The sequence below is a fragment of the Phyllobates terribilis genome, unplaced genomic scaffold (genome assembly GCF_046119375.1).
Source record: "Phyllobates terribilis strain yellow unplaced genomic scaffold, ASM4611937v1 Scaffold_4__5_contigs__length_816908805, whole genome shotgun sequence".
NCBI lineage: Eukaryota > Metazoa > Chordata > Amphibia > Anura > Dendrobatidae > Phyllobates > Phyllobates terribilis.
Window position 1 is genome coordinate 221,834,151 of NW_027362764.1, and position 215,828 is coordinate 222,049,978.

The following is a 215,828-nucleotide window of genomic DNA, read 5'->3' on the forward strand; positions in this document are numbered from 1 at the left end:
ACCAATCCAGTACAGGATTGTGAAATTTTAACCAGGGCAATCCCAATATTACTGGAGAAGGCAAGTTATTCAACACTACCAAATCCAATTTCTCATGGTGAACACCATTAATAGTGAGAGGAAATTCACAGACCTTGAGAGTAATATTCTTCAAAGGGGAACCATCCACAGAAACCACAGCAATGGGGGATGATAAAGGTTCAGGTTTTAAATTGAGTCTTTCCACGAATCCCCCATCAATAACATTCAGAGTAGACCCACAATCGACAAACACCCGAAATTCCATTAATTTTTCCTGAGCAATCGTGGAAGCAGCTAAAAATACACCCTTGGAATTTAAACAGGCAATACGGGCATGACTGACCATTTTTTTTTCTTTCTTCATACGAAGCTCACAGCCTTTAATCAAATGACCAGATTTTCCGCAATAGAAACACAAGCCTTCAAAAAATCGACGGTCTTTTTCTTGAGAGCGAGGTGCCACCGATCCAATCTCCATCGGTTCACCACTGTTAGTACACACATTCTCATAACCAGAAACTGACATAGCAGAGGATTTGCTCTCATTAACCCTTGCACGCAGTCTTCTATCCACCCGTATAGCTAATTGCATAGCCTGTTGCAAATCTTCAGGTGTAGGATAAGCAATTAGCAGGTCTTTAACCCTTTCACTGAGCCCAGCAAGAAATAGACTTTTTAGAGCAGAATCGTTCCACCCTGTTTGAGTAGACCAACGACGGAAATGAGTACAATATTTTTCCACATTACCTGATCCTTGTTTTAAACGTCTCAACTCAGTCTCAGCTGATGCGACACGGTCAGGATCATCATATAATAGTCCCAAAGCAGAAAAAAAACGATCCACTGATCTGAAGCATGTATCACTAGGTTGCAAAGAAAAGGCCCACTCCTGAGGCTCTTTGCGCAAAAGTGACATTATGAACCCTACGCGCTGGGATTCATCCCCAGAGGACTTAGGTCTCAAACGAAAATACAATAAGCAAGCATTTTTTAATGAAAAAAATTCTCGGTGTTCACCAAAAAACAAATCTAGCAAACATACCTTAGGCTCCAAGAAATGTGCTCCAGGACAGTTACTCACGTGCTGACGGAGCTCGGCCACCTCCAGAGAGAGTCCCTGCAGGCGATGAACCAAATCCTGAACCGACACCATGATGGAACAGAAAAATCTTTCCTTAGAGAATTTGCTGGCTGGACTTACTGTTATGTTCTGCTACCAGAGCTAAGGAAAGAGAGGAGATCTGTCCCTACGATAGAACTCAGCTTAATCCCTACGATGTAACAGGGAACCTGATCCTGCGATCAGACCTGCTAAAGTCCTAAGCTAGTCTGTACGGAGACCTATAGATGTGGGGAGGGAATCCCTACAAGTACTAAGGACTGGGAGGAATATGGGACACCTCCTAACAGAAATAGTAGCAGACAGACGAACAAACAAAATATATAGAACATAGAGGTCAGTAGACCAAGCAAACTAACAGAGCAAGACACAGAGCACAGGCTAGCTAGAAAGTAGATATACAATGAAGTCCAGCAAAGCCAGAAGGGCGGAGCAGGATTAAATAGGCCAACAAGGTCATGTGACCAGCAAAGGAAAAAAAACCTAAGAGCAAGGTTCTAACAGTACCCAAATGTAGTTGCTGACACCAATCCTCCATTATTTTCGTAGAGCCGCTACCTTCCTCCGGGTGAGATGGAGGCAAGGGTTCCACAGACTGTATAGAATTTTGGTTGATAGTATATAATTTGGCTAGCGTAGCATACCGGGGCAGGTATACTTCCCTTTTCCCGATATTTATTATACGAACGGGCACCATCCCATGGCGTACATCAACTACCCCCCGTGCTGTCAAAATGGTGGGCCTACTGTCTGAGTAGACTGGTTCTACCATGGCCTGGTAATCTCTACCTCTCAGACCAATAGCTGCCCGGCACCAAATCATCATTTCACTTTTCGGGGGCATGGCAATAGGGAAAGGGTCACACATTCTTACGCTACCAATCTCACCACCGGAGAGTTCCACCTGTTGCCGTCGCATCAGTGCCCGGATCTCTTTCTGGAGCACTCGCTGCTGGCCGGAGCTGGCGTTCTTGGCAACCTGCTGTAAAATGAAAATCACCTCTGCAAGACAATTTTCAATCACATTAGTTCCTAGAGTTATCTTTGGGTGACTCTCGCGCTTGTCAATGTCTACAATGATCAGTCCCTGTGCTGCCAGTTCGACTCTACCAATTTTAATGGTCATTTCTTTAAATCCGATCTGTGGCACGGGCTGACCATTACTGGCGATGATACTCAAGTCGTCGTCTGGATAGCGGGTTATATCCGAGTCATTCCAGTACTGCTTGAAGAGCACGTACGGGATGGTGGTGACCTGTGACCCGGTGTCCAGTAGGGCACTCATAGGGATGCCATCCAGTACCACAGGCAAGACTGGACGTCCTCCCACATATTTGTCGTGCCAGTTCGATGGGCCTGGTGATCTTTTTCCTGGGGGTTGGCCCTCTACCCCAGGTTGTGCCAGTTTAAAGGACAGTACCTTGCCATATGTCCGGGTTGATTGCAGCGGCGGCAGATAGGTTGTCCGTCCTCGTTGTACCGGTCGCTGGGTCTTCCTCTGGCCGGTGGGGTCCTCCTTGGTCGACGCCACGGGATGTCCTCCGGTCCGGATGCCAGCTGGATCTTCCCTGGAGTGGAAACCTGTAAAGACTGCACAGTTCGGGTTAGCGCAGCAACGCTTTTAGCTAGCTCTTGGACCTGATGGTGCAGGTCCGGAGCCGGGTCATTGTTCTAAGCCTGCGCATCAGCCCCCACAGGCCCTGCCGACAAGGGCGCCGCCTCCTGGTGGTAAGTGATAGCTGGGCGCCTGTGGGTCACAACGCCACCCGGTGCCGGTTCTCGGAGCACCCGGATGGCTCTGTCCTTGAACTGTGCAAAGTCCAGATGAGGATCCTGTAAGGCTATGGCCCGCAACTGGGTTCGGTGGACATTGCAATATAGTCCCTCTATAAATTGCTCGGTCAACAGCCTGTCCTCGTTTCCCACGCTGTCAGGGTCGGTCTGCTTAATGGCTCTCAGGGCCTCTTGTAGGTTTAGTGCATAGTCCCTTATACTCTCATGTGCTCGCTGCTTGCACCCATAGAATCTAAGCTTAATCTCGGCTGAGGTGCGGGTATCAAAGGTGTCCCTCAGCCGGGTTAGTATCCCTGCGACAGTCCTCCTCCCAGGTGGCCAGGACTTTACCTCCCTTTGGGCTGCCCCGGTTAGTTGGGCCACCAGGATGCTCACTTTTTGCTCTTCTGTGAGGGGGTACACCTGGAAGAGGCTATCCAGCTTTTCTTTAAAGTCATTCAGGGTATGTGACTCCCCTGAGTACTGGGGTAGCCAGGCTGCTCCCGGGATATAGGGCATGGTGAAAGGCATGACTGCAGCAGCGGTGGCGCTGGCGGGGGTTGAGGCAGTGAAGCTCTCCTCCGTATCCGACATCTTTCTCCCCCCTTAGTGGACCGTGGCCTACCTTGCGATGATCCTCTTCCGTAGGCCGCGGCTCCGCAGTGGATCGTCAGGGTTGAGGACCTTCCGTCGCGCTCCTGTGACGTCGGCGTCTGCTGGGCTCCTTCCAGGACCTTACGCAACGTCCGGACGTGAGGAGGGGCTTCAGTTCTCGCGCGCTTTCAGAGTCCACGCCCCTCTTCTTCCCGCGCGGCGTCTTCAAGATGGCGTCCAACGGCGGGAAAACTCCACGGATGGCGGGAAGAAGGCAGAAGATGGCGCCGGATGGCGGGAAAACTTCGCGGATGGCGGGAAGAAGGTAGAAGATGGCGCCGGATGGCGGGAACCCTTCACGGATGGCAGGAATCTTCACCACTGGTAAGTTTGAACAGTCTCTTTCAGGCACGCAGTACCCGGTGGTTGCGGGCACGAAATCCTGCCGACTACGCCAAAAGTTGACGCGCCCCTGGGCCTACTTGGTGTAGCGTTGCGCACGCGGGGACTACCCGGAGCCAGGTCTGTTGGGGGTAGTAGTCTCGTGGCGGTGACCCGGTCCGTGCCCAGGGAGTCAAACTGTGTGGCTGAGTGTTAGCAGTAGATGTTGGACGACTACGCCACCCGTTGAATGCAGCTATGGAGCTGCCGCTGCAGGGCAGACCGCTGAGGCCGGTGGAAGGATTGTGCAGCGTGGATGGTATAACCCCCAACGGGAGGGGTATGGCCTCAGGGCAGCCGACGTGGATGATGGGGGTAGCAGGAACCACTCAGAGACGATGCGGTGTAGTTCAGGGTCTTTACTGGTGATAAAGATAGACCCTCCCGGAGTACTGGCTAGCGATCGGGGCCTGGTCAGTCTTTGAGCAGATGGGATTTCCCCTGGCCAGGCGGAGTTGTAGGCCTCCCCAACTAATTGTACTCTTCTGGCTACCTTGCTAGAGGCGGGTAAAAGTAGCCCACGTCCCTGAGTGTACCGTGTGGTGCTCACCCGTATGGCCGGTGACTCGGGGCCTTCTAGTGGCTTCCGCTCCACGACGGCGGTGCTGGTCCCACGCGTGTGACCGTGCCTTCGGGTTTCTTGGCCAGAGGACCTGAAATCCCCTGCCGGTCGGTTTCTGCTGCTGGGTAAGGATTAGTCCCCACAGCCTCGGACTCCGGGTCCGGTGGTAACTCTTCAATCAGGGCGAGCTCTTCAGCTGACAGCCCCTGATTCCTTGTAGCACTGCTCCCACTGAGCTCCTGATCTCTCTTTCCTATAGCTGCTCCTCTTCTTAACTCCCCTTCTTAACTCACTAACCCTGCCTCAGCCCCAGTTTTATATAGGGGAAGTTCTTCCCCTCCCAGGACTGGGCAGGAGGTGTGGCATGCATAGGATTCCTGACCAAGAGACCTCCCACCTGCTCTCAGACATAATATTGCTATTACTGTGGAAACCAGACCCCTGGGGTGCCACATTTGCCCATTCAGACATCGTACTCAGATAGTTTTTTAATATTGTAATGTCAAGATCAGATTTTAATATCCTACATAGTTTGGTGTAGTCATCAGAGACTGCCACTTTACTCTCAATCCCATCTACTTGGTCATTAATAAGGAGATTAAAAATAATCGGTCCTAGCACAGATCTCTGTTTCCTGTTATTTAGCCAATTCCTTACCCATCAGCATATAGTCCCCCCAAGGCCTTGCTTCTGTAGCTTCAGTATAAGCCTGTTATGTGGTACAATATCAAATGTCTTTACAAAGTCCAGATAAATCACATCAGCCGCATTACGCATTTACCTTCTCATATAAACATAACATGTTGGTTAGACATGACCTATATTTCATGAATACGTGCTGGTTGTCAGTTATTATATTATTCTCTGCAATATATCTCTGCAGGTCATCTCTTATGATTCCCTCAAAAACTTTGCACACTACTGATGTCAGACTTACCGGACAATAGTTACCTGGATACACCTTCTTACCTTTCTTAAATATCGGTACCACATCAGCTATCCTCCAATCCTGTGGCACCAACCCTGTTACAAGAGAGTCTTAGAATATGAGATACAGCGGTCTGTCAATTACTGAGCTGAATTTCTTCAGTATCTGTGAATGAATGCCATCTGAGCAGGTGGATTTATCAATAGACGCAGGCATACTTCTTCCTGTGTTGAGCTAGTTATATCAGGTGGTGAACTTTGATTTTTGCCTTGTGGAAAGATCTCTGGAGCAGACGGTTCGTTGGTGAACATGGATGAAAAGTGCCTGTTTAATATCTCAGCCTTTTCTTTGTCCTCTATAATTCTCTTATTATCATCTTTTAAGGGGCCATACCATCTGTTTTTTTCATTTTGCATTGATGTATTTAGAAAACATATTTGGGATTTATTTTTAATGTCGCTGGTGATTTGTTTCATTGTCGAAGTTCCCCTCAATGTTGTCATTGAGCACAGGTTTTAAGCTGGATTTAATGAAAATACACCCCTTCAATCTTTTTTTGTCTTTCCTGTCCTTTCTGAATGTAACTCTGCCTCTGCACTTCATCTCCATGTATCTCGCACTCTGTCCCTGTGACGTCGGCCACTTGAGATGAAATCTCGCAAGTGCATATTGCTGTTTTCATCTTTCCTCCACAGTTTTTCACCCTTTTATGGGCATAAGTATTAGTTGCGCGCTGGAGAACACTAGGAACGGCACCATAGACAGGCATAGGCAGATTCCCTTTTAGGCTGTGTGCCCACTATGCATTTTTCAAGCATTTTTGCCTCAGAATTTCCGCAGTGAAAACGCTTAAAAAACGCTTGGTAATACGTGCCCCATGGCCCCCAATGATAATCCGCATGTGCTGTGCACATGCTGCGGAAATTTCCGCTGCGGATTATCATTGCGGAAAAATATGCAGCATGTCCATTCATTTTGCGGACACGCAGCGTAATTGCCGCCATTGACTTGCATTGAAACGCTTGATATCCGCATCACTACATGTGCACATGCGGATATTAAGCGATTCAATGTGCCTGGGTCTGGAGAAGAGGAGACTCTCATCCAGACCTGGGTACCATAGAAACTGTAAAAAAAAGAATTTAAAATAAAAAATAAACATTATACTTACCTTCCGATGTCCCCCGGCCACCTCAGCGATGCGTGCATTGTGTTGGGCGGCTCGCGGTGGTGTGAGGACCTGACATGACGTCATTGAGTCATGTGACAGGTCACGCGACCGCTGACGTTGGCGGTTGCGTGACCTGTCTCATGACTCAATGACGTCATCGCAGGTCCTTCACTCCACCGCAAGACATCGGTGAGACCGGACGTATCGGAGAAGGAGACCGGGGGCTATCAGAAGGTAAGTATAATGTTTATTTTTTATTTTTCACCATTCTTATTCTTTTTTTTAAACTATTACTTGGTCACGCTATATAAATCCATGCTGGTTGCATGGATTTATATAGTGTGACCAAGTTGTCAAGCACTTTTCCAAGTGATGCTAAAATAGCTTGGAAAAGCGCTTGATAACCCGCATGCTGAAATGCATGCAAGAACGCTTGACAAACGCTTCTACCTGGCGGGAAAAAAGCATGTAAAATCTGCATGCGTTTTTCCTGCCAGAGAGAAGCGGAAAAAATATGCAGCATTTCTGTATCGTGGGCACATAAACTAAGGCTATGTGCCCACGATGCAGAAATGAAGCAGAAAATTTCTGCTTCATTTCTGCATGTCCTTGTCTGGAAAAAAGCGTGCGGAATTTGACACGCGTTTTTCGCACGTTTTTGAAGCATTTTGCACATGCGGAATTGCCTTGCGTTTTTCTAATGCATTGAAGAAGGCAATTCCGCATGTGTAAACGCACAAATAATGGACATGCTGCGGAATTTTCCGCACATCAAAAACGCTGCGGAAAATTCCGCAGCATGGGCATTGAAATTGCGGATTGACATTGGGGACCATGGGGGACGGATTACCAAGCGTTTTACAAGCGTTTATGCTGCGAAAATTCCGCACCAAAAACGCTTGAAAAATGCATCGAGTGCATGGACCCTAAAACCCAAACTGAACAAGCATTGCTTTTGTGGAGATGGAAGATAGCACAAAATATTGCAGTTCTACACTATACCCTTTTGGGAAGCCCAGTAAATTGGAGAAATGCTTTCCTGAACTCACAGGGTATGATCTGATCTCATCTGTGGAGCTAAATATAAGGCTGGGACTGCACGATGACATTGGCTGCTATACAGGTGAGAAGGCCAAAATTTGCTCAATATCATTGCAGCATCATGCAAGTAAGTTAATTGAGTCACATAACAACCAACAAGATCCAGTTGAAGTTTTTGACTCTTGATTTTCATGGTACCTTGTGGATCACAATCCGACCCTATTCACTGGCATTATACTGCGATGTAGAGATGCAATCTTTGGCTGTCTGACTTGTATCATGGTCAAAGTCGCTGTGAAGCTCCAGACTTGTACTCAAATACTAAATTATATGGCCAAGCTGTAATGTACGCACAATTTCTCTTCTTTTATGGAATCAATATTTATTTCAAGTGCAGAAAATTTGCACTCCACAAAATACCTTCAATTCATGTGGAAATTAGGATGTTTGAAATCTGCATTATTCACTATGTGTTCTGGATTTTGCACAAATATTTAGCAGATTGTATAGATATCAATTGGGAGATCTGTATGTGGATTTACAGTACGGGCTTGTTCACACATAGCATTTTTGATGCAATGTTTTTAGTGGAAAAAAACAGCGTTTTACAGTAATATCAAAATGAAAGATCACAGGGGCTCAGTGGTTAGCACTTGCAGCGCTGGGGTCCTAGGTTCAAATCCCACCAAGGACAACATCTGCAAGGAGTTTGTATATTCTCCCCGTGTTTATGTTTTGGAGGTGGGAGTGGGCCCCCTTACCGCTTGGGCCCCTGTGCGGTCACCAGTGGTATGTCCGCCCCTTAGGACATTGTGCAGGTGTTGGCTGTGAATAACCTTCTACAACACAACTTCACTAAACATCAGTAATTATGTAAAAACCCAGGAGAGTTGTTATCAAAACTGATGCAAGAGAAGAGTGCAACTAATAGGATTCCACCTTTAATTTTTCAATGGCCTGTTAGAAAATGGAAGCAATGATCTGGTTGGTTGCAACTTTTTATCTTTCGTTTCCGCCCTTCTGTGTGACTGTGACCTAAACTGACCAGGCTTCACTGGCTCTCTCCCGCCATTAGAGGATGTTTTAATTTTAAAAAAATAAACTTTTCCAATTTGCAGTTAGACTGTTTATTATCCTGCACGATTCTGTTATACTCTAGCCTCACTTGTACAACAATGAATCATTGCCTAACGCGCTTTGCCCATATTAAAAATGGCTGCTCTGAGAAGGCAGACACTTCCTGCTGTCACACACGTCAGACACAGGCAGTCAGCTGACAGGCGCCTGACAGGTACTAGGGCGAGGGTAGAGTAAGTGTGCGGAGTGCGCATGCGCGCTGCTGCTACTGGGCTGTGGACTGGAGCACCGGGGAGGGGAGGAAACATGGCGGCGTCCAGTGGCAGGCTTTGAGTCAGGCAGAGAAAACGGAGGAGTAATAGGCGCCAGGGAGGAGGAAAGAGCTGCCATTCCTGCACAGTGGTAACCGCGCAGTCAGGGAAGAAGGAGGAGGGACTGTGCGCCCCCGGAGTCGGGAAGGGGCGGGACAGGAGCCCCCGTAACGTGCCGCTCTCTACTGTATGTGCAGGTATATACGAGCGGTGTGTGGACGGGGTCACGTGATAAGCTACGGGTGGGGAGGCTGGTGACACAAGGAGATGCATCACTGTACGTTACTCTATGCAGATACCGGACTACTGGCCCTGAGACGGTGAGAGCCCCCTGCCCCCAGTACAGTCAGAGACCCCTGTCTCCAATACGACGAGAGCCCCCTGTACCGTCAGTGCCCCCGGTGCGGCGAGCACCCCGATACGGCGGGAGACCCCTGCCTCCGACATGGTCAGCGTTCCCTGCACCCGATACGGCGGGAGACCCCTGCCTCCGACACGGTCAGCGTCCCCTGCCTCCGACACGGTCAGCGTCCCCTGCCTCCGACACGGTCAGCGTCCCCTGCCTCCGACACGGTCAGCGTCCCCTGCCTCCGACACGGTCAGCGTCCCCTGCCTCCGACACGGTCAGCGTCCCCTGCCTCCGACACGGTCAGCGTCCCCTGCCTCCGACACGGTCAGCGTCCCCTGCCTCCGACACGGTCAGCGTCCCCTGCCTCCGACACGGTCAGCGTCCCCTGCCTCCGACACGGTCAGCGTCCCCTGCCTCCGACACGGTCAGCGTCCCCTGCCTCCGACACGGTCAGCGTCCCCTGCCTCCGACACGGTCAGCGTCCCCTGCCTCCGACACGGTCAGCGTCCCCTGCCTCCGACACGGTCAGCGTCCCCTGCCTCCGACACGGTCAGCGTCCCCTGCCTCCGACACGGTCAGCGTCCCCTGCCTCCGACACGGTCAGCGTCCCCTGCCTCCGACACGGTCAGCGTCCCCTGCCTCCGACACGGTCAGCGTCCCCTGCCTCCGACACGGTCAGCGTCCCCTGCCTCCGACACGGTCAGCGTCCCCTGCCTCCGACACGGTCAGCGTCCCCTGCCTCCGACACGGCGGGAGACCCCTGCCTCCGACACGGCGGGAGACCCCTGCCTCCGACACGGCGGGAGACCCCTGCCTCCGACACGGTCAGCGTCCCCTGCCTCCGACACGGTCAGCGTCCCCTGCCTCCGACACGGTCAGCGTCCCCTGCCTCCGACACGGTCAGCGTCCCCTGCCTCCGACACGGTCAGCGTCCCCTGCCTCCGACACGGTCAGCGTCCCCTGCCTCCGACACGGTCAGCGTCCCCTGCCTCCGACACGGTCAGCGTCCCCTGCCTCCGACACGGTCAGCGTCCCCTGCCTCCGACACGGTCAGCGTCCCCTGCCTCCGACACGGTCAGCGTCCCCTGCCTCCGACACGGTCAGCGTCCCCTGCCTCCGACACGGTCAGCGTCCCCTGCCTCCGACACGGTCAGCGTCCCCTGCCTCCGACACGGTCAGCGTCCCCTGCACCCGATACGGCGGGAGACCCCTGCCTCCGACACGGTCAGCGTCCCCTGCACCCGATACGGCGGGAGACCCCTGCCTCCGACACGGTCAGCGTCCCCTGCACCCGAAACGGCGGGAGACCCCTGCCTCCGACACGGTCAGCGTCCCCTGCACCCGATACGGCGGGAGACCCCTGCCTCCGACACGGTCAGCGTCCCCTGCACCCGATACGGCGGGAGACCCCTGCCTCCGACACGGTCAGCGTCCCCTGCACCCGATACGGCGGGAGACCCCTGCCTCCGACACGGTCAGCGTCCCCTGCACCCGATACGGCGGGAGACCCCTGCCTCCGACACGGTCAGCGTCCCCTGCACCCGATACGGCGGGAGACCCCTGCCTCCGACACGGTCAGCGTCCCCTGCACCCGATACGGCGGGAGACCCCTGCCTCCGACACGGTCAGCGTCCCCTGCACCCGATACGGCGGGAGACCCCTGCCTCCGACACGGTCAGCGTCCCCTGCACCCGATACGGCGGGAGACCCCTGCCTCCGACACGGTCAGCGTCCCCTGCACCCGATACGGCGGGAGACCCCTGCCTCCGACACGGTCAGCGTCCCCTGCACCCGATACGGCGGGAGACCCCTGCCTCCGACACGGTCAGCGTCCCCTGCACCCGATACGGCGGGAGACCCCTGCCTCCGACACGGTCAGCGTCCCCTGCACCCGATACGGCGGGAGCCCCCAGTGTGGCGAGCGCCCCCTGCTCGCGATACGGCGAGTGCCCCGTCGCCAGTACGGTCAATGCCACTTGCCCCCGATATGGTGAGCTCCCTCTCTCCCCAATACGGTCAGCATTCCCTGCTCTGTGAACAGTAAGACCAAGTAGCAAAAATTGAGTAATTAAGCAGAACGAATAAATGAAGTGTCCATGTGTGGCTGCTACTATGTTTACTGTCTTTGGTGAGCTGGCAGTATATGGAGTGGTGGTACGCTAGCGTGTCGGCGGCACGTTATATGTCGCTGGTCACCCCCTGGCAGTGTTGTCAGGTGTAGAGTAGATGGGCACGTTGATCCAGATGCCCCTTTGTGACTTGTTTTCCCTGTGGCTTTACAGACTATTGGCAGGTACTTAAAGGGGTTCTCCACCTACATATGCTTTATAAAATATCTGCATAGAGAATGACTTGGGGTGATTGCTGCCTTTCTCTTTACACAGTACTAACTTTCTAGGCATAAGTTACATGTCTGGCACAGACTAGTCCATTAGGTTCTGTGAAGCCAGTCTGTTCCACATTATTACTGGACTATGGGTAAAGGAGGAGCAATGAACAGGTTGTCTCCATTGTGTCCTTCCTCCCGTACTCCAGGGATTCTATAAACAGATCGGACCCTGTTTAGGTCACAGCGAGCTGCCAATCAGACCTGAATTGTGTGGGGATAAATGTGCTTACAAGGGGAATGGTACCATCCAGTGAATAATGACTGAATTATTTCATGGAGAATGTGAGTTTCCTAAAACATGATATTCTATGAAAATTATTCACAGTCTGGACCCCCACTGCATGAGCCACTGCAGACTGTTCAATAAAACAGGCAATTCTCTAATATTTTATTACAGAGGTTGCCTGGTTTAGAAAACTCCTTTCTATAGTCCCTAATACGACTTGTGGATATAATTGCCCCTAGTTTGGGATTCCCAAATATTTTCTTGAGCAGAGAATTTCTCTGAAAAGCCTTTCTTCCAGGATGACTTTGCTTAGCCCATTGATATAAGTGGAAGCCATATAATGACGTTCTTCCTCTACATACACTGCTCCTATGTGTAAATGAGAATGAAGTTGACGGGACCATCAGTGATCATTTCTTCTTTGGGGACCTGTTTTCTGCTAAGTTATCTTAATCTGCAACTGTTTTTGATTGACTTAAATTCCAATAGCATAATACAGGCTGCTTCACATAAGGCCACGGCCCCACTATCAGTATTTGGTTAGTATTCAGTCAGTATTTTTTCTCAGGAGTGGGAGCCAAAACCAGGAGTGGGTGATAAATGCAGAATTGGTGACTTGTTTCTATTATACCTTTTCTCTGATTGTTCCTCACCTGGTTTTGGCTCCCACTCCTGAGAAAAATTACTGACCAAATACCAGTAGTGGGGCCGTGGCCTAACAGTCAATAATGCATGGTGACATGATCCAGAGAAAACACTAGTGATTTGGCTAATTAGGAAATTTCTTAATCCATATGTCCTTATTAGTTCAATTAAGTTGCGATAAGAGTGGAGACGCAATGTAAAAGCCATATTCTCTAATTTTTTTTCAGTCTGATCATAGCCATGTGGATCATCTTCCCTAACTGCAGGCTAATCCTGCTGGGTGACAAGCCCATTAGGACGGGCCAGTTTTGTCTCATTTTTGGAGTGACAATCAGCGCTTGTTTACTGGCCTGTTTACATGTTTCACAAAACATCATGGGGGGAAAAACAATCATTCTGCCGGCTGTGCATCCTTCATTTACAAGGGTTGCTGAAAATGATTTTTATTCTGACATATATGATTTGATCACTCAATAAATTGATTGTTTGTTGGGTGGTATGTGCTGATATTTCGGAACAAGCTTATTTTACGAGCTCTCATTTATATATTACATACTTGTCTAAAAGGGACATAAGACTGTTCCGATGGACATTGGAGCCTGACAACAAGCGTTAAATGCCTCATTTAGGTTGGCTGATCCAAGTCGTTAAACATCCGCCGATCAATGTAAAAGCGGTTGTTTATTAGCTTGTTTATACCGGCAGATGAAATAGTAATCGGGCCAGAATGATCGTTATCCAATTGTAATGCCCCATATTGGCTGCACATCACCTGTTTACACAGGACGCTGTGCAGCCTATAACTATGTTTTTTTATGCATGCACAACAATCATCATAGCCGATTATCAAGCAGTTTGCACCTTCACCAGGTGATTGCTGGCATGTAGGGGGCGATAATCATGAACTAATGTTCCTTCACAAATTATTGGCTTTTCTAAATAGGCCATAAAGTGAATGAGCATCCTTACTCCACACTGCCATTATGGTATTAAGAGTCCTGATTATTTACCATCTTGCCCATGCTTCTAAGCAGGTGTTGCTTCATAGATCATGTAAATGCCAGTTTTGATGAGATTCTTTGCAGTAATTATGCATCTCTGTGGCTATATTTTCCTGTACTTACCGTGCAGTGTTTACAGGCATATACTTCATCATAAATCATGTATTGTAGGGCCTTCTTCACCAAACATGTCCAGCACAATTTCCTGCCATCAGCTGACTCTGCTGTTATCAGCACCTACTCCACTGATACCGGAAACAATTCCCAGCAACGTGATGTGGGTTTTCCATGCTTGTCTTTTCTCTTTCTGGGATTATGTTGTATTCTGCCACTTCCTCTTCATAAATCCGCATCTGCTTGCAGGACTATGCTTCTGATTAAGTCCTGATATGGTTTACTGCCATCCATGGGTTTTTCCTCCCTTCCTCAGGACAGGATCACATTTCATTGCTGCAGGGCGGATGATGAGCACAGAGTTCCTCGCTGTGATTATAATCACTGACCAGTTTGTTATACAGTGGCGACCAGAAGTTTTGCATTTTTTTTAAAGTGTGATTACTTCTGTCCGGTTGTTGTGATGCCATTTCCCTGGTGATGAATTGATAATGCATGAAGTTGTCATCATGCAAGACCTTAATTTTAACCATAATGCTTTTGAATAATAGGTATGGTCATTTAATTAAACAAAACTGACAGCCAAAAGTTTTGCATGTACTATTTATTGATCACAACATAGAGAGTAATTCATAGTTTACAATGCCATAACTTAGTGTTTTGTAGCATAACCTCTTTAATTACTGCACCGCACCAACGGGGCATTGAAGCCACTAGGGTATTCAAGACATTTTGAGGGATCGTGCTCCATTCCATTTGCAAATCTGCAAACAATTCATCTTTATTGCTATGGGTACAGGCCCCAACTTGTCACCCTAACTCATCCCAAACTTGCTCTATAGGGTATAAATCAGGTGATTGGCTTGGCCATTGCAACAGGCGAACATTTTTCTTTGTTAACAAAGTTTTGACTAAATTGGATGTGTGCTTAGGATCATTGTCTTGCTGGAATTTCCAACCCCTGCCTATTTTGGTTTTACCATGTGGCAGCATTACATTCTCCAGTATATCCTTGTACATGGTAGCATTCATATTTCCATCAATTCTATGCAGATGTCAGATGCAGAAAAACAGCCCCAAACCATGACATTGCCACCACCATGTTTCACTGTAGGTGTTTGGTACCTTACATCATTATGTTTTCCAATTGGGCGGTGTATATATAGTGCTTACCATCACTACCAAACAGACTGAACTTGGATTCATCCGACCACAACACCTTAGACCAATCTGTCTCTTTCCATTGGCTGTGTTCTTTGGCAAACACAAGTCGGACCTTCTGGTTCTTTGCAGAGATGAAAGGCTTCTTAACTGGATCTCGTGCATTCAACTCTACTGCTCTAAGCCGTCACATCACAGTTTGGCGACTCACTTTGACCCCATACTCTTCGTTCATTTCGTGAGAAATCTGTACAGCACTTTTATGGACATCAGATACTGACTTTTTACTAACAATATGATCAACTCTGAGGCTATGTGCCCACGATGCAGAAATGCTCAGGATTTTTTCCTGAGCGTTTCTGCATCTCCCTGGCAGAAAAAAAACGCATGCGGATTGTACATGCGGATTGTACATGCGTTTTCCTGCCAGGGACATGCGGATGTGAAGCGTTCTTCACTTGCATTTCCGCATGCGGGTTGACAAGCGTTTCCAAGCGATTTTAGCATCACTTGGAAAGTGCTTGTCAACTTGGTCACACTATATAAATCCATGCAAACAGCATGGATTTATATAGTGTGACCGAGAGAATGTCAAAAAATAAAAATGTATACTTACCCTCTGATGGCCCGCTCTGTCTTGCTTCACCGTCCCGGCTGCCGGCAGCGGTACACTGAAGGACCTGCCGACGTCAGCGTCGCGTGACCCGTCACATGACTCTGACGTCAGCGCAGGTCCTTCATTCCATCGCGAAGTGCCGGGAAGCAAGGAGGAGTGCACCGCGGGCTGCCAGAAGGTAAGTATACATTTATTTTTTATTTTATTCTTTTTTTTTTTTTACAGCTTTTTTTAATGGTACCTGGGTGTGGAGGAGAGTCTCCTGTCCTCCACACCCGGGTACCATCCGCACATTAGAACGCGCCAATTCCGCAAGTACAGATGCAGTCTTGCGGAATTGGCGCGTTCTAATGCAAATCAGTGGCGGCGAAAACGCAGCACTTCTGCAAAATAATTGGTAGTGCTGCGTTTTTTTCCGCAATGATAATCCGCAGCGGAAATTTCCGCAGCATGTGCATAGCACATGCGGATTATCATTGGGGGACATGGCAGGCCTTCTACCATGCGGTTTTTAAGCGTTTCTGCAGCGTTTTTGCCGCTGCGGAAACGCTTAAAAAACGCATCATGGGCACACAGCCTGAAGGAAGTTTTCCGTGGTCGCCCACTTCTAGATTTGTCAGCTGTTTCTTAACCTTCTTTTTCATTCATTAATATACGTGACACTTGACTCTGGGAACAGTTGTATTCCATAGCTACCTCTTCCTTTGGGCTTTTGCCTGACTTCACTCTCAGAATAATAAGCTTCCTGACATCTGGTGATAAATTTGTCATTGTCTTTGCCATGTTTTTAACCTAAAAACACACAAAAAAATAAAAGAATTTTAGGCAAATTTCAACTACCCATGAAAAAATATGTAAACATTTGGCCCAGCAAATGTTTAAAACTAATACATAAAGGGATAAGACCATGTCAAACACAATTTTCGTCCTTATAGCTGACAACTAGTGTTGAGCGAGTATGTTCTGTTCCGAGTACGCTCGGGCTGAGCTCCGAGTATTTACAGCTGCTCGGTGATATGTTTGAATAGCTCCCGTGTGCATGATTTGCGACTGTTAGGCTGTGTGCCCACGATGCTTTTTTTAAGCATTTCCGCAGCGGCAAAAACGCTGCAGAAACGCTTAAAAAACGCATGGTAGAAGGCCTGCCATGTTCCCCAATGATAATCCGCATGTGCTGTGCACATGCTGCGGAAATTTCCGCGGCGGATTATCATTGCGGAAAAAAACGCAGCACTACCAATTATTTTGCGGAAGCGCTGCGTTTTCGCCGCCATTGACTTGCATTAGATCGCATGGATTACGCATCACTGTATATGTAGATGCGCATTCCATGCGTTCTAATGTGCGGATGGTAACCAGGTGTGGAGGAGAGGAGACTCTCCTCCGGACCTGGGTACCATAGAAAACTGTAAAAAAAAAAAAAAAAAAGAATAAAATAAAAAATAAATAATATACGAGTACTTGCCTTCTGGCGGCCCGCGATGCGCTCCTCCTTGCTTGCCGGCAGGTCGCGATGTACTGAAGGACCCGTGCTGACGTCATAGTCATGTGACCGGTCACGCGACGCTGACGTCGGCAGGTCCTTCACTCTACCGCTGCCGGGACGGTGAAGCAAGACTGCGGGGGCCATCAGAGGGTAAGTATATATTAATTTTTTTTATTTTTTGACATTCTCTCGGGTCACACTTTATAAATCCATGCCGGTTGCATGGATTTATATAGTGTGACCAAGTTGACAAGCACTTTCCAAGTGATGCTAAAATCGCTTGGAAAGCGCTTGTCAACCCGCATGCGGAAAAGCAAGTGAAGAACGCTTGACATCCGCTTGTCCCTGGCCAGAAAAACGCATGTACAATCCGCATGCGTTTTTTTTCTGCCAGGGAGATGCAGAAACGCTCAGGAAAAAATCCTGAGCATTTCTGCATCGTGGGCACATAGCCTTTGACAGCTTTATTACATGTGAGGAATGTGTAAGAAATAGACATTCCTCACATGTATTAAAACTGTCAAACAGTCGCAAATCATGCACAGGAGTGATTCAAACATATCACCGAGCAGCTGGAAATACTCTGAGCTCGGCCCGAGCATACTCGGCGAAAGGGTTAACAGAACATACTCGCTCAACACTACTGACAACTATTTGCTTCTGGTTTACTAAAATCACCAGGAAAATGGCATCACAAGAACCAGACAGAAGTAATCACACTTTTTAAAAAAATAAATGCAAAACTTTTGGTCGCCACTGTATTTGGCCAAATGATTGCATTTATGAATGTATCACACTTCTGTTTATTTATATAAATGTAACAGATCATTAGATGTTTTGTAAATATTTATGTTCCAAGAACAGCTGTAAGTTTCCTTGGCTCCAATGTGACATCTGCCATGTGCCATTTATAATATCACCATAGGTGGCTGATGGCCCCCTTGGGCATGATTGCTACTCCTACATGTCCTGTAGCTATTCTCCTGTGTGAGTGAAGTAATCAATAATAAAGCTGGGAATCTACGGGAACAGAGAAGTGATGCAATCATGTCTGCAAAGTTAGTTGCTATTTTTGCATTTCTCTTATATATTTGTGTAGATTTAGGTAACTCATGTAGCTGGGTTTAGTTTGACATTTTTTTGTTAGACTGGGTTCACATCTCCATTCAGAGATCAGTTTTTCTGTTCCCACAAGGAGGAAGAAACTGAGGTCAGTGCTGTGAAGGATCTCCGTATAATGGAATCAATGGTGCCCACTATACCGCATTTATTATGGGTTCTAGGATTGTCACGATGTCCGTCCTTTTTACTATAATGGAACCTCAGCTACATAAGTGAACCCAGTGTAACAGGCTGCTGACGCAGCCTATGTTGTATTTACTGTTGTTTTTGCTTTCACTTCTCGGAATTGTGCAATCTGAGATCTCGGATGTTTTGTGTCTCAAGTTTCAATATATTCTGTAGCTTTTAATGTTTGAGAGGTCCAGCGATTTCAACCTATGTAACTGTTTTCGAAGACTATACGGTACCCTTCTAATGACGCATATCTAATGTAAATAGGGGTCTCTTCGGCCCTCCTCCATGGTCAGTGAATGGGGCTGTTACAGAGCTTCCTGCATATCTGGTGGGCGGCAGCGCTACAGTGCAATGAAGACCTGCTAAGGATTGTGTTGGTCTTTGCAGTTGGACCACTGCAGATCATATGTCTGTATATGCCATCTCTTCTTAGTCAATGTACGTGGTTTACGGTCCACATGCCGACCCGAATGCCCGGACTGGGTTCCTGGCCGCAACAAATAGTCTTATAGGTGAATATTATGACTAAAAATGCTCCAAACACAGATTCTGCATACATTAATGTGACTAATGATATGCTTCATGCCTTTCTGCACAAACCTTAACCTACCATTGTCCACAGCACAATCCATTGAAAATGTTGGCTGCATCATATCGTAACCCGTTATGACACTTATGACTTTTACACTTGTACTAGTTCTCCCACTATAGAACTTGCCTTAGAATATGTTTTGGGGATTTGTGAGAAAACTGTTCATCAATTACACCAATTAGAGCGTTTTTAATGTCCTTTTTTTTACCACTAGGTGAATATGATGCTTTTTTTAAATCCCATTTACAATGTCATTAGAAAATTTAAACATCCAAGAAGAAGAGAGAGAGATGTAATAAAGATAATGCTGATGTATAGAAAGAACATCGCCCTCAGTAATTAACGGCCAGAGATATAGCTGTTATTGCAAAATACTGTATCTTTATTAAATAAAATACAACATGTAATATATAACAGTAAAAAACAACAAATAAGAGTGACTAGGATGAGAGACCCAATAGGGGTTAAGATCGAAAAAAACCCTAAAAGAGAAAGGAAAACCTTAACCCAATTGCAGGTGTAACTCCATAATTAATACCCAGGTGTTATACATAATCAGGCAATGTGGTCAGAGTCCGACTAGTTGGAGAGACACCTAGGCTATGAATCTGAGTTTGATCAAAAGATGAAGCAAGCAGATAAGTGTCATAAGTGATCTGCTTATAATAATCAGAATAGCCGCACATTACCTTGTGACATAATGATGACCGGGTAAGAGAAGTCTGCAAAGGGGAATGAATAGCGCGCCTCGACGCGCGTTTCACCGAAGTGGCTTCGTCAGGAGGCGTGGCTAAAGGTCAGTCGGAGGGTGTATATATATGAGAACTGATAGCAGCGTCTGTCCAATGGGCGTACGGCCCGTCATCGTGTCCCGCCCCCTCAAGCGCCCGAGCGAGTCCCGCGCCGCCAGGCACAGCAGGAAGGGAGGAAAAAAAAAAAAAACATCCCCTCCGCTGTCTAGGCAACCCAGGACACGCCCACGACGCCCGAGCTGCAGGGCGAGGATCAGAGCAGACGGAAGAAAGTGAAGGGGTATAGATAGAATAATTGCGGTCATGAGCGGATCCCCTGTCGAGGGGTGGGTGGCCAATACACAGATCGACAGGGAGGCGCCCAGATCCACAGAAAAGAAGATAGGATAAGAAGGAGAAACTGTTATAGTCTTCTAAAGACCAGTAATGGTTGAGATGTTGCATGTGTTCTGGTGAAAAAATAGTGTGTAAGGATACATTCACCGAATGTACGATTCTGTTCATCTAAAAATGGGTGTCTCACTGAATAATGTTAGGGATTCTCTATAGAGATCAATGGTGTGTGTAAAGCGATGTGGTGATTCTGTCTAGATACATGATATGGCATGCTGCTGTATTCTATAGGTTGTGCACTCATTTTGCGTTTTTTCATTACAAGCATCACAGCATGCACTAATCTGATATGATTTTAAAGGGTGTGCAAAAAAAAAAGTGCATTTTTTTTAATGTGTCAAAACTGATTTCACACAGATGTCAAAAATGGACATATAAATGGGTAATAAGTAGGAAAAATGTGTCTGCTTTTTCTGGATGAAAAATGGATGATACATTTTTTTTTTTTTTTTCTACGCTCGTGAGACAGTACAAAGATTTGGATTGCTGCAAGGTAATCGACTAGCCCTGGTTAGTATTTCTAAGGGTAATTATTGGAATGTCAGAGCTTAGTGTTGCTCATTTACACCTCAGTTACACTTTTCATATTGCACTACTAAGTGAGGTGGAATTTGGTAAGCAATACGTTGCAGGTATTCATATGTGACACAACTTATCGCAATGATGTGTTTTCCATAGGTCTGCAGATAATTCGTGTTCATTTATCTCAGGGTGTTGATCAGGAAAAGCAGCAGATAAATGACACGTTATTGTCCTGGAACCATTGTTTTAATTTTTGTGCAAAACCTCTAACCTTTTTTATACAAATTATGTGTAAGCGAACTAACAAACTTTTTTTTTTTTACATAAATCTGAGCACTAAACAAGTTTAAGCCAAGTCTTGTAATAGAATCACATTATCTAGACTTTAAAAAAAGCATGAAGACATTCGAGAGGGGACAGATTTTCTGAAATCGGAAAACCCCCTTCACCTACTGTGAGGTCTATCTGACAGGAAAGTTTGTAACTTATCTGTCTTTTTCTGAGCACCTTTTTGCCAATTTTTGATCACAGATCACGTTAAAGGGTTAGTCCCGCAATCGCATTATGTTTAGTAAAGCACGTTAAATGCATACTTGGTGTTAAAACAGACTAAGCACTAGTGTTGAGCCACCCCCGTAGTATTCGGGTTCGGTTCGTCGAACACCGGGATGTTCATGGAACTGTTAGTCGAACACCTTAGAACATTGTCGAACACCGTTAAAACCAATGGCACGCAAACAAAAACACATAGAAAACACCTTCAAAGGTGTCCAAAAGCTGACAAACTGCTCAGAAGACACTCTCTTTAAAAAAGCCAGCCGGCAATTCAGCATCGGTACCCGACAATTTAGAACAGAAAGATAGAGCATCACACATAGATTAGATAGATAGAAACAAGTCAGTCACATATATAATAAGTACAGTGACAGTGTTGATTACTGTACTTGTCATTTAGTGTTAAAATAAAGGATTTATTAAAAAAAAATTGGCGTGGGGTTCCCCTTAATTTTAGTCTCTAGCGGAGGTTAAGCAGACGGCTGGGGCAGATGTTTGAAGCCTGGGAAGGGGGTAATACACACGGAGCTTCCCAGGCTACTAATATCAGCCCCCAGCTGAATACCTAGCCTTTACTAGCTATTAAAATGGGGGACCCAAAAAAAATGACGTGGGGTCCCTCCTATTTTAATAGCTAGCAAAGGCTAGGCAGACAGCTGGGGGCTGATATTAATAGCCCAGGAAGGGTGCCATGAATATTGGCCCCCTCTCAGGCTAGATACACCAGCCGTCCCAGAAATGGCGCATCCCTAGGATGTCCCAATTCTGGCACTTAGCCTCGCTCTTCCCACTGCCCTGTAGCGGTGGCAGTGGGGTAATAGGGCTGGGGTTGATGTCAGCTTATAATGCCAGCTGACATCAAGCCCAGGTTAGTAATGGAGAGGCGTCTATAAGACACCCCCATTACTAACCCCATAGTCAAAGTTAAAAAAAACACAAACACCCAGAATAAAGTCCTTTAATTGAAATAAACACACAATTCTTTATTGTTCTAAATTAAACCATACTTACCATCACGCCCATTCCAGCTAAAGCCAATGTCTTCTGCAATAAAATTAAAATAATAAACCAGCCTCATCCTTACCTTTCCATGGTTCCCAGGACGGCTCCAGCTCTGCTACATTCACATGACAGGCTGGATCACAGCCGAAAGCTGCCATCCAGCTTACCATGCCGCAGACACTGAGAAGCGCAGGCATGCTTGCGCTCCTCAGTGTCTGGCTGTGACGGCATCCCGATGAGCCGAGTTCATGTCCAATGAACTCAGCTCACCTCATGCACGTTACTGACAGCGTGGGAGAATTCTCCTGCGCTCAGCGCTTGAGCAGGAGAATTCTCCCACGCTGTGATGGCATTGAGATGACAGGCTGGATGGCAGCTGAGCGCTGCCATCCAGCTTGTCATCCTTCAGAGACACTGCAGAGCGCAAGCATGCCTGCGCTCTGCAGTGTCTATGAAGGATGGCATGCTGGATGGCAGCACTCAGCTGCGATCCAGCCTGTCATCTCAATGCCATCACAGCGTGGGAGTATTCTCCCACGCTGTCAGTGACGTGCATGAGGTGAGCTGAGTTCATTGGACATGAACTCAGTTCATCTGGATGCTGTCACAGCCAGACACTGAGGAGCGCAAGCATGCCTGCGCTTCTCAGTGTCTGCGGCATGGCAAGCTGGATGGCAGCTTTCGGCTGCGATCCAGCCTGTCATGTGAATGTAGCAGAGCTGGAGCCGTCCTGGGAACCATGGAAAGGTAAGGATGAGGTTGCTTTATTATTTTACTTTTATTGAAGAAGACATTGGCTTCAGCTGGAATGGGCGTGATGGTAAGTATGGTTTAATTTAGAACAATAAAGAATTGTGTGTTTATTTCAATTAAAGGACTTTATTCTGGGTGTTTGTGTTTTTTTTTTAACTTTGACTATGGGGTTAGTAATGGGGGTGTCTTATAGACGCCTCTCCATTACTAACCTGGGCTTGATGTCAGCTGGCATTATAAGCTGACATCAACCCCAGCCCTTTTACCCCACTGCCACCGCTACAGGGCAGTGGGAAGAGCGAGGCTAAGTGCCAGAATTGGTGCATCCTATGGATGTGCCATTTCTGGGGCGGCTGACGGCTGGTGTTTTTAGCCTGGGAGGGGGCCAATATTCATGGCACCCTTCCTGGGCTATTAATATCAGCCCCCAGCTGTCTGCCTAGCCTTTGCTAGCTATTAAAATAGGGGGGACCCCACGTCATTTTTTTGGGTCCCCCATTTTAATAGCTAGTAAAGGCTAGATATTCAGCTGGGGACTGATATTAGTAGCCTGGGAAGCTCGTGGGTATTACCCCCTTCCCAGGCTTCAAACATCTGCCCCAGCCGTCTGCTTAACAAGTACAGTAATCCACACTATCACTGTACTTATTATATATGTGACTGACATGTTTCTATCTATCTAATCTATGTGTGATGCTCAATTCTTTCTGTTCTAAATTGTCGGGTACCAGTGTATGCCGCTGCTGAATTACCGGCTTTTCATGTTTCACTGTGAGCACTGTTCCCATCGATTTGGGCAACCACTGTAATGCCACAACCACCATGGCTGTGGCATTACAGTGAGTGGCAGACAATCCCTGCATGATGTGAAAAAATCCAGTTACGCTTTTGGTGCACGAACAGTTATCAAACATACAGTGGTGGCCAAAAGTATTGGCACCCCTGCAATTCTGTCAGATAACACTCCGTTTCTTCCTGAAAATGATTGCAATCACATTCTTTGGTATTATTATCTTCATTTAATTTGTCTTCAGTGAAAAAACGCAAAAAGAATTGTCCTAAAGCCAAATTGGATATAATTCCACACCAACCCTAAAAAAGGGGGTGGGTAAAAGTATTGGCACTGTTTGAAAAATCATGTGATGCTTCTCTAATTCGTGTAATTAACAGCACCTGTAACTTACCTGTGGCACCTAACAGGTGTTGGCAATAACTAAATCACACTTGCAGCCAGTTAATATGCATTAAAGTTAACTCAACCTCTGTCCTGTGTCCTTGTGTGTACCACATTGAGCATGGAGAAAAGAAAGAAGACCAAAGAACTGTCTGAGGACTTGAGAAACCAAATTGTGAGGAAGCATGAGCAATCTCAAGGCTACAAGTCCATCTCCAAAGACCTGAATGTTCCTGTGTCTTCCGTGCGCAGTGTCATCAAGAAGTTTAAAGCCCATGGCACTGTGGCTAACCTCCCTAGATGTGGACGGAAAAGAAAAATTGACGAGAGATTACAACGCAAGGTTGTGCGGATGGTGGATAAACAACCTCGACTAACATCCAAACAAGTTCAAGCTGCCCTGCAGTCCGAGGGTACAACAGTGTCAACTTGTACTATCCGTCGGCGTCTGAATGAAAAGGGACTGTATGGTAGGATACCCAGGAAGACCCCACTTCTTACCCCGAGACATAAAAAAGCCAGGCTGGAGTTTCCCAAAACTTACCTGATAGAGCCTAAAACGTTTTGGAAGAATGTTCTCTGGTCAGATGAGGCAAAAGTAGAGCTTTATGGGAAAAAGCATCAACATAGAGTGTACAGGAAAAAAAAAGAGGCATTCAAAGAAAAGAACACTGTCCCTGCAGTCAAACATGGCGGAGGTTCCCTGATGTTTTGGGGTTGCTTTGCTGCATCTGGCACTGGACTGCTTGACCGTGTGCATGGCATTATGGAGTCTGAAGACTACCAACAAATTTTGCAGCATAATGTAGGGCCCAGTGTGAGAAAGCTGGGTCTCCCTCAGAGGTCATGGGTCTTCCAGCAGGACAATGACCCAAAACACACTTCGAAAGGCACTATAAAATGGTTTGAGAGAAAGGAGACTTCTAAGGTGGCCAGCAATGAGTCCAGACCTGAATCCCATAGAACACATGTGGAGAGATCTCAAAATGGCAGTTTGGAGAAGGCACCCTTCAAATATCAGGGACCTGGAGCAGTTTGCCAAAGAAGAATGGTCTACAATTCCAGCAGAGCATTGTAAGAAACTCATTGATGGTTACCGGAAGCGGTTGTTCGCAGTTATTTTGGCTAAAGGTTGTGCAACCAAGTATTAGGCTGAGGGTGCTAATACTTTTGTCTGGCCCATTTTTGGAGTTTTGTGTGAAATGATCAATGATTTGATTTTTGCTTCATTCTCTTTTGTGTTTTTTCCTTGCAAGCAAATTAAATGAAGATAATAATACCAAAGAATTTGTGATTGCAATCATTTTCAGGAAGAAACTGAGTATTATCTGACAGAATTGCAGGGGTGCCAATACTTTTGGCCAGCACTGTAACCTCGAACAGCCTAATTTTTTGCAAATCGTTCGCGTTCGTCGAACGACTCGAACACCGCCCAAAACAGCTCGAATTTGAGATTGGCAAACAGTTCTAGTCGAACACCGCTCATCTCTACTAAGCACCACCATACAGATTTTTTTTCTTGTACATTTGTGTTTTTTTTTTTTTTCCATCTCTATCTGTCCCTTTGTGCATCCAGCTTCACATAGCTGAATGGGCTGTCTTAGGCTGTGTGCCCACTATGCGTTTTTTAAGCGTTTCTGCAGCGGCAATTCCGCATAAAAAACGCTTGGTAGAAGGTCTATGTTCCCCAATGATAATCCGCATGTGCTGTGCACATGCTGCGGAAATTTCCTCTGCGGATTATCATTCCAGAAAAATCCGCAGCACTACCAATTAATTTGCGGAATCGCGGCGTTTTCGCCGCCATTGATTTGCATTGGAACGCATGGAATCCGCATCACTGCATCTGCAGATGCGGATTCCATGCGTTTCAATGTGCGGATGGTACCCGGGTCTGTAGAAGAGGAGACTTTTGACCGGACTCGGGTACGTAGACTAAAGGACCTGCGGTGGCGTCATTTAGTCATGTGACGGGTCACGCGACCGCTGACGTCGGCAGGTCCTTTAGTCTACCGCGAGCTGCCGGCAAGCGAAGACAAGGACACCGGGGGCCATCAGAAGGTAAGTATATATTTATTTTTTACCATTCTTTCGGTCACACTATATAAATCCATGCAAGCACTTTCCAAGTGATGCTAAAATCGCTTGGAAAGCGCTTGTCAACCCGCATGCGGAAATGCATGTGAAGAACGCTTCACTTCCGCTCGTCCCTGGCAGGAAAAACGCATGTACAATCCGCATGCGGTTTTTCTGCCAGGGAGATGCAGAAACGCTCAGGAAAAATCCAGAGCATTTCTGCATCGTGGGCACATGGCATTATACTTACACTGCTAAAACTGCATTTTCCAGCAGTATTTTGCTTCTCCTCAGTGCTGCAGACCCTTCCCTCCATCTCCTGTGTGCTTCTGACAAGCCCCACTTCTTTGAGTTGATTATTCATATCTGTGCCGAAAGCTGACTGATAAATGTATCAGCTCTGCCATGCACCGCTCAGTTGCATCCACTGCACATATTTGGCACATCATCAAGCTAATCTAAGTGTAGAATTCTCTTTATTCTTTTGTGCACTGTATGGCCCTCTATAACTTCTGGCATCTGCATAAGTATAGCTGTCTGAGTTTTCACATCATTATTTTATCGTCTGATTTCCAGAAGAGCTCAACTGCCCTACTCTCTGTTCTGTTCTACCTTCACAACGAAGCTTATATGAAGTACAGGTGCATCTCACTAAATTAGAATATCATCGAAAAGTTAATTTATTTCAGTTTTTCAATGCAAAAAGGGAAACTCCTATGTTGTATAGAGTCATTACAAACCGTGATCTATTTCAAGTGTTTATTTCTGTTAATGTTTAGTGAGATGCACTTGTAGGTATTGCAGGGCTGACGTGTTTAATAATGCAACAAACCTGTGATGTGAAACTGCAAATTCCACTCTATTAATGAATATGACAGATGGTTATCTTCTGCCATATGAATCAAGAGAGCAGCATTTACAGTTTCACATCTCTGATTCTTTTTGCTGCAGTTATCAAAAACAGCTCTTCTCAGCTTGTCAGCTAGCTAGCACAGGACAATTGAGCTCTGCTTGAAACCAGCCAACAGAGCAATGATGTAAAACCACACTGTCTATACCAGGGGTCTCAAACTCGGCTGGGTATATGGGCCGCACATGGAAAAAATTTGAATTTGGGGGGCCGCATTCTTTGTTCAATGTGACATTTTTAGTGATACCATTTTTTTTTGTATACACCTTTTGAACATTTTTTCCGTGTTTATTTTTTTATGGCTTGGGTCGTTATGGATGTGGCGATAATAAACGTGCACTTTTTTGTGTTTACTTTAGTTTACATATAAAACAGCATTTTTAGTGCCCAATATTTTTTCATGCTTTATTTTTATTTTTTTGATTTTTACAATTTTGTTTCCCCCAATTGGCCACATTCAGTAATATTGTCTTACAATTAGCATCATATAGTAATAATGGCAAACATCTTGTAGTAATGTTCCCCATCCAAGTCCCCATCTTGTACTAATGTGCCCCATCCAGGTCCCCATCCTGTGGCTATGTGCCCCATCCAGGTCCCCATCTTGTGGCTATGTGCCCCATCCAGGTCCCCATCTTGTGGCTATGTGCCCCATCCAGGTCCCCATCTTGTGGCTATGTGCCCCATCCAGGTCCCCATCTTGTGGCTATGTGCCCCATCCAGGTCCCCATCTTGTGGCTATGTGCCCCATCCAGGTCCCCATCTTGAGGCTATGTGCCCCATCCAGGTCCCCCTCTTGAGGCTATGTGCCCCATCCAGGTCCCCATCCTGTGGCTATGTGCCCCATCCAGGTCCCCATCTTGTGGCTATGTGCCCCATCCAGGTCCCCATCTTGTGGCTATGTGCCCCATCCAGGTCCCCATCTTGTGGCTATGTGCCCCATCCAGGTCCCCATCTTGTGGCTATGTGCCCCATCCAGGTCCCCATCTTGTGGCTATGTGCCCCATCCAGGTCCCCATCTTGTGGCTATGTGCCCCATCCAGGTCCCCATCTTGTGGCTATGTGCCCCATCCAGGTCCCCCTCTTGAGGCTATGTGCCCCATCCAGGTCCCCCTCTTGAGGCTATGTGCCCCATCCAGGTCCCCCTCTTGAGGCTATGTGCCCCATCCAGGTCCCCCTCTTGAGGCTATGTGCCCCATCCAGGTCCCCATCCTGTGGCTATGTGCCCCCTGTGCTGTTCTTCACACACATAAAAAAAAAAAAGATGATTCTCACCTGTCCTCCGTTCCCTCGGCGTCCTTCCTGCAGATGTGGCCCGCAGGCACCACAGAGTCAGACCCCTTGACGATCCCGACCTGGTCCAGGAGGAGCCGCCGACAGCAGCGCTGCATTGCCGCACAGAGACTGTCTCCCAGCACAGCATTTTCAATGTCAGCCGCCGGCCAATCAGAGGCCAGCAGCTGACATCTGCATATGGCAATGACGTCATACTCGCTGCGCCGACACGCAGATATCTGATTGGCCGGCGGCTGGCATTGGAAATGCAGTGCTGGGAAACAGTCTCTGTGCGGCAATGCAGCGCTGCTGTCGGCGGCTCCTCCTGGACCAGGTCGGGATCGTCAAGGGGTCTGTGCCTGCGGGCCGCGTGTTTGAGACCCCTGGTCTATACTGATGAAAATTGCAAGAGAAAAAAATGGCCAGTAGAATTGTGTTTTGGGCCAAACAGTGCATAGAAGAATAGTTCATTCTAAAGGTAGAATTCATTCTGTCAGTGGTGGAAGTGGAGCAGAGTTATCATGGGAGGAAGCCAGCTGTGAGACTGCACTGCCATGATGGACCAGGAGCACTGGAACTACAGCAGGACGGTTTCAATGGTAGCTGGAGGCTAAATAGAGCTTGAAGGGGCATTCTTTGGGGTGGCATATGTTCAAAATGGGGCAGATTTAAAAATGAGGTTTTTTGGCACAACTGAATTAAAGATACATGTACATTATTATAAGACCATATTGTTTTAGAGGGGATGTCCGCTACGTTCCCAATTTAAAATAAAAATAACATACTCTCCTCCCTCACCGACACTTTCAGTGCTGTCTGTACTGGGTCTCTCATCGGCCGTCTAGTGACATTGCTATGCAACATAAGCGCTGCAGCTAATCAGCGAACACTCATGGGCTGCAGCACACACACTTCCATTTGACAAAATTTGGACGTCCGAGGAAGGTGTGAGAGCTGTAGCCCATTAGTGGCTGCTGATTAGCTGCAGCAGTTACGGTATATTTTATCTGCCTCTCCCTCTCTCCATAGAATTTTGAGTAGCAACTCTCATCTCCTAAATCCGTAATGGGAAAATCTGTCTTCGCTGATTGTGCCCATAAATTGAGAATAAAAGATTAGTCCAAGAAGAGAAAGCGGCACATTTTTCTTATATAATATATCTTAGTTACAACTGTACTATTTTATGAATAATTAAAATGTTGGTTATTCTCCAAGCTGAACGTTGTGGTCATAAATCAACTGAGAAGAGCTCATAAAAACTCAGGCCAAGCTAATTGTTGGATTTTCAGAAAACTCAAAACGGTCAACAATAGACCATGCAACACACCGGCTATAGACCCAAAACCCAATTGCAAAATAGTTCTTTTTTAATCCAAAAATACATGCATTTTGAAAACAAATATGATCATTAAAATAGTTCAAAATAATTACATTGTTGCTTAGGGTAACAGAAGACAAGTAAATCATATCTTCTGAGCTTCAAATGGTTTTTCCATCTATGAAGAAATTAACTTAGACTGATTTACATAAAGTTTCAAAGTGCATCAAGATTGGGCCTGTTCCCAGCAAGTGCATAGATCCTCTCATTCCTTTCCTACACCATCCCACATGCTTGATTGCCCATGTTGCTAATAACGGTGATATAGTGTCACTAAACAGAAGGCACGTTTGGGGCCTGTCGCTAGGCAGGGAATAATGTAGAGAATTGTGGCTGTAGTTAGGATTCGGCTCACCTCCTGTATACTTACATCTTTATAAAGATTATTATTATTATTAATTTTTTTTTTTTTATTTCAATGATGGCATATCCATTTATGGGCCCGGAATGAGTGCTTGAATTTGTCCTCTGATAGCCTCCCTAATAATGTAAATAGTTTAGTGACCCAAAAGTCCTGACAAATTCCTTTTAGGAAAATATGGACAAAGTACTAAAGAACGGGGCAATACTTGGAGAGTGGTCCCACTGGGGGGAGGATGGGGGCACTGTTGTAACCACAGGGGGAGGGGGTGCTTGACGTGTGACCACTGGTGATTTTTTGAAGACTGTTGCAGCCATTAGAGGCTGCATTGCTCTTACTGCTGGTAGGAAGGGGGTAGTGAATACTCATGTAAAGGGGGGGGGGGGGGGGCAATATCCAACTATGTAGATAGAAGAACTCTGCTTTAACTAATATACAAGTGTCCATTGAACAGGTAATTGCCTTACGCTCTCCAGTCACTCTCGGTGGCAACATTTTAATGATTTGGGCCTCCTGCTTCTAATTAATGTCTTTATGTGCATAGTCCAGCTATCTCTTGTGAAGGCTTCCAGATTACTATAGATACAAGCTGGATATAATGTACATTTCTCACGGATTACTAAATGAAATGGTGTGAGGATGAAGAAACCCTTCTTTGGTGATGCGGTCCTATTGTAGTTCTGATGTTACTGATACTCGGTTTCGTCTTGCTTATCAGAGAAGCTTTTGCACATGAATCACAGAGAAGATCCTTTTTATCCTCTTCAGTAAACTGCTTTGAATTGTAATTTGGTTCTAAAAATAATCCGTTTTAATTGAATCTCATTTCCAGATGCATTTGGTCCAATTAGTGCGCCTGTGTAATACCAGTCTTTCTTACACTGCAGCTTCAATGCGTTTAAAGGGAAATGTCAGTATAAAAACATGTCATTGTAGTTCTCAGCCACTATAGTGAATAGACTAGACTTATAGCTAAAGCTTTCTCTAAGCAGCTGCTCAATTACTTTCAGAATACTGCTTCGTTACAAGTCGGTCATTGAGAGATGGCAACGAATCTGTCTTCAAGATCCAGCATTAATACTCAAGTAGGAAGTATTGCGGCAGCAGCATTTCCCCCCCCCATCATCAATGGTGTGTAGCATCCCCCCCCATCATCAATGGTGTGTAGCATCCCCCCCCATCATCAATGGTGTGTAGCATTCTCTCCCCCCCATCATCAATGGTGTGTAGCGTGCCCCACCCCCACATCAATGGTGTGTAGCGTGCCCCACCCCCACATCAATGATGTGTAGCGTGCCCCACCCCCACATCAATGATGTGTAGCGTGCCCCACCCCCACATCGATGGTGTGTAGCGTGCCCCACCCCCACATCGATGGTGTGTAGCGTGCCCCACCCCCACATCGATGGTGTGTAGCGTGCCCCACCCCCACATCGCTGGTGTGTAACCGCCCCCATGTTCTTACCAGCGGGCCTGTTGTGTATTACTGTCGATAAAGATTTGCATTCTAGTGTCTGCTTGTTGGGGGAGAGCTGTGCTACTCACTAAGTAAATCTACCAAGCTTATAAAGCACGACTATCACAATGGTACAGTGATGGACCCGTCCTATTAGGGTATGTGCACACTAGCCATACTGTCAGCACTTTGAACGCAGTAAACTTTATGCTTCATCCAAAGCACTGCACGCAGGTGAATCTGCTTCTGTTCATTGAACCATGTGGATTCACCACAATCAATACATTGTAGTGATCTAGTTTCTCTTGCGGAGACTAGCGACTCCGCAAAAGAAATTGATATGCTGCGTTCTGGAAAGATGCTCCGCATGTCCGTGTCCGCGGGTGATCCGCAGGTGCATGGAGACGCATAGTGGGCATGGGATTTCTTGAAATCCCATCCACTTTGCTTGTAATTGAGAACGCCATAGTTTGCATGCAGCGCAAGTGTGCTGCGTCCAATCTGCAGCGTGTACTGATCGTGTGCACATACCCTGACATGTGAATAGCCCTATAATTATACTGTCAGTGTTCTGTACCTGAAAAACACTGGTAGCACACGTATGACAAAGGCTGATGTGTGAATGAGCCTATAGGCGTTGTGGTTTCCATTCATACAGACTCCTCTGGTTGTGACAGTCATCGTACAACGGGCACATGGACTTATCATAATCCTGATGGAGTCTGTAATGAGTTTTCTGATATTTCGAAGGTATAAATGGCACTCAGTGCCAGGGCTACCACCAGAAATTTTAGGACCCCATACTGACAAAATTTTTGGGCCTCCTCGAACCTTCCACAGTCCCACCGCCCACTCTTGGAAAAACTCCACTTCTGCGCCACGTCCTCACCAATCACACATTAAGGCTGTGTTACCACATGTTTTTTTTTTCAGTCAGAAATCTGCAGCAAAACTGATCTTTGGCAGAAAATCAGCTGTGTCAAATCTGCAGGTTTTGCTGCGTTTTTTGATGCATTTTTTTCAACTTTTTTTTCACTGTCCTTCTGTCTCTATGCATATACATAAAGTTCTGTGAAAAAAGAACCCCATTCTATTTTGCCATCAAAACCGCTGAAAAAATGTACCTGCGTTTTTGATGCGTTTTTTTCAGAGTATTTTTCACCACCCATTACTTCCTATAGGTGAAAAAATGCTGAAAGTGACATGCTCTATTTTCCAAGAACACAACCAAGGCACTAAATACACAGCAAAAAAACCACAAGATGTGTGAACAGAGAATTCTGGTTTCTCATAGATCTTGCTGGTGCTGCATTATACAGCTGAAAATTTGCATAAAAATCTGGAGCAAAATACGCTGAAAAACCCAACGTGTGGGAACATAGCCTAACACATCGAACATCATATCACACACACAACCAGCAGCTTGTGTTGGCCAAAAGATTTTTTAAACTGTCACCATGAGAAAGTAGACTCTTTTGGCTGGGCCCTACTCTAATTAAACATTTATTATAATACCCAATACTCATTTTAGGTATATTTTTATATATTTTTCTAAGGGAATGTGTCAATTACAGTGGGTACGGAAAGTATTCAGACCCCTTTAAATTTTTCACTCTGTTTCATTGTAGCCATTTGGTAAATTCCCTATTTTTTTCTCATTATAGTACACTCTGCACCCCATCTTGACTGAAAAAAAAACAAATTTAGAAATTTTTGCAAATTTATTAAAGAAAAACTGAAATATCACATGGTCATAAGTATTCAGACCCTTTGCTCAGTATTGAGTAGAAGGATCCTTTTGAGCTAGTACAGCCATGAGTCTTCTTGGGAATGATGCAACAAGTTTTTCACACCTGGATTTGGGGATCCTCTGCCATTCTTCCTTGGCCCTCAACTCCTGCATATAATGTGCCACAAGGGAATATTAGAGAGGAATAAACCCCCTATTTTCTACTCTTTTCCCCCAAAAATTAATCTTTTTGAATCTTAATATAGGCAAATCAGTTTTAGTATCTTCTTGAGTTTAAAGTATAAGAATTGGGTTTTATATCATTGATGTATTGTAGATTTTATGAATGTATATCATTATTTCACTCAGGTAATCGGGGTCCTGGAGACCCCTGACCTTTTGTTACTGGACTGATGGTAGAGTTCCATGGAAGGCTTTTGAGGCGGCATGCTGGTGCTGAGTCAGGGGAAAGCACAAATGACAGAAAGGAAGCGGCTGTACAGTTACTGGCAAATGCTGAGTCAGGGGGTAAGCAGAACGCCAGAAAGGAAGTGGCTGTGCTTCTACAACACACATGCGGGTACTACATATACTAGAACAATCTGGAGCCATGTTGCACAGGAGTTGAAGTCTTTTATAGTTACCACCATAAATGTTTATGGTAGATGGTTACCAAGATGACAGATAATCTATTTTTCTTTCTTCGCATTATAGATTAGAAAAAGTTTATTATTGTTAGGTTATGTTCACACGTGTTTTTCTCTGGTGCCAAAACTTGCCCTCTTGGCAATAAAAATTCTGCATTCAAGACACAGGTTTTGCTTTTTTTTTTCCTGTTTTTTGATGCGGATTCCATGTTTTAATTGTCTACAGTACATATTTAATAAAGCTAGTTTTATGTTTTGCTTTTTTTTTTTTGACTTTATCAATGCTTTCTTTATGTGAATAAAAAACTCTGCAAAAATCACTGGAAGAATTGGCAGGTTGCAGATTTCAAAACGTTGAAAAAAATCTATGCTTTTGCAGGTACTGCAGCAAAACCTGGTCTTTTAGCAGGAAAGAAGCAGTGTCAAAAACGCAGCTTTTTGGTGCTTTTTTTTGGCTGCATTTTGGTGCGTTTTTCAGGATTCCAAAGTTCAACTTTGCTTCCACCACAGAAGCATGAACACAGGTCACCAATGCAAGAGATATATGAAACCATATTAACCAGAATTATAAGTGTAACAGTGGGGGGAGGTGAATTATTCAGAAATACTTCACCTAAGACACTGGCAGTGCATTGAGTTTGTAGGACACTATTACTTTCACACTTTGGTATGCCATTGAGTTGCTCAGGCATTGTTCAATCTCACACCTTGGTCAGCCAATGTTTACTGTTTACGCATCACTAATTTAATTAAACTGTAATAATCCAAACTGCCATCTCAGGTGACCAAGACAAGATGGTAAACTTGGGAAAAATCACAAAAATCAATGGGTTTCACATACTGCTGTACTTGCTTTTTTTTCACTAAAAACTCAGCAAAATGTTCACGCTAGGCGTTTTTTCAGCGTTTTTTGCACCACCTATTGCTTTCAGTGGTGGTGCAAAAATGGTGAAAAAACATTGAAAGAAGTGACATGCTCTATTGTGTAAAAAAAAAAAAAAAAAAAAAAAAAAAAAAAAAAAAAAAACATGCAAAGCACAAAATACTCAGGGTAAAAAAACCTAAAATGTGCATGAGATTTCTGAAATCGCATAGACTTTGCTGGTACTGTAAAACGCAGCTGAAAATTTGCATTAAAAAAACTCTGAAACGCCTAGTGTGAACATACCCTAAAAGGCAGCTTCTATTCTACATAAAATAAGCTGCATGTGAATATAGCCTTGTTATTAATATTACTGTCTACTACTGCACTTCTGTTCCTTGTAGGCTTTGTATGTTGTTGCAGTAAAGCCTCTGTAGAAAGATTTCTAATCAAGAAAGAGGAGCCAATTTGGGATTCTTTTTCTTGTTCATCCAGCGTTCTAGCTGGCTTGTTACATGGGGCTTCCATGTGTTATCCATCTGCGGCCCTCAGACATGCTGCTATGCAGCTTTCTTCAATTTATACAGAATCTCAGCATTATTACATTGCAGAAAAACAAACCAACACACTGTAAAACATCAGGTTCATTGCGGAGTTAATTGGAGCCGTGGATGTTTTTTCATGAACGTCCTGGGAGTGAGCCTGAATTTTGTGATTGAGGATTACAGTGATTGTTATTAGCAGGCTCACAAGCCTCTGTTTGCTATTTTACTCCAGGCTTCAGTGCATTATGGAGACTGGCCTTTTATAATGGAAGCTTGGAGAAGAAATGACTATGCACAGAAACACGTATACAGTATTTTTCCATACAATGACGCATCTACTCTGATTGCTCATGTGCTGGTGATTCTTATATTTTGTAGTATTGCTGTTTTGTAAGTATCTATAATTGAAGACCTGTAGAGAGATGTATGGGGGGCTGAATACCTATATAGATGCACGCATGTTTTCTCCTATCACATTTAGTACAGATCCGTCAGGAAAAATGTATGAAGATATTCTCTTACAAATTATGCTTTAAAGGATTATTCCTGAAAAAAAGTGCTAATCACTAGGGGTCTGACCACAGCAAACTGAGATCAGGATTCTGCAGCCCCGCCTTGAGTGGCACAGAGGTGAGCATGGCCTCCGCTCCATTCATTAACGCGTCTGCTGGAAATAAATGAGTACATCCTTCTCTTTTCTGCAGCAATCCCATAGCTATAATTGGAGCAGAGGTTGAGTATACCTTCTTCCACTCTATTCAAGATGAGGTTGGTTAGGCGATAACTTGTTTTTTGGGCAATAACCCTTTAAGGGGTGAACAGCCTGGTACACACGGCATCTAATGGAACAATTGTATGGCCACATGAGTACCTGTGTCCATTGTAAAGCCTCCTGCATATCGCCAAGTGACCTCGATAAAGTTTTTACTTAGTTTTGTTACCTTAAGGCTAAGTTCACATGCAGAGGAAAAATTCTGCTGTGGGAATGGCCTGGAAGCCTGTGGCTAAATCATTGTCAGAACACCTATCATACGTGGTAGCATTTGTTATATGGGTGGTTGAAACCCTGTGGACCGTTTATACATTTTTATATATATTTTTTTATTTCAATTTTTTTTAAAGGGGTTGCCTAGGACCAACATATTGATGGCCTTATCCATAGCATAGATAATCAGTTTAAGATTGGGGGTCCCACACCCGGCCCCCCATTTGAATAGGAGATAAGGGACAATAGCAGTTAGTGGCCACTAAGCAATGTACGGAGCCAGGCAGTTGCAGCCCTATACATCTTTCCACCTTCAGAACAGGTAACAGAAATATCCTTAAAAGGGTCATAAAAATTAGATCATGGTGGTCTGACACCTGACACCCCCATCGATCTCATATTGATATAACTTTTCCTGTGCACATGATTATAAAAACCCAGGTGTTAGAATGTTCCATTCACACCGTACTCCGAGCAAACATGAGCTTCAGACACATTTATCTTTCCATACAGAGGCTATGCTTATTGTTACGCCTGGAAGATGGAGAGTTAGAAATACTTCATGAGATGTATTTGAAGATTATTGTACAATTTCTCTGTGGATTATTTGGGCACTTATACTTGCTATTTCTCCCAGAATGTTTGGGAAACTCAGAGGAGCCATCGGATCTCTCGGGTGACACAACGGTCATCTCTCCAGGTTCCTACGCTTGCCTCCTTTCCTCAGTACTCTGGCAGGTGTTTTCCTTATAGCAAGCTGCAAGAATGGCTACAGTTGAGTATCAGGACCCTTCACTGACCAGACCTTTCACCTCCCTGTATACAGACCTATATATACACCTATCTGTCTATACAAAGGCCTGGTTTGGAGTCAGGGAAAAAAAAAAAACGTCCAGAGGTTGTATTGTTCGGGAGGTTTGGTTTGGGCTTTGTATTAAAGGAAATCTGGATGGGGTCTCCATCTGTTTGAGATCTGTTTGTTAAGTGGGTCTATGTTTGTTTAGATGCCTGGTCTGGGGTCTGTTTTTGCTTAGTGGGATGTAGTTTGGGATCTGTATTGGTTTGGTTTTTCTGAAGGTGTCCTGTACTATTTGTGATTCAATGCCATTGGGGGTACGCTTTGCATGCCATTGACACTAAGTATGTGTCCATTTATGGCCAAGTGAGGAACAATTTTTTTTCTTCATTTTTATCTTGGGCCCTTAGCATAATTGGGAGAAGACGACTCACATGTAATTTAAAGAGGTCCTTTCACTAGTTTTGAAAACTGGCCACATCATGGAATAGTGGCTGCAGAACTGAATAAAATGTCGTTTTTATTTTGTTAATGTCTCTTCTCCTTTGTGGAGTTATTGGCTTGTAAAGATTAGGTTATAATTTATGCTAAGCCCAACTGGGTGTTACCAGAGGCTCTTTCTCTTGGGATGTCTACGTCTTCCCCTGCATGAGGTTGACCAGTCATAAGCAGGCCACGACATACTGCAAAAAAACGCCCCCACAATAGCTTAGAGCAGGTTTCTCTGTGTGAGACATGTAATAACAGAAAGTCTGCTCTGGTCTCTAGTCTCACTACAGAACTGTGTGTGATTCAAAGTGCACAGAGTATAACCGAGATGAATGTGGTTACAAACACATTTCAGGCTTCATTTCAGGGCAGTCAATGTGGGTGGAGAGAGCACAGCAGAACTGAGCTTTCTCATTTCAAATCACAGCTCTCCTCTCACAGTGCTATCAGCTCTACTATAATTCACACCCCCCACACCAGCTGCTATGAGATGAAAGCTGAAGGTGTTAAGTAATCACACTCCTCTCTGCTTGTCTCCCAGCACACACAGCTCTGCATTGGGACATGTGAGTTAGTCATTGCATGTCTCACACAGGAGAAACGTGTTCTAAGCTATTGTGGTGGTGTGCTCTTGTGTGCTCAGTGTGTTGCTGTCTGCTTATGGTTGGTTTACCTCAGTGCTTCCCAAACTCCAGTCCTCATGGCCCCCAACAGATCGTGTTTTCAGGATTTCCATAGTATTGCACAGGTGATGGAATTATTATCAAGTCCATGTTCCAGCGAGTGTGAATAGCAGTAAAGTAACCGCTATTCACAGGCGCCAGGTAGTAACCTCTACGCTCCTCATCGTCACTGGGTCTCGCAGATCACGTTTTTTTTATTTATTAGTGAAATATATGTACAGTAAACTATACACGCAAAGCACTAATTGTATATATCGCAGATATCTTTCTATCTGTCTTTGCACATCTAACACCTAAACATCTGTCATATCTATTCTGCATTCTATTTCGGTACGTGTCCGTCATACATGTGTGGGACGTATAGACGTCTGTGCTGCAGAAAAAAAATAGACATGTCCACGTGTGGGTCACACGGACATGTGCGCAGCCCCATCTATTATAATGGGTCTGTGTGTGTAAGGGTGAAGGAGCCCTAAAGGTAGTTTCTCTTAGACATGACTTGGTATCCCAATGGTGGAGAATCTCTGTTCTCCAATTTCATAAATTATAATGTATCCAATCTCTAATCTGTAATTTGTGACAAAGCGTGTGCACGATATTTCCAAAGTCTCATAGCTTTCTCCGATACTGTAAAAAGCAGCTTTTAATTTGCATTAAAAAATGCAGCAAAAAAAAAAAAAATATCCTGCAAAAACACAACTTGTGAACATTGGCTTACTTCAGCCAGCAGCTTGAGTATATTTCTGGCATACTTTGCGCCAGTTTGGCATAAATTATAATGTATTTGCTGGGTGGGCTTCACCATGCCCTGCATCAGTTCCGCCTGCTTTGACAGCTTAAAAACGCCAAAAGTCGCAAAATTTCTAGGTGTTTTATGGTAGAATTCTAGCTAAAAAACCCTGAATCGGGCCCTAGAAGTGGCTGGGACACCATGAACACTAAATATGGCTCTGTATTGGTGGTTTGCTTGTGCTTCCCATTATTAGAACAGTATATATTCCATTCACACTGTTTTATGCTTCTGTCATAGAAATACATTGAGTAGACATAGAAAATTGTAAGAATTTGTAAAAATATAAATGAATGACGTGGCAGCAATGTATACTATTTATTGCTACACTGCATTAGGAATAGCGTTAGAAGGTATTATAGTAATTGCCGTGAGCTCTGCTGCCAACACAACTATGGGCATTGTCCTAAGTTTCTCGGAGTAGAAAGCTAAAGTCCACAAAGCCGTTTCGATTTTTTTCTCGTTAGTGACAAAGGTAATTGTTGACCTTCAGCACCGGCGGGTTATACATCCCGACCTTTGTGTGTTAATGAATAATACTTTTTTTCAATGATCATGGTGACAACAATAGTACCAATATGGTAAGTGACACCTTGAACCTGGCACACGTGCGGCCGTGGACAGTCAGCACATTTTCTGTTGGCCTGTGCTTTTTCATGCATAACTGTGCAATTTGTGTGCTGGTTTATTAGAACGATAGAAGCGATAGAGATACATGAAGAAAATGAAAAATTGCCTGCACTTCGCTGCCTGATCTAGTTCTAGGACAGACGATCTAGTATACTTTGTGTTTTAGCGGATGCCGTCTTCTGCCCCCCCCCCCTTATATGTGGTGCATTAACCTTTTCATTGCCAGTTGTATGAAGTGCACTTGTATCACTACTGTGACATTCGGCAAAATGTTTTGATACTGCAGTAATATTATGTCCGTTCTGTTTAGTGCTATCTGAAATATGCATCTCACTTGTACTTTTAACCCCTTTGTGACGTGGAGCGTAATAGTACGCCCCACGTCAGATCCCCCTGTTTTGTGCGGGCTCCAGCGCTGAGCTTGCAACTTTCCGGGCACATGTCAGCTGATCTATACAGCTGACATGTGCCCGCAACAGCCGCTGGTGGAATTGTGATCCACCAGCGGCTATTAATTAGTTAAATGCCGCTGTCAATCTCTGACAGCGGCATTTAATGGTACAGCATAGTGAATGGGATCGCTAGAAATCCCATGTCCACTATACGTGCATCAGAAGCTTCAAATCACCTGCGGACACTGACATGCAGCGCGTCTTTCAGGACCACAGCATGTCAAATGCTCTTGCGGAGTCGCTAGTCTCCGCAACAGAAATTTGACCACTATAATGTATTGAATTCGGTAATTCGCATGGTTCAGTGAACACATGTGGATTTACCTGCGTTCAATAGAATGCAACGTTTTGGACGCAGCAAAAAAATATGCGTCCTAATCGTGGGCACAGGGCCTAAAATTAAAAAAAAAAAAAACGTGTGCTCCCGCGTCATTTATATAACCAGCAGAGGGAAAGCTGACCAGCTGGGGGCTGATATTAGTAGCCGGGGAAGGGGCCATTAGCCAACAATGTTCCCTGGCTATTAATATCAGCCCACAGCTATTTGTTTAGCCTTTACTGGCTGGCTAGGTTACAGAGGGACCCCAGAAAAAAATTTACGTGGGGTCCTCCTTTAAAATCTAACCAGCAAAGGCTAAACTAGGCAACTGTGGGCTGATATTAATAGCCAGGGAAGGGGCCATGGATACTAGCCCCCTCAGCAGTCCCAGAAATGGCGCATCCATAAGATGTGCCAAATCCGGCGCTTAGCCTCCGCTTTTTCCACTGCCCTGTAGCGATGATAATGGGGTTCATGTCAACCTTGTATTGGTGGCTGACGTGAAGCCCAGGTTAGTAATGGAGGGCGTCCCCTATAAGACGCCCCCATTACTAACTGCTTAGTAAAATGGTTGCCGCTTTCTCACTAAATACACGGCCAGAATAAAGTATTTTAATGCAATAAACATTTTAAAAAAAAATAATAATAATTTGTACGGGTCCACCAAGCCATCGATCTTCTGAAAAAAACGTAAAAAAACAAACAACCATATCCTTCACCTGTCCGCCGTCAACGACGCAGCCCACATACCACCAACGATTGTCCCACGGTGATCTGGGTCATTTGTACAGCAGTGACATTAGCAATCACATGTCACTGCTGTAGAAGACAGCAGTGTATACTGACAGGAGTGTAAAATCACTCCTGGCAGTATACATTGCTGTGCAGAAGGTCACTGGGGTTCATCAGCTGATCAGCCCCGGTCAGCTCTCACCACCATCACCCTGGGAACGTTCTTCAGAATGTTCCCTGGGTAAGGTCACGTGAGCGATCAGCTGATCACTCATGTGACCGCTGGAAGCAGATTGTACTGCGGAGAGCCAGCTCGCTCCCTGCAGTATACCGCCGGGACCGAGGACAGCGGGGGCCACTGGGCAGGTGAGTGTAAGGATTTTTTTTTTTTTTCACTGCCGGTGGTTCCCGGCTCTGCTTAAGAGAACTACTGCTCCCCTCAGCAGCCTCGCTCTCACTGTTCTCAGCGGGAGCGGTGGTCAGCTGAGGAGTTGTGGTCCTCCCCTCCCAATCCAGGTACCTCCCGCACCGTTTTTCCGGAGCGTTTCCCGCTCATTGGCTTTAATTGAAATGCAGCAAATCCGCAGGTATAAATGTTATACCTGCGGATTTGTTGCGTTTCAATTAAAGCCAATGGGCTGGAAATGCTCTGGAAACGCTGGGCATAATGGTCATGCTGCATTTTTTCCGCAATGCTAATCCTGAGCGGAAATTTCCGCATCTTGTGAACAGCACATCAGGATTAGCATTGCTATAGCTGGCAGACCTATTAACAAGCGTTTTTGCAGCGTTTCCGTGGTGGAGAAAACGCATTAAAAATGCTTTGTGTGCACATAGCCTTAGACTGTTTTTCTTATTTTTTTTTTCATGTTCTACACCATTTAATTTGTAATGCTAAGTTGTTAAATCGCGTTCAGTGATTTCCTCATAGGAATCGAGGGCAGCCACCCTGGATTGTATGGGGTAGAAGCCCAGACTTCTAATCTTTGTCTACCAATTTATTTTATTACTATCCTTTTTTGATTGACTATGTAAAAAAAAAAAAAAACCAGCAACTCTGACATGACAATTTCATTCAGAAAGAACAAAGATGTGCTAGAAAAACTAGATTTATCGCATTCACTGTCAGACAATCTATGATCTGGATCCAATTTCCTCTTGTTGGGTTTCATTACCATATCCGTTCTGCTGAGAAAGTGTCTCTTCTGGTAAACTTCTTGCTAAACGGCTCACATCCAGTATGGTGGAAGAAAAGTTAAAATGTTTTGTCGATGAAAATGAACCACCTTTAAGTTTACTGAGAAATGCATCACATATATGGAAAGACTCAATATTTACAGTGTTGACCCTTATTTTTCAAGACTTGCAATTCGTCCTGGCAGCCGAATATCAGCTTCTGGGCCAAATCCTGACAACACGTTCTTGTCTAATCCATGCTTGGAGTATATCACAATTTCTGTTTTTGTTCACCCTCTTTTTGAGGATTAAGCCCAGGTTCTCAATGGGATTGAAATCTGGGGAGTTTCCTGGCCATGTAACCAAATTTTAATGTTTTCTTCACCAAGCCACTTGCTTATCACTTTTGGTCTTGAACAATGCTTTTTCCAGCAAGATAATCACCAATTTGCTCTTGGATTGTTAGGAGAAATTGCTCTTGCAGGACGTTTAGATCCCATTCTTCATTCATGGCAGTGTTCTTATGCAAAACTGTGAGTGAGCAAACTCCATGGATGAAAAGTCCCCACACATGAATGGTCCCGGGATGCTTTACTGTTCACATGACATCATTCTCCCAGATGTCTCAAACCGTGTGAGGGGGCTTCATCAGAGAAAATAACTTTACCTCAGTCCTCTGCAATCCAATCTCTGTAGTGTCTACAGAATGTAGGTTTATCTTGGAATGAAGTAGCTTCTTTGCTGCCCTTTTTGAAACGAAGGCAACCTCCAAAAGACTTTGCCTCACTTCGCATACAATTTAGAGATGAGCAGTTCGCATTGTGCACCCATGGTCCAGGTCAGTACTCTGTGGCTGTGGACAGGAGCTGCATGAATTTCCTGACCTTCCAGTTTCCTCGGTGTGGCATATGATTGCTATGTTTTTGGACAATTCACAGCTGACATCAACCCCAAGCCCTATTACCCCGATTGCCAACGCACCAGGACAATTGGGAGGAGCCGGGCAAAGCGCCAGAATTGGCACATCTAACGTGATGCGCCACTTCTGGAGCGGCTGCAGGCTGGTATTTTTAGGCTGTTAAAGCCCCAATAACCATGGACCTTCCCAGCCTGATAATATCAGCTCTCAGCTGTCTGCTTTACTTTTGCTGGTTACAAAAAATGGAAGGGACCCCACTTTGTTTTTATCATTCATTCATTCATTCATTCATTCATTCATTCATTCAATCAATCAATCAATCAATCAATCAATCATAAAAAGCTGTCCAATAAGCTCCACAGGGTGCAATTTTATAATATAGTGGGGGGTTGTGCAATTATATGTATGTCTGTCGAGATCTACTATATATCACTATATCTATCTTTTATCTATCTCTATAGCATTTATTGCTGTCTAAAAACGCATGCAAAAAACGCATAAAAAATGTGGCAAAGCCTCTGTGTTTTTCCTGTCAAGAGATACAGAAATGGTGCAGAAATTTCTGCATTCAAATACTCAATGTGTGCACATAGCCTTACTCTCATTAACCTCAAGCTGTAGTGTTACGGTTACACTCCTCTAAAAAAAAAAAAAAGTGTACTCAAATTAGTGTAGGGTCACTCTTTATTTAGAACATAAGACTATAGGCTGGCAAGTCTATCATTTATCTCCTCCAATGCGTAACACTTTATCCATTAATTACTTATTTTTGTAATTTCTGTGCATGAAGTGATTCTACAGCATTACGTTTCTCTACCATGATATCTATGATCAGGTGTGTGCTTTTGCAGAAGGGTTTACCTTTTCTAGCTGCTTCTGTCTTGGCTCCCCTCACCCTTGTCTCACAGACAGCAGGTGCTCTTGAATCTTATAAGTGGATTTTCCATCTGGGAGATTACTGTGTCAGGATTAAGTCTTTCCAAGTGACATACTTTTCCATGGGTTTTATGGACGCATCTATTCACTTCTAGGAAAAAAATCATTGATTGTCCGAAGCATTACCTTTAGCTAGTTAATTTCTTTTACTATTGATACAAGTAATTCTGAAGTGAAAACTACTGTCATTCACAGAATAAGGGGCAATGGAGCTTGCTGGTCCTATTCACTAAAATTGGCCTGGTAGGTTCCAAAGGCTGATTGTCCATGCAGAAAATTAATTTTTAATAAATGATGTACCACCATGTGCCGTGATTTCAAACTTATCAATAATTGTGGAATGGAAAAGTGGAACAGCATGCATTGTCTACCAAATTAGTTTTATTGCTCCAATGCATCTAAAACTAAAAATGAAGCATATAGTCTTTGGAAAAACGTGTTTACAGCTCCTAGGCCGCCATATGCATCTCCATGGCAACAGCCCTGAGCAGTTTGAACTTGCAGTCATGGCGCCATCCATCTGTTGCTAATGTTCTAACATAAGGTGGTTAGGGGACAGAGGGAAGAAAGTATGGTCGCAGGATCAGACTTCAGATTTCTGCCCTATCTGTTACCATGAAAACCTATAGTTTTTACTTGTGGCTTCCTCCTGGAAATCTATGAATAAATTGACAACTGGATGCTCCCGCTGTCCAATCACTGTTGACCGCATGGCGACTGTCTATTGGCGAGAGTTGCGGTTGCATGGAGTTGTAAATTTACACGAACGTTTCCAAGAAGTAGTATGACGCCTTGCCAACTTCTAGGTAAAGATTCTCTAATGTTTCATTGGGCTATTACAAGGAAAGCTTTCTAAGTGGAATACATTTTTAATGTGGAATCAATTTTCAGATATTCTTCTGTTTTTGGAATCTGGGTTGTTGTCTGTGAAGGGAAGCTAAAAGCTCATCCTGGGAACGTCTTGCTAACATGGGTGCTGGACTTATTACAATAAAGGAAATCTTGCACACCGTTATGGTAAAATGCAGTCATATGGCCCAAATCCACTTTTATTCTTTTCCAGATTTTTTTTTTTTTAAATAATTTTCTGCAGTTCTGAAGTCATCGGTGTTCTGCTTGTGTCGTCTTATGTCTCCATGACTGATCTACAGTCCAGAACATTTATCATTTAGTGAATTCCTGTGTGAACTTATTAACTGAGGAACCGTAGACAGTATGGTTATTCTTTAGGAATGCCTGTGGTTAATGTGTATGCCTAGTGGGTTTGTTGGGGCGTATGGGCTGTCTGCTCTTAGTACAATGTCCTTTTTGTCTGAGTTATTATGGATAGAAATCGACCATATAGTTTCTAATTGATATTGTGAGGCTAAAATCTTATCTTCAGAAAATCGTTCATATTTCTGTGACTGAGAATCTCTGATTTTGTAGGAGAAAATTTGTGATCCATTTTGCTGTTGGCTTGCCACTAATTTTGCTTAGAAGTAATTTCCCCTATGATATTACCTTTAGGAGATATGGGCACTGCTTTAAGTTCTAATTTTTATGGTCTTTACTAAGTGGGCATGGCTTAGGAATCTGTGAGTCCATGGCTTTGGGCTGCTCGGCATTATTGCCGGTTAGCCATGCCCCTTTGGTGAAGAATATAAAATTAACACTGAATAAATAAAAGCCCATGACTCTAGAACCTTATGATTGATATAGAGAAAAAGAACAATTCTCAGGGGAGCAGTGGGAATAAAGTAAGAGCAAAACTGCCCACTTCTGATCTGGTGACAGGTACTTTTTTTTTTACAATGAAAGTCAATAGACACATGCAACTGTATAGGTTGTAGGCTAATCCTCCTGCCGATGTCTCTTCAAATCAGTCCAATCTTGGACCACAATGCACGGACTGGCTATGGGTCTCCCGATCGGAGCATGACAGCTTTATGTATTTCTATGAGACTGTTCGGGAGACCCATGGCCAGTCTGTGTGTTGCGGTCCAAGATTGGACCGATTTGCACGGACATCTGCATGAGCTGCAAGACTGCTGTGTTAGGTAAATCATTCCCATATGTACCCATTCAACTATTTGTCATTATGCTGTTTCAGTAATTTTAAGTTACTTCTGATGAAATATGACAAGATATGGTGTGAGCTTTGGTTTTGTCTTTTGAGTCCCCACAAGACTGATGATAAAGAAAAGTAATCAGTTTGTCAAGCTGCAAATAGAAATTGGACAGATGTAATTGGCAAACACATCGAGAACATCTTATCTAAAAAATGTGAAGAGCAGTGGTGTCATTAAATGTATGTGTGTACTAAATGTGTTCAGCGCTTGCGTGGTTAAAACATGGTCCGCACCGTATTACCAGGTAGTAGTCGAACCTGTATTACACCTAGGCCCAGTTCATCAGGGTTATCTATAAATATAAAATGTCCTGGGTGAGGGACTGCGCTCTATAACCCCCTCATGCCAGGAATCACTCGAATGGCAGGACTGTGATTTACAAAGACCTATTCCCCTCTCTTTTGACTCGCATATATTTGGATACCTGAGACTGATGTCACACTTTTCATAAAGTATGACTATACCTAGCTAAACAGTAGGTCCGGGGACCTCCAGGACGACGCATCGTCACCACAATACACGGCTGTGTTTCATTATCTGGTAATGCAGGAAGCATTCTCATTGGTTGTGGGCAGTATAGGATTGGCGCTTTTGCTGGGATTGCGCCACCTCCAGTTGAAGGTAGACTGCTAAAACATGCGTCGGGGTGGCCATCATCTCAGTAGGTGAGAACAATTATGGCTATGCATCTATTTCTACCTTTTGTGGTGAACATATTTCAATGTTATTACCGATTTGACTTCTGGGTAGTGTTTGTCACGTTTCCTCTTGAAGATATATTCACATCTTGCGTTTTTGATGCATTTTTTTCCCACAAAAAAACCCCACAATATTCTACTGTACTAGAACATTGAATGAAATGATTTATTTTTAGAGCACCATTGATTGCATAGTGCTTTACATGAGAAGGGAGTACTTAAAGGAGTTTTCCCATGAGCAAAAGTTCATTTTAGAAATTGTCTGTGTCTGACCATGGTCTCCTGGTCGGGGGAGGGGGGAGCAAAAGACAATAGACATTACAGCAGGGGATCACAGAGGATCCATTTTGTGAGGTAAAACATTTCACTGCCTATTTTTAAACAATATTTTACCTCACAAAATGAATCCTCTGTGATCCCCTGCTGTAATGTCTCTATTGTCTTTTGCTTCCCCGCCCCCCTGACCAGGAGCTATGGTATGTTCCGTACACGGTCAGACAGACACAGACCATTTCTAAAATAAACTTTAGGCTATGTGCCCACGATGCAGAAATGCTCTGGATTTTTCCTGAGCGTTTCTGCATCTCCCTGGCAGATAAAACGCATGAGGATTGTACATGCGGATTGTACATGCATTTTTCCTGCCAGGGACAAGCGGATGTGAAGCGTTCTTCACATGCATTTCTGCATGCGGGTTGTCAAGCACTTTCCAAACGATTTTAGCATCACTTGGAAAGTGCTTGTCAACTTGGTCACACTATATAAATCCATGCAAACAGCATGGATTTATATACTGTGACCATAAAGAATGGTAAAAAATAAAAAAAAACAAATCTATACTTGCCTTCCGATGGCCCCCAGAGTCTTTATTCGCTCCGTCCTGGCTGCCGGCAGCTCGCGGTACACTGAAGGACCTGCCGTCACATGACTAAATGACGTCAGCGCAGGTCCTTGAGTCCACCGCGATCTGCCGGCAAGCGAAGACAAGCACACCGGGGGCCATCAGAAGGCAAGTATAATACTTATTTTTTATTTTATTCTTTTTTTACAGGTTCTATGGTACCCGGGTCCGGAGGAGAGTCTCCTGTCCTCCACACCCGGGTACCATCCTCACATTGAAACGCTTGGATTCCGCATGTACATATCCAGTGATGTGGAATCCAAGCAATTCAATGAAAGTCAATGGCGGCGAAAACGTCGCGCTTCTGCAAAATAATTGTTAGTGCTGTGTTTTTTTCCGCAATGATAATCCGCAGCAGATATTTCCGCAGCATGTGTACAGCACATGCGGATTATCATTGGGGAACATGGCAGGCCTTCTATCATGCGTTTCTGCAGCGTTTTTGCCGCTGCGGAAAAGCTTAAAAAACGCATCTTGGGCACACAGCCTCAATGTCAATTCTTTCAGTGTTTTTTGCAGCGTTTTTCAGCCATTCAAATGAATGGGGAAAAACACATTCAAAAACTGCAAAAAATGTTTTTATTGCAAACACTCCAGTATTTGCAACAGATTTTTCTGCTGCAAATGCTGAATGTTCACTCATACCCTTATACCGTTTACAGTACCATACTTGTGGCGCTATTTACATCTAATTAACAGCCTGGCTATATTGCCATATATTTTATGGGCTCTTAGGCACTACATTGACCTATTGTTTTTTCATATTGTTATGTACTGTTACTATTGGTGTGTCTATTCCCCCCCACACACATGCATACATATTGGCCTGTTTTTTTTTACTTTCCTATATTCTATTCCATCTATTGAGCTCTCTTGTTTCCTTTTTGCTGTTTTTGATTCCATTTTGCAATGTGTGACCCACTGCCTGCTTCTCCTTGCCCTGATCAGATTGATCGACTGTCCTCTCTACCTGCGCACACATAAAGGGACCTTTCTGCCTAGTTTAGCACGGGGGAGAGGTTGTCAGGGATATACCTCCGCCTCTAGTTGGCTCATTCCCAGACCCATTATGAGTTATGTTTTTTTTCTGAAACAAATATACATATTTACAGGAAGCATAGTGGCTCAGTGGTTAGCACTGTAGCTTTGCTGCACTGGGGTCTTGGAGTGAAAACCCACCAAGGAGCTCATCTGCAAGGAGTTTGTATGTTCTCCCTGTATTTGCTTGCTTTTCCAACACTCCAAAGACACACTATAGGGAATTTAGATTGCAAACCAGATTGGGGACAAAGATGATGCCTGTAAAGTGCTGTGGAATTAATGGAAAAATATAAAAAGTAATGAAGTCGGTGTCTGATTCATGCTGCCCCCATGGTTCAGGCAGTATTACTCCTGGGAGAGGCTTCCTTTCAGTGGTCGCAATAATGCACACATATACGTCATACACGGTCATACACACACAGGAGGTTGTAATAATGCCTGTGACACTCTTTTACCATTGTGCACTGATCGTTAGGAGCAGTACAGTGCTTCCATCTGCTAGTGTATATCACAGCCAGTAATAACAATGCCTACAGGCCACCAATGGTCGGCAGTAAGTAAGGAACTTATTCCTTCAAAGACAACGGACCTGAATTTGCAGAGTGCAGGGAAGCCTCTGTAGCCTCCACATTGGCACAGCTATTCAGGTTGACAGCTTGTGGGAAGCGGCCTCTTGTCAATGTGCTACTGCTGGAGTTACTTTAGGCTCCCATACACATTACACTACAGTCGTCTGAACCCACTGACATCTGCAGGATTGGCTGACAGTCTAACATTTATAGGCCTCACCTAGGATCTGGCTTGTTTAATTTCATCAACCCATCTTTTTGTTCTGTGGGAGATGAGCCGCCACTGAAGGGGTCTGGAGGAAGACGGAGGAGTCCAGCAGCGGCTCTCCTAGAGAACACAGGAGCTCTAACTGAGCCAGACATTCCTGTGTATGGAGGAGTGAGGGAAGATGGCTGTTGGTCAAACAATCATTTGGCTGACAATTGTCTAATGTGTATGCAAGCCATTAGTGCTGGGCTGGTGAATAGTCAGTAGAAGAAATAAATGTTAAAGGAGTTGTCCAGTCCAAATCGATAAGTCTGCAGTCACTCTGCGTGACTGCAGACTTATGAATCCCCCCCCCAACACATGCACTCTGCGCTGCAGGGATTTGCCGGTTTCTGACCCAGGTTCAGCCTCGGTCCATAAAAGTGTATGGAAGCAAGGCTGCACCCACTGAGCAGGAATATGTATAACTCCTACATACCCTCTGGTCCCGGGTCAGAAACCAGCGAATCCCCGCAGCGCACAGTGTGTGTGCTGGGGGGATTCCCAAGTCTGCGCTCACACAGAGTGACTGCAGACTTATCGATTTGGACCAGACAACCCCTTTAATCCTGGCTGGTGGCTAGTTGAAATTGGATGTTGAAGCTGTTTATCCTGTGCCAATAACTTTCCTGAGGAAGTCACCTCATGTAGTGATACTCATGGGGTTCTCCTCATTCCCATATGATGCTGGTCCTATGATACAATTTACGTCGGTGACTCTGCACATGGCACTTTATTGCACAGTGTTACTGCTGAGCTCCTTTATATTCTCTGATACTGCATTATATGTGTATTATTGTCTGTACATAGCATTCAATCATGGAGAGAGATGCAAAGTGACATCACTTTAGGGGTAGTGTCTATTCATACTTATTTCAGATATTTATATTTACATGGCTCTATTGGTTATCATGCTGGCTATATCCCAGTGCCAGTATTTGGCCAAGTAAACCGATACTGGTGCAGTAAGCTCATTTTAAAATGTTATTTGTCTTGTAACACATTGTGTTTGTTACATAATAAAAATTGAAATTGTTTCAATTTAGGAAGTCAACCAATCTTTTGTACATGTCTTTCCTCTTCTTTTTTTTATGCATGGAGGCATTGTTATAAGATATAGTAAGGCTGTGTGCCCACGTAGCATTTTTCAAGCGTATATGCTGCGGAATTTCCGCAGCGTAAACGCTTGAAAAACGCATGTATATCCGCACCCCATGGTCCCCAATGGGATTCCGCAAGTTCTATGCACATGCTGCGGATTTTTCCGCAGCGTTTATGCCGCGTTCAAAAATCCGCAGCATGTCATTTAATTTTGCGTTTCCGCAAGCGGAATTGCCTTTGTCCAATGCATAAAAAACGCAAGGCAATTCCGCATGTGGAAAACGCGTGATAAATGCGCGATAAACGCGTGCGGAATTCCGCATGCGTTTTTCCGGGAGAGGACTTGCATTTATGCAGCAGAAATTTTCTGCTTCATAAATGCAACGTGGGCACATAGCCTAAGGGTTCCTTGAATTATTAGCAAGGTTTTATGTATGCCACTGTATTACAAAATTAAGTTACTGCAAATATTATACTCCTCAACTAAAAATGCTAAAAGGAGTTTTTATGCTATGGTAAAATATGTGGTGCGACCATTGCTTTCCTTAATGTCAAAATAATGAAATTGGTTGAAATATGGCTTCAGCATCCCCGCTGATCAGCTAATTAAGGATGACAAAATCGTCATTCTTTGCCAGGCATAGCTCTATATACTTTGCAGTAGTTGTGTCTGGCACTGTAGCTATTTACCATTCACTGGAATAGGACTACTGAGATACAGCACCAGGCACAGCGAGTACAAATGTATGGAGTTATGAATGGTAAGCAAATGAAGAGGCGACAGCGCTCCTTATAAGTAACATGCTTTTATTTTATACTAGATTTATTTCCTTTTGTGACTTTTTCATTGGTAAACTGAAATTATTTACGTGTATATTTCTTTATTTCTTTTAGGCCTCCATGCAAAATGAATATAATTCGAGAGAACAAGGATCTAGCCTGTTTCTATACAACAAAACATTCCTGGAGGGGGAAGTAAGTTTATTTTCTTCGAATTTTGAAAAATTCGGTGGCCTAATTGGTAACAATTCTTTAATTTGTCATCTAAACCTGAAGCAGTAATGTTAACAGACCATGGTCACAGCCCTTCTTTGAAGGCTCTTCTCTCTACCTCACTCCTTTATGTTGCGGTCATGTATTTGACAGCACATCGATCAGCACTAGCCTTCTCTTAAAGGGAATCTGTCCGTTGATTCATGCTGCCCAACCCATAGACAGTAGGAGTCAAAGCCATCTAGCGTTTCAGGGAAATATATTTTAAAGATCTGGTCCAGATGATTTGACAGGTCTGCTCTGACAGGTGGCTTTTCAGAGACAAAATATACCTGGCTGTGCTGCAGCAAACCGTGCGCATCATGAATAAGCTGACAGGTTCCCTTTAATGGCTATTTCTACTATGCAAGGAGATGCATTCATGTTTGAGAATTTTGAAAAATAAACAACATGGTGGCTCAGTGGTTAGCACTGTGGCCCTGCTGCACTAGGGTCCTTATGAAATCGAACAACATCTGCATGAAGTTTGTATGGGTTTTCCTCTGGTTCTCCAGTTTTCTATTACACTCCAAATGCATTTTAATAGACTTCTTTAGAAATGTTTGTGTGCAATAGGACAAAAATACATTGTGAGCCCCAATGAGCATAGCCTCTTACATGAGTAATGGCCGTTGCTGTACAGCACAGTGGAATATGTTGCTGCTATTTAAGTAAAGGAAAATGTAGATCACCTGTTTGACAATGTGAATGGTAAGGTTCAGTTGTCTATTTATGAATTTCAAGGAGGAATAACAGAGGAACTGCAGAGCACAGTTTTTAGAAAAGTTGCTCAAGAAGTACTTACTAAAACAGATGTGTCAGGAGAGGTTACTGGAAAATTAAATACATGTTAAAACTATACAGATGGACTACAAGAGTTTAAGTCTATGTTCACACATTGCGTTTTTGATGCATTTTTTTCTGCAGGCAAATCCTGCTCTCTTGGCAGTAAAGAAGCTGCTTACAAAAAGCAGGTTTTGCTGCGTTTTTCAGGGTGCCAAAGTTCAGCTTTGCTTCTACCACAGAAGCATGAACACAGGTCACCAATGCAAGACATATGTGAAACCATAAAACCATTTTTGTGAAAAAAGGGCAATTTTGTTCTAATTATTTAGTGGAAAAATGTATGTCTGAAAAAATAGTGACTATTCTGAACAAAATAGTTCATGAAAAAATGCACAATTACAAATGTAAGGGCGGGGGCCTGATGAATTGGTCTAGAATCCTTTAACTAAGACATTGGCAGTGCATAGAGTTTGTAGGACTCTGTTTACTTTCACACTTTGGTCAGCCCTTGATTTGATCAGGTATTGTTCAATTTCACACCTTGGTTAGCCAATGTTTACGTTGCACATATCACTAATTTAATTATACTGTACTAATCCTACTGTATTTTTCGGACTATAGGACCCACTGGGCCATAAGACACATTTAGGTTTTAGAGGAAGAAAATAGAAAAAAAAAAAAAGCAAAAAATGTGGTCGTGGTGCACTGGTATTGGGGGACTCTGCTGATGACACTGTTGAAGGGCTAATGTCCCCCAATTCTATACTAATATCCCCCATCCTGATATATATGCCCCCACCCATCCTGTTATATATAATCCCCATCCAGGTATACATGGGCCCCCCATCCAGGTATGCCTGGCCCCCTCGTTGCCTGTCCTGGTATGCCTGGCCCCCTCGTCGCCAGTCCTGGTATGCCTGGCCCCCCAACGCGCTGCACACACACAATAAACGATTCCACTCGCCTTTCTTTCCTCTGCTCTGCATCCTGTTCTGCTGCCAGCAGCTGATCTTAACATGTAAGCAGTGCATGTCAGCACTGCCATGTGCCCTCACACATTGAGGTTAGCTGCCGGAATATTCACTGTTCTTTCCGCCAGGTCTATTGGCCTGGAGAGCAGTGAATATTCATTTTCCTTAATAGTGGGCACGGTGTTAGCTGCAACTTCCGGCTCCTGCAGCAGCTCGGCGATCACGTGTGGGCACACATGATTGCCCAGCAGCTGCAGGAGTCGGCGGCTGCGACTAGCATCGTGCCCACTATTAAGGAAAATGAATATTCACTGCTCTCCACTCCCATGTGCAGTGAATATTCATTTTCCTTAACAGCGGGCACATTGTTAGCTGCTGCAGCCGGCTACTGCCTCTGTGACCCGTTCCTCCACTCCCAACCCCCCCCCTCTTTCCTCCAAAATTTTGAAGGAAAAAAAATGCGTCTTATAGTCCGAAAAATATGATAATTAAATTGTACTAATCCTAAACTGCCATTCTCAGGATATGACACCAAGACATTATGGTTTCAACTTGGAAAAGTCACAAAAATAAATGGGTTTCACATCCTGCTGTACCTGCTTTGCTTTCACCAAAAAAAAAACGCAGCAGAACCTAGTACCAGCGTTTTTTTTGCTGTTTTTTTTTGCTCTTATGCAAACTGACAGAAAATATATCCTATATGTAAAGGGCTTATCCAGGTTTGAGAGCAACCTGAAGCAACAAGCTTCAACAAGAAACAAGACTTCTGAATCACGACAGCGTACAATTCACCAGTATTCCCGGTGTGAGCGAGCGGTCAAATGAGATGTGCTGGCTAATCTCATCTCTTCTATAGATGTGAATTGAGACACGCTGAACTCGTGTAGTTGGCACATGAACACATGTATGCACATCACATACCGGCAGTCATGTGAGTGCTCGCTCCGGCAATACTGGGGCATCGCTCGCTGTCACGATTCAGAAGGCTGTAGTCACACACAGTGATTGCAGTCTTTACTCTTAAACCTGGACAACCCCTTGAAGGGAGAACCAGTTTGGGGCCTGCAACATTCTTTAGATATAGTGAAGAAATGGGGAAGCGCAATGTGGAAACAAAAGCCGAGAACAATTTCTTTCTCTTCAGCGTTGACTAACATTTCTTTGAATATTACACAACAGGGAAGAGAGAGATTACGTTCTTCCCCAATATAGCAGCGTTACTTGTTGATTTTATTGTAATGTTTCTTTACTAGGAAACGACTGCAAATAAGGCAAATATTGTTTCGGTGTAAAAATGGGGTAGAAAAGAAGCTGGTCACATCAAGTGTTTCTCCTGAAGAGTCTGTCCATATTTCATATATCCACAATGACGGCACAAACCAGATCAAAAAATTTAAATTATTAGGAAAGGGTTAATAATCTAGATCAAAATTAAGTGATCGCTTTGCGCTTACTTCCCACTTTGCTTTGCGATATGACATTTATTAAAGGGAATCGGTCAGCAGGGTTCCACATCCCAAACTATTTATATAGTACACATAAAAAGTCTACACACCCCTGTTATAATGCCAGGTTTTTGTCATGTAGAAGAATCATTTCATAACTTTTTGTTCCTTTAATGTCACTCATAATCTGTACAAATCCATTGAGAAGAAAAATTGAAATGTAAAAATAAAGAACTATAATAATGTGGCAGCATAAATATGCACACCTTTATACTAATACTTTGTTGATGCTCCTTTTGAATTTATGACAGTATTGAGCTTTTTGGGGTAGGAGTCTTATCAGCATGGCACATCTAGAATTGCCAGTTTTTGCCCATTCTTCTTGAAGTAGCGCTGCAAATCTGTCAGATTGCATCTCCTGTGTACAGCGCTATTTTCAGGTCACTCACAGTTTCTCAATTGGATACTGGTCTGGGCTCTGGCTTCTGGTGAACACATTCTTTTGTTGATTTTGGAGGTATGCTTAGGGTCATTGTTGTGCTGAAAGATAAAATTTATCTTCAGCTTTTTAGCAGAAGCCTGAGGGTTTTGTTGCAGAAGTGACTTTTATTTGGAACTGTTTAAAAATTCCCTTCATGTTGGCAAATGTTCCAGCTGCTGAAAAACAGTCCCAAAGCATAATGCTTCCTCCACCATGCTTCACTGTGGGTATCGTGTTCTTTTGTTGATGTGCAGTGTGAACTTTGCTTCAAACTTACCTTTTTGAATTATGACCAAAAAGTTCAACACCTGACTCACCAGACCAAAACTCATTTTCCCACATGCTTTTGGCAGACTTGATGGTAGGCAATTGTCACATGTAGTACACAACCAATACTTGCCAGAAATTCCTGCAGCTCCTTTAATGTTGCTGTTGGCCTCTCATGTTCTGGTACTTTCATCAATTTTTGATGGACTCCCAGTTCTAGGTAACGTCACTGTTGTGCCAAATTTAAGCTACTTCTTGATGACAATCTTCAGTGTTCCATGGCATGTCTAATACCTTGGAAATGTTTTTGTACCCTTCGCCTGACCGATAGCTTTCAACAATGTCATCCCTTTGCTGTATTGTAAGATGTTTACCGACCATGTGAAATATAAAATGCAACTGCAACTAAGAACATGTCAGGAAAATCCTACTACAACATCTAAACTATCACTTTAAATTATGTCATATGTGTACTGAATACTATTTAACAGGAGTTTAAATGTGATTGGCTAATTCTGAACTCAACCGCATCCCCAATTTAGGCAACCACATTATTTTAGTTTTGTTATTTTCATTTTCTCCCTCAAAATGATTTCAGTTTTTCTTAATGGATTTCTGCAGATCATGGGTGGCATTGAAGACGGTATGATTTTTTTTTTTACATGACAAAAATCTAGTATTTCAACAGGAGTGTGTAGACCTTTTATATCCACTGTATGCTCATGTAGCTCTTTCAAAGACAAGTCCAGCAATCCTTTTAAATGGCCAGTCCATTACTGAGAAATCAACACTTTATTTGATATGTAAATGAGGCTGAAAGGCTATGGTAGATCTGAAGTCTCTGTGACTCAAGCAGCAGCAGAAGGAGGCAGTGCTGGTCAAGTAATCGAGCTAGACCATTGGCTCTGTTGCCTGAAGTCACACAGCATAAAAGCTGTTGGTCAAGCAGGAGGAGCCAGCGCTGAGCAGAGCATAGAGCTGGAGTGACAGACTTCAGATCTACCATAGCTCTTGAGCCTTATTTGTAGATCAATTCAAACACTGACCTCTCAGTAAAATAAAAATGGACTGTCCACGTAAAGGTATTGCTGGACTTTCCTTTGAAACAGCTACATGCCCATATAAAACATTGGGGGGAGGATGGGTGCAATCCTGTTGACAGATTCCCTTTAAGGAAGCACTGAACTAAGAAATTAATGATGGAAGTAACCTAAAGGTACAGCTGTGCCTAATGTTTGCTAGTCTGCAGTATTTTATGCATCGTTCTAAAAGGTTGTCTTCTAGGACTCCTGCACAGAACGGTGGGGTTAAGCTGCCAATCTGTTACATCATTGGCTGATGGCCAGGTAAATTCCTGCCAAGGGGGAGGTCTTGGCAAACCTTCGACCCACTGCAAACAGCCCTGAGGTGGGGAGGCTTATGCTGCAACCATTTGTGCAACTATAAAGCAAAACCAAGAACAGTGAGGAGGAGGGACATGGCTGAGTTTCTGTGACACATTTTATGTATATACAGTACTGGGCAAAAGTTTTACGCAGGTTTGGAAAAAATGATGCAAAGTAAGAATGCTTTAAAAAAATAGAATTGTTGATAATTTTTAAGCAAGTAAAATGTCAAGTGAGTGAACAAAAAGAAAAATGTAAATCAAACCAATATTTGGTGTGACCCGCCTTTGTCTTCAAAACCGAATCAATTCTTTTAGGTATAAAGCACTAAGCAGAGATCTAATATGGATGGAAGCTTGCCGAAATCCTTCTGTCTCTTAATGTAATCCCACACAGATTTGATGATGTTGGGACTAGTACTGTGTGGGGCTTATATCCAGGACCCCTTGTTCTTTACTACTATACAGATAGTTCTTAATGACATTGGCTGTATGTTTGGGATTGTTGTCCTGCTGTAGAATAAATTTGGAGCTAATCAGATGCCTCCCTGATGGTATAAAGTAGTACATGTAGGCAGCCTGTGATCTGTTAATGTAGGGGACACCCACACTGTCATGATGACTTGGGGTCTTCCTCGATAAACTTGGCACCCATCCAAATTTTAGATTTTGGGCTAACTCTTTTAAAAAATAGTTTTATTCCATAATCAAGAACAGTTAGATCTATATCTGTTATTTTTAAGAGTAACCGTTGGTTTTTTAATTTTTTTTTCATGAATCAATATTACACGTGAAAATAAGGAACTTGTGTGATATATCTTATTTGAGAAATCTACGTCGTTCTTCAGAACTGATCATTCAGTTTCAAAATTCTCAATTCACAGGTAAAATCTGTGTTCAGTGAAAGCTGATTTTCCTATTAATGAGATGGGAGATAACAATTGGTGCTCATAAAGTTCTATGGAGAACTGTAACTGTTGCTTCAGGAGAACTAGCACAGAATTTATTTATCTGCCTCTTGCTCCTCCCCTCTTCATAGACTTTTAAAGGGAACATGTCTGCATTATTTTTAAACCATTTATATGATGGTGTTGCATTTAAAGATGTCAGTCGATAAAATTATGACTCTTAGGCTATGTGCCCACGATGCAGAAATGCTCTGGATTTTTCCTGAGCGTTTCTGCATCTCCCTGGCAGAAAAAAACGCATGTGGATCGTGCATGCGGATTGTACATGCGTTTTTCCTGCCAGGGACATGCGGATGTGAAGCGTTCTTCACTTGCATTTCCTCATGCGGGTTGTCAAGCGCTTTCCAAACTATTTTAGCATCACTTGGAAAGTGCTTGTCAACTTGGTCACACTATATAAATCCATGCAAACAGCATGGATTTATATACTGTGACCTTTAAAGAATGGTTAAAAATAAATAAATAAATCTGTACTTACCTTCCGATGGCCCCTGCAGTCTTGCTTCGCTCAGTTCTCCCTTGTCGGCAGCTCGCGGTACACTGCACTGAAGGACCTGCCGTCACATGACTAAATGACGTCAGCGCAGGTCCTTCAGTCCACCACGATCTGCCGGCAAGGGAAGACAAGCGCACCGCGGGCCATCAGAAGGTAAATATAATTATTTTTTATTTTATTCTTTTTTTCACAGGTTCTATGGTACCCGGGTCCGGAGGAGAGTCTCCTCTCCTCCAGACCCGGGTACCATCCGCACATTGAAATGCAGTGATGCGTAATCCATGCGTTTCAATGTAAGTCAATGGCGGCGAAAACGCAGCACTTCCGCAAAATATTTGGTAGTGCTCCTTTTTTTTCCCGCAATGATAATCCGCAGCGGAAACTTCCGCAGCATGTGCACAGCACATGCGAATTATCATTGGGGAGCATGGCAGGCCTTCTATCATGCGTTTTTTAAGTGTTTCTGCAGCGTTTTTGCCGCTGCGGAAATGCTTAAAAAACGCATTGTGGGCACACAGCCTAAAGTGCGTCTCTAGCCGTGAGAAATCACATTTTGAAGTACAGCCTGTGGGTGCATCTGGGCATGATAATACACTTACAGCTTCTCGGTGTCTGCTATACTCTCCTCAGAGGAGGGTGCTGCTAGTTAGGGAGTACAGTGGAGACTGAAGCTGTAATCACATTGTCACACCCTATAGCTCTTCCAGACTGACCTTCAAAACACAAGTTCTTGCTGCTAGAGCAGCACTTTGGGGCCATTAAAGGGAATCTGTCAGCAGGTTTTTGCTATGTAATCTGAAGACAGCATGAGGTAGGTGTTAAAACACAGATTTCAGCAATGCCTCTCTTACCAAGCTTTGTTTACTTGCTGTGATTGTTTTAGCACCAGGAGCTTATCATTGCTGGGCACAGCAACACACGCCTCCTGGTCCCACTCCGCCCCTTCTGTGATAAGCCGCTCAAGGTCTGTAGACATGGTACATACAGAGTCTGCTATGGGCTGGATTAGCTTTCTCAGCTCTGCTTCATGTGAAATCTAAAAACTCTGTGTCACAACTGCTTCACCCAGTAATCTAAGTGATACATCGTTGGAATCAGGGTTTCTTTGCCTACATCATGCTGCTCTCAGGTGAGGTAGATAAAACCTTCTGACAAATTCCCTTTATGGAACCTACTGGCTTATCCTTTAAGGGCCACACAGTAATATAAATGGTTGGGGGGAGGGTAAAAGTTGCTGACAGATTCCCTTAAAAGCTCCAACTGTCATCTCCTATCTCAGTAATGGGAAAATCTGTATTCACTAAACAGATTGTACCCCAGAATTGACAGTGATATATCAGTCCATGAGGAGAAAGAAACAGAGTTCTTTGCTAAGATATATTAGAAAGTTTCTAATTTTTATGTGTACCATTGATTTATAGAAAAAAAAGAAAAAATGTAAACTACGCTTGCACTTTAAGTGGTCTATTTTGTTGGCTTATCATTGTACATTAACAATTTGTTTTGCCATTTCCTATTAGTGTAACTTCTCAGTGATCCTGTGTCATGTTTGCGCTGTGTTGTCTGTTGTTTAAATCCCTCATCCGCTTTACTTTGCTGCAGGAGATAAGTCTGGAATCAAACTTTTTCCTGTTGTCTAACGTGATGTTACAGCAATACACTGTCAGCTTTTCTCTTATTCAAGCTTATTTTTACAGAAACAATGACCTTAATCACACACCAAGGAACAGACTCCTCATGTGTTTATTTAAAGCGCACCTGTCAGCAGGATTGTGCGCAGTAAACCACATACACTGTCAGGTTGGCGCCATTCCACTGATTAATATTATACCTTTGTTGATGAAATCCGTCCTGTGGTTCTTATGTAATCTTTACTTTCAGTTTGGAGATAATGATATGCTCGTACTTTGGGGCAGCCTTTAGGGGGAGCTTTATGTTCTGCTTTGCTTATGTATTCCATTGTATGGCTTCTGACAGGTCACTGTGCCTTCAGTGACCTGCCTACTGTCTTAAATACTGCCTGTGTAATTGTGGTAAAAATCAAGAAATTTGCCGGCAGCAAAATGGCCTCCGCATGCGCAATAGCGTCTCTGGGTTGCCAAGAGATGCTACTGCACAAGCGTGGCCGGCGGCGCCATATTGCTGCAGGCAAATTTCTTTTTCCTCCAGCAAAATGGCGACACTTGCGCAGTAACATCTATCGTCAAGCAACAGTCACATACTATTTTTGGAAAATCTGTGCTCCAGGAGGCAAATAGCATTCCGATCCTCCCGAGTCTCGCCGTGTGGCTAAGCAGTACTGTGCAGCCACACATGGGGTATTTCTACATTTAGCAGAAATTGTGTGAAAAATTCTGGTGCCATTTTACCCATTTCCCAGTGTGCAAATGTAAAATCTGGGACTAAAACGAAATTTTAGTGGTAAAAATGTAATTATTTTTTCTTCACTTACCAATGGTATAAAATTCTCTGACCATCTGTGGTGTCAATATGATCACTGCACCCCTAGATGAATTCATTGAGAGGTGCAGTTTGTAAAATGGAGTCTCTTATGGGGAGTCTGCTGTTCTGGCACCTCAGGGGCTCTGCCAATGTGACATGGCACCCTCAAGCTAGTCCAGCAAAATCTGAACTCCAATATGGTGCTTCTTCCCTTCTGAGCTTTGCACTGTGCCTCAAAAGTAGTTTTTGACCACATATGGGGTATCTGCGTACACAGGAAAAATTGCACAACAAATTTTGGGGTCCATTTTCTCCTGCTATCCTTGTGAAAATGAAAAAAATTGCGACTAAAACAACAATTTTGCGGGAAAAGTATATATTTTTTCATTTTTGCCGATCCGCTCACCACAGATCTAAATAAACTCCTTGAGGGGTCTAGTTTCCAGAATAGTGTCACTTGTGGGGTGTTTCCACTGTTTAGGCACATCAGGGGCTCCCCAAATGCGACATGGCGTCCGCTAATGATTCCAGCCAATTTTACATTCTAAAAGTCAAATGGTGCTCCTTCCCTTTCGAGCTGTGTGTCCAAATAGTGGTTTTCCTCCCACATATGGGGTATCCGCGTTCTCAGGAAAAATTGCACAACAAATTTTGGGTTCTATTTTCTCCTGTTACCCTTGTAAAAATTGAAAAATTTGGGTCTAAAGTAAAATTCTTGTTAAAAAAAAAAAAAAAAGTTAATTTTTTACTTCTACATTCCATTAATTCCTACGAAGCACCTGAATAGTTAATAAACTTCTTGAATGTGGTTTTGAGCACCTTGAGGGGTGCAGTTTTTACAATGGTGTCACTTTTGGGTATTTTCTGTCATATAGACCCCTCAAAGTCACTTCAAATGTGTTGTGGTCTCTAAAAAAAAAAAAAAAAAAAAAATTTTTGTAAATTTTGTTGGAAAAATGAGAAATCGCTGGTCAACTTTTAACCCTTAACTTCCCAACAAAAAAATTGTTTCAAATATTGTGCTGATGTAAAGTAGACATGTGAGAAATCTTATTTATGAACTATTTTGTGTGACATATCTGTCTGATTTAAGGACATAAAATTTAAAAGTTTGAAAATTGCTAAATTTTTGCCAATTTCCATTTTTCTTCACAAATAAACGCCAGTCATATTAAATAAATTTTACCATTATCATGAAGTACAATATGTCACGAATAAACAATGTCAGAATCAGGGGGATCCGTTGACACGTTCCAGAGTTATTACCTCATAAAGTGACAGTGGTCAGAATTGTAAAATTTGTCCCGGTCATGGGGGTGAAGGGGTTAACTGCAAGCAATTGAGCTGTCCCAATTCATTTGAGTCATAGGATGAGTACATTTGTATCTTTTTGTTTTTAATTTTTTTTCCTGTGAAAAAAGACTTGGTGAAACCTCACCCTCAATGTCATTGCTGTCAGCTAGCTCCTGAGTTCACTACTCTGTACTGAAGCAAATAATTAGTGGGATGGGAACTTTGTCTTTCTCGTCTCTCCCTATGTTTCCTTGACGACTATTCAAACTATATCATATCTACAATACAGGAGTGTTTTAAGGAAAAAAAAGTACCTGGCTGCAATTGTTCAGCCCGACTTTCATTTATGGTGTCCAAAGTTTGGGCAGCATGTATCGGCTTCCCTTTACAGCGCACCTGTCAGCAGGATTGTGCTCAGTAAACTACATACACTGCCACGTGGGCGACTTTACACTGATTAAAATGATACCTTGGTTGATGAAATCCGCCCTGTGACCACATGAAGAACTAGCATGGTTGATTTTGGAAATAAGTTGCAGGCTATAATTTAAACCAGTTTCTGGTGTGAATTTTAATAATTCTGTTGGGCTAGCTACCCGCCTGCCTAAATCTGCCTGCTTTTCATAATACTTTTTCAAATGTGGGAAGAAAGTGAGAAGGTCACAGATTTTAGCACATATGACGTGCACCGCAATTTATGACTTGTGTACACCAGAAGACTGGCATAAATAGTTTAATAAATTCCTTCCTTGTGTTGCATATTGTCGTTTTGGGAAAGTTATTGTTCTTCTCCTTGGTATTTTTACTTGTTAGATCTGTGTATCTCTGTAATGGCATTTTTTGTATTTTTTTAAATAGATATAAAAGAGTATTTTCAGTGGGAACCCACGCCATAACAACATACAACCCAACCACCCTTGAAGTTACAAATCAGGTATTTAAACATGAATTTTGTGTTTATTTTTTTTGAAGTAATTGTCTTTTTTCCTGTCCAGAATGTCCATATGGTCCTCTATAAATAAAAAATGTTACTCTGTCTCAGTTCTTTTTTTTTGACCATCAGCTCCCTCTAGTGCCAGGTAAAGACATCCATTAAAATTATTTCTTTACAGGGTTATTCTCAAGTTGTGTCTTGCGCTGCACACAGCTCTCCAGTCTCTTCACTTCCCTGTTGCTGGGGGAGTGGGCAGTACTTCTTGAGTGACAGGTGTGGTTCAGTAGTTTTGTCTCACTGCTGATCTTGTGCTGCTCTGACACATTAATGGTCTGTTGGTGCTTGTACTGAATCCTACTCTGTTATCACTATATTTGCATGTAGAGAGAACAGGGCCTTTGAACAAGTGCACAGCTCTAGTGAGCGATGACTAGAACTGCTCTGGAAATGTAGTGTTCTGGTGGAGATATTGGGGCCCAAGGTCTGTGATTTTGCAGGACTGATAACCGGTCAGGAGCTGACCGAGAAGGGGAGGGAGGTGAGCAACTAACTGATGTATACAAATCAAAGGGCTGGAGAGAGGTAGCTAATATTTTAGGTGTTAACTCCTTAGCCTGTAGTGTGATTGCTGCGCATAGTCTGCCAGGCTCTGGTAGTCGATCTCCATGGTAACAAGCTGTACATTATAGAAGATAGAAGCTCACATAGCAGAATGACAGCAGATAATTTGCAATTAACTTGCTTTTTCTTTCTTTTTTCTCACGTTATGCTACTAACTTTACCAATTTCGTAACATGAGAATACATCTTTATAAGTCTATTTCTATGTGGAGGATTTGGGACTTTGTGTAAGAAAAATGATATAGTAAGAAATGAATCAGCAACAACCGTTAAACTTAATGTCATAATGATAAAAGGTGAAGATTCTTTTTAAAAGTATCCTGTCCGCTGATACATACTGCCCAAACCGTGGCCATCATGTATCAGCTCCTGGCTGTGTGAACGCAGCTATGCATGTTTGACTCTGAAACGCTGCTGCATTTCAGAGAAGAACGTGCTTTTGTTCACCTCCAGGGACCGTGCTATTAACTAGTCGTACAGGCTTGTCCCCGGCGACTTCTCCCCGCCTGCTGACACTGACTAACATGTATCTGGCTATATGCACACACAGGCAGAGGCTTGTCAGTCACTGTACGACTAGTCAATAGTGCAGCTCGGTCCCCGGCGGTGATTAAAAATGTTTTTTTCTGAAACGCTGCAACATATTAGTATAAAACATGCATAGCTGTGACCGAACAGCCAGAAGCGGATACATGATGCCCAAACCATGGGCAGCATGTGTCAGCTGACAGGTTCTCTTTAAGCCTGCTGACCTTTTTATAGTCATTTTTTTTTTTGTAAAACCATTGTCCACCAGAGAAATGAATAATTTTAATAATACACAATCATTGGTGAACTATACCTGCCGATCATACAAGCAACCCGGCAGCTGTTGTTATGGCAGGTAATGAATAGGACAGGTGATCGTGCATGCGACACGGCATGGATCCAAAGATGTGATGTCATCGGCCCCACCTTCCTCCCTATGCGGAAATGAGCTGGAATATTCTTTCTATGAGGTCCATTATGTGACAGATCCGTCAATGCCATGAGTTCCATTGTTCTGTTCCTCATACAGAAAACACAAGTGTAAACCTCTCCTAAGTAATTAATTATACTTTTATTTCCTAATAAAATATAAAAAATATAATTCATGTTGCTTTTGGTATGCATCTTAAAATATTATTTTTTCTGTGGCAGTGCAAAACTTTATTTTTTTAGTTGTTCAAGCAAAATAAATATATTAAAATGAAATGCAGTGCTGATTATAGCTTTTCTGTCTTAGTGGCCTTATGGAGACATTTGTGGCATCAGTCCTGTGGGTAAAGGGCAAGGATCAGAATTTGCCCTCACATTTCGTAAGGGCAGTGGGAAGAAATCTGAAACATTAAAGTTTTCTACAGAGCACAGAACAGAACTTCTAACCGAAGCCCTGGTGAGATATTACTGAATGGGCCTTTCTTATTCTGGAGAGCAATTATTTCCTTTGTTTGTGATTTCAGTATTTTATGGCTTGTGTGTTCTTTGAGGTTTACTTTGGTTTTGTGCTGTTTTGTAAATTCTGCATATTTGTTTTCAAGTTTTTTTTTCCTTTTGCTTTTTTTACAATAGCGATTCAGAACAGACTTTGCTGAAGGGAAGATTACTGGAAGGGCAAGTATACCATAAATAACCACAAATACAATAGCTAATAGTTATATATGTCATAGGCGACCTATTACACTAGTAATTGTTAACTAATTGGAAATGTTATGGAAGGTAATTGTTTTGTGGAATACCAAGGTGCAACATAATACATAATATAAAACTGTTAGAGCCAATGAAAATAGTAACTGCAGGGGTTAATTAAATATAGAAACTCTAGTGGGATGCGTTTTGTCACATCCTCCTGAATTCAGAGGTAATACATGTATATGATTAAGTTGCAGTAAAAGAGTGGTCCAGGCAGAAGCGTTTTTTTACGTATGTACTAGATAGCTGATAAATGCCAATGTCCAAAAACAGGGACACCCACCGATTGCTTGAAAAAGGTAGTTTTACTATGCTAGCTGTTGTACTTAGCATTGTTTCCATGTAACTGTAACTTTAATGTTGGGATTGTAGCATTGTATGGTTTTCATGCTTATTTTCCTATATATCCAGTGTGAAAAGTCGTGCCATTCTCAGAGACTATTTGTGAGACAGAGAGATTCTATAGCCACCAGTGTGGATGGATATTCTGTACTTCCTTAGGAATTGTATCAAAAGTTACAACTGGAATTTTGCTAAAAATCCCTAAAATAATCCGATTGCTCTTATCGGTCCAATATGTATTAAGTATGGAATTACCAGATTGAGGGGGATCCATATTTATATAGATAAGAAATAAATGTTTAGTATGTATACATGTGTGTGTGTGTGTGTATGTATATATATATAATATATATATATATATGTGTGTATATATATATATATGTGTGTGTATATATATATATGTATATATATATATATATATATATATATATATATATATATATATATATCTCAAAAAAATAAAGGGAACACTTAAACAACACAATGTAACTGCAAGTCAATAACACTTCTGTGAAATCTACCTGTCCAGTTATGAAGCAACATTGATTGTGAATCAATTTCTCCTGTTGTTGTGCAAGTGGAACAGACAACTGGTAGAAATGATAGGCAATTTGCATTAGCAAGATACCCCCTTTAAAGGAGTGATTCTGCAGGTGGTGACCACAGACCATTTCTCTGTTCTCATCCTTTTTGGCTGTTTTTTTGGTCACTTTTTTTCATTTTGCCATTGCTCTCACCCTTAGAGGTACAGTAGCATGAGGCGGTGTTTACAGTACAACCCACAGAAGTTGCTCAGGTAGTGCAGTTCTTCCAGGATGGCACATCAGTGCGAGCTGTGGCAAGAAGGGTAGCTGTGTCTGTCAGCACAGTGTCCAGAGCATGGAGCAGATACCAGGAGATGTGGAGGGAGCCATAGGAGGGCAACAACCCAGCACCGGGACCGTTACCTCCTCCTTTGTGCAAGCAGTATCAGGAGGAGCATTGCCAGAGCCCTGCAAAATGACCTCCAGCAGGCCACAAATGTGCATGTGTCTGCACAAACGGTTAGAAACCGACTCCATGAGGGTGGTATGAGGGCCCGACGTCCACAGATGGGGGTTGTGCTCACAGCCCAACACCGTGCAGGACGCTTGGCATTTGCCACAGAACACCAGGATTGGCAAAGTCGCCACTGGCGCCCTGTGCTCTTCACAGATGAAAGCAGATTCACACTGAGCACATGTGACAGACATGACAGAGTCTGGAGACGCCGTGGAGAGCGATCTGCTGCCTGCAACATCCTTCAGCATGACTGGTTTGGCAGTGGGTCAGTAATGGTGTGGGGTAGCACAGCCCTCCATGTGCTCGCCAGAGGTAGCCTGACTGCCATTAGGTACCGAGATGAGATCCTCAGACCACTTGTGAGACCATATGCTGGTGCGCTTGGCCCTGGGTTCCTCCTAATGCAGGACAATGCCAGACCACATGTGGCTGGAGTGTGTCAGCAGTTCCTGCAAGATGAAGACATTGAAGCTATGGACTGGCCCGCCCATTCCCCAGACCTGAATCCGATTGAGCACATCTGGGACATCATGTCTTGCTCCATCCACCAACGTCACATTGCACCACAGACTGTCCAGGAGTTGGCGGATGCTTTAGTCCAGGTCTGGTAGGAGATCCCACAGGAGACCATCCGCAACCTCATCAGGAGCATGCCCAGGCGTTGTAGGGAGGTCATACAGGCACGTGGAGGCCACACACAATACTGAGCCTCATTTTGACTTGTTTTAAGAACATTACATCAAAGTTGGATCAGCCTGTAGTGTGTTTTTCCACTTTAATTTTGGGGGTGATTCCAAATCCAGGCCTCCATTGGTTAATAAATTTGATTTCCATTGATGATTTTTGTGTGATTTTGCTGTCAGAACATTCAACTTTGTACAGAACAAAGTATTCAATGAGAATATTTCATTCTTTCAGATCTAGGATGTGTTATTTGAGTGTTCCCTTTATTTTTATTTTTTTGAGATTGTGTGTGTGTATATATATATATATATGTGTATGTATGTATGTATGTATATGTGTATGTATAATATTACACACACACATAGACTAAACATTTATTTCTTATCTTATATATAATGTGTATGTGTGTGTGTGTGTGTGTGTGTGTGTGTGTGTGTGTGTGTGTATATATATATATATATATATATATATATTATATAATATACACACTATACTCGAGTGAACAGTGAATTTCTTCTCCTATCGTATATTTACTGTCATGAGTTTGCTTTGCTTTTGTTTTAGAGGTATAACTGCTACAAGCATCACTGGAGTGATGGTAGAAAATTAGTCACTCTGGAAGTGACTCCGGGGGGAATAGACCAGATCGATCCAACAAACAATCGTGTCCTCTGCTCTTATGACTATCGGAATATTGAAGGTTTTGCAGAACTGTCCGATTACCAAGGAGGCTTCTGCATCTTGTACGGAGGTTTTAGTCGATTGGTAAGTGTTGCTGGTAGTTTCATGGCCATTTTAGGCTGTTAGGGGAGAGCTTGACAGCCCCTCTGCACATTAAATAGTCAACCTAACTTGGCATGTTGGGATAACATTAATGTCCATAGAGGCTTTAAAGGGTAACCATACTTTCAAGTAACTTTTCAGAATAAGCTGTCCTCTGTGTATACTTGAGGAATAACAGTGTATCTGGCCGTTGTATCCTGATTTTTCACCAGTTTCTTCTTTGCATGCGGTCTCTCTAATTTGCAGTTCACTGTGAGCTGGGGGAGAGACTAGCTGCTTCGATTCCTCCTGTACACAGCACAGTACACAGGGATGCATTTCTGTTCTTTATTCGTTTGTTTTAGCATAAAGAGGCAAGCTGCAACAGCATGGAGGAAATTACACAGCAGTCCTGAGCACTCTGGGATGAGACAAAAGACTTGTTAGAAAGCTCCCTGTGCTGTTTCTATTTCTCCCTTTGCCTGCTTCCTCTCCCTGCTCCTCACTTCTCCCTCCCCTCTCCATAAAATATAATGGGCTATGTCATATAACACCCACAGTCCGTTTTGTCTGAGCAAGGGGATTCATACTTGTTTTTCAGTGTGGGGGGCAAGTTCAGGAAATGGGGGAGGAGACGAAGCTATGGACGCAAAACTCCATACAGACCTAGGGCTCCAAGTGATGTAATTAGTTAGGAATGTGGTCAGTACCACCATCTGTACCAGGTTCTGTATCTGTCAAACGTAAGAATTGAAAGGTATAACCCTTAAATTAACAAGGTGACCCCTTTCCAATACTGATGATAAAGACTTATTCCCAAAATATTAAATTAAAACCCTTTTTGTGGCTGAAGGACATCAATATCACAATTCTTGCTCTTTTACACACGCACGCGCCTGAACAACTCCTCATCATGATTGTTACACACCCTTACACTGTCCGTTCCGATTTTAAATCCATAGGGTGCTTTACATTTTGCATGTTTTTGTTTGTTTTTTGCTGCATTTGTCACTTTGTTATACACAATATACAGGTAAACCTAGCTTTATATAAAGTCCTGTCTAAAAATTTGTTTCAGTTCATTAGTGAAAATGTAGGCATCGGAGTAATATATTACAGGCACTTTGAATTTTTGCAATGGAAATGTCAATGACACCACCCTGATATTTCTTGTTTTTGCCTTTCAGCATTTATTTGCTACAGAGCAAAGAGATGAAATAATTAAGAGTGCCGTAGAGCATGCTGGCAACTTCATAGGCATTTCCTTAAGGACAAGAAAAGAACCTATAGAATTTGAGCACTTTGTGAACCTTCGTTTGGGCAAATATAGCAATGATGAATCTATCACTTCATTAGCAGAATTTATTGTTCAGAAGATCACTCCAAGGCATACGGTAAGATTATGTGCCTATTACAACTGGACAAACCCTTTCAGAATTTAGCCTCTCGGGTCTCCATCTCATTGCCATAGGCCTGTCTGCTAATCATCTGACATGGTAATATGCGGGATGACAAACCTTACACAAGAGTATTTGCTGCACATGAACGGGCGGCTGTGTAGTATGTGGACATGTACAGTCCTTCTATGCTATGTTCTGGCTCTTTTGGGAGGCTCTACTCAAAACACAGTCTATATGATCAAATGCCATAATAAGATATATGGGTTCCCTTTAAAGAAAAGCTATTTTTTGTAATGCTGTCTATATCTTTTGCATTAATATTGTAATAGACTTAATTACTCTATTTTGCTGTCTTCCTGCAGAAAAAAAGATACTGAACTGTAGCTTAGATCTGTGTATGGATTTATTAACTTCTTGTGGCGGGGGGGGGGGGGAGGTGGCAGTGTCTTCAGTGTGCATATTGTGCCTCCTATATAGCAGCTACAGTGAGAAGAATGCAGTAACCTGAATCTACACAACACTCTCACTGCAATTGCAAAAGTGCTAAAGACCTATATGCAGGAGCAGCAGTCGTAAAAGCAGGCCTTGGGGACCTTCGCTTATGGGCAAGTGCTTTTTATATAGCAACCACAATGACAGGAGAGCAGGAGCGGAGTCTGTACAGCACTCACTATAATCCTACAGTCACAGTGAGAGGAGAGCAGGAGCGGAGTCTGTCCAGCACTCTCACTATAATCCTACAGTCACAGTGAGAGGAGAGGAGAGCAGGAGCGGAGTCTGTCCAGCACTCTCACTATTATCCTACAGTCACAGTGAGAGGAGAGCAGGAGCGGAGTCTGTCCAGCACTCACTATTATCCTACAGTCACAGTGAGAGGAGAGCAGGAGCGGAGTCTGTCCAGTACTCTCACTATAATCCTACAGTCACAGTGAGAGGAGAGGAGAGCAGGAGCGGAGTCTGTCCAGCACTCTCACTATTATCCTACAGTCACAGTGAGAGGAGAGCAGGAGCGGAGTCTGTCCAGCACTCTCACTATAATCCTACAGTCACAGTGAGAGGAGAGCAGGAGCGGAGTCTGTCCAGCACTCTCACTATAATCCTACAGTCACAGTGAGAGGAGAGCAGGAGCGGAGTCTGTCCAGCACTCACTATTATCCTACAGTCACAGTGAGAGGAGAGCAGGAGCGGAGTCTGTCCAGCACTCACTATTATCCTACAGTCACAGTGAGAGGAGAGCAGGAGCGGAGTCTGTCCAGCACTCTCACTATTCTCCTACAGTCACAGTGAGAGGAGAGCAGGAGCGGAGTCTGTCCAGCACTCTCACTATTCTCCTACAGTCACAGTGAGAGGAGAGCAGGAGCGGAGTCTGTCCAGCACTCTCACTATTCTCCTACAGTCACAGTGAGAGGAGAGCAGGAGCGGAGTCTGTCCAGCACTCTCACTATTCTCCTACAGTCACAGTGAGAGGAGAGCAGGAGCGGAGTCTGTCCAGCACTCTCACTATTCTCCTACAGTCACAGTGAGAGGAGAGCAGGAGCGGAGTCTGTCCAGCACTCTCACTATTCTCCTACAGTCACAGTGACAGAGCAGGAGCCGAGTCTGTACAGCACTCACTATAATCCTACAGTCACAGTGACAGAGCAGGAGCCGAGTCTGTACAGCACTCACTATAATCCTACAGTCACAGTGACAGAGCAGGAGCCGAGTCTGTACAGCACTCACTATAATCCTACAGTCACAGTGACAGAGCAGGAGCCGAGTCTGTACAGCACTCACTATAATCCTACAGTCACAGTGACAGAGCAGGAGCCGAGTCTGTACAGCACTCACTATAATCCTACAGCGCTGTGCATACTCTGCTTATTCTCTTGTCTCACTATTTCTGCTATAAAGGAGGTTGAGTACATGTACTGGACTCTGCTCCCCCTACTCAAAGCTGGTAGATCCATATACTTCCAGGTTTAAAATTAAAGGAAAGTTTAGGCATTCTTTAACTAAACTTCTAAGTTCATAAAGACCACAACAGTCAATCAGTGGACTCTATTACTTCATTTGTTCAACATTTTGCTTTGTATTATAAATAGTATTATCAAAAAGTTTTTTAGCAGCTGCTTGTCTTTGCCTAACAGAGAGGATTCCTGATCTTGCAAGTCAATATCTTTATGATATATGCCCTAATAGTATGTCATTAAGATTGAAAAAGAGAAAACACAGTAGTTTGACAATAAATGGCTTCAGCCAACCAATAACCATGAGTGGAGAAATTTTTTTTTTATCATTATTCATATTCTCTGAAACAAGGCCAAGAAAGGAAAAATTCTGCCGGGGTATGTAAACTTTTGAGCACAACTGTATGTAGTGGCCACTGTCGCGTACTGCAGATCCAATCCTATTCATTCAATCTCTACGCAGTGGATTTATCTGTGCTGTTTATCTCCCCAAATGCTAATATCTGTCCGTCGCTGGCGCAGAGAACAGCAGATGGGTGGGGGTCCAACACCCTGAATCCCCACCAATCTAATGACCTTCTGTAAGAAAAGGTTATTAGCACAAAAGTAGTGGAATAACCCTTTAAATCCTGTCTTACTAATCACGCTTTTTTCTGACTCCCTATACACTGTACAGCGTGTAAGCTTTAGATCTTTTTAGTGGTTTTAGTTATTAGTTTATCCACTTCTCTTTGTATGTTTTGTATGTGACGTTGATTCAACTCATCTGTGTCATTATTAGTTTCTGGATTTAGCGGTCTCTTTTAGATGCTCTGTCTCTTGAACATTTTGAACATGATGCTTTGAAAAATACTTTGCTGTGTATTTTGTTGGCTTACCAGGGCTGTCAAGGTAATAATTGAGTTCTTATATTCCAGAAACATCTTGTCGTCTAGAATTCTATTAGGAGGAAGTTGTAGAAAAGCAATAATTTAATTATGCCGTATTTTTTAGGAGCCTGTGAAGAGATTATTAGCACTTACTGAAACTTGTTTAGTGGAACGGGACCCAGCAACCTACAACATTGTAACACTGAAACCACTCGGAGAGGTGAGCCCCCATTGTTCTTTGTGATTCTAACCCATTCTATATTTATTTTATATTGCACCATTAATTCCACAGCGCTTTACAGACCTTATCGGCAATGTCCACATTGGGCTCACAATCTAGAATATATATACAAGAATTGGTTATTTTCCTTAAAGCTGAAAATGCAGTTTTAGTCATCGGCCATGAACCTTAAAGGAGTATTCCCATCTCCAAGATCCTATCCCAATATGTAGTAGGTGTAATAATAATATTAGCAAATACCTGCAATTAGAAATGTAGTATAGTATTTTTGATTCACTATGTCTATTTCCTCATGTGCAGGTATTGCAAGACCTTGGGTATCCATGGTTACGTCCACTAATAAAGTGACAGCTAGCTGCTAGTGGTCGTAACCGTGGATACCTAAGGTCCTGTATTGCCTGCACATGAGGTAAGAGACACAGCGAATCAAAAATACTATACTATGTTTCTAATTGGAGGTATTTGCTAATATTATTATTGCACCTACTACATATTGGGATAGGATCTTGGAGATGGGAATACCCCTTTATCTCCTAGTTTGGGGAAATACTGTAAATAAATAAAATATACTCTTTCTACAGCAGACATAATTGAGCTGAGCAATGCTAGGATTCAGTCTTCTTAGCTCTTCTGTGGTTAAACACTGGGCACCCTACAATCCCATGTACTAAATCTGAAGCAAATGTTTGTGTGCTGTCCACTTGGCTGCCAACTTGGAGGGAATCTGTCACCCATTTGAGCGATCTGACCTAATAATATGGGCATACAGGTTATAACCTGCTGAAAAAAAGTCATCCCTGTATGCCTCATATCAGATGTCTTGAGGTGGAAAAATCATGTTTTTTTGCTTTATGTAGATGAGCTCTTCCAGGTTGTGGGGGGTTTGCTGCCCCGAAGATAACACTGCTTCTGTACTTCTTTATCCAATGTTTCTCCTCCCACATCGTCACTGTGTCGTAAGGTGCGCGGCCGGATATCCTACACGCACTCCTCTTCAGTTTTCCGCCCTTCTATGGCCATTGTCTTCACTTTTTTTTGTTCTGCGCAGGCGGAGAGTTACCGTAACTTCCGTTCCCAGTGTTCTCTGACACGCAGAAAAGGTGCAAATGAGATGCAGGGTGGGAGGAAGGAAGTCAAGAGTTTACCTTTTCTGCGCGCCAGAACTGAAGTTACACAGTGGGAACGGAAGTTACAATGACTCTCCGTCGCCTGCGCAGAACAAAAGTGAAGCCAATGCCCAGAGAATGGCGGTACAGGAAAGAGAAGTGACGTCAGTCTGTATTCGCAGGCGCGGGATTTCCAGCCGCGCACCTGACGTCACATGGACTCACTCACTATGTGGGAGAGAAAACTAGGATAATGAAGTGAGAAGGCAGCATTACCTTCGTGGCAGTGTGCGCCCCATATCAAGCACAAAGCAAAACACAACGATCGATTTGTCATCTGTATTAATCAAAATTTAAATACTCATTGAAAGACCAAAAGTTGGTAGTAGGGGTGGTATACATTCACATAAGAACATGGACACACATTACATAGTGACAAATGCATACTTGTGCAAAATATTTTCTCATAAAGAGTAGAATGTATAATCCGTGCACAATGGCAAAGCCCCCAGTATTCATCCACCACAATTATATCCTATTGTGCCTGGGTCTATAATTATAACCTGAACTATTAGAATGTCATTATGCACAATGGGCTGGCAGGTTTACCTATAAATGATGTAAAACAGGACTCCTATATGGATGTGCATCCACCCCTGAATGAAGTGAGGCAGAGTTATCTTCCAGGCAGCGTACGCCCGATAGTCTGGAAGAGAGGTCATTTACATGAAGCGATAAAAGATGATTTTTCCACAACAAGGCATCTGATATGAGTAATACAGGGAGGAGTTTTTCAGTAGATTCTAACCTATGTCCATATTAATGGGTCAGATCGCTCAAATGTGGTGACAGATTCCCTTTAATGTATATTTCCCATAGCAAATAGAATATCAGAAATTTTATATTTTTAATTTACTATTTCTTTCTAATTTACTTCTTACTATAAATAATTTCAATTCTCCATAATGAAGGGAGTTTAAATTTTTGCTTGCTGCTCATTGCCTAGGTTACCGGCCACCACTGCAGTCTAGCAGTGGAGGGCAAACGTGCATTGCTTACACTCTTTTTTCCAATAGAGTTTACAAGAGCTATTCTGGAGTTTTCTGAATCACTAGAGTTCTAGTTGACTCCTGATCCGGACAGTTTCAGGGCTCTATGCACTGCCGATGCTGCAGAGGCAAAGCTGTCTGATATGGCGGCCCTGGAGAGCTCACAGGTTGGGCCATCTGACCTGTGCAAAACCTCTTGGCCGAACAGTTTATCAAGCCGGAGCGCAGAAACCCCCGGCAAGTAGGAGGCTGGGAGTGGTACTAGCTACAACACCTGTAATCTTGACAATTATCTATGTTAGCATAGCTGATCTCTCAGAGTGTTGTAATGGCCGATCACTGTCACTTGGCTTTTTCCATTTCTTCCATTTATCTCGAATTTGAGAAGCCCCTTGCTCTTGGCATCAGTTGGAATCTCAGGGGTTGGACTAATCAAAAGTAAAGAAAATCCTATTTAATTTATTTAAATGGTCTGACAATACAATTCTTTTTTTTTTTCCTATAGATTTTTGCACTTGTGTATGACCCGGAAAACCCCCAGCTCTTTACTATTGAGTTTATCAAAGGTCAAATTCGAAAATACTCCTCAACTGAAAGGTACGCTGCATTTACTTCTGCGTTCGTCTATTTTCAGTGAAGTCTTTAAGGAGAATACTAATATATGATAAAATAAATTTAAAGAACTTGAAAAGTTGAGAATTTCAGTGCGTAACTTATTTTGCAGAGATTCCTTGCTGGCGAGCCTTTTAGATGGGGTTAGAGCTTCCGGCAATAGGGATGTCTGTGTCAAAATGACTCCAACACAGAGAGGCCAACGGTGGGGTCTTATGAGTGTTCCTGTGGATGAAGAGGTGGAAAGTCTTCACCTGAGGTTTCTTAATACTCCTCCAAGTAAGTAGACCTAATAATTTTTCATATAATTAATATAATAATCATTTCTCTGTTAAGGCAGATTCAGATTTTACAGTACAAGCTGCATCCAATATTAAATAGATCGGTTAGACCTGATGAGACTGGTATACTTTGAAAATCACTGTCTGTATGGATTCCACTTTGCACCATAATGACAGTCAAGGTTCATGTTGCAAGACAAATCTGCTGCTTTTTGCAACTTGCTGGTGACAATGCAGCCACAATGGCTTTCTTTAAGGTGTGATCGCATAGTGCGATCTTTTGCCAGGTAGTACAGATGTTTTTATCTTTTCTTATTCTCTCTCTTGTACAGATGGAGTGTTTGCTGATGCAGTCTTTAGGTTCAATTCCAACATTTCTTACAGTGGAGTTCTGCATGCAGTAACACAAGATGTAAGTTTATTTAGTATGTTTATAATGTGAAGTAGAGTTTAGACTTTTCTGTATGTTTTTTTTAAAGCCATGATAAGTGCGTGCAGCAGGGGTAGGCATCCCTGCTGAGTAAGAGATCTACTATAATAATTCTATGGTCTTAATATTTTCCTTGAAGAATATAGAGGTTAACATCATGCACAAGGTGCTATTTTCACACACACATACAGTATATGTTTCAGTCGGGCATTGGAAGACTATATTCACACCACTTTGTGATATATGGTCACCATTCAAAAATTAATCCATAGGCAGTAATAGGCCTGACATAAGTTTCTTGCACTGAATAGGACCGAAGCATAGTACGTCTGATTGTGCATGCAGCCACGCACAGATGTGTTGACATAACTTGATTGGAGTTGCTCACCTCCTGATGTGAATGTGAGTGGTGCTGGACAAATCCTTTAAGCTGGTCGGCAGGGCGTTGATAGTCAGATGCCTAATGAGGAAATGTCCATGACTAGTTCTAACGGTCGGCTATCAGTCACTGAAAACCCCTTGAATGGATTATTCAGCTGATAAAATGTTTATGGTACACGAACAATAAGAAATGTTCTGTTTTTTTCCTATGATGATGTAAAATTGTGTCAAAGATGAGCGGATTGATCCGTGGAAGATCAACTTAAAGTTGAATTTTCTCAAAATCTGAGGTCCCCATTAAATTCAGCAGTTTAGAATTTGATAAAAAAATAAATAAATCACACAATGTTAAGAAAGCATGCTAATGACGTCCAGTCCCTATAATGTCCTGCAGCCAATCAGGTGGACTATCCCATCCAGTATAAAAGATGTTGGCCAGCAAAGGACTTCCATTTTAGACTTTTACAGCATAGAGCTAGGAGGTCGGAGAGCACAGCTCACTACACACAGGGGTAAAAAAGGGTCTAGGTCTGATTATGTTGTGCTACTGCAGTGCAGAAAAATGTTAAAAGTCCAAAGATTCAAGTGATAGGGAGGTGTCGGCCCGCAGTCAGTGTGACTTAATTGATCTGTGATTTACTGCACCTTAATCACAACTATTTTATTCTTCACACACTGCAAACAAGGAGGGCAGTTCGATACCAATCTACCCTATTTTTTCTACTAATTCAAAATTTTTGAAACTAAGGTCCTGATTTATCATGGTCTCTGCGCGTGGTTTTTGATTCAGCAGTCTGACTGAATCAGTGACGCCGGCCGGGATTATGGGCGGGGGAAGGGGTGAATATTCATTTCGCCTTTACATGTGCACTGGCAAAGCCAAGCGTATGTAAATGCCAAATGAATATTCACCCCACCCAGCCAGCGTCACTGATTGGATGCAGTCAGACTGCTATGTCACTCGCCCGAGGATCGCATTGCAATCCTCAGACTGAGGATTGCAATGCGATCTTCGGGCATACGGCAGTCTGACTGAATCAGTGACGCCAGTGCAGCGGGGTGGGCGGGGGAAGGAGTGAATATTCATTTGCAATTTACATATGCTTGACTTGCCTGCACGAGTCAATAAATTTGTCCGGAGCTTACAGCAGCACAATGGGCCACGTAGAGAAATAAAAGATACATATCCTGAAGGGGCTGCCGAAGCCCTATTTCAGGACACTAAAATATTGCAGTAAATAGAGACATTTATCGGTGCCTTTTTGGCCATTACGTGAGCACTGCCCAGCACGTTTGTTTCCGTATTTTTCCAGGGGTTGGCTAAATGTATTAAAGAATTTTTAGAAGCAAATTATGTACTGTATGTTAAACCAAACTGTGGCACTGGCAACGGGCGTGGTAGTGTGAGGGGGGAAAAAAAAACTTGCCACTAATTTTTTTTTCAAAAGATGTGCTTAATGCTAATGTCAATAAAATGTTTTGGAGTGGACTGCACTGCCTGGTGATTTGCATTATTTAGTAACATAACCTATTATATGGGTTGAAATAGTCATACACCTTAGATAGGTGAGCGCTGATGTTGGCCTAATGCAGGGGTACACAACCTGTGACCTGCAATACCCGTTTGTAGGGTCCTCAAACCACTGGCGGACCCAGACAGAAAAGGGCCACTGTGCAAAACAATATACGGGCCCTTTGCAGCCCATGAGCTCCTAAAAATACAAAATTGCACCTGTTTTTGAGGTTGAAATGGGCCCCTTTACCTCTTGGGCCCCTGGTTGCACCAATGATATGTCCACCCCTGCCACAAAAATTTGCTTAGTCTCTCGTTAAATGTATTTTCTTTGTTGTGGAGAAGAGAAGTGGTCTATAGCACTGTGAGGACAGGTAATTATGTCTTTCATTCTGGGCTACAAACTCTTAAGAAGGGTACCTCTACCTTCCTGATAGGTGGGAGCCCTATAAATGGAGCCAGCACCTTTTGCACATCTATTGCACATACTTTCGATATGCAGTAAATGTCTCAGAAGGTAATAATACTTTAGTAATATTGCTGCTCATGGGGTTGGTTCGAGCGGACAATGTGGCTTTCAGGCTTAAAAAGTATGTGCACCCCTGGACTGATGTTTTATTTTCAGACTTTCTTTTTATTACAAATATAATTACTGTTAGCTACATGAACAATAGTGATCTTACTAGATGTGCTGTCAGTCCAAGTATAAAGTAGAAAAGTTATCTGATGCAGAGTATGATGAATGTCAGCCAGCTGGTACTATAAAAATAAATGTTGCATGCAAATCGTGCTGTAGATATAGAGACGTAAAAGCCTCCATCAAGATATGAAGAAATCTTCTAATGCATAATAAATGAATCCTATTGCTGCATTATTTATAGATAGTATTTATTGGGTGTGCCCATTCTGAGAATGATTCGAAACTTTAGCATTATGTTCTAAACAGACGTTTGCAAATGTTTAAATATTCTTTATAGTTAAATGGATTCGTCAATTATCCCCGGCCCTGAGTGACAGCCAGCCGCAATGCACAGCCAATGTCAGTCTGGGCTGGGGGCTCTATACTCAGAGCGATGACTGTACCCGCGGAGCCCCCGCCCCCATGACTGAAACCGAATGCTGGCGGGGAGAATAAAGTTAATTTTCTCTCCACTGCATTCAGCTGCGTGCGGGCGCCAGGCAGCATAATGACACTGTTAAACTGCAGATTAACTGCATATCTGCAGGTTTGACACTCCCCTTGAGAAAACGTGCGAAACGCGCATCCGGGGGTGGTCATGGTGGTCTTTATGGTCTTGTGATCACATCATGGGTAAGCAGTGATTTCACTAAGCTCTACTTTAATGGATTAGCTTGGTTTAATAGTGGTCAATAGTGATGAGCAAACGTGCTCGGATAAGGTGTTATCCGAGCATGCTCGGGTGCTAAAAGAGCATCTTCGGTGTACTTGAAAAATAGGTTTGAGTCGCCACAGCTGCATGTCTCATGGCTGTTAGACAGCCGCAACACATGCATGCATGGATTGCCTGTTTATTGGTGAATCCATGCATGTGTTGCGGTGACTCAAACCTATTTTTCGAGCATGCTGAAGATACTCTATTAGCACCCGAGCATGGTCTGTTAACCCCTTATCCGATTACGTTCGCTCATCACTAGTGGTCAATTTCAGATGATACATATACACTGCTCAAAAAAATAAAGAGCACACTCAAATAACACATCCTAGATCTGAATGAATTAAATATTCTCATTGAATACTTTGTTCTGTACAAAGTTGAATGTGCTGACAACAAAATCACACAAAAATCATCAATGGAAATCAAATTTATTAACCAATGGAGGCTTGGATTTGGAGCCACCCCCAAAATTAAAGTGGAAAAACACACTCAATGCTGATCCAACTTTGATGTAATGTCCTTTTAAAGAAGTCAAAATGAGGCTCAGTATTGTGTGTGGCCTCCACATGCCTGTATGACCTCCCTACAATGCCTGGGCATGCTCCTGATGAGGTTGCAGATGGTCTTCTGTGGGATCTCCTCTAGGATGGCACATCAATGCGATCTGTGGCAAGAAGGTTTGCTGTGTCTGTCAGCGTAGTGTCCAGAGGCTGGAGGCGCTACCAGGAGACAGGCCAGTACACCAGGAGACGTGGAGGGGCCGAAGAAGGGCAACAACCCAGCAGGAGGACCGCTACCTCTGCCTTTGTGCAAAGAGGAACATGAGGAGTACTGCCAGAGCCCTGCAAAATGACCTCCAGCAGGCCACAAATGTGCATGTGTCTGCACAAACTGTTAGAAACCGACTCCATAAGGGTGGTATGAGGGCCCGACGTCCACAGATGGGGGTTGTGCTCACAGCCCAACACCGTGCAGGACGCTTGGCATCTCATTTCTTTGAAGGGCCACACAGCCCTCCATGTGCTCGCCAGAGATAGCCTGACTGCCATTAGGTACCAAGATGAGATCCTCAGACCCCTTGTGGGACCATATGCTGGTGGACTGGCCCGCCCGTTCCCCAGACCTGAATCCGATTGAGCACATCTGGGACATCATGTCTCGCTCCATCCACCAACGTCACGTTGCACCACAGACTGTCCAGGAGTTGGCGGATGCTTTAATCCACGTCTTGGAGGAGATCCCACAGGAGACCATCCGCAACCTCATCAGGAGCATGCCCAGGCGTTGTAGGGAGGTCATACAGGCACGAGAAGCCACACACAATACGGAGCCTCATTTTGACTTGTTTTAAGAACATTACATCAAAGTTGGATCAGCCTGTAGTGTGTTTTTCCACTTTAATTTTGGGGGTGACTCCAAATCCAGGCCTCCATTGGTTAATAAATTTTGATTTCCATTGATGATTTTTGTGTGATTTTGTTGTCAGCACATTCAACTTTGTACAGAAGAAATATTCTCATTGAATACTTTGATTCATTCAGATCTAGGATGTGTTATTTGAGTGTTCCCTTTATTTTTTTGAGCAGTGTATGTTACTTGGCAGCCATTTTTCTGCAAGCATTGCATACATTGTACCTATACCTTAGATCTTACCTGACCTACCACCACCTCTTTTTCTTTACTTGATTTATCTTCTTTGTTCAATCCTCACACTTGTCTTTTTTTTTTTTTGTATCGTTTAAATTTTTAAATGTTAAATAAAAGTGGTTTTATATTTTTCTGTGAGCATTTTCTTTGTATTCATATATAGGTTGATATCTGCAGATTAATAGCGTTATTTGTGGTGACAAGTTCCCTTTAAAGGGGGCTATCTAAGATCAAAAGAAAGAGGTTGCTTTCCCAGGAGGAACAGCACCTCAAGTGAATGGGTCTAAATTGCAGTACGTGAAACAGCCCACATACAAGAGTGGCACTCTTTGCATGACAAAAAGTTTATTTTTCCTTAAATAAAATATAACTCTTATAAAGTTTATTATTGATATTTTTAGCATAATGAAATGTGTATCACTGTAGAACAAAGACCTTTGCAAAACATGCAGCAATATTTGTATAGGGCATCATTCAGACATGCATAAAAACATGGACCGTTGTGCATCAGTATTTTGGATCCGATTTTCTCGAGCGTCAGTGTCCATTTTTATCATTGAGGGTTTCATCAGTGATTTTTCACGAAAAAAAAAAAAAAATAATTGCAAGGCTTCTCCTATTCATTGCAATGTTATTAATGGTCAGCGCACCATCCATGCTCATAGATTGTAAGCTTTCAAGCACGGCCCTCACTCCTCTTGGAATCTGTTGAATTGTGTGTTTACTCTGTTATGTCTTTGTACACATTCCCTCGGAAATGTAAAGAGCTGTGGAATATGTTGGTGCTATAGAAATAAAAATTATTATCCATGCCATCCTTGTTCTGTCCGTCACACATCCATAGGCTTGTATGGGTAATTTTGATCTGTAACTTCGATCAAAACCAGTCACCACTCCATCTGCAAAAAAAACATGGACATGTAATTAGCTCCATAGACTTGAATAAGTATGTGTATGTGTTCTCTCTGAAAAATCACAGATGTCTGAATGAAGCCTGAATTAGAGAAGTTCAGCGTTCCAGGAAAAAAATAAGAAAAATCTGCAAATGTAATAAAGAAAAAAAAAAAAAAAGGAGGGGGACAATAGTCACTAATGCTTTAGCTGAAATTGCGGATTTGGAGAAATAGTAGCATATATAAGATTAAAATATAATGCTATCTGTCTTATTCTCATCTTCAAGTTTTTGTACTAGTGACTAGAATTTTTTTTCTTTTGATGTATGTATCTAGCACAAAGTGTATGCTGTTCTTGTATTAGATTTTCTCCTATAAACCCATAATTTATTGCACCCATGTAGTGAAAGAGAGATACTTTTAAACAAGGATACTGTTTATATGACGGTAATGGGTCAGGTCAGGGTTTAAGGTTACGTAGTCTATAATAATCCTCCTAATTTTTGTTTCCGCTGTATGCCAGTCACAAAATACAGAACTGCAAAATCCAAGCTGTACTCTCCGAGCATTTAGCAGTATCCGATAGTATTTATTTGTATTTTTGAGACACTCCTTTATTTAAAGTGTCCTATATCAGGTGCCTATAATAAATAATTGTATCATATGCATCATTTTACTTTGCACTTTCATTTTCCTTTTTGTTCTTCTTCCCACGTAATATAATGTCACACAAAAATGATAATTTGTATTTGATATATTTGTTTCTTGTTATTGTTATTATTGTTGTTTCTTGTTCTTGTTGTTTGATTCTTGTTATTGATATATTTGCTTCTTGTATAGGGCCTGTTCTCTGAAAATAAGGAGAAGTTAATAAATAATGCCATAACATCTTTGCTCTCCCAAGAAGGAGACCAGACCGCATCTAATGCAGAGCTGGAAAGTCAATTCCAGGCAGTCAGACGATTAGTGGCTTCAAAAGCCGGATTCCTGGCCTTTACTCAGCTACCAAAGTAAGTGGCGGACACAGTAATAATCTGTCTTGAAACCGATTTGTATTATTTGAACTTTTCTGTTTTTTTTTTTTTTTTGTTTTTTTTTAACAGTCATCACTTTACCAATTTTGACATTTAGTGCTTGCAGAGCCACAGGCAAAGTGGTCTCATGATTGTATTAGATAATTTAATAGGGGTATTATTAGATTATTTAAAGATTTTCTCTGAGAATGTGATTAAAAATGTCTACCATCACATTTCAAGCTGTGAACTGCCCTAGTTACCTGTTAGGACGAGTTGCAGACTGAAGAAACACTGCTTGAGATATGTGTCTCAACTGTCAGAGGACCAGCATCATCAGGAAACATACCTGATCTGCTCAAACAGTCAGGGACCAGGGCTGTGAAAGAAGAAAGGAAAAAAATATTCTTCTCAGCTGACTAAGCACAACGGGCTTAATTCCTCTAGCTTCAGTCCTGCTCTGTGCTCAGTAAGTCTCTGTGCCATGCAGTAAAGCTGTCACACTGACTGAGCAGAATAGGTTTACAAATGAGCACAGCGCATTATGAAGCTGAAGAAGAAAACACGTGCTCATTCAGCAGAGGAAAAGATCTTATTTTTTTTATCCTGTCACAGCCCTGCTTCACGGCTGAGTAGGCAGATGGGGTCACGATGCTGCTCCTCTGACAATTGACATGTTTGGAGTAGTGTATCTTTGTGCTCTAATCCATCCTGACATTTGACTAGAACAGGTTGTAGCTTGAAATATGTGATACTGGCCATTTGTATCACATCCTCTGAGAAACCCTTTAAAGTGTATCTTTATCCAAAATCTCAGGTTTGACTGATATACCTAGCCATGTTTAAAAGATCTTAAATGGCTTAGACATTGATTTACAGCAGACCTGGTCAAACTTCGGCGGATCAGGACTGCGAAAGGGCATGAAACAGTGGCTCTCGTACATTGCAGCCGCCCTCCGAACCCCCATCTTGGTTTTATCGGTATGTACATCCTCAGGTGAATATAATAGTAGAGGAGGGAGCCATCCTTTCTACTTTAATTTCCCCATTTAGAGTTCGGGGCTTTTCCGGGGTGGAGAGCTGCTGCAAAATAACGTTGTCAGTGTGGTGCCATAACAACCTAATCCTAAATTGACATACTGTCTACTACAAATCCGCATCCCTGGTCAATTTGCACTGCAGGTTTTCTCCACGTTCTTAAAATGCTGCTACTGTAATCCACTGTGTATTCACCTCTTATAAATTTACCATTATTATTGTTCTTACAAATTATTTTTGGTGTCTGTTTAAACAATACACTTGTAACAGTTCTGTCATCCAGTGAGAAATGACAGCATGTATGAACAATTTTTCCAATAAATGTAAAAAGAAATGTGAATTCTTGTCCAGTCAGGGGGGGAGCATTGCATCCATGGCCCCGGCTTTTAGTTTTCATAGTGTAACTAAGATATACTGTAGATTAGATGATATGATCATCCTGCATGACCTAAATGTATGATGTCTCCTGGTCTTTATTGATTTGGAAGTGGAGGTTAGAAAAGTAAATGGAGTAAATGAAATCCATTATACCTTCTGTCTAAAACGTAATAATCTTATTGTAAGGCTGCTGTAATCAGCACCAGTACAGACTGATGGACCATTTTCTGGGTGCATGGGAAAATACTGCTGATGATAATGCATAGTATCCATTGTGATTCCATGCCACATTATTATGGTTTGGTAGAATTCTGATCACAGAAGACTGCGATACAGGTTCTTAGTTTGATGCGTAAATGATGAAATGCTAGCCTACCATACCAATTATGCTGCCTAAACCATAGGGAGTATGAAACTTTTTCTGGATGTACTTGAGTCGACTGCAGCCATTAGATTAGCGCCGATTGGCTACACACAAGCTAATCGGCGGTCGTTTAATGGCTTGTTTAGCCCGACCCACCACACTTCCTTCTGCACAGAACAATAATTTTGTGTGCATAGAATGTCATATATCTGATTAATGAAGGCTGGTGGTTGTTTTTTTTTATATATATATCTTATGTATAGTACATTTTTCATGAATTTGCTTGGCCACGCCTACTCCTTGCTAGATCCTGCCCTCTTTTCAAAAAGTTGTTAAAAAATTTTCATTGTTTCCTGCATTTCTATAGCAGAAACCTGGCGACTATTACTCGATGATCTTGGTCATAAGTGTTCATTGAAATATCACAGTTTCACCGTATACAATAGATCTACAATGAAGAAGCCTGTGCCTGTTTCATGCTCCTTGTGATTCGGGTGGCATGAATCTCCTGACAGGTTCCCTTTAAATGTTTACATTTCCTGCATTGGTGATGGCTTGTTTCCATTGATTTGAAGGTTTCGGGAACGTCTAGGAGTAAAAGTAGTGAAGGCTCTAAAGAGGAACAATGATGGTGTGACCCACGCTGCTATTGACATGTTATGTGCGCTTATGTGTGTAAGTATTCAGCTATGCTCCCTCATGGGAAACAAACTGCTAATTTCTGGTGCTAAGACTTAGTTTTCCTATCGCTGACAATGGTAAAAATTCCTAAATGTGCTGTATATTTATGTGCTTGTGGACCTTTGACAGTGACTGTGATGTCTGTACCTGATATTTTGATGGCTAGATTTTATTGTTTTTTGTAAAGGTAGATTTAGTATAACTTATAACTGATTACGTAAATCCCAGCTCCCTCTAGGAGTCCATGAGATGATCGCACTAAGTCATTGATGGCCAGTGTCATTGGACCCTTGGACGCCTAAAAAGCAAGAAGGAACTGGGATTTAGATGGATAAATTCTGAGTTATACGGACTCATAACTTTATATTTATTTAATCCTGTTTTATGGTATAATTTGCTGTCACAAGCAAAGTCATGTTGTATGTGGAAGGTACCCCATTTCTGAGGAAATGTAAAAGAAAGAAAAAAAAAAATAATTCAGTTTTATTTTTAAGTTCCAATAAAGGTAATGTGTATATACTAACATAGCAAAGGCCTTTCTCTCTGCGCTTTTCATATTATTTATTTTACTCACTTAGCGCCATTAATGTCACAGCCCTTCACAGACATTATCTGCACTGTCCCCATTGTGTTTGGACTGTGGGAGGACCATCATTATCTTGGAGTGTGTGAGGAAACCGGAATAAACCCACGCAAACACAGGTGTAGAAGTTGTCCTTGGTAGAATTTTACCCAGGAACTCAGCGCTGCAAAGCAACATTGCTGACCACTGAGCCATAGAACTGCCCCATATTAAAATCCATATTTAAATTACCTCTTTGCATTATTGATAATTGTGGATATTGCATTAACAAATTTTACAATAGGTTTTAGAACTTAATTTAAAACTGGATCCAAAGCGATAAATTAGAGAAGGTGGTTAATATTTCATTGGTGTAGTCCCGACTCCTGACACCCATGGCAGTCAGCTGAATTGGAAGTGCCACGGTGCCCTAGAGAGCATTGTTGGCTCGGCCACCGTGTCGCTCATGCAAACATAGTCGTTCCTAACAATATGCCATCAAGGTTAAAGTCCCAGAAAACCCGATTTCATATGGAGCACATAACGTAATTTTTCCGAAAAAGGTAAATGGCTACTTGGGTTTATTTTTTTTAATTAAACAAGCAATGCTAAATGTTTGATCTTGTGATGTAATGTAATTTTTATAATATTAAATTTTTTTTTCTATCGATATATTATTCGCTTAGGACATCTGTTATTAAAAATATATTTTTTTGTAAATCTTTGTTAGTCAAAAGGTATATGAATAGACTTTTATTTTTATAGCTATAATTGCTTTATTAGATTTCAGTGTTACAGCTTTGGATATTTTGCTTAAAGGGCACCTAACAGCTGATCCATACTACCACAACCACAGGCAGCAGAGACCAGCTCTGTCATTTCAGCCAGGTATGTTTTACCCTGAAACTCCATAGTGTTACAGAGGAAACTCGCCTTTACATGCCAGCCAGGAAGCATGCAGCTTGGATGGCTAGTCAAAGAGGCTGGTGCACGCTGGCTTTTCTCTCCCCCTCGCAGCTGAGCTCGAGGTCTTTAACTACAGGTGTATAGGGAGAGACCTGTTGCTCAAGTGTAGTGGGGTGGGGAGAAGCTACTGGGGCCTGGCCTCTTGGACTAGTCTCCAGAGCCACACGTTCCCCAGCAGGCTTTTAAATGTATATTTTCTTTGAAACATTGCAGCATTTCGGAGTAAAATATGCCTGATGGAAGTGAGATAGCCAGTATGTGATTCATGCTGCAAGTGGCTTAAGCAGCATGAATTAACAGTCAGGTTCACTTTAAAAAAAAACAAAACTGTTTCAATGTTTGTTTGTTTTTCCCTAGTAAGGATATGAAACTTATCTTCTCTAATTATATACTTCAATAAGGCAAAATTATAAAGCTGCACATACCACTAGCATATCCAATTTTATGTTTTATTCATCAGATCTGTTTCTGATGCAAAACCTAAACAGATTTAACCTCACAAGCAGATATGATGGACTAGAACATACAATTGGATTTACCAGTGATGAGCGCCGCCTTATTTTTACATTATTGCAGTATAAAGTTGAGCACCATCTGTCTGGCCAAAAACCTGAAAAGAGTGGATTCCGTAACTAAATACTACGTGTGAAATAGTCTTAGCGTTTTTCTTTCATTCCAGTGGCGACTGAGTTTCCTTTCCCTGTGGAATCAGATTATAGTTGCTGTTTTTAGAAGTTGATGAGGAGGAAGGAGATAAAGACACGGAAAGACAGAATACTGCTTAAAAATGCCGGAAAATCATACAACGGCCAGAAATAGTGGTACTTGTTAAGGACACGCACAACAGGTTATTCTGAAAAGGAGTTAATCTTGTTAATTAGTTCCATCTTTAGGTGGGCCATTGAAGCCGTGCCCACTTAGCGGGTTAGTAATGTTTTGTCCTGTTGTATACCGGGCACAGTGTGAAAGCTTCTTCTGCAGACTTGTCCTGCAGTCGCACACCGCATAGTGAGGAGGAGGGAACATAGCTGATCTCCTGAGACATGCAGTAAAGCTTTCTTCACATACTCTAATGTGTAAAGTTTTAGGTAGGTGTGGAAATAATGCTGCAATGTAACCGCTTTCAAAAATAGAAGTGCGAACAAAAGAGAAATATAGATAGAATCAATATTTGCTGTCACTGCTTTTTGCCTTCAAGATGGCATAATTTCTTCTACGTACACTTACACTCAGTTTTTGAAGGCACTTAGCTGGGAGGTTGTTTCAGACATCTTAGAGAATTAACCACAGATCTTCTATGGTTGTTGGCTTGTGCAAATAATTCTGTCTCTTCGTGTAATCCCAGACAGACTCAATGATGTTGAGATCAGGGCTCTGTGGAGGCCATATCCTCACTTCCAGGACTCCTTGTTCTGGTTCTTCTTTATGGTGAAGATTAGTTCTCAGTGACATTAGCTGTATGTTTGGGGTCATTGTCGTTCTGCAAAATAAATTTGGAACCAATCAACTGCCTTTCTGATGGTATTACATGATGGATACGTATCTGCCTGTATTTCTCAGCTTTGAGGACACCATTCATGCTAAACAAATCCCCAACTCCATTTGTTGAAATGCAGCAGCAAACTTGCCAGGAATCTCCACCATCCTTCACTGTTGCCAGCAGACACTTATTATTGTACCGCTCTGCCGCCATTTTTCTGCAACCTAGTTTGTTTTCATGCATTATTGAGTCTCTTAGCTTTGTTTCCATGTTGAAGGTATGGCTTTTTTTATCGCAATTCTTCCATGAAGACCACTTCTGGTCAGACTTCTGAACAGTAGATGGGTGTAGCTGGGTCCCGCTGGTTGCTGCTAGTTATGAGCTGATGGCATTGCTGGACATCATCTGATTTTGCATTGAAGTAAACATGACGTGACCTTCATCTATAGCACTGTTTTCTTGGCCAACTGCATCCACGCTCCTGAACTTTGCCCATTTCTTTGTGCATCTTCAAAAGAGCTTAAATGACACATCTTGAAACCCCATGGGCTTGAAATCTTTGCCCGATGGAGACCTTGCTGATGCAGTATAACTGCAATGTGTCTTCTTGCTTTGTTCAGACTTGCCATAGTGTATGTATGACATGTGACATAAAACTTGCTTTTGTAGGAGAGTTTGGCTGCTCCAATTTTAAGCCTTCTGCACAGCGGTCTCATTTAATGACTGTGTTTCAACCTACGAAAATGATCATTATCACCTAGTTGGTAAAACTGGTTACTCATACACCTGATAATAATCCTACAAAATCCTTGACACTGCAAGTGTACCCAGAACTTTTTTTTGCAATTCTCAAAGCAAAGGGTGGTTACACTAAATATTGGTTTGATTTAGATTTTTAACTTGTTAATTTTGTCAATTGATAAAAATAAACTATTAACACTTTTTTTTAAACATTCTTACTTTGCAGTATTTTTTCCACACCTGCCTAAACGTTTGCTTAGTACTGTGTTTCTCAATTATAACTGTAATGTAAGGCAAAATAGAGGTGTAAAGTGAAGTTATCAGAAAATGATGACATATTGTTTAAATTAGCTTTTGTGCTACATATATATATTCTTTTCATTTTGGAAATGTTTTGTCTTTTTTTATTTTTTCATAGTGCGATCTTTACTAAAAAAAAAAAAAAAAAAGATAGTAGTAATCTTGCAATTTGCACACTGGCTACCGGGGCTTTAGTTTTCCCATTTTCCAGGAATAGTTTAGGTAATTTTATGATAATATCTTCCTTTTAAGAGAGTAATTGGTGAATATTTTATTGCATTTTCTGTATTTATTGCACCTTTAATTTCAGCTGCTTTTGCGAGGTAGAATAGTGTAGCCTGCTATGCCCAATAAAGCGAAGAAAATACTAATAAAAGTAAAAATGGATCAATTCTATCCTTCATGGTTCCTGGCTAAATACAGAAGCCATGACGTCAGTGTGAACAGAGCCTGCAGAAGAGACTTTTATAATGGTACTAAATGTGTTGATATGTAAGGGCATGTGACTAGGTTTTGCTAACTGCCTTATCTAGGCTTTTCCAGGAAATTAGTTTTTCTCGTTCATGTGATTCTCTTAAACAATGATGGCATTCATAGAAACTTGTGATATGTCGATCACATTTAATCATATGAAACGTGTAATTTTTTTTTTAGCGTTTAACCAAATTTTCACCATGAAGTTCAAACTAAAGTTCTTTGTAGGATTACTGGGCAGCACCACAGTTGGTCACCGTCGCCTATGCATTCTGCAAATTGACACTGTGAACAAGATTGTTTCTTTTGATATAATAAACAGAAGTGCATAATGATGTCCTGGTTAAAATGGGCCACGGGTCTTGTGGGCTCTTTTGATGCTCATGTGGTAATTATTTGCAAGCCTAAGGCTACATTCACACAAGTGAACCCCACTTTTTGTACATGCAACATGAACGAAAGTATATCTATACTACATAAATATTAGAGTAAATATATAAAAAGGCAATATATTACCAGAATTTTGTCAAGTAATGAATACAAGACGACAATCCCAAAATTCCAGGACTGAGATGTGCTAAAAATCAGAGCACCCTCAACCCACAGAAAAGGGGAGGGCTTGTATAACTAAGGCACATATGAGGTATAAGAGCTACACATAAACCAATACCACAGATTGTTACATGTAAGCAAGTAGCTAAAAGAGCTGGGTAGGGGGTAGAAAGGACTCTTCCCTACAAAATAACACTTAGTAAATTAATATAGCTTCTGCTGTCTTGTTACAGTTAACAATATTGTCTAGTATATGAGCATACTGTCAACCTATCACTAGATCATAGCCTGCTACTCAGTCTGTAGAAAGCCTGGGGGGATATCTTCTTACCTCCGCATCCCTGGTATCTCCAGTATTAGATCAGAAAGACATGATACACAACAGTGTGGGCGGCCTCTTATTGCCTCAGCACTTCTTATATTTCCAGTATTAGACTAGATAAGCTGTGTGGACAGCAGTGTGAGCAGCCTCTTATTGACTCAGGATTTCTATAATTTCCAGTATTAGAATAGATAAACAGGGTGTGGACAGCAGTGTGAGCAGCCTCTTCTTAACTCAGTATACCTGGAGTCTCCAGTATTAGAATAGATTAACAGGGTGGACAGCAGTGTGAGCAGCCTCTTCTTACCTCAGTATACCTGGTATCTCCAGTATTAGATCAGAAAGACAGGGTGGCGAGCAGTGTGAGTGGCCTTTTTTTACCTGAGCACTTCTTATATTTCCAGTATTAGAACAGATAGGGTGGACACTAATGTGAGCAGTATCTTCTTACTTCAGGTCTCCTTATATCTCCAGTATTAGATCAGAACGACAGTGTGGATCTCAGTGTGAGTGGCCTCTCCGACACATGAAGAAAGGGGATTTTGCTACTGCACATGCTCAGACACCTGTTCTATCAACCTAGGACACGTTTCTGTCAGTGTAACAAGACATTGTCCATTTTTAAACAAAATGAGTGTGATTTGCAAATTAAAGATATTTATAATTACATTTTGTTCTTAACATTTTTTTTATAATCCTAAAGTGGCCATTTAATGTCGTTAAAGGTCACCAATTGGGACACTTTTTTTTTTTTTAATCCTTTACTTGGGTTATCCTTTTTCAATAAACTTTTCCCATTAGCTCCGTTATCTGTGTAAATAAATAAAAATGCTGTCTCTTTTGTTCGACTGCAGCGGTGATGTCACATCAACATGATGTCACGGCTGCATTCAAATAACAGAGACTGGGGCAGCCAAAAATATGCCCCACTGGACCCTTTGATGGTAAGTAAAACTCAGATTGTTTATTTTAAAGTTTTTTCAAAGAGGATAACCACTTTTTATGTGATTTTTTTTAAATTACGCTGTTGTGTGCCTATTATGCTTTTAACATCATCTTTGCATGTTTTGTGGTTTCGACAGCAATTAAATTATATTTATGTACAGTTGAAACCAGAAGTTTACATATGCATATGTGACCTTTTATATAGCGTGTTTTTCTCAATATCTGACATGAAATCAGAATAAACCTTTCCTATTTTAGGTCAATTAGGATTACCATCATTTTTAATATTTGCCAAATGCCAGAATGAGAGAGAGAGAACGTTTTAAGGCATTTTTATTACTTAATGCAAAGTCAAAAGTTTACATACACTAAGATTACTATGCCTTTAAACAATTCTGGACTGCCCATATGATGATATGTGTTTGGAAGCTTCTAATAGTTTTTTTTTGGCAACATCTGCGTTAAATAGACACACACCCGTGGATGTATTTTAATGCACACCTGAAACACACTGCTTCTTTGTGTAGCATCATGGGAAAGTATAAAGAAATCAGCCAAGAGAATTTTGGACTTGCACAAGTCTGGCTCATCCTTGGGTACAATTTCAAGATACCTGAAGGTGCCTCGTACATCTGTACAAACAACTATATGCAAGTACAAACAAGATGGGAATGTCCAGCCATCATACCGCTCAGGAAGGAGACTGGTTCTGTGTCCCAGAGATGAATGTGCTTTGGTCCAACATGTGTATATCAACCCAAGGACAAAAGCAAAAGACCTTGTGAAGATGATGAAGGAAGCTGGTAAGATTGTGTCAATAGCCACAGTGAAACGAGTACTGTATCAACATAGGTTGAAAGATCACTCTGCCAGGAAGAAGCCATTACTCCCAAAGAAACATGAAAAAGCCAGATTAATGTTTGCAAATGCACACAGAAACAAAGACCTTAATTTTTGGAGACATGTCCTGTGGTCTTATGAAACAAAAACTGAACTTTTTGGGCATAATGACCATCGTTACGTTTGGAGGGAAAAGGGAGAACCTTGAAAGCTTAAAAACATCATCCCAACTGTGAAACACAGGTGTGGCACTACTGAAGCAACATCTCAAGACATCAGTCAGGAAGTTAAAGCTTGGGCGGAAATGGGTCTTCCAAATGGACAATGACTCGAAGCATACTGCCAAAATAGTAACAAAGTGGCTTAAGAATAACAAAGTCCATGTTTTGGAGTGGCCATCACAAAGCCCTGATCTCAATCCTATTAAATTTATGGGCAAAGCTGAAAAGGCTGGTGCGAGCAAGGCGACCTACAAACCCAGTTACACCAGTTTTGTCAGGAGGAATGAGCCCAAATTCCGACCAACTACTGTGAGAAGCTTGTGGAAGGATATCCCAAACATTTGATCCAAGTCATTCAGTTTAAGGGCAATGATACCAAATACTAATGAAATGTATGTAAACTTTTGTCTTTGCAGTAATAAAAATGCCTTAAAACATTCTCTCTCTCCATTATTCTGGCGTGCACACACACTCACACTCTATCTCTCTATCTCATACATGACTTTACTAACTCTCTATCCTCTCTATCCAATACATGACTTTACTAACTCTCTATCCTCTCTATCCAATACATGACTTTACTAACTCTCTATCCTCTCTATCCAATACATGACTTTACTAACTCTCTATCCAATACATGACTTTACTAACTCTCTATCCTCTCTATCCAATACATGACTTTACTAACTCTCTATCCTCTATATCCAATACATGACTTTACTAACTCTCTATCCTCTCTATCCAATACATGACTTTACTAACTCTCTATCCTCTCTATCTCATACATGACTTTACTAACTCTCTATCCTCTCTATCTCATACATGACTTTACTAACTCTCTATCCTCTCTATCTCATACATGACTTTACTAACTCTCTATCCTCTCTATCTCATACATGACTTTACTAACTCTCTATCCTCTCTATCCAATACATGACTTTACTAACTCTCTATCCTCTCTATCTCATACATGACTTTACTAACTCTCTATCCTCTCTATCCAATACATGACTTTACTAACTCTCTATCCTCTCTATCTCATACATGACTTTACTAACTCTCTATCCTCTCTATCCAATACATGACTTTACTAACTCTTCTCTTCCTCTCTCTGACCACAACCTTCTTTCTTTCTCTGTCAAGAACTGTCTCCCTGCTCCAGACACCCCCACTTTCCACACCTGTAGAAATATACGTGCCATTAACTCCCAGAAATTTATGAAAATGTTGCAATCATCATTGGCCCCGATCTCCTCCCTCTCATGTCTTGACTCTGCACTGAAGCTTTATAATGAAACATTGCAATGCGCCCTGGATGAAGCCGTACCTCCTACACAGAGAACAACTCTGCAAAGACGGCGACAACCCTGGCACACGCTTCAAACAAGTTTCCTCCAGCGGTGCTCTAGGTGTGCCGAAAGGCTGTGGAGAAAATCTAATCTGGCCAAAGATTTCCTCCATTATAAATTTATGATTAAAATCTATAACTCAGCCCTTCACCTCTCCAAACAAACCTACTTTAACAACCTCATCATGTCACTGTCCAATAATCCTAAACACCTCTTCGACACATTTCACTCTCTCCTTAATCAAACAGCAGAGGCCCCGACCACCGATCTCAGCGCTGACGATCTAGCCAATTATTTCAAAGAAAAAATTGACCATATCCTACAGGAAATTTTCTCCCAATCCCCAAATTTTATTCATGCTCCTCCCTCCCACAGTGCATCTTGCTCAGTTTCTGACTTCGAACCAGTCACATCAGAAGTGACCAGGCTCCTTGCCTCCTCTCGTTCTACCACCTGCACCAGTGACCCTATTCCCTCACATCTCCTTAAGTCCCTTTCTCCAGCTGTCACCACTCGCCTAACTAAAATATTCAACCTCTCCCTCTCAAATATATAAGACATATTTTCAGTTGTTTCACACTTTTTTGTTAAGTATATAGTTCCACATGTGTTAATTCAGTTATTATGCCTTCAGTGTGAATGTACAATTTTCATAGTCATGAAAGTACAGAAAAATCTTTAAATGAGAAGGTGTGTCAAACTTTTGGTCTGTAGTGTGTGTGTGTGTGTGTGTGTGTGTGTGTGTGTATATATTCATACATACATACATACATACATACATACATACATACATACATATTTATTCACTAGTCACAAAAAGTTAGGGATATTTGACTTTCGGGCTAAATTTATGGAAAACGTAAAAAGTTCACGTTTCAGTGATATTTATCATGAAAGTAGGGCATTTAAGTTGAAGCATGCAATGGTGATTTCCTCATCTCAAACAATTTTTTTGAAACAAAAGCCAACAGTGGGGGTTATACCCCAACAAAAAAGGTAAATGTCTCAATAACTTGTCATGTGGTTTTTGACCATCAGTTACAGCTTGACAACAACGTCTCATGCTGTTCACAAGTCGAGTTATTGTCTGCTAAGGCATGGCATCACACTCTTCTTTCCTCAGTTTATTGAGGTTCTGGGGAACAGAGTTACGAGCCTCTACACAGTGACTCAGCTGATCCCATGGGTTTTCTTTAGGATTCAGGTCTGGAGAAACGGCAGGCCACTACATTTGAGGTACCCCAGTCTCCAGCAGCAGTTCCCTAATGATGTGACCCCGGTGAGCTGGAGCATTGTCATCCATGAAGATGAAAATAGACCTGTGTTGTTCTTGCAGAAGCACAATGACTGGATTAATGATGTTAGATAGTAGGGGCTTGTCACAGTACCATTCACAATGAGTAGGGCAGTACTGTATTGACTAGACAAACCTGCCCACACTGTAACACCACCACCACCAAAGGCTCATGTGGTGACAACAGTGGCTGATGCATAGCGCTCTCCTTGACGCCTCCAATTGTTGGCAGCCATCATTTCTGCTCAGCGTGAATCGACTGCTGCCTCTTTATTGCCCAGACTGAGAGTTTTGGTGGGTGGCCCTTTCTTTGCAGGTTTGTTGTGGTACCATGATCTTTCCATTTGATTATCATAGATTTGATGGTGCTCCGGAGTATCATCAGAGATTATTATTATTATTATTATTTTATAACCCAACCCTCCTTTGTCTTCATGGTGTTGTTTGGTTAGTGGTGCCTCTTGCTTAATGGTCTTGCAGCCTCTGTGGCCTTTCAGAAAAGGTGTGTACATGCTGACACACAGGTGAACGTCCTTTCACTAAGCATGTGACTTATGAAGATAATTGCTTGCACCAGAAATTTTTAGGGGCTTCATAGCAAAAGGGGTGAATACATTTTCACATGCCAATTTTTAGTTATTTTATCACACATTTAATTTATGCCTATATTTTCTCACTTCACTTCACCAACTTAGACTACTTAATGCTAATGCATCACACACAAATCGGATTGCAAAAATATTTAAACACAGGTTGTAATGTAACAAAATAGGTAAAAAGCCAAGTTATTGGTGTTGGTGAATACTTTAGCAAGCCTTTGTGTGTTTCTGATGGTCTATTCACCCCCTGCAGATTGGCACAATAAAAAGTCCAACAGCTGCTGCTCACCTGCTTGTCGACTGTTTCTGAATACCAGCACATATTTTTTTTTCTTGCTGTATATACACAATCCAATGTTATGATTTTTTTTTTTTTTTATTCCCTTTTTTCCCTCAGCCAATGCATGATGACTATGACTTAAGGCAAGAGCAACTGAACAAAGCATCCCTTCTTTCTTCCAAAAAGTTTCTGGAAAACTTACTAGAAAAATTTAATTCCCATGTTGTAAGTAAACAAACCTCTAATCCACAAGTCTATTGTTTTACTGTAGTTTCAATATGGCACATGAACAAAGCGCAAGTAACAGATAACAGACTGTGTGTGAGCTGCAGGATAACCTATTTTCCTTAAAAATGCTCTTTATTAGCTGTAGGTTGTTACAGAATTGATTCCGTAACATAATAAATATTGCGTATGACAATCTGGTCAACCTCCCAGCCAGAAGTAGTCTTTAAAATGGAGCTCTATTTTAAAGTCTCTGGCTTAAGCAGTATATTTTAATGGAAGGTGCCCGACCACTGCACTGAAAGTTCGGCACCTGGAAGAAAATTAACTTTATTTCTCCCGGGAGCCACCGGTTTTCTGTCATACATGCGTGCCCGGAGCAATTAGTCACTGCTCACAGCACTGAGAGCAGCCTCTATAAGCACGCCCTAACACTGACTGACATCCAGCACTGCAGTGCATCAGTACTGAGCTGGATGTCAGTCAGTGCTAGGGTGTGCTAGATATTTTACTAGCTCGATTTCTTCAGAACTCCTGGAATAAAATGAATAGGGTGGAGAATTTTGTGTAAACAATCATAGTAGTAGTCTTATTATATACTTATCTGTTTTTTTTTTCTTGTTGAATTGAAAAAGGAAAAAAAAAGTTTGGTATTTAAAAAAAATTTTACTTTTACGATCACAGTTGCTGCATTTCTAAGCCATCTGCATTCTGCTCACTACCAAACCCTAGTATTCCCAAATACCAATAAAATATTTCTCATAGGTAATGCAAGTTTTGCCCTATTACTTAATCTCCCGTGTATTAGATATTTGTGTCTTTATTATATATATTTTTTTTAATGTTGCCATTATTTAATAAATGCTATTGTTTAGTTTTTCTTTTCTGTTTTAGAATTATGGGACTGGAGCTTTGGTTATCAGCTCACTCTTGGATTTCCTCACCTTTGCCCTCTGTGCACCATACAGCGAGACAACAGAAGGGCAGCAGTTTGATATGCTGCTTGAGATGGTAGCATCAAATGGTAGAACGCTTTTCAAGCTCTTTCAGGTATTCATTTTATAACTTTCTATTTTTTTATGCGTTTTACCCCTATAAATTTTAATCTTGTAATAAGGTGTGGGGGCACACACTGGGGGATGGATTACAGTTGTATTTTCTCACAATAAAATGTTTAGTTTTATTCTTATTAAAATGTACCTCCAGGCATATATGCCAATGCGATCACCAGAAGTTTCAATTTGAAGTCTTGAGTCCGATCGGTAAGGCAGGAAAGGTGGCACATATATCTGGAGGAACACGCCAGGCTAAACTAATGTACTGTTGTTATGCAAGGTCTAAGATGAGTTTATATCTTTTAAAAGAACTTTTGGTTAGGTATTTATTTTTCTTAAATGTTTTCAGTTTTTAATTATAGACTTTGAATGCTTTTAAACTAATGTGTTCTTATATCTTTATTGTAGCACCCTTCTATGGCTATTGTAAAGGGCGCTGGCTTAGTAATGAAGGCTATCATAGAAGTAAGTCTTTCAACGTAGTTATATTGATGCTTGACATTGGTTTATCCCTCATATTAAAAGGGGTAGTCTCAGGTTGTCTCTTGAGCAGCTCACAGCTCTGAAGTCTCCTTACTTCCTGGTTGCTTGGGTTGAGGGGTAGTGCTCCTCCATGAATGACCCTTCTGATTCAATAGCTTCATCCTGCTACTACACATTAACAGTCTGTCAGTATGTGTTCTGAGCCTTCAATGTCATCACTATATTGCATATACAGATAACAGTACATTTGAACAGCTAAGGAAAGCGAGAACCGTGATTAAGAGAACTGCTCTGGAAACTGCCAATGCTGGATGTTGGGAAAAATTGTGATTTATATAGGAGGGATAAGAGCCCTATCGGGAGATGAGGGGAGAGATATGAGTCTCAAAATGTGTAAAGAAATCAATGGGCTGGAGAGAGGTGACTGGGATCTTGGGCGTTAACTTCTCTCCTGAAATGTAACTACTACTGGCAGGCACTAGTGGCCAGCTCCTTGAAAACAAGCTGTATACTATGTAAGTTAAAAGATTTAACAGCAGGAGAATCAAGGCAGATCGAAAAATCAAGTCAATTGCAAACTTGCTTATTTTCATGCTGTCTAACTAGCTAAAGCAATTTTAATAAAATGGGAATATCCCTTTAAATAGTTATGGATTTATATACTAAAAAAAAAAAAAACCTATTGTCTCATCTACCGCGTAGATGAGGCAAAAATGATGCTTTGTTGCGCCTTATTAATGGCCTTATTAGCTGGTCTATGGCTGTCATTTTCTTTTGCTCGTGGTGTTGCATAGGACATAATTCAGCATTTCAATTTTTCCCACGTTTTTTGCTCATAAGGCTTGTCTCCCCTTGATAGCTTTTTCAAGGTCTCCTGATTGGGATCCCTCTTTTATGAGCCAAACCGTAGAACTTATGACAGTCGTGGGGCTCGATTCATCAAAACTTATGTAAGAATTCTGATGTAAAAAGCTTTGAAAAGTTGCAGAATTTTGGTGCAGCACAAGGCTGTGGTTAAATTATGCAACTTGTGGCATTCTCACGCCATTTACATCAAGCTCCGACAAAGTGGGCAGAGCTGGGACGGGATGGGGTGTGGCAACCTCCACTTGTCAAATTCATGACAAGGGACAGTGTTCCTTACTCCACAAATCTTACAAGTCCCCAACTGGAGTAAGATTTTTGATGAGGCAAACAAGGAGATGCATGCCACTTTTCACACGCTCCCGATTCATTAAATAATGTGCACCTAGTAATAAATTGGGAGCGCCTGACTCCAGTATGTCTCCTAATCAAGAACCATGACGGTCTTGATGAATCGGGGCCTTGGTTTATTCATGCACGATATGGGTGACCATTAATTTGAATTGTAACTTGTAATTTTCCTGGTAGCAAATAGCTTTTAGCGAGCAGATGATGAGAACTTTTCCTGATTTAAACTAATGGAGCAAAGGAAAAAACAGATGAGCACTTGCCTCTGCAAAAGGAAATTCTTTCCCGCATAATGAAGTGGTAAAACAGTATTTTTTAGGAATCTGTTCTTCTGCGTTGTCAAAAATGCACCAAAATTTTCTTAGACTGTAAGCAAACTATGTTTGTCAGTGGTGCACTTAGGGTAAATTTGGAGCAAACACATGCTAAATTGCTATTGTTATTTATTATATCCTCTTTATTTTCTAGGAAGCAGACAAAGAAATTGCAACAAAAATGCAGGATCTTGCTCTCAGTGAAGGTGCCTTACCTCGACACTTGCACACTGCTATGTTTACAATAAGTGTTGATCAAAGAATGCTCACAAATCGGTGAGTGCATGGTCCTTTCTGCTTTATCACTGATAATTAAAGCATATCCTTAAAACAGTGGCGTATGCTGCAAATGGTGACTGTGCAGAATCACTATATCATGTAAGCAGCGTCCCCTGAAGTTAGATGGTAGGAAACAGGTCCTCCAGGCCACAGATTTCCCTGTGCATTCCAAGTTTCTCCATAAAAAATAATAAAACAAACAACAAACATAAACGCGTCTCTTCCATCCCCTTCTGCTCCAACTCTGCTGCTCTTCGGCAACTTGCTGGTCCTTGCTTACTTCCTTCAGGGATCATGTGCTGTACATCATTCATTTGACCGCTGCAGCCAATCACATTATCGCTGCAGCAAGTAAGCGAAGACCAGTACAGACCACCAGCAGAGCAGTGCAGCAGTTAATGCAGTACTTATAGTTTTCCCTTTTATTTATTTTTTTTTAAACTCATTCCATTCTCTTCTCTTGTACTATTGTTTACAATGTGATTTGAAATTATTAAGAACTGAGAAAAAAAGTTTAGTTTTGTTTGTATTTTTTTACAGACAGCTGAGTAGACATTTAGTTGGCCTGTGGACTGCAGAAAACATGACATCTCTATATTTGATGAAGCGCATTTTGGTAAGATAAAGGGAGAAGAATATTTGTGCAAAAATAGTCGTCAAAACCAATGAAAAAAAGGCCAGTGTCTCCGAATTTTTTTTGTTGTTTTTTTTTTGTTGGGGACTTTCACTTTCTATGGCTTTCTTTGAATTGCTTTTACAGCAATTTTTAAAGATGCAGTCATTTTTCTTCGTGTTCTTTTTGTGAAAATATGAAAAGGAGGGCACTGGTTCATTACTAAAACATGTAGCATGTTTTATCCTGCATAAACTTGACAAAACTAATTTGTATTTAAGTTGGCAACCGTATTGGTTATCCTTTTTTTTTTTTTTTTTTTTTTTTTTTTCTTTTCCTATACTATTCATTGTCCAAATGACAAATGTTAAAACTGACTGGTCAAAGCACCACTCCAGCGTTTTTTTTTGTTTTTTTTTATCGCAGCGCTGGAGTGGTGCTTCTAATCGAAGTTCCCTGCCCCTAGTATTGTAGTTACCAGCTGCTGTCTAAAGCTGTTCCCAGCACCGCTTCGGTCGCTCTCCAGCAGTTTGTAACCTGCTGGACGCTCCATTGTTTGCTGGAGTGATCTGGAAGTCATGATGCAATGCAAGTCTATGAGAGACAGAACAGGGCCAGAAAGGGGCTCGCATAGAATTAGTTTGAGTCTTAGATTGCAGCGTGGGACCAGAGCGGTGCCGGGAAGATGGCGTCTCGTAAGTATAATACTAGGGTCAGGGAACTTAGATTAGTAGCACCACTCCAGTGCTGAAATAAATAAAAAACTGCTGGTGTGGTGCTTTAATTGAGCTGCAGCTGATTTAGCATATTTTGGTCTTAAAACTGTATTGTGCTTGGTTATAGCACATCATTGTAAGGAAAAGAACCTTAGACCTCTGGTTTTGCTGTGATCATTAATTTCAGAAGGATCTCTAACTGTGGAGCGCACACATTGAAGACACCGAGACTGCTGTGTACATCACATGGGAGACTCCGGTACTGGTGCATATACATCATATAGCAGATACCCGCACTGGTGCATATACATCAAATAGGAGATACTGGGGCTCATGCATACATCACATAGGAGACACTGGGGAAGGTGTATACATTACATAGAAGACAGTGCGGCTGGTGCATATATTACATAGGAAACAGTGGAGCTGATGCATATATTATATAGGAGACAATGGGGCTGGTACATACATTACATAGGAGACAGTGGGGCTGGTGTAGACATCATAAAACAGACACTACGACTGCTGGCTTCATCATTGGAAGGTCCTGGGCTCGCTAGCTTCGCCCACAAAGAACCTCCTGATGCAGGCACTGGCCAGTACCAGGACGTAATCCTTTATTACATGCGTCACAGCATTCAATAGTGAACGATGCATGCATGAGCTTGTAGTGTATGGAGGAATTTAAAGGCTGGTGGATGGCGAAACTGGGCTGGCTGCCAAAGCACTGCGGTCCCTGGGAATCTGCCCGGGGGCCAGAGAAAATGACATTACGTTCTGAAAGTTCCCTACTCTGGGTTAGGGTGATAACAAAGTTATGTAGTGTTATTGTATTTCCAACTTTTAAAAAAAAGATTTATTTTTGTCCCGTTTCTTTTTCTTTTTTTTGAGAAGTGACCTATTTGGCAGATAACCGCTGCCATTCAGTTATGTATTTAATTTTGTTTTGGCTTTCATATGGGATAAATATATTTTATTTATTCGGAAAATTCCACCCATAGCGTTGTCAAACATGTTAAGATTTGTTTCTGAACCCATGAGCCCATGACTTTTATATTCATTAGTCCATGATTAGAGAATGAGAAGTTATTATCTTATAGTTGTGACTGATCACCGTAGCCTTATAATGAAACTGAAGCATTAACTTATGCTCTGAAAATGTTTACATCTCCCCAACCATTTGTAATGTATTTATTTTTGACATTTTGAAGCCATATGTTACTAAACTATATATTTTTTTATTTTTATTTCTTCCTAATTATGAATTATGTGCATACCCAAGACCGTTTAGGTCATTAGCACATGTAATACTTGAACCCAGTGGACTCAATCATCCAATAAAAATGCCCACTGACCTGTCTGTTTTACTAAATACCTGTGTTCCCCATTAAATCACTGTTCCAGCGCATATTTTATTAGAAGTGCTACTTGTTTATTCCTTTATTCCTCTTGGAAATGTATAAATAAATGATCATTTCTCTATTGGATATGTTTATACACACTGTGACGCTGATTAGAGGCAGACAATGTACAGTGCCTACAAGTAGTATTCAACCCCCTGCAGATTTAGCTGGTTGACACATGCAGAATTAACTTGGCATTGTGACATTTGTACTGTAGATCAGCCTGGAAGTGGGAAATGCACTGCAGCAAATTTTTTTTTTTTTTTTTAAACGTAAAAAGTTAATTCAGAGTGTCATTTATTATTCAACCCCTCAAACCACAAGAATTCTGTTTGGTCCCCCTAAAGTATTAAGAAGTAGTTCAGGCACCAAGAATAATGAGCTTCACATGTGTGGATTAAAGATCTCTTTTGCCAGCCTTTTCTGACTATTTAAGACCCTCCCCAAACTTGTGAACAGCACTCAGACATGGTCAACATGGGAAAGACAAAGGAGCATTCCAAGGCCATCAGAGACAAGATCGTGGAGGGTCACAAGGCTGGCAAGGGGTACAAAACCCTTTCCAAGGAGTTGGGCCTACCTGTCTCCACTGTTGGGAGCATCATCCGTAAGTGGAAGGCTTATGGAACTACTGTTAGCCTTCCACGGCCAGGACAGCCTTTGAAAGTGTCCTCCCGTGCCGAGGCCAGGCTTGTCCGAAGAGTCAAGGCTAACCCAAGGACAACAAGGAAGGAGCTCCGGGAAGATCTCATGGCAGTGGGGACATTGGTTTCAGTCAATACCATAAGTAACGTACTCCACCGCAATGGTCTCTGTTCCAGACGAGCCCGTAAGGTACCTTTACTTTCAAAGCGTCATGTCAAGGCTCGTCTACAGTTTGCTCATGATCACTTGTAGGACTCTGAGACAGACTGGTTCAAGGTTCTATGGTCTGATGAGACCAAGATCGAGCTCTTTGGTGCCAACCACACACGTGACGTTTGGAGACTGGATGGCACTGCATACGACCCCAAGAATACCATCCCTACAGTCAAGCATGGTGGTGGCAGCATCATGCTGTGGGGCTGTTTCTCTGCCAAGGGGCCTGGCCATCTGGTCCGCATCCATGGGAAGATGGATAGCACGGCCTACCTGGAGATTTTGGCCAAGAACCTCCGCTCCTCCATCAAGGATCTTAAGATGGGTCGTAATTTCATCTTCCAACAAGACAACGACCCAAAGCACACAGCCAAGAAAACCAAGGCCTGGTTCAATAGGGAAAAAGTCAAGGTGTTGGAGTGGCCTAGTCAGTCTCCTTACCTTAACCCAATTGAAAACTTGTGGAAGGAGCTCAAGAATAAAGTCCACATGAGACACCCAAAGAACCTAGATAACTTGGAGAAGATCTGCATGGAGGAATGGGCCAAGATAACTCCACAGACCTGTGCCGGCCTGATCAGGTCTTATAAAAGACGATTATTAGCTGTAATTACAAACAAGGGTTATTCCACAAAATATTAAACATAGGGGTTGTATAATAATTGACCCACACTTTTATGTTTAAAATTTAATAAAATTCAACTGAGCAACATAACTTTTTGGTTTGTAAGATTTATGCTTCTGTTCATAAAACCTACTCTCGTTTGCAGTTTGAAGGCTCTAACTTATTTGCATCTTATCAAACCAGCTAAATCTGCAGGGGGTTGAATACTACTTGTAGGCACTGTATGTTGCATAATCCAAGTGACTGGGCTAAGATGATACATTTAAAGGCAGGTTAATCATTGGAAACATCTCGAGCCATAAGTTCCGTGTTATAAGGTTGAACTAAAATGGTTTCTTTCTTTTCCGCAGCCCCCAGGTTTGCTGGCATACCTGGATAGTAAAGATCCTGTTCCAGAAAAAGATATTGACCGAATGCACATCAGGGATAATCTGAAAATTGCTTCTGTAAGTCCTTCTGCGTTTCTTCCTTTGTATTTATTTTGTGTGATTCAGACACAAGCCAGTGCAAGGCCTGGCAGCTAGCTGCAACCCCTCTGTGCCTTACACTGCGAGAATGCCACCTTTCAGCAGCAGCAGTTTTGCTAATGGGTCCTGTTGCCCATAAATCCCCTTTTAAGTTTGTTTTAAACTTACAGGTTATTATTGATGACAACCCCTAAAAGGTTGAATGTATAAAGACCACCTCTGAAGCAGTAGAGTTCACGGCAATCACTGAATCGTACTACTAACAAAGCTGTTGGCAGACATCATCGATTATTCATCAATGTATCAATCCCGAAACATTTAGAGGATCTGTCACCAGATTTCACAATACAAACTCACAACACCATAAACCCTCATTAAAGGGGTTGTCCAGTAATTTTTTATTGATGCCCTATACTTAAGATAGGTCATCAATATCAGATCAGGGGGGGGTGCGTCAGCTGTTCTTGGTGCAGTCAGCTGCCAAATGTGGTCGGTTGCAGGGCTGCATTGCTCTTCTATCATTGGTGTAATGCACCACCTCACAAGACATTACACAGTATAACATTTTTTATTTTAAGTGTTCATTTAGTAGCTAACTGCAAAAGCCAAGACAGGTTACTACAGGTAGTCCAGCTTTCTTACTTTGCTTCATTTACATTTTTTATTTTACCTTATAAATTCATGATGCCAATGTTTTAATTAACCAGGACCAGTATGGCAAATTTAACAAAGTTCCTGAATGGCAAAGGTTAGCTGGGAAAGCTGCTAAAGAAGTTGAAAAATTTGCTAAGGACAAAGTTGACTTGGTTCTGCTGCATTGGAGAGATAGGATGGGAATTGCACAGAAAGAGGTGAGGATACATTTTAAGTAAGGCTGTTTGAATTGTTACCTTGGCTTATGTATACTGTCTTTATTCACAAACCTCTCACTCTCTGACCTAATCATTTTCCCTAATATACCATTGTTAATATTTTGCACCTTTTATCAGATGTGTTTGGGGACATGATTTTGTGACTCTAATATATAAGTATTACATGTTCTCGTCCTGCAAGACCTTCTTCACACACTTCACAGCACTCCTGTTCTCACAATGGCTGCTGGCGGAGGAGCATGTGACCAGACCTGTTCTTCAGCCTTCTCCAATAGAAAACAACTTTTCTATTGGAGGAGGCTGATGGACAGGTCTGGTCACATGCTCCTCCGCCAGCAGCCATTGTATGGACTGGAGAGCTGCGCAGTCTGTGAGGAAGGCAGCAGTGACAGGAAGAGATCCTGTAATACTTATATACACTGGGTGCAGAATTATTAGGCAAGTTGTATTTTAGAGGATTATTTTTATTATTGATCAACAACTATGTTCTCAATCAATCCAAAAGACTCATAAATATCCAAGCTTAATATTTTTGGAAGTTGGAGTGGGGTTTTTTTTAGATTTGGCTATCTTAGGAGGATATCTGTTTGTGCAGGTAACTATTACTGTGCAGAATTATTAAGCAACTTAATAAAAACCAAATATAATCCCATCTCACGTGTTTTTCACCAGGTAGACCAATATCCGTGCACAAAATTTAGAAATAAACGTTTGACATGCAAAAACAAAAAAATTAGTGATCAATATAGCCCCCTTTCTTTATGATGACACTCAACAGCCTTCCATCCATAGATTCTGTCAGTTGCTTGATCTGTTTTCGATCAACATTGCGTTCAGCAGCCACCACAGCCTCCCAGACACTGTTCTGAGAGGTGTACTGTTTTCCCTTCCTGTAGATCTCACATTTTATGCTGGACCACAGGTTCTCTATTGGGTTCAGATCAGGTGAACAAGGGGGCCATGTCATTATTTTTTCTTCTTTTAGACCTTTACTGGCCAGTCACGCTGTGGAGTAGTTGGATGCATGTGATGAAGCATTGTCCTGCATGAAAATCATGTTTTTGTTGAACGATACCGACTTCTTCCAGTACCACTGCTTGAGGAAGTTGTCTTCCAGAAACTGGCAGTAGGTCTGGGAGTTAAGCTTCACTCCATCCTCAACCCGAAAAGGTCCCACAAGTTCATCTTTGATGATACCAGCCCATACCAGTACCCCACCTCCACCTTGCTGGCGTCTGAGTCGGAGTGGAGCTCTCTGCCCTTTACTGATCCACCCTCTGGCCCATCAAGAGTCACTCTCATTTCATCAGTCCATAAAACCTTTGAAAAATCAGTCTTAAGATATTTCTTGGCCCATTCTTGAGGTTTTATCTTATGTTTCTTGTTCAAAGGTGGTCGTTTTTCAGCCTTCCTTACCTTGGCCATGTCCCTGAGTACCGCACACCTTGTGCTTTTTGATACTCCAGTAACGTTGCAGCTCTGAAATATGGCAAAACTGGTGGCTAATGGCATCTTGGCAGCTTCACGCTTGATTTTCCTCAATTCATGGGCAGTTATTTTGCGCCTTTCTTGGCCAACACGCTTCTTGCGACCCTGTTGGCTATTGCCATGAAACGCTTGATTGTTCGGTGATCACGCTTCAAAAGTTTAGAAATTTCAAGACTGCTGCACCCCTCTGCAAGACATCTCACAATTTTGGACTTTTCAGAGCCTGTCAAATCTCTCTTCTGACCCATTTTGCCAAAGGAAAGGAAGTTGCCTAATAATTAAGCACACCTTATATAGGGTGTTGATGTCATTAGTCAACACCCCTCCTCATTACAGAGATGCACATCACCAGATTTACTTAATTGGTAGTTAGCTCTCAAGTCTATGCATCTTAGAGTAGGACAACATGTATAAAAAGTATCATGTGATCAAAATACGCATTTGCCTAATAATTCTGCACACAGTGCATTAGTAAGTGTCACAGAATCATGTCTCCAGCACATCTCCTCAAATAAATTGGTCAACCTCTTTAAGTGTGGAGAACTGAACATCTGATACCCACAAGGCTGGCAGTTATAGAAGGCAATAGTTTAGGGCTTATTTATAGTGCATGCAGGAGTTGCAGTCGCACTGGGGCCCAAAGATTCCTCTGGCCCATATGAGACCCCCAGTACTCTGAGATCAATGATGGTTGGGGACCCTGTTGGGGATTGTGCATTAGGACACAGGAGGTTCAAGTTACACCACTGACATTAGCTTACAACGGTATGATAACAGGCTATATTTTTTGAAACTTTATTCATTCTAGAATTGAACACAAGTACCGCGGGGAACTATAAAGATTGGTGTGTAATAGGAGCTCTTGTTTTGTTATATGGTTCAGATCTCTAATGTGGAATTACATGTACAAAATGTGTTTCTAAACACATCCTATAATTCACTCTGCATTGTTTTGTGTACTAATCTTATGTCTCTCCGGTATTTAGTAGATTTAAACGGAAATTTCTTCCTTTATTTTCTGACATATTACTGAAATTTGTCAGAAGATATCACTGGCGGAGTCTTTGTCGTGGGGAGCCCCATGACTGGCGGAGTCTTTGTCGTGGGGAGCCCCATGACTGGCGGAGTCTTTGTCGTGGGGCGCCCCATGACTGGCGGAGTCTTTGTCGTGGGGCGCCCCATGACTGGCGGAGTCTTTGTCGTGGGGCGCCCCATGACTGGCGGAGTCTTTGTCGTGGGGAGCCCCATGACTGGCGGAGTCTTTGTCGTGGGGCGCCCCATGACTGGCGGAGTCTTTGTCGTGGGGAGCCCCATGATTGGCGGGGTCTGTCGTGGGGAGCCCCATGACCGACTAGAAAACGAAGAAGCTTGCACATTACAGTACAGTACAGTACACCAAATGGAAATTTTCCAGCCAGGGTAAAAATGATGTCAGTGTATGCAGACACTTATATTGGCCAGCATTTCTCAGTGACCTGTCAGAAGATGTTGGAACGTGAAACTTCCCTTTAAATCTTGAATATTGTCTGAAAATACTTATAACTATTTGGGGTGCTGTCGATACCGTTCTGCTTTCTAAACCTCTATATCCCTTGTTTTTATTTTCCCTACATTCCCTATCAGGACAGGAATAATCTGGTGAGTTAGTCTTTGTCTTCTCTGTGTTTGTACAGCTTGTCCCTTTATGGCTATGTTCATTGTTTTCCTTACAGTAAACACAGATCACATCTGCTCATATTTCCAGTAAGTGGTGAAGGGTATAAAGCGGTGTTCAGGTGTCAGATTTCCTACCTGCAAAGTCTGAATGTAATATGACTGTGATGATGTATTGCTATTAGCGTTGTGCAACAAGATTTGCAGGACCCTGGTCCGGTACCCCATAGTAGCCAGACTAGAGCTGTGCTACCTTCCTTGGCCTACACATGAATGCCAGCCTCCTGGGCGCCTCTTGTGATTACTAAGCAATGTCATGACGTTGCGTTACGCCTAGTCACTAAGCCTCGTCCAGTGTCATGATGTGCATCACAAAGCGACATCATAACGTCGTGTTTCGCAGTAATCAGAAGAGGCGCACAGGAAGTTCGCTGTGCCGTAGTCTGGCTGCCTTGGAGTACTGGCACGGACGCCAGACCACGATCTTGTGAATCTTTTTGCACAACTCTAATTATCATGCATGCCCCTTTTCTAAGAAATGTTATGTATTACTTTAAATATGTGCATGTATTGCTTGCAACCTGGGATTATTTGGAGTTCTTTTTTTTTTTTTTTTGCTTTCCTCCTTTGTTTTAGTCTGTTCATAAATTTAACTGGCTTAAGTTACGTAATTAAATGATTTTTATTAACCTGTATTGAACTTCATTTTAAATATAGATATATGCTGGGCTTGAAGCTGAGTAACTTTGTAAATTCATCCCATTATTCATCTTGTACTGATTGTGACGATAAACCCACATACATATTCCATTAAAGTCCGCTAAACCTTACAAGTTTGGTGACACTGGATGACCAACCAGTATACAATATATAGGGGCCTACCTTGTCTTCCTGATCATCATCTGAAGGATTGGGCAGATTGAATTCTAATTCCCAGTCATTTTGTTCTTCCTTGAGATAACCGGCCTCCAATGGTGTCCTACAGAATAGATGCAAGCTTGGCCAAGTGTACTGGAGGGCTGGGCGAGAAGGTGGACATCTGTGGTGGCGCTTTGGTGACGGCCATCTTATGTCCAAGGCCAGTTTTATAGCATTTATTACAATCCCTCAGTCGCTGCATTTCTTTTAATTTCCTGCAGTACAGATCACTATATTACAGAAGCTGAGCTGTTATGTCTTCTGATGAAACTGTCCATCAAGAAATGTGACTGTAGCTCTGAACTGTGATGCTGGTAATTCATGATCAGTACACGATGAGCAATACAATATATTTACCAAGTTGCTTTATAACTTGGGTGGTATTTGTGCACTTGTATGTGTGTACGTATCTGTATGTGTGTTTATACACATGCACAAAGATATATGCACACAGTAGAATTACACTTGGCTTTGCACAGGTCTGTTAGGTTTACCTGTTTGTTTTTTTATGTGGTGGGGTTATAATCTTTGCTGGCTACTGATGTGAAGCTAACCTATCTCAGGAGTTATACACAGAAATTTAACATCTCTATGGCGATATCCCGTAGAGATTTAAATTAATATTTGCTTTTGTATTCTTTATTTTTTCTTTGTAATTATATGGAAAATGGGGGTCCTAGAAAGCCAAAACGTAATCTAGAACCTTCGGGAGCGCTGGACTTTACAATGTGCCAAATGTCATGTAGATTGGTACAGCAGTTTGTCCAATCTAAATTAATTAATGTGTTCCCTTTTTTTTGTGAATATCTTGAATGCTTTTGAATTCCATTTTTTTGGGGCAAATATGTCAATAACGGAAGGTCCTAAAGGGCTGCATCTCCCTATTAGGAGTATGTCTTCTTGACCTATTACATTGTAACTGCGGACCAACTCAGCCTGGTGCTTAGCATGTAGTGTAACAGGAGGCTTCCATCCCTCCTCTGCCTTCTATTACAGACACAGAAGTTCCCCACACTGCTACATGTGCAGAAATAGATATCCTTGGTCTATCTAATATTTTATTTCAGCATTTAGTGTCCTTATAACAAAAGGTCATCCATCTACAACCCTATAATTCTCTTTCATCCTTGTTTTTTTTAGATGTCTGCAATGCTTTTCCCCCCTTCATTTTTAGTATACTGTATAAACAGTGTAGTCAATTGTCATTACTGATATACAGTGAAAATATGCTGTGTGCAAAGCTGAAATAATTAAGCTTTAAAAATCATGTCTGATTTATAAAAAAAAAAGAAAAAAAGTAGAACTAATGTTAATATCCAACATTTAAAGGGAATCAGTGATGGGTTACTTATTGGGCTTCTTGAATTAGTTTTGACATATCAGTTTGATCTGCTGTGGATCTGCTAGTCCTCTCAGTGATGAGATTCTGCTATACAGAGCTCGGTAATCTTGAGCTCTGGCTATCCTCACCTCCTTTTTCACCAATGATTGGCAGTTTTCTAACTATGCACAGTGTCTGTAGAAAGCTAAAGATCAATAGTTATACAGAGCTCATCATTAAAATGAGTAGCAGAGCTGCAGCAGATAAAACCATGATTTTATACAAACTGCAGTGTGTATAGCCCTGTTTGGGTCACTCTACTGGAATAAGGGTCTCTGTCCCAGTTTTATGATGCTCTGATTGATTGAGAGGCATAAACCCGGTGACAGATTCTGTATAAAAGCTCTTTTTTTTTCTTGTAAACCTCATTCTGTAAATTACGGAGGCCATTTTGATGCACCACTCATACTGCATTTTATAACTACTAGTAATATCTGTATTGGTGTCATATTAGGAGTAATGAGTTCTAGTGAGTATATAAGTCGGATTGCAGTATTTTCTACACTTTATAGCAGACTCATATTGATCATTTGGCTTTTGTATAGAATGTATTTCCGGTTTCCCAAATCTGTGCTTCTATTCTACTGATTGATTAGATTGCTGATATCCTTCTTGGGCCATATAGCCACTTATTAAGCAGATGTGAATGTACTGTGTATCATTGTGGTGTATCTGATGTCTGCATGGTATCATTAGGGCAATGATACATGTACAGATTATCCTGTTCAAAGACATTTAAGCTTACATGTTGGGACCTATGGATAATTCACCATGTTGTTGAGAGATGCAGATGCAGAACCCTTAATTGCAGAAATATGCTTGCCAAACAAGTTTTCAATAAGTATTTGCTTTATAATTGCAGAATATAAACCAAAAACCTGTCATCCTTCGTAAAAGGCGACAACGGATAAAGATAGAGGCCAACTGGGATCTTTTTTACTACAGGTGAAAGACAAAAAAATTAACAAAAAAAAGATGATTTGTAACATTTCATCACAAAAATATGTATGTAAATTATGTCTGATTCTTACTATGTTATTTTGGTTAATCAATTACATTTGAAATTCCTTCATGCACCAGAGCTAATTTTGAGTAAATCCCTGCAATGAAAGTATCAGAGATTTGTATGTAAAATCTCACTGATGGAACCAGTCTATACCCTCCTCGCCCTTTTGGTCTATATAACTGAATTGCAGAATAAGGCCCCAGACTACTTCAACCTAAACTTTTCTACTTTAACATTTTCATGAACTATCACACATTTGTCGTTTGCATTAATTCATAATTGAATTGCTTGTCATTGCTTGTATGTTTGAAGATTTCACCAGGATCATGCTCGATCGAACTTGATCTGGAACTTTAAAACAAGGGAAGAGTTAAGAGACACGCTTGAAGCTGAAATGCGAGCATTTAACGTTGATCGGGAGCTTGGAAGCTCAACAGTGATCTCCTGGAATCATCAGGAGTTTGAGGTATTGCTGCATCCTCCTAGAGTCTCAGCAATGACAACGGCATCACAGAAAGCCACCAATGAACGAATCTGTCAGCAGGTTTATTCTTTCAATCTAAAAGTGACTGGGATCCTGATTTCAGCAATATGTCACTTGCTGGGCTTCTTGCAATAGTTTTGATAAAATCATTGTTTTACCTATTGCAGACCTGCTAGTCTTCTCGGTGAGGAGCTCAGGCTAACCCTGACCACATAGGGTAATTCATTGACAGTTTTCTGCCTTCACTGTGCAGAGGTCAAAATCTGCCAATAAATGATGGGGGACAAGACTCGCCAGAGCTCTTGAATATTAATGACTATGTAGCAGAAACTTATCACGGGAGTGCATACTTGGACGAGCACTCCTGTGTTCTCTATGAGAGATCTGCTGCTAAACTCCTCTGGTGGTGGCTTATCTCTTACAGAACAAAAGGATCGGCAGTCTGAAATCGAAACTGCCAAATCCTTATTTTTCCCGACAATGATCTGTTGGGGGCCGCAGTTCAAATTTTCTTCACTGCGTCTAAGGAGTGCCGTGGTCTTTTGTCCATTATTGGTGGACAAATGTGTATGGGGGCCTCTATTGTCTTGAGCCTTTCTTAGTTGAATAGTTGTACTACAAACTCAATTGCCAAAGAGGATTTCCACCTTAAACATAAGGTTGGGCATCAAATAGTGAGACAAAGTTTGAGCTGCAGGACCAGTTTTATCTTTTTTCACTTAATGAGATATTGGCGTTTTTATACCAGATACTACGGGAAATGCAGCCGTATTAGTTGTCCCTTTCAATTTACTTCCCAGGAACTTGCAATCCACTTTTAGTTTCTCCGGCCTTTAGTACAAAGCAACGTGATAATTTTCCATCACTTACTGAGGAGCTAATTCAAAGGTGACAAACCAGTATGGCTGCACTTTCTGTTGTCATTTTGTAAGATTGCTGGCTAAAAATTGGCAATATTTCATTAAGTAAAAGAAACCTAATCATCAGTATTTGGTTACTGCTGCATCATTAGATTTCATGTTTTCAATGGAATCACTCTTTAAATGTTTCTTTTCCATGTAAAGTTTAAATATAGGTTTACAAATCAAAAAGTAGAACAACTCTCCGGAGATTTAACATAGGTAAATTTTAGGTTTTCAAAATGGCGATCTATAAATTCTCCTAAGTTATATTGGGATGAACGCATGATGTGATAAATGAAGAGCCGATATTTGAACGTGTATGAAGTAAAGAAAAGCTTGGTTTTAGGCATATTCTCTACTTTATATACCGTATTTAGACTATAGAACAGGTTAATAAGTTTATATTTTAGGCAGTGTTCATGCTGGCATTCATATGCAGTCTGCGCCAGCAGGTCTGTCACTTTTAAAGGGACTCTGTCAGCATCAAATGACTCTTAAAACCAAAAAGTACATGCGCTCGGTGCATCACGGCGAGGCCAATAATTTAACTACATCTTCCCACCTGCTTGTTTTCCCTCTATCTCCATCCCCCTTCTTTGATTGGCGGCTCTGCCTTGATAAAGCCAGAGAAGGGTGGAGATAGATTGAAAACCAGTAGGTGGGAACATGCACTTAAATGTTTTGCCACGCCATGGTGCACCAAGCGCTTGTGCTTGGTCGAGTAGTCATTCAGTGCTGATAGTCCCTTTAAAGGCAAGCATATTGTAGCATCCCTGATAGAACACATGGACTTATGTACAGTGCTATAGCAATGCCTAATGATTGTTATATATAGCTTCCTTAATTCAAGCTTGGAGCGGAGGGTATGTTTTACATTGCATGTAGAGGTCAATGTGCACAGAGTCTTCATAGGGTATCAGAAAATGACGGTATTGATCTTACTTGGTCACTGTCCTTTATTCAAGGTGAAATACGAATGTCTGGCTGATGAGATAAAAATAGGAGACTACTACCTACGATTGCTGTTGGAAGAAGATGAGAATGAGGAGAACAGTGTGATAAAGCAATCGTAAGGAACCATTTATTGTATGGTGATATGTTCAAATCCGTTTAATGGGGTTGTTGTCTACTTTCAGGAAAGGGAGCCCTCAACACCGCAGATACCTAAAACTGCAAACAGCAGTTGCCCTCCTTAGGTCCAGCGCTAGCTCTCTACCATGCTCCCTTTTCAGTGTTTGGCTACATCGGTGACATCACGTCAGCAGTGCACATCACCGCAGTAGCCAGTCGCTGAGCGCAGCAGCTCATGTCATCTACCACGGCACAGCCGCTCACCTCAGAGACTAGCTTTAGTGGTGATGCATTCTAATCACCGCTGCACCCAAAATACTGAGACTGGCGCTGGACTCCAGGAGGGCGAGTACCTGTTGTGTTTGTTGTTTTACAGCATTTGGGGCCCACTTTACTTTACTTTGTTTGTTTTTATAGGTATGAATTCTTCAATGAACTCTACCATCGATTCCTCCTTACTCCAAAAGTGAACATGAAGTGTTTATGTTTACAAGCCCTGGCAATTGTGTATGGCCGGTGCCATGAAGAAATAGGAGCATTTACAGATACCAAGTACATTATCGGAATGCTTGATAGGGTATCAGCTGTTTAATTACTTCATAGAAGAACAATTGGCAATACGGTCTTATTCATTAGTATTTCTGGGGTTTGCACTTTTTTGGAGCATTGTTTTTCAGAATTTCCCCACTGGTAGCTTATAGCTTACACTGTATTACCGTATTTTTCGGACTATAAGACGCACCGGACCATAGAACGCATGTGGGTTTTATAGGAGGAAAATAGAAAAAATTTAAGCAAAAAATGTGGTCATGACGCACTTTCATGGGCAGGGAATCTGCTGCTGACACTGTTATAAGGGTTAACGTCCCCCAATTCTGTGTGTGTATGTGTGTGTGTGTATATGTGTGTGTGTGTGTGTATATGTATATATATATATATATTATATAATATAATATAATATAATATAATATAATATATAATTTAATTAATTAGCTGAATGTGTGTGTGTATGTCCGGGATTGGCATCTGCACCGTCTCAGCTACAGCCACAAAATTTTGCACAGTCACACGTCTGGAACCCGAGAGCGTCATAGGCTATGTTGTGAGGCGAAATTTTAACCCTGCGCGTTCCAGTTCACCAAACAATTTTGCCCCTATCTACATAATGGGGAAAAAGTGAAAGGAAAAGTGTTGGAGGTAAATTGACAGCTGCCACATGTGAACAAGGGAGAATTAAAGAATGAGAGCGATGGCGCCAAAGAGTATATACCGTACAGTTGCTAAGGTGGGGCACCGACATGGGATACTCATACTCACCACACACGGGGATATGAACACACACACAAAATGCGCCACACACTACCACGTGCTTAAACACATATACCACCCTCAGCACACACAAAACTCATCTCACAAAGATTTATCAGGCTGCCAATAGCAACCAATCACAGCTCAGCTTCTATTTTGCTACAGTTAATTAATCTGAGCTGTGATTGGTTAATATAGGCAACAAAGGACATTCTCAGTATAACAAAGCTTGTGTAAGGTAATAAGATGTCACTTAGGGTGTGTTGGTGGAAAGGCTGATATCAGTCACATTACTTCTATGTGAGAGGATATAGAAACTGCCAGTTACAGACTATTTTTACCACAATAATGCCTCATATAAAAAGGAATTTCATGGCACGAATGTCAGCTGATGTGAAAAGAAAAGCTGCATTACGGGCCAATGAAAAATGTGAAGACCGAGAAACAAGGCTGACACACATGAGAATAGCAGCTGCTTCCTCAAGAGCCAATGAACTTTCTGAGCAGAGGGAAGCGAGGCTTGCAGACATGAAAACAAGAGCTGCTGTCACGCTGTCTCTGTATACTGGAGGTAGGGGGCCTAAGCTGACCCTAAGCTGGGGCCCTGACTAATCCCTCAACCTGGAGGTACTGTTAAAGGTACAGAGGTCCAGGCCGCCAGCGTAACCCCTACCTCCTGAGGATCCCTGCACCTCAGTAATCTAGTCCTGAGAAGGACCCCGATCACAACAAAAGGGGACAAGTAATAATATGCCCACACACAGTACTTAGACGAACGAGACAGTACAAGGGAAAAACCAAAACCACCTTGCATACAAAAACTACACAACTACAACAGAGGGAACACCAACGGGAAAGGAGATAAATGATAAAGTGAGGAAGGGAAAAAACTCTCCGAATACACTTATCTCTGAAACTCCAAATACCACGATCCGCTCTGTTAGTCTGCATGAAATGCTTTCACCGACACTTCCCTAACAGACCAGCAGGCATTTGAAGGAGTCTCACTACAGCAGCATTGATTGCAGCTGGGCTAGGCTGGACCTCATCTAGCACAGAGAGAGAGAGAATTAACTCCCTCACTGCCGAAAAACACAAAGCACCAAAAAGTCAGCTGCGAGAAGTCAGGCTGTGTAATCATGACGATCTTCGTGGCGACACACCCGTGACAGTACCCCCCCTTCTACGAGGGGCCTCCGGACCCTCAGGGCCAGGTTTATCCGGGTGAGTCGTGTGGAAGGCCCGAACTAATCGGTCTGCGTTAATATCCGACGCAGGAACCCACATCCTCTCCTCAGGACCATACCCTTTCCAATGAACCAGGTACTGAAGGGACCGGCGATTAAAGCGTGAATCGATGACCCTCGATACCTGGAACTCCAAGTTACCATTGACCACCACTGGAGGCGGAGGTAAAGGTGACGGTACCACCGGCGCCACATACCTCTTAAGCAACGATCTGTGGAACACGTTGTGAATTTTAAACGTAGGGGGGAGGTCAAGACGGAATGCCACCGGATTAATTATAGAACTGATTCTGTACGGCCCGATGAACCTGGGACCCAGTTTCCAGGAGGGAACCTTAAGTTTTATATTCCTGGTAGACAACCATACCCGATCGTTCACACTTAGGTCCGGACCAGACACTCTCCTCCTATCAGCCATACGTTTGTATCGGTTCCCCATAGTATTCAGATTCTTCAGTACCCCTCTCCATACTGAAGCGAGTGATGAGGAAAATCGTTCCTCCTCAGGAACCCCCGAAGAGCCCCCCCTACTGAAAGTACAAAACTGGGGGTGAAAACCATATGCCCCAAAAAACGGGGACCTACCAGTGGACTCGCTCCGCCTATTATTAAGAGCAAACTCTGCCAGAGGTAAGAAAGAAGCCCAGTCCTCCTGGTTCTCTGACACAAAACACCGGAGATATGTCTCCAAGCTCTGGTTCATTCGTTCCGTCTGACCATTGGTCTGAGGATGAAAAGCCGATGAGAACGACAAATGCATCCCCCGCCGTGCACAAAGCGCCTTCCAGAACTTGGACACAAACTGAGACCCCCCGATCAGACACCACCTCGGAGGGTACCCCGTGAAGCCTTACAATCTCCCCAATGAACACCTGCGCAAGAGTTTTAGCATTAGGGAGAGCAGGAAGAGCGATAAAATGTGCCATCTTGCTGAACCTGTCCACTACAACGAGTATGACCGTTTTACCCGAAGACGGAGGGAGGTCCGTAATAAAGTCCATAGACAGATGAGTCCAAGGACGCTCCGGGATCTTCAAAGGTAAGAGGGCCCCAGACGGACGGGTATGTGAGGTCTTAGAGCGCGCACAAACCCCACAGGACGCGACAAAAGTTACCACCTCCTTATGTAAGTTAGGCCACCAAAACCGACGCGAGAGGAGATCCACAGTTGCTTTACTCCCCGGGTGTCCTGCAAAAACTGAGTTATGGTGTGCCTCGATCACCTTTTGTCGCAACTGATCTGGAACAAACAGTCTCCCCGGAGGTCCAACAGGGGCGTCCCCCTGAGCCTCCAATACCTCCTCCTCCAGCTCAGAGCATACTGCCGAAACCACCACCCCCTCCTGAAGGATAGGAATCGGGTCGTCCGTATTCCCGGCCCCAGGGAAACTACGAGATAAGGCATCCGCCTTTACATTTTTTGACCCAGGACGATATGTAACGACAAAATTAAACCTGGTAAAAAACAATGACCACCTAGCTTGTCTGGGATTCAGACGTTTCGCGGACTCCAGATATAGCAGGTTCTTGTGATCGGTGACGACGGTGACCGGATGGACTGCCCCCTCCAAAAAATGGCGCCACTCCTCAAAAGCTAACTTAATGGCCAAGAGTTCCCTATTGCCGACATCGTAATTCCTCTCAGCGGACGACAATTTTTTAGAGAAAAAGGCGCACGGATGCCACTTACCAGGGGACGAACCTTGTGACAATACTGCTCCCACCCCTACCTCGGAAGCGTCTACCTCTACAATGAATGGCTGTGACGCATCAGGTTGAATGAGTATGGGTGCCGAGGCAAAACATTTTTTCAAGGAGGAGAATGCATGACAAGCCTTGTCAGACCACCTAGAAAAATCCGTCCCCTTTTTAGTCATGTCTGTGAGAGGCTTAACCATGGGCGAGAAATTACGAATGAACTTCCGGTAATAATTAGCAAACCCCAGGAAACGTTGTAGTGCCTTAAGATTCTCTGGCCGATCCCACTCAAGAACTGCCCGCACTTTCCCAGGGTCCATACGAAAACCGGACGCTGAAACCAGGAAGCCTAAAAACTGGAGTTCCTGTACGGCGAACACACACTTTTCCCATTTGGCATACAGTTTATTATCCCGCAAGATCTGTAGCACCTGCCTAACGTGCTCCTGATGAGACACCAGATCCGGCGAGTAAATTAAGATATCATCCAGATATATGACAACAAACTGTCCCACCAGGCGGCGAAAAATGTCATTAACAAAGTGTTGGAACACCGCCGGGGCATTAGTCAGACCGAATGGCATGACAAGGTTCTCATAATGCCCCTCCGGAGTGTTAAACGCCGTCTTCCACTGATCCCCCTCCTTCATCCTAATCAGATTGTACGCCCCCCTGAGATCCAACTTAGAGAACCATTTGGCGCCCACGATCTGATTAAAGAGATCGGGAATAAGTGGGAGCGGATACGGATCTCGGACCGTAATCCGATTAAGTTCACGGAAATCCAGGCAAGGGCGTAGGCCTCCATCTTTCTTCTTAACAAAGAAGAACCCCGCAGCCACCGGTGAAGATGAAGGTCTAATATGCCCCTTAGCCAGACTTTCTGAAATATAATCCTTCATGGCCTGCCTCTCAGGACCAGAAAGGTTATACAACCTAGCTTTAGGTAACTTGGCCTCAGGGAGCAGTTTTACAGAACAGTCATACTCGCGATGAGGAGGTAGTTCCTGACACCCTTTCTCCGAGAATACATCCTCAAAGTCCGCCAGAAATGGAGGTAAGACCCAAGGAGTAACCGCACCGATGACCGTGTTCATGCAGTTTTTATTACAGAATTTACTCCATTGGCTTATCTCTCTGGTTTGCCAATTAATAACCGGGTTATGCTTAGTTAACCAAGGAAGGCCCAACACTATAGGAGTGGCAAGACCCTCCAACACGTAGCAAGACAACAGTTCTTTATGTATCGCCCCCACTTGAAGTTTTACGTCATGCACAGCTTGCAAAAAACTTCCCTGACCGAGAGGCCTGGCATCGATTGGGGATGGGTTTAGCCAACTCACTCAATCGCATACCTTGAACCCGGGCAAACCGAGCATCAACCAGATTAGCCCCGGCCCCACTATCCAGAAGAACAGATATCCTCTCAGTTCTCGTACCCACCACCACCTCCGCCGGTACGAGAAACTGAGACGAACCTAGGGACGAAATACCTACTCCCAGATTGCCGTCCACCACACAACCTGGGATCAACAGTTTTCCGACAACTCTTCACTCTGCAAGGGACGGGATGGACACCCCCCAATAAAATGTCCCTTTCTCCCGCAGAAGAAACACCTTCCTGTCTTATGGCGCACCACCGGTCCCCTCCCCCGAAATAATGTCCCTCCTAATTGCATAGGCTCCTCTGGACTGACCAGGGGAACCACCATATGAGGGGACCTTGTAGGAGGTGGAGTCATCACAGGGGGTAGAGTTATCCCGCACCTCTCCCGAAGCTGTCTGTCAACGCGAATAGCAAGGGCCATAGCGGCTTCCAGTGACGCGGGAGAGTCATACTGTGCCAACACATCCTGTAATTTGTCGGATAAACCTTGACAAAACTGGCTCCTAAGAGCCGGGTCATTCCACTGGGTGTCCGTGGCCCACCTACGGAACTCCGAACAGAATTCCTCCGCCGGACGATCTCCCTGCTGGATCCTACGTAACTTAGACTCAGCAAGGGAGATCCGATCTGGGTCATCATATACGAGTCCCAGAGCAGCGAAAAACCTATCCACTGACTGGAGAGCCGGGGAGCCCGGGGGAAGAGAGAACGCCCAAGATTGTGGGTCCCCTTGTAGGAGCGAGATGACAATTCCCACCCTTTGTTCTTCGCTCCCCGATGACCGAGGCCGCAGCCGAAAGTACAACTTGCATGCCTCCCGGAAAACAAAAAACTTGTCCCGCCCCCCAGTGAACCTGTCAGGGAGAGCTACTTTAGGTTCTGGTCCGGCTTGCTCCTGAGGATACAAAACCTTGGACCTAACGTCCGCCAGCTCCATGGACAAATTCTGCAACTGCCGAGCTAGACCGGCTACTGGATCCATGGTAGCTGGAGAAAAACTAAGTGGTCGGTGAAAATGTCACGCTGTCTCTGTATACTGGAGGTAGGGGGCCTAAGCTGACCCTAAGCTGGGGCCCTGACTAATCCCTCAACTTGGAGGTACTGTTAAAGGTACAGAGGTCCAGGCCGCCAGCGTAACCCCTACCTCCTGAGGATCCCTGCACCTCAGTAATCTAGTCCTGAGAAGGACCCCGATCACAACAAAAGGGGACAAGTAATAATATGCCCACACACAGTACTTAGACGAACGAGACAGTACAAGGGAAAAACCAAAACCACCTTGCATACAAAAACTACACAACTACAACAGAGGGAACACCAACGGGAAAGGAGATAAATGATAAAGTGAGGAAGGGAAAAAACTCTCCGAATACACTTATCTCTGAAACTCCAAATACCACGATCCGCTCTGTTAGTCTGCATGAAATGCTTTCACCGACACTTCCCTAACAGACCAGCAGGCATTTGAAGGAGTCTCACTACAGCAGCATTGATTGCAGCTGGGCTAGGCTGGACCTCATCTAGCACAGAGAGAGAGAGAATTAACTCCCTCACTGCCGAAAAACACAAAGCACCAAAAAGTCAGCTGCGAGAAGTCAGGCTGTGTAATCGTGACGATCTTCGTGGCGACACACCCGTGACAGCTGCTTCCTCAAGGGCCAATGAACTTTCTGAGGAGAGGGAAGCGAGGCTTGCAGATAAGAGAAGAAGAGCTGCTTCCTCAAGGGCCAATGAGTCATCTCAGCAGAGAGAAGGCAGACTTGCCACTAAGAGAATTGCTATTTCTTCCACCAGGGCACAGGAAATGGTTGGAGATTTGAAACATGCTGCCTTTTGTTACCAGTCAGACATAATCTATCAGGATAATTCTAAAGTTCAGATAGCAAAAATGGATGTGGTTTGCATGTACTGCAGTGCCCTGAGTTGGAAAGATGAACCGCAAGGTTTATGCTGTGCAAATGGCAAGATAAAACTTCCACCTCTCCTGTCACCACTAGATCCCCTAAAGTCTCTGATGACAGGTACCAGTACAATATCAAAGCATTTCTTGGACAACATTAGGAAGTACAAATCCTGCTTCCAAATGACATCATTTGGTGCAACAAAAGAAACGTTTACAACAGGATTTATGCCGACATTTAAAGCTCAAGGACAGGTTTACCACTCAGTTGGCTCACTGCTTCCATTACAAGGAGAAGAACCTCAATATCTTCAACTCTTCTTTATGGGAAATGCAGAAGCTGAGGCTCAGCGGAGTTGCTCTTTAATTCCTGACACTTGCCTTGATATTGTCACTATTTTACAGCAGTTCCTTCACTCCAACAATCTATATGTTCAACTTTTCAAGACTGCACTTGAATGCATGCCAAATGCCGATTACAAGGTTGTCATTCGAGCTGACAAAACACCACAAGGTGAACATCAGCGACGTTTCAATGCTCCCACATTTGATGAGGTAGCCATCTTGATTGTAGGTAATGATTTTCAAAGCTGTGACATTCTGCTTCAGAAAAGGAACAATAGTTTGCAACGAGTAGCAGAAACTCACAGGTCCTATGATGCTCTGCAATATCCAATCATCTTTTGGCAGGGACAGGATGGCTATCACTTTGGAATACCTCAGACAGATCATACAACAGGCAACCCTTCAGGAAAAAAAGTGTCTGCCATGGACTTCTATGCATATAGGATCATGACAAGATTTGCAGAGGAAAATCACATCTTGAAATGCAAACACCTCTTCCACCAATTTATTGTTGACATGTATGCAAAAATTGAGAGTGAACTTCTTTTATAAATCCGACTAAATCAAAAGAAGCTCAGGGCAGAGGAATATATTCACCTTAGAGATGCTGTTGCAAATGATGCTGATCCAAAAGAGTTGGGGAAAATGGTTATTCTTCCATCAACTGTCACTGGAAGCCCACGACACATGCATGAATACACACAGGATGCAATGACTTATGTGAGAAAGTATGGCTGTCCAGATCTTTTCATCACCTTTACTTGCAATCCTGCCTGGGAGGAAATTGGAGGGCACCTGTTGCTGGGCCAAAAAACAGTGAATCGCCATGACCTTATTGCTCGGGTTTTCAAACAGAAACTTTCAAAAATGACTAATCTCATCACAAAATCACATATTTATGGTGAGAAGCAGTGCTGGTTGTATTCAGCTGAATGGCAAAAAAGAGGCCTTCCTCACGCCCACATCTTGATTTGGCTGAAGCAAAAAATACAGCCTACCGAAATTGACAATATCATCAGTGCCGAATTGCCAGACCCTCAGATTGACCCATTGCTGTTTGACACCATCACAAAAAACATGATCCATGGTCCTTGTGGGAGTCTGAACAAAAAATCTACCTGTGTGATTGATGGCAGGTGTTCAAAGCATTACCCACGATCCCTGGTCCAAGAAACCCAAACAGGACAAGATGGATTCCCAGTCTACCGAAGAAGAAAGCCAGCCGAATCTTGCCACTTTGTGAAATCAATCAAGTATATCTGCAAAGGAAATGATCAAGCAGTTTTTGAACTCCAGAAAAATGGACCTATTATTGATGAAGTGGAGGCATTCCAGATGGGCAGGTACATAAGCAGCAATGAAGCTGTTTTGGAGAATACTAGGATTCTCCATTCATGAGCGCTACCCACCAGTTGTGCATCTGAGTGTGCACTTGGAAAATGGACAGAGAATTTACTTTAACCCAGCAAACTTGCAGCAGCAGCTCCTAACACCACCTAAGACACCCTCTTGGCATTTTTTGAGCTTGTCAACAAGACCCTTTTGCGAAAACAATTCTCTACTGTGATTTACCAAAGCAAAGTACTACACTTGGAATGCCTCCAGAAAAACACTGGAACAATGGGGGCTTGATATTGAAGGCTATCCAGGGGTGAAAGCAACTGATGCTCTTGGTCGCGTCTACACTGTGCATCCGTCAAATGCAGAGTGCTTCTACCTGCGCATGTTACTTCATGTTGTCAAAGGCCCTACATACATCATTTTCTGACCTGAAGACCGTCGGAGGCCATGTGTGTGAAACATTCAGGGAAGCTTGCCAAAGAAAAGGACTTTTGGAAAATGATGGACACTGGGACATGACCCTCAGTGAAGCAGCAGCCACACAAATCCCAAAGCGACTAAGACACCTCTTTGCTATTATTCCTGTAGCATTTCAAATTCTCTTGAGATTTGGACAAAGTACAAAACTGATCTCAGTGAAGACACCCTCATGCAGATTAGAAGGGAAAATCCTCAGCAACTCATCAACTTCACTGAGAAAATGTTCAATGAAACTTTAATGCTCCTTGAAGATCAGTGCATAGCAATGTCAGGAAAAGCCTTACAGTTGCTTGGTTTGCCTGCTCCAATAAGAAATCCTGAAGGTATCCAAATGTGCAGGGAGATTTTCCTAGAAACAAACTACAATATTGATGAACTGACAGCATTTGTGTCTCAGAACAAGCCAATATTGGTACCAGATCAAAGGGACGCCTAAAACTACATTTTAAGTTTCAGTGAAACCAACAAAGGGTGGGATTGTCTTCCTTGATGCTCCAGGTGGAACAGGAAAGACATTTGTAATCAACTTGCTCCTGGCAAAATTTCGACAACAAAAAAAGATTGCACTTGCAGTGGCATCTTCTGGAATTGCAGCTACGCTTTTAAAAGGTGGCAGGACAGCACATTCGACATTCAAACTACCACTTAACCTGTCTCATAGTGACAGCCCCGTGTGTAATATTGCCAAGGGATCAGGACTGGTCAAATTGCTTCAAAAATGCAGTGCCATCATTTGGGATGAATGCACCATGTCACACAAAAGAGCTCTGGAAGCAGTGGACAGACTGCCGCAAGACCTGCGTAGCAAAAAATATATCATGGGAGGAGTAGTTGTTGCTTTGGCAGTTGACTTCCACCAAACACTACCTGTTATTCCAAGATCAACCCCTGCAGACGAACTGAATGCCTGTCTCAATGCATCCTACCTTTTGGAGAAAAGTAAAGAAAATGTCACTGAACACAAACATGAGGGTCTACATGACAGGCGATGTTTCTGCTGGACTGTTTTCGAGCCAGTTGTTGACTATTGGAGATGGCAAGGAACCAGTAAACTCAACCACTGGACAGATCACCTTCCCAAGCAACTTTTGTTGCATTGTGACTTCCATTGAGGAGTTGAAAGCAAAGGTTTTTCCAAACATTCAACTCCACTTCAAAAATTTTGGCTGACTGTGTGAAAGGGCTATTCTAGCTCCCAAAAATGACTGTGTCAACAAGACATCTTCAAATTCTAAATCTCCTTCCAGGTGTGTGCACAACCTACAAGTCAGTGGATACAGTAATAGACCCTGCTCAAGCATTATTTTATCCAACTGAGTTCCTCAATTCCTTGGAGCCACAAGGACTTCCTCCTCACAACCTCTTAATACAACCTGGAGCACCTATTCTGCTATTGAGAAATTTGGATCCACCAAAGCTGTGTAATGGAACAAGACTCTTGATTAAGAACCTATTTCCACATGTAATTGAGGCAACCATTTTGACAGGATGTGCCACAGGAGAAGATGTTTTCATTCCAACAATTCCTCTCATTCCATCTGATTTGCCTTTTGATTTTAAACGCCTCCAGTTTCCTGTTCGACTGGCATTTGCTATGTCCATCAACAAGGCTCAGGGACAGTCCTTGAAGGTAGTTGGAATCGATTTACAATCTCCATGCTTTTCTCATGGTCAACTTTATGTGGTCTGTTCAAGAGTTGGAACCCTGGTATATATGCCCCCCATCCTGATGTATATGAACTCCATCCTATTATGCATGGCTCCCCCCCTCATCCTCTTATGCATGGCTCCCCCCCTCATCCTCTTATGCATGGCCACCCCTCATCCTCTTATGCATGGCCACCCCTCATCCTCTTATGCATGGCCACCCCTCATCCTCTTATGCATGGCCACCCCTCATCCTCTTATGCATGGCCACCCCTCATCCTCTTATGCATGGCCACCCCTCATCCTCTTATGCATGGCCACCCCTCATCCTCTTATGCATGGCCACCCCTCATCCTCTTATGCATGGCCACCCCTCATCCTCGTATGCATGGCCACCCCTCATCCTCGTATGCATGGCCACCCCTCATCCTCGTATGCATGGCCACCCCTCATCCTCGTATGCATGGCCACCCCTCATCCTCGTATGCATGGCCACCCCTCATCCTCGTATGCATGTGACGCGCCCCCTGGGCCGTGTGTGCACGCGTGTGGGTTACCCGGAGCCGGGTCTCTGGGGGTTGTAGTCTCCGTGGCGGCGACCCTGTCCCGTGGCTCGGTGGTCAAACCAGTGGCAGTCTTTTATATGTTTCAGGTTAATGTCCGACTACGCCACCCGTGGATTGCGGTCAGGGTGTACCGCCGCTGCGAGGCAGACCTCTGAGGCTGGTGTTGTGTGCGCAGCAGAGGATGGGACAACTCCCCACGGGAGGAGTATAGCCTCAGGGCAGCGAGTGTGGATGATGGGAGTGATGGTGCATCGGTGTAGCAGGAACGACTCAGAGTCTTTGCAGTGCAGTACAGGGTCTTTACTGATGATGATAAGGCAGACCCTCCCGGGAGTACTGGCTAGCATAAGAGGCATGGTCAGTCTGTGAACAAACAGGAGTTCTCCTGGCCAGGTGGAGTTGTAGGCCTCCCCGTCTGTCTGCACTCTTCCTGGCTACCTTGCTGTAAGCGGGTGGAAGTAGCCCACGTCCCTGAGTGTACCGTGTAGTGCTCACCCGTATGGCTGGTGACTTGGGGCCTTCTGATAGCCTCCGCTCCTCGATGGCGTTGCTGGTCCCTTGCTCGTGACTGAGCCTTTGGGATTCTTTGGCCAGAGGACCTGGAATCCCCTGCCGGCTGGTTTCTGCTGCTGGACTTAGAGATCCTCACAGCCTCGGACTCCGTTGTCCGGTCGTAGTGTCTTCAGCCAGGACGAGCAATATCTGCTTCCAGTCCCTGGCACTCAGCTCCTGCTCCTACAGAGCTCCTAGCTGTTTCTTGCCCTGTGTCTGGAACTGCTCTCAGGACGAGACTCAACTCTGTCTCAGTCTCTGACTCTGGAGCTTCACTCCGCAGCTTCACTGAACTAACCCCGCCCCAGATCCAGTTTATATAGGGCAGGTTCCTCCCCTATCTTGTCTGGGACAGGAGGTGTTGCATGTTCAAGGGCTCCTGACCAGGGAACCTCACACTTGCTCCCAGATGTGATATTTCTATCACTGTGGCAACCAGACCCCTGGGGTGCCACACATGGCCACCCCTCATCCTCGTATGCATGCGCCCCACCTCATCCTCTTATGCATGCGCCCCACCTCATCCTCTTATGCATGCGGCCCACCTCATCCTCGTATGCATGCGCCCCACCTCATCCTCGTATGCATGATGCGCCCCACCTCATCCTCGTATGCATGATGCGCCCCACCTCATCCTCGTATGCATGATGCGCCCCACCTCATCCTCGTATGCATGATGCGCCCCACCTCATCCTCGTATGCATGATGCGCCCCACCTCATCCTCGTATGCATGATGCGCCCCACCTCATCCTCGTATGCATGATGCGCCCCACCTCATCCTCGTATGCATGATGCGCCCCACCTCATCCTCGTATGCATGATGCGCCCCACCTCATCCTCGTATGCATGATGCGCCCCACCTCATCCTCGTATGCATGATGCGCCCCACCTCATCCTCGTATGCATGATGCGCCCCACCTCATCCTCGTATGCATGATGCGCCCCACCTCATCCTCGTATGCATGATGCGCCCCACCTCATCCTCGTATGCATGATGCGCCCCACCTCATCCTCGTATGCATGATGCGCCCCACCTCATCCTCGTATGCATGATGCGCCCCACCTCATCCTCGTATGCATGATGCGCCCCACCTCATCCTCGTATGCATGATGCGCCCCACCTCATCCTCGTATGCATGATGCGCCCCACCTCATCCTCGTATGCATGATGCGCCCCACCTCATCCTCGTATGCATGATGCGCCCCACCTCATCCTCGTATGCATGATGCGCCCCACCTCATCCTCGTATGCATGATGCGCCCCACCTCATCCTCGTATGCATGATGCGCCCCACCTCATCCTCGTATGCATGATGCGCCCCACCTCATCCTCGTATGCATGATGCGCCCCACCTCATCCTCGTATGCATGATGCGCCCCACCTCATCCTCGTATGCATGATGCGCCCCACCTCATCCTCGTATGCATGATGCGCCCCACCTCATCCTCGTATGCATGATGCGCCCCACCTCATCCTCGTATGCATGATGCGCCCCACCTCATCCTCGTATGCATGATGCGCCCCACCTCATCCTCGTATGCATGATGCGCCCCACCTCATCCTCGTATGCATGATGCGCCCCACCTCATCCTCGTATGCATGATGCGCCCCACCTCATCCTCGTATGCATGATGCGCCCCACCTCATCCTCGTATGCATGATGCGCCCCACCTCATCCTCGTATGCATGATGCGCCCCACCTCATCCTCGTATGCATGATGCGCCCCACCTCATCCTCGTATGCATGATGCGCCCCACCTCATCCTCGTATGCATGATGCGCCCCACCTCATCCTCGTATGCATGATGCGCCCCACCTCATCCTCGTATGCATGATGCGCCCCACCTCATCCTCGTATGCATGATGCGCCCCACCTCATCCTCGTATGCATGATGCGCCCCACCTCATCCTCGTATGCATGATGCGCCCCACCTCATCCTCGTATGCATGATGCGCCCCACCTCATCCTCGTATGCATGATGCGCCCCACCTCATCCTCGTATGCATGATGCGCCCCACCTCATCCTCGTATGCATGATGCGCCCCACCTCATCCTCGTATGCATGATGCGCCCCACCTCATCCTCGTATGCATGATGCGCCCCACCTCATCCTCGTATGCATGATGCGCCCCACCTCATCCTCGTATGCATGATGCGCCCCACCTCATCCTCGTATGCATGATGCGCCCCACCTCATCCTCGTATGCATGATGCGCCCCACCTCATCCTCGTATGCATGATGCGCCCCACCTCATCCTCGTATGCATGATGCGCCCCACCTCATCCTCGTATGCATGATGCGCCCCACCTCATCCTCGTATGCATGATGCGCCCCACCTCATCCTCGTATGCATGATGCGCCCCACCTCATCCTCGTATGCATGATGCGCCCCACCTCATCCTCGTATGCATGATGCGCCCCACCTCATCCTCGTATGCATGATGCGCCCCACCTCATCCTCGTATGCATGATGCGCCCCCCCTCATCCTCATATGCATGGGACCCCCCCCCCCCCCCCCCCCCTCATCCTGGTATACATGCCCCCCTCATATATAGTGAATTATAGAGAGGATGCATTTACGGTGCAGAATATCGAAGTTAAAAGTTCGATATAGAAATTAAAATGAAGGGGTCTTGAGCACAGGTCTAGTAGAGATTTTGATGCAATATGTTTGAATGTAGCACAGGTAAAATCTGGAGTTTAGATGATTTTTTTTTTCCCCACTGCAGGAATTCGTGAATCATGCAGAGGAACACCAGACTAAGGCCACGGCCCCACTATCAGTATTTGGTTAGTATTCGGTCAGTATTTTTTCTCAGGAATGGGAGCCAAAACCAGGAGTGGGTGATAAATGCAGAATTGGTGACTTGTTTCTATTATACCTTTTCTCTGATTGTTCCTCACCTGGTTTTGGCTCCCACTCCTGAGAAAAAATACTGACCATATACTGATAGTGGGGCCATGGCCTACTAAATCGCCTAGATCAGAGGTCTCAAACACGCGGCCCACAGGCACCTGAGCCCCTGTAATGATTGCGGCCTGGTCCTGAGGGCCGCCGAAGTCAGTAATTCTTTTCAGTTGAATGGACCATTACTACAAGATGGGGACCAGGATGGGCACATTACTACAAGATGGGGACCAGGATGGGCACATTACTACAAGATGGGGACCGGGATGGGGACCAAGATGGGGCACATTACTACAAGATGGGGACCAAGATGGGGCACATTACTACCAGAGGGGGACCAAGATGGGGCACATTACTACCAGAGGGGGACCAAGATGGGGCACATTACTACCAGAGGGGGACCAAGATGGGGCACATTACTACCAGAGGGGGACCAAGATGGGGCACATTACTATAAGAAGTTGGTCAGAATTACTATATGGTGCAAATTGTAAGAAAAAAAGCACTATATGTGGCCAATTAAGGGACACAAAAAGGAAATAAAAATTATAAAAACTGTAAACTTGTAAAAACTATAAAACTGTACCATGGCCCATAAAATGAATGCCATGTAAAAGAGTAAAATAAAGCAAAAAAATGTTCAAAAAATGATCCAAAAGGTGTATATAAAAAACAATGTTATCATTAAAAATTTTTATATCCTCTTGCAAAGAATGCGGCCCTTCAAATTCACATTTTTTCTATGTGCGGCCCATATACTTAGCCGAGTTTGAGACCCCTGGCCTAGATCCTCTGTGACCAGTCTTTTCACAGGGTTTTGTCTCGCTTCTCTTTTTCAGTGCACTGACAGACTGGAGAGGGACAGGCTCATCTTATTTTTAAACAAGCTGATTCTTAATAAGGTGGGTAGCACGGATGTTGCGTGGTATCTGCAATAAATCTTACAACTTGGTATATTGTTTTTTTGGTTTGCACTGTAGAGTAAATGCAGTGAATAATATTACGTTTTCTAGAAAAATGTGAAAGATGTTATGGACTCCAATGGAGTTAGGATCCTGGTTGATCTTCTTACCTTAGCGCATCTTCACACCAGCAGAGCCACGGTTCCACTTCAGGTGAGTTGGACTGAGAAGCTTTCTATAATTTGTAGCCTTTGTGAAACTTGTATAAATATCACACTGAATTGTTTAGAATCTGCTCATAAAATGTAAAAAAGTGACTATTTAGTATTGCAGCTCATCCCCAGTCATGTGTATGGAGCTGAGCTGCAATAGCACAGCGTGGACAAGGGTGGGGCTGTTCCTTACCTCAGACCATATCTTTACTAGTGATGAGCGAGTATGTTCTGTTAACCCTTTCGGCGAGCATGCTCGCCAAGTATCTTCAGCGTGCTCGGGTGTTATGTTTTAGTCGTTCTGTGTGCATGATTTGCAACTGTTTGACAGCTTTAATACATGTGAGGAATGCCAATTTTGAGCTAATGCTGTCAGGTTTTATTTTTTGGTCTATATATTTTGTGTATCTATTCACTGCTTGTGCATTCGCCAGCTCATTTGTATTAATAGTTAGAATTCAAAAGTATTTTTGGGTGAAATATACAGGTCTGCAAAATTGTATCTCTAATTTCTTTACTAGAGCAACGTCATTGAAGCATCTCCTGATATGAAGAGGGAGAGCGAGAAGGAATGGTATTTTGGCAATGCTGACAAGGAGAGGAGTGGTCCCTACAGCTTTGTGGAGGTAAACTTGCAGCTGATTTACAAGTGAACGCTTTATTGGTCATAATGTTCATGTTTTACATACATGTTTAGTTTTTTTCAACTAAAATGATCTATAAAGTAATAAGTAATTGTATTGGTATCAATCTGAATTTCATGGTTTTTTTTCTGTGATAGATGCAGGAGTTCTGGGCCAATGGGGTGTTAAGCCCCAAAACTCGCTGTTGGGCCCAGGGTATGGATGGCTGGCGCCCACTGCAAGTCATTCCCCAATTAAAGTGGTGTTTGCTTGCAAGTGGACAAGCTGTTCTGAATGAAACCGACTTGGCCACCCTTATCTTAAATATGCTTATAACCATGTGTGGATACTTTCCCAGCAGGTAAGTAGTGTTTTTTACATGCGTTCTAGTTTAAATTCCAACTTACGTCATTATTCACACCAGAAAGTCTAATGCTGATTTATAATGCTGTCAGTTTTGGGCAATAAACCCACCGTCATGCCTGGCCTGCTTCCATAATTTGGGCTCATAAATATGCCTAGATCTTGTTAATGCAGCCAATTTAGCAATGGCAACCTGTTGAGCACCCACCTCCCCCTAATTTTCTTCTGTCTAAATGAAATGTTTTACCTAGCAGAGTAGCCATGCAAATGGCATGACCACAGCATATTAGTCTCAATTAATTTGTCATTTTGGTTAATAGTAAATTTGTGGCATAAGTACAGGGCCACTGTAGAATATGCATGATTTAATATTCGCAGCCGTTATCAGTGATTGATTACTTCAATTAGCTTTGTTTTACCCTAGGGACCAAGACAATGCCATTATTAGACCGCTTCCTAAAATCAAAAGATTGCTGTCTGATAACACTTGCCTTCCTCATATCACACAGGTCAGTATCTTTCATTACTGATGATCAGACCCCTAGTTACGTTTTTCTTTTTGCGCTGAATTCTCCCCATCCAACTTTTTTTCCCTCTATTTTATTTTATACATGAAATATCAAATAATGAAAAAAGGTTTAGAAATTGTTCACTCTAAAAGTTTTTTTCACCGTCCATTGAAACGTTTCCCCTCAGGCCACTGCTGTGGTGTATCTGCTTTGGCTGAATGCAGTTGTGTTTCCATTTTATTCCTCAGCTTTTGCTGACGTTTGACCCCATCCTGGTAGAGAAGGTTTCCATATTGCTCTATCACATCATGCAAGACAACCCACAGCTGCCTCGTTTCTATCTCACTGGAGTATTCTTCTTTATAATGATGTACACTGGTTCCAACGTGCTTCCTATCGCCAGGTAAGGAGTCACTGAGCAATTGCTACATCGACCAGATGTGCAAACTTTGTCTTCACTCAATATGGTCATCAGGCTAGTTTGAGAATCTGCATTTACACTGGGCGATAGAACTAGAGTTCCTAGAGACGACTGTTTCCCGATTATCAACTTGTTTGAAAACTGGCTGCCAATCACCTGACAAACGAGCAAAATGCGTGTTCGTCAGGTGAAATGATTTTTAAGCATGCGCTTGTTCGTCAGGTGAAATTATTTTGAAATATGCTTAAAAATCCTTGTTCTCGCCAGCACATCGTCCTGTGAAAGCAATACTATATGCAACCAGAACGATCGTATTAATGATCATTCTGTGCACATGGATGCCCAGTCTGCCTTCATAAACAGACTATTAAACGACAGTCTTTTAGCTTACAGGCAGCCAATCAATAATCATTTAATGGCCACTGGTAGTAAATTTCAACCCTAAATTTGACCAGATTAGCCAAATTTAACCTAAGTTACCTTACCCATGATTTATTTTATTTTTTTGTTGAGTGTTCAGAATTTATTTTACTATTGCTGTGTGGTCTTATTAGTTGTATGTACCTTTTCTTTCTATAGCGGAGTACATTTTGTTATATTTTAATTGCTTATTTTTCCATGGAGTCTCTTCTTCGCAATGTCCTTGCACCTCTAAGCTCCCCTTATACATTACACTAATGTCGTCTGAACTTGCCGATATCGACTGGTTCAGTCGACAGTCTAATGTGTATGGGGGCGCAGGCCAGTTTGTTGGCGAAATTATTGATCCAACAAGTCCGATTTTGGACTTCCAATTGTATTGTCTCCCATAGGTATGCCGTGCCCAGACATGTCTGGAGACTGTTCTCTCATAGCGAGCGCCGGATCGATTGGCCAAATGAGTGTTCCTATGTATGGCAGCTGACAGACAAGCGATTGGCTTTTTTTTTTTTTTTTTTTAAAGTTACAATAGAGCAAAAGTAGGAAAGTTCTGCATGCTAGAGCAGGGACTTAGGCCTCAATTCATCAAAATCGGCGATTTTCTTGCCAGTTTTGATGAAGGGGTGTGTAGGATGTCAGAAGCTCCTGATTCACTTGCACACCTCTTAATTAATCAGGAGCCTCCGAAAAGTGGCATGCTCCTTGCCACAAATCCTACTCCATTCCCAGACTGGAGTAAGATTTCTGGCGTAGGGAATACCATAGCTTGTCATGACTCGGTGGTGTTAAGCCCCCGCCGCGCCTCTGTCCTTCCCCAGCTATACCCATTGTGGTGGAACTGGGAGAAACCAGTGTGAAAATGGCAAAAGCTGCCAAAATGTTTCAATAAGTCTGAGTTGTGTCAAAAGTTTACTTTTCAAAGCAATTTATGCCAGAATTCTGGGGAAATTGCTTTGATGAATCGGGGCTTCAGTTGGTAGAAAAAAAAATATTGGGCAGATTATATAATCAAGTAAAGAATGAATCAAGGTTTGTAATGACATATTATGTAAAATATTATGTTGGAAAACCTGCATTTGCGTTTCTTCTTTTTTATTTTAGATTTCTCAAGTACACTCATAGTAAACAAGCCTTCAGATCAGAAGAGGTATGGACACTGTCTAGAAATACTAAAATCTGTAATTAAAGGGACCCTGTCAGGTCCTATACTACCATCAGCCTCCAGAAATAGGTTTAATCTGCAGGTTGATAGCGTTATGAAGGTGTCCAGTCACTGTATTGAAAGTGCAGTACCCAGGAGAAAATGAGCATTATTTCTCCCGGTAGCCGCTGACTTTGTCATACAGGTGTGCCTGGAGCAATTAGTCACCGCTCGCTATACTGTGAGTGGTGGCTATAAGCACGCGCCAGCACTGATTGACAGCAGGCTTGGCAGGGCATCAGTACAGAACCGGCTGTCAGTTAGTGCCGGGGCGTGCTTGTATTCGCCGGTCGCAGTGCTATGAGCGGTGACTGTAATTTCTCCAGGCACGCCTGCATGACTGAAACTGGTCCCATTTTTGGGATCTTGTCTGACACCAGAACTAGGCTTTGAAGTGCCCCATTTAAATGGTGCGATAGCCCCGCATGCATGCCATTGCTCCATTTATTGTTTATGGGACTTCCGGCAATGTCTAGTACAGTCCTATAGACAGTGAACTTAAATGGTGATGAAAACCTTGCCTTCTCTCCATTCAGCAGGGTACTTCAGAGCCACATTCTGTGGATTAGTGAGGCTCCTGGCAATTAGCAAGTATTCTCACTATTCCTGTGGATGGGTGAAACTTATGAGACAACTTATTTAAGATAATAAAACTACATTTCACAGGCATTGTAATAATAATGTGTTTCAGAGCAAAGGAACAGACATCTTTCAACGGAGCATTCTTGGTCACATTCTTCCTGAAGCTATGGTATGCTATCTTGAAAATTATGAGCCAGAAAGGTTTTCAGAGATTTTTCTTGGAGAGTTTGATACCCCAGAAGCTATTTGGAGCAGTGAAATGAGGTATGTATCACTTTAAAGACCAGAAATATTTTCACACTTCTATTCTGATGATTTAGCACTTGTTGGTCTCCTTTGGCATAAAGTTGCCAGACCAATGACTCCAACAAATTGAAAAAACCCAGCAACCAAATATCCACACTCTGTTAATACTGTTGGCCTGTTGATGATTTCCAGGCGTCTCATGATTGAGAAGATTGCTGCCCACTTAGCAGACTTCAGCCCACGACTCCAGAGTAACACCAGAGCTCTTTACCAGTACTGCCCCATCCCAGTCATCAACTATCCCCAACTGGAGAATGAGCTTTTCTGCAACATCTACTACCTGAAACATTTCTGTGACACCTTAAGATTTCCAAACTGGCCTATTAAGGATCCGGTAAGTGACAAACACCTTAGCAGGAAACAAATTGTAAAAGACCATGTGTCTGTATGACACATGTATCTAGAGAATATTAGTTGTCTTTTTTTCACTTGTCAGGTGAAACTTCTGAAGGACACTTTAGATGCATGGAAAAGAGAAGTAGAGAAAAAGCCTCCAAGTATGTCTATTGATGATGCTTATGAAGTTCTTGGTCTTCCTAAGGGACAAGGCGTGTAAGTTCAAGAATATTATTCCCACAAGTTAGTGTAATAAAAAAAAATCTATTGTCCATTCTTGTCTACAGCCAGATGCTGAAAGAGAAAACTACACCTACACCTCTTATAAAAATAGTAATAATCTATCTACCAATGGGAATATCCAGTTGGATGGTTTTGCCACTTTAATACATTTATCACTGAATCAAAGCACAGATGATCATTTTAAGATTCTTCTGGTCTGACTACTGGGACTTCCATTAATTTTAGGAACAGGGGTCCCGAAGTCCCTGTTGTGAGTGCAGTGGTGGTGTGCATGCTTGACTGATACTTTGTTTATTTTCATGAGACTGATGGGAGATTGCTGTCCATCAACCCCATTGAAGTGAATGGAGTTGTGGTCATGCATGACCGGACTTGGGCCCCCAATCTACTAATTGGTGAGGATCCCAGTGATCAGATCCCCAATATTCACACATTTATTTTTTATTATGCTTGCTTCTCTTGCACCAACATTTTCCACAGTGTTTTACTGACGTTATCATCACTCAGACAATGGGGCTCACAATCAAAATTCCCTATCAGTATGTCTTTGGAGTGTGGGAGGAAACCGGAGAACCCGGAGGAAACCCAAACAATCATGGGGAGAACATGCAAACTCCTTGCAGATGTTGTCCTTGGTGGGATTTGACTCCAGGACCCCAGTGCTGCAAAGCAACAATACTAACCACTGAGCAGAGATATACCTTTATTCAACTTGTATAACTCCCCCTGCCTATTAACTGTGTAGTTTTCTCTGAAGGAGCTGTACTTTAACCTTTTGGATATACGTTTGGCTTTGACTAAATTGTTTTTCGTTGCTCTCCTTTCTCCTTACTATTCATTGTATTTGAGTTTTTTGCTGGAGAATTGGCTCAGATGTTGCATGTGCAGATTTGGATTTGATGAAATAAGGAAAGCTATTTACAGATCAAAAGATCTCTGAAATATATCCTTCATTCTGTTAAGCAGCTTGAATCTCTGAGGCGCTATGCCCTCTGTGATTTAGTACTGTGTACATCTGAAATTCATATGTTTTTTTTTTTGTGTTTAAGGCAAGAAGAGAGTAAGATACGGAAAGCCTACTTCAGACTTGCTCAGAAATACCATCCAGACAAGAATCCTGATGGAAGGGTTTGTATTTATTGTTTTTGTTTTTTTTTAATAACAGTCTTAAAGGCATTGTCCACTACTTGACAAACCCTTAATAATTCCACTTCCATCATAAAATTAAAACACTTGATACTTACCACCTGGACTGGCATAATTCCTTCGATCTCGCTGTCCCCCAGGGGTCACGTGACACATCGCCTTTCCAAGATGCTTGCTAACACACATCTTGTAAATATGTTCATCAGTCTCCAGGAGGAATAACTGAGGAAAAGGCACGAGCTGTACGACATGATGCTCTAGAATTGTTATTTTATTGGAAATGCACTTATTTACTGAAACAGGCATGTCATTAGAGCTGCCTAGTCCTATAATTAGTCTGGTGATCCGTCCTGAGTAGGGATGGGTGGACAGAGTTCTGGAACTTTTGAAAAAGTTTGGTTCTGGTACCAGAACAGTACCCAAACTTCCACCTGAACCCGAACCACATTGAGAATAATGGAGACTTGAACTTTGGGTTCGCTCAGTCCTGAGTATAGGAAAGTCTAAGCATTGAAAAGGAGAAACCCATTGAAAAAAAAAATGTCACAAGACAAGATCTTGATACAGTTACACAATATGGTTTGTAGCCTGATTAGACATGTCATATTGGACCCCATGGATGATGTCTGTACATAGAAATAATGGCACTATACAAGTGAGATAAATTGGACATTTGCTTGACCCTTCTATGCCATGTCAATAATGTCTGCCTAAGCCAGTTCTGATTGTTTGTTGGGTCATTGGATTTGAAGGCCAACAATTAAAAGCCAACAATTAACAATTAAAAGCTGAAGATTAAAGGGAATCTGCCAGGAGCTTTAGGTTCAGCAATTTATTTTATTTTGCTATGTAATTGAGGCTGCAAGTGCTTTGAGAGCTGCCGGTTTCAGGCTATTACATAGATCCGCCACATTATTCCCCATCTAGAGCCTACCTAATCTTGAATGACATCTGTTGAATAATACTACGAACACTGATGTAGTGGCGTCAAAAAAATCACTCAATAATGCCAACGAAGAGGTGCTAGGTGAAGAAGAATCTGCTGCAATTGCTGGAAATCACTATTTTGCCAATTAGCAAGCAAAATCCCAATATCCTACCACTATTTAAGTTATAATATAAAACTTAGCCTTAAATCCAGTATTTATTGTAAGGTCCAAAAAGTAAAAAATGAGTAATCAGGAATTCTCTGTCTAACATACGGTAATTGAGTAGTTGTACTGTCCCGTCATACAGAGTGATAGGTTGCAACCATACACTATAAATGCAGGTGTCTGCAGGTCACCTTGGTTGATCATCCCACACCTCAGATAACACTCACAATAAGGCTATGTGCTCACGATGCAGAAATGCTCAGGATTTTTTCCTGAGCGTTTCTGCATCTCCCTGGCAGAAAAAACACATGCGGATTGTACATGCGTTTTTCCTGCCAGGGACAAGCGGATGTGAAGCGGTCTTCACTTGCATTTCCGCATGCGGGTTGTCAAGCGCTTTCCAAGTGATTTTAGCATCACTTGGAAAGTGCTTGACAACTTGGTCACACTATATAAATCCATGCAAACGGCATGGATTTATATAGTGTGACCGTAAAGAATGTTTAAAAATAAAAAAATAAATCTATACTTACCTTCTCATGGCCCCCAGAGTCTTGCTTCGCTCCATCCTGGCTTGTCGGCAGCTTGCCGTGTACTACACTGAAGGACCTGCCGTCACATGACTATGACGTCAGCGTAGGTCCTTCAGTCCACCGCGATCTGCCGGCAAGCGAAGACAAGCGCATCGGGGGCCATCAGAAGGTAAGTATAATATTTATTTTTTATTTTATTCTTTTTTTTTTTTACAGATACTATGGTACCTGGGTCCGGAGGAGAGTCTCCTGTTCTCCACACCCGGGTACCATCGACACATTGAAACGCATGGAATCCGCATGTACAGATCCAGTGATGCTGAATCCAAGCGATTCAATGCAAGTCAATGGCGGCGAAAACGCCGCGCTTCTGCAAAATAATTGGTAGTGCTGCTTTTTTTCCGCAATGATAATCCGCAGCGTAAATTTCCGCAGCATGTGCACAGCACATGCGGATTATCATTTGGGGACATGGCAGGCCTTCTACCATGCGTTTTTTAAGCGTTTCTGCAGCGTTTTTACCGCTGCGGAAACCCTTAAAAAACGCATCGTGGGCACACAGCCTTAGGCTGTAAAATCTTGAAACACAGCGGTGACACCGTCATTTGCCCCATTTTCCCTGATGAGCTGGTGTTCTACCAACAAAACATGTCCTGATGGACAGAATATTAGTCAGAATCTAGGGCTTCTCTAATAATAATAATGATTAGTTAGCTTATTGTGCATTGTATATGATTGTACAGAACTATTCAATTATGTTTGATTTAAATTTTAGTCCTAATCCCTATTTTTTACCTTTTTTTGGTATGAATACTGGAAAAAAGGTTAAGGGTCTAAGTCATCAAAGCTTTCACGTCAGACGTCTGGTGTAAAAGCTGTGAAAAGTCACAATTTAGACTCCACTCCACTTAGCTACTCCTAAATTTTGCTTGAACAATCTTGATAGATTGAGCCCTAAGGTTTAGTCTATAAGTTATATAGTGGTGTGCAAAATTGTCTTTTTGTTTGCCAACAGGCAAAATAGTGCTTTGTATAGGTTTATTAACCCTCCACACACTAGGGGCATTTTTGAGTTATTAATTGCTGGGAGTCGGCCCACTCTCGGTGCACTTGCAGCCTCATTTACATAAATATCCTTGGTTGATTTCCTCAACGGAAGAAAACCCATTTGTGGCCATGAAGGTACGTTTGAATTTGTCTTTTTTTTCTATCATATCCAGCAAATGTCTCGTTTAGAGGCCTTAAAGGGAATGTGCCATCAAATTTTTTTTTATTTTTAGAATTGAAAAAATTTAGAATATTAATGTTTTTTTCTTTTTTATATATACATATTAACTTTTTTTTAATGGTATAAAGCATGAAATATAATTTAAAACAATTTGACGTGTTCTACTTTTAAACACTAGGAGGAGCAGCTGATGAAATTTGTCATGGAAATCTAGTGTACTGCTAGCTCGCTTTACGACTGTAGTAAATACGGACACGTTCTGCAGCCACGGTGTCTCCAGCGTCCTGGGGCTGCTGTATTTGAGGGGTGTAAGTGTCATGGTCCGATACTGACACACCAGAAAGCGAAAATGGCAGCCCCCAGCAGCTGCAGAAAAAAAAAAATATAATGTTAATACAGTACATTTAATTTTCTCTTAAAAATAATTGATTATACAGTCAATAATTATTACGGAAATAAAAATCACGGCACATTTCCTTGAAACCTCTTGGCAGGTTCCCTTTAAATGTCTTGTATTCTTGCCTTTGTACAGTATGCATTGTAGACCTGGACCTGCTGGATAAAGTCTGAACTATTGAACTATGTATATGGGTTATGAGCTTGTATAAAATTCTAACAATATATTATTTCTATATATTTTTATTTTTAGATTCCCGCAGTGAATGTTCTATGGACGTTTTGCAGGGATTAATTTCTTGTACAATATTTGATGCCATCTTTACCTTCTTTCCTAGGATATGTTTGAGAAAGTGAACAAGGCATATGAGTTTCTGTGTACCAAGTCAACAAAGGTTGTGGATGGGCCAGATCCAGAAAATATCATTCTGATTCTTAAAACTCAGAGCATCCTGTTCAATCGTCACAAAGAAGGTAATATATATTTTACGTTTGTAGATGTTGTGAGTGAATGTTATAATGCCCAAGAGCTCCTCTTTCCCGGTATCTATTTACTCGTCAGTATAAGCGTCAACTCTGCTGTCCTCTAATTCCACATAGCTGGAAGATTTTTTTAACAATATGATCACCTTTGCAAACCATTTTATTTAAATAAAATGGAATTATCTGCTTGAGTTCGTTTGTCAGTGGTTTTTCCTATTTATCTTGTTCTGATGCGGAGTTACAGCTCGTTTGTACTTGTGATGTGTTGTGAGACAAGGTCCTTAATGTCCACTGAATGAGCTGCACAAATGTAGACAGAACATATGTGCTTTATGGCAGTTTTTGATCTAGAAATTTGCAGCAAGTCAGTTGCTTGTCTGAATTGAGCTCAAATTTCTTTCAAATTTTCCCTATTGAATTCATTGGAGTAAAAGACGTCCGCAATCAAATCCTAATGTTGCCGATTACTTTCCCATGTGCAGCTAAATCCTTGGGTGCGGATTATTGTTTAAATAAACTAATAATCATTTTAGCAATCCCCTCACGCTCTCATGGCAATTTTTGCTTGATCACCCATCGGCCTATACTATATATCCTGTACTCCATAGATACAGTATGTCATATAGACACTTGATCGCTGCATTGCTCCCATGTGTCTTCTCAGAACTGTCCAGGTCAAGGCAAGAGTCACCAGGAGATTAAGGTGATTATACTGAGGGTTTTCTTCTAGAATACATGACAAAAAATACCCTGCATAATTTGGTGCAGATTTTCCCACTCAAATCTGTCCTAATATATCTATGCACTAAAGAAAAAGAGAAAAAAATGGCTTACTGAAAGTTAGTGTTGACTTTTTTTTTTTCTTGTTAACTAGAGGTACATTATTATTAGGTACTACTATTTATACCTGTTTATACCTGTTAAAGGGCCCTTTCAGCTAAAAAAAAAAAAAAAATTGCTATTTGCCTGCAGATATAGAGGTAATCTGCAGGTAAATAATATTTCAATTATGCCTGAGTAGATTACTGGAACAGCAGTTATAGGGAAAATACTAAGTTTTATTCTCACTGCAGCTGCTCGCTTCCTGTCATTGGGACAAAACAGGGAGCTTTTACAGTCACTCGTCACTACACACTGACCGTCTCTACGCTGTCAGTCAAGGTGCGGGGGGAATATATTAAGCAGTGACTCTCACACCTCCCTGCACTGCCCCGATGACTGGAAGCAAGCGGCTACAGGAAGTATAGAAAGAGGATTTTTGTACTTGCCTTAAAATCCCTTTCTCGTAGCCTCCATTTGGGCACACAAGAAACCATGGTTGTATGCTGCTACTACCAGGAGGCTGACACTAACAATTAAAACCTTAAACCAAAAAAAGTCAGCTGCTCCTCGGCAGGCTAAACCCGCCTACTGACAATAAGCTATTCAGTTGGTGAGAAGAGCAGTAAGGGAAATAGAAAAAAATTTCAAACACGCCCAACAGGACAATAAGAATAGGGCGGGTGCTGTGTCTTCCAATGAAGGTAATGAGAAACAAAGGGATGTAATGGTAAGTCAACAAATCCTCTTTTCTCGGGCGCGTCATCAGGAGACACAGGAGAAACCAAACCATGGGACATCTCAAAGGTAACAAAAATATATGAATGTGTAAGGCAAATCCTTCAGGTAGTCACACAAATGATTGCTTGATGCACCTTTCTGCCCACATCTGCCGAAGCAAAGGTGTGAACTTAGTTGAATTTTGAGAAAGTGTGGATGACAGTCCAAGTAGCAGCCTTACAAAGCTGCAAAGTCGAAGTCTGACAGTGGACATCTCAGGAAGCCCTCACTGCCTGGTTGGAGTGAGCCTTCACACCTGGCGGGGGCGCTTTGTTCTTGGCTTTAGAAGCTTTCAGAGTGGTAGACCGAATCCAGCGAGCAATGGTAGCCTTGGAGGCAGAGAGGCCTTGATGAGGTCCTTCTGGAATGACCAACAGAGAATCTAAACATCTGAAGGTAGCAGTCACCTTCATGTAGTGATGCACACCTCTGACCAGGTGTAAACTGTGTAAGCATTTCTCCGCTGGATTAGAAGGACAACAGAGTGAAGGATAAAATGATCTCTTCATTAAAATGCAAGGAAGGAATGAAGGTACTGGAGGCAAAACCACCTTGTCTTGGTACCTGAACGCCTACTGGGTTAGGAGAAGTAAAGTTCTTGCTGTCCAGACGAGTGGGGATATGGCCTGACCCCTGGCAGACAAATGCTTTCAGTCTTTTAGGTCTGGACCACAGAGTGGCCTGTCTCTTTCTGTTTCCCTATCTGGAGAAGACATTAGAAGAAGAATAGAAAATAATATTAAACTCCATTGGCAGAAACTGGTGTGTAGACTCCAGACCCGTGTCTGCCTTCTATGTGACCCAAAGCTAAACCGATCAGCTTATTGCCAGTAGGTGGATGCAGCCTGCTGAGGAGGGCTGACGGTTTTTCTTTAAGGTCGTAATTCTCAGTGTCTGCCTCCTGGTGGCAGCAGCGTACATTCATGATTTCTAGTGACCCCAATGAAGCATCCAAAAAACGTCCTTTCTCGCTTTTATTAATATTGTGTATTTAGACAGTTTCTGTAACTTATCTGACAAGGGGGCATGGTCTCACTGAAAATGTGTGGTTTTCATTAAAAGGACATTTCCTAACATGCAATATTATGCACCAAAATTCTGTCACAAATTTCAGGCACTAAGTAAGCTAATAGGTGGTGTTAAGTCTAAGGATGCGCCAAACAGCATGAAAGACTGGTAAATCTGGTGCAATCCAACTGTGTGGTCAGTTTGCCCTGCCTGACAAGTGGACACTATTGATGAATATTCCTCTACTTTGTGTATGATCTACACAGAACGGTGAAGCAAGTTTGTACTTACTATTTTTTTTTATTAGATCTTCAGCCATACAAGTACGCCGGCTACCCGATGCTCATCAGAACCATTACCATGGAGACCTCCGATGATCATCTTTTCTCCAAGCTTTCCCTCCTCCCTGCTGCCACTGAATTGGCATTTCATACTGTGAATTGCTCAGCACTTAATGCAGAGGAACTGAGAAGAGAAAATGGAATAGAGGTACCTAGTTCTCTCTTAGCGCCTACATTAGAGACCTTCCAAATCCGCTTTTCCGTTACTATAAAATGGCATTAGAGATTTGTAATGAAAGTCCTTCCTGGCCCTCTGCCTACAGCCACCTGCATAATCCTCTTACAGTCTAAGCCCTGATCATACTCTTGTTAATGACCTTATTACATGAGTTACTGCTCATTAAACTTTTTGTTTTTCACTATAAACCAAGTCTCTAATTTGTTTTAGGTTCTACAAGAAGCTTTCTCTCGCTGTGTCTCAGTGTTAACTGGGTCAAGTAAGCCAGAAGACATGCCTGTGCAGGTACACTATCAAGTAACAGATATTCTGGGCAGACCTTGGAGGGGAAGCTTGTCTCTTCATGTTTAGTCAATTTTTATCATCTAATGCATGCCAATTTTCAAATTTTTATTACTTATATTGAGCAAATCCTAAAATCTCACAGTTTTCACACTGGAAGTCTGTTGCAGAGTTCCTCCTTTTTCTCCATTTAAACTTGGGGCAACTCTCACCTTCCACTGCCAGAAATACCAATAAACTATCCAAGGCACTGGAGTGATTGCTCAAGTAGATAATTTATCAATAGTGTCAAATATCAGACAAATATATATACGGTGACGTTTCGATCAGACAGACTGTCAAGCCGAAGTGAAAAAATACAGCATATATTTATTTACATGTGTTTTCTCAATTTGGCTTAACAAAAAACGTCTGTGGCCGAAACATTGCCATTTATGTTTGCCTGATATGTGACACAATTAAAAGGAATCTGTCAGCAGGTTTTTGCTATGTAAACTGAGGAGAGCATGAGGTAGGGTTTAAAACGCTGAACTCAAGGATGTATCACATGTCAAGCTGCTTGGTGTTGTTGAGTTAGACTAAATGTTTCATTACCTTATCATTAACATTGCTGTGACTAGCTGGCTGCGTACTTGCAAGTCTGACTCTACCGTCTTTTGCAATAACCACCTCACTGTCTATAGACTTTGTATATACAGAGCCTGGTGTGGGCGGGGTTAGGTTTCTCAGCTCTGCTTCATTCTAAATTTAAAAGCTCTGATTGTGAGAGAACAGCTGCACCCTGTAATCTAAGTGACACATCGTTGGATTCAGGGTCTCATTACCTAAATCATGCTGCTCTCAGATGAGGTAGTAAAAATCTTCTCACAGATTCCCTTTAGCAAAGTTTCTACTTGATGAATTACTCTGGTGCCCTGGTTATGTTTTTTGAGTTTTTACTTTGACCTACGAGCCTTCACAGTAAGCCAACACTTGTTGTTTCTAGAGATGACTACACCTTTAGGATTGCCACGAAATATATCCCCTATTACAGAACTGGAAGCAGATAACACAGGATCCACCACTTTCTCACCTGCCCTGCATAGTGAATGCTGCACAGGTTACAGAGCATGGCCACAAAACTTGCCCATTGAAGTCAGGGAGTCCTCTTAAGACTATTGCTTTCATATGTCCATGTCATAAATATATACAACAGTTAAGAGATGCTGCAAATCTCTTAAGTGTTGTAGACATTTAGGGGCTGCTTACCAGGAAAAATGGCTCTGCATATAGACACATAATTTAGGCTGTGTGCCCACGATGCATTTTTTAAGCGTTTCTGCAGCGGCAGAAACGCTTAAAATACGCATGGTAGAAGGCCTGCCATGTTCCCCAATGATAATCCGCATGTGCTGTGCACATGCTGCGGAAATATCTGCTGCTGGTTATCATTGCGGAAAAAAAGCAGCACTACAAATTATTTTGCGAAAGCGCTGCGTTTTCGCCGCCATTGACTTGCATTGAATCGCTTGGAATCCGTATCACTGCATCTGTACATGCGGAATCCAAGCGTTTCAATGTGAGGATGGTACCTGTAAAAAAAAAAAAAAAAAGAATAAAATAAATATTATACTTACCTTCTGATGGCCCGCGGTGCGCTTGTCTTCGTTTGCCTGCAGATCGCGGTGGACTGAAGGACCTGCGGTGACATCATTTAGTCATGTGACGGCAGGTCCTTCAGTGTACCGCGAGCTGCCTGCAAGCCAGGACGGAGCGAATAAAGACTGCGGGGGCCATCAGAAGGTAAGTATAGATTTATTTTTTGACATTCTTTCAGTCACACTATATAAATCCATGCTGTTTGCATGGATTTATATAGTGTGACCAAGTTGTCAAGCACTTTCCAATTGATGCTAAAATCGCTTGGAAGGCGCTTGACAACGCGCATGCGGAAATGCATGTGAAGAACGCTTCACATCCGCTTGTCCCTGGCAGGAAAAACGCATGCACAATCCACATGCACAATCCGCATGCGTTTTTTTCTGCCAGGGAGATGCAGAACCGCTCAGGAAAAAATCCGGAGCATTTCTGCATCGTGAGCACATAGCCTTAGGTTCAGTTATTATGTTTTACTTATCGGATCACTGGTTTCAATGAAAACGAGAAAAATATGCTCTCACGGTGGCAAAATAAATGTCTTCTGTTTCTTATATTAAGCCACCTCAAATATTATTCACGCTGTCCTATGAGAGTATTAATGATTTTTTTGTTTCAGGTTTGTGGACATGTATGCAAGTGTTACAGTGTAGCAGCTCAGTTTGAGGAGTGCAGAGAGAAGATCATAGAGATGCCAAATATTATTAAAGATCTCTGCAGAGTATTGTATTATGGCAAGGTAAGAGTTGTGCCCATTTACCTATACTGTGTGGCTGTATTTAGGATATTCTATGGCTAAGTATAAGCTAGTCATAGATTTTTATATATTTAAGAATGTGAAGGTTGACTTTTTAGTAGCTTTTTTTCATAGATTTTATCTTGCTCCGTAAACTTATTTGGTGATGCATCATATTTTAAAGGATGTCATAAAACAGACTAAAGATAAAGAGAGTTCTCTTTACCCCTGTGTAAATAATTTTCATGTAATGAAAAATGTAGCTCTGTCATCAGACTATGGAGCTCTATGTAACGGCAGCATTGTATGGGGACAGGTTAATTTTTTATTTCTGGGTTGTATTCAGATATATTGGTCCAACTGCTTTGTGTTCTGGCTCATAAAGTGTGCTAAGAAGGTATTGCTCTGTGACGTTTATACACTTTACAGGGTTTGTCTTTTTGAGACATTTCCTTTAAGTCTATCACCCCAATTTTTTTCATTAACAAATAGTTGGCTTTTCTTTAACAACACTTTGTGCTGTACCAATGTTTTTTCCGTGCACAGTATTGTAGTATTGTGCGGTGTAGATCGCCATAACCGCTACAGTGGCAACCAAAAGTTTTGCAATTTTTTTGTGTGTTTACTTCTGTCTGGTTGTTGTGATGCCATTTTCTTGGTGATTGTAGTAAACTGGAAGCAAATGGTTGTCAGAACGAAAATTGTGTTTGACATTGTTTTATCCTTTTGTGTTAGTTTTAAACATTTGCTGGGCCAAATGTTGTGCACATTTTGTCAGAGGTAATCGAAATTTTGAAAAATTTGTGTAAAAATTATATTTTTTTAATGTATGTTTTTAGGTTAAAACATGGCAAAGACAGCCAAATTTATCACCAGATTTTAGGAAGCTTATTAGTCTGAGAGTGAAGTCAGGCAAAAGCCAAAAAAAGCTAGCTATGGAATTCAACTGTTCTCAGAGTCAAGTGTCACTTACACACGTGGTCAAAATTGTTGGTACCCCTCGTTTAATGAAAGAAAAACCCACAATGGTAACAGAAATAATTCGAATCTGACAAAAGTAATAAATTTAAAATCTATGAAAATGAACAAATGAAAGTCAGACATTGCTTTTCAACCCTGCTTCCACAGAATTTTAAAAAAATTAAACTCATGAAATAGGCCTGGACAGAACTGATGGTACTCTTAACTTAATATTTTGTTGAACAACCTTTTGAGGCAATCACTGCAGTCAAACGATTCCTGTAACTGTCAATGAGACTTCTGAACCTCTCGACAGGTATTTTGGCCCACTCCTCATGAGCAAACTGCTCCAGTTGACTCGTGTTTGAAGGTTGCTTTCTGACACTGGGCAGCACATTTCTTTCTAGAATCCCTTGATAGTCTTGAGATTTCATTGTACCCTGCACAGATTCAAGACACCCTGTGCCAGATGCAGCGAAGCCGTCCCAGAACATAACAGAGCCTCCTCCATGTTTCACAGTAGGGACAGTGTTCTTTTCTTGATATGCTTCATTTTTCCATCTGTGAACATAGAGCTGATGTGCCTTGCCAAAAACTTCGATTTTTGTCTCATCTGTCCATAGGACATTCTCCCAGAAGCTTTGTGGCTTGTTAACATGTAGTTTGTCAGATTCCAGTCTGGCTTTTTTATGATTTTTTTTTCAACAATTGTGTTCTCCTTGGTCATCTCCCATGAAGTCCACTTTGGATCAAACGACGACGGATGGTGCGATCTGACACTGATGTTCCTTGAGCTTGAAGTTCACTTTTAATCTCTTTAGAAGTTTTCCTGGGCTCTTTTGTTACCATTCGTATTATCCGTCTCTTTGATTAGTCATCAATTTTCCTCCTGCGGCCACGTTCAGGGAGGTTGGCTACAGTCCTATGCAACTGTAGTCACAGGAACATCAAGCTGCTTGGAGATGGTCTTTTAACGTTTACCTTTTAACATGCTTGTCTATAATTTTCTTTCTAATCTCTGAGACAACTCTTTCCTTTGCTTCCTCTGGTCCATGTTGAGTGTGGTACACACCATGTCACCAAACAGCACAGTGAGTATCTGTAGCCCTATATACAGGCCCCCTGACTGATTACAAGATTGTAGACACCTGTGATACGAATTAGTAGACACAACTTGATTTAACATGTCCCTTTTGTTACATTATTTTCAGGTGTACCATCATTTCTGTCCAGGCCTATTTCATGAGTTTAATTTTTTTTTATTTTTAATTCTGTGGAAGCAGGGTTGAAAAGCAATGTCTGACTTTCATTTGTTCATTTTCATAGATTTTTAAGATATTCTTACTTTTGTCAGATTCAAGTTATTTCTGTTACCATTGTGGGTTTTTCTTCCATTAAACGAGGGGTACCAACAATTTTAACCACTTGTGTATATTGAAGAAAGAAAAAAAGGTTATGGAACAGCTGACAAACCTAGAAGTGGATGACCACGGAAAACGTCCTCCAGATTTGATCACATTATTAAGAAAAAGTCAGTATCTGATGTCCATAAAAGTGCTGTACAGATTTCGCATGACGTGAAAGAAGAATATGGGGTCAAAGTGAGTCGCCAAACTGTGATGTGACGGCTTAGAGCAGTAGGGTTGAATGCACGAGTTCCGGTCAAGAAGCCTTTCATCTCTGCAAAGAACCAGAACGTCCGACTTGAGTTTGCCAAAGAACACAGCCAATGGAAAGAGACAGATTGGTCTGAGGTGTTGTGGTCGGATGAATCCAAGTTCAATTTGTTTGTTAGTGACGGCAAGCACTATATACACCGCCCAATTGGAAAATGTAGTGATGTAAGGTACCAAACACATACAGTGAAACGTGGTGGCAAGGTCATTGTTCGGGGCTGCTTTTCTGGATCTGTCATTGTCCCTCTGCATAGGATTGATGGAAATATGAATGCTACAATGTACAAGGATACTGGAGAATGTAATGCTGCCACATGGTAAAACCAAAGTAGGCAGGAGATGGAAATTTCAGCAAGACAATGATCCTAAGCACACATCCAATTTAGTCAAAAATTGGTTAGCAAAGAAAAATGTTCACCTGTTGCACTGGCCAAGCCCAGCACCTGATTTATACCCTATAGACCACCTTTGGGATGAGAGAGGGCGACGAGTTGGGGCCTGTACCCATAGCAATACAGATGAATTGTTTGCAGATTTGTAAATGGAATGGAGCAAGATCCCTCAAGATGTCTTGAATACGCTAGCGGCTTCAATGCCCCGTCAGTGCGGTGCAGTAATTAAAGCAAGAGGTTATGCTACAAAATACTAAGTTATGGCATTGTAAACTATGAATTACTCTCTATGTTGTGATCAATAAATAGTATATGCAAAACTATTGGCAGTCCGTTTTCTTTAATTAAATGATCATACCTATATTCAAAAGCATTATGGTTAAAATTGAGGTCTTGCATGATGACAAATTACATGCACTTTCAATTCATCAACCGGGAAATGGCATCACAACAATCATAAGAAATCACACTTTAAAAAAAAAAAAAAAAAACTTTTGGTCGCCACTATATGTAAATACCATTCAGACTTCTGTTCAGCCCAATATTTGATAATGAATAAGAGAATTCTAGTGTAAACAATGCCTGTTGGAGTTTAGTGTTCTTAACGAATTCAACTTGTGTTTGTTCACAGAAAGTCCAGAGACTGGCATCTCTGGCCGTGGAGTGCGTCAGCTCCTTTGCAGTTGATTTCTTTCTGCAAACTCATTTGTTCCATGCAGGGATATTGTGGCACCTGCTTATTTACCCCTTTAACTATGACTTCACATTGGAAGAGAGTGGCATTCAGAAGAATGAAGATACAAATCAACAGGTATGTGCACATAATAACCCCTCCTTGTACTCCGGTCTGGTCAGATATTACTTCTGCCTCAAGGAATGTAGAAGCACTTATTTCCCCATTAATATGAGGAATGCTCAAGGTAGATTTTCTTTTTTTTCGGCTTTTAGTGCCTGTCTATAATGTTCCTGTTGATGATTATATCACCACAGACCCTTAGGGCTTGTTCACACTCAGCGTTTTTGATGTATTTTTCCGTGCTTTCCTGAGTGCAAAAAAAAAAGTGTTTTACAGTAACAGCAAAATGATTGACATTACAAAAACGCAGCATGTCAATTTGTGGCACCCCAGGGGTCTGGTTACCACAGTAATAGAAATATTAAGTCTGGGAGCAAGTGGGAGGTTTCTTGGTCAGGAGCCCTTAAGCATGCAACACCTCCTGCCCAGACCTGGGAGGGGAGGAATCTGCCCTTATAAACTGGGTCTGGGGCGGGATTAGTCAGTCAGAGCCTGGAGTGAAGTTCCAGACACAGGGCGAGAAACAGCTAGGAGCTCTGTAGGAGCAGGAGCTAAGTGCCAGGGACTGGAAGCCGATATATTGCTCGTCCTGGCTGAAGAGACTACTACCGGACAACGGAGTCCGAGGCTGTGGGAACCTCTAAGTCCAGCAGCAGAAACCAGCCGGCAGGGGATTCCAGGTCCTCTGGCCAAAGAAGCCCGGAGGCTCAGTCACAAGGAAGGGACCAGCACCGCCATCGAGGAGCGGAGGCTATCAGAAGGCCCCAGCCATACGGGTGAGCACCACACTGTATGCTCAGGGACGTGGGCTACTTCCACTCGCTTATAGCAAGGTAGCCAGGAAGAGTGCAGATAGACTGGGAGGCCTATAACTCCACCTGGCCAGGGGAACTCCTGCTTGCTCGCAGACTGACCAGGCCCCTTATGCTAGCCAGTACTCCCGGGAGGGTCTGCCTTAATATCATCAGTAAAGACCCTGAACAGCACTGTAAAGACTCTGAGTCGTTCCTGCTTTCTCACCGCATACAGCACTACTAGTACTGGGACGCCCGCGCACCATCACTCCCATCATCCACATTCCCTTCCCGTGGGGAGTTATCCCATCTTTAGCTGCGCACACCACACCAGCCTCAGCGGACTACCTTTCAGCGGCGGTACACCCTGACCGCAATCCACGGGTGGCGTAGTCGGACATTAAACCACAAAAACCCTATAAAGACTGCCACTGGTTTGACCACCCTGAGCCACGGGATCGGGTCGCCGCCACGGAGACTACAACCCCCAGAGACCCGGCTCCGGGTATCCCACACACGTGCACACACGGCCCAGGGGGCGCGTCAAATTCTTTCAGGGTTTTTACTGCTGTTTTCTCCCATTGATATGTTTTAGCAGCAAAAAAATGCATCAAAAATGCATGAGAGCGTGCACAATTTCCATTATAGTTTTCTGGCCATAGCATGCATTTTTTTAATGCAGAAGAAAAGCTACATCTGAACAAGCCCTTAGTGTGTTTTTCGATGACCTCCTTGAACATTGTCACAGTAGCTGAAGTGGCTTCTGTAGTTTACTAAGCACCGCCGACCCTTCCTTATAGACATTGCTGGTGATCCAATTGCTGGGACAGCTAGCAATCATACCATGATGGCACACTGCCGGCTGTATTCACACGCTGCCGGCTGTATTCACACGCTGCCGGCTGTATTCACACGCTGCCGGCTGTATTCACACGCTGCCGGCTGTATTCTCACGCTGCAGGCTGTATTCTCACGCTGCAGGCTGTATTCTCACGCTGCAGGCTAGTCACAGTAGTTTCTAGTATTACCCATTGATCGGAATAAAGCCTGCAGAAATTCATCCATATGGCATACACGTTTTCACTACAATTCTGATGTGTGAATTTACCCAATGGAATCTTGCAAACACAAAATATACAGTACTGTGGAAAAAGTGTTTCAATGTAAGAATGCTTTCAAAAATAGAAATTATAAAAATTTTATCAAGTGACGAAATGCAAAGTGACTGAATAAAGAGAAGTCTAAATCAAATCAATATTTGGTGTGACCACCATTTGCCTTCAAAACAGCATGAAGTCTTCTAGGTACACTTGAACACAGTCTCTGCAGGAACGATGTTCCAAACCTCTTCAAGAACTCGCCACAGATCTGGGGATGTAGGCTTGCGCATAATTTTCTGTCTCTTCATGTTATACCACATAGACTCGATAATGTTGAGATCAGGGCTCTGTGGAGACCATGTCACCACTTCAAGGACTCCTTGTTCTTCTTTGAGAAAAATGGACTGATTATTTTGATCAGTGTGTGGTCCGAGTCATCCTTTTTTCTCGTACGTGAAGAAATTTAAAAAAAAAAAAAAAAAAAAAAAAAGTCACCTCTGGCCGGGAATATGTATAACACAGACATACCCTTCATTAATGGGTCTGAAACCAGTGAATCCCCGCAGCACACAGTGCATGCACTGGGGGGATTCATAAGTCTGCAATCACAGATTGTCCGGAGACACCGGTTTTGACTGGACAGCCCCTTTAAGGTGTTTGACTTGCATTGCCAATTTTGATCCAACCCTCAGATCAAAATCAGACATGTCTCCGTAATTTTCACGGAGATGTGAATGGCCCCATAGACTATCACATATACAAGTGCTATCCATGAAAACCATAAATGGCAGTTGTACAAGATAATCAGACGTGTGATTAAGCCCTTACATAGAAGATAGTTTTTAATGACATTGGCTATTTGTTTGGGGTCATCATGCTGTAGATTAAATTTAGAGCCAAACAGACACCTCCCTGATGTTATTACATGATAGATAGGTACCTGCCTGTATTTCTTAGCATTAAGGAAATCATTCCTGACAAATAACGTTTTAGTGCATGGTTGAGTTACTTGGCCTTGTTTCGATGTTGAAGGTATGATTTTGAGCCCAAATTCTTCCATGAAGAACACTCCTAGCCAGACTTCTCTGAACATTCATTTGGTGTAGATGGGTCCCCCTGGTTGTGCCAGTTTTGAGCTGATAGCACCACTGGCCATTTTCTGATTTCACAGAGCATGATGTTTCCTTGGCCAACCACTACATCTACGTTCCTCAACGTTGCCCAATTCTTGGTACCATCAATGCTGAGAAGTACAAGCAAATACTTATCCATCATGCAATACAGAAGAACTTTAGTTAGTTCTCCAAGATGTTTGGTACAATCTCCCTGACGAGTTCCGTTAAAAACTGTGTGCAAGCATACCTTTTAAAATTGATGCTTCACTTCAAAGCATCACTTCAGCGATTTTTTTTTTTTTTTTTTTTTTTTATTGCAGTGTTGGGGTGGTGCTTCTAATGTAAGTTCCCTGCCCCTTGTCTTATACTTACCAGCCGCTGTCTTCATCTTTTATTGGCGCTGCTCCTGTCAATCTCCAGCTTGTTTGTTCCAGTGTTTACTGGGCGGTCTGGAAGTCACAACTCAATGCAAGTCTATGAGAGCAAGAACAAGGATCTCATAGACTTATATTGAGAGCTTGTGACCATTACCTCTGACTTCCGGTCAGTCAGAGACTGCGGTTACAAGATGGTGGCCATGAAGAGCTGAAGATGGTTGCTGGTAAGTATAATACTATGGTCAAGAAACTTGCATTAGTAGCACTGAAATAAGTAAAACTCTGGAGTGGTGCTTTAATGCTGTTTTGAAGACACAGGGTGGTCACACCAAATATTGGTTTTGATTTCTTTTTTTCATTCACTTTGCATTTGGTCAGTTGACAAAAATAAACTATGAACACTATTTTCACACTTGCCTAAAAATTTGCACAGTATGATACATCTAAATATGTGATTTACAAACTGTTAACTAAGTTGTCCACTACTTTGACATTGATGCCCTATCCATGGGATAGGGCATCGATGTATGATCAGCTATTGGTGCCGGTGGTGGCCGCCGACCGGAAGTCCTTACCTGCGGTGCTTGGCCGTCAAGTTGGTCACAGAAATAACTTGAATCTGACAAAAGTAATACATTTAAAATCTATGAAAATGAACAAATGAAAGGCAGACATTGCTTTTCAACCCTGCTTCCACAGAATTTTTAAAATAATTAAACTCATGAAATAGGCCTGGACAGAACTGATGGTACTCTTAACTTAATATTTTGTTGAACAACCTTTTGAGGCAATCACTGCAGTCAAACGATTCGTGTAACTGTCAATGAGACTTCTGCACCTCTCGACAGGTATTTTGGCCCACTCCTCATGAGAAAACTGCTCCAGTTGTCTCGTGTTTGAAGGTTGCCTTTTCCAGGCGGCATGTTTCAGCTCTTTCCAAAGACGCTCAATAGGATTTAGGTCAGGCCACTTCAGAATAGTCCAGTGTTTTCCTCTTAGCCAATCTTGGGTTGAAACTGCACATCTGCGTTCCATTGAATTGAATAGGAGGCAGATGTGCAGTTTCAATTGGTGGCCACTACAACTTGACGGCCAAGCAGCACTGCAGGTAAGGACTTCCGGCCGCCGGCACCAATAACAGCTGATTGGCGGGGGTGCCGCGTGCGGGACGCCGTCAGGGCATCAATGTATGATCGATCTTGTGGATAGGTCACCAATGTCAAAGTAATGGACAACCCCTTAAATCATTAAGAGGCACCTCCATTATCAAGTTAGGTCTATTTTCACAATTTATTTTTATGTACTTATAATTGGGAAATAAATTCTGCTTGCTGTGGTCTGTTCAAAATGATGTATTGCAAACTAATTGTCAAAACTACTTGGGCCCTGCCTGCATTACACCCCCTAATGTTTTCCTGTGTCTTTCTCATTGTTCATCAGGAAGTTGCCAACAGTCTTGCCAAGCTCAGCCTTCTTGCTCTAAGCCGATTAGGGGGATATTTACCAGGCGAACAAGTAACCCCTGAAAATCCAACTATACGAAAAAGCTTAGCAGGGATGCTTACTCCTTATGTTGCTCGGAAACTTTCTGTATCATCTCCTGAAGAGGTATAATGTGATCGGTTTACAATGGTCTCCATAATTATCATATTGGTTTCTACTACCATAGTCTTAGTTTTACAGTCAAATCATTAATTTAAATAATTTGTGGTCATGGAACCAGATTATATTATGACAAATTACATTTTAATTTTTGACTCCGAGTAATAGTCATTATAATTTTTGTTTCATAAATCAATAGTACACGTGAAATTAAGAAGCTTTCTAATGTATCTTATCAGGCCCTACTGGACAGGTCTTTTATTTTCAAAATTCTCAATTTCAGGTAAAATCTATATTCAGCGAAGACAGAATGTTACATCACTGAGAGAGGAGCTGACAGTTGGTGCTGATAATATTCTATGTAGACGGGAGGAGCTAGAGGCAGAGCTCTTTCACCTTCACCTCTGCATCAGATCTTCTTAGCACTAGCTGTTTTCTCCTATCTCAGAAGTCTAAAAATCTTTCTTCACTGAAAAAAATTTTTACCCTTGATTTTTGAGAATGACTGATCAGTCCTGACAGAAAGAAGCAGATCTTTGATAAGTTGTATTACAAACTGATTTTCATGTGTATTATTGATTTCTGAATTAAAAATTAAAAACCACGGTTTATGTTTTTTGTTCCTGCAGAAAATAATATTGGGTTGGGTAATGATGTTACCTGATAATATTGGGTCATTCGTATAGAGCATCCAATATTTGGACAAGACCTGTCTTACCATTTTGTGTGACTGATTATAGGTCGTTATGAAACGGTATTTGATTTTTTTCTCCAGTTCCCTCTTGTTGCCTACCAGACTATCAGATTTACTGAGTTGACCCAAGCAATCTTTACGATGTTATCGTGATGTGCATTTTTTATTTAGTATTTCAATTTGGTAATGTTTAGCTTTAAACCTCTTCTTTAGAACTAGATGGTGGCCCGATTCTAACGCATTGGGTATTCTAGAATATGTATGCGGCCGACCGGGCGTAATCAGCAGAGCGGTGTTTAAATTTGGCACCAATAATGCTGATTGGTCGCGGTTAACGGTCACGAATAATCAGCAGAGCGTTGTTTAAATTTGGCGCCAATCTCTTTGGTCGCGGCTGGAGTCCGCGACCAATCAGCAGAGCGTTGTTTTAAATTTGGCGCCAAAATCGGTGATTGGTCGCGGCCGCTATTTAAATGTGGCGCCCAAATCGGTGATTGGTCGCGGGCAGCGGTCGCGACCTATCAGCACAGCGTTGTTTAAACTTTGCGCCAAGATCACTGATTGGTCGGGTGCGGAGATCGCGACCAATCAGCGAATCGTATTGGTGATGACCGGGGAGCGGAATCGTATTGGTGAAGACCGCGGACCGCCGCTGCCTGTGCGGCTACTTCCACTGCGAGAAGCCAGGAGATGAGCGACTGCTCGCAGCAGAAGTATCCCGACCCGCAGCGCCGCTCCCCGGTCCTCCCTTGACACCCTAGCCGCTGATCTCCCGACAGTAGCCGCATGGTGTTACTAAGCTCCGGACATTTGTGTTCAAAATCGCTGATTGGTCGCGGGCGATGCCTGCGACCAATCACCGATTTGGGCGCCCAATTTAAATATCTGCCGCGACCAATCACCGATCTTGGCGCCACATTTAAACACCGCTGTGCTGATTGGTCGCGGACGCTATTTAAATGTGGCGCCCAAATCGGTGATTGGTCGCGGGCAGCGTCCGCGACCAATCAGCACATCGGTGTTTAAATGTGGCGCCAAGATCGGTGATTGGTCGCGTGATTTGTGCGCCACATTTAAATAGCGGCCGCGACCAATCACCAATCTTGCAGAGACATTTAAACACCGCTGTGCTGATTTGGTCGCCGACGCTGCCCGCGACCAATCACCAATTTGGGCGCCACATTTAAAGAGCGTCCGCGACCAATCAGCACAGCGGTGTTTAAATGTTGCGCCAAGATCGATGATTGGTCGTGATCTCTCGCCGCGACCAATCAGCGAATCGTATTGGTGAGGACCGGGGAGCGCCGCTGCCTGTGCGGCTACTTCCGCTGCGAGAACCCGGGACATGAGCGGGCGCTCGCAGCAGAAGTATCCCGACCCGCAGCGCCGCTCCCCGGTCCTCCCTTCACACCCTAGCCGCATGGAGGTCAGCGCCGCCGGCGGTCAGGAGATGAGCGCCGTTCATCTCCCGGCTGCATCTCCGTCCCGCAGATGAGCCGCTAACGGCCGCCATCTTTTTTCAGAAATCCTGCGGCGCTGATTGGCCGCTGCCGGACCAATGAGCGACGCAGGATTTCCAAGACAGACAGACAGACAGAACGATTATATATATATAGATAAGGGCTTCTTTGAGAAATTCTGTACTCATAGTGCAATTTTTCCTTATTCTCCTATAGTTACCATATGGGATGTTGGTGATCCCTTTAGGATAATGGCCACTAGTAAATTCAAGATAGCTATTTACATCAACACTTCCGAAAAATGTTGAAGTGCAAATGTTATTACAATCCCCTTTGTATACACTTAAATCTAAAAATTCGATGTTTGATGGTGAAAAGTTATATGAAAACTTGAGGCCCCATTGAGCTCCGATGCAAAAGTTTCTGCTTCTTTGGATGTACCTGTCCATAAAATGAACTATAAATCTTATAGCAGTGGATGTGGTCCATTGGCTGGCGGCTGAGCGATGTAGTTGGTAGAATTGAGATTTTCCTTCAGAATTCCATATTGATAATTTTCAAAGACAAAGCTTTTCAGGAAGGTGTACACAATCCTTGCATTTACTATTTGCTGTGATGTATAATCATTGCTATATTTCTTCTTTTTTACTCAGATTCTCAAAATGCTAAACTGTAACACAGAGAGCCCCTACCTGATCTGGAACAATGGTACCCGAGCAGAACTCTTAGAATTTCTGGAATCAGAGCAGGAAAGCATGACAAGACGAGTAAGAAATAAAGGATCTAGATGGCTTCCTCTCTGGCAGTCAATGGGGAAGGTCCATTGATATACATTATATGCAGTAGTACAGGAAAAGTAATAAGATTTCTTTCTTTTCCAGGGAGAATGTGATAAAAGCTACGGGGCTGACTTTGTGTTCAGTGATCACTCCAAAGAGCTCATTGTGGGAGAGATTTTTGTCCGGGTGTACAATGAACAGCCCACGTTCCAGCTTGAGGTGAGGGTTCACTGGTGGTTTGTAAATGGAAAGCAACGTAAGGTTTCCGGTATTGTGCAATCTGCAGTGCTGTTCTTGCCATTAAAAAAAAGAAGATATTGAAACCCTTCATCGATTCAATGATAATATCAGTATAGCTGTCTTGGCTGAGTTGTAAGTAGAGCCAGAACAGAGCGTTATCTGATAAATTTAGGATTAGTTTTGGACTGTGTAGTTTGTTACTTCATTACAGACTCGGTGCATTGACAGTAGCGATTTGCAGTCAGACAATTCATGAAATGTTGTGCCTCATGTCTGAAGACCTTGTAGGCTCTATTATACAATATTTTCAGATGGTTCCCCAACTTGGGATATTTCATAGTTGATTTTTTATTCTTAGTCCTCATGATTTTAAAATCAAACTTGCTTGAATTTGATTCTACTGTTGTTAGCATTTATCTATTTCTTGCATAGGCACCAAAAGCCTTTGCCGCTAGTCTGCTCGATTATATTGGATCACAAGCCCAGTACCTTCATACACTCATGGCCATGACCCAGACTGGAAAAGTGGAGTCTGAGCAGCATGGAGAAAGATTACAAAAGGTTGAGATGGCCCTGGAAGCTTTAAGGAACGTAATCAAGCACAACCCTGGTAGTAGTTTTATTTATTTTAACATCATGCTAGCAATTAATGCAACTGTCTATCGTTGGTATCACATGGAAGATTGCCCTGATATATCTGAACACTTGTATAGTCCACCCCCTTTAGCCTTCCTAGCCATGATATTGAGGTGCAGAGCAGTAAGGGACTATTAAAGGGTAGTCTGGTCTTGTGACAAGTCTGCAGTCACTCTTCTGACGTCCGCACACTGTCAGACACTAGACAGACTTGTTCAATTCACTTGTTTTTAGCACGTCTAGTTTTTGAATCGCATACTTTCAGTCACATGACAGCCCATTCTTTGCCTTAACACCTGAGAATCCTGACCGTGTGCAGTGTGCGCGCTGTAAGCATTCTGAAGTCTGCAGTCACATAGCATGACTGCAGACATTAATCAGAAGACCGGACAACACGTTTAATTGATTTATTTATTGCCTCAGATTTGCTACCCCAGCCAGTTCCTCTCCAGGATATGCTAAAAGCAGAGCCAGCCAGGGTTCCATATTGTTTTGGGTTAATACTGTTAAATACAGAGGTTTGTTTGTATAATTATTCCTTAATAATGCATGTTAAAGTGTAGCGAAGTCATGTGGGTCTAGTGAATAATGTGGCCTTTTTTGTTTTGTTTTTACATCAGGGTCAGAGACTGAGTGTATTGGACATTTCAAATTGATTTTTTCATTGCTGCGAGTCCATGGAGCTGGAAAAGTTCAGCAACTTGCATTGGAGGTAAGCCGTTCCAGTTTAGCATAAGGCTATGTGCACACGATGCAGAAATGAAGCAGAAAATTTCTGCATCATTTCTGCATCTCCCTGGCAGAAAAAACGCATGCAGATTGTGCATGCGTTTTTCCTGCAGAATACATGCGGATCCACATGCAGATTCACATGCGTTTCCGCATGCAGATTGACAAGCGCTTTCCAGGCGATTTTAGCATCACCTGGAAAGTGCTTGACAACTAGGTCACACTATATAAATCCATGCAAACAGCATGGATTTATATAGTGTGACCCGAGAGAGTGTATATACTTACCTCCGATGGCCCGTGCTGTCCTGCTCACTCTGTTCTCCCGGCTGCCGGCAACTTTGAATTGAAAGACCTGCCGACGTCAGCGTCACGTGACCCGTCACATGACTCTGACGTCACCGCAGGTCCTACAACTCACTGCAAGTGCCGGGAAGCAAGCAGGAGCGCTGCGCGGGCCGACAGATGGTAAGTATATATATATTTTTTATTTTATTCTTGTTTTTACAGCTTTTTTAATGGTACCTGGGTGTGGATGAGACTCTCCTCTCCGCTACACCCGGGTACCATCCGCACATTAGAACGCACCAATTACGCAAGTACAGATGCAGTCTTGCGGAATTGGCGCGTTCTAATGCAAGTCAATGGCGGCGAAAACGCCGTTTTTCCGCAAAATTAAATGACATGCTGCGGATTTTTGAGCTCAGCGTTTACGCTGCGGAAAAATCCGCATCATGGGCACAGCACATGCGGATTTCAATTGGGGAACATTGCTTCCCTTCTACCATGCGTTTTTCATGCGTTTCCACAACTGCAAAAACGCCGCGGAAACGCATGAAATACGCATCGTGTGAACTCCGCCTAAATGTGCCACAGTTTCAGGAAAATGTTGTAGAATGATTTTTGAACATAATCTTTAAGTGATGATTCTTTTTCTTTTCTTTAATTATCTATTTTTGCTGTCTATTTTACATAACAGGTAGTCAACATAGTCACAAGTAATCAGGAATGTGTTAATAACATTGCCGAGTCCATGGTTCTCTCCAGCTTATTATCGCTATTGCATTCATTGCCAACAAGTAAGTTTTTTTTTCTTCTCTCTTTTTTTTTCTTTTAATGCTACATATATTTAATATATACACCCCATGGTTATTGGATTATGCTTCCCACAGATTTTAAGGCCGTTATATTGGGCTTTACATAGAAAGTGAAGCTGAAGTACACCTCTTTAAAGCGTTTTGTCTTGTGTTCTATCTTCAGGTCGGCAACTTGTTCTTGCGACCCTGTATGCCCTAACATCTAATACAAAAATCATAAAGGAGGCCATGGCCAAAGGTATGTAGAAGGTGCTGTTTTATTTATGGCCATTTATAATACTCTGACAATGTTCCTCAGCCAGTGGCTTGGGTGGTACATCGAGGCCCCCTGAATGTCACTGCCCAGATGATAGAAGTTGTAGCTACTATTGGTCCATAGTGACACCAGCAATGTCAGTGTCACTACAGCTTACCACTAAGTTCACACTGTACAACTGACAGTTATTGTGTATATACCAGGGATGTCAAACTCAAACACATAGAGGGCCAAAATGAAAAACTTGGACAAAGTCATGGGCCAACCTGTATACAGGATAATGGGCCCCACATAGCCCTCATTTCAGAATAATGGGCCCCACATAGTCCTTCGTACAGAATAATGGCCACACATAGTGGTGGTTCTGGTGTCAAGGGCTAAATAAAACCACCCTGAGGGCCAGATTTGGCCATGAGCCAGAGTTTGACATGTATGGTTTATACTGTATATGTTGTGCAGCCTCCAGTTTAATTAATTTTAACTTTTTTTTCTATTTTTTTCTTCCAGGAGCTTTAATTTACTTATTGGATATGTTTTGCAATTCTACTCACCCCCAAGTCCGATCACAAACCGCCGAGCTGTTCGCCAAAATGACAACTGACAAACTTGTTGGCCCTAAGGTGTGTTAGTCCTCTCAATATGTTTTCTCAGATAATTAAACTGAATTTTCTTTTGAAGGTATAGCGAATACATATCTTTCCTTATACATGTAGGTCAGAATTGCATTGATTAAGTTCTTACCGGGGGTATTCATGGACGCAATGAGGGACAACGCTGAAGCTGCTGTTCATATATTTGAAGGAACCCATGAAAATCCAGAATTAATTTGGAACGATAACTCCAGGGAAAAAGTGTCCACCACAGTCCGTGAAATGATGTTAGAGTAAGTGGAAATATGAAAGCTATTTGTATAGCACTTATGACTATGTAATACCTCCTCCATGTTATCTTTTCACCATACCGACCACTGAAGTGCAGGTTCATCTGTAAACTGCACTTAGCTGTGTACACATGGAATCTGTCTGCATAAACCGTCAGGTCATTTTGTGAAAACATTGCTTTATCTTTATGGCTAAGCTATGAATCCTCCGCCAATGAGTAAGATACAGGGGTTACACAGCTACAAAGCTCCATATTTTACTTTGTGAGCAGTCTAGTGGGCAGAAATGTATGTATGATGAATATTAACTACATGTATACTAGAGATTAGCAACCAAAATCTAAGACGGCAATATCTATAGCTGTTCAGATCAAGAAGAGATTCCAGCTCACTAATAAAATATATCATTTTTATTCAATCCAAATATAAAAACAAAAAAATATAAAAAGACAAGGTAACAACCTTAAAAGAGGGAAGGGACACATGTAATGATGGGATTATAATCCCCATAAGAGATATCCTCAGCATATAAATCAAAACATGCCAAATAATAAATCACATCATAGTATGTAAAGGTGCAATATTAATAAGATTAATAATATCTCCAATTGGAGTAAGATCACTCTTGAGAGGCAGAATATGCCTAAAAAGTGGGTGGTAATTGAATATATATAGGGTCCCAAAGGGGTATCCCAACTGCACAATTTTCACCCCCCAAAAAATGCCAAAAGTGCTAAGTGCAAGAGAAGCAGCAAGGATTAGGACCTACTAGTCCCTATAAGTCCCTTGTCTAGATGGCCCAAACCTAATCACCAATAGCCAGAGATCACAATAAATCATATAATAAAGGTAAAGTTACCTAATTAACCGGACACATGGAGAAGAATGAATCTGTCTCCTTCCAATGCCATTTCGCCTACGCTTCTTCTGTGTGTGTATAGAAAATATCTAAATGATGTAGTAATAACAATTGTTCAATCTTATCTGTTTTTTTGTATTGGTATGGACATATACTAATATGCTCTTTTAACTATTAGGCACTTCAGACAACAGGTAGAAAATCCTGATGCAAATTGGAGGGTAAGTTTTGATTTTAAGCTAATGAAGGTATTTTCAGATAAATTGCTTGATGCTAAATATAAATCAGAAATATAAATCATTCATTTCTACTGTTCCTTTTGAATCCATTTCTCAAGTTAGCTAAAAAATTGCATCATAAATTCACATCGCATTTTTTTAAATGGAATCTGTCAGCAAGTTTTTGCTATGTAATCTGAGCACCATAGTGTAGGGTCAGAGATCCTGATTCTAGCGATGTCACATACTGAGCTGTGTGTTGCTGCTCGCTACAATCAGTGTTTTATCAGCAGGCGATTATCACTGCAGGACAACTCATGCCTCCTAGTCTAACCCCACCCCTAGCACTGATTAGCAGCTCTATGTCACTATAAAATGTACACAGAAAGCTGTGGTGTGGACGGGGTTCTACACAGTTCAACAACTGAGCTCTGCTAGATCTGCAGAAGAGAAAACTGTGATTCTATCACAACTGCTGCACCCCGGTAAACTGATACATCAGTAGAATCAGGATCTCTGCCCCTACGTCATGCTGCTGTCAGATTAAGTAGCAATAACCTGCTGAAAGATTCCCTTTAAATGTTTGCATTGGTGTTTGCCTTCTTTTTATTGTTTCAACTTTTTTTTTGCTTTTTAAAAACGATCCAAAATGGTTTTGGTCTTTTCTAGTTGCCTGATGATTTCAATATTGCATTTGGAGAGGCACAAGGGGAATTATCAGTCGGCGGCGTTTTCCTAAGGATATTCATCGCTCAGCCTGCTTGGGTTCTACGGAAGCCGAGAGAGTTCCTGGTTTCTCTGCTGGAGAAATTCACTGAACTGCTGGAAAAAAATAGTGTTCACGTAAGATTACTGGGCCAGTTTCAGATCTAAATGTTTCATATAAATCTATATGCTGCAGCATCATTACTTGTTGGCATCTAATTTCTGTTAGGCTGTGTGCCCACTATGCGTTTTTCAAGCCGTGGAATTTCCGCAGCGAAAACGCTTAAAAAATGCTTGGTAATACATGCCCCATGGTCCCCAATGATAATCTGCATGTGCTGTGCACATGCTGCGGATTATCATTGCGGAAAAATACGCAGCGTGTCCATTTATTTTGCGGACACGCGGCGTAATTGCTGATATTGACTTGCATTGAATCGCTTAATATCCGCATCACTACATGTGCACATGCGGATATTAAGCGATTCAATGTGCGGATGGTACCCGGGTCTGGAGAAGAAGAGACTCTCCTCCAGACCCGGGTACCACAGTACCTTGTATAAAAAAAGAATTTAAAATAAAAAAGATTATACTTACCTTCCGATGGCCCCCGGTCTTTTCTCCGGTGCGTCCGGTCTCTTGTACAGCTCGCGATGGTCTAAAAAAGGACCTGGGGTGACGTCATTTAGTCATGTCGCGTGACCTGTCACATGACTAAACGACGTCACTGCAGGTCCTTTTAGACCACCGTGTGCTGTACAAGAGACCGAATGCACCGGAGAAAAGAACGGGGGCCATCGGAAGGTAAGTATAATCTTTATTTTTTACCATTTTTATTCTTTTTTTAACTATTAACTTGGTCACACTATATAAATCGATGCCAGTTGCATGGATTTATATAGTGTGACCAAGTTGTCAAGCACTTTTCCAAGTGATGCTAAAATCGTTTGGAAAAGCGCTTGACAACCCGCATGCAGAAATGCATGCAAAAACGCTTGACAAACGCTTGTACCTGGCAGGAAAAACGCATGTAAAAACCGCATGCATTTTTCCTGCCAGGGAGAAGCGGAAAAAATATGCAGCATTTCTGCATCGTGGGCACTTAGCCTAAGGCTATGTGCCCACGATGCAGAAATGAAGCAGAAAATTTCTGCATCTCCCTGGCAGAAAAAACGCATGCAGATTGTGCATGCGTTTTTCCTGCAGAATACATGCAGATCCACATGCGGATTCACATGCGTTTCCGCATGCAGATTGACAAGCGCTTTCCAGGCGATAACATCACTTGGAAAGTGCTTGACAACTAGGTCACACTGTATAAATCCATGCAAACGGCATGCATTTATACAGTTTGACCGTAAAAATTAAAACAAATAAAGCTATACTCACCCCCGAGGCCCCGGCGTGGCTGCAGCGCTCGTTCCTGTCTGGTTCCCTTCTGCCGGCATATCGCGAGACAGAGCGGTGAAGGGCCTGCGGGTCACATGACTGTGACGTTACCGCAGGTCCTCAAGCGATGCCGGCATTCAGAGAAAAGCCTTCGGAAAGGTGAGTATAAACTTTATTTGTTATTTTATTCTTTTTTTACAGGTACAATGGTACCCAGGTCTGGATGAGAGTCTCCTCTCCTCCAGAACTGGGTACCATCCGCACATAGAGATGCATAGAAGCCGCTTGTACAAATGTACAGTCGCGGTTTCTACGCTTTTCAATGCAAGTCAATGGCGGGAGTTCCGCTGCACTTCCGCAAAATTAAATTACATGCTGCAGATTTTTGTACGCAGCATAAACGCTGCGGAAAAATCCGCAGCATGTGCATAGAACATGCGGAATCCCCTTGGGGACCATGGGGTGCGGATTACCTAGCGTTTCACAAGCGTTTTCCGCTGCGGAAATTCCGCAGCATAAACGCTTGAAAAACGCTACGTGGGCACCCAGCCTAAAAGGACAGAAAAGATTAGTTCTAGGCATTGATGGCGCTCCCATTGTTTAAATCCTCAAAGATCAGAGGTAGATTGCAGAACAGCACAAAATCTCTTTACCTGTTCCACAATCAGCTGCTGATGCTGCAGCCGGGGTCCGTCACTGTGAAATCTTGACAAGCTGATTAGCTGCAAAGTTGAGAATGTGCGATTTGCTTAGTTAGTCCGACAAGATTTTGGAAGTACGGACTAGCACCAATGTACAGAATTGCGTATCCCATCACCCCCATATTAATATAGTGTCATAACTTGATTTAACAAATAGGTCGTTTTATGATTACCTTTCTCGTTATATAATACAAGTAAAAGTTTTAATTCTTTGTATTTTTCCTATAGGGTGAAACCTTAGAAACTGTAACTACAGCAACAGTTTGTCTGTTCAATGCCCAGCCTCAGTTATTGGACCAAGTTCCACCTTTGGGTCACTTGCCTAAAATCCTCCAGGCATTGAACCACAAGAACAATGCTATTCCAAAGTGTGCAATACGGGTCATCCACACTATGACGGATAATGAGGTACAGTATGGCTTCACAGGATAGTTTTCCTTCAATGTCACTTGACCTCCATGGAAGTAAACGTCCCATTTGTTTTCTCAGTTGTGTGTTCGAGCAATGGCTTCTCTGGAAACAATTGGACCCTTCATGTGTGGGATGAAGAAACGTTCAGACATGATTGGAATAGCTTGTGAAGCTCTCAATAGGATGTTTCAGAAAGAGCAAACGGAGTTGGTGGCACAAGTGAGAACAGTTTTCTTATAACTGCATGTTGTGACCATATGAGCTCCTTAATTGTATAGTTATATATTTATTTAATAGTGTGTTTGTGTCAATGTTACATAGTATTGCTAACATTTGCTTCATAAACACTTTAGACATGTAACAACTTTCTAACCCTTGATCAGGTGAGCCTAGCATTGTATGGGATGCTAACAGCTAATAAGTACTTGTTCCCTTCTTGTATAGTGTTCAGTGCTATTCTACTTAATTTAAAAGCGTGACAAATGTATTTAATTGTCATAAAAAAAGATTCAAATTTTACTTTGGAGCTGCATTCATTACTAGTAAAATATTCTCTGTTATCGAAGTCACAATCTAACTGAATTGCTAGCACTCAAAACAAAGTATTTTTTGGGCAAAATGCAAGGAGAATGTAATAACTTGTAGACTCCCCTTTGGCAGCCATAACCTCCACCAAATGCTTTCTGTAGCTGCAAAGTTTTACACAACTTTAAGGGTATGTGCACATGTTAAGTATTTGGTGAAGAATTTCTGCATCTCTTGGCTGTAAAAACGCATGTTTTTGCTGCATTTTCTATATACATTTTTAGTGCAAATTTTTCCCCACCCATCAGTAAGGGTGAAATCTGCAGCAAAAACTCTGAAAGAATTGACATGCTGCAGATTTACCGTAAATCTGCACCACATCTGCAAGTCACAAATAAGCAACGTGTGCATGAGACTTCAGGATTCTCCTTCACTTTGCTGGCAACAGGAAACACTTCAGGATTTGTGACAAATTTGCACTGAAAAAATGCAGCGAAAACACAATGTGTGCACACAGCCTTAGGCGACCCTTCACCTTGGGACTGAAAAGTGACTATGCATTTCTTATCTGTCATCACCTACCAAGTCCCCTCCACTTACCTCTCACTGCCTCCTCCAATCAGATCTGCTTTCCGTTCTTCCGGCTTTCAAGATGACCGCCGAATTATGTCAAAATCACACCTCCCTTTACTATAATGTGTGATGGGTAAGGCAGTCTTTTTAGACTTACCTCTGCACTCCCTATGCCATTGCAACAATCATCTTAAGCAGGAGAAAAAGAATGCCAATCTGAGCAGAGGAGGTAGCGGGGCATCAGGTATGGTGACAATAGATGAGAAATGTATCCTCACCTTTCAGTCCCAAGGAGGATTGTTGCTTTAATAATAATTTTATTTCTATAGCACCAACATATTCTGCTTCACTTTAAGGAGGAATTTTGGACTACTTCTTCCTGCAAATGTGTCCAGTGTTCTTACTATATGTTGCATTTAAAAAACAGCAAACAAAGCTATATTTGATAATTATAAATTGGTTGTTAGTTTTTTTTATCTTTCTGTTCATGAAAATATAAGAAAAATCTCGCTCATGTCAAAATTGATCATTATATAATATAATTTATGTCTTCCAGGCACTTAAAGCTGATCTAGTTGCATATTTACTAAGGTTACTTGAAGGACAAGGCCTTGAGAACCTAGAAAGTCCTGCGGCCACAAAGGCTCAGATAGTTAAAGCATTGAAGTCTATGACTCGTAGCCTACAGTATGGGGAACAAGTGAGTAATCTCCCACAATAATGTAATCTATGCACCTACCTATATTTAGAAGAAATGTAAATGGCTCTGTGTATTTTCTAGGTAAATGAAATTCTGTCTCGATCCTCTGTATGGAGTGCCTTTAAAGATCAGAAACATGACTTGTTCATTTCTGAATCACAAACAGCGGGATACCTCACTGGTAAGCAGTTGTTTCACTGGGGAATCTGTTTCTTAACATATATTTTTTTTTTATTCACAGAAAATGTCGGCTATCGTTGTAAATACAGAGCGACTTTTATTGTCACAGATTTATAGACCAAAGCTGCATTCAAAATCTACCTTATCTCCACATGCCCTACTGGGGGATACGGATATCATGGAGGGAAATCCACCCTTAAGATCTCCTCTGTTAGCCAGATCAGAGATCTGCTGTAAGGAGCGGTTGTCTAGAAAAAAAAATAATACATGCAGGTGGATGTTGGACAATCTTACTGTCAGCGAGTGCTATATGTCCCTACAATTAACAGGATTACACCTTAGCTATGTTGTCTGCATGGCTGGTACTCCCTTTTTCTTAATTTTATATGCATGGCTTTCTTCATCTAGGTTCCATACATTTTAAATGTTAAACTGTGGGTTTTTTGTTTTTTTAAAACCGAAACTGTCGCTGTGACCGACCTGTATTCTCAAGTTATGAAATTGCTTTAATTACTTAGACAGCATGAAAATACGCAAGTTTGCAATTGACTTGCTTTTTCTATCTGCTGTGATTTTCCTGCAATGAGAGCTTTTATCTTTCATAGTGTACAGCTGGTTTCCGATGGAGGTCGGCACCTACAGCCTGCCCAGACCCTGGCCAAGTGTGCTCAGTAGTTACTTCCAGGAGAGGGGTAAACTCCTAATATCCCAGCCACCTTTCTCCAGCCCATTGATTTCTATTCTATACAGCAGTTACCTGCTCACCTTCCTCTCAGCTTCTGAGAAGTTGCTGTTACACGTCTTGCAAAATCACACGCCCCACAGCTTTCAGAACAGGTCTCTTAATCATGGCTCTTACTGTCTGGAGCTGGGTGTTTGTCCAAAAGCACTGTTATTTCTATATGTAGATATAGTTATAACAGTGTAGAATTCAGAACACTGAGGGCTGAATGTATTATATCAGAACTTTTTAGTTTGACTAATATTACAGTTCTGCTACTTCCCAGAACTGTCACTCAAGGAGGCGTGCCCCCACTGTCCAAAACCAGGGAGTGAGGAGACTGCATAACTCTGAGCTGTTCAAGAGATAACTTGAGAATACCCACTTAAATCATAGCATCAGCTATGGGTAGCTTACCTGTGGGTAAGTCCACACATGCCAACATTTTAATTTTTTCTGGGCTAGGATCTCAACACAAAGCTGCCATAACTGCAGAAAAATCCACTTGTCACATGCACATTGTGCTGAGGATTGACAGTGGATTTTAATCCTACACATTAATATGTCCGCAACAGAATGAGCACACTCTGGATTTAGAAACGCAAAGTAAGCTCATTTTATCTTTTGTAAAAGCTTATGGCGTATCCAATAAGCAACTGGTTAATGGATGCCACAGTTAGGCATTAATCACTGCCTTCGTTTCTCATGTAAGTTGGGAACTTTTCCTGCTTATATGTTTAAAAGGGTTATTCCCACAATCGGACTATTGTTCACAAAGCACATTTATTGTTAATATACAGCCCAAGCCCAACAAAAGATTCTTTTACCCTTGTGTCTTTTTTTCATCTGATCTTGCCCCTCCATGCATCCAACTTCACATCTCTGAATGGGCCGTTCTATTGGGACTGCTAAAACTACATTTCCCAGCAGCAGCACCTTGCTTCTTTTCTGTGCTCTTGATTAGCCCCATCTCTCTGAATTGATGGGTTATAGGTGTGCAGGAAGCCAGTTTACTGATGAATGTGTATAATAGCACGGACTTCCAGCACAGCTTTGCAATACTGTGCCATACTCAGCTGCACCCACCACAGATATTTGGCACATCATCATGTTAATCTAGTTTAAGAATACATTCTGGTCTTATGTGTGTATGCTCCTGAACACAACTATACCTAATAAATATACTTTTGTGCCATATACAGTGCCTACAAGTAGTATTCAACCCCCTGCAGATTTAGCTGGTTGACACATGCGGAATTAACTTGGCATTGTGACATTTGTACTGTAGATCAGCCTGGAAGTGGGAAATGCACTGCAGCAAATTTTGTTTTTGTTTTGTTTTTTTTAAAAACGTTAAAAGTTAATTCAGAGTGTCATTTATTATTCAACCCCTCAAACCACAAGAATTCTGTTTGGTCCCCCAAAAGTATTAAGAAGTAGTTCAGGCACCAAGAATAATGAGCTTCACATGTGTGGATTAAAGATCTCTTTTGCCAGCCTTTTCTGGCTATTTAAGACCCTCCCCAAACTTGTGAACAGCACTCAGACATGGTCAACATGGGAAAGACAAAGGAGCATTCCAAGGCCATCAGAGACAAGATCGTGGAGGGTCACAAGGCTGGCAAGGGGTACAAAACCCTTTCCAAGGAGTTGGGCCTACCTGTCTCCACTGTTGGGAGCATCATCCGTAAGTGGAAGGCTTATGGAACTACTGTTAGCCTTCCACGGCCAGGACAGCCTTTGAAAGTGTCCTCCCGTGCCGAGGCCAGCTTGTCCGAAGAGTCAAGGCTAACCCAAGGACAACAAGGAAGGAGCTCCGGGAAGATCTCATGGCAGTGGGGACATTGGTTTCAGTCATTACCATAAGTAACGTACTCCACCGCAATGGTCTCCGTTCCAGACGAGCCCGTAAGGTACCTTTACTTTCAAAGCGTCATGTCAAGGCTCGTCTACAGTTTGCTCATGATCACTTGGAGGACTCTGAGACAGACTGGTTCAAGGTTCTATGGTCTGATGAGACCAAGATCGAGATCTTTGGTGCCAACCACACACGTGACGTTTGGAGACTGGATGGCACTGCATACGACCCCAAGAATACCATCCCTACAGTCAAGCATGGTGGTGGCAGCATCATGCTGTGGGGCTGTTTCTCTGCCAAGGGGCCTGGCCATCTGGTCCGCATCCATGGGAAGATGGATAGCACGGCCTACCTGGAGATTTTGGCCAAGAACCTCCGCTCCTCCATCAAGGATCTTAAGATGGGTCGTAATTTCATCTTCCAACAAGACAACGACCCAAAGCACACAGCCAAGAAAACCAAGGCCTGGTTCAAGAGGGAAAAAGTCAAGGTGTTGGAGTGGCCTAGTCAGTCTCCTGACCTTAACCCAATTGAAAACTTGTGGAAGGAGCTCAAGAATAAAGTCCACATGAGACACCCAAAGAACCTAGATAACTTGGAGAAGATCTGCATGGAGGGGTGGGCCAAGATAACTCCACAGACCTGTGCCGGCCTGATCAGGTCTTATAAAAGACGATTATTAGCTGTAATTGCAAACAAGGGTTATTCCACAAAATATTAAACATAGGGGTTGTATAATAATTGACCCACACTTTTATGTTTAAAATTTAATAAAATTCAACTGAGCAACATAACTTTTTGGTTTGTAAGATTTATGCTTCTGTTCATAAAACCTACTCACGTTTGCAGTTTGAAGGCTCTAACTTATTTGCATCTTATCAAACCAGCTAAATCTGCAGGGGGTTGAATACTACTTGTAGGCACTGTACGTCAGCATATTTGTTTTAACATCATTGTTTTGTTAGCTGGTTTGCAGCAGAGCTCTGCTTTACTCTGCCGACACAATAGAGCTTGTAATAACTAGGCACAGCAGAGCTGACACAACTGGGGCTGAGCTGTGTTTAACGCCTTTTGCTGACATTAATATTACAAATTCTACTTTGTAGATGCATATGGTAGCGGAATATCTTCGACCATATGCAGGACTGTTGAACTCTGCTGGCAAACTACTTACAGATCAGTAATGTAAAATCACAAATACAGCTATATTGATATAGATGGCAGAAGACAAAATCAGCATGACAGACTACTGTACAAGACCATGCAGTGCACAGAAGAATAAGGTGTATTCTAAACGAATAGTACACTCTGTCATTGGTGGAAGCACGACAGAGCTGAGCTGTGCTGAGAGCCATTTGAAAGAGATTGTACTGACTGCACATGTTTGACCAGGTGCAGTGAAACGACATCAGGTCTGATCCAATGGCAACTGGAGGGTAAATAGAGCCTTCATGTGCATCATTAGGAAGGGCAATATGTGCAAAACCGGGCAGATTTAACAATGAGTTATATCGGCACAAATTAATAACTATATATGTACATTATTATATGAACTACATTGTGATTTTGGGAATAACCCTTTAAATGGAGACAAATGGACCGTGCATGGTCATTGAGCTTTTGTAGAATTATAAACATCCTCAATACAAATCCAGGCAGATCTGTACCAAGAAGAATCTACTCCTGTTGATGCTTCCCTCAGAACGGATCCACCACAACTGTTTTAAGTTACTATTGGACAAAACACTATATCGTGTCTTTCCTGATCCCAGAGCTGAAGCAGCCATCACTTTTGGCTAAAAGTTGTAGGATTATACTCAAGAAAAAAAAAACAAGAAGTAGTAGACCCTAGATAAGGCACCAGCAAAGTATCTGTATATGAAGTACTAATAGTAATTGAAGGGTGTACATGGTAATCTTCAAGAAGTGTGTACAGCTCTAATACAGAACGCGTGCATGGCTGCTAATGTAACCCCCTATGTGGAATGCTTTGGAATTGTTCAGTATCTATGTTTAAAGAATGTTTGGACAGTTATGGCATAAAAGTTTGCTGCTATAAAGTGGTCTTCCTGGAAATGGGTATGTCCTCGAGGGTAGGAGGATATTTGATATAATAGAAATCTTGACTTTTTGGTCATGTTATTAGACGGCCTCTGTACCTCATGGGAGGAGAATTAGCAGACAAATAGAAGGACAGAGAGGAGGAGCTGTCCATTCTCAGCTCATTGGAGTCAGAGTTGTTAGATGGAATATGTAAGAGCAATCCCTCCCCAAAAACCGGCATTTATGGACCTGCAGGTCTCTGAAACCTCTATATGCTTTGTCTTTTGCTGCATTCCAGAGTGATTAGCATTTTAATTCATATTCCTATGAGGTGTTAAGTGGTGGTTAAGCAGCCACTGCCTCTAGAGCTTGTTGCCCAGCTCAGCACCAGCCTATTTGGCTTGATCTGGTACAGTTGGCTCATTGCCTGATCTCATTGCCCGCCTTTTTGACATCACACAGACAGTGAGCTATGAATCAAATTACCGGTAAAGAGACTGATGCTGAGAGGCAAATGCTCTGAAAGTGCTCTGTAACACCCAAAGCACTTAACATGTCATTATTTGCATATGAATTATAAAGGTGTCAATGCATTTAGCTTTCAAAGACCCGCATGCCCTTATATGCTTGTTATAGGACAGATTCCCTTTAATAAAGCAGGAACACCACTTTAAACAACTATTCCTATGTTTACCTGTGCAAACCCTGTACTCCATTCTTATTCGGGCTTTCGCACCCTTTTCTGGCATTTTCAGGACATATTAACCATTACTGTTTTGAAAATGAGCTGCTGGACCAGAGGTTTTGTCTTGTTTTAAAAACAATCAGGCAGCTCCGTCCGTATGTGTTCAAATAACGTCCAGGTCTTTAGCTGTATTAAACTGCAGGGCTGCCTGTTTTGGAAATGGCTGTGAGTAGACAGGCATTATCAAAAAGACTATTACTAAGGAACTACTGCCAGGAGTTTTGAGTGTCATGAAAAGTTTTCTTGCGAATGTCCATTAAGATGAATATTGGACTTGTACTCCCTTATGCTTGTTGCTGTCTGCTTCCTTCCTAACCTCTTCTTCCCTTGCTTTTTACTTTTCTTTTCTTCCTTCAGGTGTCTCTCCTTCCCTTCTTACTGGTAGCAGCCCCCTTCATCTCAGAAGTGGGCTTTAGATGCTTTCTTCCAGGCAGCTTGCTATCTGCTGTGTAGCTCTGTAACACAGGTACAATGCTTGTTGCACCTGCTGCATTCTTGCATCTTGTGCTCAGTCATGACTGTATATACATAATTCCACCACCCTCCTTCCTGTTGTGTCAGTCTCGATCATTTACATTATTACATTGTTCAATTCAAGGTTTCTGAAATCGAGTCCTCCAGAAACACTGAGGTGCTGATGTTCAGGCACAAATTAAAGCTCCAGTGTGTTGACAGCAATTTATCTGCTAGCAGAACACCGTATCGGAAAGGAAATCCAGCATCCTCAATTCTTGTTTTCTTCTACATCTGCTGTCAGGGTACAGTTCCCGTACACGTTAAAGGATTCTGACAGCACAAAATGGGGGGCATAGCTCTAATAAAAAAATTGTACCATAGATGTCAAAATCCATTGCTATGTTTGCCAGAAATTATTCTTTAGTCAAATATGCTGATGAGGTGCTTGATGCGCCCTTTTCCCTTTTTGTGGCCAATCATGTTTCCTGCAAGATAATGTGCTTGGTTTGAACAGTCTTTTGGTTCTGACTCACTTCAGTGTAATGTGGTTGGGCAGCTGAAAATTCAGGAGGTAAAAGGAGATCAAAATATGACCCTTTTCATTTCACCACATTTTTACTTTGCATTTGACCAAAAGCCAAATTGATTTGTTCATCCTTAATCTTGACCAGATCTGAGCACAAGGCTCCATTTACCATTCTTATGCTGATACGCTAATAGATACTATATAAAAATGTTTAAAAACATAAGGATTTCCAATTCAGGGACACTCATCTATTCAATGATATTGAATATCTACAGTTATATGAAAAAGTTTGGGCACCCCTATTAATCTTAAGCTTATTGTTTTATAAAAATTGTTTTTTTGCAACAGCTATTTCAGTTTGATATATGTAATAACTGTTGGACACAGTAATGTTTCTGCCTTGAAATGAGGTTTATTGTACTAACAGAAAATGTGCAATCTGCATTCAAACAAAATTTGACAGGTGCATAAGTATGGGCACCTCACCAGAAAAGTGACATTAATATTTAGTAGATCCTCCTTTTGCAAAAATAACAGCCTCTAGTTGCTTCCTGTAGCTTTTAATGATTTCCTGGATCCTGGATGAAGGTATTTTTGACCATTCCTCTTTACAAAACAATTCCAGTTCAGTAAAGTTTGATGGTCGCCGAGCATGGACAGCCCTCTTCAAATTATCCCACAGATGTTCAATGATATTCAGGTCTGGGGACTGGGATGGCCATTCCAGAACATTGTAATTGTTCCTCTGCATGAATGCCTGAGTAGATTTGGAGCGGTGTTTTGGATAATTGTCTTGCTGAAAGATCCATCCCCTGCGTAACTTCAACTTTATCACTGATTCTTGAACATTATTGTCAAGAATCTGCTGATACTGAGTGGAATCCATGTGTCCCTCAACTTTAACAAGATTCCCAGTGCCGGCATTGGCCACACAGCCCCAAAGCATGATGGAACCTCCACCAAATTTTACTGTGGGTAGCAAGTGTTTTTCTTGGAATGCTGTGTTTTTTTGCCGCCATGCATAATGCCTTTTTGTATGACCAAACAACTCAATCTTGGTTTCATCAGTCCACAGGACCTTCTTCCAAAAAGAAATTGGCTTCTCCAAATGTGCTTTTGCATACCTCAGCCGATTCTGTTTGTGGCGTGCTTGCAGAAACGGCTTCTTTCGCATCACTCTACCATACAGCTTCTCCTTGTGCAAAGTGCGTTGTATAGTTGACCGATGCACAGTGACACCATCTGCAGTAAGTTGATGCTGCAGCTCTCTGGAGGTGGTCTGAGGATTGTCCTTGACTGATCTCACCATTCTTCTTCTCTGCCTTTCTGATGTTTTTCTTGGCCTGCCACTTCTGGCCTTAACAAGAACTGTCCCTGTGTTCTTCCATTTCCTTACTATGTTCCTCACAGTGGAAACTGACAGGTTAAATCTCTGAGACAGCTTTTTGTATCCTTCCCCTAAACAACTATGTTGAATAATCTTTGTTTTCAGATCATTTGACAGTTGTTTTGAGGAGCCCATGATGCCACTCTTCAGAGGAGATTCAAACAGGAGAACAACTTGCAAGTGGCCACTTTAAGTAGCTTTTCTCATGATTGCATACACCTGGCTCTGAAGTTCAAAGCTCAATGAGGTTACAAAACCAAAAAAGTGCTTTAGTAAGTCAGTAAAAAGTAGGTAGGAGTATTTAAAACAAGAAAATGATAAGGGTGCCCATACTTATGCACCTGTCAAATTTTGTTTGAATGCAGATTGCACATTTTCTGTTAGTACAATAAACCTCATTTCAAGGCAGAAACATTACTGTGTCCAACAGTTATTACATATATCAAACTGAAATAGCTGTTGCAAAAACACCAATTTTTATAAAACATTAAGCTTAAGATTAATAGGGGTGCCCAAACTTTTTCATAAAACTGTATATTGCTGTGATGCATTTGACACCAGTATCTTATCAAACAATGTAATGGAGGCAATTTACATTCACGTTTGCTTTAGTAATTTTAATTTGCTGTTAGTTTTCATGTGTAACTTGCATCAACATTTCTCAAATGTCGAAAACCCTACATGTGCGCTAAATTTATCATGTACTACTTTACTTCACAGAGCTGCCATTTTCCATTATGATAACAGAGGTGACAAGTGGCAACCGGCATAAGCCATCATATCTATGTAAAGTTGTGTCCGTATTGCATAATCCTATGATTGATTTTCCGTAGTTGCACCAAGTGATGCCCATACGGACAATTTAAGGGGAGCGGGGTCATTGCAGACTATACGTTTTCTTAAAGCTATGGGTTTTTAAGTTCCATCTCCAAATGTGGTAAATAATCGAACATGTGAGGGATCACAGAATTTTAGAGGATGGGGGATACTCTGGAGAAGTCTTGGAGGCAATTGGGTGAGTGTTTGGAGAGAAGCAGATATTGAGAGGAACAGAGATTACACATGGGAAGATATCGGGAGATTAGTTTGGTGATATATGGAGAAGACAGATTATGGACGGCTTTGTAGGTCAATGTTAGTTTGAATTGGATGCGTTGGGGGAAGTGGGAGCCAATGAAGGAATTTGCGGAGGAGTAGTGAAAAGAGAGGTAGATTAGTCGGATAGCACAGTTAAAGGGGTATTACCATCTCCAAGATCCTATCCCAATATGTGGTAGGTGTAATAATAATATTAGCAAATACCTCCAATTTAAAATATAGTATAGTTCTTCTGATTCGCTATGTCACTTATCCTATGTGCAGGGTGTTGCAGTAGCTTAGGTATCCATGGTTACGACCACTAACCACTCACGAACTATAATTTTGAGTGGTCGTAATGGATACCTAAGCTTCTGCAATGCCCTACACATGGGGTAAGCGACACAGCAAATCAGAAGAAGTATTCTACATTTTATATTGGTGGTATTTGCTAATATTATTATTACCAACTTCTGCTTGGCAGGATCCATACTCTTCATACAGTGTTTATGGGAATTCTGAGTGCAGAGGTTGGGAGCACAGAGATTCGTATAAGCAATGTCCCATACGCAGACTATTTGAATGCAGTGTATGGCTCTTGCAGCTTCTAAAGAATCATGGATAGGGCAATGAAACTGCACTGCAGCATAGTATTTGGGAAAGTAGGAGCAAAATAAGTTAATTATATTACAAAAAAATAACTGCAATGAATGGTGGACAATTTAAATAAAAAAAATGTTTATTTACTCTGTATTTATTGTGCAAAAGTAATACAGCATTAAAGTAAATAAATAAAAAAATATGTATGTATATATGTGTGTAGATAGAGAGAGAGATATATATATCTCAAAAGAATGCAGCAGCACTCCATATGGCCAAGATACGTCTTAACAATGAAAATATTAGATCTAAACTGTTTGGCTTAGCAACAAGTACTTACAAACAATGAAGGTTTTTAGCGCATAAATTGGCCAATTCATGTGTGCCCATCAACCACGGCAAGGTAACCTCCCCCTGATGGGTAACTAGTCTGCCTAACATGCCACTTTTGGGCTACAAGCCTACAATTAAACGGACAAACATGTCTTCTTCTGGGCTAAAAACACCTACATTTAAAAGGCAAGCAGAGCGGTTTATACAACACCTGCTGGTTAATGGGAGGAGTGCAGAATCACTCAAGAGGCAGTTACACCCCCTTATAGTAATACAAACCAGAGAAACCTGACCAGCACCTCCTAGTGTGAACTGGTGCCAGCTGCCGTAACTATAAACTATATCAAAAGGATGCAGCAGCGCTCCATATGGCCAAGATACTTCTTAACAATGAAAATAATGAAAATATTACATCTAAACTGTTTTGCTTAGCAACAAGTACTTACAAACAATGAAGGTTTTTAGCGCATAAATTGGCCAACACATGTGTGCCCTATATATATATAATTAGAGAGAGAGATTTTTTTGATATTGATAACTTTTTATTTACCCATTCGGCAATAAGTTGTATGTACCACAAGATGAAGCCATTGAAAAATACAATCTGTCCCACAAAAGATAAGCCCCATATAGCTGCATGAATGGAAAAATGGCTTACAGAAAATGACTATAAAATAAAATGGCTTTGTCCTAAATATCCAGAACAGATACCCTCAAGGATTTAAGGGCTCACTCATGATTATTAATGAGTGTAAGCGCTCATTCAGTCATTCATTCAGTGCTCGTCATTGTCAATTTATTTGGACATGTAAAAGTACTTCTCAGGCTGCTTTCAAATTTTGCATTCAAGGTGCATTTTTTTTTTTATGGGGGGTGGGGTGGGTTGCCACAATGGCAATGAAACAGCCACGTTTTTGCTGTGATTTTAAAAAATCACGTCCACAACGTTTGAACACAGCCTAAGCTCTCTGTGAGTGTGATAGCGTATGAGGGCATTTTGATTATCTACTGCTTGTATATCTGAGGAATTTAAAGAAATTTCCATTTTCAGGAAAGTGGATTGCAGACACGCTAAAATACCTGAATTAACAAAAAGAGCAAATACTCACCCTTCCCCAGTCCATGGCCAGCTTCCCGCTGCTGCTTGGGTGTTGGTATGTTGACAGCGCGTATCACCACTTTAGCCAGTCACTGAGCTTAGCAACTATGCCGAGGTAGACTGCACCATCCGCCAAGCTCCATGATTAGGTATAGTGTTGGCTCTTCTGCAGCCAAAACATGGCACAGAGCTTATACTGGATATTATGAGGGTGAATACCTGCTTTATGTTTTGGGTATTTTACAGTGTTTGGGATCTGCTTTCCTGAAAGTGGAAAACCCCTTTCATTTTTCCATGGAATTATCCTTTTGGCTAGGATTGCTCATATATCTTCAAATCCTGTTTCTTGTTTTTTTTTCCTATTTTACAATGTCACTTTCATCTTTCTTTCCCATTGGGAAATATTCACGTTGTGGCTACCTTGTAATTTTATGGAGATCTATTCTTAATCAGAAATTATCTCTATAAGTCAGATGAATATTTTTGTAGAATGTTAGTTTTACATATGATTACTTGTAACAAACAAATTCTTTGTAATTTGTTCAGGACCTGGCGTTGCTGGCTACCTTACTGCAGGGTCTTCATCCACAGTTATGCCCAACAAGCCACCACCGGTGGACCATGAAGTAGGAGATCTTGGTTAGTGAACACAGATGTTTCTCCAATGAAGTCTCAAAAGGAAGAACTGCTTCTTTGTTGCACGAGGAAAAGTGCTGTAAACCTTTCCCCCCCCCCAGGGTTGATTCAAAGGACTTTACTTTCTGCCTTCCTTGTTTTAAGACAAAGTGTTATTCCTTTTTGTAATAAATATATTTTTATTTAGGGATAAAAAAATGAAAAATACATGGGTTTGTGATCCTGATAAAGCATCACCAAGTAATCTACACATGAAAGCACTCTGTGAATCAGCCATCTGGTTACACGACCTGTTCTGTTGTCTTTTGTATGTAAGCACATTCTGTTCCTTTGTATTTGTTTACAAGACTGTGAATCAAAGTAATAATCTTCCCGTTCTAAGTTTTATATTCCAAGAATAGGCAAAGCCTTGGTCTCAAATGAATGGGCATTGCTGTTCTCTGCCATCTTGGAAGTAGTTGGGCGTACAAAGTATGAAATCCCAATAGTGTTCAGTCTGTGAACGGTGTCCTTTACAAATCGTTAACACTATCCTCTCGAAAATGAAGAGAAGACGATATTCCCCTGTACAGCATAGCTTTACCAAATAATAAATAAAAGTGAATATCAAAATGTCAGCTTGTTATGTAAGATCCTAATGTATTAGTGACTTGATTCCTACATTATTCCCCAATATATATACAGCTTTCTATGAATGTACATTATACAGATCATTCATCCCTGTACAGAAAATTTTAAGAAAATAAAGGGAAATGATGACCTTACTAGAATTTCTGTCAGATGCTGCCATGTTGCCTACAAATTTTTATATTAAAACTATGATTCTGTTGTATATAGTATTTTTATTGCCACATATGATAATCCCTTACCACATAAAATCTTAAGGAATTTAATTTTTGGACATAATTTTGTATCACTGATCAGTATTTGGAACTTAAAGCGTATCTGTCTTTTACATAAAATTTGTAGAAAAGCATGGTCTTGCTGCAGTTATCCCCTACAAGTTAAAGGGGTTGTCTGGCTTTAGGCTACAAGTCTGCAGTCACTTTATGACTGCAGACTTGTGAATCCTCGCATCACGTGCGCTGCGCACTGTCAGAATTCTCCGAAGCCGGGATTGGCGGGCGTGTGACCGCAAGTATATGATTTACATACATGCGGTCATGTGCTGACCAGATCCGTGCGGCTTTGCTCAATACAAGTGTAATTGGCGAGGCCGGACATGTCTAGTCTTATTGTGGCAGAAAGTATGCAAATTGCATATTTTGCGTTCACACGACCACCTGCTCCTAGCACCAGAGTGTCCTCGCAGTGCGTGTGATGTGATGATTCAGAAGTCTGCAGTCAGAGTAATTGCAGACTTGTAGACTGAGGCCGGATAACCCCTTTAAAACTGTCCAGGAATTGTCCTGTTTTTAATGCGCTGAAATTCCTCATTTTCACATTTTGAGTGGGTGATTTCCCTTCAACCTTTTAGCAGTACTGTAGGAGCTGGAACATCCTTCCCTTCTCTTAATAGCATGCATGACCTGTCTGCCTTGGAAGTAAAAGTCTGTCTCTCGGTAATGGCTGTATGCAGTATGAAAGACTGTCTCTCTCTTGTGACACTCCGAAGACCTGCACTCACTGTCTGTAATCTGTCGGTCTCTCTTGCTAGGGACAGATAACACATAACAAGACAGTGGACTGTAACTTACACCTAGGGGCTGGCACTTTGGGGGGGGGCTTTTTCTGGGGTTAATACCACATGATTTTTAAGTTGTGATTTTGGGTGGCCTAGTTTTGATGAGGAAACCCGCACTCAGCCTGCACATTGCGGTCCGAACAGGGTCTGTGAATCCGGCCTGAGCCAGTAAGCTCAGCTGCTCTTGCATGTGGACCATATTTGGACAGTGCTAGTGTCTGGGCAAAAGAAAAGAAAAATACTGGGTAATTTGGTGCATAGTACAGGTAATACTAAATGTTACCATTGTTATGAACACTTTTACGTAGTGAATACTACTTAATAGATGATATGTGGCATAAATTGCTTTATAGAGTATGAAATGGCTAACAATGTTTAATAGGTGGTTGCTACTTTGTGACTGGCGCAACCATGTGATTACTCATGGACATCACCGTGACACTGATAGAGCCTCCAAGTAACCTAAGCGTTCAGGGTCTGAATTGACCAATGTTGTTGTCGAGGTTGGGAATGACTGCTGGAGCGAGGGATCAGAGATGTCTCAATAGGAATCCCTGCAGTCCGTCGGGGTCTGATCAACAATAAAATGAAAACACTCCAACCAGATGTCACGTGTGGATTTAAAGAGGAGCTTTCATCACTCGTAACATATCTGTTGTATTAATACTTAAATGCAATGTCCCCTTTCAGAAAAATGTGTGCTATAAGCTGCTATAGTTAGTGTAAAACAAATTGAGTATTTCGTGCCCTCCTGGGTCGAGTGCTGGCTCTCCGCCACTGCCCTGGTCTCTGTTGTTTGTTTGCAGTGCGGAAGTTGGCTTAAGCGCTGTCAACATTATCGGTGAGCTTAGTGGCTTGTGCTGTCTACACAGGCAGAGTTGCTGAGCTCAGTGACTGGCTGCAGCGTCATCGATATCTGTGCTGCAGACAAGCAACAGAAGCAGTGGTGAAGATGTCACACTGGGCCCAGGAGGGTAAGTATTGCTCAGTTTGTTTGTTATAACTAATACTGCTTATAGCCAATATTTTTCTGAAACGGGACATCATCTTTAATATTCCCTTCTAGCTAATTATAGAACATCTTTCCTTAAATCCCAAAAGTCCATAAATTGTAGGGCAGTCTCCTATGGTTTATCGCATGATAATACGCTGCAGAGTACCTGTATTGACTGGGCATCTACCAACTATATGGTCTCTGAATGGTGGTAGTATTAATTACCTTACGGGGCCATTGACTATAATGAAGCAGACAGTCCCAGTGTGCACTGTAGGACATTATTTTCAGCTGTATTCGGGTAGTTGAGGCTGCAACTAAGCTGCAGTCAACTAAATCATGGTGCCTGCCTCCAGTAGACCACTGAAAATGCTGTCTGACAGAGACCACAGTGATTGCCTGCATCATTATAATCAATGGCCCCATCAGCACATACAATACAGTAGTGTTCAAAGTAATAGCAGTTCAATATGGCTAACCAGATTAATCACTGTTTTTGGTATAAATTATATTACCACATGTCAAACAGTTTACCAGTTGGTGCAGTAGATTCTAAGAAAACCAACAGACTCAGCATTCATGATCTGCATGTTTTTGAGTCTGTGCATTTGAATAATTGAAAGGGGGTGTGTTCAAAATAATAGCAGTGTGGAGTTCAATTAGAGAGGCCAATCATTCTGTGCAGAAACCAGTTTGAATCAGGTGGCCCTTATTTAAGGGTGAAGCCAGCACATGTTGTACATGCATTTCTCCTTGAAAGCCTGAGAAATATGGGTCATTCGCAACATTGTTCAGAAGAACAGCATGCTTTGGATAGGGTAAAACTTGTAATCAATCAACTTTTTAAAGAAGTGGAGACCATGATAGGCTGTTCAGCTAAAATGATCTCCAATGCTTTAAGGCGGAAGAAAAAGGAAGACTACCATTCAAATTGATCGAAGAATGGCAAAGGCTCAGTCAATCATCAGCTCCAGGATGATCAAAAACAGTCTTAAAGTTACCTGTGCGTACTGTGACAGAAAACGCCGGTGTGAAGCTAATCTCTTAGCAAGAAGTCCCCACAAAGTCCCCCCAAAAAAAAGCAGTACTGAAGCCGATACAATTTGCCAAAGAACACATCAACTGGCCTAAATAGAAATAGAGAAGCATTTTGTGGACTGATTAAAGTAAAATTGTTCTTTTGGGGGCTACAGGCTGCGGACAGTTCGTCAGACGAACCCCAAACTCTGCATTCAAGCCACAGTACACTCTAAAGAGAGTGAAGCATGGTGGTGCAAGCATCATGATATCGGCATGTTTCTCTTACTATGGTGCTGGACCTATTTACCGCAGACCAGGGATTATCGACCAGTTTGCATATATTAAAATACTTGAAGAGGTCATGTTGCCTTATGCTGAAGAGGATATGCCCTTGAAATGCTGTTGTGAAGCAGTTCTAAAAAAAAACTTTGGCAATACAACTAAATATTAGGTTAGTGATTCACAGGAATGCTAAATCCTAAAAAAAGTACATACTGTGAGTTTGTAAAGACAAATGCAGACACTGCCATTTTTTAGAAAAGCCCAATTTTATTTTCTGTTAAGTAGTTAAAAAAAATTATATACATTTCTCCATGTTTTGAATTAGAAAACAGTGTGCAATGTTCCCAATGCATGGAAATAAAAACTAGTATAAAGATTTTGTGCTTAACTCATGTTTTTGAACACTACTGTACATCTAAATCCCGTTCTGCAGCGCTTCAGACATACAGTGGGGAAAAAAGTATTTAGTCAGCCATCAATTGTGCAAGTTCTCCCACTTAAAAAGATGAGAGGCCTGTAGTTGACATCATAGGTAGACCTCAACTATGAGACAAAATGAGAAAACAAATCCTGAAAATCAGTCTGATTTGGAATGAAATTTTTTTCAAATTTTGGTGGAAAATAAGTATTTGGTCAATTACAAACGAGCAAGATTTCTGTCTCTCACAGACCTGTAACTTCTTTAGGAGGCTCCTCTGTCCTCCACTCATTACCTGTAGTACTGGCTCCTGTTTGAACTTGTTATCAGTATAAAAGACACCTGTCCGCAGCCTCAAACAGTCACACTCCAAACTTCACTATGGTAAAGACAAAAGAGCTGTCGAAGGACACCAGAAACAAAATTGTAGCCCTGCACCAGGCTGGGAAGACTGAATCTGCAATAGGCAAGCAGCTTGGTGTGAAGAAATCAACTGTGGGAGCACTAATTAGAAAATGGAAGACATACAAGACCACTGATAATCTCCCTCGATCTGGGGCTCCACACAAGATCTCACCCCGTTGGGTCAAAATGATCTCAAGAACGGTGAGCAAAAATCCCAGATCTAAACGGGGGACCTAGTGAATGACCTGCAGAGAGCTGGGACCAACGTTACACAGGCTACCATCAGTAACACACTACGCCGCCAGGGACTCAGATCTTGCAGTGCCAGACGTGTCCCCCAGCTTAAGCCATTACATGTCCACGCCCGTCTCAAGTTTGCTAGAGAGCATTTGGATGATCCAAGAGTATTTGGAGAATGTCATATGGTCAGATGAAACCAAAGTAGAACTGTTTGGTAGAAACACAACTCGTCGTGTTTGGAGGACAAGAATGCGGAGTTGCATCCAAAGAACACCATACGTACTGTGAAGCATGGGGGTGGCAACATCATGCTTTGAGGCTGTTTCTCTGCTAAGGGACCAGGACGACTGATCCGTGCACATGAAAGAATGAATGAGGCCATGTATTGTGAGATTTTAAGTGCAAACCTCTTTCCATTAGCAAGGGCATTGAAGATGAAACGTGGCTGGGTCTTTCAGCATGACAATGATCCCAAGCACACCGCCAGAGCAATGAAGGAGTGGCTTCGTAAGAAGCATTTAAAGGTCCTGGAGTGGCTTAGCCAGTCTCCAGATCTAAACCCTATAGAAAACCCTTGGAGGGAGTTGAAAGTCTGTGTTGCCCAGCGACAGCCCCAAAACATCACTGCTCTAGAGGAGATCTGCATGGAGGAATGGGCCAACATACCAGCAACAGTGTGTGCCAACCTTGTGAAGACTTACAGAAAACGTTTGACCTCTGTCATTGCCAACAAAGGATATATAACAAAGTATTGAGATGAACTTTTGTAATTGACCAAATACTCATTTTCCACCAAAATTTGAAAAAAAAACTCTTTCCAAATCAGACAATGTGATTTTCAGTATTTGTTTTCTCATTTTGTCTCTCATAGTTGAGGTCTACCTATGATGTCAATTACAGGCCTCTCATCTTTTTAAGTGGGAGAACTTGCACAATTGGTGTCTGACTAAATACTTTTCTCCCCACTGTATGCCCCGATGGAGCAATGGAACGTATGCTAAAATGCCATGTGAATATAGCCTTAGAATTTTAAATTATTTCTGTAAACTGATGATGTGCTTTACATCTTTAAAGGGGTTCTCCACTTTAGCCAATTTCTGGTTGTCAGAAGGGTCCCTTGACGAGCTGATCACAAACTGTTCTACTTCATGCCGCAATGTGAATTATGTGATAGTACTTTTTTTTTTTTTTTTTTATAACTGTAATTTTTATTAAAATTTTTCACATATTTTTAGGAAACATAGAACACAGAAAAGTCATTCACATTTTCATATCCGAGAAAACACTTAGGCCTCCAACAGGCCGGCCCATTAGAGATCACTTTAAAGCTTTCAAATTCAAATATCTGATATGACATCCATTTTAAATAACAGTTCATAAAACACAGAGAAAGAGAGAAAAAAAAAACTAAGACAACACAGATTTTATTCAGGACATCCGGCGTATGGTACCAGTGCATTAAAATTTTATATTGGTTCTCCTTGTATAGGGTGCAAATTGATGTCTTAGCTGCTTTAGACCATATTGTCTGCCATGTCTGAGGGGAAAGCCTCCCTCCCAAGAATCCCTCCCACTTAGACATATAGGGGTGCTGGAAGATGGGTCCACCCACCGGTGAATTGATTATTTTATATATATCCGAGATCAACCCCTTGGTAGAGGGACCTCTCCTGCACAGCTTCTCAAACTCCGTGGGGATGGATACTTTATATGAGCCAAACAGGGATCTTGCAAAATACTGAATCTGTATGTGACGCGCCCCTGGGCCTGTGTCGCGCTGCGTTGCGCATGCGGGAGCCTACCCGGAGCCGGATCAGTAGAGGGTTGTAGTCTCGTGGCGGTGACCCGGTCCGTGCCCAGGGAGTCAAACTAAACGGCAGTCTATTAGTAGTAAATAGTTGATGACTACGCCACCCGTTGAGTGCAGCCAGGGAGCTGCTGCTGCAGGGCAGACCGCTGAGGCCGGTGGTAGGATTGTGCAGCGTGATAGTATAACCCCCAACGGGAGGGGTATGGCCTCAGGGCAGCCGACGTGGATGATGGGGGTAGCAGGAACCACTCAGAGACGGTACGGTGTAGTTCAGGGTCTTTACTGGTTACAACGATAGACCCTCCCGGAGTACTTGCTAGCAAACGGGGCCTGGTCAGTCTTTGAGCAGATGGGATCTCCCCTGGCCAGGCGTAGTTATAGGCCTCACAAACTGACTGTACTCTTCTGGCTACCTTGCTAGAAGCTGATGTAAGTAGCCCACGTCCCTGAGTGTACCGTGTGGTGCTCACCCGTATGGCTGGTGACTCGGGGCCTTCTAATGGCTTCCGCTCCACGATGGCGGTGCTGGTCCCACGCGTGTGACCGTGCCTTCGGGCTTCTGGGCCAGAGGACCTGAAATCCCCTGCCTGACGGATTCTGCTGCTGGGTAGAAGTTAGTCCCCACAGCCTCGGACTCCGGGTCCGGTAAAGAATCTTCTTAGTCAGGGCGAGCGCTGCAGCTGCCAGCCCCTGACTCCTTGGAACTCTGCTGTTTCCTATGCTGCTTCTTGTCTCCACTCTCCTTGTCTGACTCACCCTGCCTCAGCCCCGGGTTTATACAGGGGAAGTTCTTCCCCTCCCAAGACTGGGCAGGAGGTGTGGCATGCACAGGATCCCTGACCAAAGGACCTCCCACCTGCTCTCAGACATAACATTACATTACTGTGGAAAACCAGACCCCTGGGGTGCCACATTCCCCCCTAGTGAAATTTAGTACTCCGGGACTAAACACATTAGAAAAACATAACAAGGCAAAAACATTAATAATACAATAAGAAAACATATAAAGATGGTTACGGCGTGTCCGCAACCGGGTGCAGTCTCTGAAGAAAAGCAAAGGTGTCCATTTCACCAACACAGGGAGACGTAACCAGGTAGGGGTCTGTCCTACCCCGAGTCCTTAACAGTCTCTAGTCCATCCTGGGTTACGCTCCAACTATATACAAGGATTCCCGGTAAATCCACCAAGGTTTCCTAAAAACAACTGAAAACACAAAATTATTCACAAGCAACAATACACAGAAAAACATAAATAAAACAATTTATACACTTTAAATTCTCCAGCGTGCGGGTAACTGGCCTCTAGTGGCCCGAGTGGACCTACGGAGCTGACTGTCTGGCCCTGAACTACAGGGTGTAGGAGCTGTCAAGGGTAAACTGGGCAGCTGTCTACCGGCTCTTTGTCTCACTAGGGGTACGGCAGGCTCACTATAAGCAGAGGGTTGATTCTCCTGTTCTGCTTGTGTGGAGTCTTCTGCCTCCTGGACCGGCTGTTCTTCCAGCTCTACCCGTTGCTCCGTAGGTTCTTGGGATGATGGTTGGAGGAAGGTGAGTACGGGTACCACAACTGCACCATTGACTTGAGTCCAAGACTGAGGGAAGTCCCCGAGCACGGTACTAACCATATCTTCCCTTTCTTCCACGGGTCGATGGTCTTCTTGTTCCTCTTCAGGGTTCCTCAGTTGTTCGGGACACTTCTTCAGGTGGTCCCGGGATACAATGGCTGTGGTTTCCCCTCCGTCTTTACTGATGGTACAGACCTTCGGGTTCTCGTGGCTTGAGGGCAGTACGGTGTACGGGTCCTCCTCCCACTGGTCATCCAACTTGTGGAGCCGTCTTTTCCTCTTCAAGACCTGCTCTCCGGGTACCAGGGGAACAGCGGGAGCATACTGGTTGTAAGTCTTCTCTTGTCTTTCCCTAGCCTGACAGAGACTTCGCTCCACGCTCTCTTGTACTCTCCGGTACTGCTGCTGCCTCTCGGTGTCCCAGTCTGTTTCTGGTGAAGTGTCCTCAGGTGTCAGGACTCCCATTTCCAGGTCAACAGGTAACTTACCAGGTCTCGCCCTCATTAGGTAAGCCGGGGTACAGTTGGTGGAACCTACCGGGATGTGGTTGTATAGGTCCACCAGATCGGGCAACTTCTCAGGCCACAGACTGCGTTCTTCCAGGGGCAATGTTTTTAGCAGATCCATTACCACCTGGTTCATTTTTTCACAAAGTCCATTAGTTTGCGGATGGTAGGGTGTCGTCCTTATCTTCCGGCAGCCATACAGATTGCAGAATTCCTGGAAGACCTCCGCTTCAAAGGCAGGTCCCTGGTCCGTCAGCACTTGGTCCGGGTACCCGTGTGGACGGCAGAAGTGCTGCTGGAAGGCTCTAGCTGCTGTTTGAGCCGTTAAGTCCTTGACGGGGACGACAACCAAGAACCGGGAGTAATGATCCACGATGGTTAACGCGTAGACGTAGCCACTTCTGCTTGGGGTCAGTTTTACATGATCCAAGGCTACCAGTTCCAACGGTTGCCGGGTGACGATGGACTGCAGGGGAGTCTTCTGGCTGGCCCGGTCCTTCCTTCTCAGATTGCACGGGCCACAGTCTCTGCACCACTTCTCGATGGTTCCCCTCATGCCTACCCAGTGGAACCGCTCGCGCAGCAGGAACTCCAGCTTTTTCCACCCGAAGTGTCCAGCTCCGTCGTGGTATGCCTCCATCACCATGGCTGCGTCTCTTCGTGGCACCACTACTTGCCAGAGTAGTTCATGCGTCCGGGAGTTGACCATTCTGCGGCACAACTTCCCCTTGTAAAGGAATAGTCGACTCTTCTCCGCCCATAGTTGTTTGGCTTCCTCCGGAGCGTCTGGTTCAAGTCGAGCCTCCGGCCGAGTCAGCATCTCCTTCACCAGTCGGACGGCAGGGTCGCTGTCTTGCGTTTCCGCCCAGTTGTAGTGGGGTAAGGGGTTCAACGTAGCAGCCTGTTTACCCCTTACCCGGTGGGAATACTGGATAGTCCCATGACGGTGGAACGCAGGGAGTTCAACTTCTTCCAGTCCCTCCGGATCTTCTCCTTCGTCCGGCAGGTTGGGCATCCTGGACAGGGCATCCGCGTTAGTATTGGAGCGTCCTGCCCGGTATTTGATTGTGAACTCGTAGTTGGACAGACGGGCCATCCACCTCTGCTCCAGGGCACCGAGTCTTGCCGTGTCCAGGTGTATCAACGGGTTGTTATCCGTGTATACGGTGAACCGGGAAGAAGCGAGGTAATGCCTAAAGCGCTCGGTGACTGCCCATACCACGGCCAGGAACTCTAGCTTAAATGAGCTGTAATTCTCGGGGTTCCTTTCGGTGGGTCGCAGTTTTCGGCTGGCATAGGAGATCACTCGTTCTCTCCCCTGCTGAATCTGGGATAGTACGGCTCCTAGCCCGATGTTACTGGCGTCGGTGTAGAGGATGAAGGGCTGGCTATAGTCTGGGTACGCCAAGATTTCATCCCCCGTGAGGGCCATCTTCAGCTGGCGGAAGGACTCTTCTTCTAGCTCTTCCCATTTGAAGGGCGGCTTCTGGTTCTTGGCCTTCCGGGACTGGCCTATCAGGAGGTCCTGCATAGGCGCTGCCTTTTTGGTGAAACCGGGAATAAACCTTCGGTAGTAGCCTACCAACCCTAGGAACTGCCGCACTTCTTTTACGCTGGAGGGGCTTGGCCATCCCTTAATTGCGGTGATCTTATCGGGGTCGGGAGCCACTCCGTCAGCGCTCACCACGTGTCCCAGGTATTGCACCTTTGGTTTCAGGAGGTGACACTTGGAGGGTTTCACCTTTAGGCCGTAACTCGCCAGAGCTTCGAACACCTCCGCCAGGTGTTTCAGGTGGTCCTCATAAGTTTTGGAGTATACGATGACATCGTCCAGGTACAACAGGACCGTCTCGAAGTTTCTGTGGCCCAGACAGCACTCCATTAATCGTTGGAAGGTTCCTGGGGCGTTGCAGAGTCCGAACGGCATGCAGGTGAACTCACTAAGTCCCATCGGGGTGGTGAATGCGGTCTTCTCCCGGTCCGCCTCTGCTACAGGAACCTGCCAGTACCCGCTAGTGAGATCCAAGGTAGAGAAGAAGTTAGCAGATCTTAAAGCAGCCAATGACTCCTCTATCCTTGGTAAGGGGTACACATCCTTGTGTGTGATACGGTTGATTTTCCGGTAATCTACACACATCCTCATGGTGTTGTCTTTCTTTTTGACTAAAACTAGTGGGGCTGCCCAGGGGCTACAGCTATCCCGGATTACCCCAGCCTCCTTCATGTCTCTAAGCATCCCCTTGGCGTGTTGGTAATGTGCAGGGGGTACGGGTCGATACCTCTCTTTTATGGGAGGATGATCTCCCGTGGGGATGCGGTGTTCTACCCCCTTGACTCGCCCGAAGTCTAACGGGTGTTTACTAAACACTCTCTCATACTCTTGAACCACCCGATAGACTCCTTGTTTCTGATGTGAGGGAGTGGAATCAGTACCCAAATGTAGTTGCTGACACCAGTCCTCCATGTCTTTCTTAGAGCCGTTACCTTCCTCCGGGTGAGATGGAGGCAAGGGTTCCACAGATTGTATAGAATTTTGATTAGTGGTATATAATTTGGCTAGCGTGGCATACCGGGGCAGGTACACTTCCCTCTCCCCGATATTTATTATGCGAATGGGCACCCTCCCATGGCGTACATTGACCACCCCCCGTGCTGTCAAAATGGTGGGCCTACTGTCTGTGTAAACTGGTTCTACCATTGCCTGGTAATCTCTTCCTCTCAGACCAATAGCTGCCCGGCACCAAATCATCATTTCACTTTTTGGGGGCATGGCAATAGGAAAAGGGTCACACATTCTTACGCTACCAATCTCACCGCCGGAGAGTTCCACTTGTTGCCGTTGCATCAGTGCCCGGATCTCTTTCTGGAGCACCCGCTGCTCGCCGGAGCTGGCGTTCTTGGCAACCTGCTGTAAAAGGAAAATCACCTCTGCAAGACAATTTTCAATTACGTTAGTTCCTAGAGTTATTTTTGGGTGACTCTCATGTTTATCAATATCTACAATGATCAGTCCCTGTGCGGCCAGTTCGACTCTACCGATTTTGAGGGCCACCTCCTTAAATCCGATCTGTGGCACGGGCTGGCCATTGCTGGCGATGATACTCAAGTCGTCGTCAGGGTAGTGGGTAATATCCGAGTCATTCCAGTACTGCTTGAAGAGCACGTACGGGATGGTGGTGACCTGTGACCCGGTATCCAGTAGGGCACTCATGGGAATGCCATCCAGTACCACAGGCAAGACTGGACGTCCTCCCACATATCTGTCGCGCCAGTTCGATGGGCCTGGTGATCTTTTTCCTGGGGGTTGGCCCTCTACCCCAGGTTGTGCCCGTTTAAAGAACAGTACCTTTCCATATGTCCGGGTTGATTGCAGCGGCGGCAGATGGGTCGTCCGTCCTCGCTGTATCGGTCACTGGGTCTTCCTCTGGCCGGTGGGGTCCTCCTTGGTCGACGCCACGGGATGTCCTCCGGTCCGGATGCCAGCTGGATCTTCCCTGGGGTGGAAACCTGTAAAGACTGCACAGTTCGGGTTAGCGCAGCAACGCTCTTAGCTAGCTCTTGGACCTGATGGTGTAGGTCTGGAGCCGGGTCATTGTCCAAAGCCTGCGCATCAGCTCCCACAGGCCCTGCTGACAAGGGCGCCGCCTCCTGGTAGTAAGTAGTAGTGGGGCGTCTGTGGGTCACAACGCCACCTGGTGCCGGTTCTCGGAGCACCCGGATGGCTCTGTCCTTGAACTGTGCAAAGTCCAGATGGGGATCCTGTAAGGCCATTGCCCGCAACTGGGTTCGGTGGGCATTGCAATATAAACCCTCTATAAATTGTTCAGTCAACAGCCTGTCCTCGTTTCCCACCCCATCAGGGTCGGTCTGCTTTATGGCCCTCAGGGCCTCTTGTAGGTTTAGTGCATAGTCCCTTATACTCTCATGCGCTCGCTGCTTGCACCCGTAGAATCTAAGCTTAATCTCGGCTGAGGTGCGGGTATCAAAGGTGTCCTTCAGCCGGGTTAGTATCCCTGCGACAGTCTTCCTCCCAGGTGGCCAGGATTTTACTTCCCTTTTGGCTGCCCCGGTTAGTTGGGCCACCAGGATGCTCACTTTTTGCTCTTCTGTGAGGGGGTACACCTGGAAGAGGCTATCCAGCTTTTCTCTAAAGTCATGCAGGGTATGTGACTCCCCTGAATACTGGGGTAGCCAAGCTGCTCCCGGGATATAGGGCATGGTGAAGGGCATAACTGCAGCAGCGGTAGCGCTGGCGGGGGTTGGGGCAGTGAAGCTCTCCTCCGTATCCGACATCTTCCTCCCCCCTAGTGGACCGTGGCCTACCTTGCGATGATCCTCTTCCGTAGGCCGCGGCTCCGCAGTGGATCGTCAGGGTTGAGGACCTTCCGTCGCGCTCCTGTGACGTCGGCGTCTGCTGGGCTCCTTCCAGGACCTTACGCAACGTCCGGACGTGAGGCGGGGCTTCAGTTCTCGCGCGCTTTCGGAGTCCACGCCCCTCTTCTTCCCGCGCGGCGTCCCCAAGATGGCGTCCAACGGCGGGAAAACTCCACGGATGGCGGGAAGAAGGCCGAAGATGGCGCCGGATGGCGGGAAACTTCACCGATGGCGGGAAGAAGGTAGAAGATGGCGCCGGATGGCGGGAAACCTCCAAGGATAGCGGGAATCTTCACCACTGGTAAGTTTGAACAGTCTTTGCTTTTCAGGCACGCAGTACCCGGTGGTTGCGGGCACGAAATCCTGCCGACTACGCCAATGTTGACGCGCCCCTGGGCCTGTGTCGCGCTGCGTTGCGCATGCGGGAGCCTACCCGGAGCCGGATCAGTAGAGGGTTGTAGTCTCGTGGCGGTGACCCGGTCCGTGCCCAGGGAGTCAAACTAAACGGCAGTCTATTAGTAGTAAATAGTTGATGACTACGCCACCCGTTGAGTGCAGCCAGGGAGCTGCTGCTGCAGGGCAGACCGCTGAGGCCGGTGGTAGGATTGTGCAGCGTGATAGTATAACCCCCAACGGGAGGGGTATGGCCTCAGGGCAGCCGACGTGGATGATGGGGGTAGCAGGAACCACTCAGAGACGGTACGGTGTAGTTCAGGGTCTTTACTGGTTACAACGATAGACCCTCCCGGAGTACTTGCTAGCAAACGGGGCCTGGTCAGTCTTTGAGCAGATGGGATCTCCCCTGGCCAGGCGTAGTTATAGGCCTCACAAACTGACTGTACTCTTCTGGCTACCTTGCTAGAAGCTGATGTAAGTAGCCCACGTCCCTGAGTGTACCGTGTGGTGCTCACCCGTATGGCTGGTGACTCGGGGCCTTCTAATGGCTTCCGCTCCACGATGGCGGTGCTGGTCCCACGCGTGTGACCGTGCCTTCGGGCTTCTGGGCCAGAGGACCTGAAATCCCCTGCCTGACGGATTCTGCTGCTGGGTAGAAGTTAGTCCCCACAGCCTCGGACTCCGGGTCCGGTAAAGAATCTTCTTAGTCAGGGCGAGCGCTGCAGCTGCCAGCCCCTGACTCCTTGGAACTCTGCTGTTTCCTATGCTGCTTCTTGTCTCCACTCTCCTTGTCTGACTCACCCTGCCTCAGCCCCGGGTTTATACAGGGGAAGTTCTTCCCCTCCCAAGACTGGGCAGGAGGTGTGGCATGCACAGGATCCCTGACCAAAGGACCTCCCACCTGCTCTCAGACATAACATTACATTACTGTGGAAAACCAGACCCCTGGGGTGCCACATATGTACTGATAGAATTCCCGATTAGTGATGTTAAAACTTTCTTTTAAATAATCAAACTGATGTATTACTAAGGTGTTTCTGTCCACTATATCTGCAAATCTAAATAATCCCGCATTGATCCAGGGGTGAACCATCGATGATTCTTGGCTCTGAGAGCGCAAAGGCTGAAAGACAAACGATATCATCGGGGAGTGTTTAGAAGAAAGAGGAAATCTCCTCCTACAGGTGTCCCATATGTCTCTAGTGAATTGCATAGGGCCCAGTAAAGTGGTTTGGAGTTTAACAGATTTCTCAGACCACAGTAGTGAATTCGGATGAACTGGGGCTATCTATAATTTTTCAATTTCTGTCCACTTATTATATGCCCAAAGGGATGACCACGAAGGAATCCTTCTCAAGTGAGCCACCCAATAATATTTTACCACATCCGGGAACGATAACCCCCCCCCGCTACCTCCCCGAGAACAGTACCTGCTTGGAGATTCTATGCCTCCCATTATTCCATATAAACTTCATTATACAGGATTGGAGAGCCCTCAACTCCCCCATAGGAACCCCAACTGGTAGAGTTTCAAAATAGTAGTTGAGTTTAGGAATAAGGGACATTTTCACTGCCGATATCCGCCCCAAAAATGAGATATGAAGATTGGCCCACTTGACCATAAGACCCTTCAATTCTTTAAAAAGGGGCGGAAAATTATGAGCAAACAGGGTCCCATAGTCTGACGTTATGTTAATCCCCAGATATTTGATACTCTCTGACTTCCACCGGAATTTGTAATTCAGCTTAAGATGATCTAATTCTTCGTGGGGAAGGTTTAGTGGAAGTGCCTCTGTTTTTTTAGAATTAATCTTATATCCTGAGATCATGCCATATTCCCAAAGTGTCACTTTAAGATTAGGGAGGGTGATATGCAGATTCGTAAGGGTCAGTAGCACATCGTCTGCAAATAGGGAAATTTTAAATACTTTACCCCTTACCTCCACCCCCGATATGTCAGGATTAACTCTTATTGCAGCCGCTAGAGGCTGGATACACATGGCAAACAAGAGCGGGGATAAAGGACAGCCTTGCCTTGTACCATTTGCTATAGAGAAACTGGGTGATACACAATGGGGAAGTTTAATGGACGCCGTGGGAGAAGAATAAAGGGCCTTTAGTGCTATTAGAAAAGCACCTGATATCCCAAAAGTCTTCACTGTCTCAAACATAAAGGGCCAATTAAGGCGGTCAAAAGCCTTTTCCGCATCAAGACTAAGGAGAAGCGCCTGAGACTTATTCCTATTGACCACATCCACCAGGTCCACAGCCCTCCTTGTGTTGTCTCCTCCCTGCCTGAAGGGCACAAACCCCACCTGATCCTTATGAATCATGTGCGGAAGCCAGACACTCAGTCTGTTTGCAAGGAGACGGGTAAATATTTTTAAGTCCGAGTTCAAGAGAGCTATGGGCCTATAGTTGGCGCAGTCAAGGGGATCTCTACCAGCCTTGTGAATTAACACCAAATATGAATGAGACAGCGAGCTAGGAATCGGGGTTCCCGTCAGGAAGGCGTTAAAAAGGTCAACCATATAGGGGAGTAGTATATCCGCAAAAGTTTTATAATATAGATAGGTCAAACCGTCCGGGCCTGGTGACTTACCCAGGGGCAAATCTTTCAAAATGTCAGTTAATTCCTCAAGAGCGATCTGTTTGTTAAGAGAATCTTGTGCCTCCGTCGAAAGAACTGGTAGACTAATTTTCAGAAAAAAGCTATCTCTGATCGCCTATATTCTGGATTGCCTGCCAGTGGGTCCTGAAGATTATATAATTTCTTATAAAATTTATAAAAGATATTTGACAATTCCTCCGGGTCATAGTGGGTAGTTCCCTCATCGTCTCTAAGAGCCTGAGGAGCCGCGGCCACAGAGCGATCCTGCAATTGCCTAGCCAACAGTTCCCTTTTTCATAATATCTCTGTTTTGAAAATACAAGCATCTTCTCCACTTTACGGATGGAGAGATCCTTCAATTTGTCCCTAGTGGCCAACAGCTTCCTCAGAGTCCCAGTTGACGGAGAAGAGGCAAAACTACGTTCCAGAAGGCGAATCTGAGCATTAAGATTCGAGAAAAGTTGCCTTGAATTTTTTTAAGCCTCGCTTCCTCTGCAATACAACACCCTCTTATTACCGCCTTATGCGCTTCCCACAAAATAGGAAGGGAGGGCACAGATCCCGAATTTAGTTCAAAATACTGGGTTAAATGATTTGATAAAGATTTTTGAATACAGGGATCCTTTACCAGAAATTCATTCAGTCGCCAGTGACAGGCTCTGGAGGAACTGAGACCCAACTTTAAATTTAATATTACCGGCGCATGATCCGACCATGTTATGGACCCCACCTCCACATTCTCTAGCATTCTAAATGTGACAATATTAGCAAAAAAGTAATCGATTCTGGTATGAGTCTGATGCGGATTTGAATAAAAAGTGTAAGCTTTTTCTTTGGGATGATCTATTCTCCACATATCAAGAAGGGAATTTGCCTGGATCAATTTTCTAAATTCCAATGATAATCGGGACAAACCAGCAGATGGAGGGTTCCCCCTCCAAGCAAGCCTATCATTTATTTCTGAGAACAGGATATTAATTTCCCCCCCACCAACAATGCCCCAGGCTGCAGCCTTCGAAGGCTAGCTAGAACCTTGCGAATAAAGGGTATTTGGCCCGAATTTGGGGCGTAAATGTTGCACAATATTATTGCTTTGCCCTGAAAAAAGCCCTCCAGTATCAAGAATCTACCTGCCGGGTCCTCATGAGATTTAGAGATTTGAATTGGACATAAAGATGATATAAGTATGGCCACTCCACCCTTTTTATTATTATTATAGGCAGAGTAGGCAGAAGGGTAATGATGCGCCGCAAATCTAAACGTCCCACTCCGGTCACAATGCGTCTCCAGTAAAAAGGCAATGTCCGCTCTCTGAGCCTTCAACTCCTGCAGTTTGAGCCTTCTTTTTCTAGGGGAATTAAGCCCCTTTACATTCAAAGTGATCAACTTAACTATTGCTAGTGAGAAAAGGTGAACTACTGCTTATAATCATACTCACTGACAATCGTTGCAGCCTCCTGCCCCACAATGACCTGCCATGGAGCTTCATGAATGACCCCTGCTCTCTTTATAAGGAAAAGAAAGGGTAAAAAGGAGGGAGGGGAAAGACAGTGGGATGCGGGGGAGACACAGACTGAAACAAACCAACATAAAGAGAAAACATGTACAAATATCAATACAGATCAGAACAATTTTCCCAAGAGTAACTCTTGGAGAAGGGTTGTTACCGTGGCACAAGGTGAGCCCACTAAGTTTCAAAAACGTACTATGCAGTTAAGGGAAATCACAATGTCCTTGCTATCCAACAACCCTTTGGAAAAATATATTGGAGGGAGTCCAGAAAACGGGAGACGAGAAACAATAACCAAAATCCTTGTCCCGAAACCCAAGGAACCCCACTGAGCATTTATAAACAGGTTGTCAAAGTGATACTTTAAAATATTCATTCATTTAAGGCATAGAAAAATATCAAACATAAGTATTTCAGAACTTGACGTTGAGTACCAGCTTGTAAGTGAAAAAGAGCGATAAAGACAAAAAGTAAACCCTCAAGGGAAGCCGCTTATGCTCCGGGTTTTACAGTCAACCATAGTTATTCTTATGCACTCCAGAGGACGGGCCCTGCTCTCCAGGCCTGCGAGGTGTCGTTCCCTCTTTGCCCCGCCTCCCCACCTTTTGCCATACGGGAGGTGGAGCCTCCGGGGGGAGAAGATAGTCCCATTCCGGAATGTTCGGTGCTGTTAGTTGGAGGTCCCCACAAAATTTGGCCAAATCCCCCAGAGAGCGGAGCGCTGCCGACACCCCCATCCTTGCAAGCCATTAACGCAAAGGGGAAGCCCCATCTATAGGGAATCTTCCTATCCAAGAGCATGCTGAGCAGAGGTTTAAGATGCTTTCTCTTCTGCAGGGTAATTCTAGACAGGTCCGGGAAGAGCTGGATGTCCGCCCCCCTATACTTTATGGCTTTCTGGGCCCTTGCCTTGGCCATTATCTTTTCTTTCAGCTCAAAGTCATGCAAGCAGCATATTACATCCCTCGGAAATGCTGTAGTACCTTTTGGCTTCAAGGCTCTGTGAGCTCTATCAAAGTTGATCGAGGCAGGCTGGCTATCACCCAGGATAGAGTTGAAGATCTCCTGAAGTATAGCTCTGAGATCCCCCCCCCCCTCTGACTCGGGAAGACCCCTCACCCGTATGTTGCTTCTTCTTCGCCTATTATCAAGATCTTCAATGTGGGCATGCATATCCTGCATCACTGATTTTTGCTGGGTGGTCACTTGTTGTAGTTTGGTTACATGAGTTCTAGTAGTATTATGATCTTCCTCCAGTATTTCTATACGATTTGCCAAGTGCCTCAGGTCTTGTCTCACACAAGCAATCTCTGACCTGCAGGTATCCTTGACTTCCTTTATAAGGTTTTTGAAGTCTGTCTTGGAGGGTAAATGCTCTAGGTAATTCTGCCATGCGGGGGCACAGGACTGCAGGCTCCCAACCCCCCATTCATCCTCAGTACAGCCAGGGGAAGAGGACAAGTCTCCACCCCCTTTACCATGAAAATATTCCCCTCTCCTTCAGTCTCCCCGGCTGCCTGTCTACTCCTTTTCCCCATGGGAATGCATAGAGAAAGTCCCTCCATCTTCTGATGGGGGCTGGGGATGATCAGCATCACATGCTGTTATCTGTGCAATTGTCTGAGGGAGGAGGGGGAGGGGGGCTCTGATGTGCACCTCTTGTGAGCTGTAACAGTCTTATTTGCAGAGGAGACGCCTCTCACAGCTCTGCCTCGGCTTTTTGCTGTTATCTGCCCCTGCAAATCCACATCAGCAGGGGCTGCAAGCTGAGATTGGTTCCCACTCCCCTCACCTCTGTGCTCTGTCTGAGGCTGCTGCAGCCCGGTCTCCAGGACACCATGAGGTGCTGAGTCCTTCTGAAGAAAGGTGTCCAGTGCGGTCACTATCACTGGCCCTGGAGTGGATGACGGTGTCCTAGCACGTCATGGCCCCATGTGTGCTGTTTATTGAGGTGAAAATGCCGGCACTCTGCCTCTTCTATGCCTCTATTGTGTTCAGCTCAGCAGGAGCTACTCACACACACACTTCCTCTCACATTGAGGTCCTGGCCACGCCCCCCATGTGATAGTACTTTTACACAATATGGGGTAGGGTAGCGACATGATATTCTCTGAACTGGTGAGGTTTTTGTCAGGACAGGTTTTCTGGTTCAGTCCAGCTGCCTTCTGTTCTCTCTTTTTTTTTTGATAAGTTTCTCTCGGTCAGCTCTCACAAGCAGAAGGCAGGGGATAGCAGTGTAAAACTGAACTCTCAGAGATAGCGTTGACAGTCGGTGTGAGTCATGAGCATTTTATAACTCTAATTGTATGGACTCACATATTATATCACTGCTTTCATATTCAGCAAAAATGATACCCTTAACTACATGGCGGACATACAGAGAAACACGGAGGGAGGATTTGGTGTGTAATGGTGGCTGAGAGATACTAGGAGGGATTTGATAAGCAGTAATGTAATTCTGAAGCTCACATAAAGCCGGAGGCAAACCTCCGGTAGTCTGATTGGAGAGCACATGATGGTAAAGATGCCCATAATGAAAGGTATAGCATTGCGACTGAACTGGGATGAAAACAGCATAACATCGGTGAGTTAACATTATGGCTCCTATTCCAAATTTGCATTTATTTTTAAATCTCTTTCCTTTTTTAGAGTAAAAGTCATCAAAATGACTTTGGCGCAAAGGTAAAAATGTTGTTTTTGCAACTTTTTGAAGAATGAAGAAGCATGTTTTTCAAAATGTAGCCAAAATTGTGACAAAACACAGGTGTACTCAAAAATACACCAGGGGAGGATGGGACTAAAGTGGAGTTGCGCCAAATTTTGCGACTTTTTAAAAAGTTGCAGATGAATCGGGTAAAAACATCTGGAATTGCTAAACTCCGCCCACAAAATGGGGGAAGGGAAGAGGCGCACAAACATGAAATAGACTTAAAAAAGGGCAAAAAATAGAATAATGAATTTGGGTGCAAACAAAAAAAGGCATAAAACTAGACAAAAAAGTGCCTTTACAGTGCTGCTCACCATTATTGGCACCCCTTCCTTTTTTTCATAGACTGTGCAATATCTTCAGCAATAAATGGAAATATATCAAAGTTATATCCTCAGGATTTTTTAATTAGTGATCCAAAGTAATACAATAATAAAACATTGAAATTGCAACAATGGAAGTTGTAAAACAAAGAAAAAACAATAAACAGCAGGTGCAGCGATAAAGGCATCCCTAATTAATACTTGGTTGCACACACTTTGTCATTGCTGACAGCAGGGGTGGATTAAGAGTAGCAAGGGCCCCGGGCAGTTTAGAAGGCGCGCCCCCCCCCCCCACACCTGATTTATCACGTGACATGTCACATGATCCCCTGTGATAGATCATGTGATAGTTCACGGGAAATTAATTTGGCACAATATTAATTGTGCTGCCCCATCTGAGAGCAGCACAATATAGGGGCAGATACCCTGATTCCGGCGATGTGTCACTTTTTCAGCTGCTTGTTGTCATTTTGAGAAAATCACCGTTTTATCTGCTGCAGATCTAGCAGCTCTCTGAATGCTGCGCTCTGTATAGCCCCGCCCACACCACTGATTGGCAGCTTTCTGCCCATGCTCAGTGTACACAGAAATCTACTGATCAGTGATGGGGGTGGGGTCCTACAGAACTTACTAGTCATCTAGTGATAATTACCATCTGACAAATCAATGATTTTATCAAAACAACACTAAGCAGCCCAGTAAGTGACACATTACTGGAATCAGTGCCTCTAACCCTACATTATGCTGCTCTCAGATTAGGTGGCAAAAACCTGATGACAGATTCCTTTTAAAGGAGCTGTAAACACAAAAAGGTTTGTATTAAAAAAAATACAAGCCATTTGTGAAATTAACCTTTTTTCATTGTTAATTCACATTAGACTGTATCTTCAACACTTTTGTCAGCAGGTCTTATTACAGACTCTGAATAGGGCAGCTCTCTCCCTCTCCCTCAGAAGAAAGTCACAGCATGGTTAAAAAACGGGATCTTTTATGATTTTCTCATAATAAATAAAAAAGGACATGCAAGTCCTCCAAACTATTTTCCGTTTCTGTATAGGGGAGGTCCTAAATCTTTCTTGTTCTTTAGTTGATCACATGTCAAAAAGGCAAAGCATTTACTATGAACTCGTCTAAAAAAATATACACTTGGAGAGTAATATCATCATCTGCATGTAAATATTCCTTGACTCTAAGGGCTCGCTCACACTGTCGTATAACACGGCCGAATGCTATGTGATGTTTTATCGGATAGGACTCGGCCCTATGTTATACTATGGGACAGTGCAGATTTGCGATTATCGGCATGAGAAAATAATCTCATTCGATATTCGGACCATGTGCACCCATACAAGTCTATGGGTGCACGTAAAACATTGGACTGCACTCGGATGTCATCCAAGTGAAGTCCGATGAACACTCACAGAGACTATGGAGAAGATGGAGAAAGTAAGTTCTCCATCTTCTCCATATCTGTGCTGCGAGAGAATCGGATCACACTCAGTTGAAGCTCTGACAGAGTTTGAGCCGAGTGTCATTAGCATAATTGGCCCTATTCTCTTGCATGAGAGAATATATGGCTTAGTGAGTGGACCCTAAAACTGAATAGTAGTGACGCACAGGCATCTCACAAGCGGGATCCATGTAGCTCTCAGATGTCATGTAGGTAGGGCTTCATTCCATGGGGTAGGGCTTAATTTCAAGGTATATAAAAAAAATGCCCCTTTAAAAACCCTTTGAGGACCAAGGCACATATATGTCCCATAGTTTTAGGGTATGTGCACACGATGCAGAAATGCTCAGGATTTTTTCCTGAGCGTTTCTGCATCTCTCTGGCAGGAAAAAACGCATGCGGATTGTACATGCGGTTTCCTGCCAGGGACATGCGGAAATGAAGCGATCTTCACTTTCATTTCCGCATGCGGGTTGACAAGCGCTTCCCAAGCGATTTTAGCATCACTTGGAAAGTGCTTGTCAACTTCACACTATATAATCCATGCAAACAGCATGGATTTATATAGTGTGTGAATGTCAAAAAATAAAAAAAAAAAATCTATACTTTACCCTCTGATGGCCCCCGGTGTCCTGCTTCATCGGTCCCGGCTGCCGGCAGTGAAGACTGTAGGACCTTCCGACGTCAGCGTCACGTGACCCGTCACATGACTCTGACGTCAGCGAAGGTCCTTCATTCAACCGCGAAGTGCGCGGAAAGCCGTCAGGAGCGCTGCGCGGGCCGTCAGAAGGTGAGAATATATATATTTTTTATTTTATTCTTTTTTTTTAAATGGTACCTGGGTCTGGATGAGAGTCCTCTTATCCACACCCGGGTACCATCCGCACATTAGACCGCATGAAAAGCGCATCAACATATACAGTGATGCGGATTCCATGCGGTCTAATGCAAGTCAATGGCGGCAAAAGAGCAGCGTTTCAGCAAAATTAATTGACATGCTGCGGATTTTTGACCGCAGCGTTTACGCTGCGGAAAAATCCGCATCATGGGCACAGCACATGCGGATTTCAATTGGGGAACATTGCTGCCCTTCTACCATGCGTTTTTCATGCTTTTCCGCGGCGTTTACGCAACTGCAAAAACGCAGCGGAAACGCATGAAAAACGCATCGTGTGAACTCAGCCTTAAACTGGAAAAAAATTTGATTGAATAAAATTTAAGGTCCTCGAAGGTTTAAGTAGGTCATAAATTCATATGAATACTTGCTCATACAATTGCACATGCCATAAGATGAAGAAGAACAGAATAAAAAATATGACATTAAGTGGAGCACTTACAGGTATTCAAGGTGAAAGAGACCAGCAAAGGCATCGTCTCGAATGACAGTAAATGAGTTAGAATTCAGCAAGCTGAAAATGAAGACAGCAGGTTAGAAGCGAACCAGACTTTATGGTGCTCAGAATTAGTCAAGCAGAATTTATTGACTGCTCTTGCAAAGCACTGAGACTCCCGCTGTGTATAGATGGCGCCGTGCGGCCTCCCGCTGTGTATAGATAGCGCCGTGCGGCCTCCTGCTGTGTATAGATGGCTACGTGCGGCCTCCCGCTGTGTATAGATGGCGCCGTGCAGCCTCCCGCTGTGTATAGATGGCGCCGTGCAGCCTCCCGCTTTGTATAGATGGCGCCGTGCGGCCTCCCGCTTTGTATAGATGGCGCCGTGCGGCCTCCCGCTGTGTATAGATGGCGCCGTGCGGCCTCCCGCTGTGTATAGATGGCGCCGTGCGGCCTCCCGCTGTGTATAGATGGCTACGTGCGGCCTCCCGCTGTGTATAGATGGCTACGTGCAGCCTCCCGCTGTGTATAGATGGCGCCGTGCGGCCTCCCGCTGTGTATAGATGGCGCCGTGCGGCCTCCCGCTGTGTATAGATGGCGCCGTGCGGCCCCCCGCTGTGTATAGATGGCGCCGTGCGGCCTCCCGCTGTGTATAGATGGCTACGTGCAGCCTCCCGCTGTGTATAGATGGCACCGTATAGATGGCTACGTGCGGCCTCCTGCTGAGTATACGTGTATAGATGGCTACGTGCGGCCTTCTGCTGAGTATAGATGCCGCACAGCGCCCCCCCCCCCAGAGACAGCAGGAGGCCGCACAGCGCCATCTATACTCAGCGGGAGGCCGCACGTAGCCATCTATACACAGCGGGAGGCCGCATGGCGCCCCCCCCAGAGACAGCAGGAGGCCGCACAGCGCCATCTATACTAAGCGGGAGGCCGCACGTAGCCATCTATACACAGCGGGAGGCCGCATGGCGCCCCCCCAGAGACAGCAGGAGGCCGCACAGCGCCATCTATACTCAGCGGGAGGCCGCACGTAGCCATCTATACACAGCGGGGAGCCGCACGGCGCCATCTCTACACAGCAGGGGGCCGCACGGCGCCATCAATACACGGTGGGGGGCCGCACGGCGCCATCTATACACAGAGGGGGGCTGCACGTAGCCATCTATACACAGCGGGGGGCCGCACGTAGTCATCTATACACAGCGGGGTCCGCACGTAGCCATCTATACACAGCGGGGAGCCGCACGGCGCCCCCCAGATACAGCAGGAGGCCGCACGGCGCCAACTATACTCAGCAGGTGGCCGCACGCAGTCACGCACACACACAAACATATACAGACATATACATACACGCATAAACACATTTGAAACACAAAAATACATATAAACAGACATCACACAATCATATCTGCCCACACACACACAAACAGACATCACACAATGATATCTGCCCCCCCACACACATACAGACATCACACAATGACATCTGCCCCCCCACACACACACACACATCACACAATGACATCTGCCCACACACACACACATACAAACAGACATCACACAATGACATCTGCCCACACACACACACACAGACATCACACAATGACATCTGCCCACACACACACACATACAAACAGACATCACACAATGACATCTGCCCACACACACACAGACATACACACACACAAACAGACATCACACAATGACATCTGCCCCCCCTCCATACACACACAAACAGACATCACACAATAACATCTGCCCACACACACACACACAAACAGACATCACACAATGACATCTGCCCACACACACACACAGACATCACACAATGACATCTGCCCACACACACACACACAGACATACACACACACAGATATCACACAATGACATCTGCCCACACACACACACACATACACACACAAACAGACATCACACAATGACATCTGCCCACACACACACAAACAGACATCACACAATAACATCTGCCCACACACACACATACAAACAGACATCACACAATGACATCTGCCCACACACACACACATACACACACACATACATCACACAATGACATCTGCCCACACACACACACAAACAGACATCACACAATGACATCTGCCCACACACACACACACACATCACACAAACAGACATCACACAATGACATCTGCCCACACACACACACACACACACACACACACACAGACATCACACAATGACATCTGCCCACATACACACACATACACACACATACACATACATACACACATACATACACATACACACACATACACACACACATACACACACACACATACATACACACACACATACATACACACACACATACATACACACACACACATACATACACACACACACACACACACACACACACATACACACTCACCATCCCCCGGCTCGGCTCCAGTCCTCAGGCTCTTCGGTGCAGCAGTGCAGGCCGGGTGCGCACTGCGTGACGTCACAGCTAGGAGACACGGCCGCGCACAGGGCCGTGTCTCCTAGCAGTGACGCGGCCGGGCCAGCACAGGGAGGTTAACTGCTGCAGTGCTGGCCCGGCCGATGAAGAAGTAACGGCGGCCGCTGCTGGGGGAGCGGTACGGGGCCCCCCCTCCCGCCACTGCTACCGGTATATGCCGCGGCGGCCCGCACATATAATGAGGGCAATCGGGCATTAGACACCCCGCCCGGAGCCGCGGGCCCTCTGGAGACTCGGGGCCCCGGGCGGTCGCCCGGATTGCCCTCATTATAATCCGCCTATGGCTGACAGCCTCCAAACGTTTCTTGTAGCCATCTATAAGCTTCTTGCACTTCTCAGCAGGAATTTTCTCCCACTCTTCCTTTGCAGTTTGTTCAAGCTCTCGAATGTTTGCAGGGTTCTTTTTCCCAATGGCAGATTTCGGCTCATCCCAAAGATTTTCAATGGGATTGAAGTCAGGACACATTGCTGGCCATTTTAAAACACTCAATTTTTTTTTCTTTTTCAACCATTCCTGTGTACTTTTGGATGTGTGCTTTGGGTCATTTTCTTGCTGGAGGACCCATGATCTTCAATTCAAACCAAGTTTTCTTACACTGGGTAGGACATTTCGCTCTAAAATATCTTGATAATTCTCTGATTTCTTGATTCCTGTGATACGGTCAAGGCCTCCAGTACCAGATGCAGCAAAGCAAGCCCATAGCATTATGGATCCTCCACCTTGCTTAACTGTTGGTAAGGTGTTCTATTCCTTATAAGCTTCATTGCACAGTCTGTACACAAACTGTTGCTTTGCATTGCCAAAAAGCTCTATTTTTGTTTCATCTGTCCACAGAACATTTTCCCAGAGGGATTGTGATTGGTCAAGGTACTCTTTGGCAAAGACCAGTCATTCCTTTTTATGTCTTTTCTTCAGCAATGGTTTCTTCATTGACCTTCGCCCATAAAGCTCTGCTTGATTTAGTGTGCGACGTATGATACTTGCTGAAACCATGACCCCAGACTGTTCCAGGTTGGCCTTCAGGTCTTTGGATGTTTGATGGTGTTTTTTCCACCATTCGCACCAACCTTCGAAGACATCTCTTGTCAATTTTCCTCTTTCCCCCACGTCCAGGGAGGTTCTTGACGGTTCCATGTTTGGACTTCTTAATAACATTGCGCACTGTTGAAATCAGAACTGTGGAGTCAGTAAGCCAAACCTCCGACTCCTCAATTTCCATGACTCCGACTCCCTCATACATGGCTCATGTTTAAGTGATAAATTTACTGTAGCACAGATTCATCTCAGCTAAAAGTCTAGACTCTACGATCAGGAATAGGACAAACATTTATAGGACATTTCAAAACTTTCCCAAATTCTTATGAAAAAATATTCCCCCACAAACTGCATTGAACTACTGTACCCAATTTATTATATATTTTAGAAGTCGGAGTTGGTCCATTTTATACCGACTCCACTAATATGGGCTCCGACTCCACAGCCCTGTTTGAAGCTGGGATACCAAGGTTTTTGGATAAGGCCTTATACCCTTTGGAAGTTTTATATTTGCTAATACAACCCCTGGCAAAAATTATGGAATCACCGGGCTCGGAGGATGTTCATTCAGTTTTTTAATGTTGTTGAAAAAAAGCAGATCACAGACATGGCACAAAACTAAAGTAATTTCAAATGGCAACTTTAGGGCTTTAAGAAACACTAAAAGAAATCAAGATTAAAAATGTGATACTCAGTAAGGGTAATTCTTTTCAGACCAAGCAGGGGGAAAAAATTATGGAATCACTCAACTCTGAGTAAAAAATGATGGAATCCCCCAGTAAATTTTCATTTCCAAAACTAACACCTGCATCAAATTAGATCTGCTCGTTAATCTGCATCTAAAAAGGAGTGATCACACCTTGGAGAGCAGTTGCACCAAGTGGACTGACATGAATCATGGCTCCAACACGAGAGATGTCAATTGAAACAAAGGAGAGGTTTATCAAACTCTTAAAAGGTAAATCATCACCCAATGTTGCAAAAGATGTTGGCTGTTCACAGTCAGCTGTGTCTAAAATCTGGACCAAATACAAACAACATGGGAAGGTTGTTAAAGGCAAACCTACTGGTAAACCAAGGAAGACATCAAAGTGTCAAGACCGGAAACTTAAAGCAATATGTCTTCAAAACAGGAAATGCACAACTAAACAAATGAGGAACGAATGGGAGGAAACTGGAGTCAATGTCTGTGACCGAACTGTAAGAAAGAGACTAAATGAAATGGGATTTACATACAGAAAAGGTAAACATAAGCCATCATTAACACCTAAACAGAAAAAAACAAGGTTACAATGGGCTAAGGAAAAGCAATCGTGGACTGTGGATGACTGGATGAAAGTTATATTCAGTGATGAATCGCAAATCTGCAATGGGCAAGGTGATGATGCTGGAACTTTTGTTTGGTGCCGTTCCAATGAGATTTATAAAGATGACTGCATGATGAGAACATGCAAGCTTCCACAGTCGATGATATGGGGCTGCATGTCAGGTAAAGGCACTGAGGAGATGGCTGTCATTATATCTTCAATAAATGCCCAAGTTTACATTGATATTTTGGTCAGTTTTCTTATCCCATCAATTGAAAGGATGTTTGGGGATGATGACATCATTTTTCAAGATGATAATGCATCTTGCCATAGAAAAAAAACTGTGAAAACATTCCTTGAAAGAAGACACATAAGGTCAATGTCATGGCCTGCAAATAGTCCGGATCTCAATCCAATTGAAAATCTTTGGTGGAAGTTGAAGAAAATGGTCCATAACAAGACTCCAACCTGCAAAGCTGATCTGGCAACAGTAATCAGAGAAAGTTGGAGCCAGATTGATGAAGAGTACTGTTTGTCACTCATTAAATCCATGCCTCAGAGACTGTAAGCTGTTATTAAAGCCAGAGGTGGTACAACAAAATACTAGTGATGTATTAGAGTGTTCTTTTGTGTGTTTGTTTTTCATTATTCCATAATTTTTTCCTCAGAATTGAGTGATTCCATAATTTTTTCCCTCTGCTTGGTCTGAAAAAAATTACCCTTACTGAGTACCAATTTTTTATCTTAATTTCTTTTAGTGTTTCTTAAAGCCCTAAAGTTGCCATTTGAAGTTACTTTAGTTTTGTGCCATGTCTGTGATTTGCTTTTTTTCAACAACATTAAACAACTGAATCAACATCCTCCGAGCTCGGTGATTCAATAATTTTTGCCAGGGGTTGTATTAGCAGTTCTGATGTCCTCCGACAGCTCCTTTGTCTTCACCATTGTGATTAAGGAGCAGGCCTGCGATGTGGTTTTTTAAAACACTGAAGTCATCATTCATTGGCTAATTCATGTGATCGCAATACACTTCTTTGAAAGGTTCAAAAAATGCAGCACAAGTATGCTTGCAAATTTTCGTTATTTCTATAGAAGCAAATGGGGAATTATGCGCTTATGCAGCCACTTAACCATTTCCAGCAGTGCGAAATGATGCCCTGGTCTTGGCGTGTGGGTTCCAGATATGGAATCAAAAAAGAGCAACCACCTGCTCACATACAGTCTGTTGAATTCAATCCTGAGTGCGAAAAAGCTCGCAATGACATTAGAAAAAAAACGAAAATTGTGTGACTGCAGACTTATGAATCCCCCCCAGCGCACGCACTGTGTGCTGGAGGGATTCACCGGTTTCTGAGCCGACTAGAGGATATGTATGTGTTATACATAATTCCGGTCAGAACCCGTCCAGTGCGCAGCCTTGCTCCATACACTTGCAGAGAGAGGCTGTGCCCTCTGGACGGGCTCCGGCCAGGAGTATTGTAACTCATACATACCCTCCGGTCCCGGCACAGAAACCGGCGTATCCCTCCAGCGCACAGTGGCTGCGCTGGAGGAAATTCATAAGTCTACAGTCACACAGAGTGACTGCAGATTACTGATTTGGACCAGAAAACCCCTTTGAGCAACATGCAACTAGTAAAAACCAACGCGTTTCAAAGACAGCGGCCTTTCTTATTCGTGGTGTAAGACTAAAAAACATGAAACTAAATACAGTCATGGCCAAAAGTTTTGAGAATGACACCAAAATTATATTTTCACATGATCTGCTGGCCTCTGGTTTTTATTAGTGTTTTTCTGATGTTTATATCACATACAGAAATATAATTGCAATCATATTATGAGTACCAATAGGTTATATTGACAGTTAGAATGAGTTAATGCAGCAAGTCAATATTTGCTGTGTTGCCCCTTCTTCTTCAAGACCTCTGTAATTCTCCCTGGCATGCTCTCAATCAACTTTTGGACCAAATCCTGACTGATAGCAGTCCATTCTTGCATAATCAATGCTTGCATTTTGCCAGAATTTGTTGGTTTTTGTTTGTCCACCCGTCTCTTGATGACTGACCACAAGTTCTCAATGGGATTAAGATCTGGGGAGTTTCCAGGCCATGGACCCAAAATCTCTATGTTTTGTTCCATGAGCCATTTTGTTATCACCTTTGCTTTATGGCAAGGTGCTCCATCATGCTGGAAAAGGCATTGTTGGGCGCCAAACTGCTCTTGGACGGTTGGGAGAAGTTGCTCTTGGAGGACATTCTGGTACCATTCTTTATTCATGGCTGTGTTTTTAGGCAAGACTGTGAGTGAGCCGATTCCCTTGGCTGACAAGCAACCCCACACATGAATGGTTTCAGGATGCTTTACAGTTGGCATGAGACAAGACTGGTGGTAGTGCTCACCTCTTCTCCGAATAAGCTGTTTTCCAGATGTCCCAAACAATCGAAAAGGGGATTCATCAGAGAAAATGACTTTGCCCCAGTCCTCAGCAGTCCACTCCCTGTACCTTTTGCAGAATATCAGTCGGTCCCTGATGTTTTTTCTGGAGAGAAGTGGCTTCTTTGCTGCCCTCCTTGAAACCAGCCCTTGCTCAAAGAGTCTCCGCCTCACAGTGCGTGCAGAAGCACTCACACCAGCCTGCTGCCATTCCTGAGCAAGCTCGGCACTGCTGGTAGTCCGATTCCGCAGCTGAAACTGTTTTAAGATACGGTCCTGGCGCTTGCTGGTCTTTCTTGGGCGCCCTGGAGCCTTTTTGACAACAATGGAAGCTCTCTACTTGAAGTTCTTGATGATGCGATAGATTGTTGACTGAGGTGCAATCTTTGTAGCTGCGATACCTTTCCCTGTTAGGCCATTTTTGTGCAGTGCAATGATGGCTGCACGTGTTTCTTTAGAGATAACCATGGTTAACTGAAGAGAAACAATGATACCAAGAACCAGCCTCCTTTTAAAGTGTCCAGTGATGTCATTCTTACTTAATCATGACTGATTGATCGCCAGCCCTGTCCTCATCAACACCCACACCTGTGTTAATGGATCAATCACTAAAACGATGTTAGCTGCTCCTTTTAAGGCAGGACTGCAATGATGTTGAAATGTGTTTTGGGGGTTAAAGTTCATTTTCTGGGCAAATATTGACTTTGCAAGTACAGTAATTGCTGTTAAGCTGATCACTCTTTGACATTCAGGAGTATATGCAAATTGCCATTACAAAAAATGAAGCAGTAAACTTTGGAAAAATTACTATTTGTCTCATTCTCAATACTTTTGGCCATGACTGTAGATCGGGTATGTCCACTATGAATGAAAGACAGCCAAGTATAACTCCACAATTTACGTTACAAGAAAAAAAAAAGTAATGCAATTAGCCATGATTCTCCAACATAAACATTAAAACTTTGCGGCCCCGAATCATAAAAGCTTTTACCCTGGAGTAAACTTTTAGGCTGCATGCCCACTATACGTTTGTCAAGCGTTTTTGCCGCAGAATTTCCGCAGCAAAAACGCTTGGTAATACGTATCCCATGGTCCCCAACGATAATCCGCATGTGCTGAGCACATGCTGCGGAAATTTCCGCTGCAGATTATCATTACGGAAAAATACGCAGCAAGACCATTATTTTTGGGGACACGCAGCGTAATTGCCGACATTGATTTGCATTGAATCGCTTAATAAAAGCATGACTACATGTGCACATGCGGATATTAAGTGATTCAATGTGCAGATGGTACCAGGGTTTGGAGAAGAGGAGACTCTCCTCCAGACCCGGGTACCATAGTACTTGTAAAAAAAAAAAGAATTTAAAATAAAAAATGAACATTATACTCACCTTCTGATGGCCCCCGGTCTCCTGTACGATGCGTCCGGTCTTTTGTACGGCTCGCGATGGTCTAAAAGAACCTTCCATGACGTCATTTAGTAATGTGACAGGTCACGCGACCGCTGACGTCAGCAGTCGTGTGACCTGTACAAGAGACCGGACGCATCGTACAGGAGAACGGGGCCATCGGAAGGTGGGTATAATGTTTATTTTTTAACATTTTTATTCTTTTTTTAAACTATTAACCTGGTCACGCTATATAAATCCATGCCACTTTCATGGATTTATATAGTGTGACCAAGTTGTCAAGCACTTTTCTAAAAGTGATTCTAAAAGCGCTTGATAACCCGCATGCAGAAATGCATGCAAAAACTCTTGACAAACACTTCTACCTGCGAGGGAGATGTGGAAAAAATCAGCAGTATTTCTGCATCGTGGGCTCTTAGGATTGCTGCTCCCAATAGGTGGCACTAGAATTCTAGTCCTCTTCCTCCCTGAAGAGACAATTTGCGTATTTAATTTCCCAGAGGAACATGCATGGCTTCTAAGTCTCCTCACCCTGACAGGCGTGGCATGTCACTCCCCACAAGGAGAAACGCTAATCTTTAGATACGAGCCTTAAGCCTCTCACCCAGACAAATTAGATCTCATACTTTGCACTGTTGAGGGGCAGTACCCCAAAACATTGTGTCTGCAAATATTCTGATTTGACTTTTCTCCTAAGTCATATTACAAGGTTCATTAAAGGGTCGATAGTGACTTTTAGAATTGTTTCTTCCAATAGGTGGCACTAGAGTCCTAGTCCTCTTCCTCTCTGAAGAGGCAATTTGCATATTTAATTTCCCAGAGGAACATTACATGGCCAATAAGTCCCCTCACTTTGACATGCCAGGCTTGGCTTGTCATTCTTCACAAGGAGAAACTTTACCCCTTAAATCCCACGCTGGAGTAGAAAAAAAAGCTTTGAAAAGTTGTAACCTGGAAAGCTGTACGAAAACGGTGACTTTTGGCATTTTCGATGAGCACTGACAAAGTGAGCGGCGCTAGGACGGAGCGTGGTCACTCCAGCGTGACATTCATGACGAGCCGTAGCGTTCCTTACACCAGGGTTCCCCAACTCCAGTCCTCAAGGCCCACCAACAGGTCATGTTTCCAGGATTTCCTTAGTATTGCACAGGTGATGTAACTATTGCCTGTGCTGATGATGGAATTATCACCTGTGCAATACTAAGGAAATCCTGAAAACATGACCTGTTGGTGGGCCTTGAGGACTGGAGTTGGGGAGCCCTGCCTTACACCATTCCTTATGCAGTGAGTGAAGTGATTGTTGTGGTGAGGAGCAGGCTACTTCTCTCCTCGCCTGATTTGTGAACCAGCAAACACTGGAGTAAGCCGACCAGTCACAACCAGCAGAAGACCATGGTAGCTGATTAGTATACTACTAGGGGCAGGGAACATGCATTAGTAATACCACTCCCGGGGTGAAATAAAACCAGCGCACTGCTGCGTAATAAGTGCTCCATCCTGTATAAAAACATGCAATACAATGTCATATACAGCTGCCATGAAGAACACAAGGACACGTGATCTCCAGCCACATAGCGAGCCCTCAGAGGCTACGGCCCAGCGCACTCATCGTCTCCCGCACTTACTTTATATCCGCGCATGCTCTGAAGAAGGAGCAAGCTCCTCCCTCCAGTAACCAATCCCAGCTCTCCTCCTAAACACTAGTTAGGAAACGTCTGTCAGTGGTGCTGCTATTGGCGGACTCAAGCGCTTTGGGGATTGGTCGGCTGCTTGGCGGGTCCGAACGGAGCCGCCGGTCAGTGTGTAGTGGGCTTTGGTGTCCGCAGCGGTGCTGCTGCACGTCCCTCTCCGCCCACCACGGGAGGGTGAGTATGAGAACTACCGCACTTACCTGCAAGCTATCTGGTGTCACTGTCCTGTCAGCCATGGTGTTTGGGTTTCTGTGGTAATTTCTTTTCACATCTTGTCGTTATGGCTGTTATATAAGACATTACTGTGCTATTATGGCTGGTATCACAGTGTTATGGGAGTTAAGTTGCTTCTGTATAAGGTGCCCTTTAATTAAAGGGGCTGTCCACCTGTGCAGTGCTGACTGCATAGTATGAATAGGGACATATTTGGTTATAATAGTGACCACCATTCCTATAGTATGTGCCCCCGGTACAGACCGCCCCTGAGGTCTGGTCACATTGCAGCATCCCCTTCATGCACAGACTGCAGCCAGCCTGGCTTCTGCAGATTAGCTGCCTTTATCCTCCTTACGTCATGGTGTGTACAGGGCCCAGCAGCTTATGGCTGACTGCTGTGTGATGTTGTGTATTACATATTTATAATCATGACATTAGTGGATACTTTGTTATACAGCGTTGTACTGTCTGTGTCAGGTCTCACTGGCGGTACCCCGGTTGTTTCATTTTAAATCCAAAATAGTGGCTTGCAGAGCCGAAATCACGAAGATTCGGTCACAGTCCAAATATTTCTGGACCTAACTGTATGTTGTCTGAAAGATAGTATAAGGTATGGCTTTTGGAATGGAAAAAAAAAAACGCCTTGAGTGAGTTAACACAGCTATAATATCTCTGCCCCATTTTTCTTTTAGTTCACAATGGCAAAAGGTGACAATGACCCTTTTTATGTGAAATTTGTGAAGACACCGGACAATACAGATTTCTTTTATGAAGCCCATGAGGTAAGAACACCAAGATTGGGGAGGCTTGAAGGAATCAAGGTGTAGAGATGGGAGAATCGATTCACAGAACTCCATCGGCCAGGTCTGTAATGTGTGACCACTGAACTGCAGATCTACTTGCCTCCTGGCATTCAGCTCCTCTATTGATTAGCCTGGCTGGCACAGTCGTCATTATGGTGTGATGCAAACTTGTCGTCACACCAGCCCAGCAATTCAGTAGCGATGCCAGGAGGTAAGGAGACTCACAGGTCTGTTCCACAGTCACAGATTACTTACCTGACCTGGAGTCTGCAAACAGATTTTCCCATCTCTGGTAAAGGTACATGCATGATTGAGCTGCTTGTTATGCGACCTTGGAGCATTAGATGTGTACACTGTGTTCCAAATTATTATGCTAATTCTATTTTTCTTTGACTTTTTTTTTTCTTGTAAATGAGTCAGTACAATTTTGAAATCGGAGTATAAATCAAATTTTATTGGACAAACTTCCCAATGATAATGATATTTTTTTTCAAAACTGCAAAAGAACCTCAAAATGCTCTGAATGGGAGGAGACACAGATTAGATATTAGAAAACTTTTTGACAGTTAGGGTGATCAATGAG

At 43.2% G+C, this 215,828-nt stretch overlaps 2 protein-coding genes across 5 annotated transcripts in view; both read left to right on the forward strand.

Annotated features, from left to right (window-relative positions):
• The first annotated feature begins 8,935 nt into the window (after window positions 1-8,935).
• On the forward strand, window positions 8,936-181,016 carry DNAJC13 (DnaJ heat shock protein family (Hsp40) member C13). Of its 4 annotated transcripts, XR_012320069.1 has the most exons (58): window positions 8,937-9,236; window positions 51,774-51,854; window positions 63,303-63,378; window positions 65,263-65,412; window positions 65,589-65,630; window positions 68,340-68,540; window positions 69,725-69,931; window positions 72,880-72,975; window positions 75,657-75,748; window positions 75,876-76,042; window positions 76,377-76,456; window positions 83,146-83,315; window positions 85,674-85,773; window positions 96,822-96,929; window positions 97,824-97,979; window positions 98,393-98,449; window positions 100,148-100,269; window positions 100,813-100,888; window positions 104,838-104,933; window positions 105,662-105,805; window positions 108,938-108,952; window positions 112,129-112,211; window positions 112,585-112,738; window positions 114,624-114,727; window positions 115,147-115,306; window positions 130,953-131,015; window positions 131,127-131,228; window positions 131,749-131,853; window positions 132,009-132,211; window positions 132,638-132,722; window positions 132,971-133,125; window positions 134,665-134,710; window positions 135,456-135,610; window positions 135,785-135,986; window positions 136,089-136,204; window positions 137,281-137,359; window positions 140,967-141,102; window positions 144,026-144,207; window positions 144,448-144,522; window positions 146,774-146,893; window positions 150,550-150,729; window positions 155,541-155,708; window positions 158,510-158,623; window positions 158,738-158,854; window positions 159,308-159,485; window positions 160,132-160,223; window positions 161,220-161,319; window positions 161,501-161,575; window positions 162,101-162,213; window positions 162,307-162,476; window positions 163,511-163,553; window positions 164,220-164,393; window positions 166,574-166,753; window positions 166,835-166,975; window positions 168,411-168,554; window positions 168,636-168,735; window positions 174,459-174,567; window positions 180,126-181,016. XR_012320069.1 is itself a non-coding variant. In XM_073678100.1 (57 exons), the coding sequence occupies exons 2-57, from the start codon at window positions 51,787-51,789 to the stop codon at window positions 180,221-180,223; spliced, it is 6,735 nt and encodes a 2,244-aa protein (XP_073534201.1). In that variant the 5' UTR covers window positions 8,936-9,226; window positions 51,774-51,786; the 3' UTR covers window positions 180,224-181,016. The 4 variants fall into 4 exon arrangements, 3 of the variants coding, with proteins under 3 accessions (XP_073534201.1, XP_073534198.1, XP_073534199.1); XM_073678100.1 differs by lacking the exon at window positions 174,459-174,567 and having other exon boundaries at window positions 8,936-9,226; XM_073678097.1 differs by lacking the exon at window positions 174,459-174,567 and having other exon boundaries at window positions 180,126-181,015.
• Window positions 181,017-214,238: 33,222 nt separating this feature from the next.
• Window positions 214,239-215,828, forward strand: part of TOPBP1 (DNA topoisomerase II binding protein 1) — a 95,492-nt gene continuing 93,902 nt past the window's right edge. The window contains exons 1-2 of the mRNA XM_073678096.1: window positions 214,239-214,400; window positions 215,135-215,224. Coding sequence (XP_073534197.1) covers window positions 215,141-215,224 — 84 coding nt within the window. The 5' untranslated portion in view covers window positions 214,239-214,400; window positions 215,135-215,140. The remainder of the gene's footprint in view (window positions 214,401-215,134; window positions 215,225-215,828) is intronic.

Excerpts from the sequence above, each read along its gene's own strand:
- DNAJC13 (XM_073678097.1), top strand. Across the intron at positions 63,379-65,262 it reads CCCTTGAAGTTACAAATCAG|TGGCCTTATGGAGACATTTG; the intron begins GTATTTAAACAT and ends TTTCTGTCTTAG. Across the intron at positions 166,754-166,834 it reads ACACTATGACGGATAATGAG|TTGTGTGTTCGAGCAATGGC; the intron begins GTACAGTATGGC and ends TTGTTTTCTCAG.